The sequence below is a fragment of the Lissotriton vulgaris genome, chromosome 8 (assembly GCF_964263255.1).
Source record: "Lissotriton vulgaris chromosome 8, aLisVul1.2, whole genome shotgun sequence".
Lineage (NCBI taxonomy): Eukaryota > Metazoa > Chordata > Amphibia > Caudata > Salamandridae > Lissotriton > Lissotriton vulgaris.
Window position 1 is genome coordinate 1,237,606,579 of NC_141696.1, and position 288,358 is coordinate 1,237,894,936.

Below are 288,358 nucleotides of genomic sequence, written 5' to 3' on the forward strand. Positions count from 1 at the left end.
GTCTCCACACACCATTTCTCTAAAAGGTAAACCTGCAAATGAGGGAGCAGAATTGGAGCTTGATATTGAAAAAGTAGTTCAAGTCAAGCAGGTCTTGAAGAGTTTTGGATGTTCCATGAGGAACAACTCTAGGAAAGAGGAGCTACAGAAGGCCCTGGGGGCCTCGTGGAAGGCCAGAGAAGCTGGGGAGGAAGATGATACAGATGTGGATTGGGGTGTGCCAGAGGGTGGCTTCAGATCTGAGGATTTGCCTGTTGGGAGAGCAGCCTCTAGGGCTGGCAGCAAACATTCTTCCCGGAATTTGTCTCCAGAGAAATGGGGGAGAACCAAAGGGTCAGAAAGCAATGAACTAGAGCTGCTGAAGCTCCAGATGAGGAAACTGGGAATGGAAAAAGACAAGGAAGCTACCCTTGCCTTTGAAGAAAGGAAGTTTCTTTTGGCACATGAATTGAGAATGAGAGAGCTTGATGTGGAGCTCGAGAGGCTTGAGGCCATGATTGTCTTAGATAAGAAAAAGGAATAGTGTGTAGCTCGTGGCGCTATTAAGATTATGGCAGCCCCTGGGCGGTGGGGAAGAACATAAAATCTCACAGTGGTGTAGAAACGAGATACTGAAGAGCGAGCTAACATGGGCAAAAGGGATAAGAGGAACTATAGCTAAAACTTGTAGAATTATGAGTATCAAGCTGTGCCCTCAGACTTTACAAATTGAGAATGATAAGAGGGAACCTAGGGCCCAGGGGAGAGAAATCTCGAGCCCAGGACCAAGATTCTCTCTTGGGAAAAAAATCTGTAATTTAATGGCTAACATGTGGCAAAATAAACAAAATTTAACTTATATGGATAGACTACCCTGTTGTTGGATAAGAAGAGAATTACTAAGGTTAAGAATTGGTGTTAACCCTTGTTATACTAACAACAGAGTAGAAAGAGCAATGATTGATAGCAAGGGAAAATGTGTTTTGTATTTTGGGAACAACGTTTGATATTTTACTGGATTGTCAAAAGGTTTTGGATTTACGAAAGTGTTTTTACGCCCAATTTTTTAAAAGTATGGTAGTAAAAATAGGGTACATGTAGTAGATCTTCTAACTGAAATTAGTAATTTAGATACAGCTGGCGCTATGAGGAAGTTCATCCAGAAAGTTAAAGAAACTCTTAAATGTGAATTGAACTGAAATTCTTGTTTTAAAAATCTCATATGACATATACTACGCTACACGGAATGATAGACGGGCCAATGAATTTTAAATGTATGAATTTTATGACAGATTTTATTCAAGAAATTTGATTTTAGGAGTTTGTATTTATGGAGATTTTAAATGTAAAAGGAATGTCAAGTCCAAATAAACTTTTGTTGTGAACTGAAGTGAGCTCTGCTGAGACGGAGGTGACAGCCAGGAGAGAAGAGACCAGCTCAGATGGTGGCAACAAAAATATAGTGTTTAGTGCTGAGTGAGAACTACACACACCCAGAGATTTGGTGCCTGACTTAAAGGGGGGGGGTTAACATAAACCATGGGGTTCAGGTTTATGAGGTAGCTCCAGTGATGTGCAGTGTTCCTGAGGTGGCTTGGGGAACTAGCACAGGGGTTCATATTCCTAGTGGTGGTAGGGACGCTCTACTGATCCTGGATGAGAGATGCAGGGAGAGGGGTTACCACATGGGAAAAGTCATGGCACATATATGTGGAGACTGCCCAGAAGAGTGTGGGTTGAGTGACAGAGACAGTCAGATGCTGTTTTGCCAGTCTCAGAAGGCAGTCTTGTCAGAAATTGCAAGTTAGTAAAGCCTAGTTAATGGGGAACAATAAGTCAAAAACTTGGAGAGTACAAAACATCAATGTTGAGAATACATGTAGACTGGCTTAAAGATGCCTACAATGGACCGGAAGATAATATTAATAAAGAAAAGTGTCCCAAGCATGTGGCATCACCTACAAAACTGTTGATAATGTGTATTAATATTTGCAATGTAGGTCAGTCTTGCACAAAAAGATAGAAGCTGAAAATGAATGGAAGAAGATAAAAAGACGTGGCACAACCGAAATATTTACACAAAAGTAATGACACATCAAACTTTGGCAAGGTTGGTTGGTTCACAAATGTACACAAGAAAAATGTGTAATTACAGCAAATCTGAGTTTAGTCAATCACTTTTCGTCTGTGTATATAATTAGTGTCATATACTTCACGTGCTTGTAGAAATAAATGAATTATGGTCCACAAAATTCGGAGTGAATATGCCACAGGAAGTGTAGTAACTAAGCCTGGGCGTAATTTCAATTACGCTAGAGTAATTGGCCTATTTTCGTTAATTCCGAGTTACTCTTTGACGCAGAATTACCAATAATTACGCAATTACTCCTCATGTAATTGAGAGTAATTTGGAGGAAAAAATCCTAAAGAAAGAACACATTCACTGAGTGTGAGCAACTGCCTGCCCCCGCTATTTGTGCTCTGCTGCATTTAGAGGGGTTTCTTAGCGCATAATGCATAATTGTGGAGCATTTTTGTACTACAAAATGACACTAAATGCAGAATTACTCTTCACGCACTATTCAAGCATAATCTCACTGAAGTTTTAGGTACGTCCTAGTGATTACACTACACTGAATTACACAAGCTACGTCCACCCCCAAGTAGTACCAAAAAATTGGAAGTGTCCCAATAGAGTGCTCAATGTAAATGACAATGTTTAGAGACAAAAAATTTATAGAGGAAAACATGTAAACATTTACTTAGATATTTATAAATTATGTTTAGATTGCTGAGAAGTGGTCGCTACCATGACTATCTTCTGTCTACAAAAAAAGTGGCAGTGACCAATTACGAGCGGCAGCAAGTTTGGTTGCTATAGACCCGTATTGCTCCAATCTATAATGCTTTACTGGTGCATTAAAAAAAAAAGAAATTGGACCATCAAGCTAGTGTGCTTGCATGCAGGTCTAGATCTTGATGCAACGCTTGGGCTCTCTCTATAGGCTTTTTGTGTGTGTTTAACTCTTTTTAAGCCTCACAGAACATATTACTGTGGCCGCACTTCTACCTTGGCAGGGTACACACTGTTTAATTGTGTAATATGGTACAAGACTGCCATCTAGGGTTTCAGGTGACATCATATTCCACAAGGATGAAGGTTGAGTGCTCTGTAAACGTACCAGAACCCCCAGGTGGCACTGTTAGACATATATTACACGTTACCCGTTATCTATTTTTTATATTTCATGTTTATGTTCGGTAATTACCTTGAACAAAATGTACTGCACTTACTAGAATTTGAATATATAGCTTTTCTTTACGTTTCATGTATGAAGTAATAATGAAAAAATGAACAAAGTTGATGGCTTGTGGATTTATGCAATTACGTGGTTGCAGTGTTCCCAAATAATGAAGTATTTACTGCATTTGCTTTATAATTTACAAATTTCTCAAAAATGTTGTTTCGATCTAGAAGGGATGAAAATAATACTGCCAGAGAATGTGCCAGATATTTGGCATTGTCACTGCATAATTTAGCTAACATTGTAACATAATTTACTCCCCCATGCTGCACAATCCTAATATTGTAGCAACCTTGACAATGGTAAAGCTTTATTTACAAAGTGGTTTTGGGACTGCCATCATGATGTTGACACCCATATTTCACAGGGATCCATTACACATTCCAGTTTCCTGTGAAACAAGAGATTTTCATTTTGTGCAATAAAAGCACCGATGTATGCAATATATATATAGATATAGATAGATAGGTAGGTAGGTATAGATAGACAGCTAGATACACACACACCTGTGCATAGCTGCAAATACGGCAGCATGATGGTGCATTTTTTGTGGCCAGCAACCACAATTCATGCAGCTGGTAATTGGCATAGCGGCATTAGCAAGCAAACTATTCAACTCTATCCAACTGAATAGTATCCATGACATTGCCACATAGTACTAAACAATGTTTGATACATATTACTTGGAGAAAAAAACACAGAAGAGGGAATAAGATGCACAAACTTCAAAAATGCAACTACAAACATTCCTGGTTAGCACAAACGGCATACATTTATTCAAAGTGCAAACGATAGGGAATGTAACTTACGCTGCAGCCAACATACAGCAATGTGGTATGCAATCGCTTGTGAACAGTAGAAATATATGCAAATCGGAGTAGGCAGCAGGCAAATGAGTAGAGAAGAAGCACTACGCTGTTCATAACTGTAACATAATATTATTCATGCTTAAACACTGTATATATTTGTCCTAAACTCTTGTGCCAGTTAAGCAGACTGCCAACAGTACTTCGATATATTGATGTGCAGTATTGCTCTAGGAGTTTGCTCACAGATGCCATATCCTGGGACGAAACAGTAATGTTACATTACTGTACAAAATGATAGCTTGTAAAAACGAATGTAATGATATATAATTAATTAGGGAATGTGCTGAGATTAAACAGTGGCTAAAACAATGCACCCAAGATATCTTCTGAATCTATGCATTGTTTCCATTATTATGGTGTTACTAGATGAGCACCGATGGCATTCATGAGCCCCTTCACGGTAAATGTATTATTTTTACGGAAAGTTGATTAGCACCACTATTAAGTAAATGCAGCCTTCTATGTCCCGTATGTTCCATTGGAAGCAATTTGTAGGCAGCAAGGCCTACAATCACATGATATTCACTGTATCTGGCTGCAAACGTGGACTGTAGGCCCTGCTTTAAAGTCAGGGTCAAGACTGGCATTGAGGGTAGACATATAATACACCTCCTTAGAACGCGTGCCCTTTAAATTAGACTTTATAACCCTCACAGCCCATAACAGTATGACATTGCTTGCGATGCAAAATGATGGATCGCGTGAACATAGCTTGTACATCGCATAGACACCACTTCTTGCATTAGATCTAGTAGATACATGCAGTAACTTGTTATTCGACTGGTCGCAACCTAGCAAGCCAAACATGGAATGTGGGCAGACTGGAAATGGAAAGTGCTAAATTTACACTAGGGAGGTAGAATAAATGCAATGAATCCAATCACTATTAGTGGATGCACTTAACATGCACCTTATAAAGCGACCAGGTGCTCATTTAAATTTGGCCGTTTAGTTACGCTTTCCAGTTGCCTGAACACAGTGCACAATGCGACTAGAAGAACATGCGATTAACTGTGCATGGGTTTGCACTCAATGACGAGGTCTTTGTTTCACTCCACTGCAAGAGAATCATCTTAGTTTCTTCTCTTGTGGGGAAGGTAGTCAAAGCAGCTTAGCTGCATGAGTTATATGTTTTCACCTTTTTAATATATTTAGGACTACAGTGCACACCACTGGCAAAAAGTGTGATTCCATTAAATGTACAAGGGTCCGGCTTATTAGTGGAATACGTCTTAAAGTCTTGAACAAATGGCCGCTCAGCATCTCCCCAGCATGAAAATGACTTGCTTGGGGCATGAAGTCGCCATATGTATCATTTAGTCTGTTCATTTCTTCAAATCCAGATCGGATTCCTCTTAGTCGAAAACGAGTGGTCGGTCATCAGCAAACTCAACGCGTTGTTGTCTCGGAAAATCTTCAGGATTCGCTAAAGAAGGTCTGTGTGAATCAAAGGCGCTGTCATCCATTGAGCCTGGAAAATCACAGAGGACACACAAAAATTAGGATAGTGGACAGAAAACCACATTATCATTCTTGTGAGCCACAAACATGCCATGTAAAAAAAGTTATATACGAGAAATACACATCTTTGTATGGGATCAAAGGACTCTCTAGCAAAGGACTATCCTTGACAGGAGAATAGCGTCTGATTAAAGAAAAAGAACACCCTTTTATAACTCTGATCCTGCAAAATTTCACCTCACCTTCTCCAAAGATTACAGTAATCTGGGCTACGATTGTGTGAAGTTGCAAGATGCAAGCAATGTTTCGCAACATTCCAGATTAAAGGCCTTCATCTAGCTCCTAGATTTCCCTTCAGCTTTGTGCAATTCTTTCATGGTTCAGCGCTGAAACTGGATGTGCCAGGAGCGATGTGAGCCGTTCTTGATATGCATTCCTCATGAGTGACCCTTGCACTTGCGAGGGAAGGGCTCTCTTGTCCGAAAAATAAGCCCACAATGTTTCAAAAAAGGCTTCCTGCAGCACATTTAAGATGCAAGAACCTTTTGGTAAATGTTGGGGTTTGTGATATTGGAACTGATGTATACATCTCAATTTCGATGAAAAAGCCCTAGTACGAAAAAGCAATCGCCTTCACGTACAGTTTTTGCAAGAAATATGGCAAGGTTGTGAGAAAATACTTTGCATTCTGCAGGCCCCAAATCGGAACACACGTCACATAACATAGAACACTGGCGAACACTCAGTTGAAAATAGCTCTATTGTCACAAACTAATTTTGTTATTTGAAACTTCTGGTAACATGAATTGTCTTCCTGCTTTTACCACTTCACAAACTAATAAGAAAAGAAAAAAAAATAATATATGTATATATATATATATATATATATATATATATATATATATATATAACGGAAGCAACGAGTAGAAAAACCACACGCTGGCGAGACTGTGTACCAGACAAATTAGTTTATTTGTCAACCCTCGGACGCATTTCGCCTGTCCCGCAGGCTTGTTCACCAAAGTTTCATTACAAACATTCACCTTTTAAAGTGCAAAAGTGTTGGGTCACGTGATCGGAAACCAGGTTACAACAGTAGGAATGGAAGAAAGACTTATGGTTACTCCCATTACCAATTCAGTAAAATTACTGTTCAACAATTCATTGATAATGCATTCAGCAGCTTAAATATCACTTTAAAGTATTTTAAATTCATTGTTGCATTGTTAAAAAGCCCGCATACAGAGAACAATTTTGATGAGAAGGGGGGCATTCCGACAAGGCATGTGTAGGTTGTCGGTTCAAGCGCTAATGTTTTTTCCCCTTCTCCTGAGTTTACTAAAACTTTATTAACCCTAAAATTTCAAAAGTGCTCACAATACTTGCACAATCTCGCTCGGACTTCAACAAATCTGTCCTATTGGCTAACGCTCAAGTGGGCAACTAACCCCACAATTAGTGCAATCAGTATATTAAAATGCAACATATTTTTACAGAACTATACATTATCTGTGCTGCCCGATATTACAAAGAATACAGCCCAAGTGGGCAGTTACATTTCAACTGGTTACCGGTATTTGCCCAAAATACATGTGCCACACTTAAACCAAATTGTGCAATTAAAGACATCAACAACTTCATAGAAGGAGCGGGGATCATCAACTTGCCTCTCCCCATTTTCTAGAATTTGCACAGAACCCATAGAACAATTTCATATGTCAATGTAGACTCAATCACATCTTAGAGAGATCCCTCTCTAAAGATGTGTTTTTAAGTCCTCTTCCAGATTAAGGCCCCCAGGGGCCTTGGCATTGAGTTCCAGGATGTACCTGGATTCCAAGCGCCTCAATTTTTGTAGGCGATCCCCGCCCCGTATGCTGTTCAGAATGGAGTCAATAACAAAGTAGCAGAGCCCTGATACATCTTGATTGTGGAACGCCTCAAAGTGCCGGGCCACAGGGTACGTTTGGTCTACATGCTTAATGGCTCTCATATGCTGTAAGATGCGTACATGGACTGGGTGGATTGTGCTGCCCACGTATCCCAACCCGCAAGGGCATTGAAGCACGTAGACAGCATAGTCCGTTTTGCAATTAAAGAAACCTTTTATTGATTTTATTCTTTTTGAGATTCCAGCTTGGTATGTGCGGGTATTAATTCCCGCAGTGCACGCCTTACATTTTGAGCATTTTAAAAGCCTGATTTCCTTTTAAGCCAGTCTACCCCGCTTTTTTGTTTTTGAGGTGCTGCCGGTGGCATGTTGGAGACCAACATTTGTTTGAAGGATCTGGCTTTTCTGAAGGTAATCTCGGGTCTCTTTTTCACCATTTTTTCAAGCACTGGATCGTTGGCTATAAGATGCCAGTGCCTATTGATTATACCCCTCACTGCCTTGTGTTGTTTGTTATAGGTCGTGATCATCCTAATTTGGTTCACGGAATGATCCTTTGCATTGTTTTCAAGGGGTTTCTTGAACAGGATGTCTTCCCTGCTTCTCATTTTGGCCTTCCGTATCGCACTTGTGATATTAGAGTGTGAGTAGCCTCTAGCTTTGAACCTCTCCTCAAGGGTGTTAACCCCTTCGAGGCTGATGACGAGCTGGGCTCGTCATGGTGTAGCCTCCTCAAACACTGATGACGAGCCCAGCTCGTCATGAACAATGGGTTTTTAAAAATATCAGCATAGCAGCAGAATCAGAGCAGCGCGCATGTGGTTAAGCTCCCTTTCCTGCATTTCAGCATCACTGCAGTTACGTATTACACGCAGACTTTCCCCATAGGGGATGCTTCTAATGAGGCTATTAGGATGGAAACTGTCCGCGTGTAGCAGTGTATTCCCTGCTGTGGGTTTTCTGAATAGCTGAGAATGCAGTCGGCCATTTTTCACATAGATTGTTAAATCTAGGAAATTTAAGGAAGTAGTGCTGATTTCACTAGTGAATTTCAGATTGAGATTCTTTGTAATATCGGGCAGCACAGATAATGTATACACATGCCTTGTCGGAATGCCCCCCTTTTCATCAAAATTGTTCTCCGTATGCGGGCTTTTTAACAATGCAACAATGAATTTAAAATACTTTAAAGTGATATTTAAGCTGCTGAATGCATTATCAATGAATTGTTGAACAGTAATTTTACTGAATTGGTAATGGGAGTAACCATAAGTCTTTCTTCCATTCCTACTGTTGTAACCTGGTTTCCGATCACGTGACCCAACACTTTTGCACTTTAAAAGGTGAATGTTTGTAATGAAACTTTGGTGAACGAGCCTGCGGGACAGGCGAAACGCGTCCGAGGGTTGACAAATAAACAAATTTGTCTGGTACGCAGTCTCGCCAGCGGGTGGTTTTTCTACTCGTTGCTTCCGTTAAATTTAAGAGACCCGGCACCGGAGGTCTCTGTTTCAGGCGAGACACCCGTTGGTCTGGAGGCGGTGACGATCTTCCGAGGCAAGGAGGAGAGATATATATATATATATATATACACACACACACTTTTCCATTCTGCGAACATTACACAAACATTTAAAACCAACGGTTAGCTAAAAATTAACTATCAGTTAAATGGACTCCATTAGATAGTTAGAGGGTCCTAGTTTTAGTGACCATGCCTCCTGGAGGCGCACATGTGAAATCATGAGTATATAAGTGTTCCAGAGACCAATTTTACTGGTTAGTACCCTTATCACTTGCATCATATGATGTTCACACAAATCTAGATCTACAAAACGTAATTACTTTTCTTTTTTAGAACCTTGTTATTTAAGTTTTGAGGTGGTGGTATGATATCAATTATTAATGTTTTCGATTTACTATCCTGCTAGACCAGACTCTCAATAATAGCAATAAAACATAACTCCAACCTTACTCAGGCCGGACTGGATCTCAAAGCAGGCCTGGCACTTTTGTCAGAGCATCAATACTAACCCGTGGGCAGGGGGTCGGCGGGGTTGCACCGCTGTGTTTGTATCTGGGGGCCAATATAGCAACACAACCGCCCCCCAGTAACAAATCCGGTCCCACAGCTATAAACTGGTCCCCACCCTTCCAGCTCCCAAGGGAATGCCCGATGCCTGCTACGGCCAGTCCGGCCCTGATCCTACTGGTGACAGGCTCACCTAAAACATTTTCTGATGTTGCCACACTTTACTAACACAGAGGCCCTTTAATTTGTTGCAACTCCACAGATTCTCAATGCCCTCTTAGTTGATTATGCAGGAGAGTCCTTAGGCTGCCTTGGCTTCCAACTCATCTCCTGGTCAACCGAAGTGGTCTTTGAATATAACTATATCAAGGTCAGAATCTCGGACCACGCTGGGATCCGCTCCTCATGACCACCTCAGTAAATAGAGAGGCATATGCCAATATCAGTAAGATATTTTTTCAGGGAGTTAAATTAGCACTGCCCTTGCTGCGTAGCACGATGACAGCTCGAACATCGAAATCAATTCTTTTTTCCAGCTGCCACTACCTTTAAAAGGCCAAGGTTTCAGATAATGCTTATCAAGGTGGTTTGTACTCTCCCATCATCGGCGGACGGCAGAGGTAATTGTGGTGAGGCGGGCCAGAGCGCAACAGGGTGGGGAAGCCGACAATTGCCGGAATAGGTATTATTTATTTATTTAATTATACGTATGCTGTTGTCTGTCGACTTAGCCCCTCCCACCCCACCCCGTTTACCTGTGCCGGCTCCCGCCGTCTCCCATTTGTGTGTGTAGCTGTTAGTGAATGTGCAAGTATGAAGGGGTCTAAACTGTAGCTTTATAATACATGGGGTTTTGTAATCCCTTTATAAACACCCCTCTCTGTTTTCTTTATAACCAGAGACTTGTGATGCACACATTGACCGATTACAAAGAAACAACGTCAGAATTCAACTGTAATAAGTTTTTACAGTTGAGTTCTAATATCACAACGCCTGCACCAGAGCCAGAAGCTGAGGGGAAAGGCCGGTCAGAAATGGGGCATAATTAATGCAGATGTTTAAAGAAGGAAAAACAAAGCTTTGCTTTTATTTCTTCTGCTCTGTTTTTCTATCTGTACATTGATAAGCAGAAAGGAGCTATTTATGGCAACAACAATTTTTGTGCACTGCTTTGGTAATCATAGAAAAGCTAGCATTTTTCTGCATATTTCTACTGCACCTTTTAAAAAAAAAACGAACCTGTGTCTACTAATATTATACTACTTGTAATATTATTTAGCAAAAAATAAAAAATAAATTGATGTGTTGAATTTAGCGAAGATTGTAGTTTTATTCTTCATGTTTGCAATAATGCAATCTCTTTTATATGAAAGAGATCAGAACCAAGGATTTAAGTGGTTTGTGGGAAAGGTGATGGTGTGACCATGTATTTTACGGAATAAAGTACCCCCGCCATACATGATAAGGATATGGCGAGTCACCTCTGAGTTCCATAACCTTATAAAGAAACTCAGCCTTTGGCCTCGCTCCTCTGTATGGTCATGGAACTACTAGGTGACTTCCAATATCCTTATAATGTATGGCAGGGTTACTGCCCATAGCTTAAAGTAAATCTCAAAGATAGGTAATATGACCACCAGAGCTGGACTGAGAACAGCAGGAAGCCATGGCAGATTGCTGCTTGACTGGCCCTGGGAGAGAGGTGTGGGGGGAAGTGCTAGCAGAAAGCACCACTCCTGCGTTTCTTTCAGGGGGATGATATTGCAGCACTGCTGCAAAACTGGCCCCCAGTAAGAAAAGCGCCCAACGTGGGCACAGAACCGGCACCCAACCCTATGGCCCACCGAGGAAATGCCGGGAGCCCGCTACGGCCATTCCGGCCCTGATGACCACAATCACAATGTTCGTTGGTATCTTCTGTTCTTTAAATAACTATATATCTTTAGTATCTTTGGTAACTATAAATCTTTAGATGATGAGCATGAGATCTGTTACTTAACAAAATACAATTACCAACTCGCGGATCTCCACACATACCTTCAACACTCCTATCACACCTACAGCGGGCATTAACACCCCGCTCGCCGCTGACAGCACAGCTCCCACCCATAACACACCTAACTTAGTCCAGCACCAGAATAACACGCACAATTCCCCCCCTATATCCCCCCCCATTCTCAGTCCTCATTACCCTCTAACCAACTTCGCAGAACATACCCCCTCTCTTAATTTAACTCCCCCTCCCCTCAACAGGACCATCTCCAATCCCACTTCCCCTCCTACTCTCAGCCCCCATTACCCTCCCTACACCCCCACCATGGCTATCAGTCTCCCAGCCTACACCTTGACCCCCCCGCCTACCACCAATGCCCTCACCCATAACACCAACCTCCTCCCTACCTCATCCACACCCCTCCCGCCCAAAACCTCCTGCCTCCCTAACTCCATCCCGCACACCAACACAACGCAGACCTGCTCGAACACCAGCCCTCTCTCCCACCTGCACACGAATTCCCTGGTCATCCATTCACCCCTGACTGCTACCCCCACCCCCACCACCTACCCTACGATGGAATACATCACGGCCACCCTCACTCACATCAAAGAAGACATACACGCCATCAAAGAAATACTCTCCACACACCCCATACACCCCCCACCCACCTCCACCTCCCCTCCCAACTTGTCCCCTACTCCGCCGGCGGACTCCCACCCTCATCACGCCCCACACCAGGCGTCAATCCCTGCTCATAGGCGCAGCAACTGCCCGCAGCAACTGCCCTCGTCCACCGCATCGCCCCTGCAACCCCTCACGCATCTACACCTCCCCGCCCAACTTGTCCCCCACCCCTCCGACTAACTCTCGCACTCAGCTATCCCCCAATCTGACCTCAATCCCAGCTCTTAATCGCAACAACCGCCCTCGCCGCACCCACAACTCATCTTCCGACCTCGACACACTCACCCTTCTCCGCTCCTATGACCCAGCCCCCCAAATTCACACAACCACCCCACACCGCAGCATTCCCACAATACACCCAAATCCCCTTAGACCACCCACACTAAACAGCAGATTCTCCATCCCCAATAACCTTAGAAAAGTCCCTCTCTCGCTAGAACCATCTAACACCCTCTACACACCCCGTCTCAAATGCACTCTTCTCAACTGCAGATCGGCCACGAAACATTCCGCAGCCATTGCTGACCTCCTCTTATCGCGGGACCTTGACCTAATCATCCTGACTGAAACGTGGCTAACTGAATCTTCGACACCCTTTATGGACATTCTGGTTCCTCCCAACTACCACATTATCAGGCTCGACAGAACAGGCCAAATAGGTGGTGGAATCGCATGCATCTACAGGAACAACCTCTCTGTTCAGAAAGTCAATTCCACATCCCTACCATCCCCAACATCCTGGGAATACATCGGCCTTGACATTATTAGTGAGGGCAAACCGATATGCTCTCTTCACAGCATTTACCACCCACCCAGGGACAACCTCACCTTTTCCTAACAAATCATGGATATGATCTCAACCAATTCCGGATGGCAGCTCACCCAAATATACCTTGGTGACTTCAACCTCCACTGGAATGACCGCAACGACGCGGTGGTAAATAGTCTTAAAAATGTCCTCGATGCCCTTAACCTCACCCAAATATGCAACAGCCCGACCCACGAGAAAGGTTCTACCCTCGACCTGATCATCTCCAAAGAGGACTCTATCCAACTCGAATCCATCCAACCCTGTGACTGGTCAGATCATCATATTATCACATTCTTTATCAATGAAAAAGTCAACCATGCTCAAATCTCCAAGCCCAAAGTCTGGAAAAGAGATTCGAAAAAGCTCAACCCAGGCTCTTTGCACCCTAACAGTTGCAATCTCCTACTCCCACCTACAGGCGCCATGGACGTCCAAACTCTGACTGACCACTATCTCAACGCTATGACCTCTATAATTAATGAGGCTGCACCTATGCAGCTAAAAAGAGTCTCTACTAAAATCTCAAAACCATGGTACGACGGGAGTCTCAACGAGGATAGACGAGACATGCGAATGGCAGAACGGACCTGGAGATCTGCTCCCTCCGCAATGCACCTAAAAGATCTGAAGAAAAAGAGAAACGCCTACTTCAGGAAAATAAAACGCTCAAAATCGGACTTCTTCAGCCTCCAACTCGACCAAGCAAAAAACCGCCCGAGAAAACTGTTTGAGCTAATCAAGTCACAATCCAAGGAGCAACCACAACCACTCAACACTGTGCATGAGGCACCCTCCTGTGAAGACTTCGCTGCTTTCTTTATCCAAAAAACTGACAAAATAAAAAGCGATCTCCTCATTGACGCAAGCCTCTACTCCAAACCCCAATGCCTAGCACCCACTGAACCAAAAAACAATGCTACATGGTCAACCTTCAGCACATATTCGGAAGAAGAAATTGGCAAACTGCTCAGCACCCTGAAACCATCCAATCACCTCACGGACCCCCTCCCTGCCTTCGCAGTAAAAGACTTTACCCCTTTGCTTCTCCCTCTCTGGACTAAAATTATCAACAGCTCTCTCCAACAAGGAAACATACCTGACTCCCTCAAAGTTGGTCAGGTCACACCTCTACTAAAGAAACCTACAGCCGACCCCTCTGATCTCAACAATTACCGTCCCATCACCAATATCCCCACTCTCGCCAAACTGCTGGAAAAATGCGCACAACTACAATTGACTAAACACATTGAGCAATTCGATCTCCTCAACCCTCACCAGTCAGGTTTCCGAGCAGGACACAGCACAGAAACTGCTATGACTCACATAATTGACAACGCACTTCAAATGCTAGACCAAAACGACACCTGCCTCCTCATACTTCTTGATCTCCCCTCAGCATTCGACACCGTTAAACATGAGAATCTACTAGAACTACTAAACACAAGAATGGGCTTATCTGGAACTGTCCTCAAGTGGTTCACTTCCTTTCTTCACAACAGGTCGCAGAAATTCAAGAGCAACAACCTGATGTCCTCGCCAATACCTGTAACGCTAGGCGTCCCCCAAGGATCCTCTCTATCCCCAACTTTGTTCAACCTAGTCATGGAACCTCTCACCACCTTGCTACAAGCATCCAATGTACACTTTCACATGTACGCCGATGACACCCAACTTTACCTCAAATTACAATCACCCAATGACATCCTGCTCCTGAACTCAACAATCAGATGCACCCAATCCTGGCTTGCCGATAATCACCTCAAACTCAATGCCCTGAAAACAGAGTTCCTCCTGATCTCCCCTCCAGCGAAGATATCCACCACTCAACATTGGCTTAAACTCCTAACCGCACTCAATGTCCAACCCACCATCGTGGACTCAGCAAAATCTTTAGGCATAACACTCGACACCAATCTCAACATGCAGCAACATATCAGCAAGGCAACAAAGGGAGCGAACTTCCAGATCAATACTCTGAGGAAACTTAAACCCTTCCTCCCAGCCAAAGACTTCCAAACCGCAGTACAAGCTCTAGTCAACCCACAAATTGAATACGGCAGCACCGCCCTCTGCGGACTCCCCCTAACTACAACCGCACCACTAAAAGCTTCTCTAAATGCTGCAGCGAGACTCATCACTGGGTCAAAAAAGCACTCCCACATTACCCCTGACTTGAAATCCCTGAATTGGCTGCCTTTTGAAGCCAGAATACATCTGAAAATAGCCTGCATGACACACAAGGCAGTACACCTAAACTCACCCGGCTACCTCGCTCAGAAATTGACAATCTCTGGGGGAATTAGAAACACGAGAGGCACAAACAATCTTCTGCTGAAACCTCGAAGATTTCGGAAGGAAAAAACATACAAGCGCTCCTTCTCAGGAATGGCGCCTAGGATTTGGAACTCACTCCCTCCCGAAACCAGGCTTATCTCCTCCACTACACTCTTTAAAAAAGAAGTAAAAGCTATCCTCATGGCTAAATACACTTGAACTACTATCTCGAACCCTATTAACACCCAGCACCGATCCGTACTACATGTTTGACTCCTTTACGTATTTGTTTGAGTTGTCTTATTACTCACATGATTGGCTTTGCAGTCACTTATTTGTACTATTTGTACTGTGTGATCTATTGATTTACTTGTTTGACTATGTTCCCTCATGTACCCTTCTATGTAAAGCGCTCTGATATCTGCGAAGATCTTGTTCGCGCTATATAAAACTTTAAAAATAAATAATTAAATAAATAAAATTGATAAATTGCAGCTACTGGTCTACAAGATTACTTTTAAATATGGAGAACAGAAGTACCAGTAAGTTAGCCACATTATACAATACAGGCATGATGACCACCGAATTATTCTCACTAACCAGATCCTCTTTCAAACACTTCATCTTAGGGTACATAATCAATGCCAATGAGTCTGTGATCTTTCATGTCATCTAAAGAAAAGCAGGCTATTATTTGCCATTCCTTTATGAAATTCTCAACCTTGCCTAACACCTTAAACCCATAGCCAAATCGGTACTTTGCCTTGGTGACCTCCACATCTGGGTAGACGACAAGTAATAGCAATGCAACTTGTTGAGGATTAATGGAGCTCGAGCAAGCCGTTCACACTCCTAGGCACAGAGCTGGTCACACAAAGGACCATCTCTTCACACTGAAAAAAGATGAGGGTGATCTATGTACACACCTTCTTTTCTGCCGTGGCCACTAGATGATCTGAGTCCACACACATTCACAGATTCCCATCAATCAGTTCTGCATCAAACACAATTTGGATGAGGATCCTAAAAAAAGCAACCATGCCCGCATTGGAGAAGCACTTCAAAGGATCAGTACTCCCACTTGATTCCAGTAATCTCTTATCAATTGCTTCTGAATCTTCATACAAATGCCACCGCCCATACGCAGAAAAAGAGAAGTGCAGTCTACAAATAATTTATCAGTTGATTGAATAAATCTACATCTTCCAACTCTGACATTCAGAAATTACATTTGGAATAAAGATGGCACAAATGCAAATCTCACATGGGTAGGGCATGATATAGAAGGATACCACTAAGCTACTAAACGATCCAATTAAACCTACTACAAAAAACAGTTTATCGAATGCATTATGTTTAAAAAACTTTCACAATTATTGAGCTTCCCATTCTGGAAAAATATAAATGTGTCTTTGAGAACCTTTTGGATACATGCAATGCTAAAATTGTGAAATACTGGGATACAATTGTCTGAACATGCCATAGCAATCTCCTGCAAAAAAAAGTCAACAGCAGTCCTCCAAGGACCTGCCCAACTATTAAGTGATCTGAAACCTCACAATCCTAAGATCATTTAGAAAGAGGACAGTCTACAGTTTCAGGAACTACTTGGTGCCAACAATCTACTTCAAAAACTTCAATCAGAATTTACACTGCACCCGATGAACTGAATCCTTAAATCTGATTTTTTAAGTGTAACCAGAACAGATGAAAATGCTCACACGCCTGTAGGAAACGTTAGGATGTCTTTACCTTCAATTGAATGGATCAAGCTTTCCAAGTAGATTGGAGACAAAATGCTTGGATTTAGAAAGATTGCCTGCTTCGGTTTTGTGTCACACTTCGCAAACATACCATACTACAGTAACTCTGCAAAAGATGACTGCATTAATGATTTTAACGAGCCTTGGAAATTGCACTATTTCCCCCATCTCCCCGCTTTGGTCAGTGGAAAAGAGCCTTACTCCGTTTTTCCTATTATGTTCCATGATGAAAAAGACTACGGCTCTGTTCTCCTAACTCGACTAATGTGTAAAAACTGCAAAAATGACAGGATCGCTGGCAGCTATAAACTCACAGCCAACCTGCAGACCAGTACCAGCACATCAGTATGCAAAATGGAGGAGCACATGTGGATCGCTTATGCTCCTTCCAGCCATCAGGCGCCCTGAAGAAAGATGGCTGCGTGGATGCCAGCACCCAGCATATGGGTGGCCACAGCACCATTCCTAAAGAAGAAGCACAATCATGTGCATGGTAGCGCCAGGCCCAAATCCTGACTACTGCAGTGATTTGAGCCACTCTTTGCAGCTTATTCGGCAGAACATCTCCCGCGGTTTGCAAGCCTTTTTGTAGGGCACAAATAAATCTGAGGATAAATATGCTCATGACACCTCTCATAAGAATGTTTTTCTTCTTGCCTATTTACATTTACCATGAACACAATGAAGGCGGGGCAGCAGTAATAGCATATGAACACTACAGATGGTGCAATGTGGGAGGTACATGGCTAAAAGAATGTGTTAAGACATAATGTGATGTGCTTGTTCTGCTCTTTTCATGGTGAAACTATTGCTCCTGGTGGTCCTGTTGCACTGCACTATATATTTTTTATTTTTGTTAGCTGTTTACCCACTTTTGCCTCCTGGTAGATTGAGCTTGTAGCTGGATATAGTTCTCAGAATCTTATTCGCTCAAGATTCGGAACGGACTACTCACTCAAGGATGGTAGGCAAGACCATATTCTCAGCTATCTCACTCCTCCTGGCTCCATTCTGCGTTTAATCTCAGCTCGGTCATCACAGGGACACAGCAAGAGTAAGTATTGGTCAATGTGCACAACATGAAAACACTATCTATAAAGGTCACGTTTCCAGCCTACACCTTACCAACCATACAATATTTAATTACATCCCCACAGAACTCCTGACGTGTATTTAACCGAGTTGTGGAAACTGTGCAGTAAAATGCACCCTTTGGCTCTGTTGGTTTCCATAATTTCTTAAGGGGAGGACACTCCATCCCCCAAAACCCTATAAAAGGTGGTTGGGTTTCCTCACTAAACTCGTTTAGTTTAATTTAGGGAAGCTATATATGCCCTACCACTTCAAAAGTTTACCAGCTGCGACTTTATATTTGGAAAACTCTAATGTGAAGGGCGGTATTACCAGAATAGCTGTGAATTCTTTATAAGGTGACCACCTCACTCCAGGTCATTACGGACGCAATATCCAACCCTGACCTTTCCGCCTACAAATTTTCCGTGTGTTTTAGTCTAATTAATTCAATAGAAGGAAATCAAGACCACAACACCCAAAATGCATTAGGCTCTCTCAAAGTCCAAGACCCAAAACATCAGTAATGACCTAGAAGGAGGTGATCAGCAAAATTTGTTTGCCTGCAAGAACATTATGAGTGCCTTGTTCTCACCAAACTGAAAGATATATGGCAGGGGGCATCCTTATTTTTTCAGTGAAGAAAATATTTTGACAGTTGATGTTGAACAGGTTGAAAATGGCTTCAAAACATGGGAAGATCATGAGCTTTCTCCTACAGGTTTGCCAGCGGCAAACCATAGTATTTTCAAGGCACGGCTTGTATGCTTACCAGACAGCCGCAGTTGTAATTTACTTGGACATGGCTGTCAAGTTTCCCAGGTCCATGCACGATCTGCTACTTCAGGTCAGGGTTTGCCTTTGAATTCTGGGACTTGTAGTCTTGTTTATTCGGTTCAAAAACTAGACTTCACATCCCAGATTTCAAAGGAAAAAACCTGAACTGGAGCAGCTCAAGGCGCATGGACCTGAGACACATGGCAGTCACGCACGCACATGTTGGGCTGTTCAGCATGTTTTGGGAGTATTAAAGCAAAGCAGGACTTTCTAGTAAAAATACATTTTCTATAGTATCTCAAGCGACCCATAGTCAGCCACTGGCCCTGGTGACCTTATTGGCAGGTTTGACAGGTTTATCGTCTGAAATGTGAACACTTGCATTCCTCACGATTTGACTTCAGACAGAGTTTCAAAACTTCAGCAGGGGGGGCGTGGCTAGCGGCCGAGCATGGCAGCAGCGTGAAGTGGGAGCTCCTCACGGCATAACGGCCTTTTGTAAAATCCGATAACTTAATCCGTCACAACGCCTGCCCGAAGTGGCGGTACCTGCTCAGGAACCGAAGCAGCACCTCCTGATCCGACTCCGGTGAAAATTGAATGCCGAGAACTACACTTTTCAAATCGTGCGCAGTGAGGCCTACAGCGAAAAGGCGACATCGGCCTGGAATATTCGTCGGACCCCGGCGGAAGTGCGACCTTCCTGGGTTGAACTCAGTAGCAACTGCCGCCCCCCCCCCGTGGAACGGACCGTAGTGATCGACTGCTGGTGAAAAACTCTGGGGGGGGGGCGTTGAGACCTGTGGACGAGGGCGACTGCTGGGCCCGCGAACACCCGCAGAGAAACCACGGCGGTGGCTGGACTGTGAAATTTTCCACACGGAGGGCGGCCCCTCGAGACCATATCGGGCGCCATTTTGGAGGCGAAGCCTGCTCGGCTCGAGCGACCTGGGACAGGAGTGAGCGCACCGGGAGTGCAGACGCCTACTGGCTGCCTTAGACACGGCCGGTGGCCCCTGGATTCCTGTACAGCGGAACCGCCGCATGAAGGACTGACGACCAACTTGAAGAGCCCTCGCAACGGTCGGATGCCGATCAAGCTCCTGAGGCTGCATTACTAAGGCGACCGTGTGCGAAAGAGACTTATAGCGGCCATAGCTACCGCCTAGTTGACGCCTAAGCTCCCGGGACAGCGACGACTCGAGACTGCACTGCCTTGAGTCATGGCGGGCAAATGGACCAGAAGCTCATCGACGCAGGCGAAATTGGACAAGTTTGCCTATAGCCAGCAAGGCCACTCGCAAGTCAGTGGGCGACACTCCTCGGGTGCTACTCCGGACGTGGATGGCACCAAAAAAGTGACGCTGGAGGATATTATGAGGACCCTCTCAGAGGGGCAAACAACAGTGGGCTCCATTTCCTCTGAAGTTACTCTGCTGCGGGCGGACTGCCAAAAGATGACCGAGAGAGTATCTCAAGTTGAAGTGGTTACCAAATCACTTATTGAAGACACTTCTGAACTACAAATAGCAATGGAACGCATGGAAAAAGTCACCAAGATGCTGCGGGAAAAGCTGGATGACCAGGAAGGGCGTTCCCGCAGGAACAACATACGCATTCTTGGCCTACCGGAAACAGAAGGAAAGGGAGCAATGGACCTCTATGTCGAAGATCTCATTAAAAATAAACTGCAGCCTAAAGGCCTGTCCAATTCTTCTCCGTTGAGAGAGCGCACCGGGTGCCGGGTGGGTCGCCCAAGCCGGGAGCGACGCCACGGCCTGTATTGGCTAGATTGTTTAACTTCAGGGACAGGGACGCCATCTTACAGGCGGCAAGAGTTTCTCCGCCAGTCAAGATCCAAAACTCTACTCTGGCCTTCTTTCCAGACTACACGGCAGAGGTTGCCAGGCGCCGGAAGTCATTCACGGAAGTAAAGAAAGCACTACGAGACAAGGGCCTGCAATACTCAATGTTATTCCCCGCCAAATTGCGAATTGTGGCCGATGGAAAAGCATGGTTCTTTGATACGCCGGAAGTTGTGCGCGACTGGCTTGATGGATGGAGACAGGCGGGGCAGCAACAGCGTCCGCACAGAGACCGGCCATGTCATCGCAATGACAAGCATACGGACGACCAGAACTCACGTCCTTCACAACACGCTGAGGCTGCGGACTAGAATCTGACTTGGAGCGGGACCCTCTTGACTCTGGGCAGCCGGCTTCGATCTAGAGGTGAACTTTACATGAGACAATTCATGCGAACTACAGGGACCTGGAGTTGGTTAAGCTGAGTAGGGTGGGCATTAGCCGGTGCCTGTAGGGGACTCACCAACCCTACGAGCAAGTAAGATAGTAGGGAATGGGGAAAAGCACTCTGCCAAGTTGGGGAAGCGGGCGGGGAACGGTCCGTGGAGCAGGGGAGCAGGGAGGGGGGCTGGAGGGGGAGTTCGAATGTTAATGTTATTGTTATTTGTCATCACTTCTACTCTATGGTACACTACAATGCCACAAGCCACACAATTATGGTACACTGCCACAGGGTGCCGCATCTGGGTTGATGTCGGCCACCGATCGCCTGCGACAATGCTTACACGACCCGATGGCCCAACAGTTCAACGCAGTGTCCGTTGAGGACGCGCCTGCGACGACTGACGTGCCTCCCCTACGTCTGTTAACCTGGAATGTTCGGGGCTTGCGGGATAAAATTAAAAGAGGTCTAGTCTTGCAAGCGATTAAACGTCAGGGACCTGACCTAGTGCTGCTCCAAGAAACACACCTTGCAGGGTCCACATGTAAAGCACTTAATAGACATGGGTATGTTATGGCAGTACATTAAGAATTCACAACGGGATCCAGGGGCACTGGGATACTCATGAAAAAATCATCACCTTTTCTTGTAGAGTGCCGCAAAATAGACGACCAAGGTCGCTTTGCGGCATTGCATGGCCAGTGGGAAGGACGACCTTTGAATGTGGTCTCCGTGTATATCCCCCCGGCACTTCACTCGACAGCACTGCCAGCTCTTGGTAAATTTCTCCTAGACCTCCCGGAGGGGGACACAATACTTGGAGGGGACTTTAACGCCATAATAGACCCCGCGCTAGACACCTTACCTGTGAGAGATCGCCCAAGGGGTTCTGCCGCGCTTCCTGGCTTTATAGAGGCGATGGGCCTTACAGATGTGTGGCGACAATTGAACCCAGCGACCACCCACTACACGTATTATTCTGCTGTTCATAATAGCCTTTCACCAATAGACTACTTTTTATTCTTGGGGGTGGGTCTGGGATCGATAGATAAAGTGGATATCCTGCCAAGGGGTATATCTGACCACTCCCCGATATCTCCATCACTCACCACCAAAGAAAAAAAATGTGCGATAACATACCCAGTATATCCCCATTATTTGAAAATCCCTAAGATACGGAAAAAACTTAAACAGGCGACCGTGCAATACTTCGCGGAAAATTAAGGGACCGTTTCCTCGCCCTCTGTCCTTTGGGAAGCTTATAAAACAGTCCTCAGGGGGCAGGCGATAGCAGCGATAACGGGTCACAAACGGGATTCTAGACGTGAACTCACGGAACTAGAACTAGCACTTCACAACGCGAACGTTGCATACATGTCGAATCCCACACCGGAAACAACACACTCACTACAGCTACGCCAACAGCAATACCGAGATCATCTCAAAACAACCGTCCAAAGTCATCAGGCAAACACGTTACATAGAGTATACGATGTGGGAGACAAAGCGGGGAAAATGCTGGCGTGGCTGGACAAGAGAGGGGGTAGTAACAGAGGCATACAGAGACTTTACACGCATGATGGTCAACTACAGACACACCCTGAACAAATAGTACACACTCTGGCAAGTCACTTCCGGGATATATATACCCCAGAACGTGACGTCACTACACAGACGGCGACGATTTCCCTAGAGAATATTGTCATCCCTGCACTCGCACAAGAGGCACAGCAAGACTTAGATATTGATCTTTCAGAAGAGGAAATCCAATTAGCGATACAAAATTTGCAGTCTGGTAAGGCGTTATGCCCCAACGGCCTGCCTGTGGAATGGTATAAAGCGGTGGCCCCCATGCTCAGTAAACCGTTGCTGAATATGTATACGGACAGCCTTGATAGGGCGACACTGCCGCTTGATCAGCGTACTGCCACCATAGTGGCTATACCTAAACCGGGTAAACCACCGACTGCATGCACCTCCTACCGCCCCATTTCGTTGCTTAATGTGGAGGCTAAAATCCTAGCAAAGATCCTGGCCAGCCGTCTGACACAACACCTTCAAGCGCTGATACACCCTGAACAATCAGGCTTCATGCCCCACAGGAGCACAGCACTGAATCTAAGGAGGGTCCATGGGGTGATGGCGCGTGCACACCTTCTTACTGAGCAAGCGGTGATCCTTTCCCTCGATGCCAAAATGGCTTTCGACCTAGTGGAATGGGAGTACCTCTTTGCAGTGCTTACTCGTATGGGCTTTGGACCGAAATTTAGAGCATGGGTACGCCTGCTGTACACGTTACCGGTGGCGCAGGTGGTAGCAAATGGACACATTTCAGCGTCGTTCCCGCTGAAGCGGGGGACTAGACAGGGATGCCCGTTGTCTCCTTTGCTCTTCGCCCTGGTGCTTGAACCACTGGCAATCCTGATTAGAACAACGCCGCTGTTTCGAGGTATCAAGTGGGAGGAGGGGTGGGAAGATAAGATTTCCCTATATGCAGACGATATGCTCATCTACATGGTTGACCCCGACAGCGGGATCCCTGCCCTGCTGCACCTCTGTAACACACACTGGGAGTCATCGGGTTATACCTTGAACTGGTCAAAATCTGTGGTATATGTGCTCAAGGGCCCGGAGCCATTGTTGCGGGAGGACTGCCCCTTGGCCTTAACAACAACCTCCTTTAAATATTTGGGTATTTTCATTACGGGAAGTGCCACTGACTTCTTTGATGCAAATTTAAAACCACCTCTGGAACGTCTGCGTGCTGACGTTAAACACTGGGCGACTTTGCTCCTGACCCTACTGGGAAGAGCGGCTTTGTACAAAATGATGGCACTCCCCAGATTTTTATATGTTTTGGAAAATACCCCTTATTTGGTTGCACCACGCTATTTCAAGCAGATTGCGGCGCTGGTCTCCAGCTTACTCTGGAATAATGGCCCGGCACGTATCGCCCATGATAAACTGGTGAAGAGTTGGTACGAGGGAGGGATTGCACTACCCAACGTACAACTATACTACTGGGCGGCCCAACTTAAGATAATTAACCAATAGGTCCATACCCCACGTGAGGACCCGGCGTATAAAGCGGACTGGTCTCAACTTGGAACAGACGGCATGCTTTCAGTCTTATACAACAAATCCCAGGTTAGAAAACTGATTGGCCCGACGCAACACACAGTTGCATTGTGGCATAAAGCACAAACACGATTGGGCTGGGCAGAAAAACTCACCAGACTGACACCACTGTGGGATACAAAATTATTGGGGAACCTTAGATTTTGTAAAGGTTTTACACAGTGGAACCGCATAGGAATCTCCACGATAGGGGACCTGTGGGAGAAAGGCACAGTGATTGCATTACCACAACTCCAACAGCAATATGGTTTAGGCCCCAACGAGACGTTTAGATATGTACAGATCCGCCACGCACTACTCCAAGCAATTCCAGCAGGCACTGATCTACCAGAGTCGTCGCCACTGGAAGACAGACTACTGACGGATTATATGCCTCAGAGTGCTACTTCTCTTACATATAAAAAGTTAGTCAATAACCTGGCGGACCCCACATTACACCTTAAGGAGAAATGGGTGAGGGACATAGGGGAGGTTGATGAAACAGAATGGAATGAAGCGCTGGCCTCACCGAGGGAAGTGGGCATATCGGCGAAATTCAGATTAGTACAACTCAAAATTCTGCACCGAGTTTACTACACGAGAACGTTACTGCACAGGATACAACGGACACCACACCCATTTTGCCTCAGGGGATGCGGGGAGGAAGGGAACCTGTACCATACCCTGTGGGAATGCCCTCTGATACAAGAGTACTGGAAACAAATTATGCGTACTGTTTCTCAAGCGATTAAAGTGTCTGTCCTGCCTGAACCTCGAAAGTGTTTGTTTAACATTTGGGACCCCAATGATTTGGACAGGTATGGACTGTTGTGGTTACGCTAGCCATTACAGTAGCCAAGAGAGACATAGCACAAAAATGGGGTGTTCCAGAACTACCTACAGCAACTCGGTGGGCCAAAAATATGGACTTATTGATGGTGACAGAAAGGGCGGTGTATGTGCTCAGGGCGTGCCCCCGGAAATGGAACAAGATCTGGGCTCCCTGGAACATTTATAGAGGAGAAATCTGTGAACCTTTGCCAGAGGACGAGGATCTGGATTCTGAAGAGGAGGATGATTAGGAGGGTGGGTGCTCAGTTCTTCATGCACCGGGCTGTCGCACGATTATGCTTACTCAGGTACCGAATTGTACGTAAACTAAATGGCTGCGGAATGTAGAAGTGTACAGAAGACATACTTTACACGATGACAAATACTTTGATTTTCTTTACCTTTCTTTTTTATTGTTATTACCTTTAAAAGCTTTCACACATGGCTGAACATGATATTAAGATTAGAGGGGGATACCTTAGATAGAACTGAGGCGGATTAGTATTGTTCCAAATCTGTAGTAAGGCCACTTGCTGCTATAAATCTGTGTGTCTGTTGGAACTATATTCACTAAATGTTCGAACACGCATTACCTTATTGTATTACCAGTCTAATATGAAGTAGGACCAAATTGAATCCTTCTGCAATATTGTATATGTCATTGATGCCTTCATGTTAATAAAGATTTAAAAAAAAAAAAACTACAGCATAACTCCTTACAACCGTATACGTGCATCAATTCTCAAAAAGCTCTATTTAAAAGGCTGCACGACAATAGCTGTAGATTTACATACCTATTTCGCAATGTGCTGCCATATGCGCTTTGACGTTAAAACAAACAGTTATGGCAACTTTTACAAATCTTGTTAGCATGAGAGAAGAGGGAAGACACTTCATGCTTCATTCAAATAAAGGACTGCTTTTCATTGTAAAGAAACATTGAATTTTATTTTAAATGTTGATGTTCATTCGATAAGCTCTGAGAGATTCTGGGAGCTATAGGACAGGTAGGCACTGGAGGTAGGAGAGCTAGACTGGATGGCTGTTTCACAAAAAAAAATGGCATGTTAAGACTAGGATGTGAAAGTTCGTAGCCCCAAGTGAGTGGGTTTTAGATGCGCTGGTGGCAATATATGGGATAAAATACCCCCTGTCGTACATTATAAGGCTATTGCAAGCCACAAGGTGTTTTCTGACCATATAGAGGAATAAGGTAGAAGGCAGTTGAACAATGAAAAATGAACTGGCTTTTCCTTCTTATTATCAATGTTTGTTTTGTAAATGAACAGTGATCAGCAGAAAGGACATATTTGTGGCAAAATATCTGTTTTTTACATGCTATAGGTCATTATAAGAAAGAATCTTTCTGCATGTTTCTACACATTCTGAGTGCAAAATTTTTAGTCTGGCTTACATTAAACCAATTCAAATATCTGTTTGCAACAAGTTAGAAACAAGCTATCTCTTTCATATGAAAGAAAAAACTCAAACAAGTTAAGCCGTGAATGGGATAATGACGTTGTGACAATGTATTAAAGGAATAACGGATCTCCTGACATATAGTATAACGATCTTTCAAGTCATCCCCAGCTTGTAAAGGAACTCAGCCTTTGGCCTCATTCCTCTTTATGATCAAGAAACTTCTCTGTGACTTGCAACGTCCTTATAATAGTCAGCAAATGGTACTTTATCCTGTATAAATATATATTAGTCTGCAAAGCCATATGCCAGGTGCGAATTCTTGTAAGCTCACACCGGTCACATTAAAGTTGCCATTGGCACACTAATTAAGAGTCAGTTCTGCTTGGGCGATCTTATCCCAAAAGAACAATTGATGGACAGAATGTTGAACAATGTCAGACATTCATCCCAGTACAGAGATCTGGGCCTAAATTAATCGTATTTTTGCTCCCCATGCCATTCAAGTTTAAACCGAGTCATATGCAAATCAGTCTTGACCCTGTTGCCCATGGGAACAGGCCAGCCCGAACTTGCCAGGCCAGGTCCAACTTGCCAGGCCAGGTCCTCCCTGGACCATAAACAAGTATCGTAGGACAGGTTTCGGGATTTCACCCCTCGTCAGCCAGGCTAGCTTGACTCCAGTGGCATGGAGAGCACGGGACTCATTAACTCTAAAACGTGCCCAGGCCATTTCACAATACATCCCTATACTGTAGTAGAACTAGTTATTATCGAATACACGTCCACTTTATTGTAAAATATGTTAAACAACCAAACCGAAACTTCAACTTACTAGAAGAAAAGGTGCTGAACCTCCGATCCGGCATGCTGCCCAGTCCGACAAAGGGCTCCGTCATTTTACTCAGGAACATCTTGACAATTTCCTTCTTTTCGGGGTTGTTGCTGTGTAGGTTCATCACGCGGCCACTCATGCTGACGGTCTTTTTGCTGAGCCCGAGCATGTAGAAGATGTCCAGGAGCGCATCAGCGTGGAATTCATAGGAAAAGCTCATGTCCTCTCCTTGCATCACAAAGCTTTCTCTGAGAAAAAAGTCCTTCACGACATTTTGGAAATCAAACTGAAAGAAACAGAGAAGGAAGCACTAAACAAGCGAAGGTCAACATGAACTCCTCATTAAAACAAAACATGCAGGAACATTTTACTGATAAACCTGCTATGGGATGAATTTCCTATGTATATGGTGCCTGCTAAGTTTCCCATGTCCATAAGATTTGTGCTGCTCCAGTTCAGGTTTTTTTCTTTGAAATCTGGGATGTGTAGTCTTGTTTTTTAACCGAATAAACAGGATTGCAAGCCCCAGAATTCAAAGCAAACCCTGGACTGGAGCAGCAGATCATGCATGGACCTGGGAAACTTCTCAGCTATGGACTATATTGAACACACAACAATCACACTGATGCTTTAACACGAGACACGACTCATCTGCCAGTAACCTGAAGGTAAAAGGTAAGATATCAACCAAGTCCATTCCACAGACAAGATGGGAAGCCTCCCTCAACATCATGAAGGTGGTAGAAAGAGCCAATGTAGTTAGTTCCTTTGTTAGAAACCAACATCCTGTCTCCTGCTCAGAGGAGGAAAATGGGACACTGACTCTAGGGATCTGAAAATTGCTTCCTAAGGAGCTAGGTACAAAATGCTGTATTAAACCTATCTAGAATTACTCCCTTCGAAATGGATACCTTAAATTGAGAGCTAAGCATAGAGTTTCTACTATCGTACAGCTGCTGAGAATTTTTCTTGCCATGGATCTGGAGCTGAGCTAGTTTTAAATCTGGAAAATGATGTTACAACCTGAATTATGGACCTAGAGCACAGGTCACCATATGTGTTTGCTTCAGGAAGCTTGGGAGCAAGGAGAGGGAGAATAAATGTTTGTAATAAAATTCAGTATTTTGTCCACCTTGGTTGTACAAATAAAATCAGGCAGATCCTAAGTTAATGTAGTAGGGCATCACGCTGTATGCTAAGAGGCTTCCGGGAGCTTAGCTCTGTCAAAATCAAACATTTATTGTTGCGATTAGATGCATCTTGTGTTTATAGGCCATTGTTTAACTGTATGCCGCTGCTGGTCAGTCAGGCTGCAGGTAGTTCCATACTTGCGCTCTAGAGATCTAACTTCTGTTTTTAATAAGACTGAATGGCTATTAAAACAGGATACTAGGTGTGGTCTGGCCACACTCAGCCATAGCTCAAGAGGGTCAGTTTGTCTATATTTAGCCATACAGAAACGGCATAACAAATCATGGTGGGGTCAGCAATGTCCAGGATAAAATAAATATCAGAAAAAGCAGAAATCATATTTTCAGTGTCCACAGTGCACCAATTGTTAGCGAGAAACCTGGGTAGACAACTCTGAGATAGAGCCCTGTCTGACCTACTATTTACCTTGAGTGCGAATGAACAGATCCCGGTGGTAGATTATTTCTCTATTTGTAAAGGCTAGTTCTAAGGCATGTGCTCCTGAAAGAGGAGGGATTCTGGACTTTAGATATTAACTGTCCACTTGAGCCATATTGAACGAAATGATTGAGGCTCATAAATCAGACCCCCCAGGATATAGCGTATATACGTAACAATGGTTCTGTCGGGTAGAAGAATATTACTTCAAATATCCTAATGATATACTTGCAATATCACTACAAAGATACAAATATCTACTTAAAAAACTAAACAAACACACCCTTCGTTGGATTTAATCCTATATATTTCATACTTTTGAAAATCGTTGGTTGTACAGATAACTCAGTTATACATATATTTAGAAGGTTGTCCTAACACAAACAACAAACAATTGATTTACACATGATTAAAGTGCATAAAAAGTGAAAAAGGAAGAAGGTGAAATATGCTGTGATTCAACAATTAAACATATATTATGACAATTAAAAACAGTCCAAAATTCACTGTACATTGGTTACAACCCTATTGTAATTTTCTAATTGGGGTTGAACCTAAGTAGGGACTTATAGATGTTGTTACGTCGACGTTTCGACCCTATGTTACGGTGCTTGTTTTACGCAACCAGCTAGGGTCTTCTTCAGGACTACAGAACGACCGGACAACCTATCTGGAAAGGAAGGACCTTTAATATTTGGGTGTGTTTTAACGTGATAGAAGGTAAGAATGTAACCTTGTGGTTATCTCACCTGTCGCGATCCACGACCTGCATCTATTTGTAAGACGGGGAGAAGAGGATCTGTCAGCTGACAAAATTCACTCCTCAAAGGTATTCCCTCTTCAGAGGTCCTTCTCTTCACCAAATCTCTAAGTGAGGTTCTGTCGTTACTAACATTTCACTAATTAAAATTTTTTTTTTTAAAGTTTTTTTTACATTCTTTTACTCAACCACTAATTCCCGCTTTGAACATAGTGTTAGTCGTACATACCTTATGCAGTTTATGTATATGATTCATCCACCAGCCGGTGGAGAATCTGGAAAGTATTATTCATATAAGTGCCGTTTTTCGATCACCTGCGATGTCAAGAAAGAAAAACTCAAATCAGAATCTTAATTGATTCAAGATTTGAACACACAATCATATTTAACAATCCTCCTTATAATGTGTGTGGGGTGGTGGCAAAACGAGATTTAAAAGGTCCAAACTGGTGTTAAACGTATGGACGCCTTTGACTGCATATTACTACTTGTTTATCAATTACAAAGCTCCATTGGAATGCAGAGCAGTGTGGTCTTTAAAAAAAATTATGTTCACTTCATTGCAGGAGCCTATGCTTTTATTTTAATCCAATCAACGTGCAACTACATACGCAGTATGCTAGCCAGTATACAATTAAAGGTAGCGTAGTCCAGAAAGCAAACAGTGGTCGCCTATGGCCCATAGTTATATTTGAATCGTATTTCTGTAGTTTAGACATTAAATACCTCGGTCTGAAAAGAACGCCCGTACACTTTCCGAAAGAGGGCGCTTAAAGCACATCTGCACGTATTTTAAGTTAAAACACAAGCGTTCCCGCTCCGGGGTCCGGAAACATAAAGAGCCTCAGTAGCGAGTGTACTTTAGAGATATTTGTTTGGAGCGGTTTCTTGTAAAATTTGACCTCGGCTCCCGTATGATGGAAAAATAACCACCTCCGTGCAGTGTTCGCTTAAGCTATTTGAAGGCGGCAAAACGTGTTACTTTATTATCATGCAGCAGGATGATATTAGTTTGGAGTGGCTTCTTGTAAAATTTAACCTCGCCTCCTGTGTGATGGAAAAATAACCACCTCAGTGCAGTGTTCGCTTAAGCTATTTGAAGGCGGCAAAACGCGTTACTTTGTTATCATGCAGCAGGATTTGGCATGTCTACGGTCTTGGATCCTACTTACTGTTTCTGCAGCCAGAGGAACGTCTCTCTATCCTTCGGGAATTCAAACGGGGATAGTTGAGTTCCGCCCTCTATGGAGTCACTTTTAAGCCAAACTGCACGTGACCTAAATTGCGTTGTTTCATGATTTTTTTAAAAACCTGAAATGGAGTGTGAACATTGGCTGAGGCTCGCCGTGTTCTTTGTTAATACAGTTTTTTAAAATAAACATAGTCTTGCAGTAAGTAACTATGTACCCGAGTTCTAAGGTTTCAAAGAGACATTAACCCTTTGATACCGAGTTATTGGTAAATGCTGGAAGTTGAATTTGAACAGGGACTCAGATTCGACGTGTTCATTGATTTTAGGTTATCTGGGTGAAGAATTTTTACAGATAGTAACTTTGAATCAGCATTCTGAAAGGAACTCAAAAATATATTGAACATTCGGTCTCGAGCTGTTAATAATATTGCATATAGAAACATCATATAACGTGGACCTACTTTGTGTTCGTGAAATTGGGTTTTTGAAATTCTAAAACATACAAAGTTCTCACAATCAATATCAGTATCAAAAGGCCTTCTCATTTTGATTTTTAACAAGGAGTACAGAGGTATCGATCACATGTCCCATCTAAATCATTCCTCAATTTCATACAACATGACCTCACATTTACGTACTTTGAACATGAGTTCAGACCATCAAATTACAACCTGAATTATCGACATAGATGAAAAAGGTCTAATTCAGTTATATGTTATTCTAAATGGATTACCGACATGTATACTACATAAGCTTCATTCCAACATTTTTTGTGAGAAAAACTATACAGTAAACATCCATTGATCAACCCAGACCTGATAGATTTAGGAATTTGTCAGAAGTAACTATCATAGTTGTCTCATAGTCTGCTCATTTGCATATAGGTCTCTTCTTGTTCATTCAACCCTTGTGCTACTGAGTTAAGAATATGTATCCACAGACACTCTTTGTAATTTAACGTGGAAGGCATGTTCCCTCCTCTCTGGTGTATGACCACTTTTTCAATGACCCACCATTCTAGATCTTCATATGTGTGGTTTGCCATTTTGTAGTGTTCCACCAGTGGCGCCCCCTGTGTGCTGCAACAAATTCTGCTCTGGTGTTGCATGATTCTATTTTTCACTCGTTGAGTTGTTTGTCCCACATAAATTAACTCACATGGGCATTTAATTGCGTGTACTAGATTCTGACTATTACAGTTTGTGAATTTAGTCATTGTGTATTGTTTAGAGCCGTATGTAAATGAATTTCCAGTTCTTGTATATTTACATACTTTACATTGTCCGCATCGTTGGTGCCCTCTTATTGGTTGTAAGCCCAGTTGGCTTCTGATGTCATCTGGTTTGGTAGTCTGTAGGAAAGAGGATACTACATGATCTTTCACATTCTTTGCCCGTTTGTATGAGCACATTGGTGGTTCAGGCATTCCAATTTCCTGGACAACTAGATTCCAGTATTTTTGACCACTTTGGAGATCTCGTGACTTCTTGTATTGAATGTTGAGATGCAGATGAGTTTATCCATTTCAGTATTTTTCTCTTTAACTTCTAATAATGTTTCCCTGGGGCGGTACCATGCCAGTTTGCGAGATCTGTTTAATAGGCCTCTTGGGTATCCTCTCTCCTTTAATTTACTGATGAGGGCATCGCTGTCTTTGAAGGAATCCTGGCGTCTAGAGCAATTTCTGCGTAAACGCAAAAACTGCCCGAAAGGCAGGTTGTCTCGCAGATTTCTGGGATGATGAGAGTTATAACGCAATAAAGTGTTGCGGTCTGTTGGCTTCTTGTATAAATTCATTAGGATCTTACCATCCTCAATCTCAAAGGTTAAATCCAAGAAAGGTATTGATTCGTTGTGGAAAGACATTGTGAACTGAATATCTGTAGAGCATTGATTTAGCCAAATAAAGAAGGTTTCTAAAGTCTCTTTCGTACCAGTCCAAATCATAATAACGTCGTCTATATATATCTTTGCCATTTAATTATACACTCCTGGTATGGGTTTTGATTACTTTAAAGATATTTAAACTCAAAATCGTCCATATAGATGTTCGCCAGACTTGGAGCAAATCCAGCTCCCATCGCTAAAATAGAATCATGCAACACCAGAGCAGAATTTGTTGCAGCACACAGGGGGCGCCACTGGTGGAACACTACATAATGGCAAACCACACATATGAAGATCTAGAATGGTGGGTCATAGAAAAAGTGGTCATACACCAGAGAGGAGGGAACATGTCTTCCACGTTAAATTACAAAGAGTGTCTGTGGATACATATTCTTAACTCAGTAGCACAAGGGTTGAATGGACAAGAAGAGACCTATATGCAAATGAGCAGACTATGAGAGAACTATGATAGTTACTTCTGACAAATTCCTAAATCTATCAGGTCTGGGTTGATCAATGAATGCTTACTGTATAGTTTTTCTCACAAAAAATGTAGGAATGAAGCTTATGTAGTATACATGTCAGTAATACATTTAGAATAACATATAACTGAATTAGACCTTTTTCATCGATGTCGATAATTCAGGTTGTAATTTGATAGTCTGAACTCATGTTCAAAGTACGTAAATGTGAGGTCATGCTGTATGAAATTGAGGAATGATTTATATGGGACATGTGATCAATACCTCTGTACTCCTTGTTAAAAATCAAAATGAGAAGGCCTTTTGATACTGATATTGATTGTGAGAACTTTGTATGTTTTAGAATTTCAAAAACCCAATTTCATGAACACAAAGTAGGTCCACAATTGTTATATGATGTTTCTATATGCATTATTATTAACAGCTCGAGACCGAATGTTCAATGTATTTTTGAGTTCCTTTCAGAATGCTGGTTCAAAGTTACTATCTGTAAAAATTGTTCACCCAGATAACCTAAAATCAATGAACACCTCGAATCTGAGTCCCTGTTCAAATTCAACTTCCAGCATTTACCAATAACTCGGTATCGAAGGGTTAATGTCTCTTTGAAACCTTAGAACTCGGGTACATAGTTACTTACTGCAAGACTATGTTTATTTTAAAAAACTATATTATCAAAGAACACGGCGAGCCTCAGCCGATGTTCACACTCCATTCCAGGTTTTTTTAAAAATCATGAAACTACGCAATTTAGGTCACGTGCAGTTTGGCTTAAAAGTGACTCCGTAGAGGGCGGAACTCAAGTATCCCCGTTTGAATTCCCGAAGGATAGAGAGACGTTCCTCTGGCTGAATAAACAGTAAGTAGGATCGAAGACCGTAGACATGCCGAATCCTGCTGCATGATAACAAAGTAACGCGTTTTCCCGCCTTCAAATAGCTTAAGCGAACACTGCACTGAGGTGGTTATTTTTCCATCACACTGGAGCCGAGGTTAAATTTTACAAGAAGCCGCTCCAAACTAATATCATCATGCTGCATGATAATAAAGTAACGCGTTTTGCCGCCTTCAAATAGCTTAAGCGAACACTGCACGGAGGTGGTTATGTTTCCATCATACGGGAGCCAAGGTCAAATTTTACAAGAAGCTGCTCCAAACAAATATCTCTAAAGTACACTCGCTACTGAGGCTCTTTATGTTTCCGGACTCCGGAGCGGGAACGCTTGTGTTTTAACTTAAAATACGTGCAGATATGCTTTAAGCGCCCTCTGTTGGAAAGTGTACGGGGCTTTCTTTTCAGACCGAGGTATTTAATGTCTAAACTACAGAAATACGATTCAAATATAACTATGGGCCATAGGCGACCACTGTTTGCTTTCTAGACTACGCTACCTTTAATTGTATACTGGGTAACATACTGCGTATGTAGTTGCACGTAGATTGGATTACAATAAAAGCATAGGCTCCTGCAATGAATTGAACATCATTTTTTTAAAGACCACACTGCTCTGCATTCCAATGGAGCATTGTAATTGATAAACAAGTAGTAGTATGTAGTCAAAGGCGTCCATACGTTTAAAACCAGTTTGGACCTTTTAAATCTCGTTTTGCCACCACCCCACACACATTATAAGGAGGGTTGTTAAATATGATTGTGTGTTCAAATCTTGAATCAATTGAGATTCTGATTTGAGTTTTTCTTTCTTGACATCTCAGGTGATCGAAAAACGGCACTTATATGAATAATACTTTCCAGATTCTACACCGGCTTGTGGACGAATCATATATATAAACTGCATAAGGTATGTACGACTAACACTATGTTCAAAGCCAGAATTAGTGGTGGAGTAGAAGAATAAAAAAAAACCTGTTTTTAAAATTATTTTAATTAGTGAAATGTTAGTAACAACAGAACCTCACTTACAGATTTGGTGAAGAGAAAGACCTCTGAAGAGGGATTACCTTTGAGGAGTGAATTTTGTCGGCTGACAGATCCTTTTCTCCTAGTCTTACAAATAGACGCAGGTCGTGGATCGTGACAGGTGAGATAACCACAAGGTTACATTCTTACCTTCTATCATGTTAAAACACACCCAAATATTAAAGGTCCTTCCTTTCCCTATAGGTTGTCCTGTCGTTCTGTAGTCCTGAAGAAGACCCGAGCTGGTTGCGTAAAACAAGCACCGTAACATAGGGTCGAAACGTCGACGTTACAACATCTATCCGTCCCTACTTAGGTTCAACCACAATTAGAAAATTACAATAGGGTTGTAACCAATGTACAGTGAATTTTGGAGTGTTTTTAATTGTCATATTATATGTTTAATTGTTGAATCACAGTATATGTCCCCTTCTTCCTTTTTCACTTTTTATGCACTTTAATCACTTGTAAATCAATTCTTTGTTTTTTGTGTTAGGACAACCTTCAAAATATATGTATAACTGAGTTATCTGTACAATCAACGATTTTCAAAAGAATGAAATATATAGGATTAAATCCAACGAAGGGTGTGTTTAGTTTTTTTATTGGTTTTTTAAGTAGATATTTGTATCTTTGTAGTGATATTGCAAGTATATCATTAGGATATTTGAAGTAATATTCTTCTACCCGACAGAACCATTGTTACATATATACACTTGGAACCCAGGTTCTGAGGGTCACAGGGCCACCCCATTATAATTAATGCCCCAGGATATAGCGGCATGGATTAGCAAATTTAGTGGCACAAAAATGGAAATTTAGCGGCAAAAATATGGAAATTTAGAGGCAATTTTTATTTGGCAGTTTTTCCTACAACAAACACAGATATCTTAGTGGGCACTTTTGTAAAAATAGCGGCATTTTTACAAAAGTGCTGATTTTGCAAAATCCTGGAGGGTCTGACTAGTGGAGAAGTTACTGACGTCATGCCAGGTTAGCGCTGTGGGGGAGGGAAATCCTTTAAAGAGTTATTTTCTTTCTGGATTTCCCTTCTCTTCTTGAAAGGCAAGAGCAGCAACACTGTGGTGTTACCAGGGCTTTAAGCGGAAGCTTTTTCAATATTAAATGTAACAAGCCATAGTTGCAAATTATTTATCTTATGCAACTAATTACCATTGGCAAAGCCAATAGTCCTGACTTGTTGTAGGTATGATGTTACTTGTTGTACCACATATCAGAATTCAATGACAGAAACAGCAAAATACAATAAATGTTTCCAATACTTGTTTAGGTCCCATAATTCTATTTAGCCTCCAGAAGAAATCTTTTGGCTGAACATCCCTCTTTTATCCACTCTATAGTTGACTATCACAATGCTCCCAACATTACCCTAAACCAAGAAAATACCTCACAACATTCAAATTTAACTCACAATACAGTACATCTTTAATACAACCAACATAGGTCTAATATGTCATTGATGGCCATCACTGAACTCTTAACAGCACTCATCTGAAACAATAAATCACACCCAGTGCATCCAAAAAGAACATGTAAATCTCTCTACCTCAAAAGTACATTTGACAGACCTCCCAGCATCCTCTTGCACATAACAAAGCACTAAAATAAAAAAAAGTTCTTAAAGCATTGCCACCTCAACAGCAAACTACTATGTAATACCAAAATACATCCCATAAGCATTTAGAAAATATTCAATTAGTTTAAACACATCACATTTGAATGCACACAACATTTCTCTGGAGCAGTGGTACTCAAAGTACAGCCGGCGAGCCACTGGCAGCTGGCAGACCTCTCCTTGCAGCCCGCAGACATTTCTCCGGGAAGGAGCATCAGAAAAATAAAGGCTGCCTGGAGTTCAATTTTTTTCTGTCATTTTTTTTATCTAACCAACTAACTTTGTTTTTTAGTTCTGGGTGTTTTTTTCTTTTGACCAGATGCAGACAGGAGACTCCAGGTTTTTGAAGCAAAAAAAGGGCTTTCTACTAGGTTTCCCCACCTAAAATTGCCTTAGTTTCAATATAAGGCAATTGGGAAAATACAGTCCCCATGCGTACACCCTGAATTCTGTTAACGTTCAGGGGATGGCATGTCTGCGCTGGTAAATTAAATATTCATATTCTAGTCATTTTCTGTAGACAACCTTCCTAGGGTTGCTGAATGGTAATGTCCTATTCTATTTTTGAAATGGAGAGAACAGGATGCCAAGACACTTTTTGTGTATACAATGTCTAGTTGCTGAAGAACCCCAAAATGTCCTACCAGACATCTGTCTCTAGGTTTGTTCTGGATACAGTGTCTGCCTCAAATTGGATTTTGGTGTTAGATGTGGGCGGACACCAAGATTACCATAGTATGCTCCACACATACACACCCTTGCCCTCAAAGCCCAAGCTGAGTGTGGCCGAAGACTTTCGCCATCTTGAATTTGCCCTTACACATGGCAATTTAGGCCTATTTGCAGTAAGGCTTAGAGGGACCACTGCAAATGTAAGTAGGTCAGGTCCTTGGAACCTTTACCCCATTGGGTAGGGTGGGTACAGGAGTCACCCTACCCATTATAGGCACAAATGGGGCACCTCCCGGCACCCACTTCAAAAATGTTTTTGGTACTGCAGAAGATCAAAGAGGATTGGACCTACTGTCTGTGACCTGAGAGGAGCCCTACAGGACTGGATCTGCTCCCTCTTGTACGCAGGACATGGAAGGGAAATCCAAGGGTCAGTTTGCTGACCTCCTGAGCGGCCACAAGGAGAAAGAATGCTGCAAGAGGAATTTTCCTGGAAGTACCCAGCTGACCATTGGCAACAGGAACTTGACTGGACCACGCTATTGGCCTCTGCCTCACATCTTTTGAGTCTAAAGTGCCTCAATTAAGCCTGGGGGATTAAGAAATGTACTTGTGTGAAGGCTTGGGACTTAAAAGTCTAAGTCAGAGGATAAACTTTTTGACCAGGACAAACTGGTTTGGAGTATCCTGCCTGTACTGTCAAGTAAAACAAGGTATTTTCCCTATGGGAGATTCGTTTTTCAGAAATATATCATACTCAATCTATAGCAATCACTCAACTCACAATCTGTTGGCTAGGGAAACACTCACCAGAAGGAAAAGACAATCTATATGTAAAAATATACAATTTATTTTCAAATAAAAAACATATGAATTCTCATGCATTACTAATTAAAAACATATAATTACACAATTAAAACCACCTAGTGTGGAAATGGAGAAAGAGTGGGGAAAGACACTAGTATCTGTCTTAATCATGTCACTTCGGGCCCCCGTTTGACAACAATGGTAGGAATAATCTTTCCTTATAACCAAATCATTTGTTGACAACTCCGAATATGACTCGTTGTAAATGCATCGACGCGTTTCGGAAACCTTAGTTGATTATGGCCTCCTTCTTCAGGACAGTCTCTATATGTTTCTTCAAAAACTGTATCTCACCTAATGCACAAATACAACATGGCTTTTAACTCCTAGTTTTCAAGTACTAACTTTGCATATAATGGCTAGATATTATAATGACATTCTGACAGAATTACATCTCTACATATCTAAACTTAATAGTGTAATATCTTTGCAGTAAAAAAGTTCAATTTCTGTCTTAGGGCCTATGCACAAGATCAGTACATTTGTATTCACCCCTGTGGCTTTCATTTTCCTCAAATGGCAGATAGATTATCCCAGCTTATTCGCCCCTGGTGTTAGTTGAACCCTTCTTTTCCATAAGACAGTATTACACAGTCTAGTTCACCCAGTTTGGGACATTCTATACATCGTTTTTTATCCCCATAAAAGTCGAGGGCATTATTGATAACCGTCCATATAAAACAAAGCTGTGGTACATACTCATTTTTCTACAATGGAATTCATAAAGTAAGCATAGTATCACATCAATGACGCCTGTAGTTTATACTTTATACAATAAATGTTGTTATTCGTCCCCTTATTTCCTACATGCCTATTACTAGATTCATAAAACGTCTGGTTAGTGTTGACCCCGCCATTCTAACAGCCTTTCTTGCCATTCACACAACATGTATTCACATTTAATTGTTACTGACCGATGCAGTTGCATCGCGGCGAGTAGTATACGTTGTTTATTGTATTTATGTTTGGGGTCGCTTTCAGATATTCACGGTATCCCACATTCCTGTGTATTGTCAAGGAGAATACTGCATTTAGTTGTATTCAGGTATATCGTCTTGGGGTATAATTAATGTAAAGACATTTAACTGTTACCTCAGATTAAAAACCAATTAAGAATTTACAATTTTCGTTCTAGATTCTTATTTCATTTTCAATTGTATCTTCGACATCCTATTTGGAATAAAGAATCCAAATTAATTTCTTGCATTGTGTGCAGAAACCAAACTACTGGGGTATAAAAACAGGTATTTACCTCACAGGTTTCTCACAGTGCATACATGTGTTAATGTCCCAATCCAGACGGGTATCCGATCTGTCTTTGGTTCTGTAAGGGATACATTTATTTTAATAATTCGTCCTATTTCCCAATGACCCAAGTGAGTTTATGCATTCCCAAGGGTGCTTACCTATTTTAGAGCGAAATTCTTTATATAATGATTCTTTTGGCGCAGCCGGGTAGTCTATGCTCGTGGCTGTATAAAAAACATATATATACATTTTTACATTAATCCGGTGGATATTTATAGATAGTTACGATGATTACTAGTATGCAAAAAGGTTCTAAACACGATCGATATTACGCTATGCCCGGACTGATGTTAAAACATGGGGTTAACGTATTTTGCTATGCATATTTTGCAGCGTGGCGTCTAGCATGTTTCATTAATGGTGGCTCGTATTGCTATCTTACCTAATTATGTCACACGGCACGTATTCCCAGGCTGCTGCTTGGGCGTCTGTGCGATCACCGTTTGTCAAATGGATAAAGAACTCGTGTGGCGCGTACCGTCGCCTTTAAGCCACGTAGTTACAACACGTGGTCCTAGATTATTACGTCATTGTGGTGCGTCGTTCCGAGCAAATGCCGGGCACTTTTTTTTAGAAAAGCGCAATTTGTGTTTATCTCTGATTAACTTTATTGTTCATTATTGTAAAGAACAGAGGAGGCATCTATACATAATGGCTCAAATGAACCATAGAGTAGTTGTTACTGATTCGAGTAAAGCGCAGGTTGTATATTTATTTGCTGTCTTACATTTCAATACTTATTTTATAGCGAGCCTCCTGGTGTGCTAACTATTGGTGAACATGTCATCTACCAATTATCTTCGAATATCACGTTCTTATGGGGAAAACCTTAATTGTTTACATTTCTATGTATAAACCACAAAGCATCTGCAATATTAAAGCAAAGTCTTCTGTGTTATACATAAAAGTTTTTTCAATTTCATTTTTTATACTTTTTTTATCTTCCTGTATTTTCCAGAGTCTACACTACTATTCTCATCCAATCTTCCTTGGTGTTCAAACCTCGGTTAACTGTATCTAAAGTGGAAAAATACCACTGTTCTCTGTTTTTCCTTGTTATATCTAAACCACCCCCTCTCTTAGATGCAGTAATTTTCTCTATCCCAAACCACGAAAACTCTGTGTGTTTGTGTTTGAGTTTGGTGAAATGTTCAACCACGGGGGCATTTTCTTTGCATGTTTTAAGGGCTGATCTATGTTCTAATAGGCGTAATCTAATTTATCTTCCTGTCTCTCCTACGTAAGCCAATTTACAAGGGCACAATAGTATATACACCAGGTTACTACTCCTGCAGTTGTTCAGTGTTTTGGAGGTCAAGGTGTAGTTGTTGTAGGTTAATGTTTTCGCAACAATACAGTTCTCGCATATTGAACAATTACTGCATTTGTGGTTTCCTACTGCTTTAGTACCATTCATCGTCAGCTGATTAGTTTGGTTTCCTTCTCTGTATGTATGTACTAAGTTCTGACGGATATTTTCGTTGCGCCTAAATGCAAAGATAGGTTTAGGGAGTTTATCCTCTTTTCCATCATTTAAAATGTACCAACTTGAATGGATTACATTTTTCAGTTTATTACTGATATTTGAAAATTGACTAACAAATACCAATTTTGAGTCTACCACTGGTTTTTTCTTTGGATTGGATTCGGGGTGTATCATGCTTTCCCGGTTGCAAAATCGTGCTCTTTTACATGAATTCTTTATAAGTTTTTTTGGATTTCCTCTATCTTTTAGTTTTTCACTCAGTTTGTCCGCTTGTTTTAGATAATCTTCCATATTGGAACAGTTCCTCCTATGTCAGAGGAACTGTCCAAATGGAACATTGTCCCGTTGGGATCGTGGGTGGTAACTACTATAATGTAGTAGTGTATTTTTGTCAGTAGGTTTTGTGTATAATTCCACCTCTAAATTACCATCTTTGTTCTTTGTGGTAATGTCAAGAAAATTTATCGAGTTCCTGTCATATACAGCTGAAAATCTGAAAAGCCATTTAAGGATGAGTTATTCCATTACCATTTTAGTAAGCACCCAAACTCACTTGGGTCATTGGGAAATAGGACGAATTATTAAAAGAAATGTATCCCTTACAGAACCAAAGACAGAACGGATACCCGTCTGGATTGGGACATTAACAAATGTATGCACTGTGAGAAACCTGTGAGGTAAATACCTGTTTTTTTACCCCAGTAGTTTGATTTCTGCACACAATGCAAGAAATTAATTTGGATTCTTTATTCCAAATAGGATCTCGAAGATACAATTGAAAATGAAATAAGAATCTAGAACGAAAATTGAAATTCTTAATTGGTTTTTAATCTGAGGTAACAGTTAAATGTCTTTACATTAATTATACCCCAAGACGATATACCTGAATACAACTAAATGCAGTATTCTCCTTGACAATACACAGGAATGTGGGATACCGTGAATATCTGAAAGCGACCCCAAACATAAATACAATAAACAACGTATACTACTCGCCGCGATGCAACTGCATCGGTCAGTAACAATTAAATGTGAATACATGTTGTGTGAATGGCAAGAAAGGCTGTTAGAATGGCGGGGTCAACACTAACCAGACGTTTTATGAATCTAGTAATAGGCATGTAGGAAATAAGGGGACGAATACCAACATTTATTGTATAAAGTATAAACTACAGGCGTCATTGATGTGATACTATGCTTACTTTATGAATTCCATTGTAGAAAAATGAGTATGTACCACAGCTTTGTTTTATATGGACGGTTATCAATAATGCCCTCGACTTTTATGGGGATAAAAAACGATGTATAGAATGTCACAAACTGGGTGAACTAGACGGTGTAATACTGTCTTATGGAAAAGAAGGGTTCAACTAACCCCAGGGGCGAATAAGCTGGGATAATCTATCTGCCATTTGAGGAAAATGAAAGCCACAGGGGTGAATACAAATGTACTGATCTTGTGCATAGGCCCTAAGACAGAAATTGAACTTTTTTACTGCAAAGATATTACACTATTAAGTTTAGATATGTAGAGATGTAATTCTGTCAGAATGTCATTATAATATCTAGCCATTATATGCAAAGTTAGTACTTGAAAACTAGGAGTTAAAAGCCATGTTTTATTTGTGCATTAGGTGAGATACAGTTTTTGGAGAAACATATAGAGACTGTCCTGAAGAAGGAGGCCATAATCAACTAAGGTTTCCGAAACGGGTTGACGCATTTACAACGAGTCATATTCGGAGTTGTCAACAAATGATTTGGTTATAAGGAAAGATTATTCCTCCCATTGTGGTCAAACGGGGGCCCGAAGTGACATGATTAAGACAGATACTAGTGTCTTTCCCCACTCTTTCTCCATTCCCACACTAGGTGGTTTTAATTGTGTAATTATATGTTTTTACTTAGTAATGCATAAGAATTCATATGTTTTTTATTTGAAATAAATTGTATATTTTTACATATAGATTGTCTTTTCCTTCTGGTGAGTGTTTCCCTAGCCAACAGATTGTGAGTTGAGTGATTGCTATAGATTGAGTATGATATATTTCTGAATTCCGTTTAGGGTCAGAAAAACGAATCTCCCATAGGGAAAATACCTTGTTTTACTTGACAGTATATTGGTGCTCAATTTCCCTACGGGTAACTACGAGCCCCTCTCGTTTGATTACAAGTATCCTGCCTGTACTCCATCACGAGCAGCCTCAAATTGCACATTGGTGCCGGTTCCATTGACTAACATTTTCTCTTTTTGGCACTATTTCTACTTAAAATTAATATCGCTGGTTACTCTTGTTGGATTTTTGTCATTTTGGTGTCCTTTTCTTTATTGCATTTCACTTTATTTCTTTAAACGAGTTTGGGATTTTTATTGTTTTTGCATTTTGACTTTATTACTATTTGGGTCCTGCATAAATTCTTAATAAATTGCTCTGAGTTAAGCCTGTCTGGTCTGTGCCTTAGCTATCATGGGGTTAAGTTGTTAATATAGTGACTTTGAGGGTCAACCAAGACAAGCGTTGGGATTACTCCTTGAGGTGGGTAGCAACTCACTCCAAATAATTCAGTTTCTTACTGTTAGGTTCAGACAACTTCTCCTGTGTGTATACAGTGGAGAGGGCACTTGGGTCCCTGGCACCTGGGCCACCTCCTGGTGTCCCAGAATGTCCCATCATTGCCCGTCGCTTGAACAGCTCAGACAGCGACACTGCACTCTGGCTGGCAAGGAAATAAAAGATTATATCTTACAATGGCTGTTCAATCTCTCTCTTTCCGGATTTCACCATGACAATTCAGGGAATGTACGTTGTGTTCCCGCAGTCTTTTTCCCTGCAGGTTATCACAACGCGGTAGTTACGACTGCACTGTGATTCCGCATACCATTACTCCGCAAGTCGGAACAACGACATGTGGAAGGGGGGGCGCTGTATGTTGGAATAGTATAATTTACTATTCCAACTCTAGTCTGTGCAAATAATAGGGAAGGTGTTGGATTTTAAATCCAACACCTTCCCCCCTCCGCAAGTCATTGTTCTGACTTGCGGAGTAATGGTATGCGGAATCACAACGTGGTCGTTGTAACGACCGCGTTGTGATTCCCTGCGGGGGAAAAGATTCGGGGTAAACGTTTACCCGATTCAGGATCTGCCACTCAAGAAGAATCTGCAGCAGACAGGTATTGAGTGTGGCATACTTTACAACATTCGCTTGACAAAATCACTCCAATACAAAACTGCATATCTTCACCGGTCCTCTGTAAACAACAATCTTTCTGGAAAAAGAGGGCGTTCTGCTATAAGGGCGCCATGCATGTGCCAGTGGGTCCTCCTCGCTGCAGCTAAATGATGCTGAATGTTTAGACTGCGCAAGTGAGCTAACCGGTTGCATAAGTAAAGGCGTTACCTGATGAGAAAATAGAGTTGGAAGTGTTGGTGAAATTATGGACTGTGCATATCAATGTCCTATGTCTTATATTGATGTAAGTGAAATTTCAAATGTCACTGTGATTCTTGACAATAACCTGACGCTGGGCCTCCTTTAACTTTTCTTCAACATCTTCATTATACTCCCTCAGGGTGCCCATTTTAATCAACAGGTTTGTCTTAATAGAGGGCACTATCTGTGGTCAGTTCATTATTTTATGAAATGCATAGAGTCCCAGCTTTTTTTACAGAGCTAACAGAGTGCTAGCACTAACCCTAGGGCAGTACTGTAGGCGGGGCGATTTTAAAACAGTACTCAACCTGGGAAAGGACTTATCCACTCAGACGAGATCAGCGTCTGCATCAGTTACAAATATCAATGTGTCACATGATTTAGTGGACCTATGGAGAATGTGACTTACTGACTTGCTGCCCATTATGCCAGCTGCCATTTAGGGCATCACAAGGGACCCCCACTTCTATCTGTCTTGGGCAAGTTTCTGTACAGTGTCCCAGCTGTGGTTCAGGGTCTTCTATTTTTATTTCCACAGCTTGCCTCCACTTGTCCTTTGCCTGCCTCTCTTCCGTTTGCCTTCTGGTGGTCTATCCTATCCATCTCCATCTTTTTCGCATCATGATGGTCTACCTGCTCTCTTGCTTACATTTGGTGAATGAGCAGTTCCTGGTTGGAGACGGTTTGTGGCCAGAAAATGCACAGGAATGTGTGCATGCCCCGGGGCACTTTGGTATGATAGAAGGGAATGCAGACGCTTGTGCATCCCCTTCTATAATACTGATAGCGCTGGCACACTTAAAGCACCAGCGCTATCAACAGAGGGTGTTCCCTCATTTTCATAGGGGCACACCCTATGCAAATGAGGGAATTCCTTTGACTCAGCACCGTGCCATATTATAGATGCAGGCGCAGAGTCAAAGAAGCCCTCAGGTGTTGCACTGTCAGTGCGCCATTTAAAAGGTGGCGCACTGTCAGTGCGCCTCCTGACAGCAGCCCTCTGCAGGGGGCAAAGGGGGTCTAATGGACCCCCAGACATCCCCTTGCAGGTGGGTGCAGTCACTGACCCCCTTTACCCCCTGCAGAGGGCTGGTGTCAGGAGGCGCACTGACAGTGCGCCACCTTTTAAATGGCGCACTGTCATTGCGCCTCCTGAGGGAACGGACTGCACTCATCTGCAAGGGGAACTCTAAACCCCTTTGAAAATGCAGGCGGATGCCGCCTGCACAGTGAAAACACAGAGCAGCTGCTCCGTGTTTGTACTTGAATGTGCTGCCCTGGGGGCAGCGCATACATCATAATGGAGCGCATTATCACTGTTTGCGCCCAGCGCACCTTTTGAAAGGTGCGCCGGGCGCAAACAGTGATAATCTGTAATACAGCCCTCTATGTTACTATGTATTCCACGCACAGGCATGGCGGCGACCAGATGGAGCTCTTGTGTCCCGTGCTCTCCATGCCCCTGGAATCAAGCTATCCTGGCTGATGAGGGCTGAAAGCCCGAAACTGGTCCTAGGATGCTTGTTTCCAGTCCAGGAGGACCTGGTTTGGCAGTTCGGGCTGGACTGTTCCCATGGGGCACAGGGTCAAGACTGATTTGCATATGGCTGGGTTCGAAACTGGAATGGCATGGTGAGCAAAAAAACGATGGATGTAGGCCCAGATCTCTGTACTGGTGTGAATGTATGACATTTTTCTGCATTCTGTCCATCAACTGTTGTTTTTGTCCCTCTCACTGGAGCGTGGCATAAGGTAGGTGTAGACACCCCAGGGAAGGGACCCATTGGTCTCAACCTGCACGCCCCTGTAATGCCCCTAAATCTAGTATTTTTAGGCACCCCTGAACCTTGCTCCTTAGATATGATGACCTAAGAAGAAGGACCAAAGAGCCGTGCAGCACTGGAGAAGACGGCGCCGACTGACTTGGCCCCAGCCCTACCATCCTGCTACTTTAATTCCAGAAACCGACAATTAATTCCAGCAACCTCAAGAACCCCAGAGGACCTGTGCTGTCTTCAACCAATACTCTGGTCTCCTGTGGACACCGGATATGTCCAGCAAAGAAACCAACACCAGTTTTCGGATCCCAGTGGATCCGCGGCACTGCACCACCCTGCACTGAGGCCAACGGCCTGAGTTTGAGTGACTCACCTACCCTGTGAAGTCTCCCTGGCGATCCTGACCTCACCTGCATCAGTGGCTGACCTCTCCAGTACCCTGGCCTCAATGCCTGCAGCCTCTGTTTGAAGGGTCCCCATTGACCGCGACCAGACTTAGCTAAGGAAACCCAACACCAAAAGGCACCCCTGCACCCTCTGACCCCAACTTTGGGGAGCCCAGTCAATGGTGCCCAGGTGTCCCCGAGCTATCCAACTTACCTGACCAGCCACTAGTCCCCTTTGTCCAGCCTACCAGTCCAAGCCTGCAGCATTTCTTCACAACTGACGATCACCCTGCACCCGAGTGCCGCTGAAGGCGCACTTTTGGTGCCTACTTGTGGCCCCCTTTGTGCCTACCTTTGTTTCCTGGACCCTGGCCGAGAACCCGCAAGTACCCACCTGGGACCAGTGCTCTTCAGAGTATCCCTGGTCTCCATAGCACTACATTGGGCCCTGACCTCGCCTTTGACCTCTGCACCTAGTCGCACCTGCGCCGCTGAGGATGCAATCTTTTACCCTACCTGACCCCCGCCCTGCGTAAGTGCTATCAGGTCGAGACTGAATTACAAAACCGAGTAGGTCACTAACCATGTTTTCCTCAATAGGAATACATTTGACTGTTCCATTACATTGCACTGCATAACTTTATCATTGCAAAACCTAAAACTGTATTTGGAACATAAGCACATGTGCACCACACAAATCAATTAGAAAGACTAAGGGAACAGCTATTTAAACTGTATAGAATACAGGTATTATTCAAAGTTTTTCTTTTATTCCAATTTTCTGATTTCTTTTAAAAACGTGGTCATAAACATCAGTTTTCAAAATGAAACACCTGACGCATTTCGTTCTAATAGAGGACTACTTCAGGGCATTGATAACTTACGGAGGTCAATCAAAACAAAGAAAGAAAGCCAAAGAAAGGACCAGAATAGCTACTTTTATGTCAACAGCAGCTATCAAGAACACTTGGTGGCAGATATGCAGTCAGCCTTCCTATGAATTGAATATACACAGATAAGAGAAGTATCAATTAAATCCAATGTGGGGGCAACGTCGATTACGCAGAATGACGCGAAAGCGAGAGGAGATTACACCTAAAAAGGTTGACACTGAAATTGGATATCAATCAAAGTGCAGCTTCTTTATAAGAGCAAATAAGCTATTAAAAGAGAGGATGTAGCCCCCAGGCAAAATCGCAAAAAAAAACTTAGATCAAATCAGCCAGCTTGTAATCACCCAAATGGGCCGTATAAGCACCAATTCATTAGCCCCAATATCGTAGGCAGCAGATTCAAACTATCAATTCAACTTTAAATTGTATGTAAAAGATCAAGGGTTGACATCCGATATGTCACCAGGTCTGCAGGAGCCAAGGCGTCATGGCAGGGAAAGTGTGAGACTTTGTCCAGCCTACTAGTCCAAGCCTGCAGCGTTTCTTCACAACTTTTTTTTCACATTTATAAAGCGCAATGGTTACACTAAGACCAGTGTGTCCCCACGCTGCGGTAAAGTTGCCAAGATTCTGCTTCCCTCTGCCAACACTCTACTTATCTCGGGGGAAAAGGTAAGTTTTTAGTTTTTTCCTAAAACAACTCTCCTGGACCTCCATCCGGAGACCCATCGGGAGAGCATTTCATTGCTTGGCAGCCAGTAGGCGGAAAGACCGTCCCCCCATCCTGGCTCTCTTAACAGCAGGTACACACACCAGTCCAACCCCACCCGACCTCAGCTGACGTGTGGGGACATAGGGGGTCAATAGATCAGACAGATATGAAGGGGCACACCCCTGCAGGATCCGGTGACAGACACAGAGTGCCTTGAATATGACTCTTTCCTTTATCGGGAGCCAGTGTAGTGCAGCCCGAGCTGCCCTAGCAGAAGACCTTCTTGGGCGCATCACGATTAAGCGGGCTGCCACCTTCTGCACTCCCTGCAGATGGAGCATACACTTGGTCGTTGCACCTAGATAGAGAATGTTGCCATAATCCAGGTGCAACGTCACCAAGGCATGGACCAAGGTCTTCCTGGCCGCCGCAGGCAATAGGTCCAAAGTTTTCCGCAGGACCTACAGGAACCCAAAACAGGCGCCTGCCACCCGCCTGGTTTGATAGTCAAAGGAAAGGTTGGGGTCTAACCAAACTCCCACATTTTTTGCCTGCGCACATGGCGTGGGAGTCGCCCCCAAATTCTGGGGCCACCATGCCGAGGACCACACCGTCGGGACCCTTCCCATCACAAGCACCTCCGTCTTATTGCCATTCAGCTTCAGGCAGTTCTTTGCCATCCATATAGCCAGTTCTTGTATGCATGCCGTGAAGTTGAAGGCAGCCGTCTCAGGTGCCTGGGTCAGGGAGACCACCAACTGCGTGTAATCGTCATAGGATACGACCATGATCCCAAACCCCTCTGCAATCTCCGCTACAGGAGCTACATAGAGATTGAACAAGGTCGGGCTCAGGGTCGATCCCTGCGGCACTCCCTGATTCAGCTTGATGACTCTAGAGTAATGATTACCCTGTCTCACCTGGAAGCAGCGCCCCGACAAGAAAGATTTTAGCCAACGCAGGGCACTACCAGACACCCCTCCTTTCCTCAGACATTGCACCAGCGTATGGTGAGCCACAGTGTCAAAGGCTGGCACTCAGATCCAGCAGATCAAGGCCGCCGTTTGACCAGCGTCCACAAGTTGTCTGATGGATTCGTTGGCAAAAAGCAAAGCTGATTCTGTTGAGTACCGTGCTCGAAACCCAGACTGGGTGGGGTGGAGAAGATCATATTCCCCAATGTATGCCGTCAGTTGTTTATTCACCACTTTTTCCGCCACCTTAGCAAAGTACGGCAAAATTGAGATTGGTCGTAAATTATCTAGTTGGTCTAGACCAATGTGCGGTTTCTTAGGGAGGGCAGGACCACAGCTTCCTTCCAGCAGCCGGGTACTCTGCACGTCCTAAAAGATGTCTCCAGGCACTCCAAACTCCCTTTCAGCCTTTTCGGTGGTGCCGGGTCCCTGGGAGATCCGGACTTTATGCTACTGCAGATTTTAATCAGCTGTTCCGGGAGGGGCATCAGGAATTTCTTCAGCCCCTCTCCCTCCACCGCAAATTCTCTCTCCTCCATCCCTTACTCTCCAACTCTAGCCGATTCTGTGAAGGTGGAGTGACGCTCTCCATTGGTTTGCATTGGAAGCCCAACACCTACTTGGCTCCCTGCCACCCGAGTGCCGCTGCAGGTGCGCTTTTGGTGCCTACTTGTGGCCCCCTTTGTGCCTACCTTTGTTTTCTAGACCCTGACCCAGAACCCGCAGGTACCTACCTGTGACCAGTGCTCTTCAGAATACCCCTGGTCTCCATAGCACTACATTGGGCCTTGACCTCTCCTTTGACCTCTGCACCCAGCCGCACCTGTGCTGCTGAGAGTGCGCTCTTTTTAACTACCTGACCGCCGCCCTGCGTAAGTGCTAACAGGTGGAGACTGAATAAAAAAACCGAGTATGTCACTAACCTTGTTTTCCTCCATAGGAATACATTTGACTGTTTCATTACAATGCACTGCATATCTTTATCATTGCAAAACCTAAAACTGTATTTGGTTGACATTTACAAACAGCTTTCTTAAAACTGCAAAGTATTCTTTGCATTTACAAATCCCTACTGCATTCTGATAAGTATTGCCAGTTTGACGAACTGTAAACCTACCTGCATTAAGGTAATCTTGGTTTTAGTAATAAAACAACAAAGTAACAACTTACAAGCGATTGGTCTGGATTCAGTCTTTGAGTGTGTGACATCATTTCTTGTCTGCATGTGTGTACAATAAATGCTTAACACTACCCTCTGATAAGCCTAACTGCTCAGCCCAGTTGCCACTAACTTGAGAGTAAGGAATTACTTACTTTAGCCTCTGCCATAACTCTGGGGATCCACTGAACTCTGGGCACGCTATTCCTTATTTTGGTATAGTATAAAAAGAGCCAGCTTCCTACAGGGATGTTTTGTTCCTAGAATGGGGATATTTGAGAAAGGACTGCTTTTCTAACATGTTTACCCATAAACATTCTATTTTATATACGTTTCTACTTCTCTGGATATGACTGGTCAAGTCCTTGCTTCTTGAGGATGTGTTTGATATAAGATGTTTTAGGGCTTTGGGGAACTATCCAGATGAAAAGGAGGAAGATGACTGGTCTAGCCAGGATGGCAGCAGAGGATGCTAGTAGGATGCTTTTCAATACTTATGGAGGACATGGGTCTCTTGATGAGCTGGCGAAGCTACTACCATTGATTTGTTCATTTACTTTTTCTGTAATAAACAAGTTGATGAAGCAACGTTTTGTTAAGTGATAGTAGGAAAACGATTTATAGTGACTAGCAATGGGAGGGTTTCACCGACAATTTTAATGGAAGTTGTGAAGATTATAGGGCTGCCAGAGAGAGGCTGAGTTCCTGAGAGTGATCGGTGGAGGTCGAGTTACAGTCCAAGTTCCAGAAATTAGAGCTGATTTTGTAAAGTTGTTTAGTGGGACATGTGGCATCTGAGTTGTGTTGAGTATGGTGAAATCTCTTGATTTGCTTGATGGCTGCTTTTTAGTTTCATGGCCAGTGGTTTTCCTTCACTGCCTCTCAAGGCCTCTAGCTTCTGTTTTCTGTAACTTTACATTTGTGTTGATGCACCCAGTCTTCCGGGAATGTTGGCTGTGTTTTGTGACAAAGGAAAACCACAAAGTCAAAGGCCTCAGAGAGCCATGGGTAGAATTGAATGACGGTCATCAGAGACTTCATGGGAAAAGAGGCACAGAGTTCTCATTGAAAACAGTCTAATAAAAATACATACGTTGGAGGCATTTAGCTTGGGAGGCGGACTAGATGTATTGAGAAATAAATTATGATGTGATAACCAGGTAAATGTACCATTTTCTTTAAATGAGATGAGCTCTCTTAAAGAGAAGGTTACCTCAAAAGTGAGGCTTGCGGAGTGCATGGGCCAGGTGAACAATTGGTGGCATTTGAGTGCTTCGAGGCTAGTGAGGAGTCATGATATCTTCTGAAGTTTAGGCTTATTAAACCACTTGTGGACAACTTTCAATGTGCAAAGATATTAGTGCTCAACTGGAACATCCAATTTAGTGTCCAGAAAAGTGCTCTGTGGCCGTATTATGCTAAGGATTCACCATCTCTGTTTGCGCTATGACAATCTTTAACTAGGTGCCACAGGCGGAAATAGGGCACTGTGTCCTATCACGTATAATGTACTGCCCCAGGGAAGCCTGTGAGGACACAGATACCCTGAGGGTAGTGCGTTAGTGAAAGGAAGTCAGGTGTTCTGTTGCCTGTGAGAGAGTCCTACCTGCCGTTTGCTGTGCCTGACTGCGCTCTCACCTCGTCAGCTGTACCCTGGTCTCCCTCCCGCCGCCGCTGTAGTCATCTTCGCGGCCGCCGAGCGGAGGGAGACTACACTTCCCAGCCTGCACTGCGACCCGGAACTCATCAGCGGGGTCACCGCGCCAGGAGGCGCTTGAAATTCAGTGCTCCCTCGGTGGAGCGGGTGTTCTGTTGCCTGTGAGAGAGTCCTACCTGCCGTTTGCTGTGCCTGACTGCGCTCTCACCTCGTCAGCTGTGCCCTGGTCTCCCTCCCGCCGCCGCTGTAGTCATCTCCGCGGCCGCCGAGCGGAGGGAGACTACACTTCCCAGCCTGCACTGCGACCCGGAACTCATCAGCGGGGTCACCGCGCCAGGAGGCGCTTGAAATTCAGTACTCCCTCCGCGTCGCGGGACGCCCGGACGAAGCCCGGACAAAGGGCGGGCCGTCTGAGGCCGTCCGAGGTTGGCCTAGGTTGGGTTGGGCCAGGAATCTCGCCTGATCATCCTTTTGCCTTCTTTGGATATAGCCCATTTGGAACGGTACTGCACTGGGTAATCTATTTGCTGAGTCCTGTGTGAAACCTTCTCGATCTGAGTGTATTGTCCATCCTAACCATGCCCGGGAAAAAGCTACCCCCTGTTAATAATACCATGGAGAACTATCTTGTCCAAGTCGTGGCAAAAATAAATAGCGACAGGAGATCCTCGTTGGGACTAGACTCATCTAATTAATCTCCTCTGGACGACAAAGACACAGAGGATTCTTTTGCACTACTAAACAGTAGTACTACTGGCGTGGTACATGATTCTCCCCATGATACAAATCCCATCCAGCCCAGTGGTATAGTTGCTAATACTGAAGTTAATAGCGACAGCGAATTGGTGAATGTGACATCTACTATTAATGAGTCCCCTATTCTTACTGTAGCCCCAGTTCCAGCTCCGAGAGTTACTGGGGATAAAAGAAAGGTTATACAAAAACGGGGGGGGGTCTAAGGTCTGCCAGAAATAAAGTTGCAACTCCACCTAGGAAAATCCTTGAAGATGAGGAGGATGATGTGACTAGGGAAGCTTATATGACACTTTCCAATGCTCAATTTAATAAACTATGGAGCATGATGGATACAAAAATCAAAGGTATAGTTAAACCCCTGGTTAGTAAAATAGACAAACTAACCGCTGAGGTTAGTAGACTGGAAGGTTTACTAGAGAAAACTTTGGTGGAGGTAGGAAATCTCCCTGAAGTCATTGTGACCAGTATTGAGCCATTAGTGAGTAAAATCCACCCAGGCGAAAACAGTGGAGCTATTCCTATTGTTGCGCCAAATTCTCTAACGGTACCTCCGATTAACCCACCTTGTGGTGCCTCAGGTGTGGTACCTCCTGTTCCTCCCACTGGTGATTTTAATACTGGGAAAGGGTCTTTTGAGCTTGTAGTGGAAGCTTCGCCATTAGTTCTCGTCCTTGCAAACGTCCCCCCACTAGCATCTGGCGAGTTTGAATCAACATCATCCCTACTAAACAAATCCTTATCGTGGCTCACTAATAATATGGTCATCTCTCCCTGGGGAAAGCAGCAATTATCGGAAGAACTTGTAAATGCTAGAAGGGTTGAGTGGATTGGTAACAGGGTCAAAAGGTTTAAGGGGGATTGTGTTGTCCTTAACTTTTCAGACCCTGAGGTCTTGCGAAACATCTTGCCCAACATCTTACCTCCACAGCGGAGATCTACTTCAATTGTTCCTCTGACTTTGGACTTTTTCTATCCTCGGAAAGGAAGAGGTCCGAATGCTAGTACTCTAAGAACAAAATGGAACGTTGTGACGAAAAGGAGCAGTAAGGACGTTGGTTTCACTGAGTGGGGTCTAGGCTTGGAAAATAGATTCTCCGCCCTCTCTAACCTAGATGCCTGTGATTGACCACCATCTAATCCCACGCCTTTGTTACAAAATCCCCTTGACGCATGTACTATGGGGGAGTATGGCCACTTTGTAGGTGCTCGAATTGAGACTCTTAACCCTGAGGTCATAGTAGGATCAACTAATGAAAACGTAAATGACAATGATATTGATGACACGGTGATGAGTGGGCTTGTCTCTAGCTCTAAATCAGTTACGGCAAATGTCATTGGGAATTTATTGTCCTGGAATGTGGCTGGGCTATGTTCCAAGCTGGATTGCGGAGACTGGTTTGGGTTTGTTAGCCAGTATGATGTTTGTATTTTTCAAGAGACATGGGCCTGTGATCCTGTTTTTGCTTTGGGGTACTTAAATTTCTATGTTCCGGCCACCAAGGGCCCAAAAGGGCGTCCGATGGGAGGACTTACCATATGGGTTTGTCAGTCCCTAAATGTTATAGTGGATAATGTGGAGCTTCACCAAAAAGATATCCAGCTTATTAGACTTAAAAGTGTATCATCTACTTCCATCGATATCTATAATATATATGCTAGAGGTGGAAATGCTGGAAAATCTGAGGTCCTTTTGACCCTGTATGATCTGCTAGAGACACATTCTCCTAGGAAAAACGTAATAATTGCAGGCGATTTAAATCGCACATTTGAACCTTTAGATACTGGTGAGGCTTTCTTAGGTGCTGAGGAAGAGACGCTATGGGATATTCCCACACTAGATACTACTCCAGTAACTCGCTGGACTGAGGATATCTTAGGTTTAAATGCAATGTGCCTCGAACATGGGTTAAGAGCTCTGAATGGCCGGACAAAGTCAGATAGAGTACCAGCTATGACTTTCAATAACGGGAGAAACAAAAGCTGCATCGATTATGTCATCTGTAGTATGTCTCTTTGGTCATCTGTCAGCGATATGGTTGTTATGGAGAGACTTGAGAGCGACCACAACCCCTTATGTGTCTCTAACAAATGGTGGTTGTCTGATGATAAAGCTTCTAATCCTTGTGATGAACCTCTACCCCCGTTGATAGTACCCACAAATGACATGCGCAGATTGAGGTGGACAAGTGTTAGGACAGATGAGCTGGTCATAGAAAAAATAGGAGTGGCTACTGACAAAGCTATTACGGCCCTAGAGTGTGTGGTAGGGTATCCCTCGGGCCAAGGTGACACTACTAAGGTGCATGAGATTCTCTTTAACGAAATTAAAAGTTATTTTTTAAAACCTGTAAGCAGAAAGGGGGTACGTGCTTATAGAGCTGCCAAATGGTATAATCATGATTGCAGGGTGGCACGAACCTCTCTGGGAGCCGCAATTAAAAGTAAAAATGTGGGGGCTATTCGATCAGCCAGGAAACATTATAAAAGCTGCATTGCCAAAGCGAAAAGAGATTGGGACGAAGCCCATTGGAATAAATTGAAATGTGCAAGTGATCGAAAACACTCAAGATTATTTTGGCACATTGTCAAATGGGGTCAAGAAAGGATTGAAGAGGCAAGTACCAATAACGTCCCACAGAATGCCTGGGTCAAATTTTTTAGTGAACAGTATGCCACTAGGGATCCGACTGTAAATAGTATTTGCCCTACCCATTGTCTGGCAGAAGACAATTTCTTCACGCTGAGTGAAATACAGTCCGCCCTTAAAACTGTACATAGTGGTCGAGCTCCTGGCATTGACGGGGTCCCAGCGGACGTTTTTCTAAATGACTCGGGAAGGTGGTGTAAATACATTTACCTGTTAATAAACCACATTGCCAGGGGTGCAGATATCCCGGTATCATGGCGGGGTGCTGTAATCATTCCGGTATACAAAAAGGGAGATCGTGCCCAGCCTTGCAATTACCGCCCAATCAGTTTAATCGATACTGTTCAAAAAATCGTGGGGCGAGTAATTGTAAATCGATTGCTAGACTGGGCGGAGGACTACAATATTTTATCTCCCTTTCAGGCTGGGTTCCGCAGGTCAACTAGCACTGTGGATCAGGTTTTTCGTTTTCAACTGATCCAGTGGAGGACTGTGGTGCTAGGAGGAGGCAGTCTTTATGCGGCATTTGTCGATCTGAGGGCTGCCTTCGACCTGGTACCACAGGCAAAACTGTGGGAGGTGCTTGCGGCTTTAGGGGTCCCAGGGGTCTTGCTGTCCTTAATCATGAGATTGCATGAAGGTACTTATGCCAAAATTCAATGGGGTGGGTACGGTAATGACACTGCTGAATTTCCTGTTGAGCACGGGGTTCGGCAAGGGTGCTCAATGGCACCAACACTGTTCACCCTTTTTATTAATGGTATTGTCCCCCGGATGCAATCTCAGGTAGTGGATGCTCCTTCTCTCGCAGGTGTAAAAGTTCCTATTTTAATGTTCGCTGATGACACGTTAATTTTATCTAAAACCCCAAGTGGTCTGCAAAAAGCATTGGCAATATTTGACGAGTTTTGCGGGGACCACGGTTTGGAGGTGAACGCGTCCAAAACAAAACTCATGGTTTTTAATCCACATAGAAATTTTAAATCCAAAATTACCATGAGTGGACGCATTCTTGAGGTTGTAAAATCATTTACATACCTGGGGATCCTGATCTCAAACGATAACAGGTGGAACCAACATTTAAATATCGCTATATTAAGGCACAAGCAATTAGCTGGTACCATCATAAAGGAGCATAGGAAATCGTTGACCAAACCGATTAAACCACCTCTGATCATATACGAGGCAAAAGCAATTGGGTCAGCTTTGTATGGGGCTGAGCTGTGGGGGCATGAAAATCTGCATGAGCTCCAAATATCTGAGAACACATTCCTTAGGAAACTCACAGGTACCCCACAGAGTAGTCCGTTATTGCCCCTGAGATATGAGCTTGGCAGAAGAGAAATCTCGGAACTGGGCAAACTACGACCGATTCTATACTGGCGTAGGCTCTGGACCACGCCAGAGCTTTCCCACTACGCAGATGGGTTTATTGATGTCATCAAAGCAGATCATTTTAATAAGATTAAATGGTTCAAATCATTAAAACTTGCACTATTTGAACTAGGACTAAATGCATTATGGTCCGATCCAGCTGGGGCATAATTTCCCTCCAAGTTAACCCTAAAAAACATCTTTTGGGAACGGGTTGCTAACAGGAGTTTGCTCAGAACCAATTGTGGGTCTATGACCACCAGCTTTCTTGAGGTCAAATTGTACCCTACATACGAATTGTATTGGGATTACATATCGAACCCTTTGGATAGGAAACTGCTTTTCCAACTAAGGGCTGGTTCTCTCCCTCTCCGTAATTTAACATCCAAATGGAGAGAAGGAGGCCTAGCCACTTGTCCAGTCTGTGGGGAAGGAAACGAAACCCTTGGTCATTTTTTGTTCTCCTGCCAAGTATATTCTGCTCCGAGGCGAGCCTGGTTGGCACCTATGTGCCGGAATTTGGGTACTAAAAGCAGTATGGTAGCATTGGGTATTGTTAGATCTACTTCTTTGACTTGGATCACAATTGCCACTGCAAAGTACTTGGGGTGGGCGTGGGTAATTAGGCAGAGATTGCTAGTAAGGTAACTACTCTCTGCTTAGTTGTACAGAGACTGCTAGATTACTGTCTATTCTCTGTTTGGTTTATTTTACGTGTCATTAGGAACGCTATTTTATCGATTTAATGTATAATGATATTGTAATCAGTTTTTACGGTATTTTTAACAGTAATGAACTTTACACCTGTGATTATGTACCTTCTGCTGTAAATCAACTGTTTTAATATGTGTTACGTGCTTATGTCAAATATGACTTTTGTAATTTAATTGTCTTTTTATTACATGTTTGTATGTCTGCTTTTATGAGTAATACTCGAATAAAGCACTTTTGAATTGAATTGAAAGGAAGTCTGGTTTGAAGCAGCTGGTCCTGCAGTTTCAAGGTAAACAGAGAGCCCCTGCAGGGGCGTACAGTGATTGACTGCACTTGCCAGCAGGGAAAAGTCCAGGGGGTGTCCATAGGACTCTTTCACCCCTTCAGAGAGGCACCCTCGGGTAGCGTACTGAGTGTGCACCACTACTTTGTGGCACACAGTCAGTGCACTCCTGGTGGCTATTTCGCCTGCGTCTATAGTATTGTATGAGCACAGAGATGAAGTGTTACCCTGATTTGCATAGAGCCACACCCCCTTGGAAATAGGAGAACATACCTTTAGGATAGCGCTGGTGCTATCTGTAGTAACAAAAGTGATGGCAAAAGCATCTGGAGCCCTTTCTGTAACACCAAAGTGCCATGAGAAGCAGAAAGCAGATGCAGGTGCCTATTGCGCTCCCGGGGTACTTTTCATTATTTTGCCCCTGGAAGACTAGGTTGAGTGGCTGTGGTTAATCGAAAAAAAGGAAGGAGGCAGAGAAGCTCAGAGAGAGTGAGCAACAATCAAGTAAAGATTCACATTCTAAAGCCGATAATTCTTTGATACTAAAGGTTTGTAAGATTTTTGATGCCACAGCTATTAACCTTGTGATGTCCCAGGGGTGGTTTCTTAAAGGGATTAGGCAGCGTTGATGGATGTGTAGGTGCAGTATAATATAATATAATATAATATAATATAATATAATATAATATAATATAATATAATATAATATAATATAATATAATATAATATAACATCATGAGATGACATGACACAATGATAATGTAATATAACATAATATAACATGAGTTGACATGACGTTATAATATAATATAATTTCATATGATTTAATATAATATAACATAATATGACATCATGAGATAACATGACGATATCATATGATATAATTTAATATAATATATTTTGTTTTTGCTGCTATAGGACCTCCCGTTTGTTAGTATACAAGATAGGTAGTTTTGAGGGAAACTGGGGGCTCCGGTATTCCCTGATGCAAAAGAAGTGATTAACATGTTGCTTACACCAGTGGAGACACTGAGTATCAAAGTTTGTGGTTGAGGAGATCCTCAGTGCTAATACTTTATGTGAGCTGGTGTCCCACTAGCAGCTCTGGTACTGGGTCCTTAGTTTCTCAAGATGATGAGTTCATCTGTTACAACGTTTAACTCACCAAATGAATTGTACATTTCCAAGATATTTGCCTGTTCTAGTCAAGCCCAACCTCAACTTCTAAGGAAATAAAAAAACAGAGCGAATCTGCCACACTGGTCTCTTGAGCTGTGACTCTTCGCGGCATTTGAGAGACATCACTAGATAAGCAATAATAAAAAAGAAGGGAAACTTATGTAATTCTAAGGCAGCATTTAGATTCAGCGAGGGGGCTGAATTGCAGAGGAAAAAACAAACAGGAAGTTTACATTGAGAAGTAAGGTATAATTCTGCTCTTGTTAAGAGTAGGAGTCAAAATTATAGTCCATGAACTGTTGGGGCTTTCATTTACACAGACATAAACTCACTCTAAAGATTTGTAAAGAGGAAAAAGAAGGAAGTGTTTATGAATGCATAAATGGGGAAGCTTGTTCTGTATCTCATGCCGAGGGCATACTGTATGCACACAGGACTACTCGCATGTTTATCCATAACATTAGGCCCTCAACTCACACCATAAAGAACACTCACCTGAAGTTTGTAGCTTTCTCCAACCACTGAAGATATTATACGATCCATTCCACTTTCAATTTGTGCCTTTACTTTAGGATGTCGTGTGTTCACAATAAATGCAAATACGGTCTCTGAAATCATAACAATATAAAAGTTTCTTGCGTGTGTATTCAGCAAAGAACAATGAAAGAACTACCATTATGATCCTTTAAAGAACACAGATAACACGTTCTCACGTTCCAAAAAGACAGCAAACAAACATGTTTATTTCAAACTTAAAATGAATGTTTATTTTGTTTCATAACATTCACATAGTTTTGTCATATTCACATGAAATTAAATTTTTCTTTCATTGTGTGATGTTAAACAATGTTGTTGCTTTTCAACAAAGTCGTAAAATGTAACATTTTGGGCAAATTCTTTATACATTTTGATTTATTTTGATGTTTTTTGCAACATGTAATAGTACAAAAAAGCATCTGCCAATGGTGCTTTAAAACGATGCTGTACAGTAGAAACGAAAAAGCACTGCTAAACAGTGCTAAAGTGCTTGTGCTCGCACTTTTAATCATGGTAAAGCCAGCTTACACGCAACTGGCACATTCCACGGGATCTAAATCCTTTGATGTGTTGGCCTCTAATTCTCTGGGGGTAGAATTGAGGCACGTTGTACTGCTGATACCCTCTTCCGAAACCATAGGATCTTGGAAATGGCCTTTGATTGAAGCGGCCGAAAGAGAGGCCCCATCTTCTGGCCCGCTCAAAAAGGTTAGGATTGAAAACTCTGCGCATATTTTGCTGTGCCTTGTCCAGGGCGGTGAAAGTGGAGACGTATTTCCCCAAGGATTTAATGAGGTATTCTCCAAAGAGTAAACCTTTTGGGTTTTGCGAGGTTTCTTTATCTGCCATGTCAGTTAGTTTTGGATTTATTGTAGTCAAAATGACTCTTTGTCTTTCTGCATTAATTGGTATTACCCAGTAGAATTAATGCTCTCTGGCTCCATCCACTGACGGGATTAGTGTTGAGAGGGGTGCCATTGATGTGGCTATCTTCTGCGGAATCTAAGATTCTGGCTAATGGTCCCAGGATGCCATGCTGTATTTGGAACAACAGTGGTCAGAGAGGGAAGAGGCGACGGCACTGGTGGAAGCAGTGACTGCCACAAACTCTGATACAGACAGCATTGCAGACCTGGTGAAGAAAACCCCATGAACGGCAAAGATCTGATGCTGGACTAGCTCCGCTGACATGGTGCCCCTCTACATTGGTTGGAAGCTGTATTTACATTCCTGAGTAAGTGGAATCATGAGCTGTCTGGGTGGGACCTGGAGCCAGGAGGCCCACGGAGATCGCACATGAGCAGATTGGTGATCTAGTCAGCAAGTTACCTAATGAGATATGTTGATGTAAGGGCTGAGTAGCATGTGCTGAGTAAAAAGAATGGCCACTTCCCCTGCAGCTTTTAGTTCTCTCTTTAGGTTGTGGTTGTTTGCTACTGTGAGTGTGTGTGAGAGTGGAGACCCAGGGTGACTGGTTGAGGGCATTGGTAGAGTGGGTGTGTGATTGGTGTGTTAGTGGGTGTGATCTTAAGGCTGTGCTGCGCTCAGATGCGGCAACTGCAGTGGCAGACGCTGGGTGCAGCTTCCATCAGATAATTACTGAGAAGGAGGGTTGTGTGTTGGCTGCAGAGTCTCCTGGGCTTAAATTGTTACTCTGTAGTAAGGATTCATTAACAGGGATGGTACAATGGGACTGAGATGTTTGGGGGTGGGCACGTGTTGTTCTTTTTTAAGTTTACCTGGTGGGGTGCTATGCTACAGTTTGATATGCAGCATCAGCGGGGCTGTTATTGTTGACAGAGTGGTGGTGTTGGGTGATATGTAGTATCATGGCTTCCCGGTTCAAGTTGGTGACGGGGAATGTTCATGAGCTCAACTCATACATTAAGTGATATAGGATACAAACATACCTCTGCCAGCAGGGCATACAAATTGCTCTGCTGCAGGAGGCACATTTGTTGGAGGGTGAGGTACAGAAGGTACAGAGGAAATGGAGGTGGCCACGTGCTCTAAATATGCTTGAGGGTTATCATATAGATGCACTTGAGGTTCCCTTCAAGGGTCTGGGACTTAAGATAAGGGTGATGTTGAGGGGCGATACCTCAGGCTGTTAGGCGGGGGCATGTGTGTCTATTGAACATCTACGCACCTAAAACAGATGATGGAGCATTCTATCGCGAGGTGGAGTGACAGCATGTTGCCCTATGTTGGGATTCCCCTCTTGTGGGGTGGGGATTTTGATAAGTGTACTGGATGGCCGATGGGACAGACATCCCTCTCCAAACCCACATGAAGCCAAATATAGTCTCCTTGATAGGTTCCTGGTGTCAGAGGAACTCACTACTTAGGTTTTGGATGTTAAGATACTGGGTAGATTCCTCTCAGACCATGCATTGCTACTCTTAAAATGGTGCGTGGGTGGAACTAGACCTAGAGTGCCCTTGTGGCAGCTACGCCCAGAGGCGTTTGGAGAATCCCAGCTCCAGGAGGTGGTTTGGACAGTGACAGCTAGTTACTTTGAAACTAACTGGTCGACAATGACACTAAGAGGGGTGGAGTGGAAATCTCTGAAGGTGGTGACGTGTGGGGAATGCATGGTCGAATCAGTGGCATTAGGTGCCACCTAGAAGCGGAGTTGGCTGTGGCGGAGGGAGAGCTTGTGAGCTTGTACTGAGATACGTAAGTCCTGCAGGAGGGCTGGGAGGCATTCCTAACAGCCCAGAGAAAGGTGGGGGAGACTTGGGATAGGCTGTACTGCCTGGTCCGGCATGACTATCATCACCTGGTGCACAGTGAGGGAACCTGCAGACCCTAGCTCCTGGTATAGGCCCTTGTCTATGCTAGGGGTTGCCACTAAGGTCCTTGCGAAAGCTGTTGTGACTAGACTACAAGGAGTGGTGACTCACTTGGTGCAAGGGGATATGTGCAGTTTCATGACTGGTAGGGGGACTCAGATGAACTTGCAGAGATTGTCCGATGTATTACACTCTGTAGCTGATAGAGTCTTGGAGGCTGCGTTGGTAGGTTTAGATATTGAGAGTTTGACACGCTCAACTGGGAGTATCTCTGGGAGGTGCCGAGGCGGATTGGATTGGGACTGGTCTTTCTGTCCTGGTTGAGGGGACTCTTTGCTCAGCCTATTGCGCAGGTTCGAACCGGAAATGTGGTATCGGAGTGCCTGCACATCGAGAGGGGCACGAGACAGGGATGAACCTTCTCACCGCTCCTCTTCACCTTGGCAATTGAGCCGTTGGCGATTCGGTAACCCCGGGCCATAGCTGAGTGGGGTATTGAGGAACGGGGCAACACTCATGTTGTCTCGTTTTATGCGGATGATGCACTGACTGGTCTGTTACCCACCCAGAGAGGTCAGCAAATGTCATGACTGAATTCGGTGATGAGTTTTTTGGCTGTTGGTCACGCTGGGGGGGTGCTGATATAAGCTGACACTGATTGTTCGATTTTACTGCTAATTTGCACATGTTTTGAGCAAATTTTAAACATTTGTGTATTTTAATTTTGCTAACTTTTAAATTGTGCATTACCCTTGGGAAGCATCCCGCTAGCGCTCGTAGCGCTTTACTTTCACCCTACCTGCCGTTATCCCCCTCGCCCAGCCGATTTAGGGGCTGGGGCGAGAGACGGCCGCCATCTTGGGGGAAGGCAGGGCAGCGCGCTAGTCGCTGGCTGACTCCTGCCCTCCAGGAAGCTTATAAAAACGCTGGACATATACAATCCGACCTTTGGCTGTTGGTCACGCTGGGGGGGGTGCTGATATAAGCTGACACTGACTGTTCGATTTTACTGCTAATTTGCACATGTTTTGAGCAAATTTTAAACATTAGTGTATTTTAATTTTGCTAACTTTTAAATTGTGCAGGACCCTTGGGAAGCATCCCGCTAGCGCTCGTAGCGCTTTACTTTCACCCTACCTGCCGTTATCCCCCTCGCCCAGCCGATTTAGGGGCTGGGGCGAGAGACGGCCGCCATCTTGGGGGAAGGCAGGGCAGCGCGCTAGTCGCTGGCTGACTCCTGCCCTCCAGGAAGCTTATAAAAACGCTGGACATATACAATCCGACCTTTAGCTGTTGGTCACGCTGGGGGGGTGCTGATATAAGCTGACACTGACTGTTCGATTTTACTGCTAATTTGCACATGTTTTGAGCAAATTTTAAACATTTGTGTATTTTAATTTTGCAAACTTTAAAATTGTGCAGGACCCTTGGGAAGCATCCCGCTAGCGCTCGTAGCGCTTTACTTTCACCCTACCTGCCGTTATCCCCCTCGCCCAGCCGATTTAGGGGCTGGGGCGAGAGACGGCCGCCATCTTGGGGGAAGGCAGGGCAGCGCTCTAGTCGCTGGCTGACTCCTACCCTCCTCAGCTACCTATAAATGTGTACCATGGGCAGACGGCGCAGTGGGCTGGCGCAGCGGGCGCGCCGGAAGCGCGCCGAAGTCACGCCAAAGTCCAGCCCGTCTGCGCCCGTCCGCGACGGTACGGGACCAGGGACTACAACCCCTGCTCGATCCTCCATTACCGTACCCTACACAAGTAAGATTTCATACACCAGTCATGAGCTGAGGAAGATCAACTATAAGTCGCCACACAACACTCACGTTTGTGCTTGTGTGGGTCCGCTAGAGACGCAGGGTCCATTTAGCTGCTACAACTGTAGATGGGAAAGCGTTCCTAAAGAAAGTCATGTGCCATTGCAGACCTTGACAACCCTGTTTAAGTGCATGTATGTGAATGTCAGATCTCTGCCCAAACACTCCACATACATTTGGGATTTTTTAAACGAACATAAGCCCGACTTGGCTTTTTTAACAGAAACATGGCTGGATGAACATAACACCCCCGATATAGTCACAGCCCTCCCTCCAGAATATAAGATCTTGAATGTGAATAGAATAAAACAAAAGGGAGGAGGTGTCGCTCTTTTATTTAGAGATTTTCTTACCTGTAAGCAAGAGACGAGTATACAAGTCGAAAGGTGTGAATCTATGGCATTCTCTGTGTCCCTGAATACTAATGTATTATTTGGAGGAGTACTAATCTATAACCCTCCTGGTTGTACATTGAACTTTAGTACACAACTACTGGAGCAAATGGTGCCAGTTTGTTTGAAGAACAAAAATATCCTCCTCCTTGGAGATTTCAACATACATTTTGATAAATGTAACAACCCCTTAACAAAACAATTAGTGGAAGATATGGAAATCTTGCAGATATCTCAAAGAGTCAACCAACCTACACACTTGGCAGGTCACATACTGGACTTGATATTTTCTAATATAGACTCCATTGACATTAACTCCGTAACATCTCTGCTATGGACAGATCATCATATGATCACTTTCTGTATCAATTTACCCACTATACATACGCGAACATTGGGGCCTAGTGTAACAAATACGAGGAGCTGGAAAAACTTTTCAATAGATAACTTCAAACAACACTTTTCACACCCAAACGTAGCAGGTACTGACATTCATGTAGAAATTGAGTCACTTCACACAAACATTAAGACTGCTCTTGAGTTCTGTTCCACCGTACGTGTTCATCACAAACCTAGAACCACTAAATCAGAAAGGTGGTACGGACCAGAGCTGAAATCTCTAAAGAGAAAATGTACCTCTCTGGAACATAAATGGAGACTAGGCAAATCTGACGAGACTAGAAGCGCATATAAACAAGCGCTAGTACTCTACAACAAAGCAATTAAGAAGGCAAAAAAGGAGTACTTTACACGCAGAATAACTGAAAATAAAAATTCCACTAAGGAACTTTTCAAAATTGTTGGGGAACTATGCAATCCAATAAATCTCTCAGTAAAACTTACTCCATCACAGGAGAACTGCAATAAATTAAATGATTTCTTCTGTGAGAAAACTGATAATATCTACGCCTCCTTCTCTAATTGCACGCCAGAAATTATCGAGAACAATGTACTAACTACGACTCAAGCTACTTGTACTGGTTTTGGCCCATTCTCAGAAGCTGAGGTGGGCAAAGCCATGCTTGAAGTCAAGTCAGGATCCCCACTAGATCCATGTCCACACCACATTTACTCTCAGCTAACCCCTGTAATTTGCCCTGCCGTAACGAAAGTTCTGAATCTTTCCTTATGTTCTGCTACATTCCCAAGATCCTGGAAGAAGGCCCTAGTTACTCCGCTAGTAAAAAAGGCAAGATTAGATGTTAATAATCCTGCCAACTACCGGCCAATATCCCAGTTACCCTACCTCTCTAAAGTGCTGGAGAAATTGGTCAACAGACGGCTTTCCAGCTATCTGGAAATTAATGAACTGTTGGACGATTCCCAGACGGGTTTCAGGGTGAACAACAGTACTGAAACAACACTTTTGGCAGTGACGGATAACATTAGGGCCCAGGTAGATCAAGGCAAGACAGTCGTTCTGATACTCCTTGATCTATCAGCGGCTTTTGATACCGTTCCACACGAGCAATTACTGAAAGCCCTGGAAGGGAAAGGTATACGAGACAAGGCATTGGGATGGCTAAAATCTTTTCTGGAGGAATGAACACAATCAGTGTGTTTGGGTGACTTCATCTCTCCCCCGCAAAACATTAAATATGGGGTTCCCCAGGGGGCCTCACTCAGTCCAACTTTGTTTAATGTTTTCGTTTCCTCATTGGCAGCCATTGGAAGACGGTGGGGTGTCGAAATGTGTTCTTATGCTGACGACACCCAGTTAATGGTTACCATTGATGAAAAGGATGATCCTAAAACCCGACTGATAAACTGCCTGACTGAACTGGCCAACTGGATGCAAGAGCATTGTCTGAGATTAAATGCAGACAAGTCAGAAATCCTCTTGTTTGGCAAAAATCCCCAACTCTGGGATAACAGCTGGTGGCCAAGCAACCTGGGGTTGCCTCCGAATCCCACCCCAAAAGCAAAAAACCTGGGAGTGGTATTGGACAGTGCTCTGTCCATGAAATCACATGTCTCCACTGTCTGCGGCAAAAGCTTTGCATTGCTGAAAATGCTCAGACGAGTTTTCCCCTGGATCCCGACTGAATGTAGGAAAACTCTGGTTCAGTCATTGCTGATGAGCAGATTGGACTATGGCAACTCACTATTTGTCGGAATGGCAGACTATCTCTTTTCTAAACTGCAGATAGTACAAAATGCCGCGGCAAAGGCTGTCTGTAATAAAAAAATTTGATTCGGCTAAAAGCTGCATGCGAGAGCTTCATTGGCTCCCGATGCGACAAAGAGCCAATTTTAAATTACGATGTATCACACACAAGGTGCTATATAACGCAGGCCCTACCATTTTACATAATAAGGTTGAATTCCACAGACCACCGAGGAACCTCCGATCCAGTACATTAGGAAGAGCTACCACCACCCGGGTGAAGACTGTCAGGATGGGAGAGCGAGCCTTCTCGCATCTGGCGGCTACTAAGTGGAATGAACTTCCTCCCAGTCTTAGACTGACAGATGACCTTCTGTCTTTTAGGAAACAACTAAAGACACTACTCTTCCCTAAATCAGAATAAATCATCACTCAGTGTGGTTATCGTACCTCTCAGCATCCAACTTTAGCGCCGTGATATCCTACTCAGGATGATTGTTAGCGCTCTATAAATAAATTAAATACAAATACAAATACAAATACCTGCGGGTCATTAAGCAGAAAAAATGACTGCTCCCTCAAGCGGCGGTGGCACGTGCGGACCAGGCAAGTCTCCTCATGACTGAACTCCGGTGAAAGCGGAACTACTTCCAGTATCTGTGGATACAGGTAGCTCATACCTTGTATGCCCACCACCGCTTTAATATGGGTAGGGTCCCTGAGAGCATAGAGGCTTCTGGATTTGCCTGCCTCGGTCTGTGATGGGGAGGGTGGCCCTTTGCAGGATGGTGTTGCTGCCATGATGTCTGTACACTCTACAGAAAGCCATGTGTAGTATTCCGATATCAACATTTACAATATAGAACAGCTGCCTGGTGTCCGCTGATAAGAGGAGTAGAGTAAAGTTGGACATACTGAAGTTGGACACAGGGTTAGGGGGACTGGGGTTGCCGGACCTGCAGATGTATTATTTTGAAGGACTACTGCCGTAAGCTTGTTTCCTTTCCAGTATAAGAATTGGCTTGGTAGTTTGGTCTGCCCTGTTCCCATGATGCACTGGGCCAGGGACAGACTAATTTGCATGTAGCCAGGTTCTGAGCTGGGATGGTGCAGTGAGCTAAAAAACAGTGATGGATCAAGCCCGGATCTGTTGACTGTGTAGGAGTGCTCTGCTTAATTCAGATACTCTGTCCATCACCACCCCCTTTTCTGAATCGTTTTGTCCACCATAAGCGTGAAAGGGTATGCTCAGACATGAGTCCCTTGCTCACTGCACCATCAGGATTCAAGCAAGCCGGGCCGAAGACGGCTGTAATGCCAGAAACCGGTCTCCGGAAGCTTGTTTCCTTTCCAGTATAAGAATTGGCTTGGTAGTTTGGTCTGCCCTGTTCCCATGATGCACTGGGCCAGGGACAGACTAATTTGCATGTAGCCAGGTTCTGAGCTGGGATGGTGCAGTGAGCTAAAAAACGGTGATGGATCAAGCCCGGATCTGTTGACTGGGTAGGAGTGCTCTGCTTAATTCAGATACTCTGTCCATCACCACCCCCTTTTCTGAATCGTTTTGTCCACCATAAGCGTGGAAGGGTATGCTCAGACATGAGTGCCTTGCTCACTGCACCATCAGGATTCAAGCAAGCCGGGCCGAAGACGGCTGTAATGCCAGAAACCGGTCCCCGGAAGCTTGTTTCCTTTCCAGTATAAGAATTGGCTTGGTAGTTTGGTCTGCCCTGTTCCCATGATGCACTGGGCCAGGGACAGACTAATTTGCATGTAGCCAGGTTCTGAGCTGGGATGGTGCAGTGAGCTAAAAAACGGTGATGGATCAAGCCCGGATCTGTTGACTGGGTAGGAGTGCTCTGCTTAATTCAGATACTCTGTCCATCACCACCCCCTTTTCTGAATCATACTGCAGTACACGGCACAGTGGTGCAAAGTCAGTCCAAACAAGGAAAAGACCCTCCTGTCAGAAAGGGGCGCTGGTGTGGACCTCTCGCGGTACTTCATGCAGGAGTCCTGAGGGATTGTTTTCTGTCCTGTGACTGAGGCCTGGGACCAAACGGTCACATGGGTGTTGCACAGGACACCCTACCACAGTTGCTACCCCTCCAGTGGCTACCGCCCTTCAGTTTATAGACAAACAGTGATAGATGTGTGACAGAGGTTTGAGGGGGGCTGCACCACGGCTGGAGACCTGTACCTGAACTGCACTTTTATCACAATGGGAGAGGCACAGGATCCGCCAGTTTTTCCAATAAGGAAATGTGTCTTGGATGGCCCATGAGGTCTGGACGGATTTTCCTGTGGAGCCGGTGGAGTCCCACACATGGAACTCCTGTTGGATCCGGGTTCCAAAAGGGGTTTGATATCTCGTATTTACAAAGCCTTAAAGGAGATTGTCAGACAGACATGACAAGGGTCCAGGACAGATTGACGGATGACCTGCCAGTCTACTTTCAGAGGGCAACTCGAAAAGAGCATGTGCTCAGGCCAGGGAGGTAGCTAGTAATGCGTGGTTCAAACTCATGCAGTTTTACTACTTATATTGCACATTCTTAACATTGCAATGGTTACAGAAGATTAACCCCTTCGCTGCGGCGGCAATTCCGCTGCAGCGCTGGGGGGGGCAGAGCGGCGGCCACATGCTCGTGACAGAGCCGCTCCGTCACGAGCCGCAGTTGCGCTGTGCTCATGACGGAGCGGTTCCGTCATGGCCCCGCCCACTCAATAGAACGCGCCGCGCAGGCGCGGCGGCAGGGCCATGATGGAACCGCTCCGTCATGAGCACAGCTCAGCCGATGCTCATGACGGAGCGGCTCCGTCATGAGCATGCAAGGGGTTAATGCATCACGGTTTACTGCTTGCCCCAGATGTGGGTCAGATCCATTGACATTCCCCCATATTACATGAGAGTGCAGTAAACTACAGAGATTCTGGGGAGGAGTCTTACGGTATCTGCAAGAGGTCACACATGTACAAATAGACACCTCGGTCAAACACTGTGGGGATTCTCATGACCCCTAAACAATTGGCCAAGATGAGGTGCAGGTTTACCCTACTGTAAGTGGTGCTAACTAAGCTATCCACTGGACACAGCACAGGCCACCAACCATCTCAAAATGGATGGGTGACACGCACGAATGGGGGGTGGCAGAGGAAAGATGATTGCAAGCGGTGCACACTGGTCAGAATGCAGAAAGGGATTTGGAACCGTGGGGTATATGTTGGAAAGTCTAGCAACAGTGGAACTTCTGGAGGATGGCTCCCCTGATGCCACCATATTCCTGAGCCAGGGAATCCCGTTGCTCTCTACCCCCTCTCTATCTTCTACCTTCTCACCCTCTCCGTTGTTTTCCCCTCATGGTGTGGGTTGGTTTTCAGGGGAGGAGTATTGTCACAGATGCACATTGCAGCTGCTCGGTTTTGAAATAGTTTTTAAGTTTGTTTGATGTCTCTTTCTTTACAGATTATGTTTTATATGATGGTATGTATGCAGCTGATCTTTAAACGGGGACGTATGCAGGCAAGTTGATGACCATAGCAGGGATGGGATGATATCCAACCCCAATAGCTGTAGTTTTGATGTTATCTTTTTTTATATCAATCGATCAATCAATCAGGCAAATTTATAAAGCGCGCTACTCACCCGCTAGGGTCTCAAGGCGCTGGGAGGGGGGGTCTGTCCCATATCTTGGCCGCCAGGTAGGAGAAGGATCTTCCTCCGGTGGTGGCTCTGCGAGTGCGTGGGACGGTTGCGAGGGCGAGTCTGGTCGAGCGGAGCTGGCGGGTGGGTGTGTAGAATGTGAGGCGGTTGTTGAGGTACTTGGGGCCCAGGTCATGGAGAGCCTTGTGTGCGTGGGTGAGGAGTCTGAACGTGATTCTCTTGCTGACGGGGAGCCAGTGCAGGTCTCTCAGGTGGGTAGAGATGTGGTCGTGGCGGGGGATGTCCAGGATGAGTCGTGCGGAGGCGTTCTGTATGCGCTGGAGTCTTTTCTGTATTTTGGCTCTGGTTCCCGCGTAGAGGGTTTTCCCGTAGTCCAGTCGGCTGGTGACAAGGGCCTGGGTGACCGTCTTCCTGGTTTCCGTGGGGATCCACCGGAAGATCTTTCGTAGCATGCGCAGGGTGTTGAAACAGGATGATGAGACGGCGTTGACTTGTTTGGTCATCGTGAGGGAGGAGTCCAGGATGAACCCCAGGTTGCGTGCGTGATTCGTTGGCTTGGGGAGGTGCCCAGGGCAGGGGGCCACCAGGAGTCGTCCCAGGCGGAGGGGGATGATCCCAGGATGAGGACTTCCGTCTTGTCTGAGTTCAGTTTCAGGCGGCTGGTCTTCATCCACTCTGCAACGTCTTTCATTTCTTCCTGTAGGCTGGCTCTGGCGGTGGCGGGTTGTTGGTGAAGGAGAGGATCAGCTGGGTGTCGTCCGCGTAGGAAATGATGTTTAGGTTGTGTTGGCGTGCGATGGCTGCGAGGGGACTCATGTAGATGTTGAAGAGGGTGGGGCTGAGCTAGGATCCTTGAGGTACGCCGCAGATGACTTCGGTGGCCGTGGATCGGAACGGGGGAGGCGGACTCTCTGGGTTCTTCCGGCGAGGAACAAGATGATCCACTCCAGTGCCTTCCCTTGGATTCCGGTGTTGCTGAGGCGCTGTATTAGTGTGCGGTGGCATACTGTTTCGAATGCTGCTGAGAGATCCAGGAGGATGAGGGCAGCTGTTTTCCCGTTGTCAAGCAGGGATCTGATGTCGTCGGTGGCTGCGATGAGGGCGGTCTCGGTGCTGTGGTTAGCTCGGAAACCGGACTGCGAGGGGTCGAGGGATCCGTTCGTCTAGAGGAAGGTGGCGAGTTGCTTGTTGACGATCTTCTCGATGACTTTGGCAGGGAAAGGGTAGAGCGAGATGGGGCGGAAGTTCTTGAGGTCCGTGGGGTCCGAGGTGGTTTTCTTCAGGAGGGCACTGAGCTCGGCATGTTTCCAGCTTTCCGGAAAGGTGGCAGTGGCGAAGGAAATGTTGATGATGTCCCGGAGTTGGGGTGCGATGATGGAGTCGGCCTTGTTGAAGACGTGGTGAGGACAGGGGTCGGTTGGGGAGCCGGAGTGGATGGTGTTCATCGTGTGGGTGGTGTCTTCGGTGCTGACCGGAGTCCAGTTGCATAGGGTGGTGGTGGGGGGCGCCGGTTCGGTGGTTGGGTGAGTGGTCTGTGGGCCGAAGCTGTTGTGTATATTGGCAATTTTGCGGTGGAAGAACGAGGCGAGTAAGTTGCAGAGGTCTTGCGAGGGTGTGATGTCGTTGTTGCAGGCACTGGGGTTGGAGAGCTCTTTAACGATGCTGAAGAGTTCCTTGCTGTTGTGGGTATTGTTGTCCAGTCGTTCTTTGAATGTTGTCCTTTTGGTGGTGGGGATCAGCTGGTGGTGTATGCGGGTGGCGTTTTTGAGGGCTGTCATGTTTTCTGTAGTCTGGTCGTGGCACCAGGTTTTCTCGAGGGTGCTGCAGTTTTTCTTGGAGGTTTTGAGTTCGTTGGTGAACCATGAGGCTTTCTTGCTGCTGGGTCTGCTGGGAGGGTTCTTCAGTGGAGCGAGGTTATCGGCGCAGTTGGTGAGCCACTGTGTGAGGTTGCGGGCTGCTTCGTTGGGGTCCGTTGTGTTGGCGGGAGGGTTCTGGCTGAGTGAGGTGGTGAGCTGGTCGGCGGTGATCTTGCTCCAGCTTCTGCGGGGGACCTGTTGCAGGTGGTGATGGGTCGTGGTTCTCCTGAAGTTGAAGTGGACGCAGCTGTGATCAGTCCAGTGTAGTCCAGTGGAGTGGCTGTAGGAGATGTGTTTGCTGGAGGAGAAGACGGGGTCAAGCGTGTGGCAGGCGTAGTGGGTGGGGGTGTTCACCAGTTGCTTGAGTCCGAGGTTGGCGAGGTTGTCCAGCAGGGTGGGGGTGTTGTTGTCTGGTGGAGAGTGTTGGGTGGGCGCCTTATGCCCTGATGCAACTGCACTCTGCCAGCTTCTGTCTTTGCCTCACTCCTCGTTGAGGGGTCATCACTCGTGACTGCTGCATGTTGGAGAGTGTGGTGTGTTGTCTTTCAGTTTCGTGTTCCTGCTCTGCTCCCTCGAGGACGTCCTCCTGTGACTCCCTTGTGCGGCCTCGTCGTCCTACATATATGGTCCTGGACGAGGGCCTCAATCCTGGCCTCATAAATCCCTCCCAGTCTCCACTGTTTCATGTAGGCACAATGCGCACTGCGGACCACACACAGCTTCATATATAGCGCTGTATAAAGCACCTACTGGTTATACGTCTTCAGAGGCTGTTTATGAATTTATGGTGATGTGAAAAGCCTCTTGCGGAGTGCTCTTTGTAATTTTACTACGTCATCTGATTCAATGCTCCCCAAAAGCAGCACAAGGCCCCCTACCAAGCATTTTTTGCAGCTTTATATAGCGCAAACTCCATCCTAAGGCATCAGAGCGCTTTACATTAGCACTGGTTGCATTACAACGGGGAGGGGGAGAAGGGTGCAAGGAAGTGGTTCCCAAAGGGTGCAACGCAGCACCCCAGTGCGCAGGTATAAAAATGGTGGGGAGCCACGGTCAACTGCCAATTAGGTCAAGAGAGCCACGGGTCAAAAAAGTTTGGGAACCACTGCCCTAGGGGGAATAGTCTGAGGAGGCAAGGGCGTGCGGGCTGATGAAGTCTGCGATGGCTTCGCTGAATTGTGTGCGTGGTCCCGGGGGTCTGTAGATGAGAGTGCCTCTGAGCGTGGTCTTGGGGTCGGTGTGTATCTGGAAGTGGAGGAGCTCGGCGGCGGTGAGGGTGTCTTCGGAGTTGGTCGTGATGCGGATGGTGTTTCTGTGGACGATGGCGATGCCTCCTCCGGTTTGGTTGACGCGGTCCCTCCTGGTGATCTTGTAGCCCTCCCCTTATAAAGGGCAATTATACTTATACCAGGGTCAAATAAGCTGTAATACCATGTTTTGTACTGTACTATTTTCATTAAAAACATGTCTTAAAATATATATGGAATTATGGGATAATAATACTATTGACCCGAAGCAGAGTACCTAAACTAAATTCCAAAATGTGAACTCAAAAGCCTTGATAAGTTTCGCCTATCAGATTTTCAACTTAACATTTATATCCAATCATCTGTTACATCAAGGTGCCTCAAGCTAAAACGCATTTAAAGACCTAATCTGCCACATAAATTTGCCAAAATAAAAAAAAAATGTAAATAGAAAACAAACCTCTACAAGAATGTAAATGATTTCTAATTTGTTTATTTTTGTCAGCAATGAAATCCAGGAAGAGATTTGTGGACACATTTACCAGTAAAGCCAAAATCCATAAACGAATAAAAACCCTTACACTATAAAGCTCTTACCCTGGTCCTCAATTATTTATGTTATGTTATGTTATGTTATGCGATTTTTATTTGGCGCACAGATGCTCCAGCTAAGGAGCGTCCTGGCGCCCGACAAGGCAGCTGCACAACACAACTAAACAATAAACAACATAAGTATACAACTAAGGGAAGGGAATAAAAACGTTTTCACCGCGCGACGAAAAGAAAGCAAATCGCTCATAGCGCGAATTGCCGGGGGTAAGGAATTCCACAGAGCAGCTGCACGTACTCGAAATGAGCGTCCACCGGCCCTACTTCGCTTGAAGCGCGGCACAACGGCCAGTTCGAGGTCTGCCGATCTTAAGGGTCGCGCTGGGATGTAATTGGCCAGGAGGGCCGTAAGGATCGTTGCCGGGGACCCCTTCAAGATCTTATAGGCGACGCAGAGGACCTTAAACTGGATCCGCTGGGCCACCGGAAGCCAATGCAGTGACCGTAGAGTGCTGGAGGTAGGACAGAATCTTGGGAGGCCTACCACCGCTCTCGCTGCGGCGTTCTGAATCCTCTGTAAGCGCCCGATCTCTGCCACATTCAAACCGGCCAGCAAGGAACTCGCATAATCCAGCCTGGAGATGACAGTAGCTTGGATCATGAGTTGCCTGGTGGGGGCATCGAAGAACTTTAGCACAGGACGGAGCCCACGCAAGATGCCGAAGCAGCATGCAGCCGTGCGTTTGGTGTGGCATACAAACGTAAGGGAAGGGTCCAGCCAGACCCCGAGGTTCTTAAGCTCGGCGACTGGGATGGGAGCAGGACCCAGCTCCCCCGGCCACCATCTCTCTCCCCACAGTTCCGGCTGTCTGCCAAATACCATGACCTCGGTCTTACTAGCGTTTAGCTGAAGACAATTGGACGTCATCCAGCTGGCGACCGCCCGCAGTCCTTGTTGAAACCTGGGGGCGTCGACTTCGGCATCCCCGCTGATCGTGACCGCTAGCTGGGTGTCATCGGCATATGACACCATGGTCATACCCCATTGTTTGACAACCTCAGCTAGCGGCCTTACGTAAAGATTAAACAGCGTAGGGCTCAGCGAGTAGCCTTGGGGGACGCCCAGGTTCAACGGATGGAATTTGGACTGATAAGGCGGGACGGTCACGCTAAAGGCCCGGTTGGTTAAGAACGACCGGAACCACTCGAGAGCGGTGCCGGTGACACCAGCCTCCTCTAGGCGCAGCAGAAGGATAGGGTGCGAGACGGTGTCAAAGGCAGCGCTTAGATCTAATAGCACAAGCGCTGCTGTTTGTCCCGCGTCAAGCACGGAGCGAAGGTGCTCCACCATATAGAGCAGAGCCGTCTCCGTGCTATGACCTGCCCTAAACCCATTCTGCGTAGCGTCGAGGATATCTGCTCGGCAGAGATGTTCCGAGAGGACAGCATTTACGTGCGCCTCCATCACCTTAGCCGGCCATGGCAGGAGTGAAATAGGCCGATAGCTCTCCGGCTTGCTCCCGTCCAGGCTAGGTTTCTTAAGAATAGGGCGAACCATGGCTCGCTTCCACTTCAATTGAACTTTGCCAGATGTTAGTGACAAATTGATCAAGGAACAAAGCGGTGAGGTGTCATGTACCGCTAGGTCCTTGAACACTTCAGGGCAAAGTGGATCCTCTGGGGACCCAGACTTCACTCTGCGGGCCAAAGTGCCTAGGCTATCAGAAGTTAGCAAAGGTAGAGAATGTAGTCCCTCAGATGGTAGTGGCTTAAAAGGTGGATTCGCCGAGGGAGCGACCAAAGGAAAGGCTCGATAGATGGCATTCACCTTTTCCAAGAAAAACTCTGCCAGTTTTTCACAATGCTCAACAGAGCTCTGGTGTGATGTTGTGACTTTTTTGGCAGTGAGGTCTTTCAGTACCTTGAAGATAGCCTTAGACGGGTTCGAGCTATTCCTGAATTGTGCCGCATAAAAAGCGGCCCGAGTTCTACATAGCGCCCGATGGTACACTTTCACCGTTGACAGATATAGAGCTTTCTTTGAGCTGGAGTAGGCTTTACGCCACGCCCGCTCTGCGCGCTTACAAGAGACCTTCAGAGCCCGCAGTGAGTCGTCGTACCAGGGGCTGGCCTTGCCAGTTCCAGTTTTGCAGGTTACCAAGGGAATAAGGGTGTCCAGGCCCTAGAGACCCAGTCGCTAAACCTGTCATATACCTGATCAGGCGGACCCAAGACGTCAAACGGGTCAGCCGATAGGAGGTGGAAAAACTCATCCAGCTTAAGTTTGTTCCAGCGTCGTCTTGGAACCGAGCACACCACTGGCTTAGGTAGAATAGCCACAATAGGGCAGTGGATCTGTATCAAATAATGATCAGTCCATGCCAGGGGTGTGTAGCTGGTGACGCAGGCTTCCGTAAGATTGGTAAAAAACGGATCAAGGGTGTGACCCCCTGAGTGGGTGGGCTGCGTCACCAACTGAATCAGCTGTAGCGCCTCAAGGTCAGCCAAGAAACTGGATACTGAGGGACTGCTGGAGTTGTCAAAGTGCAGATTTAAGTCTCCAATGATGGTAAAATTGGAGCACCCCGTAGCCAAATCACTAATGGCGTCAGGTAGCGCTGTTCTAAAGGCCACTTCACTCCCCGGGGGCCGATAGATCACTAGTCCCGATAGGGTGAAGTTAGATGTAATGGCAACCTTAAACAGGGCGCTTTCGCACCCCGGGATTTTTTGCCCATGCCACGTACAGGAATAGCAGGATTTGACAGCAAGAGCTATTCCACCGCCTCTTGAGGTCCGATTCAAGGTGAATACCGAGTATTCCGGCGGGAAGGCCAGATTGACAATGGCCGTGTCGGCATCCTGCAGCCAGGTCTCTGTCACACAGAATAGGTCAGGCAACTCCCCGCCTAGCAGATCGTTGATGTCGAGATGATGCTTAACAAGCGACCTAGCATTAAGATTCCAGATACAAATACTAGGCAACGGGCTTAGGGGCGCACGCGGGGCGTCCCTGCGGCTCCTGCTTACGGGGGCGGACAAGGAGAAGCATCCGCACCCACACGAAAAAGGGCCGCATAGGGGGTCCACCCTAGGTGTTGTGCAGGTCGTCCGAGACCTGTCAATGGCAACCAGACTGTCTCTGGTGTAGCACCGCATGATGTGAAATAGTACGGCCAGGAGGGGGGCCAGAGTCCAGCCACGTCCAGCGTGTCCTGTCGCGGACGGGCGCAGACGGGCAGGACTCTGGCACGACTCCGGCCACGCGAGGACGCGCCCGCTCCGCGATCCCGCTGCGGAAGGGAGGAGCATTTAGTAGGCGTCCCCTCACCCACACATGCGCAGTAAGCGCTGGCGAAATGAAGCTGCTCTGCCCCAAACAAATATGGCGCCCACCCCGGGACCCAAGCCCGCCAAGCGGCGGTGGGGGGCACAATTTACGGTGCGTGTAAGAGGGCTAATTTTAAGCTACCCAACAGACTGCGCGCACACCAATCAATTAACAGCTAGGAAAATATTTAAAACGCGGTAAAAACACGCAGCGCGCCTCTGCAACACAGCGCTCGCTACCTTGTCCTTGTATGTATCATAGAAGTCATAAGTCATAGAGAAAATTATGAAAAAATGAATAGACACCCACCTAAACCACAATCACCTCCTCGACACAGCCCCGCGGATTCAGGCCCTTGCAAAACACTCACCCGCTCTTATCACTGCCACGGACAACATTCTACTGATCCTGTACAGGCGGGACACCGCTGCCCTCATCTTGCTGGACCTATCCACTACCTTAGACAGTTTCCCACCACTTCTTCATCCAACGCCTCCACAAAGCTGACATTTAAAGACCCATATTCCGTTGGATCTGCTCTTTCTCAACAGACAGCACCCAATAAGTCACCTCGGCCATTGCAAACCTCTTCTGCGTGGTTCGACTAGGATCAACATACAAAGCCCTACACAATATTGGTCTCACCAACCTCAACAATTGCAACAACTTCCACCAGACTCCTCTGCTCGAACACACAGGACTAGAGCCAGCAGCCGAGCCTTCTCCTACCTCACTCTCAAAGCCTAGAATGACCTGCCCTGCACATCAGAGAGGCCTCCTCAGTTCTTGGAATTTTGCAAGAAATTGAATACCTGGCCGACGCAGCTCCTGTTTTCAGCACAGGATAACATCCCGGGTCAGTTGCGCTCTCTACAAGTACTCTGAATATACATTTTAATGTGTTTTACAAATGACATAGTACTGTGGTTAAATGAACCTAATGTAGGATTAAGCACTATACTATGAATATCTCAAAGCAGTAATAGCCAGTGACGCACCTTTGGTGGAGGACTCCTGTCTCGCAGTTGTTAGGAATAGCATTGGCTTGGAAAGAAGAGTTTCTCTGTAGTCTTTGTAATCCAAGTGGCTTGTGAGATCTACTTTCCTATGGAGAAAATGCATCATTTATGACCACACATACCACATTTAATGATCAGCGTCATTACAAAAACATTTAATGTATGTACCAGCGTGAATCCGAAATTTAAATAGCTTATGTAAAATATTGCAATCAATGTTCTATAATTCAGAAAAGTTTGAGGTATTGCAAACATAGAGAGCATGTTGTGCGGAAGGCACAACAATTTTTTTTTAAATCTTCCAACACTCAATTCGTTAAAATACAATGAATAATTCATTGTGAAATGATCCTAGCAATAGGTTCCTAAAGCTTATAGTATCTTTTAAATATCCATATCATAAAAGCACCATCAAGGGAAAAGAATAGGGGAACAAATAAACGAAAGAGAAAAGACGGAAAAGAAGATAAAAAGGAGAAAAGTCCATTTTTGTTTACCAAATCCCATTTCATGAATGATCACCAACAAGAATGATTCCAGAATGTCACGTTGCTTAATGGTGTGCCAATTTTCTTTTTGGATCTGTCAGGACATTATTCACTGGATGGCCTTTTTAATGTAGAATCTATATTCACTGACCATAAAAGATATGGCAAGACTTCAAACTTGTTTCCGCAAAGTCAACAACACCAGTAGACTTCCTGAAGTTACTGGACAACAACCGCATTTTTAGACTATGAATTAAAAATCTTTGCTCTAGCCTGTCTACTATTGACTGGGAAAAGAAACCTCACTCCAGGGTTTCGTAGCCAAGTAATTACAAAGGCATTTCGACTGAATGATTTTATCACATTTACAATGCCACTTGAAGTCCACCTCAAAGAGTTGCTGAAACCAATTTTCGCAACAAAAAACATACAATATGATTAGGTGAAGTAAAACTGATGTTTAAAACTGATTTCGTGTTTGAAATAAGTGCAATTTCATTAGACTATCCTTGAAACAGGAGCTTCACACAATGGTCCCAAGAAGTAGAAATGTTCTAAAACATCACATATTTAATCATTCCTGTGACGCACAACAATCTAATCGTACACTGTGATCTTTGAATGGATTTCCTATACATGGTTTACACAGATTTTTCTTTTTTCAGGCTTTAAAATAAGCTTGCTCCATCTATAGTAGAAATCTGATCCGAAGATATTGTCACAAGGCAGTAAAATCCTTTTAATGGCGTGTATAAAGCATAGTACAATATTCAATCACATGAAGTAAAAGTGTATGAAAACCTCTAACTGATTGCAGTCCATTATGGCCTCTTGTTACAAAGGTATTTCGAGCCATAAAGGTACCTTTGGCATAAAAGAATGCTTATGGCTGACAATACCTCTCTGTATGCTTGCCAGGAATACACACCGCGATACCTGGTGTGCGTGAACGGATCTGATACTGCAGATTTCTCTGCCATGAGTATGGATAAATCTGCACAGTAAAGTCCACTCAACTACTGGGAAGTGTTCCATGATAATGCCTGCCTTAGAAGTTTGGGAACACACCATAAACATGTATATTTGTGGGTAATCCCAAACTCCAATCAGGTACCTTCCCACCCTGATTATGAGTAGAGATTTAAGGACTGCCATAACTCCACTTCAAAATTGGAAGAAGAAAGAATCACTGCAGATTTGTTCTAGGTGCAGGAGTATTGTCTTTCCCGTAGAGAAAAAAAAGAGCATCTGCAGTGCGAGAGCAGGTGGAAGTAAGGGGTGGGTGATGAATTCCGTCCTGCCGGCGGAGTTTGTGGAGTTTTGCCCACTCCACGTACATGCAGATTTCTGAAAAACTCTGCAAAGCGGTGCGGAGCGAAGTTTTTCGTCTCTTGTGGCTAGCCAACGTGCGAGCGAGGAGAATCATAAGATAGACCACCTCCCAGCATGATTTCTCAATGCGGCCGATCACGCCAGGTCGCTACTGCTCACATTGAGAAACATGCCACTCGCATTGACAAAGCTGCAGCTCGAGCCAGCGCTTAATTTGTCAAAACAAAAGAAAAGCCAGGGCTCTCGTCAGGAGGCCCCTGTCGATTGCACCACAGATTGCCCCAGCCATGGTGCCAATGATAGTAACAGCACAATTACTAACCATTACACTCCTACATTTCAGACTATTCCAGGACCCCCAAGCTATAAGAATGGCTTGGGTGGCAGGTACTAGTAATTTTTAATGTATATTGAATGAATAATTGACTGTTGTTGTGGTCATCTCTAAATTAGCCAGACAGTGCCACCTTGAGGCAGACTGTCACAAGCCCTGGTGTTGACAATTAAGTGCCGGTGCTGAGCACGGACACTGGGCTCAAATTAAGCACTAAGAAGAACATCCACTTGAGCGGCAGAAAGAAGCCGCATTCTCTTGCATTGAGAGTGGTGCTATTCGCGCTGTACAATTTTACAGCGAGGGACAAACTCTCGTAGCTCGAAAACAGCATGAACAGTGCAATTTACTGCACTCTACTGCTAGCAGAACTCTGCAGAGTACAGCACAGTCTTTACGGTACTTCGCAGAGTTCGCGTAGCAGAACTAACTAAATCCGCTGAGGACTGGTTGAAGTACAGGTTGCCAAACAGGTACATGCATTTATATACTAGTGCGAGTGCAGATGTTGATGCAAGTGTTAGTGCATGGTCTGCCATCCTGTGGTTTTAGCACGAGTATTACTGTTCACGGTGTAAGGGAATATAGGCAACAACTCATTAATGGCAGGTGGGCTGCACAGCAATAGTATCAGCTTCGTTGAATGAAACACAACATAGTTCTCTCAATTAGGAGCATTTTTGTGTCAGCTCATGATATCTACTCCAGAAGTGGCATTTCACCTTTAGAGATCTAAGAGATCACAATGGAGCTGTCAACCTGTGATACTTGTAGCTTCACTGAATTTGTCTCCATTGTGGAAATGAACACAAAAGTAAGACAAAATAAGGGTGTGCATGCCCATAACAAAAATAGTGACTATGGGTAATATGTGACCCCAGGAAACGTTTGGTGGTCGGAAGGCGCATTTCCTGGTATGGAAGAAAGACACCGGCTAGCAAATTAATTTAAAGCATCTCTCTCAGTGTATGAGTGGGCAGTCAATGACTTACTCCCACGAATTTGATGTAAAATCTCATTAGGAATGCATGCCTTTTTCGCCTCAAATAGCAGCTGTATGTACTAATGGCAGTGTTTAACTGCTATAACCCAGTTCTATCTTAGGGTTCCATTGGTATTTTAATACTATTTCCCACACAGGGTTTGACATGAGGGGTTGAGTAAAACTGGTAGCTACCTTCCTTTAGTAATAACAGCATGTTGGCTGGTTAGAAACAAGCCCTCTTGTCTTACTGGTGTGTTTGAATATTTCTGATTGGAACAGTCGACTACTGGTTTGTGGTACCTTCAAATCAAATTAGCTGTCATTACCAATTGTAAGGATTGTGGCTAAAAGAGAGCTTTCGTAAGAAATGCTGATGGAGGAGAGACGACTTTCCTATTCATTGGACTGGAGCTTTCCTAAAGAAAAGCATCTTTACAGCAAGCAATGTTACATTTATCCAAGACACCTACAGTGGAAAAATGCTCATAAAGTATACATGACGCTGCTATCCCAGATGAACAGTAAAAACCCGTAATTTAGTTGTGTCATGCGTCACATGGGAAACAAAGTGATGCAAGAATCCATTTTGATGAGTTATATCACTCCAGCTGCCAGACAAAGTTACTTCAGAACTTTCTCACAGCCAAATCCAGTGACTGTCCCATCTGTTCGTCCAAATGTAGTCAGAGACCTCTACATTTTGATTCTCAGCCAATAGAAAATTGCTAAGTAAAAAGAAGTGTTTTTTTTAGAAATTATATATTTTACAAAATATCACGCGGAGGAAGAGCCCACCACAATTTTTACAAAGTCAAAATCACTCCCTGTGGCGTAGTATAAAGATTTCTAATTCTAGGACTACTTTTTGATGCCAGACCAATCTTTAATAAAGAGAAACATTTACAATGAATGCTGTGCAAACGAAAACAGAGAAGTCATTTATGTCTACATAATTGCAGTTATTTCATAAATGATGACGCTTGTGCCAGGATGCCCTGGTTTTCTGACCAGCTGTGCCCCCCACACATCCAAATCATCAGCATCATCACCTCATATGCTGGTGCGGGGACACACAGTCGACAGGTTGGTAGGACGTTGCATGAAAGTTCAGCCAATCGTAGACCACAGCGCACAATCGAGAAATCTCTTTGTCACCTTGTGGCATTATATGCAATCAGAAAGTTTGGAAGCGCCCTCCAGGGTCTTACTCCAGTGCCCTTACTGCCTGAAGTGTGATGCAGGTATAAAGTACAAAAAGAGGCTATACAAATTAAATGCTTTTTTGTCAAGCAGCAACATGCACGGAGATCAAGCTGCAACTGACTGCAGTTGCATTCCGCCTTCGTTGAGAAGGAACTGTCACACGAGCCGCATGTTTAATATGGCTGGTGCCATCCACGAGAACATACTTCCAGAACAAGTAGCGTGATACACAAAATATAAACATAAAATAAATACTACAAGTTGTATATATAAAAACACTACATCGTCTCTCTTTTCACAGTAGAGAACTTTATAAACATAAAAATCCCTATACCTGGTAGGCAAAGAACAATTACGTGAAGACCTGGAACCTCCACGTCGTGCATTTTCATCCAACTATCCTTGTTGGGAAGAACTCTCCTCTCCCCTTGGTCCTCAATTGCTACAGGGGAATTTGAATCTGCCATTTGAGAAGCAGCCAAATTACTTACATTGGAGTCAGTAATACCTCCCCCATTGTCAGACAATACCTCACACCTGAAGTGAGCACAGTTATCTGTATCATCTTCAGTAGAACTTTTACTTGAGAGAATCTGGACTGCCTGTTCAGGTATCAGCTTAACAATCGCCCTTCTATTCCAAAACCCCTTCTTATCCAAAAAGAGCAATCCTTTAGCATTTTTCAATACCTGTACAGGTAATAAGTATCTTAATGCACCCTTCTTGACCATGATGGGGTTTTTGACCATGACCCAATCACCCACCATAAAATCCTGTTTTACATTTGTGTGGATTTTGGGTCAAAATGTTGTTTCTGTATATTTAGCTAAACTAAAACATTGTCTCTCCTCTTCAGCTCATCACAACAAGCAAAACAGGGAATACTTTGATTTCTCATGTCTTTTAACCAATCCAGACACATATTTCCTTTAGGGTTTCTTTTCCTAAGTAATCTAAAAGGAGACATTCTAGTAGTGGAATGTGGAGTAGGTACGTATGACCAGATTTTCTTTCGTAAAAAATTAACAGGTATGTTGCAAGCCAAGGCAGATTGTATCCCCTCCCTCACAAATCTATTCCTCCTTTCAACAAGACCATTTGAGGAAGGAGAATACAATGCCGCTCTAAGATGTTTTATATGATGACTAAGAAGAAAATCCTTCATTTTACATGAAACAAAATGTGTGCTGCTTTCTGTAACCAATTCTTTAGGGTAACCCTCAGAATTAAACATTCTGGACAAGAAATGAATTACAGACAAGGCGTTCGGAGAGGAGGTGATCTCAAACTCCACCCACTTGGAGGAATAGTCTATCAACACCATCATATACTTCTTGTTACTGGGTAACAGGTCAAAGGAATCAGCAAAGTCTAGCGCAATCTTCGCCCAAGCTTCTTCAGGAATTGCCACACTATGTAAAGGTGTCTTGATGGTTTTCCAATGCTTGATAGAGACAATGCAGGTTTGACATGTATTAATCCACTGAGGCACGTCTTTGTCCATGGCAATCCCCCAAAAATGTTCCTTCAACTTCCTGCAGGTACCCCAATTCCTAAATGTCCCTCATGAGCAGCCTGAAAAATGTTAAATCGCAAAGGAAGCAGCGAGACACAAAGATTACCCTGCATGAGTATGTCCTTAACTATGGATAATTAATCTGAAATTTGAGCAAAAGATTTTAAAGGTGCGGAAAGTGACCGTTCTTTGGGCCAGCCAGTTACAACCATATTTTAGCAGATTGAAGTACTTCATCTTTTCTAATAGCATCAAGCCAGTCCTCATAAGAGAAATATCCGAGAGAACCAAACATGTCTTCAACGATGGCTGCAACACATTCAATGTCATCAAATACTTCATCTTAAGTGGTCTGATTTAAAGGTAACCTAGGCAGACAGCCCCCCAGCATTACGGCCACCAGGAATGTACTTTATCACAAAATTGTATTCATGTAAGTGAGACATAATGTTAACCTATCTGGCTGAAGGTTTTTCCTGTACCATTACCATTTAGGAGGTGTAATAAAGGCTTATAATCTGTAGAAATGTCAAAAGTACCCCACAGATAGGTCTTGAGCTTTGTACCACCCATGTGCAAGCAAGAGCCTCCCTTTCTATAGTACTACAGTGACTCTCTTCATCACTCAGGGATCAGAAGAACTAATCAACAGCCCTATGTGAGCAAGGCCCTCATTGAATTTCTTATGAGAACCCTGACTCCACTCTCTTTCACTTCAGTGTTGGTATCCACCCAGCAGCCACTGGAATGCTGTCCACATACTTCCTGGGTCTTGTCATGTTAAAGCAAGGGCATCCACAATGCATCCCACTCTCCCAGTTCTCATACTCTCACTACACACAGCGTACAATCACCACCCATTGTCACAAACTCCCTGCACATACTTGCACTTGGCATAAACACTCTATCTAGCAACCACAACTAAAATTAACAAAGCCCGATGGGGCGGTCGCTCCTTTTCCCACACCGCTGCCAAGCTTTGGAACTCTCTCCCTCTATCCCTTCGAGAGAACAACAACCGGATCTGAAAACCCATCTGTTCGCAAAAGCGTGTTGATTCACCCTGAAGCCCGCCACAGTAATTCAGTCAAAAGCGCTGCGAGGCCTCCGGGTAGTTACGCGCTATGTAAGTGCAATTTTTCATTTCATTTCATTTCACTGAGCGTATCGCTCTACCTGGAACAATGCAACCTGGAACAATGCAAGAAATATAACGGTTCCACACATCATCAAGAACCTGACAAATTATACAATAACTGCAAAAAAGAAAAGTAATTCAGCTGTAAAAACTGACCTAATTCCACACAATTTACTTCAACCAAAGTGGAGTTCTGCAGTTTTTCTACGAAGCAGCCTGCAGCATAGCTAAAAACAGACATAGTAGGGGATAGATGGCAACATCTACATGTTATGTGCTTTCATCAATGGCTCCATGGTGTAGCCACTGTATTTGTGGTCAGACCTACCTATAAATAAGTAAAGTACCAGTGCATCAATTTGCTCTCAGTTGGGTTAGCAAGAGGCTGCAATCATTAAGAAACAAATCTCTGTTCTTTTGGAACTCTTTAATACAGGCTTCTTGAGTATCTGGAGGGGGTGAGCAAGACGTCAACAGAGAGCAATTATGCACAGTCTGCTGCTTTTTAAAGGCAAAAATATGTAGAATTTCAGGTAATTAATTATCAGGAATGCAGTGACGAACAAACATGAGTGAAAATCCTGTCGCACCACTTACTTACTTAAAATCATGTCTGAGAGAAAAAAAGAATTCGTAGGTTTCTTTTTTTTATTTCAAAAGATTTTTATTAGAAGAAATTTTTACAAAACAGTACAGAGTAAGCCGATCGAAGGCAACATTGGTAAGTGTAAACATACATATTGGTAATCATGCATACCGGCTTGTTATGGCGAATGTGAGCTGGTTATACATAGGCTGCATGAGTCCTTGTCTTTACATACCGGTCACATGCACTGCCTCCTTCGGTCGGAAGAGATAGTGTGTAGGGGTAAGTAGGAGTGAGATGAGAGGGAGAGAGAGAAAAGGACAGACACAGGTGCGGTGAATAGAGGTTGTATGGCCAGCAATACTTTGCAGACGGGTTGCGCTACGGGGGGTGGGGGAGGATTTGGCGGGGTCTGTCTAGGGACGAGAGGTGCATTCACTGCATTTTTTGTGAGGCAAGGTATTTGTCCAGGGAGAGCCACATCTCATTGCTGCGTCCAACTTGTGGTGTTTGGTTTTTCGTTATGTTGTCAGCTCCCCTTAGGAAGGTGACCCAGTTGAACCATACTTTGAGAGTGGCCCTCCCTGTATCTTTCCAGTTAGACAGGATTGTCTTCGTTGCCGCCGTGAGGAGCAGGTCAATGAGGCTCCTGTCATTGGTAGATTAGATCTGCGGTGCCGTGAATGCGTACACTATGCTGAGGAGATCTATTTTTAGAGTGTACCCAGTTACATTGTGGATGAAGTCTGTTATTTTCCCCCAGAAATGTTTAACTTTAGGGCAATGGACTATCATGTGTTCTAGGTCCCCTCTCTGTTTCTGACAATTCCAGCATAAGTCGTTGTCAGTTAGACTGACCACTGCTAGGCGTGCCGGGGTCCAGTGCGCCCTGTGTTGGAATCAGAATTTTGTTTGCGCTAGTGTTGAGGTGACTTTGTGCTTGCTAGCCGAGTCCCAGAGGAGGGCCTTTTCTTTCTCGCTAAGTCGCCCCTCGTTTAGTGTCTACCAGCGATCCATGACTTTCCTGTTCAATTTTTTTTTTTTTCCCCAAGTAGTTTGTAGAGGTGTGATGTTTGGTGTCCAAATTTGTTGAGATTTGACATGTATTGGTGTATTGTTGGCACCTCTTTGCTTAGTTTTGCTCTGTGATGGCCGCTTTGATTTTGAGGAAGTTATATAGTTCTATGTCAGGGAGGTCATGCCTTTTGTAGATTGGAGAAGGTGGCAGGGGACCCTCGTTCCTCTAGTTGGGATGGGGTGTGAATACCTCGTTGGAGCCAGGGGGTTATATTAAGTACGCTGTTCTTGTATGTATTTTTGTGTTGAACCAAATAAGGCACTTCACGATCAAGGACCACGCCCCCTTAAGGACCAGCTTATTCCCTATAAACAGGTCAGACAGCTCCGATCCACAACTCTCAACCAATTAGTGGTTCCACGTTCTAAAACAGTCTCTTGGGCCGACCGCCGCTTCTTAGTCGAGGCTCCTAAGATATAGAACACCCTGCCACAAAACATCAGAGCCAGACCCTCACTTTTGCAGTTTCGGAAGAGACTAAAAACCTGGCTGTTTAACCAGTGACACGGCCCAGCGATCTGCCTTAGTTTTTAATATCTGGGGATAGACATCTGATTAGTCTAGCGCCGAGACGCCTACGGGTATTCGTTCGCGCTCAATAAATGACAGTAATAAATAAATAAATAAATAAATAAATTCTTCTTTTGTGTTTTTAATACTTTTCTCCCTTCTTTTGTCTACTTGCAGGAGGGCCTTTTTGGTGTTTTTGAGGATTGTGTTGGTGGCTGCCGGATGTTTGTTAGCCGTGAGGAGGGCCGCAGGGTTTATGCCTCCCATCAGAGCTTTCACTAGCTCCAGCAAGGCAGGTGTGTAACCCTGTTCTTGCGTGAGCCAGTATATGCCTTGTCTGGCCTGACAGACTGTTTGGAAAGTCCTAAAGTTTGTGACGTTAAGCCTCCCTAGGTCCTTGCTGAGCCTGAGTTTCAGGAGGCTGATCCTAGCTTTTTTACCCCTCCAGAGGAACGAGTTTATCATTGTGTTCAGTTTTCTGTGGAATTCTTCCGTGACTATCAGTGGCAGCATATTCAGTAGGTAGTTGTCCATTGGAGTTAGCATAATTTTAATGGTTTCTACTCTGCCCCACCAACTGACGTACTTGGAGGACCACGTGTCAAGTCTGTCTTTTATTTTGTTTAGTATTGATTTTTCGTTGTGCTCCAGTGTTGACCTGAGGTCCCTGTCAAATTAGATACCCAGGTATTTCAGTGCCTTTTCTGTCAGAGTAGGCCGGAGATTCCTAAAACCTCCCTGGTGGTGTGAACGTTGAGAGGCTTACATTCGGACTTGCTTCTGTTAAGCTTGTACCCTGCTGCATTGGCATAAACATCGATGGTGTGCGTTAGTGCTTCTATTGAGGGTTTGGGGTTCTCTGTCACAATGAGTATGTCATCGGCATAAGCTGCTAGTTTGACTGTGTTCCCATTGACCTCCACCCCCTTGATCTCGGTGTTATTCCTGATCATGGTCAGTAGGGGTTCTAGGGTCAGTAGGAACAGGGCCAGGGATAGTGGGCAACCTTGTCTGGTTCCTCTTTCCAGAGATCGGGCCTCTGATGTGCCACCATTTACTACGATTTGAGCTTTGGACGCCTTGTACAGAGCCATCACCATTGACCTATACTTCTTGCCTAGGCCGAACTTCTGCATACACTGGTCCAGGAAGGGCCATGAAACTCTGTCAAAGGCCTTTTCTGTGTCTAGCGCGATCATCACCGCTGGTTAGGTGTTGGAGGAGGCACAGTTAATTATATGGCAGAGGAGTCTTGTATTGTCTTGGGATAGTCTGTTTTTAAGGTAGCCCACTTGCGTTTTGTGTATGAGGTTTGGGAGTTGCGCGTTGAGTCGACCCGCTAGTATTTTTGTGTATATTTTGCAGTCTACATTAATTAGCGAGATGGGTCTGTAGTTCTGCGGAAATTGCGTGTCTTTGCCTTCTTTGGGGATGACTATGATGTTGGCCTCTGCCATTGAGTTTGTCATCTTCCCTGCTCTGATACAGTGTGCAAAAACCTCTTTCAGGGTGTTTCTAATATGGGGGAGGAAGTGTTTGTAGAATTTGGCTGTGTATCCATCCGGACCTGGTATTTTTTTTTTTTAACAGATTTTATCAGTTGCATGACAGAAATACATCAAGTAAATCTCTGAGCACCAGAGACAATCACTAGAGCAAATGATCAATAATTCAGCATGCAAACATTTTCATAGGCGGTTAATCAGGAGAAAAATTCAAACAAAGAAGTGTCCAGTTGTACAAGAAACCCCCCCGCCCTTGTCCGCCCACCCTCAACTCCCCCCCCCATACGTGCTGCTGCCTACTCCGTCCGTATCGTGCCAAGCACCTCACATTGTTCGCCATTACAAAGGTCGTAAGACCGTCAGATAAACTGTACAGCCTCCTTCTCTAAGGGTGGGTCCAGGTCCAGGCCCAGATAGTCCGGCCACCTCTTCCAAATTTTATAGTGCTTGATAGGGCACCCCCGTGCGACATAGACAGGCTGTTCCAGACCCATGCAAAAATCCATCCCATTCTGCCAAGCTATGAAGGAAGGAGCGCGAGGCGCCTTCCAGGATCTCGCTATGTCCATCTTGGCCAAGGTCAGCCCCAACAGTAGTAAATGACGCTTGTATCTGTTGCCCCCAACTCCAGCCAGAACATGAAGGAGAGCCAGTTTGGGGTCTCTCTGCAGCTCCCAGGCCAGTACCTCACTCAAACACTGAAACACTCTGTCCCAAACCCTCTGAAGAGCCCCACAGCCCCACACTGTATGCAGCAGCATTCCCACCTCTGAGTTGCACCTAAGACAAGTCGGGGATGCAATCAAACCCGCCCTCCACAAGCGCTGTCTAGTGTAATATGTACGGTGAAGGTACCTGAATTGTATCAGTCGCAAGCGTGTAGAGACGGCCACTCCCCTAGGTCCTTCCAGGGCCTCCACCCAATCTTCCTCATCAAGCTCCCCAACATCCCGCTCCCATTGGGTACTGAGGTCCGAAGCACTATGGCGCACCAGAGTCTGGTATGTGTGGGAGATCTTTTTGTCCGGCAATTCACCCATGAAGACCTTGGCCTCAAAGGGACTGAATTCTGGCATGTCTTCCACTTCTCGGATATATGGGGTAAGGGCATGCCGGAACTGGAGGTACTTGTAGAATTGGGCATGTGGCATTTCAAACTCCTCCCGCAACATGGCAAAAGACTTGAGCGCCCCCCCAGACACGACGTCTCCCAGAGTAGATATTCCTATCATGTCCCATTGCCGAAAGCCCACCAGGGCCGCCAGTTGAGGCAGTCTACCATTCAGCCACAAAGGAGTCTCCAGGGTCAGGACATTCCACCAACCCACCCTGCGCAGGGCCTGCCGCCAGATCTGGAAAACCACTCGCGTGATGGACGGCAGCGATCTCCGAAGGGGCGCCGAGTACAGCAGCGTATGTAGGGAGGCAGAGCCCATGAGGTAGCGCTCCACCTGCGTATGCAGGATCCCCCCTGTCCGCGTACCACCAGTCATTTAGTACCAGGAGGTGTGATGCTTGATAATATGACAGTACGTCAGACGTGGCGCGACCCCCGTGTAAGTGGAGCGGAAGCAAGTCCGCAACGCAACTCGTACCGCGCCTCCTTCCCACAAGAAACCACTCAAGGCCGCGTTCAGGCGCCGAAACCAAGTGTGCGGGCCCAACACCGGGTGGTTCTGTAGTTGATACAATAGACGTGGGAGCGCAATCATCTTGCGAATGGCAGATCTACCCTGAATGGAAAGCGGCATCCTGGCCCATGCCTTGATATCTTCTCGCGTTCGGTCCCAAACCAGGGTGTTATTGCGCTCTAGGGCCACAGAAGTGTCCTCCGTGAGGTACACCCCGAGATATTTCACACCGTCAACCGTTACCTGCAGCCCATCGGCCCACTCACCCAGTGGTTGCGGACCCCCTAGAGTCCAGAGTGTGGACTTCCCAGGGTTCATATAGAGCCCGACGTTTCTCCAAAGATTTGCAGGATCCGCATAATGCGAGGCCCCGAACGATCCAAGTTGGAAAGAAAGAACAACACATCATCGGCGTACAGGGCTATTCTATCCGCCACCCCCGGCGACCACTGAAAGCCCCTCACCTGGGCATCAATCCACACCCACGCCGCAAAGGGTTCCATCGTGAGCGCAAAAAGGTATGGGGAGAGGGGGCACCCCTGCCTAGTTCCCCGCTGAATACTGAAAGAGCGGGAGACGCCACCGCCGACACAAACTGCTGCCGTCAGATCTGTATAGGAGGCGTATGTAGGCCATGAAACGCGGTCCCAGATTCAGTCGACCCAAGAGAGCAAAGAGGTATGTCCAGCTCAAGGAGTCGAACGCCCTACCCATGTCCGCCAGCACCAACGCAGCTCTCTCTCCCAAACCCCGCCAGGCGGAGATCGCAACCTGGGCTCGCCCGATGTTATGCCTAGTGGCCCGCTGGGGCATGAAGCCGGCCTGGTCCGGATAGACCAAGTCCGTAATGTGGGGCTTAAGCCTGTTGGCGAGGGCCTTCGCCAAGATCTTGGCCTCAGTATTGAGCAGTGAAATAGGTCTGTAGGACTCATGTCTCTCCGGGGGCGTCCTGGTTTCAAGAAAACCACTACCTCCGCATGTCTCCAATCCGGGGGCAGCAGACCCCTTTCACGCGCCTCCTCAATAACCGTCCGGAAGTGGGGCGTCAACTGGGTCGCGAAGTGCCTAAAAAATTCGCACGGAAACCCATTTGGGCCCGGTGCCTTGCCCGAATTCAGCTCGCCCGGGGCAGTAGCCAGCTCGTCGTCTGTCAGTGGCCGGTCCAGTAGGTCACGAACCTCATCCGACACTGCCCGTGGCGGAAGGTCATCTATGAAGCGCTGCACCATGGCGGCCTCCAGGCACTCCCGGGGCGTATACAGGGACTCGTAGTAGTAGGCAAAACTGCCCGCTATCGCTCCGGGCTCCCCATCAGGGGCGACAATCTGGGGCAGTGGCTGTGCATGCCTAATGCCCTGACACAGGCGATGAAGCATTTTGCACGACTTATCGCCCCATTGATATATGCCAAGCCTGGCGGGCCTCATCCAACAAAATTGAGGTATACTGCTGTTGTGCCAGTACTAGCCGATGCCTGAGCCACTTTTCCCTCTGCGCTGCTGAACACCACGAGATATCGACCCCCCTCAAGGTGGGTTTCATGGCCTCCAATAGCATTGCCGGGGATTCCACTGAGTTTACATTGGCGGACAGGAAGTGTGCAAGTTCACAAGTAATGTGGGCGCGGTAAGAGGGCTGAGTTAACTGCCATGGCGACAGGCGCCATCTGAAAGGCTGCCTGGTGCGCCCAGTGTCAACCACCACAGAAATCGGAGAGTGATCGGAGAGTGCCCGTGACAAGATATCCGCAGAAATGAGCCTGCCTGCCATTGCTCGCGGGAGGAAAATGTAGTCTAAGCGCGAGAACGAGTCTCGCGCGGAGGAGAAGTAAGTAAAGTCCCTACGCGCCCCACGCTTGTACCTCCAGGAGTCAATCCAGTCCAGCCCCGTGGCCATTGCCCTCAGTCGCGATGTTTGCCCCTCCCTCCCTACCACCTCGCCTGCAGCACCCCGCCATCTGTCCCAGGAGACTTCCATGACGTCATTCCAGTCCCCCCTACAATTGATAAAGCGGACGGCATATCAACCCAGAGGGACATCAGCTTCTCTACTAGGGCCCATTGCAGCGGGGCGGCGCATATACACTACCAAGGACAAACATCTCACCCCCAATCTCGCCCTGCACAAACACATACCTGCCCTGCGCATCCAGCCATGTGCGCCTATGTGTGAAGGGAACTCTCCAATGTATCAGTATGGCCACACCCCGCGACCCTCTCGTAAAGCCAGCATGATATGTCTGTGTAAAACCATTGCGCTGGAGGCAAATAGCCTTCTGCCTAACAGATGGGTTTCCTGAAGGAGCAATATATCACTTCCCCTGCCTTTGGCCCAAGTGAACACAGCCCCTCTCTTCACCTTATCCAGCATTCCTCTCACATTCCAGCTCAGTATACGTGTCCCACCCGGACCTAACCGAGAGCCCCCAGCATCAGATGACATTTATGTAAAGGCATATAAGTCACACATGTCGTATCACAGGCACCAACAGCAGCACTCACAGCGGATCGGACGCAGCACATCCCGCACAGACCCCACCCCTGAACAAAAACAGTCTCAATCCCCAACAATCCCCCCCCCCCACCACCCCCACCCCGCACCTCCCAAACATGGAAGCACCTGTCGTGGTCAGAGAGTGGTCCCGGCCCCAACGGGGAGCCAAGGAGCACCCCTTCCAATGGATCCCCTCAGCACAACCCATGTCGAACTAGGCTGTGGCCCCTTACCAACCCTGAGTAAGCGTGGCTCCCAGCCAAGCTAGTGCGCCCTGGTCAAAGAGAGCGAGCAATCAGATGAGCAAGTGTCCATTTCTCCCCACGGTCAGGGCACATCCACAGAAGCTTCCTGCAAGGTCTCGTCGTTGCGCGTGCTGGACCGTGATTTGGAACTGCAGTGCGATCGGGACCTGCCCCGGCGCTTTCGTTGATCGTCAGGACCCCTGCTCGAGGGCCCCCTAGTCCAGGAGTCAGACTCACCACCCCTTGCGGTATTGACACGCACCCTGACAGTCTCGTCCGTCCATTGAAAGACGGCCTCCGGGGTAACGAAGAAGAAGGTACGGGATTGGAAGACAACCCACAGCCGAGCCGGGTACAGAAGGGCATAGGGCAGCTTCAGGCCCCGAAGGCAGGCCTTGGCTGCGGTGAAGGACTGTCTCTGCTGTTGCACCAATTTTGTGTAGTCCGGGAAGATAAGAATAGGAGAGTTCTCGAACAGGAGCCGACCCTTCACCCTCGCCTGTTTCAGGATAGCGTCTCTGTCGGCATAGTTCAGCAATTTAGCGATCATGGGACGAGGGCGTTCTCCCACCGGGGTCTTTTGCGTCAAAGCTCGATGGGCCCTTTCCACCACGAAACAACGTGAGAGGGTATCAGCCGGCATCCACCCTTCCAGCCATTGTGTTAGAAAGCGCTCTGCATTGCCCTTTTCGCAGTCCTCTGGAAACCCCAGGAAGCGAAGATTACTGCGCCTGGCGCGTCCCTCTGCCTCCTCCGCTCTCGCCACCAGGCCTTTCTGCGTCCGCTCAAGGGCCACGACCCTCTTCTTTAGGGTGATCATGTCGTCTTCTACAACTGAGATACGTGTCTCTGCGCCGGTTATGCGTTCCACGGCGTTTCGCAACGACCAGTAGGCTCCGGTCCCGTCCGCCTCCCAGCTGGGCCTGGGTCCCTCCGGAGGCGCGACAACTCGCCGTGCAGGGAGACAGGCAGATGTAGGGCCCGGGGCCCGACACGACCCCCGACCTGCTGTGCGGCACCACACCCTCTCCACCTGTCCACCCTCTGGGTCCCCCTCTGACCTTAATCCGCAGCCGTTCCACAACCGGTCCCTGACAGGCGCCCAACCGGGAAGCGCCGCACTCCAGCACTGATGATGTTATCCTTCCGGGGCAAGATGGCGGCCGCGCCACTCAGCTCTCCCAGCCGCCGGGACCCGCCAGTCCCGCTCCATGGCTGCCACCCGCAGCGTCTTCCCTGCGGAGGCCGCCCCTCTCGATTCCGGGGGCCGCCGCTGCTCTGCCGCGCCGAAGCTCCGGTGACACTCGGAGCCGGCAATCCAGGATTTCCCAGCGCGACTCCGCTCGCCCGGCGGGATGCCCCAGAAATCGAGGCCCAGGCTCCAAAGGCCGCACCACGCAGCCCGGCTCGCGACCACTCTCCGGGGCGCTCCGCTGACTGATTTCGCAGCGCGGGCGGCTCTAGCCAATGGAATTCAAGGCACCCGATGTCAGGGGCCAGACCCAACTGCAGGGAGAGTGAAATTTCGACCAGGGTCAGGATAAGATCGGCAGGATAGTTATCGGCTGGTCGGAGCTCCGGCTCTACACGACTGTCATGTTCGCTGGCCAAGCCACGCCCGTCCGGACCTGGTATTTAGAAAAAAGGGGACCCCTATATATTACTATTGCACCTGCTATACATAGGGAACAAACTAAGTTAAGGAAGGTCTATAGCCAAGTGACAAAATCAAAATGTGTATATAAAAAATATGTAAATCTTAAAAGAATTGATAAATATATATAATATATACCAATAAAATCAAATGAGAATATTTCATTGTTTGAGATTATCTATATATAGTTGGACTTTCCATTCTCAATTTCATATGTAAGCTATATCAACCATGATCTCCATATAAACACATTTTGATTTTGTCACTTGGCTATAGACCTTCCTTAACTCCGTCCGGACCTGGTGCCTTGTTGTCTTTTAGGGCCGCTACTGCTAGATCTATTTCTGCCCCTGTTATTTCAGATTCTAGTGATGCGCATTGTGACTCTGTTAGTTTGGGTAGACTGAGTTTGCTTAGGAGGGTTGCTCCCCCATCGGGGTTGAGGTCTTTGTCCTCACTGTATAATACCTCATAGAATTCTTTGAAAACTCTGAGAATCTCTTTGTTGGATGTTTGCGATTTCTTGTTTTTGTCGGTCGTGGCTGCTATGGCGTGTTGTCTTTGCTTGCTTTTAAGGTAGGATGCCAGGGCCTTCCATGCTTTATTTGCTGAACAGAGATTTAAGACTTTGTACCTGTTGATCCATATACCCGCTCTCTCGCTTAGTATCATGTTTAGTTTGTATTTTTTCCTTGTCAGGGTAGTTAGTGTGTTTCTGTCTGCTAGATTGACGCTGTGGTGCATCTCCAGGTCTTTGATTTGTTATGTTATGTTATGTTATTTATTCTTTTGTATAGCGCACGGCTACTCAAAAAGAGTGTCCCGGCGCTTTATTGGCAAAGGAAGGCTGCAGCACAATAACATGACACCGATAAAAGAAAGGAAGAATACCAGACTAGTATAAACAGGAGAAACAGGCTACTGTCTAAACAACCAGGTTTTAAGGCCTTTTCTAAAAGCAAGTAGGCTAGTAGCTCCCCGCAGAGCAAGCGGCAAAGAGTTCCACAACTGTGGCGCCAGCAATCCAAAAGTTCTGCTATTGTTTTGTTCCTGTCCATGTTCATTTTGGCCTTGATGCTTATAATTTTCCCCCTTATTGTTGCCTTCAAAGCATCCCAGAGTGTTCCCTTGTCTATGTTTGGCTTGTTGTTAATTTCTAGATATTCTTTGATGGCTTCCTCTATTGCTGTTGAATTGGTCGGGTCCTTAATGACATCGCTATTGAATCTCCATCTGCAGCTAGTTGTGTTTTTGTGGCGACCGCTAAGTGTTAGGCTAATGAGGGAGTGTTCAGACACTGTTCTTGGTGCAATCTCCGTGTGTTCTATGAGGAGGGTGTGAGTGGCTGACATTAAGATGTAGTCAATCCTACTGTACGAGTTGTGGGGGTGAGAGTAAAATGTGTAGTCCCTGGCGTCTGGGTTCTGGAGTCTCCATGGATCGCTGAGGTGGTGTTTCGCGCATAGGTTCTTAAGTGTGTGTTGGGGCTGTGTTTGGTGACTGGTCCTTTGTGGGTGTTGGGACTGTGTTTGGTGACTGGTCCTTTGTATGTGTCTGTCTAGAGTTTGGTCTAGTACCAGGTTAAGGTCTCCTGCTACTATCAGTAGTTCGTCTTAGGGGAGATTGCCGAGTTTGTCTCCCACTGCTCCCCAGAAGGACTCGTCCTCCGTGTTGGAGCCGTAGATGTTGGCAATGTGTATTGTTTCTTCCCCCCACTTCAGGCTAGTGATTAGCAGGCGTCCATCTTCGTCCGCCTGGTGTTCGAGTAAGGTCACTCTGGCTTTCTTATTTATTAACGTTACTACTCCTCTCTTTTTGTGTATGGCTGGTGAGCACAGGGTTAGTCCAACCCAGCTCGCTTTTAGGCGCTGTGCGTCCTCTTCAGACATTTTTATTTCCTGCAGGACGTATTCATCGCTTTTAAGTTTGGTTAGGTAGTTCATTATCTTTCTTCTTTTTATCGGGTGGTTGAGCCCTTTGACGTTAAGTGAGGTTATTTTCAGGCCATCCATACAGCTTGGTGCTGTATGGATGGCTCCTATGCGTTTTGGCCTATCCGCCCCCCTCCTGGTACCTCCCTGCGTGCCCCGTCTGGACTGTCTTCGCTGCGTGGTGGCTGTGTGTGTGTCCGTTGAGAATGAAAGAAGTAGAGAAAGAAAGAAAAAGAAGAGAAAGAAAGAAGAAGTAGAGAAAGAAAGATTTCTAATAGTTGAAGAAATGTATACATTATTTTTTACCGGACCATTTATATTACTAAACTGGTACGCTTTATCATCCTCTTTGCCATCCTATGACATTCAAAAGCTGAGTTCAGAAACTCTGCAAGACTGCTGCCGGGGACTTTTAATTTGTGCTGATTACGAGTTACTCGCCATCTATTTCCATAAAATATAAACCCACAGGAAAATAGTATAAGAAAACAGAGCATTCATTAAAACGGGGGAGGCGGGGGCGGTGAAGTTGGCCTAACCCAAGAGTTAAAGAGGATATAAATGGTGACTTTCATGCAGTACTATCTCCCATTAGAAATGCTGCTTTACGATGATGGCCTTTACTTCACAACAAACCTATATTGAGATTTACGTGACCTTGTACAAACAGGAACAGCTAGACTCTGGAACTCTCTCCCCTTTGAAGTTAGAGACGGTTCAAACCTCCTCTCTTTTAGGAAGTCACTTAAAACATAGCTCTTCAACAACTAGTCATCATTAGGTAACACATAATCATAGATTTGCGCCGGAAGCAGCGCCAAGACACCCGTCAGCATTCGAGCGCTATATAAAATTCATATCAAATCAAATGTGAACCTAAACTTAGTGGTAGGAGATGATCCATAAAATTGGAGGGATGTTAATTTCCTAGCTGAATTTCACTGACAATTGACCCTAATAGGACAGTCGATCTCTGTCTGGGAACATATGGAAAAATGCTGTGAAGAATACATCTTACAAAACAAATTTTTGCAGTTTTTTAAAAACTTTCTTTTTTTGTTTTACAATAATGATAGAAGTTGCACCAAAATGGTCTATTTATCCATAGATTTTACTAGCAGTTCAGTTTCTTGGCCTTTCCTCAAAACAATCTAGGACACTGCTGCAGTTGTGCCTCCCCCGCTTCTACGGCTGACCCTGCCTGCATGGAGGTCACCAGCCAGTCCAAACAGTCCAGATGCAGACTAGGAAGACTTCCCTATCCCTTAACAATGACAGGGAAAGGCCTGCCAAGAACCATCTACATACAAGTGCAGGTGATGCGAGTTGTCTCTTTTGAACATCTGCCTTTCCTTCCTCTACAGTTTGTATTGTTCATGTTTGTGGGACTCTCAGACTTGTCCTTTCCAGTATTCACTACTCTCTTTTGGACGTGGGGTGAGCCCTACCCATCGCCTCAAATCATGCCTGCAAGAAGTGCTCCCAGTATCCCTTGTGGGCTCGCTGGCCCGGTCTTGCTGAGTAGCGATGCAACACCCAGCTGTTTCATGCTAGTCAGATCCTGAAGCTAAAATAGGTAGAGGGTGGTTCTTCTGTGGACATTTTGTGCTAATCATTTCACAACCCGTGGAGCTGTGTCTGTCCCTACTCAGCAGCAAAATATTGCCTTCTTGGACATGGAGCCGTACACAGTGTTATTTGTTGGCATCACTGAGGCAGGAGATATCCAAGATTCAAGAGTCCAAAAAATCCTATCCTCACCCCACAGACAAGGCAAGGTTTCCCAGACCCATGGCTTTAAATCATGAATGCAGAAACGCCCACAGGTCGACCCCTGCACACCAAGCCAACATGTGTTTTGAACTTTGAGGCATAAATTCAGTGGTGTAACGAAACTTGAGGACGGCTCCACTGCAAAGTACCTAGAGAGCCCCCCCCCCATCCCACCATCGAACCCCCACCCCCGGGGGGGGTTTCAGATCTAAGGCTAGGGGCCCACCGCGCGTACACAGTGCCAGAGGGGGGCCCCTGGAGCTCGGGATCGCCCACACCACAGGGGCTGTGGGTGCTAATGTTACATCGCTGCATGGATTGTCATTTTGTTGAGGGAGTGTATCACAGGGACACTTCCCTTTACTCGGCTGCAAGCTTGATATACAGAATATACATTCCAGGAGTAAGAAATTCAAATATGGCAACCGTCAGTGTTACATCGTGGTTGCTGCAATGCCTTCTAGGGCCAGACCAGAGGAAGGGGAGAGGGTGTGGCCTAATGATTAGGGCGGTCGAACTCGAAGATCGGGAACCGGGTTCGAGTCTCGGCAGGGAGGCTCAACATCCTGTGATTCTGGGCAAATCACTTGATCTCCCGTGCCTAACAAAAAAAATGAATATGTCTGTCTGTAACGCAACTGGTGCTCATGTAAAGCATCCTGATACCTTCGCGTCTAATTTGCGCTATATAAAACTACCCCCAAAAAATAAAAGCAGTCTAAAAACACTTCAAAACAGAAACATTGCACCTGGCAATGTGACCTGGTTGTCTTTGTGATTTGTCGTTAACCATGTGTCCAGCCAGTCAGTGGTATTGCAACAATTGTATGAGTGGGGTGATGGCTAGATCATCAGTTAACTGAAATCCCAATATTTAAAAGTAGTCCCTCTTACTGAATCAACTAGAGTAGTCTCTGAGAAAAAACCTCCAGCTAGACGGCTTGGGACTCCCAAAGACTTGTTTGTAAAAATGTGTTTCAGTGGTGCACTTTGAAACATTTTCCTGAATATATTTGCTAAAAGGCAGTTCGGTTGTGTCTGCCCGTTTTATAGTGGGCATATTGTCTATTTAAATTGTGTTTAGATGCACATATAGAACAACACATAAACAGTGAACTATTAACTACACATGACAGCCCGGTGTTAATTGCTCTTCGCAGCTTGACAATTCACCAACTTATTCACAATTTTCAGCAATGCCATACTATTGTAGGCCTTTGCAGCTTCCGGAGTGTTTGTTTGCCCAACCCTAAGTTATGTGCACTGTGATTCTTGAATGAGTTACAAGGATATATTTGAGCAACAACCCAAATATCTAAATGAAACACTGAGCCACAACTGAAGTAATGGTCATCTCACACATACTGCCAAGACAAATGACCATCAGTCATGGTGTGGTAGTGCTTAAAAGCAGCAGAGTGAATACTGAGCCAAGGGAAACAATGATGACATCACACTTTTGCTGCCCTGCTAACGGATTCCTCCTGTTTTGCTCATTCCTCCTCTGAGCTCTCAATGCGCCACACCCACACCCACCTTTAAGATGCCACGTCTTCTGTCTACCCACCTGCAAGGACCTCCCTTACAGTGAAGTAGGTGAACTAATTGAAAAACGAAAACTGAGAACCCATATTGGAGGAAATCAAATCCTGGAAAGCCAATTTTAAGGAAAGCCAAATTTGAGGAAATGCAAATACATCGAAAATGAATGAGACATTTTAAAAGAAAGATAATTTAAATGGAAAATCCAAAATTACATTAAACTTGAATGGAATTTAGGAGTACGGAGGGTGTTTTAGTTTAACTGATGGGTGTTGTTTATGGATGATGAGGGTTTAAGGGGCCATGGAGGGATGCAGTTCAGACACAGAAAGTGAGTTTTAGTGCACATGTATGGGTGTTGAGGAGTTTTTAAGGGTCAGGGTTGAATGGTGTTTTATGGGTAAAAAGGATTTTAGGGTTCAGGGATGGGTAGAGTTTAGGCATGGTCAGAGGGTTTTAGGGATCAGTGATGGGTGGTGTTTAGGAGTAGTGAGAGTTTTTTAGGGTTCAGGAATGGGTGGAGTTTAGGCATGGTCAGAGGGTTTTAGGGATCAGTGATGGGTGGTGTTTAGGAGTAGTGAGAGTTTTTTAGGGTTCAGGAATGGGTGGAGTTTTGGGGTGGTGAGGGCTTATAAGGGTTATGCGATGGGTGGGATTTAGGCATAGAATGGGATTTTAGGGTTCAGGAATGGGTGGGATTTAGGCATAGAAAGGGATTTTAGGGTTCAGGAATGGGTGGGGTTTAAGGGTAGTAAGAGTTTTAGGATTCAGAGATGGTTGAAAAGAGATTTCAGGGTTCAGGGATAAGTGGAGTTTAGGGGTCAGGGATGGGTGGAGTTTATGTGTGGTGAAGGGGTTTTAAGGCTAATGGATGGTTAGAGTTTAGGGGTAGAAAGGGCTTTTAGGGTTGATGAATGGGTGGAGTGTAAGTGTCAGATATAGGTACAATTTAGGCATGATGAAGGACTACTAAGGCGTTTGACAGGGTCTCCTCCGGGTATCTGTGGTCCGTTATGTCCTGGAAGGGCTATACACCCGAATTCATTCAAGCTCTACAAGCTCTGTATATATCTCCAATGGCTAAAATCCGTATCTCAGGTAATGAATCACACTATTTTTCTATCAGCAGGGGCACCAGGCAAGGTTGCCCCTGTTCTCCCCTTCTTTTTGCGTTACTCATTGACCCGTTTTTATGTTTAATAGAAAACTCCCAGCTCATTACCCCTGTTACAGTGCACGGAACTAAATATAAGTCATTGGCATATGCTGATGATATTGTAGTTCTAACTGACAATGTCCCCCAATCTTTTCCTGCACTGGAGATTTTGGCAGCTCAATTTGGTATAATCTCGGGTTACAAATTAAATACCGCAAAAACCCAAATTTTACAATCCACGGCTATGCCTATTTCGCAAGTTCCTATAACCACTGTTGCTACATATATTGGAGTTCAAATCTCACCTGACGTAGATCAGATTTTAGATTTCAATTATTCCTCCACTATTGATTCTCTTCATAACAAATTGGAACGGCTTGATCACCTACATCTCTCGCTGTTCGGCCGGTCCAATATCCTCAAAATGTTTGTTCTCCCTAAATTTTTATATTTTTTTAGATCTATCCCATTATTAATACCATCTTTAATTTTGAAGAAAGCGGAAAGAATATGCCAACGATTTTTATGGTCATATCGTAAACCAAGACGGGCAGCTAAATGGACCTGCCTTCCACAGGACCGCGGGGGGTGGACAGTTCCAAATTTAACATTTTACTACTGGGCAGCCATGGTTCAACATTTTGCTGTCCCTCTTCTAGGGGATGCTGTCGAACTTCCAGTTCATCTTTCTCCTTCAATATACTCAATATCCTTGGGAGACCCTATAAAAGGGGTACTTACTCGTATACTCGAACCTAGTTATTTATAAAAAAACAAATTTAAGGTATTATGGGCATTATTTTCAATATGGCAAAAAGTCCGACGACATTTTCACATCTCTAAGATTACGTACTATACCCCATTAACAGCTTCTGGACTACTCCCAATGATCTTTGTGTTACGTCGCTCTGGATAAATCCTGAACCTCCTACTTTTTGCCATTGGAAAGCCAGGATGCTGGCTTGGTATAAACTCGAGACTTCAGTTCAGCCCTTCAGAGGAAAGAGAAGACGCCTAATCGCGTCTAAGAACTGGGCACCATTTGAAAAATGGGTTGCAAACTAATTAATAATTTTTTTATTATTTTCTCATCATATTTGTTATGCTTATGTAATTTTCTTCTCTATGTTCTTGTTCGATGTATGCTTTGATGGTCTACCTCTTCCCACCACCATGGGATAAAAGGGAGAATAAAATAAAAAAAATAAAAAAAATGAAGTAATTGACAATGTAAATTATATAAATCCAAAATGTTGGCCCCTTAACTAAAGCACTAAAACAAATACCTCCAACAAAAACTTTCCTGAAAGTAAGGTCTTCAATCATTGCCGTTACGGCTTAAAAATTAGCACGCAAAAGACAATTTATAAACAAACTAGCAGCCCGTCCCGACGTTGTCCGGGTATGAATTGCTGCCGGCCAGTAGTATATTGTTTTGTAGGATTTGGTTTAGATAGCATTTATTATCTATGACAGGCCTGTGAAACGCTCCGATTCACAGTGCACTGCTGATGCACTTAAGAGTGCGCGTTCAGTAGTGTGTGCACTCAAGTTTCCCTACTTTATTTTTCCTTGCAATATTATATAGCGCAAACTCGACAACATGGTATGAGCACAATTTACATTATAGAAGAACACATTAATTTGTGGTAGGCACGGGGTGACAAAGCGATTTGCCTGGAATCACAGGATGGTGAGCTGATGCTGAGATTCGAGCGTAGCTCCCCAGCTTTAAAGTTCGCAATTCTAGAACTTGAGGAGGGAGGTGTGTTCAAAAGTGTATGTCGATGCTGGCCATCAGTGAGTGAGACCTGTGCATTTTTCAAATGGGTGGTGAAAAAATATGAGTATGTTGCTGGAGATGTGGGCCGCCGTGCCACCAATGTACTTACCGGGGGAGGGTAAACACCCATTATTCCGCAACTTTCTTTCCGCATACCATCACTCCGCATACTTTCATTACAAAAGTACCATGACTACGCAATGCCATTATAACGCATGCATTTACAACGAAATTCGTTGTAAATGCATGAATGGTAAAAGCATGTTTTTTTTTTAAATGTTTGGATAAGGTAAGTATGGGTATAGGGGTATATGTTTTGGGGTAATGAGGTATATGTTTTGGGGTGTTTGGGTATTTTAAGGGCTCAGATATAGTTTTGGGTTATGAGGTACAGGGGTAAGTTAAGGGTTTAGGGATAGGTATGGGTTTTGGGGCACAGGGATATTTTTAGGGTTCAGGGCCAGGTTTGGGTTTTGGGGTAGAGGGGTATTTTTAGAGTTCAAGGCTAGGTTTGGGTTTTGGGGTACAGGGGTATTTTAGGGTTCAGGGGTAGGTTTGGGTTTTGGGGTACAGGGTTATTTTTAGGGTTCAGAGCTAGGTTTGGGTTTTGGGGTACAGGGGTATTTTTAGGGTTCAGGGCTAGGCTTGGGTTTTGGGTTACAGGGGTATTTTTAGGGTTTAGGTCTGGGTTTTGGGGTACAGGGTATATTTATAGGGTTAAGATGGGTTAGTGTTTAAGGGTGTTGGGGTATTTTAAGGAGTAAGGGTGGGTTACGATTATGGGGTGTAGGGGTATTTAAAGGGAGCAGGATGGGATTAGAAAAGGATATGAGACATGGCATGAAGGCGGAACGTACCACACGCCCCCAGCATTTGTCACGCCCCCAGCACACGCCCACAGCACAACGCAGACATGCCCACAAGGCACTACATTGCTGGCACGGTTCTTTTACCTTTTAAATGTATATGGTGGGCGTCTGCATAGCCTATGTCCTTCTGCTGCAACTGCCCTTTCCAACGCTGTATTGGTGTTGTGATTGGTGCTGTGGTTCCTGAGATTACCCGCCTTAAAGGTTTGGGCTCTCTCTTCATTATATTAGTATGGATTACATTCTATGAATTGATTTCTTTGAAATGATAAATGTCATTCATCTGCAAATATCTATTAACAGTTTAGATGAAGTGGTTTCTCTCTAATAGTGTGCAGGAAATCGGGTTTCTATGAAATCACATATAACCCCTTTACAGGGCATTTTGTGGTATGGTCCCCTGTGTAAGTGATCAACAGCTGTCCATCCTTACCCCCTTGATTTAGTTATAACACCTTCATCTCTTAGGAAAGCATTGAGGTTTGGTTTTTCAACACTATCTTGCTGGTCCTCAATATCTTAGACTCTTTGTTCACCTTCTTGTATTTATTTGAAACCTAAACTCTTCAATCTTACACTCTGTATCCTGCATCTGTACACAAAAAGAAGTGGCTATTTCAGTTAGATTGACTATAATGGTCTGTATTTCGCAAAGAAAAAAAGACAATTGTAGTATCTTGATTCACTGATTTACTATCTGATAGATGCGATAATAGAGTCAGCGTTACTGATTCATTTAGAGATCCTGATGGAATATCAAAACAATATGTTGTCAGAAGCCCAGTCTATAGGTTCAAATCTGATATTTGTTCAACCATTTCTGAAGACAGGGCAGTTAAGGGCGTACATGAATTATCATTATAAGCCATTGGAATGACCACTTGCTGCCCTTGTTCTCCTATTTTGTTACTGTTGGGTTTGTTTTTGCTGGATTTCTACGATTTGTTTCCGATGGTCGTGATTTGGCTATTCAATTACTTTTCATATTGAAGATGTAAGATGATCAGGAGTGCGTAGCAAGGGAGGTGTGGGGGGCGGCTCTACCCGGGCAGCACATGCTTTAGGGGCAGCAGCCTTCCCCGTCCTAACCTGGGTCATTACCAGCACCCCCGCTCTTACACATGGCCCCAGGGTGGCACCCACAGGTATTGCTGCCTTCCACCCCTTACATACGTCCGCCACAGGGACCGCCGACTGGTCTAGCTATGCCACTCAGTTACCATATGGATAGTAGTGGGAGGAAAGCACAATTTCCCCACATTTAAATTATTAGCTAGTGATAGCTGCTGTTTTGGTTTGACCCCTAGCAGAAAACTAGGCCTGGGATTTGTGAAAACTGCAACGGGTGGTTTTCTGACGGGAATGGGAAGAATCCTTGCCTTCCTTCTCTACCTCTTCAACAGAATTGCGACCAGTTTCAGGTATCAACTTTGTTTCTGTGGTGGATATGGAATAATCATTATTCTTTTTATTAATTGGCAATTCTATCCCAGCATCTGATGCATCCATAAAATCTGAAATGAGCGCTAGTTTAGTGAAATGATTACCAATATCCTTGGATTTACAAGATAAAGCCACTTCATTATTTTGTACTTCTTTATTTACTTGATAAACACGATTTTTTTGAGATCCACTGAGCCTTGTAATTGTTAAGATAAGTTGATGCAGGCAATCTCTTATTTAGTGGTTAACAAATTTTTTTTATATTTTGCTCATAGGTTGTTGCTTATGGGGACCGCATGGAGTTGAGTCTCACTCAGGAAAAGTTAAACAACCTTAAAATCAGCCATAACCTGTTAAAAGTCCTATTCCTTATACAATCTTCATGCAAGCGCTTTGCCCACACAACCAATTTCTTTTGCTTTTTCTACCCCTTTTTTCTTTCTCTTTCAATAGAACCAATGACTCTCATCTTCAATGTTCCCCCCCTACCAACAACACCCCAGCCTGGTCCGACGCTGATTTGTCTGTGCAGCATCCCGAATGGCTCCAGCGGATATCTCTGAGCAGTAAGGATGCATTTTGCGCTAAGAAATAGCACTAAATGCAACAGAACACAAATAGCAGCATGAGCAGCTGCTTGCACTTGCTAAATGTCATTATCATAAAGAGAGTGTTTCCAAGGCAATCAATTGTAGAAAAATAAAAACTACTTAGTAGAAAAGAGAATTTTTACTCACAAACAAATGTGACAAGAAAAGAAATGCTAAGAAATTTCTGATTTAATGATCAGATTAGTTAAATTCAGAAATCCTCATATGATAATCGAAATAAATAACATGGTGCTACATGTGTTGGCGCAGTGCAAAGGTGACCAAATGAGACAATGTGGAAAAATATGTACAATGCACAATACGCAAAAAAGTATAAAGAATCCAAAATTAATCAACCAGCAGAATATAGGTATAGGTATTGGGTATCCGCGAATGCAAAATCAGGTAATCCCACAATACTAGTGGTCCTTCCAATGAATGAAAAGTGGTAGGTATCAAGTCAACCTTTCGACCATAAGGCAAAGATTTTGAAAGGATCTTCATCTGGAACCATGTAGCTACCTGGCCTTACGTGTAGCCCTCTGCAGAGAGGATATAAGAAGAATAAGAAGGCCATCGGAGTCAGTCAGTGGTGCAATCCTGACGAATCGGACTGCCCATAAAGGCGGAAAACAATGCCGCTGACGTCTGTGTGCCATCATGAATGCGAGGAAAGTTCAGGGTCACAAGACACGATCACTAAATGTGCACTTGGGATAGGATTTTCACCCAACTTACTCCCGGCATTTAGCAATAGTTCCTTAACACAAAATGCACCCTTGTGTCCAAAATGAACGCAAAGATGCATTTAACCCTAAGAACAAGAGGCTAGATGCAACAGAACATGAACAGCAGGGTGGGCAGCCACTAATGATCGCTAAATGTGCTCTCACAGTAGGAGTTATTCCTCCAAATTACAATTAAACAACCCAGCATAATTGCGTTATTATCGTTAATTGTGCATCAAAGAGTAACACATAAATACACCCAGGCCTAATCCCAGCTAGGTCGTTTTTTTTATATCCAATACTCTGAGCACTGTATGAGTGAAATTTGTTCCAAATTGCTCTCCTGGCCACATAGCTTTAAATTTACAAGTTCAATTGGTAGAAGTAGAAAAATTACTACGAAAAGAAGATTAGACCAAATGTTATTAACTGATCCAACATTCATCACTGACATAAAAGATAAAACTAAATTATTTTTCAAAGACAATGAAGACTCTGATTCTGATGATATGATTTGGAAGCCTAAAAAGTAACTTTGAGGGGGGCTCAGGAGTCATAGCTTACCGGGCTCAAGAAAGTAAAAGTAGAAGACAACACTTTTTGTTTCTTCAAGTAAGCTTCAGCAAGCTTAAGAGAAATGTAATTTTCAAAACATTAGACAGAACTATCAGTTTGAGAAACTGCAAAATATGGAATTAAATTATATTTTTTAGAGAATGCAATTCTGAGCTCCCATATGACTGGCCAACAATTTAATGAAGATGGGGAATATGCTGGGAAAATACGGGCAGAGGGGAGCAAGACGCAAAATGGCAAAAACATTTTCACCACCTTCAGAGACCATAACATCACTGATATCACTTTCAAAACTATAGATATTACATTACATTAACTCAATTTAAAAGCGAATTAAACAAAAAATTGTTTAACTGTGTTCATTTATAAATATCAATTTTAAACAATTAAAAAAACAACTAACCCTCCTTAACGTTATTATTTGTATTTAATTAAATGGACTATCAAACTTATAAAAAAATGAATCAATATGTACATTTAATTTTTTTATTACCCATGATATAAATTTAATTTAAATGTGAAACTAGGTTAATAATTGAACACTTATTCATATGGTGTGTTAGCTTACTTTCCTGCCATAAAGGATTTCATGGAGTGTGTAGCAGTAAAAGTGGTTAGCCATTCATGGTGCTTGACTTATTCCAAGTCTGTGTGAAGTAGATTAAGGTCTGTTTTGATGCCATTAGGGCTATAGTAAATTTAGATGTGTATTTTGTAAACTGCAATGTTCTTTTTCTTTAGCGGGTATTTGTTTTCTATGAGCTTGTCTTTGCCAAAAACCTTCTTAATTTTCACTAACCCCTAATATATTTCCCATCACCTCCCTCACCCCCTTTATTTACCACAAATTAGTATACTTACATGTGCTGTGATCTGCGCAGAAACGATAGGAGAGGTGGAGCTGATGATCACCTGTGGGTTCGAGGATTCGCATTTGTAATAACTTTTGTAATTTTTCGTACATCAAAATGCAGTTTGTGAATTGGGCCCACTATATCACATTGAGCTTTAGAGAACTGCATATGATGCACTGTGACCAAAAGATCAGGCCAGCTACATGATCAAAAGTATTATATGCATCCACCAACAGAGTGCACAATAGATCTTTGGCCAGGCTAAAACCCACAGTTAATTAAGTAAAGCGATCATGTACATTTCAGGACTTAAATACCCAGATTGGTGTGCAGATATAATTGTCAGAGTACTATGTATAGGTAAGAGACAGACACTCATTATGTACTATGTGCCCATACAGCAGGGACATCTTAAGAATTTTGGGGAAATGGGGCCAAACAGATTTTGGGGGCCTCTGTTTGGAACAGCTTTAAATTTATGATCCAATTTCAGCTCTTCCATGCCATCTTTGGCACGGTCACTAACAGTGCACTGGCAAACGTATCCAAATTCTAGATGTGTTTACATATAATCTTCAGGTATAGTGATGTGTGTGTTTTCAATATTGTAACACAGTGCTAGCTCACTAATATTACTGCAAATAATCTCTGTGATACCCTCCCATGTCTTATATGTGAGGTCCTGTTGCGATCTAAAGGAAAATAAATTATGGATGTTGCATGGAACATAAACACATTTTTCTGCAAATTGACTGCAATAGATTCTTACACATCACCCACATTAACAATACATTAAAAGAAAATTATATTTAAAACAATCTGTTTACGAATTATTCAAGGTCTTCAGGGCAAGACTCTGCAGAATGGATCTGGCTCCATCAGGAGGGAGGGACTAAAAGACTGGGGCACTAGGCCAGAGCCCACTTTGCCCATGCTTCAAAACGTCTCTAACATACAGTACTTCATTAGTGTCTGTATATTGCATTGGAATGAATTACCACCAAACATGTTTACATAACAGAGAGAGAATTCCTGAAACGCTAACTGTAAAAAAAATGTTTGGAACTGAAAACAGGGTGCACATGTTCAGAAGATCTCGATTTGAGGGAAAAAAACTTAACGGAAAAGCCAAGCAAGAGGATGGATAGTAAAACTAGAGACCCAGGGCCTAATTATTTTAATTTTAATTTTATTTCAGGTCGTTGCTCGGAGGACAGTGAAATTAAGTGTATTTTGAGAAAACACTGAAAAAAGACTGTTTCCATTTTCGACATGACAACCTAATCCCCAGATCCGATGTAGGATCGTTTTCAAATCAAAGTTTAAATTGCACCTACAAAGATGGAGGAATCAAGTGTGGTACTCCCAACTGTTGTGTCAATTTCCCATTCCTCAGCGGACAATCAGGGTCACATTAGTTGTGGTAAGTAAGGTAAGTTTGATACTCACTGTATTGTAATATCAAGTGAAAAATTATTGATGCAGGTTTACTGCAAAAGTTGTAATGGAATTCTATTTGGGGAGCAGGATATGCAAGCTGAACAAGTAGCCACTGGAACAAATTCATGCTACTAAAGAAGATAAATATAATTACGAGAAAGTACAACATTTCTTTGCACCTTATAACAGGGCAGATTACTGACATTCATCGATTTAGGCACTGTGCAGACACATGTAAAGGGTGTTGTGTAGTTAATTTCTGCTGCTAAAATACATGTCTATTCAGGTTTTAAGATTTTCTTCTGGGTTGAACATTATATGGAACGCAAAATATCTTTCTTTCTGGAATGAATACTCTCCTTTGTAGGAGAGAATGTATGGCACTCGTGTTCTGCGTATATTACTGAGGTATCGTCAATTCAATCTAGCATTATGGGCGCACCTAATTTTCTGCATGATTACTTCATTTTACATGGCTTATCCGGTAATAAACTTTAAATAATTATAACTGAAAAGATATATTTTAGATTTTTGCACAGTAAAGTAAAAATGTTAACTTTGAAAGCAGCATAGAAAGCATATGCTAGTCAACATTCTAGCTTTTAATTTAATTGTTATGAGGATTAAAAAAAGCATTGGCAAGGTCAATTCGTCCGGGTTGCACATTGAGTCCTGACAAAAATGTTTAAATATAAATGTTGAATGAAAAAACAAAAACAAGAAAAAAAGTTTCCATTCTGTATACAAAGTATCTGTGAGATAAAGAATTTAACGTGTGGTTATTCATTGTACTTTTGAAATGTACAATTGTTACTCGTGCATTTCATGGGAGATGGAATAGTAAACCAAATGGCCAATAACATGAGATGAGAGTAGTACTCTAACAATAGGTCATGAAACACTTGTGCTGTCAGCCGCGGCCCATGCAGGTAAGAACGGTGGGGCCAGGTGGAGGGGATTTTCGACAGACGATGACGAGGGAAATTAATTATTTATTTAATTTTTCCATGTCATCGTCTGTTGAAATCCCCCCCACCGCTTTTGCCTGCACAGGCCGCGGCTGTGTGCTGTCAAGCAATACTTAATGCAATTTGTTCAATTGATTATTGAAAGTTGTGTGCTGATTGGTTAGGCAGAAGGGCCTCTTAGGACACATTCCCCATGGCAAATCAGTCACCAGCCCAATTCTGTGGTAGGTAACAGACCAATGGTTTGCAACTGCAGGTGCAGTCTCAAACCACTAATGCATTCTTCTCCAATTCGTACAGAAGAGGCGGGAACACCCCTTTCACCACCTCCTACATGCGATTCAGAGAGAAACGTAAAAACATTTACATTTTCAGACTCATAAAATGGTGTTTGCATGCGAAGAAAAGCTATTTTGTGGTGGTAAAACCGTGGGGACCGGGACTTATTTTTCACCATATACTTTGACCCAGAGCAACAGCGAGAAAGACAGGAAATTAATAAAGAAGAAATAAGAGAAATATAGGAAAACTGTGACAAAGGGAGAGAACAGGAATGTAGAAAAAGCTGTAAGAATGGAATAAAGACACATGAAATGCTGGGTGGTGGAAGAAAGGGGCATGGGGTGAAATCAAGACTTGGTAGCTGTGGTGTTTGGCAACATCAGCATCTGGTAGAACCGGATCTTCTAAGAAAAATACTCCACCTCTGCACTTTTTTAGGTCTCGCCTACGCAGTGCGCATGCGCTGAATAGGAGAGACCTATAGCCATCGGCACAGCTTTGGGGGCAAAAACGTGCACGCATTGCATTGCTTGTAATGGCAACGCGTGCATGTCTGGCGATTCCCTTGCGGGAGCGTGCAGCGCCATATGGTGGCGCCATATGGTCGCAATAATCGCGCCTTGCTGCACGCTCCCGCATGGGAATCGCTCAGGCACCCTCCCCCTGCTGCCGCACGAGGCGCGCGCTTGTGCAGGTTCTCATTGTAGTTGGGTGTGAATTTTCACCAGTGGCATAATGCAGAATGTGAGACAGCCTCTCATATCTCATAGGCTGAATCCCCTCACAAAGGCTGGGGCCCATCAGCTCCATAGGGGCTACATGGGCCTGCGATAGCCCCTAGCACCGGCGTACCTCAAACTGCAGAAAAACCCGGTGACCAGCAATCTTCAATCCTATTCACAGCCCATCTCCAGAGAGAACTGATCGCAGCGAGATGAGCTGCATTCCGAATCTAGGATCTAAACCGATTTTATGCCAGGTTTTCAATTCACCGGATTTCTTTTCCAGATTAAAATATAGACTAGACCAGCCACAATGAGGGTTTGCATAAGCCCAGGCAATGATTGCCCTGTTTGGGAGATTCCCAATTGGCCTCCTGCATCCGAGCAGCCTCACAGTGGAGGCAGGAGCGCCTTTCGTCTTCCCTTTATTGCTAGTCTCCATGGGAGCAGACAGCACTTCCACAGCCTTCCTTTCCTTTCTCTGAATAAATGACCTCTTAAAAGTGTCCACAATGTATTAGATCGGATCGAATGTTCATGTAGCACTTTTATGGAGGACTAATTGAGTCGAAGCGCTGGACTTCCAAGGCTGGACTGGCCATATGTTCACTTTATTTAAATAGATGTCACTATTTGTGTGTAGCTATTATGAAAAGGCTCTCAACATGATCATGTGTGCAAACTATACAAAGTTGGCCTGTTTAATTTAAACAGTTTACTGACAAGGCCACGTTGTAATGTTATTTTGTTGTGCAGCATAATTTGAATAAAATTAGGACAAATGTGTTTTTGTTGTATTTTACAATAATCAAGGACATAAAAATATGTTTGCCTTTGGTCCGCATCAGCAAAAACTCTACTATATGATACTAAAAGAATATAGATTATGTTTGTACACAAGCCTAAACATTTAGAAGGATTTTTCTCAATTCACTATATTTGAAACAGGAATAACTTGAATGTTTTCAGCATTAGGGCAGCTAAACTGGAACTTGTTAGGTAGCACACAGCATAACACATGATACAACACGCAAATACTACTCACTATCTGCCACTGCTGTTAAGGCACATAGTTGTGACACGAGGAAATATTTGCAAGGGCCCAACAACAGATGTATGACGGAACCATGCAAGTCATTACCATGCATGAATTTAAAACATGGTCAGTGCAACAACGCTATATAAACAAGCATGCAAGTCTTTACCACACATATGACTTTACTACGCATGCCTTTACAATCAAATTTGCGTTGTTAAGGTATGAATGGTAAAGGGAATGCGTGGTAAAAACTTACCAGGAAAGTATACCCCAAATTAAATTAAAATATATATATATTTAAAAAAAAAAAAATAATTCTCGCTCCTTTGTCCACCAGCACGGTGCACTCACAGGCGGGTGCTTTTAGATGTGGGGGTGTTCCCGCATTATCAATTAATCCCAGTACGCCTTCAAAACGACGGTCCCGTGTAAAGAAGAAAAGCACTCCTGGGGCGTTTCTGTTGTTTATTTCACAGAAAACTTGCACACTCCACAGACGCGTTTCTGTAACAACCTTTCTCGATGTTTGAATCAAATTAGGACAAATGTGTTTTTGTTCTATTTTACAATAATCAAGGACATAAAAATATGTTTGCCTTGGTCCGCATCAGCAAAAACTCTACTATAGGATACTAAAAGAATATAGATTATGTTTGTACACAAGCCTAAACATTTAGAAGAATTTTTCTCAATTCACTATATTTGAAACAGGAATAACTTGAATGTTTTCAGCATTAGGGCAGCTAAACTGGAACATGTTACCAGGTAAGTATAACCCAAAATTAAATTATATATTTATATATCGTAGTGAGTCTGTTGTTATTTCTTTTTCTTGGGAGCCAACTCCTCACACTTTTCACAACAACAAATTGATCGGCTCAAAAACAGAACGCGGCACGTCTGGCTTTCTGCTCAATCAGTTTTTTTTTTTTTACATATTTTCTTGTTACACCATGTACATCAAAACAAAAATGAGCCTACGCGTATATACAGCAAAACCTCCCTCGAACAGAAAGGAAGAGGCCACACGGGGAGTCCGGTTTGGAGGCTTTATTGGAACAACAGGTGAGCACGATGCATTTCGGCAGGTAGGGCCTTCCTCAGATGCCGCTGTTAAAAAGGAACACAGTCTCACCCTCGTTTAATTTATTCTTGCAGTCCTCTCATTGGTGAGAAAAGGCACCATCCCTCAATCATGTGGTCACCCACCGTGAGCAGCGCTGTAGGCACTGCATCCCCCAAAATGCATCACTGTTGGGACGGTGTTGTGTAGGGAAATCCATGTGGGCAGGTATCTTGCGAGGTGCTGTGTGCCAAATTGCAGTCCTTAAGCCTCCTTGGGTCCCCGCAAACGCTCCAACCCTGAAGGAGCAAGTTTGCTGGGCTGTGAGTTGACAATGATTTAGTCAAACTCATTGAGCAGTAACAAGCCGCCGCTGGCACCCCCCCTTGCAGAACTCACATTCCAAGGTGGGCTGGTGCCAGTCCAATACCTTGGTTAAACGAAGCAAAACTGCAGAAGCAGGAACCAGAATGGCAACCAGCCAACTTGACAGAACGGGGCCTCTTAACGCGCCCCTGGCAGACGCGAAATATGCAGCAAAACCTCCCTCGAACAGAAAGGAAGAGGCCACAGGGGGAGTCCGGTTTGGAGGCTTTATTGGAACAACAGGTGAGCATGATGCATTTCAGCCGGTAGGGCCTTCCTCAGATGCCGCTGTTGAAAAGGAACACAATTCTCACCCTCGTTTAATTTATTCTTGCCGGGATATATATATATTACCTACTGGCAGGTGCCAGTAGATAGTTATAGTTAGGACCTAGTTTCCATAGGAAAATAATTTTTTGACTTGCCTGTAACATTGACGTCGTTTGATCAATCTTCATGACATTTTTCCAAAAAACTGTCAAAATAGGTTCTGGTTGTGATGGAAACTTTGGGGTGATCCGTAAAGTGGGGAACCTGAAATAGAGGCACTAATAAAGGGTGCGTTTGTAATGTTAATTCCCATAGGAACGCATTGTCGAACCTACAGCCCGAACCACTGCATGGAATTACACAAAAATTGCCACAAAGATAGATGTTGTTACGCAGATTGTGCTTTTTGTTCCAAATCTGTCCAGTAGTTTTTGAGAAATTTAGGCCGAAAATTATAGATATATCGCTGGCCACGGATATTTTGTGATGGTTTATTCACAGATGCAAGCACCAACGGGAATACTCTGGAAGCAACCTGAACAGAAAGTTGCGCCAGCCTTTTTATCATCTGGGAACAGTTAGCCGGGCTGAAAATTTGTGTGAAAGCACACATACGGGGTCAGGGTGGAGATTCTCTGTGACCCATGTTTGAGAAATGGTTTTGAAAGTGACACAAGTTATGTCTCCAAAATAGATTTTTTAAATTGCGCAGGATATTCGCAAAAATGGTGTGATCGCCAGAGCTGGCCCCCCGTCTACCGTCGTGGGTACATCGCAAATATTGCAACTTCATTGTGAGTATTGGTGAAAACATATAAAAAATAATTATTTGCACACACTCGCCGGTCACTGTCCCACACTCATGTATGTACTCACAAATTCACTCAGACACTTATACACCCATTCACGTACTCACTCACACACTTATACATTCAGTCACATACCTACTTAGATACTCATGCACCCACTTACAGACTCACTCGGAGTGATGCACCCGTGTACAGACCCACTCAGAGACTCATGCACCTACTTAGAGACCCACTCATAGACTCATGCATACAATCTCATACCCACTTAGAGACTCTTACACCCATTCACAGACCCACCTGGACACATATGCACCCACTTACAGACCCACTCAGATACTCATGCATCCACTTAGACTCTCTCCAAGAGTCACCCACCCATTTACAGACCCACTCAGAGACTCATGTACCCACTTACAGATACACCCAGACCCTCATATAGACATTCACACCCATACAGTTACTCACACACTCAGTCACAGATCCTCTCAGAGACTTATGGAACCAGTCACTCATACACTCAGAAACTCACACACCCACTCACAAACTCACTCATATATTGACGCGCCCACTCATTAACCCAGTCAAGGTTTATGTATCCACTCACAGAGCCACCCAGACACTCTCCCTCATGGACACAGACCCACTCGGACACTCATGCATGCACCCATTCACTCTCCCACTCAGAGAGTTATGCTCTCTCTCACAGACCCACACATACACCCACTCACACATCCACTCAGACACTCATACATCCTCTCATGGACCCATCACAGTCGCACTCAGAGACCCACGTACCCACTAACAGAACCACTCAGACACTTATGCTGCCAGTCATAGACCCACTGAGAGACTCATGCACTCACTTACAGACCCACTCAGACGCTCATGCAGCCACTCACTCACTGACTCAGACACCCACTTAGACACTCATGTATCCACTCAGAGATCCAGTCAGACAGTCAAATACATAAGTACAAATGCACAAAGGTACTCATGCACCTACTCACAGATTGAGTGAGAGACTTAGGCAACCAAATCACAGACCCATGGTGGCACTGATGCACCCACTCATAGATGTATCGAGGCAGTCACACATTTGGTTACAGAAGTATTGAAAGACTGATGCACCGTCTCACACATCCCCACAAATACTTATACAGTGAATGAGAGACTTAGTGAAACAGTGATGTATGCAGTCATTGAATGTGTTTATATAAATGTTTTACACTTTGTACAAACCATACGCTCTTCGCGACTACCAACGGCACCGCGATGACGTTGGTAGTTGTAAATATGATTTTTTTTTTTTAAGTTGGTTTTCTCCCAAATTGATCACAGAAAGAAAAGTTAAAACAACATCTTACTAAATATTTAGACAAACTTTATTTAAAAAATGTCTTTAACTGTATTTTTAAGAATATGAAATGAATTTAATGATCACAGATTCTCCACAGTAAATGGGACAATGTTGTGCTGTATCAAAAAATTCTTAAAAATAAAAACAGTTATTAATGTACTTTCTGATAAACACATACCAAATCAAAAAATGTGTGGTATATAATATACAATATACATTTATAGAAAGAAAATACGAAAATCGTAGAGGCTCACTTGAAAAAAGGATGTTACACATAAGAAATAGAATTTTTAAAAACCTTCGATATATACTGAAAAAAGAAAAGGTTACAGGGGGTTATAGTTAGGAAATAGAATTTAGAAAACCATAGAAATTCACTAAAAAAACAAAGTTTACAGGGACGTTATAGTTAGGCTGACATTTCACTCGTACAAAACCATAGAAATCCAGACCGAACTATAACTTGCGCCCCCACAATGCACTGCTTATCACCTCGCATATTAATTCACTCATGACATGGTCAGTGACATCACTCATGACATCTCAAATGACATCACTCATGACATCATCATGGAATCTATGATGCACCCACTCACACCTCAATATAACCTTTCATACACCCACTCCGACTTCAACACTACCATTCTCAAAACCATTGACACCCATAACAGTACTTACATACTCACTCACTGATTCATAGGTCTACACACACATCCACTCAGTTACACATACATCCACTCATACACCAATTCACTCACTAATACAGCAACTGATATATCCACTGATATAGCCATAGAGCCACTCACACACTGGCAGTCAGTCATGGAGCTACTCACACACCTACTCACTCACCCATAATGTTAATCAGACAGCCATTTACTCACCTATACAGGTATACACCCACCCATCCACGTATTCATACATATACTAACACATACTCACTCACCCATACAGCCCCTCACACATGCACTCACTCACCCATACAGCCACTATCACAATCCCTCACTCAGACGTAGTCACTCATATACACGAACACTTACCTAACTGCCTTTCACATATCCACATACTCACCCATATACTACTGACACCTCCATTCACTGACTGACTCAGCCATAAACACCCTCAGTAACTTATACAGTCTTTCTCTTACACACTCACTAACCCATACACCCACTGACTCACCCACTCACTCATACATGCAGGCACTTACACACCATCTCACCCACCCATACAGATACTCATACACCCATAGAGGTACCCAGACTGTGGTAAATAAATGACCAGGCAATTTTTGATTACATTAAATAACAATAAGGATAGCTCAATCAAATGAGAGGCAGAGTCCGTGGTATCTGAGTTATACGGGCTTTAATGAAATGCCTCGAGGCATGGGACATCGGGTTCCATCACCACTAAGGTTCAGGAAGGGACATTCAACATTTTATTAACATCACACATTATATATAGTAAAACAGTATAATTGAAATGAATACAGTAGGCGTAACAGGTGAAAAAGAGAAGAGATAAGAACACATGTGCGTAACAGGAGGCGTGCAAGAAGGCGTACACTTGACATGTCAGAGAAACGCCACAAGAAACGTCACAAGTGGGTGGATGCTTAGAGAAAGTTTGCAGAATCAGCAGAAACTTTTGGTATACATGCGCGCGCAACTGAGCAGGACGTGTAACTGGGGAGAGCTGGGGGCTTTGACTTTAGCACTAGTAGAGGAGACTAATGTCTGGGATGTCGGAATGACCTGTACCTATAGCATATCTGGTATCTTGTGTTTAGAAGATGTGTTGTCTGAAGTAAAAGGTCTCTCGGGCAGAGGCCGTTCATCATTGAATACTAGTGCGTGCATATGGATCTTCATGCGAATGTGCGGGGGCCATGGGCCTACCATGGTAACAGGAGCAGTAAATTACTTGCATGGAGACAAGAAGGCAGGGCCCTTTGCTCTGCAGCCGGGAATATGTTTACCTATTTCACTAGACTGGAATGTGTTTTCGAGGAGGCTGAGCAGATAACTTGTAGGCAAAATACTATTTTGGCAGGCAGGCCAGGCCGAGCCGGGCACCGCTTCGCCGAGCAGGAAGTAAGGCAGAGGTCAGGGATGCATACCTAAACTGCAGCTTTCAGAGGCAGAAAAGAACTCGGAGCCTCGATTAAGGGTCTGGCTCGGCTGGGCCAGAAAACATGGAGAAAACGTGTGCGGGATTCAAAAGTGTACCATGTAAAGACGTTGGCACCATAGGCCTAGAAGCTTAATTAACGAGATTTTCTTGGTGAACTGTATAACTGACATGTTAACGTTGGACGCAAATACATATGCGTCTTTCTAGCAGGCACGGAAAAGGAATTACATGACATACATGGGACACGTGTGTTTGGATGGGGTGCGAGTGGGGGACACATTAGCTACCTAAAAATTTCTATTTCCTCATTCCCTCCTTGGCCCCTACTTCACCCTTTAGGATATGTCTATTTTCATGAGACCATCTATCTGTTCATATAACATCATCTGCTCTTCTTTCTTTATTCGGGAACGGGAACGTGAAATTGGACGGGGAATACAAGCTGTGGCGCACAAGCCGCAAATCGCTGGCCCACATTGCAGACAGAGACAACAACTGAATACTATGAGCAGTATTATTCCTAGGAATGACAATACTTTCCATCCCCAGGCGGATATTACACTCCAGAGCCAACCGGACCATGTCCAGGTGCCTGGATTCTGGTGTATCTGATGAGCTATCTCATGAAGCCTTGTAATCGCTTTATACACTGATGGTGCGTTATTAGGAATGAAAATACAACAACTGGATCCGATCACTCTACAAGCCCCGCCCCTATCGGCCAGGATGACGTCAAGGACAAGGCGGTTTTGAAGAACAACAAGTCTCATAGCAGACTGCTCTTCGGTCAGGTTACCTAAGGCAGAAGTAGTCTCATTCACTACTGCTTCAAGAGTTCTGGTTAATTTGCGTATCAGTTTACTGTTTTGAACAGGACCTACAAAGAAAAAGAATCCTTTATTGAAATCTGTATATTGTTCCCATGTTGTCTCAGTCTGATCGACAATTGGGGACTTGATCTCCCTTCTATGTCGTATATGCACAAGATGTGAATTTCTATGATAATCAGGTGGGGCTAGAAAAACAGGTGGTAATAGGAACGCAATATAACACGTTCCATCCCAATCCAAGGGCAGACGTACATAAGCCGTCTGACCACAAATAAAATAAGAATGGCGAGAGGCTTTGAAAGTAGACTTTCCTTTATCACTGAATTCGACCACAGTATTACATTCACTGTGTCCTAGATGTACTGAACCATTCTTTCTAACGCATAATTCGCCTTTCACTGGCAAAACTGTTATAAACGGCAAGTTCGAATTAGTCTCGGACTGGACGTTCAGAATCATGAGATTGAGGGAAAAGTTACCTAATTCATACACTTCATTTTCTAGATCGGTCCCTCTCCTTTGGGGAAGACCGTCTGCGTCTGGGAAACATGCTTGATTCATGACTTTATTCAGGTTCCCCCATATCCAATTGCCTTGGGAAACTTGGGACTTACTGTCTAAAGAGGACATTAGAGCAAACCATGCTCCACATGAACCATTATGGGTAAACGGGTAGGGAAAGAGAGGCAGAGCTCCCTTGTATTTCTGATAAGGTGGGAGTCGGCCACATACCCAGCAATTCGTGGCATTGCTGGTCTGGTGAGAATGGTGTAACATACGAATGAAAGTGTTGTTGCGCATTGCTAGCCGATAGGATAATTCATGAGGGGGCAGGTCACTGAAAGTGTGCTCTACAGAGTCATTAGAAAAAGTACGTACATGTGAGTCAAGAGGAAAGAAAACATGTAGCATCAAGCTTATGCATATAATCAAGACACTCAGAAAAAACATAACAAGTAACGTAATAACACATCTGCTGTGCAGGTTTTTGCAATATTTGTCTCTCTTATCAATTCGCCTATCTCTCTGACTACTTGGGTCTATCTTATACATGTCAGAAACCTGTCTAACCGCTTCACCCGAGGGGGACTTAAACAATTAAACGCTGTCTGACTTACTAGACCTCAATTTAGCTCGGTACTCCTGGTGCGGAGTTTTCTCTAACAGGGGGAGTTTAGAGTCAGTGTCTGAAACGGGGCAGTCTTTGATTACAGTCTCTGGACACAATCCATAAAACTGCTTCACGTGGCTAGAGTGGAGCCACCCCTTGCGACCTTCCAGTTTCACTGCAGTCCTCGTGGTCATCAACACCAGCTTAGGCTGCTTCCACCTTGGCTCCAGAGGGCTTGTGCGGTCGAAGTTGCGGACGTAGACATAATTCCCCGGAACGATTTCATACGGTTTTACTTGGGTGTTGTCCGGGAAGGCAGCCGCGACCTGTGAACGACAAGATAGTAGTGCAGACATCAAGGAAGCTAGGTAATCTGTCAGCATGTTACTGTCGACATCCGTAATTTTTCGAGGCATAGGCGTACCCCACATATTGGGAGGTCTGCCAAAGACTACCTCATAAGGAGATAGTCCGGTTCTGGAATGAGCTACCATGCGCATATAGAAGAGGGCAACTGGCAGGGCTACTATCCAATCTACACCTTTTTCTGCACAGACCTTTGCTAATCGTGTTTTCAGAGTTTGGTTGTGACGTTCAACTAAACCAGCTGCTTTGGGGTGTCGTACACAGTGAAATTTCCACTGGTAACCTAACAGGAGTGATACCTGTTTCATAAGTTCGGACGAGAATGGCTGTCCATTATCTGAGTACACGACACGGGGCAAGCCGTATCGCGGGAAGAATTCACGAACCAACTGCTTGGCAGTGGTCGCGGCAGTGTAATCTGGGACTGGATATGCTTCTGTCCATCTGGAAAGGGCACATACAACTACGAGGACATATTTAAATCCTCTACAACGGTCCATCTGGATATAATCCATCTGGAGGACTTCAAAAGGATGGTCAGGAGGATGGAATCCACCTTGTTCTACGGGAATGCCTTTGCCTGGATTGAACTGACAACAGATCATGCAGGTACGCACTTTCTGTTTTGCTGCTGCACGCAAATGCTTGTTGAACCAGAGGTTTTGAATGCTGTCTAACATGGCTTTTTCTCCTAAGTGTGCTGGACTATGTGCTGTATTAACGATAACTTGAACCATAGAGTCGGGGAGGAACCATGTGGCTCTTCCCTTCGTCATCCATCCCTGATCTGTCTGGATCCCTCCTTGTTCAGTCCATTTCTTGATTTCGTCTGTAGTGGCATGTGTCTGTATGTCGAGTACATCTAGAGTGGGATCCCTCACTGTCATACAATGTGTCTGTGATGTTACTTCCGTCTTTGTCGGATCAGTCGGTATGTCTGTTTGAGTCTGAGCTGTGAGTTTAGCTGTTCGATCTGCCAGGTCGTTACCCTGGGAAATAGTGTCAGTGACTTTCGTATGTGCTTTGCACTTCATGATGGCAATGGATGCAGGTAAGTGTATTGCTTCTAACAGAGCTTGAATGAGGGGACCATGCTGTATCTTGGCGCCATGAGAAGTTAAAAAACCTCTTTCTTGCCAGAGGATACCGAAGTCATGAACAACTCCGAATGCATACTGTGAATCTGAATATATATTTACTTTCAGGTTCTTGGCTCGGATGCAGGCTTGGGTCAGAGCAATGAGCTCTGCCGCTTGGGCAGACAATGTGTCAATACGATGTGTTTCTATGACTTCAGTCTCAGTGGTCACTGCATAGGCGGCCACTAACTCTCCTGTGCTTGTTCTCATACATGAACCATCCACATAAAGTGTCAGGTCTGGGTCGGGTAATGCAATGTCTGTCAAGTCTTGTCTAGGTTTCGTTACTGTATTGATGACTTCCACGCAGTCATGTGGTGTCGGGTCAATTGTGCTCGAGGGTAACAATGTGGCAGGGTTTAATGTATTGCAACGTCTGATTTCTATGTGTGGCTGAAACAATGTCAATTCATATCCTGTCAGTCTTGCTATGGTCAAGTGTTGTGTCTGGGTTCGGTTCAGAAGAACTTCCACGGAGTGTGGAACTTGTACTGTCAGGGGATGTCCTAACACTATTGAGTCGCTTTGTCTGATTGCTAGGGCTGTTGCTGCAACTGATTTGAGGCACGCAGGCAGAGCCTGGGCCACTGGATCCAATGTACTAGAAAAATAAGCGCAAGGCCTATGGTGTCCTGCTTGATCTTGTGTAAGCACAGATAATGCTGTGCCATCGCGTTCAGTAACAAAAAGTGTAAAAGGTTTGCTGTAACATGGTGTCGCCAAAACAGGTGCTTGACATAAGGCTTTCTTTAATTCATCAAAAGCTTGTGTATGTTCCTGAGTCCAAGGGAGGACAGTCGAAGTCGCTGCCTCCTGTGTTGTCAACTGTATGAGTGGCTTAGCTAGGTATGCGTACTGAGGGATCCATTGTCTACAGTAAGAAGTGAGGCCAATGAAGGCCCGTACCTCCTTTTGTGTCTTAGGTTGTGGCAGATGTGCAATTAACTGGATACGGTCTGATGTCAACTGTCTCCCCCACTTGGACAGCAAGTGCCCAAGGTATACCACTTGCTGGGCACAGAATTGTAGCTTCGAAGGGGACACTTTATGCCCCTTTTCGGCCAAGAAATACAAGACAGTCAGTGACGCGCGCTCGCAGTCACGTTCGGTCCGTGCTGTTATTAACAGGTCATCAACGTATTGCAGCAGAGCAGTGTCAGTAGGCATATGAATACTGTCTAGTTGTCGTTTCAGGGCTTGACTGTAAATACTAGGACTTTCCGTGAACCCTTGAGGTGCACGTGCAAATTTGAAGCTTCGGCCATTTAAAGAGAATCCGAAGAGATACTGGCTTTCCGGATGAATGGGGACACTAAAGAAGGCGTTCTTGAGGTCGATTACAGTAAAGAACGCTGCTTCAGAATCTATGGCAGTCAATAAGGAAGAAATGTCTGGCACTACTGGGTACTGGGGAATGATGCATTTATTTAATTCGCGAAGGTCAATCACCAATCGGTAGACTGGTGGTGCATTTGGGTCAGTTCGTTTAAGAATCGGAATGATTGGAGAATTACATACATTGGAATCAGTTTCCATAACTACCCCTTGGGCAATCAGTTCGTCAATAATTTTCAGTAAGGCTGCTACAGCCTCGGGGGGCAATTTGTATTGTCGGATTCTGGGCAGTACAACTCCTTGCTTGAGTGTAACACAATAAGGTGTAATGTGCATACAACCTACATCAGTCGGACCTTGTGCCCATAAATGCCGTGGTACATTTTGCAATCTCGGATCAAAATCTCTCAACACATAATGACCTTTGAAATCACGTAAAAACAATCTCACTCCTTCCGGAGAACAACATATCACTGCTCCTAATGCTTTCAACGTTTTAATACCAAGCAGATTCTCAGGACATGCTTTCGTAAGTAACAAGTCTGTAGTACGGGACAATGGACCAACTTCTAGGGAAACTGGCTTTGACACTTCGTTAACAATAGGCTTTCCTGAAAAACCCAGGGAAACATTCTGTGAGCCTGAGAGGGGTGCCCCTGGAACCTCGTCATGACTGATGGTAGTTCTGCTCGCCCCTGTGCCAATCAAAAATTTTCTGTCTTTCCCTAATACCTGACTAAGTACGTAGGGACCCTCTTGATCTACAGGAACCTCGATAAGAGGCAAGCCAACCTCCCTCTCTAGGCTGTTTCATGAGTACTGTTGGTAATCGGGGTAATCTGACTGTGCATACTGGTACATTTGCTGGGTGACATGTTGCGTGGCAGCAATAGGTTGGGGTTGGGGTACAGCTACTGTTTGCTGTGTATTCTGTGGAGGTTGCATGTTCTGTGGAATGGGCTGTGGAACATGTTCATGTCTAGGAGGACGCGGTCTTTCTTTCGTCCTGCCTGTAGCAATATTATATTTCAGAACGATACATTCGTTTATATAGTGACCTGGCTGTTTACAATAGTTGCAATTCCCTTTAACGGGAGCTGCAGAATGACCTGGCGGTGCTGTACCCTTTTTCTGACCGTCAGCTGGAACAGACTGAGCAACTAGTACTTTCATTTTCGTGTCTTTCATACGTCTCTGTTCGTGATCGTGTTCCTCTCTAATTCGGTTCTGGTGGTACTGTAGCATTTGTAACATTTGGGAAGGGGTATTTGCTTGCCATGTACTCTCGACCTTCAGTACTCTATTTTTAACTTGTGGTAAGGAATTCTCGACTAATTTGGTCACAAAAAGATGTGGGTACGATTCACTACTTGTTTTCAGGCCGCTATTAATAATGAAACATTTCTCGAATCTAGAATAAAAATCACTAGTGTCTTCGTCTTGTTTCTGTTTGCAGGCTGAGATTGCATCCCAGTCTTCCTTTTTTATTGCCAATAACCTCGGCAAGACCTGTACTAATATTCCTGGTAAGGCTTTAGCTTTGTCCCCAAGACCCGTACCTGGGACTCGTCTATTTTCTTCGTCTTCTAATTCAGTCCAACTAATCTTTGTATCTCCCACCTCCCATTCTTTTTCTTTGAGTTTTTCATAAATGCCGGCGGGCAACAATACCTTTAACATTTTAAGAATATCGGAATACGTATAGTCCCCCATGAGTAGCATGTCTTTTAATTCACGGTGGAACCCTGCTGGATCTTTATCATGACAGGGCACTAATTTCTTCATTTCCAATAGTTCCATTTTAGTCAAGGGTGTGTATACGAATACTCGTTGAAGCTCACCGCCTGCTGTCTGGACGGGATGAACTTCTCGTAAGGGATTCTGTCTGTCTATATAAAAAGGGTGTCTTACTGGGGGTGGAACAGGAACGAAATGTGGAGTCAGGAAAGTTCTGTATTTATGGCGTTGTTCTAGAATGATGTTAATTAAATCGGTACCTAGGCCTCTCCATCTTTTTAGGAGTAATTCTTCCAATATATTATATAGGGGACCTGGATCAGAATGCTGACTCTCCTATAGTAAAATGAGATGCTGGATCATGTACATACCAGCTAGTCGCTGTTCGTCTGGGGAAAGAGTCAAAAATGTGTGCGCTACTGAATCATCTTTATATACGCTGTTATTTCCAGCCCACTGTACTGCTGATCGGGCTAGTTCTTGTTCACGCATGGTACTAAGCTCACTGTAACCTATTCGTTGTTTCAGTACTTTATCAGTGCTTTGAAATAAATGTTCAAGAGAACATTGTTCTGGTATAGGAGAAAGAAAACGTTTCTTGCTTTCTAGGCGTATGGGTCTGTCAAAAGGTCTCGCTCTACCTACGTACGCTATTATTCTATCTGGGTCTTCTTCTGTATCATCTATATCTTCATCCTCTGTGATTTCATCCTCTTTCTCCGTTTCCCTAGCTGCTTTTTCTTTTTTGTGTATTACTACAATTTCTTTACGGATCTTTCTGTACATGGATTCTACACAACTTTGTTTATTATGTTTACCATCAGCTATATTGTTACTCCAATGAATCAGGATGTCCATCTCTTCCTGGCTTGTACCTGGCCGATCTCGTTCCCTTATCAAACAATTTATCAAAAACTGTAAGATCATTCTTTGTGTCTCAACCTTATTGTGTGCCATGGCCTCGTGAATGCATTCAGGTCTCTCCCCTGTTCTAATAAAATTATATATGTTATCTAAATGTTGTTTCATATTTGGTAGAAGAGACAGATAGTTTGTGACTCGTCGTAAACGTATTGAGAATAGCATCATCTCGTCATCGCCTGGTACAGGATCATATCTGCAATCTGTAAGGTACTGTCTAAGGGTTGCGAATGACGCCGCTTTTGGTGTACGTTGTAATGCTATTTCTCTAAGCGTCAGTCGTTTTACTTGAGGTGGGGTGACAGGTTGACCTCCTACTGCGCCTCCTGTAGTGGAAGCGTAACCATCAACTAGGTGTGCTGTCGGTGGTAGTAACGGAACTGGTCGAGTAGGTGAAGTAGTAATAGGTGCGGGTAATGTAAGTTGGCCATGTGTTGCTGTCGAAAAAGGATTGCTAGGACCAGTGGCAGGAGGAACAGTAGCAGGTGGAACAGTGGGAGGGGTCGTGTCATCCTGAACAGGCTGTTGAGGAACATTATTAGCAGGAACATTATTAGCAGGTGGTACAGGTACACGTACATTGGTATACTCTGGAACTACATCGTCTAAATAGGAAGAAAGGAAAATGTCCGCTACGGTCTGTTTATGACGTAATTTAGTCGGAACCAATGGTGGTGGCAAGTTACGGGGTACTTCCGGGGTCGCCTTGGGCAGGCCCTCGGCAAGAACAGGATACATGCCTGTAATAAGGGCATTTCTTTGTCTGTCCTGTTGTTCTATTCTGACTCGTTCTCCTTCTTCTAGTAACTCTCTTTCTCTAGCTTTTTCGGATTCTTCTTTACTTCTCTCTGCTTTCCTGAGTTCTTTCTCTGTTCTTCTATGCGCTTCTTTACGCCATAATTCTATGGCATCTTTCTGGGATTGTCTGGCTTTCTTTTTCCATAATGCTTCTTCTACTCTCATGATGCAATCAGCATCCCATGTCCCTGAGACAGGCCATCTATATTTCTCTTCCAGATCTTTCGTATACTCCACCCACAAGTCTAAGTACAGTATGGCATCTAAGCCATGTTTGTGGTACATAAAATGTCCTGGAGTGTCCCTAGGCGGGACGGGAACTGCTTCTTCGAGTATCCCTTTCCTAGTTCCTATCTGACGTAATTTCGAGAACAGTGGCATTTTTGAACTGACTTGAACACAATAAACACAGTAATGAATAGCAAACAATCATTCATACCACAACATTAAACACATTAAAACATTTCGGACTGATATTTACCTGGTACATAGAGAAAAACATGAATACTGAAATCTCGAGATACAATACTAGAATACTGAATCACTAGATGCACTGCTAAACAGTACAGACAATACCGGTCCCATAAAGAGACACGTCTTTACCGTATTGACCTAAGTGAACACATCTGGACTGGACCGGATCTGTGTACCCAGACCCGTCTTGACCGGGCACAAATTAATGAACCCGTCTAGATGCGTTCCCAACAACGGTACTCACCGGGAAGCAAAAACTGAAGGCCTCGGAAACTGGACTGGACTGGACTGGACTACGTCAGCTACGGTTTCTCCTACGCATGCGCCTCGGAACAGGTGGGCCTCCGGATACCTCGGACCTTGCTCTCTCGACTAGGGGCTCTGGTCGGGATCCTCCGCATTCCTCACCGCCTCGTCTGGATGCCGGACCGCAGTCTCTGTCTCCTCCGTGGGGCCGAGGGAGATAGCAGGAAAACCCGCAGGTGTGCACTGGATCCGTCGCAGCTGTGGAAGGGGTCAGGGGCCTGCGTTACATCGCCGGCGAGTGGGGAAGGGGGGGTCCCTATTCGGGCGCCAGAATTATGTGGTAAATAAATTACCAGGCAATTTTTGATTACATTAAATAACAATAAGGATAGCTCAATCAAATGAGAGGCAGAGTCCGTGGTATCTGAGTTATACGGGCTTTAATGAAATGCCTCGAGGCATGGGACATCGGGTTCCATCACCACTAAGGTTCAGGAAGGGACATTCAACATTTTATTAACATCACACATTATATATAGTAAAACAGTATAATTGAAATGAATACAGTAGGCGTAACAGGTGAAAAAGAGAAGAGATAAGAACACATGTGCGTAACAGGAGGCGTGCAAGAAGGCGTACACTTGATATGTCAGAGAAACGTCACAAGAAACGTCACAAGTGGGTGGATGCTTAGAGAAAGTTTGCAGAATCAGCAGAAACTTTTGGTATACATGCGCGCGCAACTGAGCATGACGTGTAACTGGGGAGAGCTGGGGGCTTTGACTTTAGCACTAGTAGAGGAGACTAATGTCTGGGATGTCGGAATGACCTGTACCTATAGCATATCTGGTATCTTGTGTTTAGAAGATGTGTTGTCTGAAGTAAAAGGTCTCTCGGGCAGAGGCCGTTTATCATTGAATACTAGTGCGTGCATATGGATCTTCATGCGAATGTGCGGGGGCCATGGGCCTACCATGGTAACAGGAGCAGTAAATGACTTGCATGGAGACAAGAAGGCAGGGCCCTTTGCTCTGCAGCCGGGAATATGTTTACCTATTTCACTAGACTGGAATGTGTTTTCGAGGAGGCTGAGCAGATAACTTGTAGGCAAAATACTATTTTGGCAGGCAGGCCAGGCCGAGCCGGGCACCGCTTCGCCGAGCAGGAAGTAAGGCAGAGGTCAGGGATGCATACCTAAACTGCAGCTTTCAGAGGCAGAAAAGAACTCGGAGCCTCGATTAAGGGTCTGGCTCGGCTGGGCCAGAAAACATGGAGAAAACGTGTGCGGGATTCAAAAGTGTACCATGTAAAGACGTTGGCACCATAGGCCTAGAAGCTTAATTAACGAGATTTTCTTGGTGAACTGTATAACTGACATGTTAACGTTGGACGCAAATACATATGCGTCTTTCTAGCAGGCACGGAAAAGGAATTACATGACATACATGGGACACGTGTGTTTGGATGGGGTGCGAGTGGGGGACACATTAGCTACCTAAAAATTTCTATTTCCTCAAGACAACCAATCAACAATACACCCACTCATGTACCCACTCACCAACTCATGCAGCCACTTAGACACCATCTGATACAGACATTCAGGCAACCTAGTCAGTGACCTATACATTCACTGAGGCACCTAATCACTCACTTATACAGCCAGTCATGCACCTACTAAATCATCAATACATGCACTCATACACCCACTGATTCATCAATACACCTTGGTATATACATTTAACACTCAAACATTTTAAAAACACTCCCAGTCACTGGAAGATGTCATCAGTAATGTCATCAGTGATGTCACTGACCATGTCATGAGTGATGTAATATGTGAGGGGATAAGCAGTGCATTGTGGGGGTATGAGTTATAGTTAGCAGCTACCTATAACTGCTGAATGTCACAGGTTTTGTATGTGTGAAATATCAGCCTAACTATAACGTTCCTGTAACCTATGTTTTTTTCTGTGAATATATATGTATACATACATACATACACACACACACATTACCGAGTTATAGTTAGGACCTAGTTTCAATAGGAAGAGAATTTTTTAATTTGCCAATAACTTTGACACCGTTTGACGAATCGCAATGAACTTTTCAAAACTAATGACACTCACTTCAGCTGCTGTCTTGAAACTTTCGGGGTAATCCATCAAGTGGGGGCCAAGGAAAAGGGGGTCCCAAAATGTGTTTTCCCTGTGTTAATTCCCATAGTACATTTAGATAAGGCTACAGCCCGAACTGCTGTACGGAATTGCACCAAATTTAGCAGGGAGGTAGATGTTCGTCCATGAATATTTGTCATTTGGTGTAAATCTGTTCAGTAGTTTTAGAGATATTAACTGAAATCCAAATTTGTATTTATAGAGACTTGAAGGATCCGCGACCCCTCCCGATCTCGTGCTGAGATCGGATTGGCTGCCAAATCTTCAAACTAGACAGTCTTGGTAGCCATCCTGGGACTTAGCTTAAGCGGAGTCCCATAAAAAACATTTTAAAAAATGAATACGGGGCATGATAGAAATACCCTGACCCCATAGGCCTCTTGGTGGGGAGATCCCACAGGGACCACACATGGTCAATAAAGGATTTTGTTTTTTAATTCTGCTGTATCCGTGCATCCCGTGGAATAAAAAAAAAAAAAAAAAAGCGTGGTCTCCCGCGCTTCATTAGTTATCAACCCCCCAGTGGGCCAGGTCCCGGGGGCATGTTCTCTAATAAAGGAGGGGGCACATGGGCCCCCCTCCTGTGGCTTATTAATGCCCCAGGACTCATTAATTTTAAAATGGGGGGCCTCTTATACCCACCAGGCCCCGGGACCACCATCTCTCCAGGGCCACATGTCAAAAAGAAATCAGGGAGGCCTCTTAGACCCCTGTTCCCCGGGGACAACCACCTCCCCGGGGCTAATGCATTAATATCGGGGATTCTCGGACGATCCCGGCCCCACGGACAACCACCGCCCCATGGCCAATATGAATATGCTTGGGGGGCCACAGAGACCCCCCAGACCCTGGGGAAATATTAGGAGGGTGGCCCAAAACAAAAGAAAGGAGGAGGGCCATGAGGCCCTCTCCTGGAGCCATAGATGGCCCTCGGCACCACCAACCCAGGGCCAGTTCCTGCTATGTCCCAGGGTGCCCACCCCCGGGGACATAGCTGTTTACTGTGGCTTGGTGGGAGCTTCACCGCTCCCGCCTACCCACAGCACACGCTCCCCTTCCAGCAAGCGAGAGCATTAAAAATGCTCTTGCTTGCTAGAATGGAGCAGAATTGCTTTTACACAGAGGGAACTGTATGTTTTGCAGCTCCCTATGTGTAAACGAAATGCTGGCTCCCGCAAGAGGTGGGGCGCCAGCCGGGACCACGGGGCTTTCAGTCCAGACTGAACTGCCAAGCCAGGTCCTCCCTGAACTAGAACACAATCCCAGGACCGGTTTTGCCCTAATTATGGGCTCATCAGCCGGGCACAGCTTGGCTCCAATGACAAAGTGTGCACAGGACCCATGTCTGGCAATACCAGTATCAATTAGCTCAACACACTAAAGTATAAAAAAAACTGATGGATGGAATGCTTGAATTATTCTCAGGCACTGCTAATTTCTCGTGCCGCATCCCAATCTATCGTTTTTTTTAATACCAGGTCACCTCAGTTTGAACACAGCTGTATGCAAATCATTCATGATCTTGCTCCAATTGGAACAGTCTAGCCCAAACTGCAAAGCCAGGTCCTGCCTGAACCGGAACACTAACAACCCAGGACTGGTTTCTCCCTAGTTATGGGCTCACAGCTGGGTACAGCTTGGTTCCGGTGACACAATGTGCACGAGACCCATGTCTGGGCATACCTGTTCCACTTAGGGCAACATACTAAAGTATACAAAAAAGTAATGGATGAACGTTTGAATTAATCTCAGTCACTGGTATTTACTCGGGCTGCATCCCAATCCATCGCTATTTTGGATTGGGTCCCAGGCTCCCAGTGCCACTGGAAACAAGCTATACCTGGCTGAACAGCCCTATATATAAAAGTGCATGAGGAAGATGTCATGGAGGCTGTTGCGTTGTCCCCTCCCCATTAGTGCACCCATACCCCATGGCAACCACCCCACCTGTATTCACTCCCCTGTGACTATTAACCAGAGAAAAAAGAAAACGAAACAGGAGTCCCAACTCCCTGGCCCTAGAGCAGCCCAGCAATGGCGGACCACCCAAACAATAGAAGGCAATGCAAGCTTCAAATTTGCCTTAGGTTCCAATTCTGTGGAACAGGATGTGAGGGTAGGCTCAAAGCCGACCAAGTACCCTGCAGTTATCTTACAACACCGGCCTCCATGTTGACTTCTGCGCATCCTCTGGAGTATCAGATAAACCTCGGCCAATGCCTTTGGTCTCTCCAGCAATTCATAGGGCACCCCCAAAACTCCCCTACAAGATCCACTCTCTGGGGGATGACATCCGGGGGGGTTATCCTTTGTCACTTCCAGGCCCTCTGATTCATAGTCTCTAGTTCTGCACCCTGAAGCTGAGCCTCCCTCCGTATCTATACCCTTAGCTTTCGTGACCCCCGCCGCTGTGTGCAGGGATGCCGCCCTGTCCATGTCTGCCTGTGATTTAGTCAGCTTCGTCAACGTTCCATGACGCACTGTCCCCCTTGCTTGTCACCTGCCTCTTTGTCATTTCCCTCGATCTGCCTTGGCTTGTGTTAATCTCCTCTCTTCTGCCAGGTAAGCCTCCATCCAGGACCAAGCTTCCTTTGGGTCTTGGCAGAAGTATGAAGTGCCATCCTGCATGATTTTAAGTTTAGCTGGGAACAGAGAAGACCTTCTTCGGGCAGTACTCACTTGACCTCCAGGAAGGAGGCTCTCTTTGCCTGGACAGCCACTGTGTAGTCTGGAAACAGTGTCACCTGGCCATTTCCCACTCTAAATGAGCCCGCTTCTGCAGCCTGCTATAAAAGGGTGTCTCTGTCCTTACAGCGTAGCAATTTGGCCACCACCGGTCTGGGCAGCCTCCCAGGTGCCGGTGGCCCTAACTGGACCCTGTGCGCCCTTTCAACAATGAAGAAACGAGTTAGATTCAAGGCTAAAGTGTCCTACTGCTATATCTCCAATAAGGCCACCATATTGGAGCCCTCCTAGTCCTTGGGGAGAACCACCACTAGCACATTTGCGCCTTCTGCATCATCCACCCTTTGCTCAAGTTTGCACACCCGGTCCATTAGACCCCTCAATTGTACGCTCATAGCTTTCTGTGCCGTTTGTAGTTCTTTTATCGCTACCTCCAATTCTTCAACTTTGTCTGCCAAAGGTCTGTTCGGCCACCACTGAGCCAATCTCCCTCTAGAGCATGGTCATTACATCTGCTATGGCCTCAAGGATTTTGCTTAATGTGTTTTGAAGTGACTTGGGAAGCTGTCCAGGGCCATCTCTGTGACCACAGGGTCCTTCTCAGCATTTCATACCTCGTGGGGGGATCCTTGTGACTTAGCTCATTGTTTGCCCATCTCTGCCCCCTGAGTTGCTCCCCACTGGGCTTCTCTCCTCCAGTACGTGCTCTGGTATAATGGGCACAGATTGAACGAGGCGCCTGACCGGACCACGCGTCTTTGTTACATTAGCAGGCTGCTGGCGGTCTTGCGTGTTATGTGAACGGGATTATCCAGTAACCCGATATACATTTCACTGTGGGTTTTGTAGAACGCACAGATTCTGATGTTTGGGGCATACTGGCTGTGCTTACGGACTATAACTGCCAGATTTACACTGAGGAATATCGTGGCGTACTATTGAGCGGTGCTAATTTGAGCAGCTCTGAATCTCTGAGGTATTCTATGGGAGTCACCACGGTTGAATAAGGTTGATCATCGTACAAATCTATTACGAGATCGTGACAATCTAGTTGGATATTTGGAGGTTTGTGATACCCCCTTATTTGAGATATTTTATGTTATTGTGGGATTCATATATTTTATCCTGAAGTAGGTGCTGGCTCTCTAAATATATGCCCACTGAAACGCGTTGATGCAATCCCTGAGTAGTGATACGCTAAGTCTGTGAAGCAACGACTCTAACCAAGACAATTTTACATGTGCTAGAGCTGGATTGTGTTTTTGACTATTGTATCTACCTCAGTTCAATAGGAATTATATTTTCCTTTTTTCTGTTTCCCACTTTTGTATAATTTTGTATACTATTGTACTATTTTTATTAAATTGTATTATGTGACATGTTTTAACTTATGTCTGAATAAATTGTATACCTTTTATGAAGTCATTATAGTTTTTATATTTTCCTCTTTGCTCCTCCTTGAAGTGAATTGAGTATATGTGTATGTGTATTTTGTAGAATATTTACCCAAAGGGGAAATTTCGTTTTGACATAATGAAACAAGCATTGGCATAGCCAATAGGTCTCGCCTTTGGGACCTTATAAGTGTTTAGCCATGCAACAGTTGATGTTGTTGCACTAAGGATATTGTGCTGCATAACTAAATACTCATAAGGTCCCAAAAGCGAGACCAATGCTTTTTTGACATAGGAATTGGTGTTTACAAACTCCTCTCAGTTTCCAGTCAAAGAAAGAAAAGTTAATTATGTGAAAAGGTTCCTGGGGCAGTCTCAATGGAAATGCTGTAGTAGGCTATTTTATTGCAACATAACAAAATGGAAATAACAAAATCGAAATGAACTGTGCACATTAAGCAGTTAGGGAAGCGAAAATGAAGTGCATCTGTTTGTCATTCTGAAGTGTGATGAAAAAGATTTGAATAGAATCAAAACACATCAAGACTACTTGGTGATGCACAAATTATAAATATTATTGAAACCCAACTTTCTTACATTAGCATCCGTGTGCAACATAGTTTTATCAGTACTGTATGTCTTTGTACTTTTAGTGCCCATTTCAATGAAAAATATGTTGACTGTAAAGGAGAGTGCGCAACAAAACAATGCTTTCATCACATAAAAAAACGGCCGCCTCATGTCCATTAAAGGTAGATGGGTTGTGGAAGTCTGTTGTACTAAACATTTGGTAGTGGTTCTAAAAAAGGTTTAGACTACTCAAGGGTGAGCAGAACCTGCAGAGTTGCACGCGTAATTCCACTGAGTTAAATGAAAACTCAACGTGGTTCTGAGGAGTTCTACCCACCCATAAAATAGAGAGAACCTAGCTTTGCAGAATAACACAACACAATGCAAACAAATAATCGTTGGCGTGAAAGTCAGACTAATCGTGCCAAAGTGGGTACCAGCTGTGAAACACATATGACTGTTTTGTACCTTTCCCTTTCCAGACATGGGTGAGTCTGGCCCTTTGCAGAGCAGGAAGAAATGTGAACATTTTTCAGATTACACTGTCTGTCAACACAGAAAAAGGCCAGGCATTTGGGGTGCAAACCTCATGGGTACAGAATTTATAATGGCCATTTTAGAAAAGTCAGGAGGATGTTGGAAGGAGGAGTGGGTGTGAAGGTAGCAGATATGGAAAGACGTTTTCATTGTGCAAATTAGCCGCGGCAGGTCCTGCAAAACAGCGATCATTTCTGTCAGACATGTCTGCTGCGGGGCATACGCTGGGATGCTGGGATAAGGGTGCAGGATGTGGTGGCTGTAGGTCCGGATGAGTAGGGGAGTGTTGCAGGTCTAGTTTTCCCTTGACGAACACCCTCCCTCCTCTGTTATTGGTTCATCGCATGACGCGTATTGCAATGTTGGTATCTTATTTATATGACGTCAACACCCTCCTGTCATCTCTGACTCCGCACCTTTCTCTTACAGCTGTCTTTTCCTTTCCTCTCGCAAGCTCATTGTAATTAAATAAATACTTAAAATACATCCGGTTTCCATCTGTTTATTGAACCGCATTCTACAACATACATGGCGACGAGTTCGGGACGCGAATTTGAGGGACGGGCTTCGGAGAGATTCATATTGGAGCAGCTCAGTTAAATCTTCAAGGCAAGTGCTTTTATTGCTTTTCTATAGAAATATTTGACTATATATTAATTCAAGTTTCTATTGTTTCTCGGATCTACAGCAAATTCTTGAGTAAGATACTTCTTACGTCGTGGTGGTGAATTGATGAAGTGTATTCAGAGTGGTGATCGTACGTGACAAGCTTACACAACGAAACTTTAAGGCAAGTTACGTATTACATTCTTTCGCGGCAGAAATTGACATTGTGTAAAACTTCGTATTCGTATGTCTTCACAGCGTTTGACCGGATTTCTAGATAGGAGTGCAGTTACCATTGACAGTTGTTCCAATTAAACTGTCATTCTTCGCTCCTCTCAGCTGTGCTTCAGTCGGTGATTCTGGTGTTTACGTCACGTCGTCGTCGACGTAGCTTACGCGACGCCATTTTGTTTTTTTGGGGTTTTCCTCACAGCGGTTTATCAACGGAAAGGTAATGAAGTGAAAAGTTGGCAATTCACGGAATTTATTAAAGAATGGTGCAACAATGATCTCCAGGTTGTAAACATGCAATGTTTATTTTAGTTGGTCAAAATTGATTTATTCATAAAGAAAGAGACTTCGGATCCTAAGCAGGAAATTATGACCAGTGAGTCAAATTTCAGCACTCCAGCAGCATTTCTTAATGAACCTGGTAAACCAGTCATGAGGTGGCGCAATTGGTACAGAGCATTTGAATACTATTTAATTGCCATAAATGGTAAGAAATTTGATGCTGAAAGAAAGAAAGCTGTTCTTGTTTGACTTTTAGGTGTTGCTGGTCAAGACGTTTTCTATAGTCTGCCAGATTATGAACCTGTCCCTGGTCAATTTATTCCCTTAGATTAATTCCAAGAAGCTGTTAAGAGGCTTGAAAAGCAATTCGATGAGGAAGAAAACATTATGGTGGGCAGACACCGTTTTGTGATGAGAAAGCAAGCTGAAAATGAGAATGTAAAGGAGTACATAGCAAGTTTCAGAGTGTTGGCAACTAAATGTGATTACCAAGATAGGGTAGATGAATATATACGTGATCAATTGGTTTTCCACTGCTATGAACGTAAAATCCAAGAACGTTTATTAGCGTGCAAAAGACCTACCCTGTCTGAAGCTTTTGATATTGCCAAAGGTATTAAACGGTCATTAGAGGGTTCAAGAGAGATAGCAAAAACATTGAGTTCTAGTTCTAGTGTATATTTTGTAAATGATAGAAAGAAAAAAGAAAATTATTCAAACAACAAGTTTAAAACGAATACAAATGTTAAAACATCTCAATTTTTATGTTTTAGATGTGGTTCTCACAATCACAAGGCTGATTCTTTGAGTTGCCCGGCTATTGGGAAGAAATGTACAAGATGCCAAAAGGTAGGGCATTTTGCGGGCATTTGTGGTACTTTTGGCCAGAAACGTTTTACACCTACTAAAGTAAGTAGTGTAGAAGAATTCGATGAGAGTATGTGTTCAATCATTGTTTTAACTATTGAAGATGAATACAAAAATATCAAAGGCCCATTAGGGTTGGCTAATGTGGGTGAGGTTCAACTTCACATAATGGCTGACTCTGGTTCGCCAATTACAATAATTTCTGACAAATAATTTCTTCAACATTGCCCGCATGTCGATTTGCTAAAATCCGATGTTAACCTCAAAGCTTTTGGGGAATTCGCCATCAACATTTTTGGGTTTTTAGAAGATATTTTAAATATGAAAGGTAGATGTGTGAAAACTAAAATATATGTAGCTGAACGTGGCAGGGACATTGTGGGATGGAGAGATCTTGCCAAGTTAAAGATAATCTTAAAGCCTGGCGCTGAAGACCCTATTGTACTGGACAAAGGTTTTATATCAAGTACTAGCAGCCCGTCCCGACGTTGTCCGGGTATGAATTGCTGCCGGCCAGTAGTATATTGTTTTGTAGGATTTCATTTTGATAGCATTGCTCATCTATGACAGGCCAGTGAAACGCTCCGATTCACAGTGCACTGCTGATGCACTTAAGAGTGCGCGTTCAGTAGTGTGTGAAATTGAGTTTCCCTACTTTATTTTTCCTTGCAATATTATATAGCGCGAACTCGACAACATGGCATGAGCACAATTTACATTACAGAAGAACACATTCATTTGTGGTAGGCAGGGGGGAGACACAGCGATTTGCCTGGAATCAAAGGATGTTGAGCTGATGCAGAGATTCGAACGTGGCTCCCCAGTTCTAAAGTTCACAATTCTAGAACTTGTGGCGGGAGGTGTGTCTAAAAGTGTATGTCAGTGCTGGCCATCATTGAGAGAGACCTCTGCATTTTTCAAATGGGTGGTGAAAAAATATGAGTATGTTGCTGGAGATGTGGGCCGCCGTGCCACCAATGTACTTACCGGGGAAGGGTAAACACCCATTATTCCGCAACTTTCTTTCCACATACCATCACTCCGCATACTTTCATTACGAAAGTACCATGACTCCGCAATGCCATTATAACGCATGTCATTACATTTTATATGCTTTTACCACGCATACATTTACAACGAAATTCGTTGTAAATGCATGAATGGTAAAAGCATGTTTTTTTTTAAATGTTTGGATAAGGTAAGTATGGGTATAGGGGTATATGTTTTGGGATACTGAGGTACATGTTTTGGGGTGCTTGGGTATTTTAAGGGTTCAGATATAGTTTTGGGTTATGGGGTACAGGGGTAGTTTTAGGGTTTAGGGATTGTGGTTCCGAAATTCTGGACCCTTCTGTAATGTGGTACCGAGGCCTAACCCTCATGTCACAAAATGTTATCGTACCATGACGAATTTGGTGTCGGCAGACCGGTAATGATCAGGACATTATCCCTATGCATTTGGGTTGTGATTGAGTGATGCTAACAGCCTTAAATCGTGATTTCCGTTCCGAACCCTCGGACTCCATTTTGTGAACGGCATCCATCTTATGGCTTGCCCTCATATAGTCAATTGATTGAGGCCGAGCTTGATCTGAAAGGACACGTCCACCTTAGCTGACTTCCCCATGACCTGGCCGAAGCTGACTCCACTGCCTCCAGCCAAACCTGTTTGGGCAGCTCCTCGCCCAGTGGCCGAGTAAGATAGCATCAATGCACAACATGCCATAAACCATTCACTACATACAGACCATGTTTTCTGCACACATACACCTGTCCATGTTCCTTGTTTATGGCCAGTTTTACGACGAGGAGGTGCCCGATTTTATTGGGGTTTCATCGATATCTGATGGTAGTTCTGGGCCGGGCTGGGCCATCTATCACAAACTGGACATCTAAAATATGGGTTGGCCGACATGACTGTGCTTTTTGCCTTATTTTGGAAATATGTATATGACCGTATTGTAAACTGAAGAATTCTTGCCTGCAGCTGTTATTTCTGTATATAAGGAGAAGGCTGGTTATGTAAAAACGAACAGTCTCCTGAGAACTTACGACCCGTGCTGTTGTAATTCTAGGACGCTTGTTACTTGGTTGCAGCCAATAAAACTCGATCTCTGACTTCACCTAGAAGACTCTTGGTTTCTGTGGTCCGGAACAGGGAGAACTCAGAGGTCTTCGGGTTTTATCCCCAGGCACCACCGGGTTCCTAAAAACCCGGCACCTCAGTTGGCGCCCAACGTGGGGCGGTATCAAGCGGTATCGGTCCAAGCCAGATGTTCGTGAGGAGCTTCGTGTGAAAATTCCAGAGGACGGCCAGCCACTTCAGCGACCCCTGTATGTCGACGTGGTTCCGAAGGTCTTTGCTGTGAGGTTCCCCGCGTCCCGACGGCTACGAAGGACTGCTGCCCTGACTATCGCCCTGTTTTGGACCCAGTGATCCTTGGTAGAGCGAAACGATAGACGAGTCTTCTAGTGACGTCATCGATCTTCAATACTTCAGTTAAGTATAAGTGGAGCGTCTCCCAGTCCTTAGTTTGTTCTTAGTTTTGGTATCCTTGAGATACACCTTGTTTGGAACTTGCAAGCGCCAAAACCGAGGGATTCGTGTATTCACGATAATATCATAAAATAGATAATCACTTGAAGTTTGAAGCTAGACTAGTGAGCAAAGATGCCTGGTCTTAGCAGACTTGGAAACTTGTTTTGTCTTGGTTGTAGTAAGGACTCCCGATTAGAGGATTCGTGTCCGGTTCCTCCGATTGGAACTCCAACATATGAACTCTATATAAAGCACGGAGTAGGCCCTATCACATATAAAAAGAGGTATGGATAAAGTACACCAGAAAAGATGGTGTTTTAAAATGGCCCCAATATGGTAGCTTTGACGCAGAAATTTTAGATAACCTCGAGGTCAAACTGTTTAAGAAGAAAGCCCGGCCGGCGATGTTTGACTCTTTTCGCTTGTGGCGTAAAGAACCCAAACAGAAAGAAATGAAACTAGCTAAGAAAAATAAAAGAGGTATGTCAATGGTGCAAGATGCCATTGCATACAGGGATAATGAGGAAGAGCAGGAAAGTGAACAGATGCTCAGAAGCAAGACGTTAGCAGTGGATGAATGCTACCCAATGTTGCCGCATGAAGGACCAGGTTCAAAGGGAACATCCGAGAAAGATCCATTAATGTCCCATTTATTGAATTCACCACCCCCATATACATCGAGTATTACTGGACCCCCGAAGCGTTTTGTTATACCACGCCCCGGTGCACGAAATGCAGCTCTTGCACAAGCACCAGCTCCTCTTCAGCTGGTTCCTACTTCTCCGGCGCAGCCTTCTCAAGGGCCGCCGCCTTTGCTACATACTGTCTCCATCTACTTCTTCTACCACTCTGCCTACTGCTCAAACTGTTTATCCTGATACTACTTCTGCCACTGCCTCGACTTCCTCTGCTATTGCCTCGACTTCCTCTTTGCATCAGCCTGTCTTTTCCGGCACATCTGCCTCTCCACAAGCTTCTTCCGTTCGACAGAGAGTGGCAAGTACTGTCACTGGTCTGTTCTCACCTTTCTTTGGGTCGCCTAAAACGACCCCTAAAACAGGACGTAGACAGTTGCGTAGTCAACTGCCTGATTACGAGAAAAGGGAAGTGCTGAATGAGTTAGCACGCAAATGGGTTACTGATACTGTTAGATATGACGTTCAGTCTGTTATGGAAGTCTTCCGTCAATGGGATGCACCCACTCAGAGATATGTATTCGAAGAGATGTGTGTATATCTTTGCGAAGATTTGGAGACAAATGATCCCAAATGTAAAATGAAGGAATTATTCCGTATGCATTTCAAATTCTATGAAGGCATGATTGTAGGTGCCGATGTTGAAAAAGCAATAGATTTGTTGTTATCTTATAGGAGCAAGGGAAACGTCTCTAGATCACTGTATGAGGATGACATGTCATGTAGGAAAAAGGCGCGACAATACCCCATGAGAAAGGTTCCTCCAGTTTGGAGGGAAGGTGATGCGAATGCAAATCCACCCGTTCTGCCGCATTTCCAGCGTGTATGGGTACATGTCCCCTGGAAAAGATCTGAAGTTTTAGCACTCAAACAGACATTACCTGATCCTCGTAAAAATCCTGCAGGGTATTATAAGGAGTTATCTCAGACTGCCAGCTCATGTATAATGAATTTAGCAGATGTAGACATGTTGTTTGGGAATTTTGTTCCACAGCCCTTATGGAGTAAAATTCGCCATACAGATCATGATCAAGAATTGGGTGACACGTGGGCTAATATTACAGCTGCAGATGCTAGACAAATTGGTGGTTCCAAACCTGAGCCTTTAGTAGCTGAACTTCCTGGTAGAATTATCACGTACATGAAGACATTAATGCCTGAATTGCGTGTAAATTGGGACAAGTTGTCTACGTGCAAGCAGAAGAAAGGTGAGAATGTGTCTGACTTTTTCACGAGATTTGAAGAAACCTTTGTCGACCACAGTAGTCAAGACATGGGTACCGAGGGTGGCCAAAGATTGTTTGTAGACAAATTTGTACATAATCTGCTTCCTGAACTGTGTAATAAATTGAAAGATTCAGAGAGTGCTTGGGCTGTTTCCACGTCAGCGCAGATTTTAGCCACAGCCCAGTACTACGAAAATAGGCGCAAAGATGAGCTAGATAAGGCAGACAAAAAGACTAAAGATTTAAAAACTAAAGTTCTTCTCCAGCAAGCCTATCCGCCTCGCACTCCCAGTCAGCCCAATTATCAGCAGTATACGAGAAACCCGCAAGGAAACGAGTTTTCTCATCAGCGTTTCCCGCATGGTCCGAATCAGTGTGCCTATTGCAAAGAAGAGGGTCATTTCAAGAATAATTGTCCAGCTCTGGCGCGACGCCTAAATGGTGTTTCCAGTGCAAGAGGTAGAGGTGTTCAACAGGCTCCTAGGGGTAGGGGTCGTGGAAATTTCGCCCCAGAATACAACTTCTTTTCCGCCTCAGAATTCCATGAATAGCTTTGATCAACAGAATAATGCGTCTTCTAGGTCAGCTCAGTACTATGCTGATGACTATTATGCAGAAATCGAGAATGAGGGTAATAATTGCTAGGACAGCCATGGACAAAGGGAGGGAGTTGTTTCAGTTCCAGTAGATCAGAATGGACCTTACATTGAGGTGATTACATCAGGAGTGTCAGAACCTTTTCTGCTGGATACTGGTGCTACAAAAAGTTCGATTATGCACTCAAAACTTCCTGGCGCACCTTTGTCTGGCGAAATGAATGTTTCAGTAGGTTTTTCTGGCGCCCCGGTTAGAAACCCGATCTCTAGTCCTACGCCCCTTTCTGTTGGCCCATGTGAATTAGAAGCACCCCTCATTCTTACAACAGGTTGTGGCGAAAATTTGTTAGGTTTGGATTTGTTAAAGAGATTATGTGCTACTTTATACTGTTCTCCTTCGGGAGTACAACTTACCCTAGGTAAGAAAGTGGTTTCTCCAATGTATTTGGCAAAGGAGAATATTCCAACTGAATTGTCATCTCTTCCAGATGTACTTTGGGCTAGTGTTTCAAATGATGTGGGTCTTTTGGAGATAGCGCCATATGTCATTACATTGCGAACCAATGTTAGGTTGCCACGTATTCCCCAATACAAGATCTCGAGCGAATGTGAAAAGGCGTTTTTAACGATCATTTACGATCTGATCGAGAAAGATGTCATTGAAGAGACAACAGGCAACATTTGTAACAGTCCTGTTTTGCCAGTTTTAAAGCGTACTGATCCTTCACAGCCCCCTGTGTACAGATTTGTGATTGATCTCAGAGAAGTAAATAAGATCGTTGTACCACAGTTTCCAGTTGTCCCTGACATTACTGCCTTACTAACAATGGTTCCAGCTTCAGCCACTTGGTTCTCGGTGATTGACCTGAAGAACGCTTTCTTCAGCATCCCGATTGCTGAGGAGAGCAGAGATATTTTCGGCTTCAATTTAGGAGGACGAAGCTTCCGCTTCAAACGCGCTCCTCAGGGCTATTGTGAAAGTCCATCGATATTCAGTCAGGCTCTGAAAACACAACTTGACACGATTGTTTTACATGATGGGGCGACTCTGATTCAGTATGTAGACGATCTGCTGATCGCTGCAGATACTGAAGAGATTTGCAAGCAAGCCACATTGTCGTTGTTGCGTCATTTATGTGACATGAAGCACAAAGTCTCTCTTTCAAAACTGCAATTTTGTCGACAAGAAGTGACCTACTTAGGTCACATCTTATCGAAGGAGGGAAGGAGACTGACCCCAGAAAGAATACAGGCAATTGCAAGATTGAGTGCCCCAAGGACACAAAGAGAAGTGCATGCTTTCTTGGGCATTACATCGTACTGTAGACAATGGATACCGAATTTCTCACTATTGGCTAAACCTTTGCTGGCACTAATCTGTAAAGACACACCCGATCCTATGCCTTGGTCTGAAGATTGTCAGACAAGTTTCCAAGAGTTGCATGATGCATTGTGTTCGGCTCCTGTGTTGGGCAACCCCGACTACAGTAAGCCTTTTACATTGTATGTCCACGAAAAGGAAGGTTGCGCATTATCAGTCCTGACACAATACTTTGGGGACAAACAGCGTCCATGCGCGTATTTCTCAGCGACTCTAGATCCTGTAGCTAAGGCATTACCAAGTTGCTTGAGGGCCAATGCTGCAGCAGCTGTTTGTATTCGACAGTCTGCTGGGTTAGTCATGAATAATACTCTGATCGTAATGGTCCCACATGCAGTAGACATTTTACTAAACAGAACGAAGACACAGCACTTAACTAGTGCTCGACTGTCCAGTTATGAGCTGACACTATTAGCGAGTCACATACACATAAAGAGGTGTGATACACTCAACCCCGCTACGTTATTGCCTATTCCGGCAGAGACAGATGAGGTTGAAAAACATGATTGTTGCTTTAGAACAGAAGAAGAGACAAAAGGGAGAGTAGACTTGCAGGACACTCCCCTTCCTGAATGTAATGATACTTTATGGGTTGATGGTTCATGCTTCAAGTTGCCAAATGGTGATACGACAGCAGCATATGCTGTAACAACATTGCACACAATTGTAGAGACTGCACGCATACCGCATAATTCTGCGCAAGCGGCAGAGTTGATTGCACTTACAAGAGCGTGTATATTGGCAAAAGGAAAGCGAGTGAATGTATATACTGATAGCCAATACGCCTTCGGCGTGGCCCATAGTTTTGGAAGATTGTGGCGTGAACGTGGGTTCCTGACGTCACATGGTGCAAGAATCCAACATGGTCAGCTAGTGAACGAGCTTCTCGAGTCACTGACCTTGCCACTACAAGTTGCAATTATAAAATGCAGTGCACACAGAAAGATTCAAGATGATGTTGGCCGTGGGAATGCATTTGCAGACGAAGTTGCGAAAGAGACTGCAAGGAACACGATGAGTCGGATATATGTTGTAGGTCCTGCGAGATGGATTGCCGATGTGGGTATGTATGAGGACACTATTGAAAGTGTGAAGTCTATCCAATCTGATGCCACTGAGAAAGAGGTGAATGAATGGAGAGAAAGCAAGGGTAGATTGGATGCGAATGGCTGTTGGGTCGAATTGTCAGAGCACCAACGATGGCTGTTACCCGATGCATATGTGCTTGCAGTGGTGACAATGGCCCATGGAATGGCCCACATTAGTGCGAAAGGAATATGTAAATTGTTGGCCCCAGTATGGCAGAATAGTGGTATCCCGAAATGCGCAGAGAATCTGGTCAGGAACTGTATGGTGTGTTTGAAGTACAATCCCGGTAGGGGAACTCCAACTCCAGCTGGTCATTTTGCGCCTCCAACGTATCCGTTCGAGGTTTTGCAGCTCGATTTCATCCACATGGAAAGATGCAACAATCTGAAATACGTGCTTGTTGTTGTTTGCGCCTTCTCCAGGTGGGTGGAAGCGTATCCCCTTAAGGATAACACTGCCTTGTCAACTGCCAAAGCCCTTGTCAAGGAATTCTTCCCCAGATTTGGCATGCCTAGAATGGTCTGGAGTGATAATGGAAGTGAATTCGTGGGACGAGTGATGAAGAGAGTGTGCGAATGTCTAGGCATACACCAGAAGTTCCACGCTGCAAACCACCCCCAATCAGCAGGATTGGTAGAGTGCTACAACGGCACGCTAAAACTCAAACTAGCCAAAATCCAAGCCAGCACAGGTCTTAAATGGCCCGACGCCCTGCCTTTAGCACTCCTGTCCACCAGAATGACTGTCCATTCCAGACTAGGGCTTAGCCCTCATGAGATCGTGTTCGGCCGCCCAGCCAACGTCTGGGGTGTGCCAAGGCCCAAGAGACTAGGCGAAATAGAACACCCTGTACTGCTTAACTATTTGCACGAATTGACAACTAAATTGCATGTTTTACACCAACAGGTCCACAGCTCCTCTCCACCGGCGTCCGACGATCCAGGCCACGCCATTGAACCTGGCTCCTGGGTCCTAGTCCGAAACTTCAGGCGAACCAAGAACGAGGAGCCTCGCTGGACCGGACCTTTCCAGGTCCTGCTATCTACCCGCTCTGCAGTACGTGTCCACGGAAAAAAACATTGGGTGCACGGCGCCCACTGTAAACGGGTCCCGCTGCCCCTTCCATATGACCGGTGGGTCCAGGAGGGAATTGCTGACTCTGAGACCGAGTCCGTGCCACGCTTTGCACCCTTCAGCGATGCACGATTGAAAGGAACTGATACCGAAAAGGAGAGTGATCATATTCTGCAAGGATGCGTGCCACAGTCAATGCAGTTGGACATTACAGAACCTGAAACATTGTTTGAAGACCACACCGTACCTGGGAAACAACGGTATAATCTAAGGTCAGGAAACACGAACTAATAAAAGCAAGCTTATAAGGTTTCCCCCCCCCAGAACTATTTTTGATTTTACAGCTCTATCGCCCAGGGAACTTGCTCATTTTTGATTTTCGAACCGCCATCCGGTTCTGCTGCTAGGGTCGCGGTTGATAGTCTGGGGAGTGCAGCTGGAGACGTTTAGGTCAACGGTTCTGGTCGGTCTGAGGGAATTACCCCAGACTGAACAGAAAGCACTCCTTGGCAGAATCAATCTCCCACCGCGGGCAGCAACTAGAGGATGGAGTTTCCAGGGGTAGAGAGACCTGCTAGATCCGCGAACTTTAAAAGGAAAATATGCACTGTGATGGCCAGAAAAAGATTCTTGATAACCTGTATTTTAATGTTGTGTAGCATAATGATGTTCTTGATTAGCTATGCTTTATTCACATTTCAAGTTACCTTTGTAGATAACACTCAGCCCACACCTCCTCCTACTGTTCCTCCACACTCCTTTCACCCTCTACCTGAACACGAGTCTGCCAGAAGACTAGAATTTGTAAATAACTCATTCATCCAGCTCCTACACCAGCACCAGTCTATAATGAACACCTCGAACTGTTGGATATGTGGACTTATGCCGCACACAACAGATAAGGGCATCCCTTACTTTGTCCTGCCATTCAGTTACTATGGTTCTCTGTGGGCTTTCCAGACAATGTTCCTGTTTGCCATAGAACCATATCCACCGCGTACCACAGGGAGCAATTCCAGCAACAAGGCACTAGTGGCAGGAATAAGGAATATGAGCAGGGATATCGACACGTACCGAACGATTCCCAAAGACGAATTTACCCCGTACAGTAGATGGAACATCACTCAGTATGGAATTTCCTTGAGTAAGAGCCAGAAAACAAAGAAATCCTCCCCGGTTTGGATAGTACCCCACCGAAGTCACCTATGTCTGCAAGGTATTGGCAGGGATCCCAAAGCACAGTTGGGGAAGAGCGTATGCACGGAAACCTACGTGTTTGCCTCCTGAACTTCCCCTCCATTCTTAGCGGCTACGGGTACATACTTCATCTGCCATGACAAAGCATACACCTGGTTGCCCCCTGACTTCTCGGGCACATGTTTTATCTCGTTTCTGCTGCCACCCGCCTACACGGCCGGGGCAGATTACCATCGGACAAGGACAGTTAGGGGTGTCGTGAGTCAAGACGACACTACGGGTCAAGAGTTTGGAGACTTCGCAAAGGGTTTTCTGCCGTTTTGGGGGCCTATGGTGAACGGCAGGAACATTCGCCAGTTAACGAGGGTAGTTGAATCCGCCGTGACAGAAACGGCCGGTGCCCTTAGTAACCTGACAGCTGAGCTTCAGTCGGACAGACTTATGACTCTTCAGAATCGGGTTGCCCTAGATGTCATACTTGCAGACCGTGGTGGTGTATGTAGAGTGATCCAATCCAGTTGCTGCATTTTCATCCCTGATAATGCTCCGACAGTGTACCAGGCCATCTCCAAACTACATAAAATCTCTGATTCCCTTCACGTGGAAAAAGGGGATTGGTCCCTGCTAGGGTGGTTCTGGGAACTGATCTCTGCCTGGGGATGGAAAACTCTGATCTTCATTGGGATAATCTTAGCCATTCTGTTTATGTTCTGCCTGTTTGTGCAGTGCGCTCCTGCAATATGTGGCCTCTGTGCTACTCCATGTGTAAGGAAGCCTGTGTCAAGGGACGAATTGAGCAACAGAATGATGCTACAGCAGCATCTTCATGAATTTATTAATACAGACTTGGTCTCAGATTAGCATGAGTTATTGCCTAATATGAGGGCAAAAGGAGGGTCTGTGGTTCCGAAATTCTGGACCCTTCTGTAATGTGGTACCGAGGCCTAACCCTCATGTCACAAAATGTCATCGTACCATGACGAATTTGGTGTCGGCAGACCGGTAATGATCAGGACATTATCCCTATGCATTTGCGTTGTGATTGAGTGATGCTAACACCCTTAAATCGTGATTTCCGTTCCGAACCCTCGGACTCCATTTTGTGAACGGCATCCATCTTATGGCTTGCCCTCATATAGTCAATTGATTGAGGCCGAGCTTGATCTGAAAGGACACGTCCACCTTAGCTGACTTCCCCATGACCTGGCCGAAGCTGACTCCACTGCCTCCAGCCAAACCTGTTTGGGCAGCTCCTCGCCCAGTGGCCGAGTAAGATAGCATCAATGCACAACATGCCATAAACCATTCACTACATACAGACCATGTTTTCTGCACACATACACCTGTCCATGTTCCTTGTTTATGGCCAGTTTTACGACGAGGAGGTGCCTGATTTTATTGGGGTTTCATCGATATCTGATGGTAGTTCTGGGCCGGGCTGGGCCATCTATCACAAACTGGACATCTAAAATATGGGTTGGCCGACATGACTGTGCTTTTTGCCTTATTTTGGAAATATGTATATGACCGTATTGTAAACTGAAGAATTCTTGCCTGCAGCTGTTATTTCTGTATATAAGGAGAAGGCTGGTTCTGTAAAAACGAACAGTCTCCTGAGAACTTACGACCCGTGCTGTTGTAATTCTAGGACGCTTGTTACTTGGTTACAGCCAATAAAACTCGATCTCTGACTTCACCTAGAAGACTCTTGGTTTCTGTGGTCCGGAACAGGGAGAACTCAGAGGTCTTCGGGTGTTATCCCCTGGCACCACCGGGTTCCTAAAAACCCGGCACCTCAGGATAGGTATGGGTTTTGGGGTACAGGGGTATTTTTAGGGTTCAGGGCTAGGTTTGAGTTTTGGGGGATAGGGGTATTTTTAGGGTTCAGGGGTAGGTTTGGGGTACAGGGGTATTTTAAGGATTCAGGGCTATGTTTGGGTTTTGGGGTACAGGGGTATTTTCAGGGTTCAGGGCTAGGTTTGGGTTTTGGGGTACAGGGGTATTTTAGGGTTCAGGTCTAGGTTTGGGTTTTGGGGTACAGGGGTATTTTTAGGGTTCAGGGGAAGTTTTGGGTTTTGGGGTACAGCGGTATTTGTAGGGTTCAGGGCTAGGTTTGGGGTACAGGGGTATTTTTAGGGTTCAGGGGTAGGTTTGGGTTTTGAGGTACAGGGGTATTTATAGGGTTCAGGCCTAGGTTTGGGTTTTGGGGTACAGGGGTATTTTTAGGGTTTAGGGATAGGTTTGGGTTTGGGGTACAGGGTATATTTATAGGGTTAAGATGGGCTAGTGTTTAAGGGTGTTGGGGTATTTTAAGGAGTAAGGGTGGGTTATGATTATGGGGTGCAGGGGTATTTAAAGGGAGCAGGGTGGGAGTAGCACACAATATGAGACATGGCGTGAAGGGCGGTACGTACCACACGCCCCCAGCGTTTGTCACACCCCCAGCACACGCCCATAGCACAACGCAGACACGCCCACAAGGGACTACTTTGCTGGCACGGTTCTTTTACCTTTTAAATGTATATGGTGGGCGTCTGCATAGCCTATGTCCTTCTGCTGCAACTGCCCTTTTCAACGCTGTATTGGGTGTTGTGATTGGTGCTGTGGTTTCCTGAGATTACCCGCCTCAAAGGTTTGGGCTCTCTCTTTATTATATTAGTATAGATTGATGTTTCGTCTATTACATGCAAAAATGAAAGTATTTCCTCTATTTTAAGTAAGTATGATTCTCTTTTCGAGGACCGAATAGGATGTGTAAAAGGTTTTGTACATAAGATAAAACTCAAAAAAGATGCTGTGCCAGTTAGACATAAAGTCAGGTCTTTACCTTTAACAGTCAAGGATGATTTGAAATTATTACTAGACAAACTTGTCAGTGAAGAAGTTATTGAACCAGCAGATTCCGCTGAATGGATTTCGGTAATTGTATTAATTTTAAAAAAAAGTGGAGAATTCCGCTTGTGCGCTGATCTAAGATCGCTTAACAAAAACATTTTGGTGGATTGTTTTCCCCTGCCCAAGCAGGAGCCTAGTTTCACGGGTGATACCCCCTGTGGGTTTAATGTTTTTCCTGTACCTGAGGGAATGGTGTTCCTGTCCCTGAATTGGTTGATTAGTGCCTGAAGCCTATCCAAGGAACTGATTTATTGTCCCTAATGAAATAGTAAAGAATTCCTATGGGTAGTTACTGAAGTGGTCCTCACTTACTGAAAGGGTTATTTCTAATTCATAAATTGCTTTATTCCAGCCTTGTGAAAAGTGCTACACTTGCTGTTGAACTGCTTATCTTTGCAATTAGGAGCTGTTTAACCCCTAGTTAATGACATGCTGATTCCTACCGCAATGAAATGTTTATTGCTAGGTAATGCAATGTTTTGAATGTTTTAAAAGGAAATTACTTGTAGGTGCTGACTAGGAGCAAGAATGAAGCCAGGCTTATAGTTATTGAATATTTATTTATTTGTATATTTATGGCTGATTGATGACAAATATGCTCTTTTAAGGAAATGTGAATGGAGTTAATGCTACCTTGATTACTTGATTACTCCGAACAAACTATCAACGTGACCTTATTTTAGATAGAAGTACCTTGTTTAATCCATTTCACTGGTGTGGTCTCAGTCATTGTGTGTGGTACCTGTCTCAGTGGTTGCGAGTGCTGTATGGTCACTTTACACCTAAGCTTTCGGGTGCCTTACCTGCTCTTGCCAGGCTACCCCCGGGGAACTGGTGACCCCAGTTCTTACACAGGCCATTCACAGGATTCCATACTACAAGGCCTCCTCCACACCGTGCCACAGGGGAGGTACAGCCTACTGCCACAGTGCTCACCAGCGTTTACCCCTGGACCTGCCTCCAAGCCCAAAAAGGCACTGGTCTACCTGTCAGTCACCACCGGCAGGCCGCTCTCACTCTCCGGCCCGCAGCTTGAGGCCCAGGAGCCAGACCGAACTCACATCGGTCGCGCCACCGACCCGGTCGCCAGCCGGTACGCTCATTGCGGGTCACGGCCCTTCAGCACCCCGCTGGAGGTCCTTGCAGCGGTCAGCTTCTCACTCCTATGCGTCCCCCCAGTACATCCCTGCTGCCGCCATAGATAGTCTCGCTCAGTTGGCTTGCCCAGCCCCAGTACGCTCAGGATCACTGGGCCCACAGCGACGTGTACATTCCAGGCCTTGCTGTCACGGATTCATAGCTCAGATTCCAATAGCTGAATTTAGTCCCTGTCCTATCTGGGTTACAAGCAAGTTTCCAGCATCCAGAGCCTCAGATGCCACACGATCAAGCAGGATTGATTAAATGGCTGGCAGGAGCTCCAGGAGGAGCGACTACACGGCCATCTCGCTTGGCCACGCCCCAATAAAGAGAGGTTTTATGTCAGTGGGTTTCAGCCACTGGTCGGTTAAATTGCCATCCATACTTTGCTTCCAACCACCACAGCAAACAGCTTTGAGTAATGATCAGCTTACTTTACACATTGGCTCCTTTCACTTTAAGTGGCACATTGTTCACATCCATCTAAAAATGGCAATTTTCTCTTCAATGATAAACCTGGTTACTAGTGTGCATTTTAATTTTAGAATGTTATACTAATTTAAAATAGTGGCTATTTAAATGGCCTGCACTTCAGGTATCTAGTTAGATGATGATTTATTATTTTTTTGCCCCATTTTCAAAGTTACAAAGTAGGTAGGTGACACTGCAACGTTGCAGCAGCCTTCCATTTGGATATTGATTATATGGTGGTTATTTCTTTCCTCCTTCACAAATAACAATAAATTGCATTGCACAACTGAAAGGATTATCTAAAAAAAAAAATCATAAGTAAAAAGGCCACTTCAATGTATTTTTTTTTTTATTTAAAATATTGAATGCAAGCATAAAGCAGCCATCGTCAGGAGGACAAACTTTCTTTCCTTTTTGTAAAGTATTCTTACAATTCAAAATAAAAAATAATAATTCACCATCGCAGTTGACTAGTTTGCAAAAGTCAGACCTATTTTCATTGCCAATTCTTGTTTTCATTCTGCACCATTGCAAGAATGTACAAAAATTAACACGAGCTGTGCAACACCTATTTTTAAAATTCTTTACAGAACTTCAATGACTCTGGCATCCCTTTATAGCCAAAAAATTTTGCAAACATACCAACGGAAACAATGTTAAAATACAATCCTTGAAAATGAACAATAAAAAAATCACCATGTCTGAAAGTCTCAAATAACTACATATTATTATCGAATTAAGCAACATTTATTAAAAGTTTAAAATTATTTAAACATAAAACATTCACGAACACCCCTATTCCATGATGAGATTGCCACCTAGTCATGTTGTCTATTTTTATAGCCTATATTTTATTAAAACTGAAGCAAGATTATTTTTGCTAACCATAAATAAGTGCGGTTTTTGTGTGAAGCAGATTCTGCACGGAAACGCTTCAATGTGCTCCGAAATTGGTTGATTAAAGAACTTGTATATAGTGAAACAAAGTAGTGGCAGTGGAACACACAGTGTAGGCAAGTGGGGATGCTGAGGTTTGAGCCCAGGTTTCCTTACTGTAAATTGTGCAGTCCAGCCATTGTAGACACATCCTTCAATGGTTTGTGTTCGGTTATTTCATGGATTAGCCTTAGTACTTGGCATTCAATAAGAAAATCTTAGCACACCTTACATCAAACTGACACTATAAAGACACACTATATACACAAAAATGAATATGCTGATAGTCATAAGATTTAAAGGTGTGCTTCACACGCTTCCTAAATGTAAGGGAAAGCACCTGACTTATCGAACAGAGCGATTTAAGAAAGGCTCATAACCTTAATGGGCGCACATATGTAATTGACAAATAAAGAAAACAAAGATTACCGCCCTTCAAGGAAACAAATGCGTTGCAGCATTGCTTCAGAGAATCCCATTATTCCAATGTTTAATCTTCAAACACCACTCCACTCTAAAATCTGAGGGGGGATATTGTCCAATACGCCCCCTCCACTCCAAAATCTGGGGTGACTATATACTGCCCCCGAACTACCCAGTCCTTGGTTCCTGTAGTGTCCTCCGGCCAGGTAGCGGTGCAGTCTACCCGCGCTCAGAAGTCTTACGCTAGCCCTGGCGCGTGTCGTCACGCGCTGGCTATAAAATGAAGGGGCGTGGCTCGGACAATCGGGACCATACGGTAAACCACACAAGCCATGTCCTTTGATCATTACAGCCGCAGCGCTAATTAGATCCGCGTGCATCGAACATCACTGGCGACGAGGCGGAAGAGAGCCCAAGTGCAGTAATCAGTGGGCTTTGATCTCTGTAGTGGTTGAGAGCTGTGATCCAGGCCCTGGAACCACGGAGGAGCCGATTGCCCTGTGCAGGCCTGTGGTGTGCCCCTGACACGTCTGCTGCATCCAGTGAGGGCCCTGCAGCCCCTGTGAGTGTCTGAAAGGACTGGGGGCTATCTCTGTACATCCTGCCAGAGCCCACGCATGTGTATGCCCCAGAAGCCTGGAAGGGGAGGACATCACATTGAGGCCTAGCACCCACAGGCCACAGAGGAGGAACCTGACTGCGCCTTCGTCACCCTCGGCCTGGCGGCCACCTCCACACCCAGGAGGTAGGCAGTGCACGTGCCGCGAGGAGTGACTGCGTCTGCGCCAAGATGCCGTCAATCTCGCCATGGAGCCCTTTGTGGTGTATGGCGCCCCCTCATCCCTTGCCCTGCGTTGGAGGGACTGGACTGACCATCTCCGAATTTAATTTGAAGGGGTATAGCCCGGGACAGGCGCAGAGCCCTACTCCTTCATCTAGGAGGCATCTACAAAACCCTTGTGGAGGCCACACCCAAAACATATGTGACACTGTTCAACGCCCTAATTGCGCACTTCGAGCCGATGGCGAACAGGGACTACGAAAGATTCATCTTTCGCTAGGCCAAACAAGAGGCAGAGGAGTTGTTAGACGCATTCCACTGGCGTTTGAAAGAACTAGCCAGCACGTGCGGATTTCGAGATGAACAGGAAGAAATCCGAGGTCAGATAATACAAGGGTGCTACTCGTCTAAACTCAGAGTGAACATCCTTCAGGAGGACGGCAAGTCTTTAGCGGACATCCTCACCCTGGGCCGGTCAAAAGAACTGTTGCAAGCCAAAGCGTTCCACATGGAGGTAGCCCTCCACCAACCCATCAAGACAGAACAAGTCAACGCAGTGGAAAAGGTGAACGTGGTGAGGCCCAAAGCGCGCCAAAACTCAGGGAAAAGGCAGCAAGACAAGAAAAAGGAATGCAGCTACTGTGGAGGCACGCCCCATCGCCTGCAAGACTGCCCAGCGAGAGGGAAGAAGTGCAGTGCTTGCGGGTGGATGAACCACTTCGCGGAGGTATGCCGGTCTGCAAAATCACGGAAAGAAGCAGCACAGACAGTGGCTGAAGCACAAACCTTTAAAATAAGACGGCAAAACGGACGTATCCACCAAAGACTTCCACAGGGGTAGGCTGGCTCCCATCTTGATGTTTATCTTCAGCCGGCACTTTGTGCAGCAGAACCCCAATTCATTCTAACATTCCTCTCTCTCTTTTTTTCTGTTGTAGATTAGCTCAACTCTAACCCCCAGCCGGCGGCCCCCGCACCGACCAGAATCCTACTTGGATTTTTTCCCCATCCTGGAAAAGGTACCCCGGAAATAATTCCCCGTGTCGTCACTATGCGTTTCTTCCTTAAGCCAGGACGATACTTGCAGCTAGTGTTTAATTAAACTGTCCATTCCCACGTTTCAGGTATACTCATCTTATACGGGTAGCAAATAAGGTCAGCATCGAAGGCCCTAGATGGTATCCCCCTGTTGTTGTGAAGGTACGCATTCATAAATTGTGATCCTATACCGTGCCTTTCCACTCTAAGGCTAAACCAGCCCCGGACAAGATAAGTATATTGATTTGCCTTTTCTTCCACCTCAGGGATACTCATCTTTATTTATCCCGCTACGTATATTCGGGGACAGGATTCCTTCCATCTCTGATATTTATCCAAGGAAACGCGATCTCTCGCTGGCACTACCTAATTGTCAACCACTTGGTTCATCATACGCCAGCCCCATCCATTACCAGTAGGTAAAATTCTATACAGTACCACGGTTACCTTAGACTAAAGGAGGTGTCCTCCATTAATATTTCCATCTACGCTGTAAAGTGTTTTTCCTATACTTTTTCTTCTCTCATCTAAAATGTTTATATATTGATGTAGTACCCCTACTGTATAATTATTGTCTCTGGGCCTAGTCTGATCGGTACAAACTGTTAGTCATGATCTGTTTGAGTATCTACGCATTCTTGTTTTATTGTGCCTTGAACCCAAGCAAGTATGTTTCCTAACATATATGTTTTTAATATGTTCCCCTATACAGAAGTTCTATACATATGTGGTTCCTTCGTCTCTACCCCACTTTGCCCTGATGAAGGTGTTGCCCCGGACGGGGCCACACACCGAAACGCGCGTTGGCGTCTGCTCCCATTTAGGAACCCACTGAACCAACCCGGACATTTGATCAACAGTCCCCCTGTCACCTAAAACCATCTCTGCCTAGTGTTGTAGGATGTATGATGTGTGAATGTTCTTTGTATGAATGTTAAGGGTATGTCAGTATGAAGTTAGAACCACCATTTAATTGTTGTCAAGATGTTTATTTATTCTGATGCCAAATTATTTATATTTACATACAAATACAATGAATTCATAGAAATAAAAAATAAATTTTGATAAAATCAAACTTGTTATATGATTTGCTTGGGTTCAGGACAAGTTTTATAATACTAAGGACCTCTCCAAGGCCATTGATTAAAACTACTGCGGGCAGGTCCCCTCCCGGTGTTTGATTGTTACTTTCCCCATCGACCTGCCTAAATTGATGTGGGGTCCCCCTCTGATTTGAAGTGGCTGAAGCACACGACAGTGAGGACATGGACAATGGCGTGGAAGACTACCCAGTCCACTATGTAGGCGCAGAATCAAGATCCACCACCAGGACGTTAGAGCCACCATAGACACTGGGGCCTCGATCGAACGAATGGCTGCCAATGTGTTCAATCAACTAAGTACACGCCCGCCGTTACTTGAAGCAAGGATCGGGGTATTTGGATACAGACAGAAGACACCCATCCCGCTCCTGGGATGTTTCAAGACTGAGCTGCGACACCAAGACCTCAAGATCCCCACCACAGTGTACGTGACCAAGGAAGGAAGCGGAATGCTGATAAGCGGACAATCAGCAGAAGAGCTGAAGCTAATATAATTCGCCAAGGTGGTACAAGAGGAGGAACTGGAGGCCATCATGGAGGAGTTCGAAGATGTCTTCAAAGGCATTGGATGCGAGGGAAAGAAGTCTCTCTCCACATTGACCCGTCAGTCCAACCCGTGGCGCTGAGGCACAGGTGCATTGCATTCCATTTGCAGAAGAAGGTCGAAGAAGAGCTAGAAACATTGGAGAAGCAAGGGATTATCGAGAAGGTCAGTGAACCCACCCCATGGGTGTATCCGATCGTGGTGGCCCGGAAACCGAAACAGCCAGGGCAGGTCCGCATCTGCGTTGACATGTGCCTCCCAAACGCCGCGGTGAAAAGGGAACGTCACCTAACCCCCACCATCGACGACATCCTGGGAGAAATCAACGACGCAAAGTGGTTTTCGAAGATGGACCTATGGTCCGGCTATCACCAACTGCCACTACACCCGGACTCTCAAAACATCACCGCCTTCTCCAAGCACGTTGGTCTCAGGAGATACTGATGCCTCAACTTCAGGATCTTGAGTGCCACGGAGGTGTTCCAAAACACTATCTGTGAAGTCCTCAGTGGGCTCCCAGGGTTCTTGAACGTAAGCGATGATCTACTAATATACGCATCGACAATGGAAGATCTCCACCGTAGACTTTGCGTGGTTCTCCAGAGGACCAAAGATTCCAGACTGACCCTACACAAAGAAAAGTACCAGTTCTTAAAGAACAAGATCAGCTTCTTTGGCTACACGTTCTCCGACAAAGGAGTGGCCCCAGACCCCGACAAGGTGCGGGACGTCCAGGAAGCCCCAGCACCCTCGAACATCTCGGAAATGAGGAGCTTCCTAGGGATGATGAACTTCTGCGGGCAGTTTGTTCCGGACTTATCCAACCTCACAAAGCCCCTCAGGGAACTGACAAAATCCACCACCACGTGGCAGTGGGTCCCCGAACAGGAACAAGCCTTCAAGGACACCAAAGCAGCCCTGTTGGCAGACACAACATTGTCATACTTCGACCCGGTCCGATCCACCAACGTCGCTGTTGACGCCAGCCCATATGGGCTAGGAGCCTTGATCACGCAGTTATAAGGAAATGGAGAGTGGGCCACGATCGCATATGTGAGCTGCTCCCTGACAGACATGGAACAGAGATAATCGCAAATAGAACGAGAAGTGATCGCCATCCACTGGTCCTGTCAGCACTTCCAAGTCTACGTGTTCGGCCACCCATTCACAGTGTCCACCGACCATAAACTCCTCATTCCCCTGTTTAAGGGTCAGCATCCAAGCCTCCCCAGATGATTGAAAAATGGATCCTTCAGCTGCAGGGGTATGACTATCGGGTAGAATACAAGCCAGGCTCATCCAATCCGGTGGACTACCTATCGAGACATCCTAGGGCCGCCACCAAAGCGGAGAAGAGGATGCAGAAGACACTGAGGAATATGTTCGGCTTGTATCGGAAAGAGCCCAACCACTTCCCATGAGTATTGCAACCATTGTAGAAGCCACCCTGATTGATGAATGCCTGCAGCTGGCCATAATAGCGGTCCAATCGAATGACTGGTGCCCCATTCAGCCCACCCCAACTAGACGGACACCGCAAGCAAAGACCGTCCTGGAGTCAATTGTGTGAGTCAAGGATGAACTTTTGGTCGACAGCAGAGGTTGTCTACTCAGAGTCCCCTGACTGGTGATCCCATCAAGCCTTGCTCAACAAGCTGTGGACCTTGCACACAGGGGACATCAGGGCATGGTAAAAAGAAAGAGTCGGCTGATGGCCAAGGTGTGGTTCCCGGGGAAGGACCCACTGGTTGAACAAACAGTCAGAACGTGCTCATGGTGCCAAGCATCAGGCCAACCAGATCGGCCTAACCCCGTCATCACTGAAGAAAACCCCCAACGGCCATGAGAATGCATGAATGTTGACTTCGGACACCTCCCAGATGGACGCTATGCCCTGGTGATCATCGATGACTACACTAAATACCCCGAGGTCAAGATTGTAGGGAGTCAGACAGCCATGGAAATGATTACAAAACTCTAGAAAACCATCACAACCCATGGAATATTCGAAGTGGTGAAAACAGACAACCGCCCACCTTTCCATGGACAAGAATTTGCAGACTATCTCAAGGCCTTGGGAATTCAACACTGGAAAGTGACCCTGCGTTAGCCCCAAGCAAACGGGAAAGTAGAGAGGTTCATGCGCACTCTCAACAAATTAATACACATCGCACATGCGGATGAATCACCACTCGAGAGAGCCATATACAGTTTTCTGAGAGAGTACCGTCTGACACCCCATCTCACGACCGAGCCAGCTCCGGGGCCGGCAAGCATGGGCCGAGTAGTGCAAGACACCATCCTGCATCACCCAAGCTGGACCCCATCTCAGATTGACGCCGGAAGGGTTCTAGCCAACAGGACCAGTTCCAATGACCAAGCCAGCGCCGACCGACGACCCGGAATGTCGGTCATTCAATTAGGGGACAGACTCTACGTCAAGGACAGGTACCCCGGGAGCAAGTTCTGGCTTCCGTTCGAACATCAGCCAGGGACAGTCATCCGCCGAACCGGCACCATGATAACAGCCAGAAGAGGAACAGAGGAAATCACACGCAACATCTCTTTCTTCAAAAGGGTACACGCCGGAACTCTGGACCAGCCGCTATCAGACAACCTGGATGCCAGGTCACGTCAACTGCCAGAGGAGGAAAGACCAGATGGTGACCAAGGGATGATCCCCGCGGAAAATCTGGACATGTCTTACCACAGCAGCCCTTTGCTGTCTGGAACGCCAGACAGAGCCCTGCCAAGTTCCCCAGCTCGATCTTCAGAGGGTGGGGTCTTGCAGGAGATGACCCCATCATTGCCATCCTCACGGGGAGAACATTCCAGATATGGCCTGAGAAGCAATCCGGCTCCATCCTCCCACCTAGCAGCGTTCATGGTGTGATGAGCCAAGGACTGGAATTTCATAGTAACTGGTAACAGATTTACGTATTCGATGTTTTATTTTTTTGTTTAATAAAGGTTGGAAGGAATGTAGTGTCCTTTGGGCGGGTAGCCATGCAGTCTACCCACGCTCGGAGGTCTTGAGCTAGCGCTGGCGCGTGTCGTCACGTGCCGGCTATAAAATAAAGGGGCGTGGTCCGGCTCGGACAGTCGGGACCATGCGGTAAACCACACAAGCCGTGTCCTTTGATCATTGCGGCCGCAGCGCTAATTAGATACGTGCGCGTCGCACATCACAGTTCCTTCGCCCATGGTTATCCAAGCCTTATTCCTATTTATTGGTGTAAAATGCTAAAATCAGAAGTATTATATCATGCACTGATCTCAGTACCACATTGGGATTTCAATCCTGGATTAAGTGCCCCACTTTAATCTGGTTGGTAGGATGACCCCAGAACTATTGATGTTTGACTTCCTTTGTGACGTGTACTTAATTATGTATTTTGAGGTTTTGAAAACGCTAGCGTGCATCATTAAAAATGACATCACTTTATATTTTGAGTCGATGATGGAATCACAGAAAACTACATTAAATGACATGGTTCTTCGGTTAACAGATGGCTCCATGTCACCAGGACACAACTTCTGTAGTCCTGGAGACTGCTTTTGCAAATTATTGTTTTCAGGTGTGTTACCCACTTGATCCAATTGAACTGAAAAAACTAAGACTCCCAAAATGCCCTAATGTGTTCAAAGAAATTACAGCACTGGACACAGGGCTTTATTTGTGATGAAAAAACTGGGGGTTCTCTCAAAAGGGTGTGGCCGATGTAATTAAGGGTATGGCTTAAAAACATGTAAGCTAAAAATCTGTGCTTAGCATAGTGTGCTGCCGACTGGTATTTTCCTGTTTCTGTCTTTGCATCTAGATATAGAATACAAGTACCATTAAAATGCTCACTCTCTAAAGTGATCCCTGGCAACAAGCTCTGTGTCTTTTAAATGTCCAAAATAAATTAATACCACGCCATAGTACAGAACTACAGCTTGGAGGAGCGCCATGAAAAGTTGCCTTGTGATGGCATATTATATATTTACCTATATGCAGGGCCCAACTGGGAATACAAACCAGCCCTGGAAATTAAGTCGGACCGGGTGGGGTTTGCTGGTGGGAAACACTGCTGCGCATTTGTTACAGAAGGCCGATATTGCAGCACTGCTGCAAAACCGGCACCCACCAGTCCAAAACCGTCCCCTACCCTTCTTGCCCACCGGGAAAACGCCAGGTTCCCAGGTCCTGCCTATATGCTTCTTTTTTAAATCATCATGAACACGATGCATTTTGCCTTACCTAAATAAAATGGACATTATTATTGTCATGCATTTTCTTGTGTGTCAATTCTATCCTTCCATATTGATGGTCACAAATATTCACATATATTTCTCAGTCTGTTATTAGTCATTTTTTTTTGAGGGGGGGGTTTCTGTAATTTTTTATTGAAAAGAAAAGTTTTGTATATACAAGGTGCAGTATACAGGGGTACAGTCACCAAAAGAGCGCCCCGCGGGGGTGGGTAGAGACATAGCGAAAGGTCGCAACGACATTCTGGGCTGGTGGGGTTACATATTGTTTAAATTGTACCACGCTGGCATGCGCAAGGCCTTGCCCCTTCCCTTCTCTGGCCACTTCAATGTTAGTTTCAGCATTTCCACCAGCAAAAACTATTTTGTAGGGCATTTTCTTTCTAGTTTAACTAACTATTGTTGCGTGTTTGCAAAAAACCTCATTTTTTATGTTATTGAATTTAGTATAATTATACTAAGGCGTTCTACATTCATATTTATTTTCCAGTCATTTCACTATGTACACAAATGAGTTCCTAGTTGTTGCAACCGAAATAAACCTCCCTTCACTATATCAGCACGTATTTTGAGCGTTGCCTGTTTTATATTTTCATACTGATACCGGGAGGCAGCGGGCAGACCCTCAGACGGGCACTGACAGCTTTTTATATAGACATCCGTGAGGGTGAGGGCAAAATTGGAAAGCCCGGTAGGAACCCCTCTTTGCACTAGGGTGACCAACCGTCCGTAAATTTCACGGACAGTCCGTAATTTCGGACGTCTGTCCGTTGTCCATGAAGGATTCTTTAACGGACGTCATTTGTCCGTAATTTTAACTGGTCGCACAACCGGCACAGCTGGCCCCCACCTCCCTTCTTGACTGCAATGCTGCTGAGGTCGGGTGTAACAGACTCCGAGGCAGTACAAAAGCTCAGATACTCATCAGCATTGGCGAGACACAGTGGGATGGCAACCCTCACACCTTCAGCCCTTGATGAGCTGTTAAGAGGTGCTTGAAGGTGACAGAGGGAGGGGCGGCAGCTTCAGGAGCAGGGGCATCTATTCAGATGCAAACAGCACTGAATGCGTCTTGTATCTGCAATTGGTGTGAGACATTCCCTTTCTGCCCAGGGTTCCAAACATCCTAGAACCTGCCCTGATTACACCGAGGCAGCACGTGGTTCACTTCACAGAGCTTAATTACTGTCACTAAATTGTAAACAAACCTCCATTCTTCAAACATGCAGTCTATATTGTAATAAAATAGAGAAATGGCACAATCGCACCCACACTGATTAACAAAGTATGGAGGACAATCAGTTAAATCAGTTCTCTTGGAGTATCTCCTTTCAGTACTGTACATCAGTGTGGGGGGAGGGGGGCAAAACTAACATTTTGGAAACAGAGCCTGTCTTCTCATTGTCTTGTCCAGGAGGGGGTGAGGAGCCCTCCCCCACCCTGGAAGAGACCAAGATGATACTAGAATACTGCATACCCACCCCTGTGTCCACCCTGGTGGATCCTGTTCCCCCTCCAGTGATGGCTCTTGTCCCCCCATGTGGTGGCTCCTGTCCCCCTTCCCCCCCCCCCCCGTCTGTGATGGCTCCTGTCCCCTCCTGTAGTGGATCCTGTCTCTGCCCTGGGTGGCTTCTGTCCCAGTCCTGGAATGGCTCCTGCAGCGAGGGTGAAGTTCTTGGCGGGCCTCCTCTCAAAAAGGCTCAGCTCAAAATTAATATGAAAAGGTGAGCGAGTGACTAAGTGAAGGGATGGCTGGATGAATTAGTGAAAGGGTGAATGGATGAATGAAAGATTGAATAGATGGATAATGGGAGGGGATGGATGGATTGATGAGTGAGTGGAAGGATGGAAGAGAGAAAACGGAAATAGCTGTATGTATGGGCGGAAGGGTAGCTGGATGGGTAAAAGGGTGGATGGATGAGTGAAAGGATGGATGAGTGAAAAGGTGGAAGATGAGTGAGTGGGTGAATGGATGAGTGAAATGGTGGATGGATTGATGAATTGATAAGTGCAAGGGCGAATGGATGGACGGATGAGTGAAAGGGTGGATGTAAGGATGGATGAGTGAGTGAAAGGGAAGGTAGATGGACAAAATGATGAATAGACCAGTGAAGGAGTGAAAGGATAAATGGATGAGAGAAAGGATGGAAGAGTGATATGGTCAATGGATGGATTCATGAGTGGATGAGTAGATGGATGGATGGGAGGATGGATGGATGGAAGGAGGGTGGGTGGATGGATGGATGGAAGGAAGGAAGGATTGCTAAGTGAAAGAGTCGATGGAGAGAGAAAGGGAGGATGATGGATGACTGAAAGGGTGGATGGGTGGAAGGATCAGTGACTGGGTGGATGGATGAGTAAGTGAAACGATGGCTGGATGGGTGAAAGGGTAAATCGCTGGATGGGTGACTGAAGGGATGGATCGGTAGAAGAGTGGATGGATGAGTGTACAGATGGATAGGGTGAAAGGGCGGATGGATGGATAATGGATGGATGAGTGAAATGAAAGATGGAAGTATACATGATGGATAGGTTTGCAAATGGCTGAATATGTCTAGATATGGCTGGGCTTACTTAGTACAATTGAGACCTCTGATGTGTCTGTAAAACTTATCCAATTGTCCTGAAGTTTTGTCCTGAATTTTGACCTCCTGTCCTGAATTTGTGTCCTGAATTTTGACCCTTTGTCCTGAATTTTTACACTCACCGTCCTGAATTTGCACCAATGCCAGTTGGTCACCATACTTTGTACCTGCTTTTCAGAACTGTGGGTGCTGAGTACCGGTAGGACCCGGTCTACTTTAAGCACTGGCTGGACATATGATATGTCAGTTATCTGATAACCCAGCTAGGGGCATAAAGCAGAATAAATGATCATATGTCTTGTAGCCTGGATGGCAGAAAACGCTTTCACGAGAAATAAACGATATTGTATAAATCAGTAACTTGAAGGCACCGTACCCAGCTCAATGTTAACACATCTCATTATTTAACAGTGCTCTGAGATGCACAGTGTGTGGTAATTTAGTGACTGGCTCAGGAACATGCTTTGCACATCACTTCTTGGTTTCCAAAGAACTGTAATAAATAACACTTGCAGTACAAATTAGACCATCTTTGTGGCCACCTCAACACTTCGTTCACCTCTTTGTAAAGGTCTAAACAAAATCGGTGCTCAAATGGAACCCTAAACTCACAATCGTTCAGTACCTGTTGCTTGATGTTGATAAGAGCCAGCAATCACTTCTTATAAATATTGCATTCCTGCCGATAAGTGCTGGTGCGCTCCCTTTTAATGTAAGGGGTGCACTGGCAGTAACTGGAAACATTCCATTGGTCCCAAGCAAGAACATTACGTCATAGTGCCCGGCGCGTCACCAAATGGAGACGCGCTACAGTGACCCACCTGCTGATGTAGTTGACGACCCGGAACTCGTGGCCCTCCATGCGGAAGCTTCCGTTGGAGAACAGGTTGTAGCCCCCGCAGCCGAGGTGGCAGCTCACCAGGCTGTCCGGCTGCTCCTCGGGCCGCAGCTGTAGGTACTCGGGCTGCATGGCGAGCAGCTGCTTGAGGGGCAGCAGGGCCAGCTCGCAGTTGCAGGTGGTGAGCGTGCGCAAGTCCCCGGAACCGACGGAGACGAAGCTCCGCAGCGGCGGCCTGGCCATCCCAGCCCCGTCCGCAGCAGACATCCAGCCCTGCCGCCAAGCCGAGGGACGGAAACCGCGACAGCCCCGGGACCAGGACGGGCAGCGCGGCGTGACACACCTACAGATATGAGCAAAAATTCAAGTGATGTGGATTCCTCCCTGGTTTGCTGCGTATTTGTTCAGTTCACTTTTCAATTAGTTGCACTCGCTTTCCGAAATGCTGGGTTACTCAAAGTACACGGATTGCGAGGGGATTACTCATATTCAGGTCACGCCCTCTGGAGCCACTCCCGAGGAGGGAAAAAATAAGCAGTGCCGAAATAGGTTTAGCTGCCTGGAAAAATGAGTGCATACTCGGCCCTTCCCTTCAGCCGCCGTTGACTGGTAGAGTCAGATTTCACAGAAACCCGGCTGGCCAAGGATGCCAGAGGCGGAAGTTCACGTGGTTTTTTTTTTATCACCAGACGGCTGCCTAGCCATCAAATGCACCTGCACCAGGGGCTGTTCCTCTTTTTCTAAGGGCAGTGTTAGTAGGTGGTGTTCACTAAACTTGCTTAAGCACCACTCTTGGGGGGGCACCAAAGGGATATTTTGAGTTATAAAATGCCTGTTATGTAGACGTTTGCTTGAGTTGTAAAGAGGTAACTGTCATAGATTAAAGTAAAACAATGCTGACACAATTATCAAATCAACATTTTTATGTAAAAGGGAGTGTAAGGGAGTTGATATTTGTTGTTACCAGACTTATGGGGAGGAACGGCGTTTCAAATATTTCCAAAACCATATTCACAGATTATTATAGGTGAGACATATTTTCCTAGGAAGATGGACCAATACAGCTTTTTTTTGTTTGTGTTTTTTAGATTTATTTCTATATGCCTTCCAAAGATCATAACCTAACCTTTGATTTATTCTGGTTTACTTCCTGTTTGTTGTCAAGGTTGTAAGAATGTGGATTATTTAAAGCTCTCTGCAGACCAATAAAAGTTTGGGGTCTCCAACCTTTTGTGTAAGAAGAGCTGCATATGTTCAACAAAACCCATCACGAGCTACTAACATTATCTAGTTTTAATAGTAACCACATAAGACAAGATTACATCAGTAGTCACCTTACGCAAGACTATGAGACGTCATCATTTCAGTGCAGTGGGAAGGGTTGCCAGAAGTAATGTAAAAAAGGTTCTGTCAATTTGGAATGCTTCAATGTCAGTAATGCATGCCAACCACAGCTGCAGTGCCCCTTGCGTAAAAGTAAGAATGTTAGTAATAATTCCGCTCACATGATTTATCACTCAAAAATCAGATTTAAATATATTTTCAAAATTCAGCCATTTTTCTCCTAATATCAGTTTATGACTTCCAAAAAGGCACACATTTTCGTCTTGCATTGTACAGTTTAGTCATACATATAATACTTCAACCACAAAAATGATTTCAGTTTAGTAGTCTTGGCTGCACAAAGGAGAACTACTTTCAGGTAGCTGGAAAGTTACTAGTGGCTCTCGAGCTACTCGTTGGAGAAGCAATTTGATCAAGAATAACAATGTCAGCATACTGTAGGGTTTGCAGCCATTGGTTTATGAGTCTTGGTTGAATTGTTCTGGCCCTAAGTAATAATGTACCTATGCTCGATTTAAAACATTAAAACTCTTACCAACTTTGATTCTCACACAGTTGTATGAGTAGAAAGAGATTATGACCTCAACAAAGGAGCTTGGGGTTCCCTATATGACAGTTTTTCCACAAAACTTTCTACACAATGTGGCCAGGAATTTGATGAAACAATAAAAAAGAAGGCCGCCTGATGAGCCAGATATGAAAGAGCCATATAATTATCAACTGTACTACAGCAGGGTCTGAAACTTGTTTGAAAAAAGCAATTCTGTGCTTAATCTCAAACAAAGCTTTATAGCCAATATCGAGGAGTGCGAAGAGATAATAGGAGGCCGGATCTGAAATGTTGTCCTTTCTAAAGAGAGGAAAAAGAACAATTGATGGACAGAACGCTGAAACAATGTTGAGCATCCATCCGCAGTACAGAGATCAGAGCATAAATCCATTGTGTTTTTGCATACCATACCATTCCACTTTAGACCCATTCTATAAGCAAATCAGTCTTGACCCTGTTCCACATGGGAACAGTCCAGCCCGAACTGCCAGGCCAGGTCCTACCTAGACTGGAAACAAGCATCCTGGGTCCGGTTTCAGCGTATCACTACTCATCAGCCAGGCTATTTTGTCTCCGGAGGCATGGCGAGCACAGGACCCACATCTGGGCATACCTTTCGCAGATAAGCCGACAAATACAAAAAGAACAATTGATTGGCGGAATGCTGAAACAATGTCTAACATTCCCTCCGGTACAGAGATATGGGCCTAAATCCACCGGTTTTTGCACAACATCCAAACTGAGGTTGCATAGTGAATAAGAGAATGATGGATTTAACTCCGATCTCTTGACTGGGGGGTGAATGTTTAATTTCTTCAGCATTCTGTCCATCATCTGTTGGCACAGCATTTTTAATTCGGGCTGGACTGTTCCCGTGAGGAGCAGGGTCATGACAGATTTGCATATGGCTGGATCAAAACTGGAGTGGCGTAGTGAGCAAAAGAATGATATTTTACCTCCGATCTCTTGACTGGAGGTGACTGTCTGATTAATTCAGCATTCCATCCGTCATCTGTTGCTGCAACATTTTTCACTCTAAGTGAAAAGATTTATGGTAGTCAAAAAGATTTATGGTAGTCATCTAGAGTTAGAAATCTTTGTGGCCCCAGCCTCAGAACCTCCTGTTATGCCAGTTAGGTTTCACCTGGGGGAAGTTGTTAAAGCAATTGAAGACTCTGCAGGGCGAAAGGCACCAGGACCAGATGGGGTTCCCTCAGACATGTATAAGGCTAACCCATTGTACTGGGCTAACATCCTGACCAATGTTTTTAATACCTCGGCCTGTGTAGGATTCCCCAAATCCTGGTCTCGGTCAACCATAATCCCGGTGTTTAAGAAGGGCCAAAGGGCTGACCCAGATGTTATAGGCCCATATCCCTGCTAGATTCCTCTATTAAAATTCTGGGGAAGGTTATTCTAGCAAGGATAACAGGGTGGGTCTCTGACAATAACATACTGTCAGATGCACAATATGGCTTTAGAGCGGGGAGGAGCACGGAGGACCAATGTCTGAACCTACACTTGATAATAGCTAAATACACTAGGGCGGTCGGGGGCTCCATTTATTTGGGCTTCATGGACTTGTCCACAGCCTTTGATCTAGTCAATAGGTCAAAGCTGTGGACAATGCTCCTGGATCTGGGACTTGATTGGTCCCTTGTGTACTTTCTGGCCGAGTTGCATAAAGATTTGAATGCCTCAATCAGGATGGCGAATGAGGGGAAATGTACGTCCAGTTTTAAGTCCGGTAGAGGGGTGCGCCAGGGATGCATCTTGGCCCCCATGCTGTTTACGCTATAAATAAACTCGCTGGAGGAAAACCTGCTAACAGCGACTCTGGACATTCCACGTATGGGAGGTACACCGGATCCGGTGCTCCTATACGCGGATGACGCTGTCCTGTTGGCAAGGACACCCTTGGGCCTGCAAAGATTACTGGACTCGTTTGGGGATTTTATGAGAAGCCTGGATCTGGTAGTAAATAATGGCAAATCGCATGTTATGTCATTGGGGCTGTCAAAAAATAAAGTTAAGACCTTCTCCTGTGGTAGCGAAGAAATCACCAGAGTGAAGGTATTTACCTATTTGGGAGTAGTTTTTGATGACAAGGGTTTATGGTCCCCTCAGCTTTCATTAAAGGTAAACTCGGTGAGAAATTCTTCAGCTGCAGTGCTAGGTTTTGCTAAACGGTTGGGGGGGAAAACCCTTTGAGGCGATTTTAACAATTTACAACTCTTACCAACTTTGATTCTCACACAGGTGTATGAGTAGAAAGAGATTATGACCTCAACAAAGGAGCTTGGGGTTCCCTATATGACAGTTTTTCCACAAAACTTTCTACACAATGTGGCCAGGAATTTGATGAAACAATAAAAAAGAAGGCCGCCTGATGAGCCAGATATGAAAGAGCTATATAATTATCAACTGTACTACAGCAGGGTCTGAAACTTGTTTGAAAAAAGCAATTCTGTGCTTAATCTCAAACAAAGCTTTATAGCCAATATCGAGGAGTGCGAAGAGATAATAGGAGGCCGGATCTGAAATGTTGTCCTTTCTAAAGAGAGGAAAAAGAACAATTGATGGACAGAACGCTGAAACAATGTTGAGCATCCATCCGCAGTACAGAGATCAGGGCCTAAATCCATTGTGTTTTTGCACACCATACCATTCCACTTTAGACCCATTCTATAAGCAAATCAGTCTTGACCCTGTTCCACATGGGAACAGTCCAGCCCGAACTGCCAGGCCAGGTCCTACCTAGACTGGAAACAAGCATCCTGGGTCCGGTTTCAGCGTATCACTACTCATCAGCCAGGCTATTTTGACTCCAGAGGCATGGCGAGCACCGGACCCACATCTGGGCATACCTTTCGCAGATAAGCCGACAAATGCAAAAAGAACAATTGATTGGCGGAATGCTGAAACAATGTCTAACATTCACTCCGGTACAGAGATATGGGCCTAAATCCACCGGTTTTTGCACAACATCCAAACTGAGGTTGCGTAGTGAATAAGAGAATGATGGATTTAACTCCGATCTCTTGACTGGGGGGTGAATGTTTAATTTCTTCAGCATTCTGTCCATCATCTGTTGGCACAGCATTTTTAATTCGGGCTGGACTGTTCTCGTGAGGAGCAAGGTCATGACAGATTTGCATATGGCTGGATCAAAACTGGAGTGGCGTAGTGAGCAAAAGAATGATATTTTAACTCCGATCTCTTGACTGGAGGTGACTGTCTGATTAATTCAGCATTCCATCCGTCATCTGTTGCTGCAACATTTTTCATCCTTAGTGGGATGTGTATGCCTAGACATGGGTCCTTTTGATTGCAGTGCCACTGGATTCAATCTAGCCTGACTGATGAGGGGTGATACCCCGTAACCAGTCCCAGGATGCTTGTTTCCTGTCCAGGGCGGGCCCAGCTTTGCAATTCGGGCTGGACTTTTCCCATGAGGAGCAGGGTCAAGACTGATTTGCATATGGCTGGGACCAAAATGTGATAGTGTAGTGAGCAAAAGAACAATGGATTTAACCCAGATCTCTCAACTGGTAGTGAATGTTCGATTTATTCAGCATTACATCCATCATCTGTTGCCGCAGCACTTTTTTCGCCTTAAGTGGGATGGGTATGCCCAGACGTGGGCCCCTTGTCGCTGGGCCTCTGGCTTCAAACCATCTGACTTATGAGGGGCCATACCCTGAAGCCGGTACCACAAATCTTGTTTGCGGTCCAGGATGGACCTGGCTTGGCAGATCGGGCTGGACTGTTCCCATGAGGGGCAGGGTCAAGACTGATTTGCATATGGCTGGGACCAAAATGGGGTAGTGTAGTGAGCAAAAGAACGATGGATTTAACCCATGTCTCTGGGAGTGAATGTTCGATTGATTCAGCATTCCATCCATCAACTTTTGCCACATCACTTTTTACGCCCTAAGCGGGATGGGTATGCCCAGACATGGATTCCTTGCTCACTGTGCCACTTTATTCAAGCTAGCCTTACTGATGAGGGGTGATACCCCGAAACCGGTCCCAGGATGCTTGTTTCCGGTTCAGGGAAGACCCAGCTTGGCAGTTCGGGCTGGACTGTTCCCATGAGAAGCAGGGTCAAGACTGATGGGCATAAGGCTTGGTCCAAACTGGGGTGGTGTAGTGCGCAAAAGAATGATGGATTTAACCCAGATCTCTTGACTGGGGGTGAATGATTTATTCACCATTCCGTCCATCATCTGTTGCTGCATTATTCCCTCCCCCCCAAGTGGGATGGGTGTGCCGCTAGATTCAAGCTAGCCTGGCTGATGAGGGATGATTCCCCGTAACCGGTCCCAGGATGCTTGTTTCTGGTCCAGGGAGGACCCAACTTGGCTATTCGGGTTGGACTGTTTATATGAGGAGCAGGGTCAAATCAGATATGCATATGGTTGTGTCAAAACTAGGGTGGCATAGTGAGCAAAACAATGGATTTAACCCAGATCTCCTGACTGGAGGTGACTTATTTCCTCAGCATTTCATCCATCATCTGTTACTGCAGCATTTTTCACCCTAAGTGGGATGGGTATGCCCAGACGTGGTGTCCTTGCTCGCTGGGCCTCTGACTTCAAACCAGCCGTATGATATGGGGTCATACCCCGAAGCCGGTCCCACAATGCTTCTTTGTGGTCCATGGAGGACATGGCGTGGCAGATTAGGCTGGAATGTTCCCATGAAGAGCAGGGTCAAGACTGATTTATATATGGCTTTGGTCCAAACTGGGGTGGCGTAGTGAACAAAAGAAAAATGGATTTAAACCAGATCTCTCGACTGGGGGTGAATGTTTGGTGTATTCAGTGTTCCGTTCATCATCTGTTGCTGCAACATTTTTCGCCCTAAGTGGGATGGATATGCCCAGATATGTATCTCTTGTTTGCTGTGCCACTGGATTGAAGCTAGCCTGGCTTATGATGGGTGATACCCCGAAACCAGTCCCAGGATGCTTGTGTCCATTGCAGGGAGCACCTGGCTTGGTCGTTCAGGCTGGACTGTTCCCATGAGGAGCAGGGTTAGGACTTATTTGCATATAGCTGGGTCCAAACTGGGGTGGCGTAGAGAGCAAAGGAACAATGGACGTAAACCAGAACGCTTGACTGGGCTGAATGTTTGACTTATTCAGCAATCCATCCATCATCTGTTGCCATACCATTTTTCACCCTTAGTGGGTTGGGTATGCCAAGACGTGGGCCCCTTGCTCGCTGTACCACTGGATTTGAGCTAGCCTGACTGAGAAGGGGTTTATACCCTTAGAGAGGCCCCAGGATGCTTGTTTCCGGTCTAGGGCAGACCTGGCCTAGCAGGTCCAGCTGGACTGTTTCCATGAAAAACAAGGTCAAGGCTGATTTGCCTATGGCTGGGTCGAAACTTGGGCGGCGTAGTGAGCAAAAGAACAATGGATTTAACCCAGATCTCTTGATTGGGGGTAAATGTTTGATTTATGCAGCATTCTGTCCATCATCTATTGCCACAGAATTTTTCGCCCTAGGAGGGATGGAAGGCCCATACGTGGGTCCATTGCTCGCTGTGCCACTGGATTCAAGCTAGCCTGAGTGTTGAGGGCTTATACTCTAAAACCGGTCCCAGGATTCTTGTTTCCAGTCCGGAGAAGATCTGGTTTGCTAGTTCGGGCTGTACTGTTCCTATGATGAGCAGGGTCAAGACTGATTTACAAATGGCAGGGTCCATACTGGGTGGCGTAGTGAGCAAAAGAAAGATGGATTTAACCTAGATCCCTTGACTGGGGGTGAATGCTTGATTTATTAAGCATTCTGTCCATCATCTGTTGCCACAGCATTTTTTGCCCAGAGTGGGATGGGTTTGGCCAGACGTTGGTCTCTTGCTCGCTGTACCACTGGATTCAAGCTAGCCTGACTGATAAGGGGTGATATCCTGAAACCCATGCCAGGTTGCTTGTTTCCAGTCCAGGGAGGACCTGGCTTGGCAGTTCGGGATCAACTGTTCCCATGAGGAACAAGGTCAAGACTGATTTGCCCATGGATGGGTCCAAACTGGGGTGGCATAGTGAGAAAAGAATGATGGATTTAACACACATCTCTTGACTGGGGAATAATGTTTGATTCATTCTGCATGCTGTCCATCATCGTTTGCCTCAGCATTTTTCACTCCAAGAGGTGTGGGTATGCCCAGACCAGGGTCTCTTGCGCTCTGTGCCTCTGGAATTAAGCTAGTCTGATTGATGAAGGGTGATACCCCAAAGCCTGTCCCAGGATGCTTGATTCCAGTCCAGGGAAGACCTGGTTTGGCAGTTCGGGCTGGACTGTTCCCACGAGGAGCAGGGTCAAAACTGATTTGCATATGGCTGTGTCCAAACTGGGGTGGCGTAGTGAGCAAAAGAACAATTGATTTAACCCAGATCTCTTGACTGGGGATGTATGTTTAATTTCATCAGCATTCTGCCCATCATCTGTTGCTGCAGCATTTTTTACCCTAAGTTGGATGGGTATGTCCTGACGTGGGTCCCTTTCTCGCTATGCCACTGGATTCAAGCTAGTCTGACTGATGATGGGTGATACCCTGAAACCCGTGCCAGGATGCTTGTTTCCAGTCCAGGGAGGACACCGCTTGCCATTTCGGGCTGGACTGTCTGCACGAGGAGCAGGGTCAAGACTGATTTGCACATGGATGGGTCCAAACTGGGGAGAAGATGCCCAAGGGCTAGGGCGGTCGACTTCAAATCTGGAGAACCGGGTTCCAGTCTCTGCAACGACGCTCAACATCCTGTGACACTGGGCAATACACTTAATCTCCCCGTGTCTAACAAAAATGAATGTGTCCTTATATAAAGTAACTGGTGCTCATGTAAAGTGCATTGATACCGGATACCTTCGGGTCAAGTTTGTGCTATGTAAAACTTCAGAAAAGGAAAAGAAAATGGGGTAGCAAAGTGAGAAAAGAACTATGGATTTATCACACATCTCTTTACTAGGGATTAATGTTTGATTCATTCAGCATGCTGTCCATCATCGTTTGCCACTGCATTTTGTCGCACTAAGTAGGATGGGTATGCCCAGACATGGGTCCCTTGCTTGCTGTGCAACTGGATTCAGCTAGCCTGACAGATGAAGGATGATACCACGAAGCCTGTCCCAGGATTTTTGCTTCCGGTCCAGAAAAGATCCGGCTTGGCAATTCAGGCTTGACTGTTCCCATGAGGAGCAGGGTCAAGGCTGATTTGCATATGGCTGGGTTCAAACTGGGGTGGAGTACCGTACAAAAGAACAATGGATGTAACTCAGATCTCTTGACCGGGGGTGAATGTTTGATTTATTCAGAATTCGGTCCATCATCTGTTGCTGCAGCATTTTGCACCCTGAGTGGGATGGTATGCCCAGATGTGGGTCCCTTGCTCACTGTACCATTGGATTCAAGCTAGCCTTACTGATGAGGGGTGATACCCCAAAAGCAGCCACAGGATGATTGTTTCCGATCCAGGGCAGATCAGGCCTGGCAGTTCGAGCTGGATCATTCCCTTGAGGAGCAGTCAAGACTGATTTGCATATCGCTGGGTCCAAACTGTGGTGGCGTACCCTGCAAAAGAACAATGGTTTTAACCCAGATCTCTTGACTGGTTTGAATGTTTGTTTTATTCTGCATTTCGTCCATCATCTGTAGCCGCAGCATTTTGCGCCCTAAGAGGGATGGATATGCCCTGACGTGGGTCCCTTGCTTGCTGTACCACTGGATTCAATCTAGACTGACTGATGAGTGGTGATACCCAGAACGCGTTCCAGGATGCTTCTTTCTGGTCCAGGGCAGACCCTGCCTGGCTGGTCGGGCTGGATTGTTCCCATGAGGAGCCGGGGAAGACGGATTTGCATATGGCTGGGTCTAAACTGGGATGGCATGGTGAGCAAAGGAACAATCGATTTAAAACTTGATCTATTGACCAGGGGTATATGCTTGATTTATTCAGCATTCTGTCCATCCTTTGTGCATAGTATTCTTAATTCAAACCATCACACATAACTTAATAAATAACTAAACAATAATGGCTGTTTCATAGCAGTTTGTTATACATTTACAAACATACTGTACAACCACTGTTATGTACAACACAGCTAAAATAGACTACACTAATAACTAACGTTGCCAAAGTATATTTCTTTGTTGTTAACCACTCCATTAATGTATGTGTTTTCCAGCTGCCTCCCTTGTGTACTCACCCCCCCTCCACCACATCAATGTTGCTCTTGTCTGTGTGCTTCTCCCCAATGCTCCTCCATGTAATGCTTGCCCTTGTGTGCGTCTTCCCCAAATTGCTTTCTCGCCCAAGCAATTCTTTCTGTTTCACGTTGCACTCTCTCTCGTATGTGTGCCTCTATTCCACTGTGCTTCACTTTTCTGTCTCTCACAGGTGTTGTGTACTCCTCCCGCTCACCTGCACCCTCCGTGTTGTTTCCACCTCTACTTCCTTTGCTGCTTCCACCACCCACTAAAAAAAATGCTTTGGTAGTATGTTTTAAAAATATATATATATACCAATACAACTCGGATCAATAAAAAAACATTTTGTAGGCACGTACCTGCATGGGGCACGTACCTACAAAATAACATGCCTGCTGCGACTGCATCAGAGCATGTTAGTCATTCTGCAGAGCACCAATAAGAATCCTTGGCAAAGCCAATAGTTCTCAAATGCGAGACCTATTGGCTTTGCCTATGGTTATTTATATTCTGCCTGCAACTAACCATTTTTTTCATATTCAACACTGGAAAAAAGTCATGTTTTTTCCCCTCTGAAAAGCGTCTTATAAAATGGTAAACATTGGTAAATGTTTACTGATTGCCTTACGATTCAGGGTAGGATGCCCGTCTATAACAGTCCTGATCATCTCTAAATGGTGGCTTTAGTAAAGGCACACATAAATTAAATGGCCTGCAATGAAATTCAGCGATTTTGAATTTTTTGTATACAAGTTAGCATTGGCTTCAAAGGTTAAAATAGTTCCAGGGTGACGAGTTGACATACGGCACCTGTATGTTAAGCTCTATCGCATTCTCTTTAACTGCTGCACGTGTTGTTTTTATTTTTAATGGTAGACCCTGGAAACGTGTTTTTGGCGAACTGCTCTGACCCGTCTGGGAATTAGTGAGTCATAAATGCGTGCTGCACTGCGATTTTTGCCGAGGTCAAAATTACTGGTTTTAAAGATAAGACCTTGGAACGTGCAATTTACCTCTGCCAGCGGCGTAGACGTCATTGTGTACTGTTGTGACGACCCTGATGATTCAAGGATTGACATTTTGTGAGCACACCAACTGCCTGGGGGCAGAACCAGTAGCACGTCACATGGGAATGTCTCATCTCTATGGAGTGTGCCTATTATGAGGAAACTTTCAACTTAGCAGCAGCTTTTATTTAAAAAATGTTTTTAGGCGCATCCAAAAATTCCTCAATATGTTTCACATTTTCTCCATTTGATGTAAAATTCTAGTTTGTTCTGTAAAGTTAATGTCCAAAGGCTCGCTTAGCTTAGTTTTCCATGCACATAAGGGGATTAATTATTTTTTATACTCTACAATTTGCGCACAACTAGTCCTATGTAAAGCCTCTGCAAACCATCGGGTCCTATCCATGCCATATAGAGCTGCTAATACCTTGTATCATCTTGAGAACCAGGGTGCAAATCCAGAAATACGGGTGGCTCCCACGAGTTCTTTATCCTCTATTCTCGAAACGGATAAATTTTGAACCAAATGCGATAAAAATTCTTCCATTTCAAAGTCAGTGGGGCTCACGAGATGAATATTCCACACTATCACCTAAGTAATATTGAGATGAAGGTGTTTTTCCTTCTGTAATAAAGCTGGCCCGTTAATCGCACAGATTTCTTACCTAGAGGTATTTTGAAATATTTTGCACAAGTTGTAAAAGTTTCAGACACTGAACTGTAACGTCTGCACCAGGCCTGCATGGGCACGCACACCTCTTCTATGTGATTTCATTAGCTTGGCATCATCCGTGCAACTATGAAAAGGCATACACTTCCGGATCTGCAAGGGGAAAGTGTTGGTTGGAGCGACTTACCTAAGACCAAAGAAAATCTGTAACTAGGCCCGTAGGTAAACTCCAGACACGGTGGATTCCTGAGTCAATTGGAGATCGACCTAATTGTACTCATGAGACTCAGCTGCCAGCTCACACCACTAAGTCTTCAATAGGATTAAGGAGATGTGTGCACTTGTAACTGTACATCAACACGCGTACCGTCATTGTTTTTATAATCCATGTTTTTAATGACTGTAAAGCGCTCTGACGTCGACTAGACTTGGCCCACATTGTACAATAAAACCGCAAAAATGTAATAGGGTTCGGCGATGTAGGGTGTGTAGTAATTTCCTGGCCGCTCAGTCGTGGCCAGGTATGTCGATTAGAAAATAATTGTTTTCCTTTGTACATAAAAAATGAACTAGTTCAAATGTGCATACCAGACAGACAGATGATCTAAACTTACACCCCTAGCTTTCGATCACATACAGTGGTAATAAACACATATGCTGAATACAGATGAAATGTATATTACTGAAAACGGTCAAAAAGCACCAAACTTAAAAACACCATATGTTTTCGACAAATTCAAAGAATCAATCTGTCTTCCGAGGATGTATGAAAGTATCAGTTTATAAAAGAGTCAATTTCCCCCTTTTAGTCAAAGGTGAATAATTCTGGAAGACATCACTCTCTCTCGTTCGTTGTCTAGAAAAAACTCCTCAAAAATAAACTGTATTTCGTTTCATCCTCTTTTGTGGGTGGCTTTTCCAGGGATGTCTATGTCAAAACATGGATCTTTAAGCAAACAGTTAATTCCAGATGCTACAAGAGCTGTTGCAGCATGGTAGTCAGGGCTTTAATTGTAGTCTTCAACAGATGAGGCATTCATCATGCCCACTTAACACTAAGGGTGGGCGCAAGACTACGCTCCGCCCACGGAGCGTACGTAGTGTTGCCTACTTTGCATTGTGCAAAGTAGGCGTAGTAGGCAACACTACGCACGCTCTGTGGATGGAGCGAAGTTGCCCACCACCCGCCTCCCTCCCGCCCTTCTTTACATACATAAATTTAAGTTATAAGTGCAGTAAAAGTAAATAAAAGCACTTACCTGGTCCGCGGCGTCCCGAGGCTCCCTCTTTTATTTTGCACCGACTTCTCCCATCGAAATGCACATGCGCGGCCTCCCGCGCATGCGCATTTCTCAAAAATGTGCATGCGCGGGCGGCCGCGGGAGGCACGTAGTGGGGCTACGCGAAGCGCGTGAGCGGGCTTAGCATCATGCCCACTTCACGTAGCTTCGCGTAGCCCCACTACGCCTACTACGCCCACCCTTACTTAACACCTAGGGACCGACTACGATGAAGTGCGGAAACTTTCCGCCGACTCCTTGTCAGAATCGGTTCCGACCGATTCACGATTGGCGGTTCGGTGCAGCCGATTACGATGCTTCCGTACACCTATCAGAAGGGCTCTCCTTGACTTCAATGGGAGCCTTTGTTCCGACCGATGACACAGGCTCCTATGAGGAAAAGGGGTGGTTGTGGAAAACATTGCACTCTGTCCCAGGCACTCCATGGTGCCTGCCACACTGTACATGGTTTCACAGGGGTGTCCCTAGGGTATCCCCATGGCCCTCATTTGGAGGCTGCAGGATGAAGGGAAGCCTGCTATGGGCCCCCAAAGACAGTTTCCGACAGTCTTTCTGTGTTGGACAAACCGAGTCGGAAAGGCTGTCTGAATCTGACATTGCAATATGTCGGTTGGAAACGTTGTCCATAGAGCTGCACAATTCGGCTCCAATCGACTCGGATTCTCCGAATGCCAGTCGGAACCGATTGTGATTGACCGAATGGTTTCCTTTCCAACGGCGAGCATCATAATCGGTCGATTGGAATTGTTTCCGACCGAGTCGGGCGGATGTTTGCTGGTTATAGAACTCTGTGCCCTTAATCCCTGCTAACCAGATGCAAAGTGCTTGTGTTCTCACTTTCAACATGCTGAAATGTGCATGCCTTTATTGACACCTTTAACCTACCTATAAGTCCTTACTATATGGTATAAAGTGAATGCATGGCTTGTAAGTTATATCTTTCACAAGTGGACTGCAGCACTCATTGTACCACCCACTACAGTGAGAGCAAAAATATGACTGCAGGCCTACCATGTGTAACCTTGCTGTGCAGTTTTAAAACTGCAAATTTGGCCTGACAAAATAACCCCTTTTGACAGGCCTAAACCTTCATTTGAAATATTAATATGTCACCCCTAGGTAGGCCATCCAGCCAATAAGGTAGGGCGCAGGTATTCAAAAATAGGAATGTGAACATTAAAGCCCAGAATTACAAAGGGCTTTGTTGCCCTTTCATTATGCTAGGTGATGCAAGGCAACACAAGCCCTTTAGTGGGATTTACTAAGCCACCTTGCGTGGATTAGTAAATCCAAGGCATCGCAAGGTAGTGAAAATTGCTGCCTTGCATTATTCTGCTTTGTGAAGATGTTCCATGGGTGGAGCATGGCCTTTCCCCAGCACCCACCCATAGATTTTGACACAATCCCCAAATTACTAAGCTCAGTAAAGCCGAGATTGCATCAAAATGGTGCGCCTTCCCAACAGAGACGTAACAGGGAGAAATATATTTATTTCTCCTTGTTATTTCTTTCTTCCTTCCAGGTGTGCTGCATTCTGCATAGGATTGCTGTTGTGCAGAAAGGTGTTTCTTCCTGCCAAAAAACAATCCTGCTTGGTTTCGTTCTTTCTTGGCGGGCCGTCGACAAACGGTCTGGGCCTCTGCTAGCTCCGCCGAGATGTCGACATTGGGTGTCGGAGTCCCTCAGGGCTCAGTGTTGAGCCCAACTCTATTTAACATCTTCATGACCCCTTTGGCGGCTCTGGCTGAGTCTTTCGGGGCCCAGATCGTTTCCTACGCCGATGACACCCAGCTCCTCTTTACCTGCGAGAAAGGTGCGGATTTCGACGGAGAGAGTATCCGGAGTTGCCTTGGGGCTGTTTTCAATTGGTTCCAACGTAACAGCCTCAAGTGCAACTCGGATAAATCGGAGGTCCTCTTCTTTGGGTGCAGTTCTGATCCAGATTGGAAGGAGTGGTGGCCAGGGAACATGTTTCCTCCAGCGGGTTCCTCCCAGGTGGCCAAAAACCTGGGGATTAAGATCGATAATGGCCTAACACTACGCTCCCAGATAATCGGTCTCACTGGCACCTGTTTTGGCTTGCTCCGGATGTTGCGCAAGTTTCTCCCCTTACTATCGGAGGAGCACAGGAAGATAACAGTGCAGGCTTTAATTGGCTCGAGAATTGATTATTCTAACATCCTTTATCTCGGCCTGCCAGAGTATCTGTTACAACGGCTGCAGGTGGTCCAGAACTCGGCAGCGCGGGCCATCTTTGGACTATCTCGCCGTGCTAGAGCCTCGGGCCTCCTGCAGTCACTGCACTGGCTTCCCGTACGGAAGCGGATAATTTTCAAGGCCTTGACTCTGGCGCATAAAGCTCTTTATGCCTCAGGAGCAAAATACCTACAAAAAGGCTTGCCTTTTACCACCCTGCCAGGGCCCTGAGGTCCGGTTCCCTGTTTCTTGCCGTGGCCCCTCGTATAAAAAGGGCATGCATCGGAGGCCGTTCTTTTAGACTGCTGGCCCCGCAGTTATGGAACACGTTACCAGTGACACTGCGCAGTACGTCAAATTTATTGGCGTTTAGGAAGGGTCTCAAAACTTGGCTTTTTACCTCTTAGTTGTCACCCCTGTGGTCATTCTGGATCTTTCCTTTTCTCTGTTTTTTTTTCTTGTTATGTTGTGAGATAGGTGTGCAACCAAAGCGCCGGGACACTCTTTGAGTAGCCGTGCGCTATACAAAACCAAGATAACATAACATAACATAACATAACAAAGGCACCCTTGCACCATGGCGCAAGGGTGCCTGCATTAGCAGTAGGCAACACTTACTATGCCAGCGTAGGAAGAGAACAGGAATGTGTGATATCTTAGTAGATATGGTGCATTTCCACTTGCTCCCTGTCATGCAGTTCAGAAAGTTGTCATTGCATTGTGTGACTTTTTGATAAATCTTCCCCTTAATGTTAACCATGAGCGTATAGTAAAAAGGCCCCAAAAGCAATTTTCTCTGTAACAGGGTTGACTGCTCCATATGAAAACACGAGGGTACAGTATTAAATGTAATAATGTTATCTTTGGCTAGGAAGCAGCTGGAAATTTAATTCTTGGACATTTTGAAATATTTATGACAAGCCCAATTCACTAGTGATCAGATACGAGATTTCGTGCTTCTACTACCATTAGAGACAACGTAATAGTTCAGTCCTATTTAAGATTCAAAGCAAAGTGGTAAAATAATCCATTTAAAAGTCCTCTAAGGGTGAGTTCATGAGCATTGGCAAAAAGAATAAATTAAGCAAACATCAATTAGATCGGCAAAGAAGGATTCAAGGTCAACTGCATGAATGCAGGAGCTTTAGCAAAAGGCATTCCAGGAAAGGATTTAAAGGATAATTATAAAATCATAGAAAAAGAGTTCCATTCTTTCTCAAAGAAAGGAAAATAAAAAATGTGTTGTCCCAAAGAAAAATTAATAGTGATGCCTTGTCAGAAGGGAAGAAGGTATGGAGTTGCCCCTCCATTAGGGTTTTTTTATTTTCTAGTCCTTATGACACCTTAATGACATGGTGTCACTCCACTAGTCAGTCCATAGTACAATTAGTTTATATATGTAGTAACAAAATACATTTAGTTACTCCTGCATTCTTCTCCAAGCACTTCATGTGAACAACTTGGTTTTCTGGGCCTGAAAGGTTATTCAATGGTAGAAAATATACAATGTAACAGACTATGGCATTTGGTGAGATTTGGTTTTCCCATCAAGCCATTGCACAATGAACTTCAAAAAAATGTCCTTTGTATGTATACTGAAACATGCACAGAACAAATAAAGCAACATTTGCAAAAATGTCAATAAATTATTATGCTTGCTATGGGAAAATTGCAGCTCAAAAATGACACGTTTAAAGCTTAAAATTCAAACATTAGCGCCAAATGAGGTACACTTACTTGGAATACAAATATCATGCATCAAATCATTATTTCATAATAAAAGCATAATAATAAATGTTTCACCAATGTATTATTACACAAAATTGATTAGCATTAGCTATGGTCTACTGCCACAATTTTTCAACATCCATAGATGTAGAATGTTCTTAAAACCCATTTTACCAAAATCATTTCTACATTTTGTAAAATCAGTAAGGTCTCTACTATCACCTCTGTAGGTTTCAACTTCATTGCTAATTTTATCACCAAATTGCACCACAATCTAATTATAATGCATTTGAAATGAAAGGCAATAGAACTGTTTGGCCTCATCTTTAACTTGATTAGTTTTCATCAGTATGTGAATAATAAAACATAATTTCATGAGTAATCTTCTCATGAAAATCTATTAATAAGTGTTATACCTATTTAGCAACGAATATTCTCCTTTTCTTACTCTTTGACGCTTTTACAATGGTGTTACTTCACTTGTATCTATTGCTGTATTACTTAGTGTATTTTGTGCAATGTCGACGTTCAGATTTTTATGTTTAAGTCGGCGAAGTGCAAGGTAGTGTAGTTTTGAAATATTTGCTCTATCAAGCCCCCTCTGATGGTGAATCAAGCCATCACAATATCTACTCAACAAATCTCATCACAGATTATGGGGTTGTTGTCTTTAACCTAAGCATGAGCGGATTTTGCGGATTGGCAATCCGCGAATTTTGCGGATTTGCGGATTCGCAATCCGCAAAATCCGCGAATTCCCGCGAATTTGCGGATTTTTTTTTTTTTGTGTTCGCCCGTGTTTCTGCCAGTTCGCGAGGGTTTTTACAATTTCGCAATTTGCGAACTTACCTGTCGGGTCGCAAGTTTTGCGAACTTGTTGTTTCTACGTGTCCAGCCTGTTTGGGACACTCTTCTTCATCACTGCCACTCTCTGTCACCACTGCCACTCTCTGACTACTCATGCCACCCTCTGGCCCACCCATGCCACCCTCTGTTTCATCACTACACCCTCTGGTTGTCCAGTGTACATTATTTTCGGCAAAGCAAAGCACACCTTCCCTGCCTCAAGTGACCTGAATTAATTTGGGGCTGATTAATGTGTCACAGAATATTTTTTTAGCTGGCACCTGCTTCCTTAGTGCGCCCTGATTAGTGATCTTTTGCACTTGCTAAGTGCTTTCATTGTTGCAAAATTAGTTACAACACCTGCCCTGCCCCAACTGACAATAATGAATTAGGGGCTGATTAATGGATTTTAACTTCCAGCCTGGCTCCTGCTTGTCTCCCTTAGCTGTAATTCAGGACCTTTGTGGCATATGTGTAACTATTCTGAGGTTCAGAGCAGGGTCACATAATAGTTTCAACTGGCAACTGAACTCTGGAGGGGCCCCTCAGGAAGCCCTACAGGAAATGGCTACTAATGATGTGCCTGAACTTTTGAACCTGGTAAGTAGTTACTTTCAGTTTTGCCAAGATCGTATTTCTGCAATTTCGCACTTATTCGCGGGGCGCGAACTCACGCTAACAGTGCGAGCAGTGCGAGCAAAATCCGCTGCTCGCGGATTTGCGGATTTTGCGGGAAATTCGCAAATCTCGCGGATTGCGGATTTCCCGAAAATCCGCAAAATCCGCGAGCGGAACGGATTTTCCGCCCACGCCTACTTTAACCCCTTTCTTCTACTCTCTTCTAAGATTTTAATTTGGTCATAGTATTTAGATTGTTCATCTTCTATTTCAAGATCAGTTCTCAATCTTTGCACTCCTTGTTTGTCTTTCCGGTATTTGCAAACTTTGATAGATAATATCATCAAAATTATGATCAAAGAGATCGCCACTAAAGGTCTCAAGATGGAAATTACCAATCTGTTTCGTAAGTTACCTAGCCAGTTGCAAACAGATGACCATCCTTACCTATTGTTTCCAATGCACCATCTACTTTTAAATCTCTTAAATCCTCATTATAGTCAGTAATGTTTTTGATGCAACTCTCTACATCTCTGCTTTTTTTTCTAGTATGTAGGTGCAACAGAGTCAGACCTTTAACAACTGAAAGACTCTAGCCTCCTTCGCAAGAAGGATGTCAAGGGGAAGTCGATTTTGAATCACCATTGATCTTATTGAAATCATTTCTACATCTATAACAGAAAATCCCCAAGCTGTGCTGGGGGCTAATTCATCAACTATAGTAGAAAGTTGTCTAATTCATGTGAGTTTAATGCTACTCTTACTGAAGGTATTAAAACTCCCAAAAATATCACCCACTATTTCACTTGCACTCGCACCTCTCCTCATTCTCCCATTCTCATTTTTTTCTCTTTCAAAATCTATAACATGATACATTTTTTGAACAAAATGTTCCCATATTACAACTTCCGTAACATCCTTCTGGTAATCTATAAAAAACATTTGTTCCACAAATATAATACGCTCAGCACCATGAGACCCTCACGGGTGAGTAGGTGCACTATATAAACCATGATTGATTGATTGAGGAAATATGCAATCAACACCCGCTAAGTGTCTTCCTGATTTCTTGCTCATTTCAAAAGTATGCTCACACTCGCTATAACCTACAACATATATGTTAATAGTTGATTTTTTCCTATATATACATAGTTTACCTTTATGTTGCCAGTCTAAAGCTAATGAAGCCAATCCTTCTAGTATTTTCTTTTCTTCTTGCGGTGGTTTCCAAGGAGTTAGTGTAGGCATTGCATCAGTATTTAAGGTTAAATGATCTCATCTCCTTTCTTAGTTTACAACATTCTTCTCAGCTCTTACTAATTTACACGTTATGTTATTTCTAAGTGCATAAACCATGTTCAAAGTTTGAGTCGGTCTAAATATGTAGCTCATGGTTTCAACGTTAGAATGTTCATAATGTGGATTTAAGCATTTTCACACCAGAAGTTTAGAAAAGATCCGATCTTGATAAGAATAACAATACTGTAAATTACCTGTACCGTAGAATAAGCTGGTTAATACACTGCATGAAACACTCATCAGCAGCAGATTCGACTACGGCAATACACTCTATGCTGGCATCACCCAGGAACTCCTCAAGAAACTGCAGAACTTCAGAGTGCCTCTGCCAAACTAATCCCCAACATCCCCCACCACAACACCATCACCAGCCACCTGAGGGACCTCCACTGGCTCACAGTCAACAAAAGAATCACCTTCAAGCTCCTCACACACACCTACAAAGCCCTTTCCGACACGGGACCTGCATACCACCCACCACCTCGCATTTCACACACCCATCAGAGACCTCCGCTCCACCTAACTGGCTCTGGCCACCGTCCCCGTATCTACAAGGCCATGGCCGGAGAAAGATCTTTCTCCTACATCGCAGCAAAGACCAGGAACACCCTACCTCTCCACCTCAGGCAATCATCATCGCTGCCTCAATTCAGGAAGGACCTCAAGACCTGTCTCTTCGTCTGAACCACAGTACCTTCGACGGATCAGCAGTCCCTCTGCAGCCACATCACCAGCCACCTGAGAGGCCTCCACTGGCTCACAGTCAACAATCACCTTCAAGCTCCTCACACATGCCTACAAAGCCCTTCACTACGTACTTGAACCACCACTCGGCATTCCACACACTCACCAGAGACCACCGCTCCACCCAACCTGCCATGGCCACCATCCCACGTATCCGCAAGACCACGGTTGGAGGAAGATTCTTCTCCTACCTCACAGCAAAGTTCTGGAACTCCCTACCTCTCCACCTCAAGCAATCACCATCACTGTCTCAATTCAGGAAGGACCTCAAGACCTGGCTCTTGGACTGAACCACAGTGCCATCGATGGATCAGCAGTCCCCCTCCCCCCCCCAGCACCTTGAGACCGTTACAGGTGAGTAGACGCACTTTACAAGACATTTGATTGATTGATTTAATGTCTCTTCAATCACTCTAAATCTAGTATTAAACCAAACCTGTTGGAAAAGGCGCACCATTGCATCTCTTCTCACGTGCAGGTCCATGGTAATGTGACGTCTCGCTGTATGGGATAATAGACTATCAAGCAAAACAGGTCTGCCCTCATTGTAAATCCACACATCATCCTCCCTTTTGTTACATTCTGCAAGCACCCAACCTTGCTGTTAAGTTTCTGTCACTTCCTCTTGTAACTTCCTCACCTCGCCCCAGGTATCTACTGCTGACAACAATTCATAGCAATCTGTGATGTCTGATATTTCTTTCAGGATTTCCTCATTAAAACTTTGTGCCTTTAAGGCACAATACTTTGCCATTTCATTTGCGTATCGATTCCCAACGATGAAATAGTTAGCGCCTTGACTATGAGCCACACGTCACAACTGCAATTTGGGCAGGTAATTGCAGGGACTGCAAAAGGTTTTTCACGCACTCTTCATTTCGTATTTGTGAACCAGAGGATGTCATGAACCCACGCTGTGACCACAATTGCCCGAAGTCATTTATGACTTCAAAGCCATATTGACTATCAGTATAAGTTGTATCTAGGAGTTGCTCTGAAATGCTGCACTTGTCAAGGCAACATGTTCGGCGATTTGGGCAAAATGCACTACTTGCACCCATGATGCTTCCACAACACCTCCAAATGTACATATAGCTGAAGCAGATTTCAGATGTATTTCACTGTCTCTCAAACAGGATCCATCAACTAACACATGATCAGATTCAGGCAATAGTTTGTCTAAAATGTCAGCATGCGGTTTGGTACATAAATCAGTTACATCCAAGCAATCTTGTTCAACTTCATCAGTCACGTTTTCATTTCCAGGTAATGGATTAAAAGTAGCTGCATTTAAAATCATGCATCTTTTGAGCGTCACTTTCTCTGCTCCAAAACAAAAACAGTTCATATTTGGTCAGATGAATGTTAATCAAATACTGTGTACATGTATGTGTTAACAGTATCTCCACTGATTTGGGTACAAATACAGTAAGTGGATGTCTCATGACAATACGTTTGTACTTTTAAAGACTCACGTATGCTGAATCAACCACTTTCAAGCATCCAGGCAATGCAGCGCAACAAGGTCAAGAGTCACCAAAAAATAGGAGATTGGTCTGCGATTGCTTTCATGCATCTGTATCACTGTCTCAACACTGAGAGAGCACAGCCGTGTCTATCACTGCAAAACAACACAAAGCATTTGTTGTAATCAGGCATTCTCAATGCTGGTGCCCTAATAAGGCATTCTCGCAGCACAGTGAAAGCTGTTGACAACTGCCATCCCAACGTACCTGATCTACACATCTTGGTGTGTCAACCTCTGTAGAGGTTTTGCTGTCAATTAAAAATCTGGAATCCACTGCTGACAGTACCCCACCATTCCTAAGAACATGTAGACTTCCCTTTGTGTAGTAGGTGGATTCATGTTAAGCATCGCTGCAATCCTTTCTTGTGACACTTTTCTCACTCCTTTCTCAATGTGATCTCCTAAGTACAAGACTTCTGTTTTGCAAAATTGTAACTTAGTCAGGGATACTTTATGTCCGTTACCGACCGGTATTAGGGCTCCTACATCTGGCCCACAATGTGGTCTTGGAAAGACTTTCTGTTCAACTGTTGATTCAGATTTGCATGATACTTTTGCACATGTACATTCTGTTGAGTCATCAGAGCTTAAGGCATTTGCATTGACTGAGATTTATTAGGATTTTGCATTCCCCGACCTAGTTCCTGCTCAGTCTGTGTCATAGTATTCCCTTGAGACTGTACATATTCTACATTCTGCATCTGATTCCCTATGTTATTCACAATTTACTTACACTCATGTTTCCAATGTCCAAATTTTCCGTAACATGTCATGAATTCAATTTCTTCAAAAGCGACACATCAACACCAGTTCTTCAATCAACTAGACTACCATGACCTCTACCTTGTGGCTGAAAATACTGTTGCTGTGTACCATTAACTTGATTTTATCCTCCCTGTACTGGAAAGATGTTATCAAAACCCATCTGATTCTTTCTGCATTTCTCTTATCTGAGCAACAATCAACTTTTCCTTAAGATTCTTGTGTTTAATTTCAATCTCATGCCCACAATATTTTACATAACGCAAAATCTCATCTAATGGTTTAGTTTGCCAATAAAGAAATTGCTGTGGAATCATGTTGGAAATGTTAGGTCTCAAACCATGCACGAAAACAATATGTCCCATATCGTTTTCTGCGACATTGTACAAACCACTGTATGTTTCAAAGCCTGTATCAATCTCTAATAATAGGCATGTTCTGTCTCTTTTAGTTACTGTGTTGTACTGTCTATCTGTTACCAATCAATCTCTTTAGAGGAAATATTAGGGGCTGATAATGAGTTTGGTCGTCAGACCGCGATATTATGACCCTAGGACCGCTGCTACCACCAAGGATCCACGATCCTTGGCGGTCCTGCAGCGGTCTGAGGCCACAGTATGCTGTTAGTACATCTACTGCACCGCCGAGCATATTATGAGTTTCCTTACTGCCCTCCTTTTCATGACTGTGAGCCCGCCATTTAAAGGGTGGCGGTGAGGAAACTAAGGGGGACCTACAGGGCCCCCTAGTGCCTCTGTGCACTGGGGTGCATACAGGGGGCTCATGGTGTGCCCCATTGTCTTTTTGCACCCACAGTTCCTGCATGGCATGGACAATACTGTCTATGGCACACTGGAACTTGCTGTGACAGACCCACGGCGCTGACTTTCTAAGGCTCTCCTATGATAATTTCAAATATATCCACAAAACATTTGACATTTTCACAAATCTTTCAATCTGTCTGTACCATTCCACTGGATTTTCTCTCAATTTTGGGAACTCATTTGTAAATGACAAAATATCAGGTCTTGTCCATGGTACATGAACATACCCTCCACCAGGTACTTCTCTCATTGGGAGCACCTGTATTTCTCCTTCATTTCTATCTAGGGCATCAGGTAATGACTGCACCTTAACTCTTTTTATTTATTTCTTTTTCAACCATCTGACTTCCCATTTTTCTCCCTCACTCCATTTCATAATCAATGTAATCACTTCTTTAATATGCAACTTCATTCCAGGAGTTCTCAAATTCATAATGTCTTTATCACTAAAATCTAACCTATATGATTTCTGTAAAACCTTTGACTTTTGATTATCTACATCATATTCCGGAGCCAATTCGGTCAATTTCTCATGTGTTAATCTCCCTTAATCAAGTAACATCTTTACAGAGAAACAATAGTTTCTCCTCCTTGTAGGTATCTAATCATGAAGGACTATTTGTTCCCAAAATAATTTCTTCCAATTTCACTTTTAGCTTACTTACAATAATTGGCTTTCTTTTTTCCTGAACTAAATTTTGAATCAAACTTGAACTTGGAACTGAAATCAAAGCTGGACCTGAAAAACAAACTGGAGCTTGTACTCGAACTTGACCTAAACTTGAAACTGGAGCTGAAACAAAAGCATTTATAACATTTTGATTTTTAATCAGAAAACTATAGCCTTTAAGCCATTCCTCAAATTCTTGAGGCATAAAACCTGATTCCTCTCTTGGTATATTTAAATTAAATCCCCCATTGCTCAAATTCACACTTGTTGCAGTTTGCATTTTAAAAGCAGATGTATCTGAAACTATATTTCCCATTGTCATAGTCCTGTCAGCAGCATAATAAGTAATTTTAGTAGGTCCACTTTAGTAGGGTCATTAAAAAGGCAGACACCTCAAAAACATACTGCTCATCTGGTCACATTGACTCGGATTTAGAATGTAACCTACATTTCTAGCTTCTGTTGCAGTATTACCTCGAAGTGGAACCATTGGTGTCTGAAGCAATGATCTAGTTATTAATTTGAATGGATTAGTTTGTGCTGTATTTTCTCCAGTAGGTACAGTCAAATTGTGAGCCGTATTTACCTGTAACCTAGATTTGTAAAGAGGTATAACAGGTCCAATAGTAAAGCATCTAGAGCATTTGAATCAATCAGATTCATTGCAGTTGTAAATTATGTCTTCCCTTTTACAGGAGTAACATGTGTATGTTCTTTAGGCAGGTCATGAATTAAAGGTACATTTGGAATCTCAGCTGTATTAGCGTTTGTCAAATCCTCACTCTGAATCTCATTGTAAGGTGGTGGACAATTTATCAATAAATCATTTAAAAGTTAATCATCTACGTTGCTCTCTTCTCCTTGTTTCCCTATGTCATTCTTCTCTGTGTGTTTATTTTTCTCTTTTCTCTCTCCCTTTTCATCTCCTTCAACTTCTAACACAGGATATAATCATGTACATTGTCTGCTCTCCACCTTTTCTGTTGTGCATCCCATCTAGCTTCTGTGTAACGATCCATTGTTCTCCTATAGCTTCCTTGATAGTTCTCCTTCTCTTTCTGATGTGCCATGTGCTCCCATGTATATAAGACTTCAAATACAGTAGGTCTAGAAGGTAGTTTCATTTTGTGCATTTTCCTCCTTAAATCCTCAATAATTTTCATATTGAATGTCTCATAGCGAGGAAACTGTCACCCCTCATCTTCTTCAGTAATTTTGTGCCAAAACTCACTCTTTGGCGTACCCTCAGGTGGTGCTTCTACCTTTGCACTGACAGATATAGTCTAATTTTTCCTTACATTTTCTGTAATGCTTAAAAAAATGTAATTCTAATTCAATTCCGTATTTACAAATGTCTTCCGTAAAATCCTGGAAATAATTATTTTTCACAATTCACTTGTTTGGCTGCCTCTGCCAATAACAGCACGACTTTTATGATGTAGTCAACCAATCCCAGTGCGATTTCACATCAACTGACTAATCGTAGCGTGACACTGTGACACCAATCTCATTCTCTGCAGCAGCTCACCCTCCTTTACAATTTTCTTCAGTGCTTTTTCTCCAAGCAAATTCACAATACAAGGCTAGCAACAAATAAACCTGTCTGCTCTGCAAAAGGAATGACTTCCTCACAAGGTGTGAGAAGCTGGCTTGGTATATGGTGCACACTTATGTAAGTGGGCACCCTGCGCCAATCCAGACGACCCCTATGGTGATTTCAGTGGTCTAGACAACCTTAGAAAGCTCTCTAAGTGGTAGCTGTGGAGAGCAGCCTTCAGGCTTAGCCCAGAAGGAGTGTAACGCAGCTTGTTTCACCAGAACGTAGTCTTATAGGTATAGAATAAGTGAAAAAGAACCACACAGTGTAGTTATAAAAATATGTATTTATTATAAGACACTCACTAACACATACAAATATCTCCTACCCGGTGAAATACACAATGCAATAATTTACAGAGCAAACAGGTAAGTAGCACGAAATATGCAGCGGTCGCGAGGGGGAGACTAAACCATATACTAAAATAGTGGTATGCGAACCACCACTCAAGTCAAGAATATACCCAGAAGAAGTAGAAGTGCCAGGGAACCAAGGAGCCACCTGCGGTAAGTAACCAGAAACCCCACGGAGGCAGTGTGCAGAGTGGGAACACGATTGCAGGCTCAATACAAGTCAATTGGTAAGTCGTGGTTGCAATTCTAAAGAAGAAGGACCCTTCCCCAGTGAACCCTTAAGAGACCCATGGAGAACAGAAGGTTGGAGAGCCACCCCCCCAGTGGATACCCTTGGAACCAGGATACCTACACCAGGGAAGCCGGTGCATAGGTGTGAAGTGGCATCGGAAACCGCAGTTAAACCCAATGGAGTACTTCAGGAAGATGCAGCTGCTGGAGAAGGTGAAAGTGTCCGGTGGAACCCGAAGGGGGATTCAGAAGGAGAATTAACTGCAAGCAGAGGGGACAGAGTCTATGCCACTCAGGAGTGACCAGAAGGCACGGAAGACGAAGGCGCACTAATGTCGGATGTTGCAGGAGATCTAACTGTGACCTTGGAGCTGAAGCTGTGCTGACCAAGACCAGGAGCCGTTCATGATCTGTTCCATGTCGGATGTCAAGAGTTGAGGTGTTGATGTCCTTTGGGAGCACCAACAAGCCTTTGCAACCGGAACCAAGAGGACCCTCAGGCCAGAAGCACTGGAGTCTCAAGAGAACCTTAAGCAGCTCACCAAAGATGCAGGTCCATGGTGCAAGTGATGCAGTCATAACAAGGTCACAGGAGATGGATGAAATTGGGGCTACTTGAAACCCAAAGATCTTGGAAAAAGGAAGCCAACATGCCTTTGCAACGGCAAGTCGACAAGGTGCACAGGGGTTCGGGCCTGCGGTTCTGATGAGGAATACTGGCCTCAAACTTGGTGAGAGGACAGTGCAGACCTCGAGGGATGTGGAGAACCATCACCTGTGTTGCTGCGCCTTAAGTACTTGGGAGCCCAGGATCAGCAGACCGGTCAGCTTCGTTGTGGTGCCTGCAGATGCAGAGAATTGACTCCTTCACGTCAAGAGAGATTCCTTCAGGTGTCTTGGATGTCTACAGCCCTTGGAAGGTTCCTGTATGGAGAACAGGCACAGACATTCCAGCAGACGAGCAGGACGGCGAGCCTAGGAACAGCAGGAGTCTTCCCAGTGGCAGTCTCGATGCCCAGAGCAAAGTCCAGCAAAGTCCAGAGTGCCCAGACGGTCAAAGAAGTGTTGTCCTGACATGAATCTTGTCCCATGATAAATCTAGGGACCCACCCACAGGTAAACCCTTAAGTGCCCTAAGGAAAGGGTTGGGACAATTCAGGGTTCCCTCTCTGGGGAGGGGTTGGACAGTGGGGAGGATACTCCCATGTCCTTTGTCCCATTTTGCGCCAAAGTGGGAGCCAATGGCTCCCTGAGCTAGTTTGAACTGGACTATGCAAGGAGGGCTTCAAATGTGCCCTTCATCTAGACTTAGTGGTGCTGGCAAGCACCCCCACCCTGCCCCAATACACTAAACCCTGTCTCGGAGGTGGTCACACCTCCCTGTGACAGAATAGCTATTGTCCTGCCTTCCTCTGCTCGAGCCTGGCTCAGCAGCCGGAGGGCAGAATCGTGTCTCTGGTCGACAGCAACTATGTTGTGCTGTCTGGATGTAGAAGACTGGTACCAAAACACTGAGGGCATCCCGGAGGTCTCCTACACAGTTTACAGTGTGGGCGTATGATTCCAACATTTTTTATACTAAACATGACAGGGTTTGTTACAGTCAGTTTAGAGTTGGTCATCGCGTAATGGCGCATGGCCACTCTATGTATCGTAATGGCTGATGCACTTACAACCCGGGAGAATGTACTCCGAAGGATTTAGGGGTGTCCTGCTCATGCAGAGGAACCCTCACATTTAGAAATGAGCACCCTGCCTTCAGGATTGAAAGGCCTGCTTTAGGGGTGACTTATAGGTTTTAAGTGCAGTGACGTCAGATATAGGGAAACCTATATCTGTCATAAGTGGTGCTAGCACCAGTTTACACAGGCTGCAATGGCAGGCCTGTAGTTACAGTTTGAGTGGTCTCCCGTGGGTGGCATAATACATGCTTCAGCCCATGTGGGACCCCTGGTGTACCTATGCCCTGGGTACCTTAGTACCATATACTAGGGGCTTGTAAGAGTACCCCAGTAGCCAATCTGGGGTATGCCTAGATACTCACCATAACCAATTTAAGGGAGAAAGCACTGATTAGCAGGAACCCAGTCAGACTACTCAGAAACAACATAGCACCATGCAAAAAGTGGGGCTAACCATGCAGAAGGATTCCACCTTCCTACACAAGGTAACTAAACTTTTCCACAGTCATTCGCTTCAATGAAATCTCAACCAGCGGGATTTCACCCTAATTGATACAGTTATTCCCAGTGCATCTGAGATCAACTATACCAACCGTTTACTACTAACACAGAGAGAGAGCCTTTTACCAAGATGTTGTTGACGGCGTCCCACGACCAACACCACAAAACAGCAGACAACGTATTCAGTGTCTTCTACACTGAGACAATTCGTAGACAATCAAGACCATACTGTAAAAATACGGTATCGCAATGGGGAGAGCCAATCTTTAAAAGAAACTAAGTCTAACCAGTATGTTACAAGCTAAAAGCTCTGTTACTACACCATAAAATAGAAGAAGTTGAACTTGATATTCTGAGAAGATTCGCTGATTTTCCCTACAACGCATTTAGTTTAAGAGAGTAATTCAATGCAGTTTCAAATAAAGAACTTCAGACCTTAATAATAGACTCAGGCAATTTAGATGGTTAGTTATTGTATTCATTTCCCAAAATTGATACAAATTAGACATTTCTTAAGCATCGCAGTCAAGAATAATAAAGCATGTAGAACTAGACTTCACATTTAACCAGAAGTTAAAATTCAAAGAGGATGGTTTTAAATAAACATCAGATACGAGATTACAGGTTTCTACCACCATTAGAAGCAAAAGAATAGTTCAGTCCTAGCTAAGATTAAAAGCAAAGGGGTAAAATAATACATTTTAAAATCTTCTAAGGATGAGTCCATGAGCAATGGCAAAAGAAAATATGAAGCAAAATCAATTCATTTGGCAAAGATGTATTCCAGGTCGACTGCATTAATGCAACAGCATTAGCAAAAAGGCAGGCGAAGATAGGATTTAAAGGATGTTTATAAAATCATAGGAAAAGAAGTCTGTTCTCTCTCAAGGAAAGAAAAATAAAACAATACGTTGTCCCAAAGAAAAATAAATAGCGATGCCTTAATCAGAGGGGAAAATGTTATGGCGTTACCACCTACTTTGGGGTTTCTTCTTTTATAGTCATTATGACACCTAAATGAAGTGGTGTCAATCCATTTGTCAGTCCATCGTACGATTAGTTTACGTATGTTTTCACAAAATACATTTAGTTACTACTGCATTGTTTCCCAAGCACTTCACATGAAAGACTTGGTTTTCCAGACCTCACAGGTTAGTCAACTGTAGAAAATATACAATGTAACAGACTATGTCATCGATTGAGAGTTGCTTTTCCCACTGAGCCATTCCACCATGAATGTCGAAAGAATGTCCTTTGAATGTATACTGAAATATGCACAGAACAAATGAAGCAATATTTGCAAAAATGCAAGCATAAGGGAACATTGCAGCTCATGAAAGAACACGTTTAAAGCTTAAAATGCATCACTCTGCTTTAAATTAGTTTAACTTAATTGAAATCAAAAATAATGCATCAAATAATAATTTCCTAATAAATTAATAATAATAAATGTTTCACCAATGGGTATTTGTACGAAAAAGCAGCAGCGGACCTTAAAATGCCGCACCTAAACTCCAGTGCCAATGAGTCTATGATCAAGTCAGTTTGATATTGTGCTGCCAACCCCGACACCAGCTGCTGTTTGGCGTCGCTGTGCTCTCCAGATCAGTTAAACAGTTTTTAGATACTCAAGGGGGCGCACCAAAATGAGAGTCCAAATAGAATAAGTAGAGAAATGTTCTTTATTTATCTTTGTTCAGCAACAAAAAGGGCACATCAATAAAATATGTAGTGAGATCAGCCAACGCGTTTCACTCCCTACCAAGGAGTTTCTTCAGGGCTGAAAAAACAAATAAAAGACAAAATATTCCCATCAATTTCCTGCATAGCCAAGCGTGTACATATTATCCCATTTGACATTACATCAATGGACATTCCTTATAGAATACGTATTTCCCTGGGGACCAGGGAAAACAAAGAAAAGACACAGTAGCCTATTGCAAAGGAAAGACTGATCAACGAATATTTGTTAACTTTAAAACTTTAAAAACATCCTTTTCTAAGCGGTTACCACCACGGAAGGGGGAAGGTTTACGTGGAAGACCAGCAAGAAAGGTTCAAAACATCCTAAATACAATGTAAGTCTCTCAGTTGAGATTCTACTTTAATATTGAGCATCCCCTACATGGAGAGGTGAGTATATCGCTATTAGTAGAAGAAAGCATATATCTCGCTTTATCTTAACACATTTAAATCTATCATCACTATTGCACAGTCATGAATAGGTAACATGTACATAGTTTTATCATAGGTTGGAGAGAACACACCAAAAATACACAAATACAGTCTGCAAGTTTTAGTCTTGTTGTATCATGTACTATAAAAACTTAGTAGTATGTGTATATATGCATGACACAGTTGAGTGCTCTACATCATATTCTCTCTCTTTTCTGACATTTACATCAAAAACAAGCCTACCCATATTCAAGATAGACCATCCTCCTTTCCATCTACTGGGTTATGTTTCATTATCAAAAGGGCATGGAGAGGAGAAGGTAATAATAGTATTGGACACAAATTATTTAGCAGTGAAGAGTGTGCTAACAAGGCTATGGTTCTTACCGCTGCGAATATTTTCGGTAAGTTGTCTTTTGTAAGATCCCTCTGTAATCGCACTGGTATTTTTTCGGTCGTTTCTTTATTCCAGCCTATTTCTAATCAGTAAAAGAAACATTGTTTTACATCAAATCTATATTCTGTTATGTTACGCCTGCGGTATCTTATATATCTTCCTGTTATGCATACCTTTAAAAACCTTTGGAGTATCTCTCATCCCTTATCTTTTCTTGTTATCGTGGACTTTGTAGGTCTCGTCCGAAAAAGTAGTTCTGGTACTTCAAAAAGCTACCCGTCCCTGGTTGTATTTGTTCTAGGTGGGTACAGTGCTAGACGGTAGGAAAAAATAAATCTGTTCAGAATTCGACACCAAATCCCTCATGTATTCCTACATCAACAGACTGCTGTATGTTTACATTTTATGTTGTAAGGTCTCCCCTACCCAATATTCCAGAGTCTTGGTAGCGCAACTTCACAAGAGGAGAAACTATTTTTGCAGTAAAATCAGAAGCGAGTTGTATGTACATGCTTCTCAAACCCCTAGTGCTATATCTTTTTCTCACTGCAGATTATTAACCCGACCTGATGTTACATATGATCATTGCCAAAGGACATCTTGCCCAATAACAGAATATCCCAGAAAAGTAATACGTCTCAACCCATGCTCCTAAACAGGATCCATGCTGTACAGGCTAAAGAACCGTTACTATTCTAAACAGCATAACAAATTTCTCCATGGGTTTAGAGTAATAACCTTCTGTTTGGACTATTAAAATAGTTAAATACCCTCAAATAACCTTCTGTTTGGACAGTTAAAATGGTTAGATACTCTCAAAATAAAGAGGGGAAAACCATAAAGTTTACACAAAAAGTAGCAAAAAGTTACTTAATTGTGTAACAAAAATATATTAGCACTGCCATTTCTCTCACATCCCTGGGATCTTAGCTCTTGAAAAACCCAGTACATGTATTTGCTAGGCTCCTAACCCTGTCTCTCACCTGTAATGACCGTCGTCAGTTTCGGCGTCTCGGCATGGCTGGTTCCAGGCTGAGTTCGCCATTTATTGGGACCGCCTTATATACAGATAGGAGTTAGCCCATTGGCCGATCTGTTTTTGCTCCTGTAGTTGGTTGCAGAGAATAGGTTTTTTCGGGCGCCATCTTGGACTAGTCAAATTTGCGTAATGTTGCTAGTATGGCGCGTTAAGTGTGCATTTTAGTGAGTCTTACATACAGCTCAGTTTCTATAAGAAACGTGAACTCGTTTCTGTATATTTTAACGCTCGGTATGGAAAAAACACTCAAATTACCGATCGCAATGACAATCTAGTTTGCCTGGGGTCATAATGCCGAGCTGTTGCCAATTGGTCGCTCAGTAATATCATCATCCTGAATAACAAGGCCTTTCTTTTGTTTATTCGTTATTTGATCAAGTTTTAAACTTAATTGCAACTCGCAGTTGTATTGAATAGACTTATTTCTCGGGCGCCATCTTAGACTAGTCAATTTTGCGTAACGTTGGTAGTATAGCGCGTTAGATGTACATTTCGGTGGACCCTACATGCAATCCTGTTTCTATAAGAAGTGTGCACTCCTTTCTGTATATTTTATCGCTATATATGGAGAAACACTCATGTTACCGATCGTGATGTCATCCTAGTTAATCTAGCGTCGTATTCCCATTTGCGTGTCGAGCTGTGACCAAATGGTCCCTCAGTAGTATCTTAATCCTGAATACCAAAGCCTTGCTTTTGTATATTCATTTATCGATCACCTTTATACTTAGTTGCAACTCGCGTATTTCGCGGGCGCCATCTTGGAACGGATAGCTGCCCTATAGTAAACCCTTTTATCGAGTTGGGGTTGTTTAATCTCGAGGTTTTATAAATCAAATACGAGTGTGTTGGTTCTCTATCAGAAACTTTCGCCAGTCTACGTCCTTAGTTCGGTTTTAGACATGATGGATGGGTGGGCCATTGTGCTTGGGGCTGTCTCCTAAGACATAGGGGTACACTCTGATTTTAGGCAAATTGAGTGTTGAACTTCGCAATATTTGTTTTTGCATTTACATTTTTGTTTTTTTGCGGGTATTGGCCAGACTTAAGAGGTAAGTGGGAAGGTGGCATTAGGGGAACAGAATATTTTGTTAGTGGTACTTAATACTGCTCTATGTGGGAGGGTATAAAAGAGGAGGATGTGTCTATATTGAATTCATATCTGATCATATCATTGACACACTCTTATTACATTGTTAGTACTCCTCCTGGCAGACAAAAAAGTTTTTCAAGGATGTATGGATTGTACAGTTTTGATAAAGTATTGACTCAGAGCTTTACACAGTTCTTCACACAGTTTTGGCAAAGTATTGATTCTAAGCAATAAAAATTATTATATCATCATAAGAAGTGGTACATTTCACTGTCCAAGTTCATACCGTATTTTATACTTTGTAGTTTACATATCCATCTTGCCTCCCGCTGTCTAAGAAGTACCTCCCGATTACCTCCTCTTAAGGGCAGTTGTACATGTTCCAAACCATGGAACCAGAAATCAGGTTTCCCACTATGTTTTTCCCAAAAGTGTTTTGTATGGACGTATCTAGCATCTTTGTTCAAAATTGCTCTCCTGTGTTCTTGGATTCTTATCCTGAGGTTGCGTTTCGAGCTGCCCACGTATATTAATCCGCAATTACAGCCCAAAACATATACTACAAAGGTAGTCGCACAGTTTATAAAGGATAGAATTTCAAAGTTTGGTGAGCCATTGAATGTAAAGTGTTTAGTTTTATCTTTGCCATATTCACAGATGTTACACTCCCTGCATGTAAAGAAACCTTTCGGTTTCTGTGGCAGCCAATTGGTATTGGTATCTTTGTTCGGTTTAAGATAGCTAGGGCATAGTTGGTTGCGTAGTGTTCTACCTCTGCGATATGTTACTGAGGGATTGTTTCTCACATGTAGTTGCAGTCCTGGGACCTCTTTTAAAAGATGCCAGTTATTTTTTAGAATTTTGAATATGCTGTTGTTATGCCTGGTATATTTTGTTATGAATCTGACATCTGTGCTTGTTTTGAATTTCTTACGTGATTTAATTTTAAGAGTTTCGTCCCTGGGGATCTTACGTGTCCTGCTCTCTGCTCTATGAATGACCTCTTTACTGTATCCCCTAGCTTCAAAACGACTCTTGAGTGCTTGAAGATTGATGTCAAAGGATTCTGTTTCTGTGCAATTCCGCTTAAGGCGTACCATTTCTCCAAATGGTATATTATTGATTGTGGAACTGGCATGTGCACTACTTGCATGCAAAACCGCATTGCAAGCAGTGTCCTTACGGAAAAGGGTACTTTGGATTTTGTTGTTCCTGATATAGAACTTCAAATCCAAAAAGTTTATGCTCTCTCTACTATATTCCATCGTGAGTTTCACGTTCATGTAGTTCTTATTTAGGTAATCAAAATAGTCTATAAGATCAACCTCAGATCCGGACCAGAGACAGATGATATCGTCAATGTACCTCCCCCAGAACACGATGTTGTTGGTCCAGGGGGAGGCACTCTGGTTCCATGCATGCTCCCTTTCAAATTGTCCCATAAAAAGACAGGCATACGATGGTGCAAATTTAGTCCCCATCGCAGTACCCCTCTTTTGGTGGTACCACATATCATCAAACAGGAAATAGTTTTTTGTCAGTACCAGTTCCATCATTTCTAGGACCATTTGGTTCTTAAAGAGCAAGTCCGCCCCTTCTCTATCCAGATAGAATTCACTAGCTTTGAGGCCAATATCGTGTTGGATGGAAGTGTAGAGACTTGTAACATCTAAGGTTACAAAAAAGAGATCATTTGACCATTCAAAATCTTGTAATTTGTTCAAGATGTCTTTACTGTCTTGAATAAAAGACGGTAAGTTCAGGACATGTTTGTTAAGTTTCAGGTCTATATATTCTGATAGCTTCTCAGTAGGTGAGCCTATTCCCGAGATGATGGGACGACCTGGCGGGAATGGCCCACCTTTGTGTATTTTGGGGAGAATATATATACAGGGAGATCTGGGGTTGGAGACTAGTAGGTATTGATATTCCTGATCGCTGAGTAGTCCCATATCTTTCCAATCTAGCAATTTGGAGTTGATTTCGATAGTTAGTAGCCCAATTGGATTGTGTGTCACTTGCTCATAGCAGTCTTTATCAGCCAACTGTCTCTTAATCTCATGTGTGTAGTCTTTTCTATTCATAACCACAATGTTTCCCCCTTTATCGGCCTCCTTGATTACTATGTTAGGGTCTTCCCGTAATCTCTTGAGGGCATCTATTTCCCCTTTGGTAAGGTTGGAGTCTTTAGATCTTTGTGCCATATTTTCCCTCTCAAGTTTGTATAGGCCGGCAGACACTCGCTCGTTAAATATATCAATGTTTTGATGGTATACATTAGGGAGAAACTTTGATTTGGGATGTAATCCACTATCATCAGACATATTTTCTGTAATCCTACATTCAGAGCGAATGGTGTCTAAGTCTACTTCCAATTCCTCATTAAGTGAGGTTAGACATTGTAAGCCCTTTATCTCAGCGATAGACATGTTCACAGGTTCTACTTCAAAACCCAAATTCCCAGGTAGTGAGTTACACATAGGTTTGTTGCAAAAAAATTCTTTTAATTTTAGTTGCCGTGTAAATTTAAACAGATCTACATGTACATCTGAAAAATCACCATCCTGTGTAGGACAAAACCCCAAACCTTTACACAACAATTTCTTTTCATCAGAATCCAAACATCTATCTGACAGGTTGACAATTCTCAATTCTGACTGATTATTCATTTCCATGTCATTATCCTTTTCAATACCATCTATTGCTTCGCTTGTTCTTTTGGTTTGTTCTTCCCCCTCTCTGATCTCCTCACTTGCTCCTCCCCTTCTTCTCTTGTTGGACCTTTGGAACCTCCTGCCACCTCTCCTTGTCTTTTTTGCTGTTGTATTTTTCTGGCCTGATTCCCACTTATTCTTAGTTTCTCCATTTCCTTTTGGAAAGTGGAGGGGCCTGCTTCTAAAGGGAGTCCACCTGGGGCTGTTGCCGAGGATACACTATCTAGTGAGGACAGAGAGGTAGTACTCACTGATCTTAACTCTTCACTTTCCTCCCTCGTTCGTTTCCTTGTAGAGTCATCTGTATTTATATTGTCAAATTTTTTCGCAAAGGTGTATATACGACCATCGCGATAGTCTTTATCATCCCTCTTTATCTTTCTTAGTTTCTTATCCTTTAGATACATTTGGTGGTTGTCAATTACTTTTTTCAAGATCTCATAATTTTTTTCAACTAGATCCCGGTTTTCACAGGCCTCAATTTCTTTTACTACATTTTCTATTTCTACCAAAAGTTTAGCCCCCTTCTCTTCAGCATGTTTGATTAGTATTTGCATCATTACACATGAAGCACCCTCCAAGTTGGTTTCCCAGTCCTTTAGTAAGTCCTCACTCAAATCCTCAAATGTAGGAAAGATTAGGATGCGTAACCCTCTTGGTACTTTTTTCTGGTGGATGTATTGTTGCAAGGTTACGCCATCCCACCATCGTGATAGTTCTTGTCTCCTCAATCTTTCCAATTTTTGGAACAGTGCCTTCAATCCTCCGGTTTCTGGCGCATTTGGTATGTTAGAATTTGTACGAGAGTCTTTCCCGAATAGGTCCTGTGCCATTTCCTCGCGTTTATCATCAAATTTGGACATGTTTGTTGTCTTTCTATTGCTGGTTGGCTGTTAGTGCTTGCTGGTCCAGGTAGCAGTTAGGTATTTGTACGAAAAAGCAGCAGCGGACCTTAAAATGCCGCACCTAAACTCCAGTGCCAATGAGTCTATGATCAAGTCAGTTTGATATTGTGCTGCCAACCCCGACACCAGCTGCTGTTTGGCGTCGCTGTGCTCTCCAGATCAGTTAAACAGTTTTTAGATACTCAAGGGGGCGCACCAAAATGAGAGTCCAAATAGAATAAGTAGAGAAATGTTCTTTATTTATCTTTGTTCAGCAACAAAAAGGGCACATCAATAAAATATGTAGTGAGATCAGCCAACGCGTTTCACTCCCTACCAAGGAGTTTCTTCAGGGCTGAAAAAACAAATAAAAGACAAAATATTCCCATCAATTTCCTGCATAGCCAAGCGTGTACATATTATCCCATTTGACATTACATCAATGGACATTCCTTATAGAATACGTATTTCCCTGGGGACCAGGGAAAACAAAGAAAAGACACAGTAGCCTATTGCAAAGGAAAGACTGATCAACGAATATTTGTTAACTTTAAAACTTTAAAAACATCCTTTTCTAAGCGGTTACCACCACGGAAGGGGGAAGGTTTACGTGGAAGACCAGCAAGAAAGGTTCAAAACATCCTAAATACAATGTAAGTCTCTCGGTTGAGATTCTACTTTAATATTGAGCATCCCCTACATGGAGAGGTGAGTATATCGCTATTGGTAGAAGAAAGCATATATCTCGCTTTATCTCAACACATTTAAATCTATCATCACTATTGCACAGTCATGAATAGGTAACATGTACATAGTTTTATCATAGGTTGAAGAGAACACACCAAAAATACACAAATACAGTCTGCAAGTTTTAGTCTTGTTGTATCATGTACTATAAAAACTTAGTAGTATGTGTATATATGCATGACACAGTTGAGTGCTCTACATCATATTCTCTCTCTTTTCTGACATTTACATCAAAAACAAGCCTACCCATATTCAAGATAGACCATCCTCCTTTCCATCTACTGGGTTATGTTTCATTATCAAAAGGGCATGGAGAGGAGAAGGTAATAATAGTATTGGACACAAATTATTTAGCAGTGAAGAGTGTGCTAACAAGGCTATGGTTCTTACCGCTGCGAATATTTTCGGTAAGTTGTCTTTTGTAAGATCCCTCTGTAATCGCACTGGTATTTTTTCGGTCGTTTCTTTATTCCAGCCTATTTCTAATCAGTAAAAGAAACATTGTTTTACATCAAATCTATATTCTGTTATGTTACGCCTGGGGTATCTTATATATCTTCCTGTTATGCATAACTTTAAAACCTTTGGAGTATCTCTCTTCCCTTATCTTTTCTTGTTATCGTGGACTTTGTAGGTCTCGTCCGAAAAAGTAGTTCTGGTACTTCAAAAAGCTACCCGTCCCTGGTTGTATTTGTTCTAGGTGGGTACAGTGCTAGACGGTAGGAAAAAATAAATCTGTTCAGAATTCGACACCAAATCCCTCATGTATTCCTACATCAACAGACTGCTGTATGTTTACATTTTATGTTGTAAGGTCTCCCCTACCCAATATTTCAGAGTCTTGGTAGCGCAACTTCACAAGAGGAGAAACTATTTTTGCAGTAAAATCAGAAGCGAGTTGTATGTACATGCTTCTCAAACCCCTAGTGCTATATCTTTTTCTCACTGCAGATTATTAACCCGACCTGATGTTACATATGATCATTGCCAAAGGACATCTTGCCCAATAACAGAATATCCCAGAAAAGTAATACGTCTCAACCCATGCTCCTAAACAGGATCCATGCTGTACAGGCTAAAGAACCGTTACTATTCTAAACAGCATAACAAATTTCTCCATGGGTTTAGAGTAATAACCTTCTGTTTGGACAGTTAAAATAGTTAAATACCCTCAAATAACCTTCTGTTTGGACAGTTAAAATGGTTAGATACTCTCAAAATAAAGAGGGGAAAACCATAAAGTTTACACAAAAAGTAGCAAAAAGTTACTTAATTGTGTAACAAAAATATATTAGCACTGCCATTTCTCTCACATCCCTGGGATCTTAGCTCTTGAAAAACCCAGTACATGTATTTGCTAGGCTCCTAACCCTGTCTCTCACCTGTAATGACCGTCGTCAGTTTCGGCGTCTCGGCATGGCTGGTTCCAGGCTGAGTTCGCCATTTATTGGGACCGCCTTATATACAGATAGGAGTTAGCCCATTGGCCGATCTGTTTTTGCTCCTGTAGTTGGTTGCAGAGAATAGGTTTTTTCGGGCGCCATCTTGGACTAGTCAAATTTGCGTAATGTTGCTAGTATGGCGCGTTAAGTGTGCATTTTAGTGAGTCTTACATACAGTTCAGTTTCTATAAGAAACGTGAACTCGTTTCTGTATATTTTAACGCTCGGTATGGAAAAAACACTCAAATTACCGATCGCGATGACAATCTAGTTTGCCTGGGGTCATAATGCCGAGCTGTTGCCAATTGGTCGCTCAGTAATATCATAATCCTGAATAACAAGGCCTTTCTTTTGTTTATTCGTTATTTGATCAAGTTTTAAACTTAATTGCAACTCGCAGTTGTATTGAATAGACTTATTTCTCGGGCGCCATCTTAGACTAGCCAATTTTGCGTAACGTTGGTAGTATAGCGCGTTAGATGTACATTTCGGTGGACCCTACATGCAATCCTGTTTCTATAAGAAGTGTGCACTCCTTTCTGTATATTTTATCGCTATATATGGAGAAACACTCGAGATTAAACAACCCCAACTCGATAAAAGGGTTTACTATAGGGCAGTTATCCGTTCCAAGATGGCGCCCGCGAAATACGCGAGTTGCAACTAAGTATAAAGGTGATCGATAAATGAATATACAAAAGCAAGGCTTTGGTATTCAGGATTAAGATACTACTGAGGGACCATTTGGTCACAGCTCGACACGCAAATGGGAATACGACGCTAGATTAACTAGGATGACATCACGATCGGTAACATGAGTGTTTCTCCATATATAGCGATAAAATATACAGAAAGGAGTGCACACTTCTTATAGAAACAGGATTGCATGTAGGGTCCACCGAAATGTACATCTAACGCGCTATACTACCAACGTTACGCAAAATTGACTAGTCTAAGATGGCGCCCGAGAAATAAGTCTATTCAATACAACTGCGAGTTGCAATTAAGTTTAAAACTTGATCAAATAACGAATAAACAAAAGAAAGGCCTTGTTATTCAGGATTATGATATTACTGAGCGACCAATTGGCAACAGCTCGGCATTATGACCCCAGGCAAACTAGATTGTCATCGCGATCGGTAATTTGAGTGTTTTTTCCATACCGAGCGTTAAAATATACAGAAACGAGTTCACGTTTCTTATAGAAACTGAACTGTATGTAAGACTCACTAAAATGCACACTTAACGCGCCATACTAGCAACATTACGCAAATTTGACTAGTCCAAGATGGCGCCCGAAAAAACCTATTCTCTGCAACCAACTACAGGAGCAAAAACAGATCGGCCAATGGGCTAACTCCTATCTGTATATAAGGCGGTCCCAATAAATGGCTAACTCAGCCTGGAAACAGCCATGCCGAGACGCCGAAACTGACGACGGTCATTACAGGTGAGAGACAGGGTTAGGAGCCTAGCAAATACATGTACTGGGTTTTTCAAGAGCTAAGATCCCAGGGATGTGAGAGAAATGGCAGTGCTAATATATTTTTGTTACACAATTAAGTAACTTTTTGCTACTTTTTGTGTAAACTTTATGGTTTTCCCCTCTTTATTTTGAGAGTATCTAACCATTTTAACTGTCCAAACAGAAGGTTATTTGAGGGTATTTAACTATTTTAACTGTCCAAACAGAAGGTTATTACTCTAAACCCATGGAGAAATTTGTTATGCTGTTTAGAATAGTAACGGTTCTTTAGCCTGTACAGCATGGATCCTGTTTAGGAGCATGGGTTGAGACGTATTACTTTTCTGGGATATTCTGTTATTGGGCAAGATGTCCTTTGGCAATGATCATATGTAACATCAGGTCGGGTTAATAATCTGCAGTGAGAAAAAGATATAGCACTAGGGGTTTGAGAAGCATGTACATACAACTCGCTTCTGATTTTACTGCAAAAATAGTTTCTCCTCTTGTGAAGTTGCGCTACCAAGACTCTGGAATATTGGGTAGGGGAGACCTTACAACATAAAATGTAAACATACAGCAGTCTGTTGATGTAGGAATACATGAGGGATTTGGTGTCGAATTCTGAACAGATTTATTTTTTCCTACCGTCTAGCACTGTACCCACCTAGAACAAATACAACCAGGGACGGGTAGCTTTTTGAAGTACCAGAACTACTTTTTCGGACGAGACCTACAAAGTCCACGATAACAAGAAAAGATAAGGGAAGAGAGATACTCCAAAGGTTTTTAAAGGTATGCATAACAGGAAGATATATAAGATACCGCAGGCGTAACATAACAGAATATAGATTTGATGTAAAACAATGTTTCTTTTACTGATTAGAAATAGGCTGGAATAAAGAAACGACCGAAAAAATACCAGTGCGATTACAGAGGGATCTTACAAAAGACAACTTACCGAAAATATTCGCAGCGGTAAGAACCATAGCCTTGTTAGCACACTCTTCACTGCTAAATAATTTGTGTCCAATACTATTATTACCTTCTCCTCTCCATGCCCTTTTGATAATGAAACATAACCCAGTAGATGGAAAGGAGGATGGTCTATCTTGAATATGGGTAGGCTTGTTTTTGATGTAAATGTCAGAAAAGAGAGAGAATATGATGTAGAGCACTCAACTGTGTCATGCATATATACACATACTACTAAGTTTTTATAGTACATGATACAACAAGACTAAAACTTGCAGACTGTATTTGTGTATTTTTGGTGTGTTCTCTCCAACCTATGATAAAACTATGTACATGTTACCTATTCATGACTGTGCAATAGTGATGATAGATTTAAATGTGTTAAGATAAAGCGAGATATATGCTTTCTTCTACTAATAGCGATATACTCACCTCTCCATGTAGGGGATGCTCAATATTAAAGTAGAATCTCAACTGAGAGACTTACATTGTATTTAGGATGTTTTGAACCTTTCTTGCTGGTCTTCCACGTAAACCTTCCCCCTTCCGTGGTGGTAACCGCTTAGAAAAGGATGTTTTTAAAGTTTTAAAGTTAACAAATATTCATTGATCAGTCTTTCCTTTGCAATAGGCTACTGTGTCTTTTCTTTGTTTTCCCTGGTCCCCAGGGAAATACGTATTCTATAAGGAATGTCCATTGATGTAATGTCAAATGGGATAATATGTACACGCTTGGCTATGCAGGAAATTGATGGGAATATTTTGTCTTTTATTTGTTTTTTCAGCCCTGAAGAAACTCCTTGGTAGGGAGTGAAACGCGTTGGCTGATCTCACTACATATTTTATTGATGTGCCCTTTTTGTTGCTGAACAAAGATAAATAAAGAACATTTCTCTACTTATTCTATTTGGACTCTCATTTTGGTGCGCCCCCTTGAGTATCTAAAAACTGTTTAACTGATCTGGAGAGCACAGCGACGCCAAACAGCAGCTGGTGTCGGGTTTGGCAGCACAATATCAAACTGACTTGATCATAGACTCATTGGCACTGGAGTTTAGGTGCGGCATTTTAAGGTCCGCTGCTGCTTTTTCGTACAAATACCTAACTGCTACCTGGACCAGCAAGCACTAACAGCCAACCAGCAATAGAAAGACAACAAACATGTCCAAATTTGATGATAAACGCGAGGAAATGGCACAGGACCTATTCGGGAAAGACTCTCGTACAAATTCTAACATACCAAATGCGCCAGAAACCGGAGGATTGAAGGCACTGTTCCAAAAATTGGAAAGATTGAGGAGACAAGAACTATTACGATGGTGGGATGGCGTAACCTTGCAACAATACATCCACCAGAAAAAAGTACCAAGAGGGTTACGCATCCTAATCTTTCCTACATTTGAGGATTTGAGTGAGGACTTACTAAAGGACTGGGAAACCAACTTGGAGGGTGCTTCATGTGTAATGATGCAAATACTAATCAAACATGCTGAAGAGAAGGGGGCTAAACTTTTGGTAGAAATAGAAAATGTAGTAAAAGAAATTGAGGCCTGTGAAAACCGGGATCTAGTTGAAAAAAATTATGAGATCTTGAAAAAAGTAATTGACAACCACCAAATGTATCTAAAGGATAAGAAACTAAGAAAGATAAAGAGGGATGATAAAGACTATCGCGATGGTCGTATATACACCTTTGCGAAAAAATTTGACAATATAAATACAGATGACTCTACAAGGAAACGAACGAGGGAGGAAAGTGAAGAGTTAAGATCAGTGAGTACTACCTCTCTGTCCTCACTAGATAGTGTATCCTCGGCAACAGCCCCAGGTGGACTCCCTTTAGAAGCAGGCCCCTCCACTTTCCAAAAGGAAATGAAGAAACTAAGAATAAGTGGGAATCAGGCCAGAAAAATACAACAGCAAAAAAGACAAGGAGAGGTGGCAGGAGGTTCCAAAGGTCCAACAAGAGAAGAAGGGGAGGAGCAAGTGAGGAGATCAGAGAGGGGGAAGAACAAACCAAAAGAACAAGCGAAGCAATAGATGGTATTGAAAAGGATAATGACATGGAAATGAATAATCAGTCAGAATTGAGAATTGTCAACCTGTCAGATAGATGTTTGGATTCTGATGAAAAGAAATTGTTGTGTAAAGGTTTGGGGTTTTGTCCTACACAGGATGGTGATTTTTCAGATGTACATGTAGATCTGTTTAAATTTACACGGCAACTAAAATTAAAAGAATTTTTTTGCAACAAACCTATGTGTAACTCACTACCTGGGAATTTGGGTTTTGAAGTAGAACCTGTGAACATGTCTATCGCTGAGATAAAGGGCTTACAATGTCTAACCTCACTTAATGAGGAATTGGAAGTAGACTTAGACACCATTCGCTCTGAATGTAGGATTACAGAAAATATGTCTGATGATAGTGGATTACATCCCAAATCAAAGTTTCTCCCTAATGTATACCATCAAAACATTGATATATTTAACGAGCGAGTGTCTGCCGGCCTATACAAACTTGAGAGGGAAAATATGGCACAAAGATCTAAAGACTCCAACCTTACCAAAGGGGAAAGAGATGCCCTCAAGAGATTACGGGAAGACCCTAACATAGTAATCAAGGAGGCCGATAAAGGGGGAAACATTGTGGTTATGAATAGAAAAGACTACACACATGAGATTAAGAGACAGTTGGCTGATAAAGACTGCTATGAGCAAGTGACACACAATCCAATTGGGCTACTAACTATCGAAATCAACTCCAAATTGCTAGAGTGGAAAGATATGGGACTACTCAGCGCTCAGGAATATCAATACCTACTAGTCTCCAACCCCAGATCTCCCTGTATATATATTCTCCCCAAAATACACAAAGGTGGGCCATTCCCGCCAGGTCGTCCCATCATCTCGGGAATAGGCTCACCTACTGAGAAGCTATCAGAATATATAGACCTGAAACTTAACAAACATGTCCTGAACTTACCGTCTTTTATTCAAGACAGTAAAGACATCTTGAACAAATTACAAGATTTTGAATGGTCAAACGATCTCTTTTTTGTAACCTTAGATGTTACAAGTCTCTACACTTCCATCCAACACGATATTGGCCTCAAAGCTAGTGAATTCTATCTGGATAGAGAAGGGGCGGACTTGCTCTTTAAGAACCAAATGGTCCTAGAAATGATGGAACTGGTACTGACAAAAAACTATTTCCTGTTTGATGATATGTGGTACCACCAAAAGAGGGGTACTGCGATGGGGACTAAATTTGCACCATCGTATGCCTGTCTTTTTATGGGACAATTTGAAAGGGAGCATGCATGGAACCAGAGTGCCTCCCCCTGGACCAACAACATCGTGTTCTGGGGGAGGTACATTGACGATATCATCTGTCTCTGGTCCGGATCTGAGGTTGATCTTATAGACTATTTTGATTACCTAAATAAGAACTACATGAACGTGAAACTCACGATGGAATATAGTAGAGAGAGCATAAACTTTTTGGATTTGAAGTTCTATATCAGGAACAACAAAATCCAAAGTACCCTTTTCCGTAAGGACACTGCTTGCAATGCGGTTTTGCATGCAAGTAGTGCACATGCCAGTTCCACAATCAATAATATACCATTTGGAGAAATGGTACGCCTTAAGCGGAATTGCACAGAAACAGAATCCTTTGACATCAATCTTCAAGCACTCAAGAGTCGTTTTGAAGCTAGGGGATACAGTAAAGAGGTCATTCATAGAGCAGAGAGCAGGACACGTAAGATCCCCAGGGACGAAACTCTTAAAATTAAATCACGTAAGAAATTCAAAACAAGCACAGATGTCAGATTCATAACAAAATATACCAGGCATAACAACAGCATATTCAAAATTCTAAAAAATAACTGGCATCTTTTAAAAGAGGTCCCAGGACTGCAACTACATGTGAGAAACAATCCCTCAGTAACATATCGCAGAGGTAGAACACTACGCAACCAACTATGCCCTAGCTATCTTAAACCGAACAAAGATACCAATACCAATTGGCTGCCACAGAAACCGAAAGGTTTCTTTACATGCAGGGAGTGTAACATCTGTGAATATGGCAAAGATAAAACTAAACACTTTACATTCAATGGCTCACCAAACTTTGAAATTCTATCCTTTATAAACTGTGCGACTACCTTTGTAGTATATGTTTTGGGCTGTAATTGCGGATTAATATACGTGGGCAGCTCGAAACGCAACCTCAGGATAAGAATCCAAGAACACAGGAGAGCAATTTTGAACAAAGATGCTAGATACGTCCATACAAAACACTTTTGGGAAAAACATAGTGGGAAACCTGATTTCTGGTTCCATGGTTTGGAACATGTACAACTGCCCTTAAGAGGAGGTAATCGGGAGGTACTTCTTAGACAGCGGGAGGCAAGATGGATATGTAAACTACAAAGTATAAAATACGGTATGAACTTGGACAGTGAAATGTACCACTTCTTATGATGATATGATAATTTGTATTGCTTAGAATCAATACTTTGCCAAAACTGTGTGAAGAACTGTGTAAAGCTCTGAGTCAATACTTTATCAAAACTGTACAATCCATACATCCTTGAAAAACTTTTTTGTCTGCCAGGAGGAGTACTAACAATGTAATAAGAGTGTGTCAATGATATGATCAGATATGAATTCAATATAGACACATCCTCCTCTTTTATACCCTCCCACATAGAGCAGTATTAAGTACCACTAACAAAATATTCTGTTCCCCTAATGCCACCTTCCCACTTACCTCTTAAGTCTGGCCAATACCCGCAAAAAAACAAAAATGTAAATGCAAAAACAAATATTGCGAAGTTCAACACTCAATTTGCCTAAAATCAGAGTGTACCCCTATGTCTTAGGAGACAGCCCCAAGCACAATGGCCCACCCATCCATCATGTCTAAAACCGAACTAAGGACGTAGACTGGCGAAAGTTTCTGATAGAGAACCAACACACTCGTATTTGATTTATAAAACCTCAAGATTAAACAACCCCAACTCGATAAAAGGGTTTACTATAGGGCAGCTATCCGTTCCAAGATGGCGCCCGCGAAATACGCGAGTTGCAACTAAGTATAAAGGTGATCGATAAATGAATATACAAAAGCAAGGCTTTGGTATTCAGGATTAAGATACTACTGAGGGACCATTTGGTCACAGCTCGACACGCAAATGGGAATACGACGCTAGATTAACTAGGATGACATCACGATCGGTAACATGAGTGTTTCTCCATATATAGCGATAAAATATACAGAAAGGAGTGCACACTTCTTATAGAAACAGGATTGCATGTAGGGTCCACCGAAATGTACATCTAACGCGCTATACTACCAACGTTACGCAAAATTGACTAGTCTAAGATGGCGCCCGAGAAATAAGTCTATTCAATACAACTGCGAGTTGCAATTAAGTTTAAAACTTGATCAAATAACGAATAAACAAAAGAAAGGCCTTGTTATTCAGGATTATGATATTACTGAGCGACCAATTGGCAACAGCTCGGCATTATGACCCCAGGCAAACTAGATTGTCATCGCGATCGGTAATTTGAGTGTTTTTTCCATACCGAGCGTTAAAATATACAGAAACGAGTTCACGTTTCTTATAGAAACTGAACTGTATGTAAGACTCACTAAAATGCACACTTAACGCGCCATACTAGCAACATTACGCAAATTTGACTAGTCCAAGATGGCGCCCGAAAAAACCTATTCTCTGCAACCAACTACAGGAGCAAAAACAGATCGGCCAATGGGCTAACTCCTATCTGTATATAAGGCGGTCCCAATAAATGGCTAACTCAGCCTGGAACCAGCCATGCCGAGACGCCGAAACTGACGACGGTCATTACAGGTGAGAGACAGGGTTAGGAGCCTAGCAAATACATGTACTGGGTTTTTCAAGAGCTAAGATCCCAGGGATGTGAGAGAAATGGCAGTGCTAATATATTTTTGTTACACAATTAAGTAACTTTTTGCTACTTTTTGTGTAAACTTTATGGTTTTCCCCTCTTTATTTTGAGAGTATCTAACCATTTTAACTGTCCAAACAGAAGGTTATTTGAGGGTATTTAACTATTTTAACTGTCCAAACAGAAGGTTATTACTCTAAACCCATGGAGAAATTTGTTATGCTGTTTAGAATAGTAACGGTTCTTTAGCCTGTACAGCATGGATCCTGTTTAGGAGCATGGGTTGAGACGTATTACTTTTCTGGGATATTCTGTTATTGGGCAAGATGTCCTTTGGCAATGATCATATGTAACATCAGGTCGGGTTAATAATCTGCAGTGAGAAAAAGATATAGCACTAGGGGTTTGAGAAGCATGTACATACAACTCGCTTCTGATTTTACTGCAAAAATAGTTTCTCCTCTTGTGAAGTTGCGCTACCAAGACTCTGGAATATTGGGTAGGGGAGACCTTACAACATAAAATGTAAACATACAGCAGTCTGTTGATGTAGGAAGACATGAGGGATTTGGTGTCGAATTCTGAACAGATTTATTTTTTCCTACCGTCTAGCACTGTACCCACCTAGAACAAATACAACCAGGGACGGGTAGCTTTTTGAAGTACCAGAACTACTTTTTCGGACGAGACCTACAAAGTCCACGATAACAAGAAAAGATAAGGGAAGAGAGATACTCCAAAGGTTTTTAAAGGTATGCATAACAGGAAGATATATAAGATACCGCAGGCGTAACATAACAGAATATAGATTTGATGTAAAACAATGTTTCTTTTACTGATTAGAAATAGGCTGGAATAAAGAAACGACCGAAAAAATACCAGTGCGATTACAGAGGGATCTTACAAAAGACAACTTACCGAAAATATTCGCAGCGGTAAGAACCATAGCCTTGTTAGCACACTCTTCACTGCTAAATAATTTGTGTCCAATACTATTATTACCTTCTCCTCTCCATGCCCTTTTGATAATGAAACATAACCCAGTAGATGGAAAGGAGGATGGTCTATCTTGAATATGGGTAGGCTTGTTTTTGATGTAAATGTCAGAAAAGAGAGAGAATATGATGTAGAGCACTCAACTGTGTCATGCATATATACACATACTACTAAGTTTTTATAGTACATGATACAACAAGACTAAAACTTGCAGACTGTATTTGTGTATTTTTGGTGTGTTCTCTCCAACCTATGATAAAACTATGTACATGTTACCTATTCATGACTGTGCAATAGTGATGATAGATTTAAATGTGTTAAGATAAAGCGAGATATATGCTTTCTTCTACTAATAGCGATATACTCACCTCTCCATGTAGGGGATGCTCAATATTAAAGTAGAATCTCAACTGAGAGACTTACATTGTATTTAGGATGTTTTGAACCTTTCTTGCTGGTCTTCCACGTAAACCTTCCCCCTTCCGTGGTGTTAACCGCTTAGAAAAGGATGTTTTTAAAGTTTTAAAGTTAACAAATATTCGTTGATCAGTCTTTCCTTTGCAATAGGCTACTGTGTCTTTTCTTTGTTTTCCCTGGTCCCCAGGGAAATACGTATTCTATAAGGAATGTCCATTGATGTAATGTCAAATGGGATAATATGTACACGCTTGGCTATGCAGGAAATTGATGGGAATATTTTGTCTTTTATTTGTTTTTTCAGCCCTGAAGAAACTCCTTGGTAGGGAGTGAAACGCGTTGGCTGATCTCACTACATATTTTATTGATGTGCCCTTTTTGTTGCTGAACAAAGATAAATAAAGAACATTTCTCTACTTATTCTATTTGGACTCTCATTTTGGTGCGCCCCCTTGAGTATCTAAAAAAAATGTTTCACCAATGTATTATTACACAAAATTGATTAGCGTTAGCTATAGTCTAGTGCCACAAGTTTTCAACATCCATACATGAAAATTATTCTTAAACCCCTTTTTGCCAAAATCGGTTCTACATTTTTAAAAACATTAAGGTCTCTACTATCACCTCTGTAAGTTTTAAATTCCTAGCTAATTTTATTGCATAATTGAACAACTATCTAATTATAAAGCATTTGAAATGAAAGGCCATAGAACTGTTAGGCCTAATTTTTAGATTCATTAGTTTTCATCAGTACGTGAATAATAAAACATAATTTCATGACTTATCTTGGTATCCAAATCTATTATTAAGCATTATAACTAATTAGCAATGTATTTTCTCCTTTTTTAACTTTTAAACATGCTTTTATGGTGCTGTTACTTCACTTGTCTCTATTATATTACTTTGTGTATTTTGTGCAATGTGCATACATTCAGATGTTTATGTCTAAATCTGTAAAAATGTCTTGTAGTATGTTTATGAAATATTTGCTCTGTCAGTAACTATATACTTACCTTGTGAAGTAGTGATAAGTGATATAGTGGGTAATTAATTTGAGCTTTCTTTAGCTACATTCATTTGTATCATTTCATACAAAATAATCTGATATCACGTTTCTGCTGATGTGTGGGAAAGGAGCAATGGAGGTCCAAGGCATAATTCCCATGTCACTTACAGATACTTCTTTAGCAAACAAAGTCAAAGCTATGTCCTTGCTCTGAGGGAAAAAAACAAGGAAATGTATTGAGCATTTGTGCTTTTTTACTACAACTGCCTCTTGACGCCAAAACCCTTTGATGGTGAGCCCCTCCCCTTGACTCCATCCTGTTGCCTGGTCCTGCCGATGGCTGTCGAAGACCATAAAGGTTCTAAGTTCAAAGGTCACTTTTTGACCAGGTCAAACCAGGTCCTTGTATGTGACCCACGCTCCATCTCAGTTGGTCTTCAAACTTAATCTTGTCCCAGTCTCGCACAACCATGACGTGGTTGGTGCTTAATAGATATTTTTATCTTTAAACGTTAAAAAATCTGGTTCTCCTGATTGGTTTTTAGGTTTTGACTGGCGATGCGTACTTCAGTACGCATGCGCCAAAAAACCTTTTGATGTGTGTGTGTGGGGTCGGGAATACGCCCTCTCCTCTCATTGGCTAGCTCCATAAATGGAGGCTAGCCATTGGCAGGAGGGGGCGTCCGTCAATCTCGGACCAGATTCGGGGGCGTTCCCGAGAATTTTTGGCTTTTGGCTACGTCAGCCGAAAGCCTCTTCTCGGGAACGCCCCCGAATCTGGTCCGGCATTGAGCCGCCACCCGCCTTCGGTGTTGCCGAGCAGGTAAGTGTGTACCCGTTCCCGCCCCCCCTCCCGCTGTTTAATAGGACTTGTGCCCTGCTAATAACCCTGGATGGATGAAATACTGTCCGCTCGAAAACTGCTGGAACTTTAGCAGTACCCTCTTCTCCAGCGCTCGGCGTCGACAATGGCTGATAGAAACCCTGCAGCGAGCTCACCCCCGTATCTTGTTTCCTCTCTCCCCAGATGGCCTCTTATTTTGGCTACTCCGTGGCCGCCATCAACCGTGATGGGTGAGTAAGGCACACCGGAAGGGGAGGGGGCGTGTGACAGTCGTGAAAGAGCTTGAACTGCGGTATTTTACTATCTATTCTATCCTCTGTCCTGTGTGTGAGTGAATCTTGCACAGCACCGTTTCGCGGTGGACATGCTCTATTTGGGATGGAGCTGCACTCTTGTTGCAGTTTGTGATGCGCCTGCCTAGTATTTGGGAGAAACAGATTTGTTGCATTCCAACCGTGAAAGAAATGAATGCTGTGTGTGAGGGGTGGCTGCACTGCAGATCTTGGGAAAAACTTTCGGTGGGTTTGCAATCCATGATGTGCCTGTGCCTGAGGGAGGCGTACTCTGCAGCTGTGCGCTGTGTACATGTTCTGCGGATCAGTGCGTTCCAACGGCCCACGCACTACCTGCCCTGAGTGTGAGGAAAGATGCACTCTGGCAGCCTGATTACTAAATGCCCTATACGAAGGGCAATTACACCACAACAGCCCATGACGTACCTATCGCGCGAGGGAAGCTTGAACTGCACCGATACATGATGCATCTCGGATGTGTGTAAGGAGAGCTTGTAGTGCAGCAGTCTGTGCTTTACCCGCCCTGCAGTTGAACGTAGTTTATACCAGGACATCCTGTGCCAGGTGCTGTGTGAGAGATATGTGCTGTGGCAGCCCGTGATGTAGGTTATGTATGAAGTAACGCAAGGCTACATGCAGCTCGTGCTGTCTGTCCTTTGTATGAGGAAGCTTGCAGCCGGTGAGGTCCATCTTTTGTTGGCGGTTGATGCTTGCACTGCTGCTGCCTGTTCTTGGAGTTGGGTGCTTGTGGTGGGGAATGCCCAGACACTGACCCTTTTGACCAGCACTATGCTTACGAAAGAAACTAAAATGAGACCGAACATCCCTCAGTCCCTTACTGTATGTAATCGTGCACATTCCTTACTTTTGTACACCTTGTTACAGACAAACCTATTGTTTTGTGGCTTCTCTGTGCTTTGACTTTTCTTGTTTCTTGGTAATGTACCCCTCCCATCGCTCCACCTCCACGTGCTAAAGGCCTCAGCCTCTGCAGGTGGTTTTAGTTATGCTTGGAAATCGGAATGAAGGAGGCGTCCTGGGATTTTGGGGATTTCTGTTCAAGACAAACTGCCTCGCTAGCGCCTGAAAAAAATAATTTCTCTGCTGTCTCCTTTTTCCTCAGCCCAGCCTCTAACCCACCCGCCATTCCCCACATTTCAGTTAATTTAGTTGTGAAGCTTTGAGGACAGCAAGGAATAGGCACAGGCAAAGAAGCCAAGGATTACACAGCGCATTGTGTTTCTGCCTGGGCTCCTTGAGGTTTGACCCTGCCCTCTGTCCCACCTGCAGTTTAAAACAGGGGGCTCCTGCCTTCCACCCCTCCTATCCCGACAGAGGCCGTAGTGACCTTCCAGGGAATGATCCTGCCTTCCACCCCTCCTATCCCGACAGATGCCGTAGTGACCTTCCAGGGAATGATCCTGCCTTCCACCTTTCCTATCCCAGACAGATGCCGTAGTGACCTTCCAGGGAATGATCCTGCCTTCCACCTTTCCTATCCCCGACAGATGCCGTAGTGACCTTCCAGGGAATGATCCTGCCTTCCACCTTTCCTATCCCCGACAGATGCTGTAGTGACCTTCCAGGGAATGATCCTGCCTTCCACGCCTCCTATCCCCGACAGATGCTGTAGTGACCTTCCAGGGAATGATCCCGCCTTCCAGGCCTCCTGTCCCCGACAGATGCTGTAGTGACCTTACAAGGAATGATCCTACCTTCCACCATTCCTATCCCCGACAGATGCCGTAGTGACCTTCCAGGAATGATCCTGCCATCCACCTTTCCTATCCCCGACGGATGCCGTAGTGACCTTCCAGGAATGATTCGGCCTTCCACCCCTCCTATCCCTGACAGGATCATTCCCTGGAAGGTCACTACGGCATCTGTCAGGGATAGGAGGGGTGGAAGGCAGTATCATTCCCTGGAAGATCACTACGGCATCCGTCGGGGATAGGAGGGGTGGAAGGCAGGATCATTCCTGGAAGGTCACTACGGCATCTGTTTGGGATAGGAGAGGTGGAAGGCAGGATCATTCCCTGCAAGGTCACTACGGCATCTGTGTTTCACCTCTCCTATCCCCGACAGATGCCGTAGTGACCTTCCAGGGAATGATCCTTCCATCCACCTCTCCTATCCCAGGCAGAGTGAGATAGTGGATTCTCAGGTGCCTATCGTCCTCCCGGGGGTGGAGTCAATGGGCTCTCTGGATTTCTGCTTCCCAGCTCTTTGGTCGTTCTTGGTGCAGAGGGAACATGACTCCCGGGATCCCCTCTATGTCTATGCTTGAAGGGTGCTGCCTTGTTGCACTTACGGTGCCTCCGTGTGCCCCTGTCGCCTGCTTGTGCCTCAGTTTTCGTGCCCCTGTTGCCTGCTTGTGCCTCAGTTTTCGTGCCCCTGTTGCCTGCTTGTGCCTCTGTGTGCCCCTGTTGCCTGCTTGTGCCTGCGTGTGCCCCTGTTGCCTGCGTGTGCCTCCATGTGCCCCTGTTGCCTGCTTGTACCTCCGTGTGCCCCTGTTGCCTGCTTGTGCCTCCGTGTGCCCCTGTTGCCTGCTTGTGCCTCCGTGTGCCCCTGTTGCCTGCTTGTGCCTCCGTGTGCCCCTGTTGCCTGCTTGTGCCTCTGTGTGCCCCTGTTGCCTGCTTGTGCCTCCGTGTGCCCCTGTTGCCTGCTTGTGCCTCCGTTTTTGTGCCCCTGTTGCCTGCTTGTGCCTCCGTGTGCCCCTGTTGCCTGCTTGTGCCTCCGTGTGCCCCTGTTGCCTGCTTGTGCCTCCGTGTGCCCCTGTTGCCTGCTTGTGCCTCCGTGTGCCCCTGTTGCCTGCTTGTGCCTCCGTGTGCCCCTGTTGCCTGCCCCTGTTGCCTGCTTGTGCCTCCGTGTGCCCCTGTTGCCTGCTTGTGCCTCCGTGTGCCCCTGTTGCCTGCTTGTGCCTCCGTGTGCCCCTGTTGCCTGCTTGTGCTGTGTGGGTGTGTGTGGAGGGCTCTGTGTGGCTGTGTGTGTGGGAAGCTTTGTGTGGCTGTGTGTGTGGGGGGCTTTGTGTGGCTGTGTGTGTGGGGGGCTCTGTGTGGCTGTGTGTGTGGGGGGCTCTGTGTGGGTGTGTGTGGGGGGGCTCTGTGTGTGTTTGTGTGTGTCATTTGCGAGAGAAAGCTAGTGGCATTGTAAATGACAATGCCATTTATTTATGTTAAAAAAAACGTAAATAAAAATAATGTCAAGAGCAATGCCAATAGCTCTAACTTTAACAAAGGCAAAACCATTGCATTGTAAATGCTTGTTGTTCTTTGGGTGTGGTTTTATTTCTTAGCTATTCTCTATTTTTCAAAACTTAGTTTGGGATTTTTCTTGGGTTGTGTTTTGACTTTAGTCGTGTTTGAATACTGTTGCGTTGTTGTGGTGGAAGTCAAGGCCCTCCACCACCCGCAGGCTACCACCTGCGCCTCATCCCTGGTGGCCAGTGGTAGGCCGTAGGTAGGTCTGTTCATCCTCCGCTTTATTGCTTTTATTGTATTGCCTGTATTTTCATTGTTGTGTCTGTGACTCCTGTTGTCTGTCTTCCCCTGCTGCCTGTAAGTTGTCCGTGCCCCTTCTTCTTCCTTCTGTTCCCCTTGCTGTCCCTGTGCTCTCTCTGCCTGGTCTTTCACTCTGTACCCCTTGCTGCCCTGTGTCTCTCCCCGGTTTTCCCTTCTGTTCTCCTCGCTGCCCCCGTGCCTCTCTGCCCGTTCTGCTTTCTGTTCTTAGCTGCCCCTGTATTTCTGTATTCTGTATTTTGCCTCTGTGCCACACGTTTTTCCGGTATTTCTGTGCCCTCTATGCCTGTTTTTTGTGCACGTCGGCCTTCTGTGCCACTCGTTTTCCCCTCGTTTTTGTGACCCTTTTGCCTTCTGTTCCACTCGTTTTTTGTGCCCTTCTGACCTCTGTTCCACTCGTTTTTTTGTGCCCTTCTGCCCTCTGTGCCACTCGTTTTCCCCTCGTTTTTGTGCCCCTTTTGCCTTCTGTTCCACTCGTTTTTTGTGCCCTTCTGCCTTCTGTGCCACTCGTTTTTCCCTCATTTTTGTGCCCCTTTTGCCTTCTGTTCCACTTGTTTTTTTGTGCCCTTCTGCCCTCTGTTCCACTCGTTTTTTGTGCCCTCCTGCCCTCTGTGCCACTCGTTTTTCCCTCGTTTTTGTGCCCCTTTTGCCTTCTGTTCCACTTGTTTTTTGTGCCCTTCTGCCCTCCGTTCCACTCGTTTTTTTGTGCCCTTCTGTCGTCTGTGCCACTCGTTTTTCCATCCTTTCTGTGCCCCTTTTGTTCCACTTGTTTTTTGTGCCCTTTTGCCTTCTGCACCAATCGTTTTACCCTCGATTTTGTGCCCCTTTTCCTTCTGTTACCTTTGTTGTCACTCACCGCCCTCACCGCTGTGTCCCATGCGGCCCGCCCCCCTGACTGCCCACTGCTCATTCGCTGCACCTGCCTCCCACCTCCCAGCTGCTCCTCACTCCCACCTCCCCATATATGCCAGCCGCTGCGCGGCCGCGCGACTGGCGCGCAGAAGACGCGCCTAAGGCGAGCCCACCTGCGTCCGTCCGTGCTTGGACCGCGCCCAGCGCCAGAACCCCTGGCCCCCGCACCCTCCACGACAACCGCCGCCACTACGACGCCAGCACTCTGCACGCTCTCAACTCCGGACGGTGCCACACCTGCTTCAAGGCCGCCCCGAAACGCACACACGGCCACTTCACCTGCCGGAACTGCAGCTACTCCAGCCTCAGAGCCGAGGAACCACCTGCCAAGAAAGACCTCAACCACCTCCGATGCATACTACTGAACACCCGCTCCACACGCAAGCATGCCGTCGAGCTCTGGGACCTGCTCGACACAACATCCCCGGACGTCGCCTTCATGTCAGAGACCTGGTTTAACGACTCCTCTGCACCCGACATCGCCATAGCCATCCCAGACGGCTAGAAGGTCACCCGCAGAGACCGCACCAACGGAGTGGGAGGAGAAATCGCCATCAGGGTCTCGACTAGCACTGACGACGCGCTCGGAACCGCCGAACACATGCATTTCCAGATCCACACAGACCCTAATTCAACCCTCAGAGGCACACTCGTCTACCGACCCCCCGGGCCCCGCCCCCAGTTCAGCTACTCCATCGTCGACTTGATCAGCACGGACGCCCTGACCTCCACCGACTACATCCTCCTCGGACACCTGAACTTTCACCTTGAGAACAACAACGACAACAACTCCACAACCCTGATCGATAACCTCGCCAACCTCGGACTGAAGCAACACGTCACAACGCCCACCCACTCCGCCGGTCACACGCTCAACCCCGTCTTCTCCTGAAGCCCATACGTCTCCATCAGCCACACCACCGAACTCCTCTAGACCGACCACCGCTGCATCCACTTCGCCTTCCAGAAACCCACCACACACCACCGCACCCAACAGATCCCCCTCCGCTGCTGGAGCTAAATCACCGAAGACCAACTACCCGCAAACCTCACTCTCAGCCCACCCACCGAACCCTCCAACACCGACGACTCGGCCTACAGCCTCAGACGCTGGATCGAAGACTACGCCAACACCCTCGCCCCGCTGAAGAAACCCCCCCACAGAGACACCAGCAAGAGGGCCAGCTGGTTCACCCCAGTACACCTAGCCTCCAAGCAAGCCTGCCGTAAACTAGAGAAGAAATGGCACATTGAACAAACTCCGGACAGCCATGCAGCACACAAGGACGCCATCCGCAACCATCACCACCTCATCAGGGCGGCCGAGAGGACGTCCTTCAAAGACGGCCTCAACAACAACGCACACAATAGCAAGGAGCTCTTCAACATTGTGAAGGAACTCTCCAACCCCAGCTCCAACACCAATGACATCCCGCCATTGCAAGCCCTGTGTGAATCCCTCGCCACCTTCTTCCACCGCAAGATAGCAGACATCCACGACAGCTACAACACCCAGACAGTCCCAACAGACAGCAACACAATAGACCCTCCGTACACCATCGACCACAACCCCCTGCTAGCCTGGGCCAGCATGAGCATCGATGACACCATCAAGACCATGCGCTCAATCCACTCCGGCTCTCAATCAGACCCATTCCCGCACCACGTCTTCAACAGAGCAAGCAGCTCCATCGCACCCCACCTGCGCAACGTCATCAATCTCTCCCTCGAGACCGCGACCTTGCCAGAGATCTGGAAACACGCTGAGATCAACACCCGACTCAAAAAACCTAAGGCAGACCCAAGAGACCTCAAGAGCTTCCGGCCCATCTCTCTGCTCCCATTCCTGGCCAAGGTCAACAGGAAAACCGTCAACAGACAGCTAACCCGATACTTTGAAGAAAACAGAAGTAGCACGACCTCAACATAATCTCCTACACCGACAACACTCAGCTGATCCTCTCCCTCACCAAGGAACCCATCACCGCCAAAGCCAAACTCCATTAAGGAATGAAGGCCGTCGCCGACTGGATGAAGACCAGCCGTCTCAAGCTGAACTCGGACAAGACGGAGGTCCTCATCCTCGGCTCCAACCCTTCAGACTGGGACGACTCCTGATGGCCGACGGCACTGGGGGCAGCCCGACACCCCCCGACCACACACGCAACCTGGGAATCATCTTCGACTCAACGCTCTCAGTGACCAAGCAGGTCAACGCTGTCTCCTCCTCCTGCTTCAACACCCTCCGCATGCTCCGTAAGATCTACAGATGGATCCCGACAGATACAAGAAAGACGGTCACCCAGGCTCTCGTCAGCAGCAGACTTGACTACGGAAATGCCCTCTACGCGGGAGCCCCAACCAAGCTCATCAAACGACTACAACGCATCCAAAGCGCCTCGGCACGACTGATCCTCGACGTACCACGCCACGGCCACATCACCCCCCCACCTGAGACACCTGCACTGGCTCCTCGTCCACAAGAGGATATCCTTCAAGCTCCTCACCCAGGCACACAAGGCACTCCACAAGACTGGCCCAGCCTGCCTCAACAGACGGCTCTCCTTCTACATCCCCAACCGCCAGCTACGCTCTGCCGACCTCTCACTCGCCACCGTCCCGCGCATCCAAAGAACAACCACCGGTGGGAGATCCTTCTCCCACCTCACCGCCAAGACATGGAACACCCTCCCACTGAGCCTACGACAGACCCAAGACCTGCTGACCTTCAAGAGGATACTCAAGACCTGGCTGTTTGATCATTAGTGCCACCCAGCGCCTTGAGACCTTCGCAGGTATGTAGTGCACTTTATTTGATTGATTGATTGAGCGCTCCACAGTCCCAACGCCCTAGGCACCAGGGGTACCAATTACTAGGGGGGTCTGTAGTTGTGCCAATCGTGGTACAGTTTTAGAGAAAGAACACTGGTACTGGGAACCTGATTAGCAGGACCCAGTACTCTACAGTCAAAGTTGTATCAAAAGCCAGGCAAAAAGTGGTGGGGGTACTGCAACAGAAACCCACTTTCCTACATCTGTGCAGAGATAAGAAAGTCTCTGACTGCTCCTTATCTCTGTGGGGGGCCTGTGTCGCTCACTTCTGAACCTGGGGATACTCTGTCTGATGACTCAAAATGCAAAACCATTAAAACCAATAGGGCGGTTGCCAAAATGCCAAACTGTAATGGGTAGCAATTCAACCTACCTCATGAATATTAATGCGATAGGTCACAAAATGCGGCCCACTACCATTCATTGGCACCACAAGGGTGGGTACCTGCTGGGGTCCATAAAATACCCAATCTGTGATTGCTTTTAAATAAAGCAAACATTGCTTATTAAATGCAGTTCATTTTCCTGTAAGAAAAAAACACTCCAAAACATATTTAACAATTCAGATAAACCTTTCCAGCATTTTAAAAGTGCACTTTCATCCTGTCTGTAAATTAGGGGACTTGTTGCTCACTGTGAGTGACAGCTAATGCAACAGGTGCTCTTTATGTGATATACCAATAATTGTTTATATTGTGTAAAGAGTACACAGATTACCCCAGAGGTGTACATGGCGTCCATGCAAACCCAAAGTGCTCTTTTTCTGATAGTGTGGTCGATCAGCTTTAGGCCTAACACAGAGGAGTGTAAGACATTTGTAATAAACACAGTGATTAATAAATGACTCACAACTCAAAAAGGAGATCCACACCAATTTTAGAAAAATAAGCTTCTTTCTAAGTTTATTTTAAGACCAAGATCTATGTTCAAAGGTAAGTACGTTTTTCATAAGAAATACTTTTCACTTTAAAAAGTGCAATTTTCAGTTCAGCAATGTTAACCTATGGGAGGAAAACAAGAATGCATTTTTGTAGGTAAGTACACGACTTACAAATCCAGTCTTCTGGGTTTCAAGTCAACACTAGGCAAGGTTCAAGGCGGCACCAAGACTGCACCATGAGCAGTATAAGGGCGGCCGGGTGCATAGGTCGAATTGAGAGTCAGGTGCCCAATGTTAGCCAATGGAAACTGGGGGTGATTGAAGATTTGCTGTTACAGGTAGGTTAAAGCGATGCCGGGGGTCAATCTCCGGGGGTTTCAGCAAGCACTGGAGGGGCCACAGGCCAGCACCAAACATACACCCTTAGCAGCACAGAGGCGGCCGGGTGCAGCGTGCCAACACATTGTCGGAATCCCAGTGCAAACAAATGGAGGAGATCATTTTCAGAACTAGGCTGCAGGGTCTGGCCAGGAGGCAGGACAAAGAAAACAAACAGCTGCCCAGGTAAGTCTTGATGTTTGGGTACATAGGGACACCATTGGTCGAGCTCCCCAAGGCCAAGGGGCTTCAGGTGCACTGCAGGGGTATCTCAAGACATCGGAAAAGGGCTTACTGGAGCATGTCGCGGTCAAGGGGGTGGTTGTGCCGAGGCTACAGGCGTTGACGTGGAGTCTATTAGGGGTCAACCCATGATGGACTCTTGCTCAGAATCACTGGGGAACCTTTGGAGGACCAATGGGCCACTTGGCCTCGGGCCGTGGGCTTCGGTTGCGGAGGTGGGTCTGGTGGGCGGTTCCGTGGTTCCTCCGGGTAGAGCTCTTGATCTTTAAAGATGGTTTCTTCTGGACAGGTCCGCTGTCCACAGGAATTCTTGATCTTCATTGAAGGCAAGCAGTCCTTACAGGGTTTTAGAGGTCACTGGACATGCAGGACGAATTGACTTTTGTAGCAGGGGTGAAAGGCAGCAGACAGGCTGACAGAGCTTCAGTCACTTCTCCTTCTTCTTTCTTGCTGTTGCTGCCCTTTGGTGTCCAGGCTTCATAGGTCAATAGGAATCTAACCTTCAGGGTCTGGGAGCACCACCTAAATACTAGATTTAGGGGTGTTACCGGGGAGTGAATGGTAGGGACCAATGGGTCCCTTACCAGGGATGTCTACTCCCTCTATTATGCTACCCTCCTGTGGGAGGGGAGGCAAAGTCCTAGCCCTGATTGGATAAGTCCCACTATCTTCAAGATGGTGGAGACTGAAAAATGTGCCTCTCTTTGCCTCCAGCACCTAAGGGGTAGAGTTGGTGAAGGGGGGCACACCTCCTGTTCTCACTTAGTTTTCCATCCGGTTCTCCCACCAAACGTGGGAGTTTGAATCAGGGGCTGAGGTTGCAGAGGCTGAGGTTGCATTACAAAGGCGGCAAAGCCTTTGAAGCTTCCTTCCCGCACACTGTGCCTGCCCAGGGGAAGAGGTGTGACACCTCCGCCTAGGATGAGCTTTGTGCCTGACCTCAGAGAGCAAGGGCTCTCAGCTATGGGTCCAGAAACATGTCTGGTGGTGGCAGGCTGCCTAAAGCTACTCAGAGATCACACCAGAGTTGATAGCTTTTCAGGAGAACATCTGAGGTGCTCTCTGGGTTCATGCTTTAATAAATCCAACAATGGCATCAGTGTAAGTTTATTGAGAGGAGTTGTTTGGTACTAAACACTGGGTTCAGTGAGGCCATCATGTTGCTGGGGAACTCGAGTTGTCAAGTTTCCAGCCTATGTACTCTCTTTGAATTCCCTGGTACTTACAATATTAAGAATAGACTTAAATATTGCAGGGGCATATCTGCTCATGCAGTTTTGTTATGGTATGTTATGTTAGTTCCACTTTTATAGCGCGTGACTCACCCGGGGGCATCTTGGCGCCAACACCTGAGTTATAGTGCACCCTGCCTTAGGGCTTGTAAGGCCTGCGAGAGTGGTGACTTACTATACCTTAGGCAGTGCTGCTTCCCATGGCACATAGGCAGTGTGCCATGTCGACTGTCGTTTTTCTCTGCACTGATGCATTCAGGCTGCAGTGGCAGTTTGCATGGCCTTGGTGAAGGGTATGTAGGGGACCCTCCCCACTCCCAACAGCCTATGCACCAGGGTTACCATTTACTAGGGACTTACAGGGGGTCCGTAGTTGTGCCAATTGTGATACAGTTTTAGGGAAAGAACACTGGTACTGGGAACCTGATTAGCAGGACCCAGTACTCTACAGTCAAAGTTGCATCAAAAGCCAGGTAAAAAGTGGTGGGGGTACTGCAACAGAAACCCACTTTCCTACATCTGTGCAGGACAATATTGGAATCACTATTGGTCCCCAGAACTGTGTGTGGTAATTATTTGTTACCAGTAGTGCATTTTAGAAGCACCAGCAAAGAAAACACCTTTAGTGACTTGAGATTTTATTCACTTTTCTTTTTCCAGCCACACGCTCTTCTTCCAAAGGTTTTGAAACCAGTTCACTTTTAGGTCAAAGGCGATTGGCATCTGGGAACAATCACTGTAAAATGGCAAATAGCCCACAGATACAGTGCTGAAAAGAAAATATGGTTAAAGGGGAGTATAACACATCATCTGCAAAAGCTGAGTTCCTATAGTGACTTCCAGTGTTGCCCAAGGATAGAATCCGAACACCTAAAACTTTACTGATCCGCATGCTATAATTTTCTCAGTGATGGTATAATGTTTTTGGTCATATCTCAGTACCTTTCTCCTTCCAAATGTACTGTCTAATTTTAAGCCGCCTACTTTTTTCACTTGTAAGTAAAACATCTATTGTTTTTATGGGTACTGGCACTCACTGTATAATATTGTATTATGTTTGATTACTATGTTGTATCTAGGTTCCAAACCTAATACCATCTCCTAGAATACACCTTCAGTGCTCACCCAACTACCACTGAACCATCAGTACTAAAAAAGGGAGTACTTGGTTATGAAAGTGGTGTGGAATATAATGTATTGGTAATTAGGAGTTTAGAAAAAACGATAGGGGCCCCACAAGCCAAGGGCACAGAGCACTGTTTCAAACTGTGTAATTAGAATCTCCCCTTGGGATACATATAATTGTCACACCACATCTGTCACAACCTCATGTATCAAATCTGTGCATACTACTTGCTGAACCCATGTTTGTGTTTTAAAGATTTCAATACACTCACTTTTTATAAGGTGAGTCTTTTGCATGAATATTATTTGCTCCGGGGAGTCCCTTAAGTACTGAAAAAATCTTTTCTCTTCTCTCCTTCGTGCGTAGGCCGTTAACATTCCACGTTATAAACTGAATGGCCATCTCCCTTATCTTATCTCTAGACTCTCTGGCTGGACCCTTGCATCTATTGCTCCTATGACCTGCCTCACTGAGGTGTATGAGGTTTTTTTAATGCTTTTTTCCCTTATGCTCCCCACCGAGTGCACCCACCCTTACCCTCGACCTCCCCCCCTCCCTGGAGGACCCATCCTCTCTTTCCTCTGGACTTGAAGTTAGTCCGTTTTCTCTAAGCCACGGATAACCCGCCACCACTCACTAAATCAAAAATAAAATGTGTTAAACCAAAGCCGCCTAACTTCTAACTTCATACAGCCCCTCCCCAAATCTCCCTTTGTGCTGACACTGGTCAACCCCCCATTACACTGTTTGTTCTCAGTTTTTTTTTCCGCCTGATAATAGTGGACAAATTACTCGCTTTTTTAAAATAGTTTCCAGTAGGTCATCTGCCTCACGCTGGCTCCTTAAATTATGCATTTTATTGTTATACATGACTCTTAGGGTTGCCAGAAATTTGAGCTGAGCTGTGGCCCCAAGCTTTTTTCATTGTTCCAGGCGTTTTCCCAACTCCCATTGCCTATCCAGCGTAGCTCTGGAGAGATCTGATCTGATCTGATCTCGAACGAAAAATCCTTCACCCTTAATGTCTTAATTTTCAAAGCCTGAGTAAGGATTTTTCCTTTAATGCATAAGGATGAAAGTATCTTACAAGGCTTGACCTTGTTTGGATTTCTTCCGAAATGGTCTCTGTGCCCCCTTTGGATATTCGTAATTAAGTCTTCCTCACTTTCCTCAATCTGAACTCCTTCCTATAACAAGGCGACCACAAAAGCCCTTATGTCTTCCCCCTCCTTTCCTTCCGGAACATTCAAAATCTGTAGATTATTCTTCCTTGAGTTATTTTCCAATTGTTCCAGTTTCTCTTGAATTTCTTGCTCCTCACGTCTTTTGACCTGAATATCAGCTTTAGTGTTGTTCAACTCTTCCTTCAGCTCCCCAGCCGAGTTCTCCAAAGTCTGTGTTCTAATGTATAGGAGGTAAATAAATAACCTTTCCTGATGTCCCCCAACAGTGATCAAAACATACCTTCTGACCTATGTGAAATCTCTGGGTTAACATAATTTTCTTTCATGGGAGTTGGAACCAAAGGCAGTGTTAGTTTAACTTGGTTTGAGTTCTGAATAGTCTCACCACTGGAAATTCTAGCTCTATCCCCTACCGTATCCTGCTTGGCATTCAGACTTATTTGGCCTACGTCTTGGTCAACCCCAGCCCCCTTCTGCAGCCATCGATACAGACACTGTCTGGCCTGTTGTCCGCATTGCCAACTCTAGCGCTTGTTGTCCAATATGCACCACGGGGGCCAACACCTTGAAAAATGACCTTAATGAGCGTGTTATTTTTAATTTACAGTCCGACCTCAGGCTTCTTTTTACCTTTACCAGACCTTATAGGGCGATCTTTCAACCTACATACTAATGGGTGAGCAGGTTCACAGCCCTCAGTTTTATTATGGGTCCCAGGTGGGGGAGGTGGGGGGAAGCAGTTGTGGTTACGATGGAACAACTATTACTCTTTTCTGTAATGTAAAGTTGTTACCTCCCCATCTTGGCAGCTTATTAAGTACCTGCTTTACTTTCCTTATGCTAAGCTCCCTACCTTTGCTTGACTCCAGGAGCTCCAGGTTCTTATCACCGGCTCCCTGCTGCTCCCGAAGCTCCGCAGCACTCAAACCCTGCCGGAGCACTACACAAGAAACCAATAACTTTGGTAGGCTGTTACAGTCCAAATTGTGATGATATAGAGCCCTTGAAGGCAGTTTTTACTAACATGCTAGACTTTCCGGATCCAGTGAATATGGCAGTATATTTCAATATCATAATGGACTTAAAATTGGATAAATCAAAAAATAGCAGAACAATAGCTACCCCTAAATCGAGTACATATTTACAGACAATGATTAAGCAATGGGCACTTTGCGATTTATGGAGGGAAAGGTTGGGCTGTTTGCAAGGCGCTTCCTATCACAATAAAAAGTATGGGCATTGGTTCAGAATCGATTATTTTTTGGTAAGTCTAAATCTGAGAGAAGATATTCCGGATATTATCTATTTGATTGGCCATCTTTCAGACCACTCTGTGGTCATATTGAGAAGGGAACTCAAAAGTAGGCCCTCAGGGAAGAAATGGATGTTGGACCATGCCATACTCTCCGATACGGATGCAATGAACCACTTGAACAGAGAGGTAGATCAGTTTCTAAAATTCAATATAGGGTTTTACTCCACTATAGTAGTCTGGGACACACTCAAGGCCAATAAAAGGGGTAAATCACGAGCATGCTCTGCTTCAGAAATAGGAGCTATAGAGCTGAGGTTAGTCAGTTAGAGATAGAAATGAAGGCTCTAGAGGCAGGTGTAACAAGGAGCAAATATTAGAAGCACAGGCTTTTTTGGAAGAGAATAAATTGTGTTTTCTGAAAGAACAACTTGGAACTATTCTGCAGACCCAGATTAAAAAGCGTTGGAAAGCTATTCGACTGGCCCTTTTTTAATGTTGGGAGGGAGCTGGCTTGGAAGGCAAAAACAGATAAAAGCAGAAATTTGATAAAGGACATAGAGGGCATACAGAAAGGGCTTGAACTAACAAGTAAATTTGAAATAAAGGCAGTCTTCAATGAATACTTTTGGAAACTCTGTGCAGAAGAGCGGGTAGTTTCTGAGGACGAGGTTGGCCATTGGTTGGGTTCGAACATATTTAAACCTCTAGACTCGAATCAGCAGAATCTTCTTAATCAGGAAATCAATCAGGACGAGGTTAAGAAGGTTATGCAGTCAAGTAAAGCGGGGAATGCTGCTGGTCCAGAAGGGATACCAATAGAGTTATATCGAATTTTGGGAGAGGTGCTTATCCCGTTCATGACATGGATGATCAATGATATTCTGCAAAAAGCTCTACAGCTGCCTAAATCTTGGGGTGAGGCGATAATCACATTGATATTAAAACCATGGAAAAACCCTGCTAGTTGCGATTCATATAGGCCGATATCCCTGCTCCCCGCAGATTACAAACGTTTTTGCAAAAATCTTAGGGGACAAACTAATTTAAGCAGCAGGTGAGATGATACAAAATGATCAGAAGGGTTTCATCAAGGGTAGATACCTGTAACTAACATATTGCCTGATAGGTGCGATTGACCTGGCTTCCGCCCTTTTGATCCCTCTAGCAGTGGTGACCTTAGACACCACCAAAACCGTTGACAGTAAATTGGTCATGTTTGGCAACTATGTTGGAGAGATTCAAACTGGGGGATAATTTCTGTAAGGTTATCCAGCTAAAATATCAGGATCCATCAGCAAAAATATCAGTAAATGGAAACCTGACAGAGCAGTTTAAAATATCCAGCGGCACTAGACAAGGCTGCCCTTTATCCCCTCTCTTTTTTAATCTCTATATAGAGCCCTTAGCACAAAAAAATCAATGCTGCAGCTAATTTTCTAGGTTTTGGTTATGAGGGTTGGGAGAAAAAGGTAGCACTTTACGCCGATGACCAAATGGTGTATACCTTGGACCTCTAGGCCACCCTGCCGGCATATTTCAGATTACATCAGAGTTTGGCAAAGTGTCAGGATATGAAGTTAATAGGTACAGAGGTAATGGCATGAATTCCCGAAGAGGAAAATCCGTTGGTTGAAAGGGAACTTAGATATCTGGAATTAAAGATTGTACAGGATATTAATAAAATCCCAGCAGTAAACCTGGATAATGCTGTAAGGGACTGTGCTCTGCTAATGAAGGGCTGGGCACATCTCCCTTTAACATTCTTTGGGAGGGTGAAGCTGGTAAAAATGGCGATACTGCCAAAAATCAACTTCTTGTTTAACGCAATTCCATTGCACTTTGAAAAGTCATGGATTGATAAATTTCAGCAGGCCAATAACGCATTTATCTGGACCTATACAGGCGTAAGAATCTCATGGAAGAAACTACGGCGGAAAAGGGAGAAGGGGTGGCTATCCCTCCCAGATATTCAATATTACTCATAGGCTTACCAGCTGACACTTCAGAATGTTGCTAAATTCCCCTGACTGCTCTGATCTGGGGTCCCTGTTTAATGTCATGCTGAAGGGAGCTAATTTGGGTACAGATCGTTTCCTATTCAAGTTTTGAGACCCGAAATACTTCAAGAAGATTAAACTAAAAGTGCTGCAAACTATGGCAAGAATTTGGTCTAGTATTAGACGGCTGACAAGCTTAGGCTATTATCTGAACGTGGCTCCTATATGGGACTCTCCAGTGACACCAGAGTGTTTAAAAGACAAATTAGCTACTCCTATAAGAGAGGCAGGAATATGCTGTTGGGGAGAATTTGCCCAGAATGTCAAACTTTTACCCTGGCTAGAGTTGAGCAAGAAGTTGGAGGGTTTAGTGTTGAACTTTAAATACATTCAACTGAAAAGTTGAGAGCAAAGTTAAAGGTCTCCTTTGGGAAGCAGAAACTATTTGGAAGATCAGCTGGTGGGAAAACCTCTTGGAAGCAAGGAAGTACCAGTGTGGTACTGGGCACTTCAAGAAGCTTCAGATGGAGAGTTCACTCTGGCAGAAGCCCTGTGGGGCGAATGCTTGCCGAGGGAGCAGTTGCAACACATCTGGCAAGTATCGATGTGTTTATTATACTCAATTGTTAAGCCTGCTTGGTTAAGGAGAAACCATCTTTTTTCACTCCATGGGGCCTATATAACTCTGCAAAGATTGTTTAAGATGGCAAGGGGAATATTGGCCAAATGTATGAAATGTGGATTAGAAAAGGCATCCGACGTGCATATGTTTCAACAACGTCCGGCTAAACTGAAATTTTGGGAGGAAGTGGGTAAGACCATCTCAAGATTACTGGGGCTCCAGGTCAAGGTAACCCTCGCGTTGATCATTTTTGGAGTGGCAGAGGGTATTAAAGGCCCCACCAGACATCTCTTGTGTTATGCTATAATACAAGTGAGAAGGGAAATTTGCAGTAAGTTAGTAGGTGATATCCCTCCTCAACACTCAGTGGTTGGAATCCTTATTTTATACTTCTAAAATTGATTTAATGGGGAACACATTAAACAAAAGCATGACATTCTAGAGTTTGTTTTCAAGATGGTCAAAGGAAGGGATGGGGGGATAATCAACAGGATGCAAAAGATCGTATTTCTGATTGCCCGATGATTACACCTATGAAAATCTCTCCATGCTGCGATGGCCTCTCCCCTTTCATGCAGCTGCCAGTTTGCAGATAATGCTGAGAGAGACTTACCCAGCTGGGACAGTGCCCATCTGTTTGCATGCGTACCTAAAGGCAGGCCTTCCCCCTACCTTAGACATGTGGACTCAGGGTACGGGCGGATGGAATGGACATTGTAGTTGAAAGTGAATGAGGATAAAAAAAACGCATGTACCAAATCATTAACTATTCACATATATTGTTTATTAATAAACAAAATCTATAAAATAAACAAGTACCACAAAGATAAAAAGATGCACAGAGATTTAATTACGTGTTTTCAAACATAATATCCATTCATTTGTGATCTTCGTACAATATATATCAACAAATATTATATAGAGATTAAACTTTCCTTAAAAACACATCACAAAATATCATACAGCGTCTTATAAAACCACCCCAATATGGCATAAATTAAAAAACCTTAGAATCAATAAAAATATATCTATGAAACCAAGGGCAAAGTCCTTTGTCTAAGAGCAGGATGTAGGAAGCTGGCTCTGTATATACTATACCAAGGTGAGGTACAGTGTGCACAGAGTCTAGTGGAACCCAAAAGGTAGGCAGAGGTAAAGTAGATAGCACCTAGCTCTCTATTTGAGGTAGTGTGGTCGAGCAGCAAGGCTTTATCAGAGGACAGTGTTAAGCATTTGTTGTACACACTCAGTCAGCAAAGACTGAACTTCAGACCAATTGTTTTTGTATAAAAAATATTCTTTTAGTTATTTTATTTCCTAGAACCAAGCAGGCCTGGCACAGGTAAGTGATAAATACTTTGCAGTAAATATACAGTTTGTAAGCAGTTTGAATTGTAATGGTAAATGTACTTTGATTTGATTACAGTAGTGTTACTGCTGATGCATGCTTTTCAGTATACAGTACATATACTTTGTATAGGATTTTTAGCAGAATATCATATCAGTTACTTTTTGGATGACTTTTCTTACCCAGTGCAGTATACCTGGATACTGCACTGGGACATTTCCTGTAAACAGCGTAATAAGTAAATAAGTAATAAGTAAAAGCGTTGTGGATATTTAGTTACAGTTTTAAAGGATTTCTTAGATTTTCCAACTCCACACTTAGGGCCCGATTCACAGAATGAACTTAAGACTCAATTCTAAACTTACTACTGTTTTGATATTCACAGATTGCACTTACTACTTTTGGTATTCACAGAATGAACTTACTACTTTTGGCATTCACAGAATGCACTTACTCATTTCGGTATTCACAGAAGTTAGGACTCCTAACTTTAGGACTCCTAAATGCCTTCTGTGAATACCGAAAGTCTTAAAATTAGGATTTTTCTCAATTTAGTAGTAGTAAAGTTAGGACTCCTAACTTTAGGACTCCTAAATGCCTTCTGGGGGGTGCCGCTCGCAGCTGACCAGCGATATTGTGACTCTGCCATGTTCTGCCAGCAAACTACGCTGTGAGGAAAGGGGAAAATCAGCGCCAGGACCAAGTGAGGCTGTCCACACAGGGGCCGGGACTGCGAGACCCAGGGTTCCGCGCAGGATCATCGGAGCGCACCTGGGTCTCTTCCCGCCCCTGCTCCCTCCTGATTGCCTGCCTGCTCCTCCCTGATTGCTTGCTCGTTAAAACAGCTCGTGGCCCCCGCTTCGCGGGATCCGCTCGCTGCTGACCAGCGATATGGTGACTCTGCCGTGTTCTGCCAGCAAACTACGCTGTGAGTAAAGGGGAAAATCAGCGCCAGGACCAAGTGAGGCTGTCCACACAGGGGCCGGGACTGCGAGACCCAGGGTTCCGCGCAGGATCATCGGAGCGCACCTGGGTCTCTTCCCGCCCCTGCTCCCTCCTGATTGCCTGCCTGCTCCTCCCTGATTGCTTGCTCGTTAAAACAGCTCGCGGCCCCCGCTTCGCGGGAGCCGCTCTCAGCTGACCAGCGATATTGTGACTCTGCCGTGTTCTGCCAGCAAACCTGGCTGTGAGGAAAGGGGAAAATCAGCGCCAGGACCAAGTGAGGCTGTCCACACAGGGGCCGGGACTGCGAGACCCAGGGTTCCGCGCAGGATCATCGGAGCGCGCCTGGGTCTCTTCCCGCCCCTGCTCCCTCCTGATTGCCTGCCTGCTCCTCCCTGATTGCTTGCTCATTAAAACAGCTCGCGGCCCCCGCTTCGCGGGAGCCGCTCGCAGCTGACCAGCGATATTGTGACTCTGCCGTGTTCTGCCAGCAAACTACGCTGTGAGGAAAGGGGAAAATCAGCGCCAGGACCAAGTGAGGCTGTCCACACAGGGGCCGGGACTGCGAGAACCAGGGTTCCGCGCAGGATCATCGGAGCGCACCTGGGTCTCTTCCCGCCCCTGCTCCGCCCCCTATAAAGACACACCTCTGTCGCACAGCGGGACGCGTGTGCGGGACGCCGGACGAAGCCCGGACAAAGGGCGGACAGTCTTAGACAGTCCGAGACAGGGAGAGACTGGACTTGGCACGCTATACTGTCGGCACTGGTAAAAAGCCTCTTGGTTAAAGTAAGACCAGCTGTACTTTGTCTTACGTACATCGCATTATTGTCTATATTTTTCCTCTTCATCCCAGGTGCATTACTTGTTCATAACTGCCTTGTCTAAAAACCTGTGCTTATAACACTTATATCCAGGATGCCGAAAAAGATCACTACTGTTGTAGAAAACACTATGGATAACTACATGGTTCATGTAGTAAGTAAGATCAACAGTGACAGAAGACAGTCATTGGGTTTAAGCCAATCTCCTATTTTACACCCCATGAGTCCTCCACCTAACTCTCCATGGGTAGAAATTACATCTCAGGAAGTAGGAAACCAAATCCCTGACACTGAAATACACGGCAGTGAGTCCCAAAATCATAGCGCTCTCTTAGAGCCTGACAAAGTCTCAGCCCATGTCATCGACACTGAGTCCCAGCTTGATGATGACGTTACACAGGATTCCCCCATACACCTGGATACACAGGTAGACGGCGCAGTTGAAGATCCCCCAGCGCCTTCCACACGGGCGATTAGGAAATGTAGAAAGACGTTAATAAATCGAGGAGGGAGGAAGAGGGTTGCAACACCTCCAAAAATCAGGGACAAGAGTACGGGAAAAGGGGATGATAACACTAAACAGATAGCTGATGATGATTTACTAAGTAAGATAGCGAACATGATTGATAACAAACTCAAGGCTTTTATTAAGCCGGTGGTGGCCAGACTTGACAAGCTCTGTACTGATGTGAAGAAAGTGGGTATGACCCAGAAAACGCTAACGGACGAGTTAACAAACTTGTCAAACATAGTTACCAATTTAGCCAACATTACTAAAGAGCCTAACACGACTGGGATAGAGGGCAGTGTGACTGTAGCACAGTCCGAGCTACCTAGAGATATACCAGAAACACACAATAACCCTTTATTGTTAAGTGAAGATCCACCTCCAGCTTTATCTGAAACAGCAAGAAATAATGAAAAAGACCCCCTACATTTTCTTGAAGAAGCCGCACCGCTAGTCTTGGTACTTGCAAATGTTCCATCATTGGCTATTGGCCAGATAGAAACCCCCACTTCACTGACAAGTAAGGCCCTCCATTGGCTGTCTGGCAATATGTTGATGGCCCCCCAAGGGAAACAGCAGCTAGCAGGGGAGGTCAAGTCAGCGAGAAGGGTACCCTGGATAGGACAAAACCCGAAAAAGTTCACTGGTGATTGCGTAATTCTTAATTTTACAGCTGCAGATACATTACCAAATATCCTACAAAATATATTTCCCCCTCAGCGTAGGAAAGGCACCATTGTCCCTCTCACTTTAGAATTTTTGGGCAAAAAACAACGCAGCATGATTTATCCTAAGAAAAATCATGCCCCTTTAAGTTTAACCAGGAACGATACACTAAACGGTTGGGGCATAGCTGCGCTGGACAACAGGTGGGGACACAGCCTAGATAGGTGGGAAAGGCCCCAATTGACATATCATCACGAATACCAATATCCAATCCATTTTAATAATCATTATAATATCCCTACATCAAACAGGTTCAATGCTCTTTATGGACAGGGAGGATTGGATGGGGTAGAATGACTACTTGATACGCCCCTTTCCCCTAGCCTTGGCAATTTTAGACATCAGGGTGCAGAACCAGGATACGAGAATTACTCAACCGCGATGAACCGATTTACCCATGATTTATCTGCTTTGCCAGCCCAGAGTAATTGCACTACCAATCCACCAGATATATATAACTCCTTAACTAATGACACAACACCTAATCTTGTGGTGGGACAGGTGGATATACAACTAAGTGAAATACAAGCTATTCCACCTGTAAAAATTAATAAAGATATAAATATCGAAATTTCCAACCCACCATTACTTTGTAATAAAAGCCTGATATCTTGGAATATTGCAGGGCTCTACAATAAGTAAGTCCAATGACGTCGGCTGGTTGTCTTTTGTTAAACAATACGCAATAATTTGCCTACAGGAAACATGGGTGGTAGGGAAAAATGTACATATTGAGGGCTATCAGAGCTTTCTTACCCCGGCAGAACTCTCACCTAGTGGTAGAGCAAAAGGGGGTTTGGCAATTTACGTTAATTTGGCTCTTAAATGTTCTAAATCAGAGTTTTACTCTGGTAATCGAAACATCCAGGTTTTGGAGTTGAAGAGGGGTAACACCACTTATGCTTTGATTAATTTTTACAATGCAACCAATCATTTAGGTGATTGTAATATTCAATTTTTATGTGGGTTTTTGAGAAAAAATGCTGAGAGATTGTCCAGTCGGTTATTACTAGTTGGTGACTTCAATACCCACCCATGTGGAAACCCCGGTGAGACAGTCATTAACCATTTAGGATGTAATGACTTGGAAGGCTTCCACTTTGACCACTCGCGGCGTGGAACAGATTTGAACTTATTAACCCCTTCCATGCTAATGACAAGGTCAACTCGTCATGGGTTTTACCTGGGCTGTGCTTATGACGAGTTGACCTTGTCATGATCCCTGTCATTTTGGATTTTCCAGCGCACAGCGGGAAAACCCCTTAGCACCCAAGGTGTTAATGAATGAAAATAATTTAATTTCTGCAATGTCAACAGTGGCGGACTAAACTCTTTTTTCTACCCCCACGTTCAAAGGTCACATTACTGGATCATACATAGACCATATTTTACTATCTGCTGACCTAGCTAATACTGTCCTGAATTTCCAAATCCAAATGAGTATTTATAGTGATCATAATCCTATATGTATTACAATGGGTGGGGGAATTTTTGAACAGCGAAAGCCACGAGTAGACTGTGGGTCCATAAAACATATAAATGGGAAGCGTCGCCTAAAATAGTCAATGGTGAACCATTAAAATCTGTATAAATCTATTAATAACATCTGTAATTCTGAATTTTTATCATGCACATCACATGTATCAACACCACAACAAATTCTGGCATCCTTTGAGGGAGTTGCAAAAAAAGTAGGATCATTACTAACGGTGACAACTAGAGGTATTACAAATAACAATCCGAAATGGTTTGATAAAGATTGTTCCAAGGTTAGCCGTGAGTTTAAGGTGGCGTTAAAAACTAAACCTAGAGACCAGGCACTAATAAAAGCTGCGCGTACCAGGTATGAAAAGGCCCTCGCAACCCGTAAAAAAGAGGTTAAAAAAAATGTATGGGAGTCTTTACTAGATCCTGAAATATTAAGAAATAGTGCAAAATTCTGGGACATCCTAAACAAACCTCTTTTTGATAACCCAATTGACTCCTCAATGGGCTCAAATATCGCAGAAGAAGAGTGGGTTAATTACTTCAGCTCCATTTTTAAAAGTAATGAGTTACAGGCGGAATACAATTACATTGTATCAAAGGAAAAACCCCTGCTCTTCACAATAAATGAAGTTGAAAAGGGAATTGAAGGGCTTACCAGTAATAAGGCTCCGGGACCGGATAATCTCCCACCTGACCTTTTTAAATCCTGCACTTCACTATGGGCACCAGTTCTTACCTCAGTAATTAATGTGGCTGTGGTTTCTGGTTGCCCCAAGTCTTGGGGGGTATCTACTATCGTACCCGTGTTTAAGAAAGGGGACTGCAATAGCCCCCTCTGCTACAGGCCAATATCCCTAATTAACTCTATTGTTAAAGTAGCAGGGGTGTAATTTTAAATAGACTGGTCACATGGGCTGACGAAAACAAAGTAATATCCCCTATTCAATATGGATTCAGACCTGGTCATTCCACCGTTACCCAGTGTTTGAATCTGTACTTAATTATAGGGAAGTACACCAAGGCCCGACAAGGTACTATTCACATGACGTTCATGGACCTCTCGTCGGCATTCGACTGTGTGAGCTGCGGAGGGCTCTGGACTGCCATGGCAAAAATGGGCGTAGAGCAGGATTTAATCAATTTTCTGGCAGACATGCACTCTGATACAAGGGCAAATGTCCGGTTCACACAGGATTTAAATGTGACAGAAGAATTCAGTGTGCGCCTGGGTGTCCGTCAAGGGTGCATTTTAGCCCCGTTCCTTTTTTAGGTTTTGCCTAGCCAATGCGTATGAAGTACGCATGTGCTAGGAAAAATCTAATGAGTATAGTATATGTGGCTTGGAATACGCCCCCGTCTTTCATTGGCTAGCTCCATAAATGGAGGCTAGCCATTGGAAGACACGTTTGTCCGTCAATGCAGGACCAGATTCGGGGGCGTTCCCGAGAATTTTTGGCTTTTGGCGACGTCAGCCGAAAGCCAGTTCTCGGGAACGCCCCCGAATCTGTTCTAGCATAGACGGCACTCGGCGCCCCTACCACGAGTCCTAGGCTGCAGCTCAGGCCACCTCTTCCTGCGTCCCGCCGCCGTGGGGCCCTGCAGCATGCTTTTTGTGTTTTCTTCCGTGATACGCGAGGGAGCCCACTCCTCAGGAAACTTCGCTGCCCGCCTGCCTGAGCTAGAGACGGGCCGCCGCGCTACCTGCGGCGACCCGGAAGTGACTAGCCGGCCGGCCAATCCTAGCGCGGCCGGCCGGAAGTGCCCGCCCCCCCGCAGCCCGGGGGAAGAAGGAAGACGGCAGCCCAGGAGAAGTATGGCGGCCCACGCGGGGCTCCCGTGGCCTGGAGGGAGCCCCGGGAGAAGCGGAGGACGTTGCCGGTCTCCCATGCCGAAGAGGGAGACCGGAGATTGCCGCCGTCGCAAGGAGCCCCCGCCAGAGTGCGCCTCACCACTGTTTATGTAGGGTCAGGTGGGAGCGGGGTGGGGCTGGGAGGCTGCGGGCCGTAGACTGTGAAGCTTGCGCCCTCTTTCCTCTCGTTGTCCACCCACCGCCCTCCACCTCTTGTTCTCTATTCTATTGGTTGCAGGCATTCTATTTCCTGTTCTTCTGTGTGTGTTTCTCTTAAAAGTTTACCATCTGCAAAGTACTGTACTAATACGCTTTAGTGGAACTTCTGTAAACGTCTAAAGCAACGATGGGGGAAACAAAATAAAAACAAGAGCTACACCCTTGCTAAGTGCCGTGGGCTCAGCACTCTTATTATCTCAGCGGAGATCCTCCATCGTGACTTTTATTCCTTGTCCGCACTCCAGACGAAGCACGCACTACCACCTAGTGCCTCTGGGGCACAAGCAGGGACTCACTTGAATGAGTTTGTCATCCTGTGCACTCCACCGCCCCCTCCTTCCCAGGGCACAAGCAGACATCAACTTGAGTACTCATTTACTGATCAGTTCGCCCCCATCTCCCCCTTTCTGTTGGTCTGAGATGCTCTTAACTCTGCCTTAACGTAGACTGCCCTCCTACAGAAGAAGCATTCTTGCCCGAATTCCATCTTCTTCTTCAATTAGTTTGAGCTGCTGTTCATTAATGCCACATACTATCTCCAATATGTACGGTATGCAATTCAGGCCATTCCAGAGCCTGCCTCGCTTTGCTTGTTGTTGTTACTATTCCTTCATTGCAGTCTTGCCACCGTTTTAGAAATTACCAATGTGCCGTGTTGTCATGCTGCGAGAATGCAGGTAAATTTGCTACTCGTGTTTTCAATTTCTACAGAAACAATTTCATGTTTATTAAATATGGAAGCATTTCGAATTTCGGGTGGCTCTGAGATGATATGCGTTCGACCCTCCCGGTATGCCCAGCTATTAATTCAACAACAAAGGGCATCATAGCCGATGCTAAATGTACGTTTTAAAAAATCGTTATGAAGCACAGAAAAAAAGTACAGGCAGATGTCAAAGTGGTCCTGTGCTATTAAACGGGATGGATACACCGCTTTTCAGGGGATTTTTAGATCAGAAAAATGCTTTACATTAGGCTGTGATTAAAAGAAAACATGTACCCAATTTGAGGGATCCTCATCAGAACAGCTGGAAAAATCTTGATGCAATTTTAATAAAACATGGCCAAATGGCCTGGAAAAGAATGTCATTTCATGTCATTTCTGGACAAAAACCCTTGCTATACATTTTGTTCATGCATAATTATCTGAGTTGAAGACATTGCACTGGTGGAGTTGTTGACCTTACAATGCAATGCCTTTGGTGGCCGTGCATTTTTCTTAAAAATAAGTATAATTGTTACCAAATCTCTGTCTGTCAGGTCGTTTTAGTGCTCAGAACAATAACGCGTATATTTATATATATATATATATATATTTATTGTGACTCATTTAATTAGTCAGTTCTTTACGAAATGGTGCAGAACGAGACATGTGCTGATTGTTTTCTTGGTCATCCAACTTTTGGTCTGTTTACTGATCTGCTTTGAGATACTCTACATGTCATCCTAACAAACCATTATGATTGGAGTCGCTGTTCAATTATAGACGATAGAAGCATTGTGTCTGACTGCAAATATCACACTCAGATTGACAAATGTTTTGCGTACCTAAATACAATTTTAAAAAGTCATTTTGTTAGGGTCAGTCCCTTATCCTGATCTAGGGAATCTGGGTGGTTTAATTTACCATTGCAAAGGTCATTTTCTAATGTAGAAATTCTGCCGGTGCGATTTTTCCGATTGAGAATTCATTGTTAGGAACAAATTTGTGTGATCTTAGGAGGGTCTACCTGCAAATGTTTGTGGACAGCCCAAAACTTTAAGGTTTGAGTGATTTCACAAATGCCTTGTCAGTAGCTTATCTTTCTATTTTACATGTAGATTTAATTCTGTCGATGGCAGAAGTGTGCTTCCAGGTTGAGCCTGAGGTGGGAAACTGGTTGAAAGTGCATAGGAAGGGTTTCTCTACAGAAAAAAATAAATAAATCACAGGCAATAAAAAGTTTTAATGTGAAAATAAATATTTATGTGGCATTTAAGCGTGCAGAATGTTCCAATGGGTTGAAATTACACATGCATGCTTTCTACACACTAGAGTCATTTTCCACAAACATCCAACTTTTGGAGACCATCTCCATCTTTTAAATCTCTAGCTTTGTGAACTGGTCTCATTACCAACATCAGCACCTACTTTTGCTTCCACCAAAGCATAGTACTTACCAGAACCATGTTTACCTCGGATCTCACTAGACATGATATAGCTGACCAGTACAATACATCGACCAAATATTTCCAAATCCCAATAAGCACTGGGAAGTGGTTGCTCTCAGAGCACTTCTTTAGAAGGAAGAGCCCTTTTTAGGTCAAATACTAACAGACACTGTAGATGTCTGGTTTGCTAAAGACATCTTAGGGACATTTGGAAAGCTTCTCTGGGAATGCATTCTGCCCATTGCTGTGGTGTGTAACTCATATTTGCTTGCCTTCAATTTGCTGGCTCTATGTGTTTTAGGTGCCTAGCTTGAGTTCATAATTTCTGTTGCCCTGACCCTATTCACTGTATTTTTCTACCAGTGCTTGATTTCTGTAAACAGACCTATAAATCTTGTTCTTATCTTGTTACATTTGATATGCATTCAAAGCGAGATCAAATGTAAGGCCCTGTTTTCCAGAGAGCTTGGGGTTTCCTTTTCTTTCTCTTGCTTAAAAGTGAGAGGATTTATGTGATAATCATGCGGACTACTGGGGATGTGCTTGAGGAAGGCTGTACTATGTTATTTCTTTTCTAGCACACAACAAAATGTAAATGTCTGTAAATGGACTGTGCAGATATTTCAGAATATATCAGAATTAGAAAAGCACAAATGAAGCACATTTTGAGCAGTTCTGAAGTGTGGTGGAAACAAATATTTTAACATGATAAAAAGAAAATCAATACACTAGGTGAGGACATTTCCACACATCATTTGTGTGCTGTATACTTTTTGTCAGCAAAACTGTATGTCTGTGCAAATGCAATGGTCATTTTAACTGAAGATGTGTTGTCTGTAATAGCAGTACACTACCACACCATGCATACTTCACTCCACACCACCACAGTCTACTCTGCACCACTCCACACTATGCCACACCACTCCACACTGCGTCAATGTGCTCTACTCTGTACCACTTCAATCTATGCCACTTCATTTTACGCCTCTTTACTCTACACCTCGCTACTCTATGCCAATGCACTCTACTACACACTACTCTACTATGCACCACTGCACTCTTCGCTACTGCACTCTGCACCACTCCACTCCATTCTATTCTATTGCTCTCTGCACCACTCCACTCTATTCTACTGCACTCTGCACCTCTCCAATTTATTCTACTGCACACTGCACCACTCCACTCTATTCAACTGCACTCAGCACCACTCCACTCTACTCTATTCGACTGTACTCTGCACCACTCCATTCTACTCTACTGCACTCTGCACTACTCCACTCTATTCTATTCGACTGCACTCTGCACCACTCCACTCTATTCTACTACACTCTGCACCACCCCACTCTATTCTACTACACTCTGCACAACTCCACTCCACTCTATTCTATTCTACTGCACCCTGCACCATTGCACTCTATTCTACTGCACTCTATTCTACTGTAATCTACTCTGTACCACTCCACATCAGAGTACTCTATGCTAATCCACTTTACGCCACTATACTTCATGCCACTATACTTTATGCCACTATACTCTACCATGCACAACTCCACTCTAAGCTGAAACAATATAATCTATGGCACTGCACGGAGTGTCACTGCACTACGCGCCACTGCACTCTGCTCTTCACTCTACACTACTTTACTGAAAACCAATGCGCTCTATGCCACTGCACTCTACGCCACTATCCTCTACTCTACAATATCCTACACCACTGCACTATGTGCCACTGTACTCTACAGCACTCTTTTTTCTCTGAACCACTATTGTCTATGCCACTCTACTCTGTACCACTCTACCCACTGCACTCTATGCCAGTGCTCTCTACGCCACTCTACTATACACCACTGAACTCTACTTTGCAACACCGTACACTCTGCCACTGAACTCTATGTCACTATACTCTAAGCAACTGAACACTGCTCTGCACTACTTTATGCCACTCTATGCCAATACACAATGCATCTCTGCACACTACCCTGCACCACTCCACCATCAGCCCCTTCACTCTGCTACTCTGTAACACTGCACTATCCACCACTGTACTCTAAGCCACTCTACTGCACTCTACACCAATGCACTGTACACCACTACATTCTATTCCACTGTACTCTACGCCAATCCACCTCTAAGCCACTCTAATCTATCCTACACCCTTGCACTCTACAACACGGCACTCTATGCCACTGCAATGTACACCACTGCACTCTACTCTGAAACATATCTACTCTATGCCACTGCAGCTCTATGCTACTCTATTCTACTTATGCAATTCTACTCTATGCCACTCCACTCTACACCACTGCAATCTACCCTTAACCACTTTACTCACGCCGTTGCCCTCAACGCGAATGCACTCTACACCACTTTACTCTACTCCTAGCCACTGCACTCTATACCAATCTACTCTGCACCACTGCACTGCACACCACTATACTCTACAACACTGCAATCTTTACCACTCTACTCTACACCATTGCACTCAGTCACTTTACTCTGTACCGCTCTACTCCACTGCATTCTACACAAATGCACTCTACACCATTTGTCTCTACACCGCTGCCCTCTACAAAGCTACTCTGCAACACTGCCCTCTCCGCTACTCTACTCTGCGACATGGCAATCTATGCCACTGCAGTCTTCTCTGCACCACTCTAGTCTATGCACTCTAGGTCAATTCACTCTATGCCACTACACTTTAACCGCTAATATACTGTGCACTCTATTATGCTGTGCACCACTACATTCTACAACACTGCACACTACACTTCACTCTATGCCTATATTCTACTCTGCACCACTCTACTCTATGCCAGTGTACCATACTTTGCACCACTGCACTCTTTTCTACTGTGTTCTACACCACTCCACTCTCTTCAGCTTCACTCTATGCCACTCCACTCTGCACCACACTACTCTACACCACTGTGCTCTACACAACTACTCTGCCACTGCACTCTACCCTGCACCACTCCTCTCTACGCCACTTCACTCTACTCTGAAACAATCTACTCTACACCACTGCATTATACACTGCACCACTTTATGTCACTCTACTCTGCACTAATCTACTCTAGCCCACTTCACTCCACGCCCCACGCCACTCTGTTCTAAACCACGGCACTCTATGCCAACTGCTCTGCACAACTGCACTCTATGCCACAATACTCTACTTTACAACACTATTCCACAGCATTCTGTGCCACTGCACGCTATGTCACGCTACACTATTCTACACTACAATACTGCACTCTACACCAATCTTTTCTCCTCTATACCACTGTACTCTGTCACTGCTCTCTGTACCACTCTACTCTCCGCCACTGCATGCTATGCCACTGCACATTACTCTACGCCACGCTACTGCACTCTACACCACTACACTCTACGCCTCTATCCCCTGCATCAATCCATGCCACTCTAATCTATTCTGCACTACTGCACTCTACACTACTGCACTCTACCCTGCACCACTCCACTCTACAACACTTCACTATACTCTGAAACAATATACTCTACACAACTGCACCCTATCCCACTGCAATCTACTCTGCACAACCCTAAGATACACCAATCCACTCTATGCGACTCTACACCACTTTACTCCACACAAATGCACACTACACCACTTTACTCAAAACAAATACACTAAGCCAATGTACTCTGCACCACTTTCATCAAAACCAATGCCCTCTATGGCAATCTACTCTGTACCACTGCACCTTATGCCACTTCACTCTAGGTGGCTCTACAACACTACACTCTGCGACACACCACTCTATAATGCTCTGCTGAATTAAACTCAAAGACACTCTACTCCACTCTCTGCTACTCTACAACACATCTCCACTCTATGGATGCTCTACACAACATCTATGACACTCCATGCCACTTTACTCCACTCTACAATATATGACACACTACTCCACTCAACTCCACTACTCCACTCCCCTCTTGCCACTCCACTCTATGCCACTTGAATCTACAACACTCCACTCCACTCCACTCTATGCCATTTCACTCTTCTATAGTACTCCACTCCGCTCTACAGTGAACTACTCTGCTCTACGCACTCTACAACACTGTACCCCAGACGGCGGGGCAAAACTGAGAGAAAGAAGGCGTTTGGGTAGCAAAAGGACAACATAAAGGGTGGAAAAAAGTGCTATTATGTTCCTAGCACTGGCCATGTCATAGCGCTTTTTTAGGTTTTGACTGGCGATGCGCACGTAGTGCGCATGCGCCAAAAAACCTTATGATCTGTGTGTGCAGTCGGGTATCCGCCCCCTCCTCCCATTGGCTAGCTCCATAAATGGAGGCTAGCCATTGGGAGAGGGCTCTGTCCGTCAATCTCGGACCAGATTCGGGGGCTTTCCCGAGAATTTTTGCCTTTTGGCTACGTCAGCCGAAAGCCTCTTCTCGTCAACGCCCCCGAATCTGGTCCGGGATTGAGGGCACCCGCCTTCCTGCTCCTGTCTCACGCGGCGCCCGGCATTGACAACACCAATAGGTCTGGCTCGTTCTAGGAGTATGTTCATGTTTTTGTTGTATACCAAGATACAATAATAGAATAAATACTAACAGAAAAATACTCAAATTTTAGTCATTGCTTTGATCTAATTCTTTGATCTAAATCTGTGCTAATGAATTAAAAGTATTTCCAAAGAGAAAATGTATTTAGCGTGAGAGAATATCAAACAATTTAAAACGTTTTCAATCGTAATAACAAACGTTAAAAAAATTGAATTTAGATATTATAAATAACAATTAATTTTTGGTTCAGTTGGAATTTCAAAATATTTATTCTTTCAAATACCTGATACTTTTATAAATAAACAATTACTTCAAAACTACTGAGCATATAACCCCAACCTTGGTTGTGTTGTTCACGTACATTAACAGTCACAGCATTTAAACATGGCCTCTTCGACGACAAATGGGCAGCGGGCTCCCTGGGAGCGCCCATGACGCATTGGTCCTTCCTCAGTGTTCATGCCGCTCCCACTGGCAGGGCTCTGTCGGTTCCCTAGGGCTCGCGGACGGCGTTGGTTTGTCCCGCGGGGCGAACCGTAAGGGAGGGTGATCCGCAGCTGTGTTGGTGAGAGCTGCGAGCCGAGACAGTGGCTACTCCTGGGACCTCAACACCGCCGCCCGCGGCAAGAGAGACAGCAGGGGCGGCGGACTTGGCGACCATGGTGAGCAAAGGATGGCCGAGAGGGTCACCTGCAGGGGTGTGCTTGCTCAGGAGGGTGGGAGTAGCAGTCGTATGAGGAAAGAGGAACTGTATCGCAGGCGCGGTACGTCCCTTCAGCTTCCACTGATGCCAGTGCTTGATCCGAAGCTCAGATGGCTAGTTCCGCGATGCCGGTAGCCTATACAGTGACCCGGGATTCCCCCAAGGTTTCTTAGAGTAGGGGTGAGCTCGGGGCAGGCGCTACTTCTTCCCTACACTGGAGATGAGAAACTGTGATTATCTCCGGAAAGCAGGTCACACCGTGCACGGCTCCTCTGCTCGGCCCATTCTCCGTAGATTCATCCAGCGGAAGCTGGGAGCGCTGCCGCAGCCCCCGGCACCCGGGGACCAGTAATTGCTGGTTTTCATTTCCCTGTTAAAAGTCATGGTGTCCACGCTTTGGAAACAGAGTTGGCATCCCGGGATTCGATTCTGACAGCTCAGTCTGGCACTTTCGCTCTGGCACCTCAAGTGCTCACCTCAAACCAACATTTCTCACATATTTGGATACCGAAGGACCGACTGATACAGGTATTCCACGGCTTCAGTTCACAGTTCTTCTAGGTGGCCATCATCCCAGCACCATCCAAGAGCCATCTGTGATCAACGTCAAAGAAATAAGCGCTGCGCTTCCCAAGATGCCATCCTCAGGGCTCTTATTAATCAATCTGATCGTGAATAAAAAATAGAATACTATTTGAGAAAAGGAAACTGTTATAGGTTCATCCCAAGGAAATCAAGCTCGTGTAACACATTGCCTATTAGGCTCTGACTCTGTTAGATCCAGTCAATGAATAAGAAGTTGGTACTGAGCTTCTCGCATTCCTACCACTTCCCCAAACACCAGCGGAAACAGCCGCCTTGCCGCAGTCGCTGAAAGGCCACACAATGTGCGTTTGAACTGAGAGCATTGTAGACCGAGGGTTCTTGGTCGTGTTTCCAAATATCTAGCTGAGCAGGTCTTTTAAGTTTAGTCCTCCACAAAGATCGGCTACTCATTAGGGTCTTCGTGGAATTATTTTCCTGAAGTTATGTCTGCGGTGTTCCGCATCATTGTCAGTTCAGAATCCTTACATTTTCAGTGGCCGACATTTGACACGTTTTCCCTTTCTAAATTCTGCTTATACTCTTTATTTCACCCCTGCATGTTGTAATGCACCTGAAGGTCATGCCGGGCCGAATAATTACGTTTACATCGAAATTACAGTCTTTAGGGCATAAAGAAGGACTCCTCAGCAGTGTGCTACCAAAGGAGTCAAACAGAAAATTTACTAGTACAAGAATGTCCTTCAACTAAGCGGGTGCTAGTATCAATAGTTTAGTAAAGTGAATGTAATTCGAGATTGTGATTGTAGGTGGCAAGCAGTGGCTGGCAAACTACGAGTAAGTTGTAACATGAACAGAGGAGTATTACTGCCCTATCCCCACAGAATGCGATCGTGGAAGTAGCATGCTGACAAGTCCGTCATGTCCTACTTCTTTGAATTGCCATCCCTTCCTGCCTCCTCTTTTTAGGTTTTGACTGGTGATGCGCACGTAGTGCGCATGCGCAGATTCAGAGTGCAGAGTGGGGCTTTGTGTGGCTGTGTGTGTGGGGGGCTCTGTGTGGCTGTGTGTGTGGGGGGCTCTGTGTGTGTGTGTGGGGGGCTCTGTGTGTGTGTGGGGGGGGCTCTGTGTGTTTGTGTGTGTCATTTGCGAGAGATAAAGCTAGTGGCATTGTAAATGACAATGCCATTTATTTATGTTAAAAAAAACATAAATAAAAATAATGTCAAGAGCAATGCCAATAGCTCTAACTTTAACAAAGGCAAAACCATTGCATTGTAAATGCTTGTAATTTATATATAAACGACCTGGAAGAGCAACTTTTAAGCACAGGAGCAGATTATCCCTATATTGGACGCAAGGGACTGCCAGTCCTGCTTTATGCGGATGACGCAGTCCTCTTGTCTAGAACCGCTAATGGTCTCCAAACACTACTGAACTCTTTTTTACATTCATGAAATCCCGCGATTTGAGTATAAATAACTCTAAATCCTTCGTAATGAAGGTTGGCCAAGGCAGTAAAAAATCGACCTGTCTAAATGTAAATGGGGCAAAAATTCCTACCACTAAAACCTTCTCCTACCTAGGGGTCCTATTCGATCACCAAATGAATTGGGGACCAGTAGTCCAAAAAAAAGGGGGAGAGGTAACTAGGGCAAATGCTGCTATACTTAATTTTGCGTGAAAAATGGGCAACAGCCCAGTGGCAGCATTATTACAACTCTATCAGGCCAAGAGTTTTGCTATAGTGTCCTATGGTAGTGAGTTATGGGGATATGTCCCATTAGGGGCACTCGAGACTTTAGAAAATAACTTTCTCAAAAAGATATTGAGGGTGCCTGTTGGAACAGCAAACTTCTCCGTACACGAGGAGCTAGGAGTTCCATTCCTATGTGACAAAATAGCAGTAAAACCCCTAGTATGCTGGTTACAATGCTGGACAAATAGTGATGTCTCCCTTACCCAGTTAATATTGAGGGAAGCACTAACATGGGAAAACAGATTTAAGGTCCCCTGGTTAAGATATCTAGACAATTGTTTTAGGGAAATTGGGCGCCCTGAACTTTTTTCTAATCCGAACTCCATTACGAAACAGGATGTCATGTCTGTGAAGAAGGCCTTTATTACTTTACGCTATCTAGAAAGGGAGGCCGGGGAAATAATGAAGGGAAGCGTACGTAAACATGTGATACTAAAAACTACCGTATTCATGGAACCATACCTGTCATGGCCAATGACAGGTTACGATCGCTTCCTGCTGACAAGATTTAGGTTGGACTTATTTCACTTACTGCTGGCCGTGCCAAAGGGAGCTCATCGTGGTCAAGTGTTGCCGGCTTGCGGCTGCGACGAAAAGTCTCCGCAAGACCTGGCACACTTTTTATTCTTCTGCTCATTTTATGATATTCCACGTAGGCTCTTTATAAAACCCTGTCTTAAAAAACTGCATTTTACTCAATACAGACCAGCAATCTATTATTTGCAAATGTTAGGATGGGACTGCACTTTATTTGTGTGTAGCTTTTTAAAAGCGGCTCTCAAATTTAGAAAAAGTATGGAGGGTTAACTGCTCTTGTAATTGATACATTTTTAGTTAAATCAATTTCATCTCTTTCATGATTGTTCAATTAACTCCAGAGTGTATTCCTTGCCTGTAAAAATTCGTTTTTTATCTTTATAATTAGAGATGTTAAACACAATCAAGTTATTCTTAAAAATTTTTCATGTAATTATGTGTTAATGTTTGTTTTGTTTGTGATACTTTTATGGTTGTTTCTTTAAATAACCGAATAAAGTTATTTGACTTGACTTGACTAAAGTTAGGAGTCCTAACTTCTGTGAATACCGAAATGAGTAAGTTCATTCTGTGAATACCAAAAGTAGTAAGTGCATTCTGTGAATGCCAAAAGTAGTAAATTCATTCTGTGAATACCAAAAGTAGTAAGTGCAATCTGTGAATACCAAAACAGTAGTAAGTTTAGGATTGAGTCTTAAGTTCATTCTGTGAATCAGCCCCTTAGAAACTTTTCATAGAAAAACAGTCAATGTTATCCTATGGAGGAAAATAGTGTTATTGGTTCAAAGGTAAGTACTTTGTTGTGGGAGTTGGTATTCTAAGGTTAGACTCAGGGGTCCCCAGGGACCAGGATGCACTCTTGTTACACCCTCAGCGGCACTAGGGTAGCCAGGTGCAGAGTGCTGAGGCCCAAAGCGCCAAGGCACCATTTTGGTATTTGTGCGCTTTTTAAATATCAATATCATTATCATTATCAATGTTATCCAATGGGGGATAGGGGGCCTCTGGTTGGTGGCTGCTGATGAGCAGGACACTGGGTTGTGGAAGCAAAGCTCTTGGACTTAAGTTCAGGGCAAATGGGGGTTTAGGTCAGCACAAAGATGCACCTTCAGCGGCAGAGTGCTGTTTTGGCGTTGGGTGCCTTGTAGCTTTCAATGGGGAGTCTCCGAATTGCAAAAGCACTGCAGGCTTGTGGTCTTTTGGGTGCGACCACAACTTAGAGAGGTAAGTTGGGATGTTGGGGGTTGGTTAGGCACCGACGGTTGGGCCACCCTGGGTGCAGGGGTGTCTTTTAGGGTCAGATCTTCTTACCAGCTCCTGGTCACGGTTGAAGGGACCGTCCGGTTGGAGGTTGGCGTCGGGTGGAGGCTTGAGGCAGGTCAGGGTCGCCAGATCTTGGGTCAGGATCACTGGGGGGAACCTCCTCTTAGTGTTGCACCACTCAAGCTAGGGCAATGGGCGTAGTAGCAAATGAGTGCATATTAAATTTGTCAAAGTCATTAAATGTACTGCAAATTATTGCATTCCTGATTCAAAAGCCGACGCGTTTCGAACCCATTCCTGTCACTTTATGGGTTCTCATTAGGGCTCTGTCTCTTTTATTTATCTACAGGATATATGTAAAAAAAGAAAAAATGAGATTCTATTTTAGTATTCTAGCCAAATACTAAAATAGAATCTCATTTAATGACTTTGTAATATGCACTCATTTGCTACTTGTTGAATAATAGTATCTAAATGTTCACTTTGTCCTTTGTTTAGTTAGATATCATTTATGGGAGTCTAATTGTTGATCAAAATGAATATGGTGTCTATATATGTAATGTAATTTATGTGGTGTTTATATATGTAATGTGGAATGTAATTTGTTTTGAAAATTTATGTTGGAATTGTTGAATGTATTTAAGTGTCTTTTTAGTATCTAAACTTTTTTGAATATAATGAAATAAAAAGTAAAAAGGTATTAAGTAAATATACCAAACAGACCATATAGTAATACTGGTTTGTTTTCCTCAATTGGGAGGTGTCAAGTAAGGTGAAGTTGGCAATTTTTTTGTACACTTTTAGAAAGTTGGCATTTTCTTACTTTAACCATTCTGTGCTTTCTGCCTGTCACTGATTACACGTCTGGGTTGGGTAACACTGGGCCATGTGCATTCCCTCTAGACAGCCACACACAATGGGAGCTTAGTTGTGTCTTGATGGGCCTTAATGGGCCATTAACTGGCTTGCTGGGGGGTGCGGAGCTAAGCACAGCCCTACTTGTATCTGAATAGACTGTGCCCTGTCTCCAAACAAAATGCTGAACAATCCTGTATCATCACTTCAGCCAGCTTGTAGCCAGGGGAGGGGATGGAAGAGATTATCTCCACTTCAAAGTCACTGTCTAGAAGCTTCTCCCACCTTCCAGAAGCAGGGCACCAAAGTATAAATACTAGACCTCAGACACCATCACTTCAGTACACTTCTGGACCAGTGGATACTCTACCAGGAAGAAGGACTGCTGTGCTCCTGAAAGGACTGCCACTCTGCTGGCCAGCTACTTTGCTACTCCTGCTTTGCTGTGCTGTGCCTGATGCCCTCTTGCCTAGGAGTGAGAAGGACTGGACCTGCATCTCTACAACCCAGAGCCCAATGTGACTCCAAGGGCCAGCTGACTGTCCTCCTGTTTTCTGAAGCCTCAGGGACACAAAAGACTTCCAAGCAAAGCAATGCTGCACAGACCGCGTACAAGTATTTTAGCCAGCCTGTGCACCATTGACGTCAGTTCGAACTTGTGACTTTGTCCCGGTCTGGTGCAACCAGATAATCACAGTTGATGCTTTGTTCTTTTATGAGGTATTTTCACCTAAAATTGCACATCTCAGGATCAACTACTAGGATTTTTGTCATTTTGGTCTTGTTTTATTAATTGAATTAAGTGTTCTTCTAACAAGGTGTGGTATCTGTTTGTGTGGTGTTTTTCACTGTTTTACTGTTTGAAATGTTGCCAAAATACTTTCCACATTGCCTCTTAAGTTATATCTGACAGCTCTGTGCCAGGCTACCAGGGGGCGAGCATAGGTTAATTTCAATTGTGTTTCTGTCTTACTCTGACTAGGTCTGTGGTCCCTGCTTGGACGAGGTACATACCTCTGCTAACCAGAAACCCAATTTCTAACAGTACAGACAAATCTGACTTTACCATTAGAAAGGGGTTATCATTACCATTTCATAAATACCAAACATGACATAGCTACCAGCTCCCAGTTGTAAATTACAGCTTATAAAATATAATAGGAAAATCCCAATGTTATCCTATGGGAGGGGAAGGCCTGACAGCATTGAAAAACATATTTAGACGTCTTTCTCTACTATCCAATCCAATCAGAGATTTGTATAGCGCACTACTCACCCAGAGGGTCTCAAGGCGCTTAGGGGAGAAGAGTTCGCTACTGATCGAATAACCAGGTCTTGAGTTGCTTACTGAAGGAGAGGTGGTTCTGGGTATGACGGAGGTGGGAGGGGAGGGAATTCCAGGTCTTGGCAGCCAGGTAGTAGAAGGATCTACCTCCCATGGTGGTTCTTCGAATGCGTGAAATCGCGGCGAGGGCTTGGTTGGACGAACGCAGTTGGCGGGTGGGGGTGTAGAAGGTCAGGCGGTTGTTAAGGTATCTGGGTCCTAGGTCGTGGAGGGCCTTGTGTGCATGAGTGAGGAGACGGAACGTGATTCTCTTGCTGACGGGGAGCCAGTGCAGGTCTCTCAGGTGTCCGGATATGTGGTTGTGTCGAGGTATGTCCAGGATGAGTCGTGCGGAGGCGTTCTGAATGCGTTGAGGTCTTTCCTGCAGTTTGGCTGTGGTTCCGGTGTAGAGGGTGTTTCCGTAGTCCAGGCAGCTGGTGACAAGTGCTTGGGTGACCGTCTTCCTTGTTTCAATGGGGATCCATCAGAAGATCTTTCGGAGCATGCGTAGGATGTTAAAACATAATGATGAGACGGCGTTGACTTGTCTGGTCATCGAGAGGGAGGAGTCTAGGATGAAGCCCAGGTTTCGTGCATGGTCCGTTGGTTTGGGTGCGCTGCCTAGGGCCGGGGGCCACCAGGAGTCGTCCCAGGCACAGGGGGATGATCCCAGGATGAGGACTTCCGTCTTGTCTGAGTTTAGTTTTAGGCGGCTGTTCCTTATCCACTCGGCTACTTCTTTCATCCCTTCGTGTAGGTTAGTTCTGGCGGTGGTTGGGTCTTTGGTGAGGGAGAGGATCAGCTGGGTGTTGTCGGTGTAGGAGATGATGTTGAGGTTGTGTTGGCGTGCGATGGATGTGAGGGGGCTCATGTAGACGTTGAAGAGGGTGGGGCTGAGCGATGATCCTTGTGGTACGCCGCAGATGACTTCGGTGGCCTCTGATCTGAACTGGGGGAGGCGGACTCTCTGGGCTCTTCCGGCGAGGAACGAGATCATCCAGTCCATGTACAACGTAAAAGTACATGTTCAACCTTTTAATTATACAGCACATTGCCCTGGGCTACCTAGGACCTAGCTTAGGGGTGTCTTATATGTGATAAAAGGGGAGTTTAAGGCTTCGCAAGGGAGTTTTAATACCAGGTCAACATGGCAGTTTAAAAATGCTTTCAGGCACACCTGGGACATGTTTTGAAGAGCTACTTTAGTGAGTGGCACAATAAGTGCTTCAAGCGCACTGGTAGAATTTAACTTACAGGCCCTGGGTATATGGTACACTATTCTACAAGGGACTTACCAGTAATTTAAATATGCCAATCAGGTGTCTGCCAATCGAACCATGTTTATAGGACAGAGCACAAGCAGTTTAGCACTGGTTAGCAGTGGCAAAGTACACAGTCTCAGGCCAACAAAAACGAATTTCAGCAAAAATTGGAGGTAAGTAGGCAAAAGGTTTAGAGGAAGATCACCCTAAGGAAGGCAGGTCTAACACAGAGTGAAACCATTTTGTATGGTTGGGTTGTCTTGTTATCTGAATCGTGACTTGTGAGATATGCTGTTTGACAGTTGGATCAATTGGGAAAACTGCAACTCATTGGCGGTCTAGACGGAGTTTTGAAATGGCTATCTTTGCTTTTTTCAAGCGTTGTAAGAAAGTACAAGTGAGTTTGTCAATGGTAGCGATGAAATTGTTTAACAATCTGATGGGTAGCATTCTGGACATGAAGCTGATTATGGAAGTGATCATAATTTTTTATTAGTCTAGTCTGTCCTACCAAGAAATGTAGAAGGTCGTGTGTGAACCAAATACCTAAATGTTTCATGTTTTGTGATTACCAGTGGAAATCAGTGTGTCTGGTTCACTCTGGAAGGCACCAGGAGTTTAGTGGTAGTATCTCCATCTTATCCTTTTTCAGACTACGTGCGTAAACAGTTCTAACTGGGTGAGGATTGCAGTATCAGCCTTGTCAGTAAAAACTAAAATATCATCTGCATAAGCAGCATAATTAAGAGTACCAAATTTAAACTGGAAAACCTTTACATGTTCGTTAGTTATTTATACTTGTAGGGGAGGGTCAATTGCTAGTTAGAGGAATACGGGGATAAGGTCAGCGTTGATGAGTGCCCTGACCTAACTTGATTGCATCCTACAGGTTGCTATTGGTGCTAATTCTTGCTCTTGGTTGAGAATATAGTGCCATGACCATTTTTAATAAACTGTGCTCCTAGTTTGTGGCAATGGAGTGCTGCCTCGAGATAAGGCCAAAGTACTTTATCAAAGGCCATTTCCGCATCTAAGACGATAATAGCTGCTGGTGATGGGTATTTTCAAATCTTCCTTTTGCAAAGCTTAATTGAGATTTGTAGATCAGTTTTGTAATTATCTTGTCTAGACACCTGACTAAAATTTTTGCAAACAAATTTGGTGTCCACATTTATTAGAGATATGGGTCTAAAGTTTTTGGGGTCTTCCCTTCCTTAGTAATGACAACAAAGGTTATTCAGCTGAAGGACCTGTGATTTCACTATTCCTAGTGAATTACTTAAGAGACGTTTTCAGGGCGTCATTAATCGTTTTTCCAGATGTCTTGTAAAAGCTTATTGGAATGCCATATGGGCATGGAATTTTGCCTGTTGGGATGGACATATAAGTATCGCTAGTTGCTTTTATCTTAATTTAGATCGATTATGTCTGCTTTAGAGGGTTTATTAGCTGAAATTTTGATTAGAAACTCTACACTTAGTTCATAGTTATGGTGTTATTTTCTTTGATTACATTAGCTTAAAAGTTCTTAAAAACATTAGGTATCTCATTCTCTTTAGTCAAGACATTCACAGAAGAATCTCTGATACCAGTAATTGTTGCTTTATTTCTTTTGAATTTGAGGTATACAGCTATGGTCTTACCAGTTCCATTTAACTGGTATAACCTTTTTGTTTTCTAAGATTGTACCCAGAGGTGGGCTCTGGGGCTAACAATCTTATTGTGTTCACATTTTTTAAGCATCTCTAGTTGATTCTAGTTTTTGAATGCTGTAGTGTTTGCTCAGCTTTTTTAGACAATTTATCTAATTTTGGTTTGATCTCCCTATTTTACATTGCCACTTGGCCTGTCATTATCCCTTTTAAGTGTCCAATATTATAACTTGGAAAGACAAAGACTTTATTGTCTTCAATAAACAGTTACATTTTAGCTTTTAGGTTCTCAACTATAGATTACTTCTCCAACAGTTCTGCTTGTATGTGGCGGCCAGGAACTAATTTATGTAGTATAATTGAGATTTTGTATATATATATTTTTATAACTTTATTTGCAGTTTTCATGTATCACAACAAACATAAATAGTGGGTTACTCTCAAACATATCTTTGAGTGCATTGTCACATTGGCAGCATGCCTAATATTTCACAGTTAACATGGCTATAGGCTTTACAGTGCCTGTCTCAGCATTTACTTACAATCCCATCCCCCCCAAGCTTACATTGCCCCCAACAATTTCTCATTAATGTCCACCTTTGCATCTGATCGTCCGTCATATCATGTACAGAATGCAACGCCGTCTATGAAATGATGTTCTTCACAGTACCCAGAAGATGGGATCTTTCACCCCACTCCCCCTGGGACAATGCCCTTTTCCAGTTGCGAGCCAGAGGACTGCCGTAAAGATTCAACAAATGCTCTATATGGCCCCCAGTTGTCTTTAGAACAGGACAAGCTGGGCATAATGCTCTAGTATACCTCACAATTAGTGTTACAATAGGCCATGCTGCGCAGCCAGCTCTGCAGTTTAGGAGCCGCCCTGCGGCCCCACAGTAGAGCTATTTCCCTTTTGGCAAGCAGCAGACCGAGGAATGCAAATCTTCTAATCTTTTGGGGGAAGTTTACTGTGTATCCCAGTAATGCTTCTTCTGGTGTAGGGATGAGAGACAAGTTGGTCATGGTTCCCAACACTTTGTGTACCTTCTCCCAGTAAGCCTGCAACTTGGGACATGTCCATGGGAGGTGTGCAAAGTTTGCATAAGGGGCGGCACATTTCTGGCAATTATGTGGTCTGGACAGGTCCAGTTTGTGTGCTTTGGCGGGTGTGTAGAAAGTACGGTGCAGGATTTTAAAATAGCGCAGTTTATGTCTGTTGTTAAGGGAGACTTCCTTCGTTACTATGCAGCACTTCGCCCACTGGTTGTCCGTAATTGGGCAGTCTAAGTCACCTTCTCAGGCTTTGCGGATCTTGTCGTCAGTTACCGGCTTCAGGCTGACACATGCTTCATATCGTTTGGAAATTAGATGGGCACCAGTCTCATTTTCAATGAGTAATGTAAGCGGTGTGAATGAGTCTGGTTCCACGGGATAGTTCGGAAGAGTAGCACGCAGTGCCGAACGGACGCCGCCAAGGATAAAGCTATCCATACAGGAGACCTCCTTGAAATGGGTGTTGTCTGTAACTGAGAAAATGTGCATGTCTGGATACAATTACCTGATTTGGAGATATCAAATTTCTTTAAGTTGCTTTGAACCAGTTTTTCACCCGTTATGGGCAGCCATGGAGCGTTTGGAAGGGGTAGTGGTGCGGAGGAATATAACGCATTGGCGCCGGTGTATTGCTTTAGTTTATTCCAAGCCCAACTGGTAGTGGATACTGTCTAGATATCCTTGGGGTCTCTGGGGACCCCTTTGGGTAGGACAACAGATAGCTGGCCTGGTAGTACAAAGTCCGCCTCAGGGCGAAGGAATGGATTCCTGGCGGCTGGGTGAAACCATGGGTGGGCGTAGCAGCTTTGGGCCACTAGAAGATATAATTGTAGATCCAGGACGCCAAGCCCCCTCTGTCATACGGGAGGGTAAGCACCTGCCAGCTTACCCTCGTCTGTTTGTCTGTATGATGAGGTGTGTGCGCAGTGTTAAGAAAAACCCATTTGCAAGGGGTATGGGTATATTGTTAAAAAGATATAAAAATGTAGGGGGCACTACCATCTTAAGTAGTGTGACTCTTCCGGCGATTGACAACGGCAAACGCAACCACCTCTCCACTTGTGCCTCTAAGGTACAGATAGCCTGTCCATAATTTAAACTAAGGATCTGGACAGCATCCTGATGAATATGAATGCCTAAATATTTAACTGAGTCCGTGGTGCACCACTCCAGGGGAAATTCGCAGTCACAGGGGTTGGTGGCAGTTGTTAAAGGAAAGATCACTGACTTGTGCCAGTTGATACTGAGGCCAGAGAAACTGTATTTCTCTAATGAGCGGCTCTAGATTGATTTACTTGGGGGCCCCTAACATATAGAATAGTGTCATCAGCGTAGAGCGATATCGAAGGGGGCCAGTGTTAAATTGCAAGCCTCTCTGTATGTGCTGCTCCTGAAAATGGCTAATTAAGGGGTCTATAGCCAGGATAAACAGCAGGGAGGATAGGGGGCAGCCTTGTCTGGTGCCGCGAGAAAGGGAAAAGGGACGGGTTAGCGTGCCGTTCAGTTGAAGCCTTGCCGTGGGTCGGTTGTACAGTAATGCGGTAGTGGCTATAAAGCCCATAGGTATGCCCATGCGGCACATCACCGAGATGAAGAAGGGCCATTCTAGGAAATCAAAGGCCTTCTCGACATCTAATAGTATGGTAGCGACGGGGACATCAGGATTAATTCTATGAAGAACAGAGAAGAGCGTTCTGAGATTAAAGGAGGTGTATCGGTGTGGGACGAAGCCTGATTGACCCAGGGTTTTGATGAATTCCATCAACTGGGAGAGACGATTAGCAATGATCTTGGCTAAGATTTTATAGTCCAAGTTTAATAATAACAAAGGTCTATAGGAACCGCATAAAGTCGGGTCTTTGCCGTGTTTGGGGAGAAGAATAATGACCTCCTCACCAAGCGTGGGCGGTAGAATCTGCCTTTCAAGGGCCTCTGCTTATACCTCGATTAACTGTGGCGCTAGCAGGTCTACATATGTTTTATAAAAATTCTCGGTGAATCCATCTAACACGGGGGCAGAGGAGCAGCGGAGGGCATCAATGGCCCGAGGACATCTGCCACAGATAGTCAAGTCAAGTCAAGTCATAGAATTTATATAGCGCACTACATACCCAGAGGGTCTCAAGGCGCTGAGGAGGGGGGGGGGCGGATTACTTGTCAAATATCCACGTTTTAAGTTGCTTTCTGAAAGCTAGGTGGTTCTGGGTAAGGCAAAGGTGAGTGGGGAGTGAGTTCCATGTTTTAGCAGCCAGGTAGGAGAAGGATCTGCCTCCCATAGTGGACTTGTTGATGCGAGGTATAGTGGCGAGGGCTTGGCTGGAGGAGCGTAGTTGGCGGGAGGGGGTGTAGAAGGTCAGTCTTGAATTGAGGCATTCTGGTCCGATGTCGTAGAGTGATTTGTGTGCGTGGGTTAGCAGTCGGAAAGTGATTCTCTTATTGACGGGTGGCCAGTGGAGGTCTTTCAGGTGACCAGAGATGTGTTCGTTGCGTGGGATGTCTAATATGATTCTGGCTGAGGCGTTTTGGATTCGTTGGAGTTTCTTTTGAAGTTTAGCGGTGGTGCCTGCGTAGAGGGTGTTCCCGTAGTCCAGTCGGCTCGTGACCAGAGCATGGGTGACTGTTTTCCTGGTTTCGGTGGGGATCCAGCGAAAAGTTTTTTTGAGCATGCGAAGAATGTTGAAGCAGGATGAGGATACGGCGCTGACTTGTCTGTTCATTGAAAGTGAAGAGTCCAGGATAACGCCTAGGTTCCGTGCGTGGTCTGTCGGGATGGGTGCTTTTCCAAGGGCTTCCGGCCACCAAGAGTCGTCCCATGCAGAGGGGGATGTACCTAGGATGAGGACTTCTGTTTTATCTGAGTTCAGTTTCAGACGGCTGTGTTTCATCAATTCAGCAACTTCTTTCATTCCTTCGTGTAGGTTAGTTTTGGCGGTGTTGGGGTCCTTGGTGAGAGAAAGGATCAGTTGAGTGTCATCCGCGTAAGAGATGATGTTAAGGTTGTGTTGGCGGGCGATGGTCGCGAGGGGGCTCATGTATACGTTGAAGAGGGTGGGGCTGAGAGAGGATCCTTGTGGTACACCACAGATGACTTCGGAGGCCTCGGACTTGAATGGTGGAAGGCGGACTCTCTGGGTTCTTCCGGTGAGGAACGAGGTGATCCATTCAAGTGCTTTTCCATGTATTCCGATGTTGCTGAGGCGTTGTAAAAGGGTGCTGTGGCAGACTGTGTCGAATGCTGCAGAGAGGTCGAGGAGGATGAGGGCGACTGTGTCTCCATTGTCCAGTAGAGTTCGAATGTCGTCTGTTGCTGCGATGAGGGCGGTTTCAGTGCTGTGTTTTGCTCGGAAGCCAGATTGTGAGGAGTCGAGGGATTTGCTGGCTTCGTGAAAAGCGGCGAGCTGGTTGTTGACCGCTTTCTCGATGACTTTGGCCGGGAATGGAAGGAGCGAGATGGGGCGGTAATTTTTGAGTTCGGTGGGGTCCGCTGTGGGTTTTTTCAGAAGGGCGGTGAGTTCAGCGTGTTTCCAGTTTTCCGGAAAGGTGGCGGAGTTGAGGGAGCAGTTGATGATGTCTCGGAGGTGCGGTGCTATGACGGAGTCTGCTTTGTTGAAGATGTGGTGAGGGCATGGGTCTGTGGGGGATCCTGAGTGGATGGAGTTCATTAGGCGGATGGTGTCCTCAGTGGAGATTGGGTTCCAGTCGTTAAGGGTGTTCGCGGGGGGAGAGTGTTCAGCAATTGGTTGGGTGGGTTGGGCTCCAGGTTGGTTGTCGAAGCTGTTGTGGATGTCTGCAATCTTGTTGTGGAAGAATGAGGCTAGGGAGTCGCAGAGGGCTTGAGAGGGGGTGATGTCGTTGGAGTTGGCCGAGGGATTGGAAAACTCCTTGACGATGTTGAAAAGTTCCTTGCTGTTGTGGGCGTTGTTGTCAAGTCGATCCTTGAATGCTGTTTTCTTGGCCTTTCGGATTAGTTGGTGGTGAGTGCGGGTGGCGGTTTTGAAGGCGTCCTTGGTACTGGTGGTTGGGTCTTTTTTCCACGCTTTTTCAAGGGTGCGGCAGAGTTTCTTGGACTTTTTAAGATCATCGTTGAACCACGAGGCCTTCTTGTTGCCAGGTTTGCTTTGACGTTTTTTCAGTGGTGCTAAGGTGTCGGCGGTGTTGGATAACCATAGGGTGAAGTTGGCGGCGGCTAGGTTTGGGTCCGAGGAGTGGGCTGGGGTGTTTAGAAGGAGCGATGAGGAGATCTGGTCGGTGGTGATTTTGTTCCAGTTTCTTTGTAGAGTTGGTTGGAGGTGGTTGGTGGGTTTGGGCTTGTTGTAGGTGAAGTGAACGCAGCTGTGGTCAGTCCAGAGCAGATCCGTAGTGTGGCTGCTTGGGCTGACGGGTCGCTCTCCATCTTAGTGGTGTATAGAGCTGTGTAATAATCTAAAAATTCGGCATGAATCTCTGAGGTGGAGGTGAGTAACTGCTCCGTGGAAGAGCACAGTTCAGTTATGTACGCTCTATTGTATGGGGTCGGAGCATCTGAGCAAGTACCCTTCCAGGTCGTTCACCCTCCCATACCGTCTGGCCATATGATACTTGCCCATATGTAGGTGCTCGTGTTCTACTGTCTCCCAGAATTCAACTAAAAGAGCCAAGCGACATCCTGTCACTCCCGGATCTGGGAAACGAAGCAATGCGACGTCTAAGACTGCGAGTTCGCGTTCGATGGGTGTAAGTGTGTTGCTTAGATCTTTGAGACCGCCGACATGTTTGACGATGCAGACGCCTCCTATATATGCTTTAAAACCTTCCCATAAAACTGCGCATGTGTCGACTGACCCAGTGTTAATGGAAAAGTAGTCTTCAATGGCTTCACGTATCTCCTCAGTAAAAAGATCATCGTTGAGGGCATGGCTCGGGAATCGCCATTGCCGTTTAAATTACTCAGGACACGGAACATGCATGTGAAGTTGTACCAGAGAATGGTCCGAGAGACCTGAACCAACTGACGGTGCCAGGGGAAAGCAGTCAATAATCTATTCTAGTCCAGGTGTTGTGTTGTCCTGAATAATGTGTGTAATTAATGTGTGTGGGATTACGCTGGCGCCAGATATCCAGCAGTGGTAGCTGCTTACAAAGTTCTAACAGGGAGCGGCGAACCCTAGTCTTGGAGTCTGTGGATGAGGTGGTGCTGTCCAAACTGGTATTAAGGAGTAAATTAAAATCCTCCCCCACTAAAAGTTAGCTAGGCTCAAATCTGGTTAACTGGGCATGTAGGGTATGGAAAAAGTCAGGGGAGTCAGTGTTTTTTGGCCATAGACACATACCAGTGTTGTTTTATGTCCCATGAGCAAGCCAGTGACAATTAGGTAGCGGCCCTCAGTGTCCCCCACTTCTGAGCTGAGGCTAAACAGGACCCGTTTGTGAATAAGGATGGCTGTACCTCTTGCGTAACAACTGTAATTAGCAAAATATCTGTGTGCTCCGCAGCTGGCAGCAAAGTGGGCTGGGTCTGATTTGAATAGGTGAGATTCCTGTAGATAAGCAATATCTACGTTGTGCCTTAACAAGTAAGAAACAACCTGTCTCCTTTTGCCATTGTCATTAAGTCCCCTTACATTCCAGGACATCAAGAATAGGCCGGAGGGACCCTCAATGTTGCCAAATTTAGCCATCCGCTATATTTTCCAGTCTATCATAGGTAAGCAGCTGCACATAGAGAAAAACTGTGACAGTAACCAATTCTGTAAACAAATATAGATCGTTCAATGTTATGAAACGACTCCCCTCCACCACCCACCCAACCTCACTCCCCTCCAAGCGAGGCAATACCACAACAACAAGTAGAGTGCAAAGTATCAATTGCCTTCACATTGAATTGAAAGAACCCGAGAACGGTACATTCTTAAGGACCAGAACAATTCCAAGGGTATACACAGTTAGGGGTGGCAACGCCACGTCAGAAAACCCAACCACAAGTAACATCACGGAAGTATGAAAAACATTATCCCCATGTGTTCATGTAACAATGTAGGAGAGCCAATGCATCCGAATCAACCAGTGCCAGAACTGGAAAAGAGTTCTTTGCTTGCATCTGAGCCGCTGTGTGAGAGGGAAGGTCCCCCTCCACCCGCCCCAGTTCTGGTGGTCGTTTGTTTATATGCATGACAGAATTCCTGCGCCTCAGTAGGGCTTTCAAAAATGCGAGCCCGACCCCCAACATCAACCCTCAGCCTGGCGGGGTACAGCATGCCATACTTCAGACCCAGATTTCTGGGGGTGGTCTTCACTCCGTTGTACTTGCGGCGTGCTTCTTGAACCATGGCCGTGAAATCTGGGTAAAAGGAGATTTTAGAGTTCTGCCATGTAATGTCCCCATGCTCCCTTGTGAGGCGCAGCGTAGAGTCCTGGTCCCGGAAGTTTATGAGACGTGCAATAATTGGCCTAGGTGGACAACCCGGATTAGGCCTGGGCCCCAGGGATCGATGCACATTCTCTATCACGAATCCGGGGGTAAAAGACTCTCTCCCGAACAGGTCAGTTAGCAAAGATTCAACAAATATGTCCATACGGCAATGGCAGTGGACTCAGGGACCCCTAGGATGTGGATGTTATTGTGCCTGCTGTGCGCTTCTAGGTCTGCATTTTTGATTGCAACCTCTTTTAGGATGCACTCAACACCTTCCAATCTCGAGGGACTGTGCGGTGCCATCTTCAATGTCTGAGATGCGGGCCTCCTCCACATGCAGGCGTCTATCATGAACTTGGATTTTAGCACCTATATCTGCCAGACTCTTGTCCAGAGCATCAAACTGCCCATCTGGGGCTTTGAAACCTGCCCTCATTTCTTGCAGCATTGCCGCGGATACAATTGGGAGGTTGTCCATATGGTCAGTACCCTGCGCGCTCTCTGCCATGTCTGGGCCTTCCTCTGGGGCTCTATCTGGAATCTTGTCAAAGGAGAGGGACTTCTGTTCGGGTCCTTATGGCCCATGCCACGGGGCCACCGTGTGCGTGTAATCATAGAGAAGCGGGGCACCGGGGAGTCACATGAGAGTTCTGAGTCTGAACAACATGACTGTCCAGCCGCCCTTGTTGTAGCGGAATGGTGTGGGGTGCAAAGTGTGCTCTCTGCAACTGGTTTCTGTAATAATGAGTATTAGTCTATGGTCCCCAAAAGATGCTGACTGGAGGCCCATGCAGCGCAGCAGTGCGGTAGGTAAGCTTCAGTCCTCCAATCGGGCGCCAGCGCCCCGTCACAGGCCTAGAGAGAGCCGGATGGCGCCAATTGCACGGGCCAGACTCCCATCCCCCCCAGGTCGATTCGGGAGCCTTGTAGTTGTGGGGTTTACAATGGCTCTGCCCCGGCCTCTGTGTCTCAAGGAGATATGTGTGCAGTGGCTGGCAGCTTCCAGTGGCCTAGTTTAAGCTACGAGGCTGGGGTCCAGATAGCAGACAGGGCAAGCGTCAATTCTTCATAGGGCAGTGGGCAGCAATGGCAACAGGACTCTTTCTAGGGCAGCAGCAGCCAGGCGGCAGGTCGGAGGCCTCTACTACAGCTGAAGTTTGTAGGAGGCCCGCTGCAGCGCAGCAGGCCGCAGCGCGTGAGGCAGGCACCGGCTTGATTCCCCCCTTGAACTGCACCCACCGCGTCCGAGTCGGCGCGTCCCTGGCACAGCGCGGGGCTTGTCCCCGCCCTGCATCTGGGATATGGCTGGCACATGTAACTGGGGACAGGTGCAGCCAGATGTAGCTGCACCCAAACCGATCTGATGGTTAATCAGGGGGGGAATTCCGCCACAAACGCCCAGCTCTCGATCCACCCACCGCCACAGCGAGCTCCTGCTCACCGCAACCTTGTAGCGCGTGGTGCTGTCCTCCGATGAGGCTTCGCAGGCAGGGGCCGTTGTCTGTGTCTGGGAACACTCCGCTGCCTCCTGCGTCACTTGTTGTATTTTAGCGGCGGAGGCACCCTTCCATCCCAGATTAAGCTTGCCATGCCCAGCGCCTGGTCAGCAATCCAGCACCATAATTTACGGGCCCGTTGTCGGATCCGATGTTGGGGATATGTCATTGTAGCTGGAGCTTTTGACGGAGCTTCAACGGCAAGCGGCCATCTTGGTCGCTTGCATGGCCATGCCCCCCGGTTAGCGTGGTACAGGTGTGGTCTGACATTAACATAGGCTCGATGGTTGATTTAGCCAAAGAGTTTAGCAACCTGGTCCTTGAGAAGTTTTGATGAAGGGTGTAATGTAGTCAGCAGTCTAGTAGTTGGGTGGGCGGAGTTAGACGGGGACCAGGGGAAGAGGAGGAGCGTAGGCAGGAAAGGGGCAGATAGAGTAGGGACATGGACGGAGAAGGATGCAAAAAATAAAGCTCCTTATGATATAAATAATCGTGTCTGTCTTCCTTGAGCCAGGACAAAACAACTGGCGACGAGGGTGGGATGAGCAGCTTGCTCTCTCTATGACCCTAGAAACAGCGTCCTGTCCCGGGGACACTGGTGAGGAACAGTCGCAGTCGCGACGTGTGTGTCCCAAAGAAGTTGCCGCCCAAAGAAGAGGCCAGCTGCGAGTATCCCCACTCCGCGATGCAGCGATCGCGTGGAGCCAAGTATAGGGAGCGCAGTCGAGCGCCAAAGAAAATTTTGAACCCGGCGCCGTTTCACGCTCAAAAGTGAGTGCGAGGTCGGGGGTCGTGCGGGACCTACGAAGAAGTCGGGAGGCCACCCCGGACTTCCTGAAGAGCCCTGGAGGCCAGAACCGTCTGGAGCGGTGTGGGGAGCCGTGGGGAAGTCTAAGACCCCTTGCCGAGTGTGCTGAACGTCGGAGCTCACCCCCGATGCGTGGGGTTTGGCAAGCTAACAATCGAGAGCTGATCCCGAGCTCACCTGCAGGTGCATGAAGACAAGAGGCACAAAGGAGACCAAGGGAGACCTGCTGCCAGCCAGACAAGCTGCCGGTGAGTGCCGCGTGAGCCCCGAGAGCCTCAAGAGTGGATGCAGCCTCGATCCTCGGGGTGACTGAGAGTTTCAAGGGGGCGGCCATCTTGAAGTCAGGCAGCTGAATAGGACACCCCTGTGCAGTTTGGGAGCGGCCATTTTAAAGTCAGGCGTGTCGTTTGGCAGACAAGCAGTGACACACGGAAACTGCTGAAAACAAACAAGCACGAGTTCATGCAAGACACTGATGTTAAACAATCACAAGCAAATGTAGCAGTACAGACAAGCACAAGTTAATGTAAACAGAAACAACAAACAAGCATGAGCTAAGACAAACAAGACACAATCAATCAACCTGAGCACCTGTGAAGAAGGAACAATAGGTTAACCAGAATCAAAGGAAAGAGCGAAAAGGACGTGCTACCACAATGGTGACCCCAAACACCTCCCCACAACGAAATGAAGTCAAACCGATCATCACGGGAGTGTCGCATCTGCGGCCCCCGGAACCCTTAACACTGACCACGGGAGGGAGCATGGGCCCCAGATGGCAAGAGTGGCTTGAGGACTTTGAAGATTACATTAAGGGGTCCAAGGTAACCATTGATGAGGAGAAATTGATTGCCCTCCGCAATCTAGCGGGCCGAGAGATCAGTAAGATAATCAAAGACCTTCCTCCTGCGGATGTAGGAACCTATGGCAAGGTGTGTGAAGCCCTGAACAAAAAAGGAATGTTGACTATGAAAGGCATGCATTTCATCAAGCGCGTCAAGGGAAAGATGAAGCAATGAGCACATTCATCACCAGGCTGCGGCGATTATCGAGACACTGTGAGTTTGACACCTTTTTGACAGATGCTGCCATAAAATCACAAATCATAGATGGATCTCACTCGGAAACTCTTCGGAGGCGGCTGCTGAGAAAAGTTCATGAACTAGATGACATTGAAGAAATTACTTGCGTCTATGACCAGGCGGAAGAACACGCTACAAACATTGAAACTGGACGCAATGTAAGCCGTGAACAAGCGTGTCGGGTCCAAGCCAGCAGCAGCAGTCGTCGAAACTCAAAGGAAAAACAATGGAGAAGGCTCCCATTCTGTTCACAACGCCCAGACTACACAGACTACACAGAATGCACAGAATAGCGAAAATAATGAAATGCTGGAAATGCTGTAAACACTGTTAATCTCATGCTGCAGATCCCTCCTCTTCAGAACCCACAACAGGTAAATTATAACTCTGACTCTGTTCCTGTATCTGGCCACATAGCTGTTTCATTACCTCAATCTGATTCAAATGAAACTACCACTAATGATCATACCCGTGTACTAATGGGGGATTCTGGGACTTGTAGGCTGGGGGCTGTTCCCAAAATTCCGGACATGTTTGCACAGAAAAAAAACACTAATAAGCTACAAGAACCTGGAAACACCTGTCTGAGTAGCAATATGGGGAAAACGGCTCTAACTGGAAATGAGAAGTCAACGATACTTGCTGATGCAGGACGGAACAAAGGCACTGGTTCTGGTACGGGTGATGGCAAAAGTGGCTCAAAAACTGGATCAAAAGAAAACCAAAAATCAAACCCCCCATCTCTTCTGATATCTGAGGGTCTAGCTACTATTGTACAAACAGAATCACCACAGGAGGCACCAGAGACTACACTAGTTGTGGATGATGCTGAGTCATTAGATTCTGCGGGTAATTTTTATTCAATGACTGACTTGTCGGCGGCATTAGAGTCCGATATCCCGGAGGGAGATGGCGGATGGAGAGATGACCTGAGCAGTAAGAGTTTGGGGTCACAGCATGAATCGCTTGACTCATTAGGACAGGAGGAGGGCGAAGATGAAGATATTGAGCAGCCTGAGGATGAGGAGGAAGATGTTCCGCAACATAGACTTGGAGTTACTCTCCCTAGTGACCTAAGTTTGGTTGTACCACAGAATCTGCAGACCCAGGAGACTACCCAGGATACTATCCAGGATACTACGCAACCACAAGCGACAGGTACTACACTAGATACCCTTTGTCAGCTTATGATTCAGCATCGGGAAGAGACAAGGGCAGAAAATTTGCGCACACAAGGTGCTATTAGACGGCTTCAGAATACTCTCAGAAAAGTCGCTAAATCCTGTAATGATACGTCCGCAAGAGTGACTGAGGCTGAGGGCAGAATATCTGCGATAGAAGCCTCTATGACAAGCCAACAAACTCAAATTTCATCATTGGTAGGGCTGAGAGACGAGATAAATTGGAAACTTGTGGATTTGGAGAACAGATCACGTAGAAATAATCTTCGAATCCTGGGTATTCCGGAGGGAAATGAAGGCGGTAATATAAGACAATATGTAATTGACCTTTTTTCAGAAGCCTTCCCAGAACTAATACAATGGAAATGGGATCTGGAAATTCAACGGGCACACCGATTTCCATTTCAAAAAAATATTAGACAGGGTAGCAATTCAAAGCCCAGGGCGATCTTGATTTGTCTGAACAACTTCTTGGCTAGAGAGGCTCTCTATGATTTGGCCAGGCCTAACAGGAAAAGAAGGGGGAGGGGAGTAGAATTCTTTGTTCGGCCTGACTACTGTCATGCCACGGTAGAACAACGATGGCAGTTTCGACAATTAATTCCTGCCTTCCAAGCCAAAGGTGCACAGGCTTTCCTTTTGAACCCGTCGAAACTCAAAATAATCTTTAAAGAAAAACCGTATTTTTTTACCTCTGAGGGGGCTGCTAAAGAGCTTTTGGCCTCGCTTTGAAAGTAACTGTTGTAAGGGAGTGGAAGAGAAAAGAAAAAAAAGAGAGGGAAGAAGCGACCCTTTTTTCTTTTTTTTTTTTCTTCTTTGTAGTAGCATTCATATAGTCTTATGAAGCAGCATTTATCTAATTATCTCTTTCCTTCATGACTAAAATAAAACATTATCTTCTTTTGTTTGGGGATCAAAAAAAAAATATATATATATATATATATATATATATATATATCTTTTTTGATCAAAAGTTAACGGGCGAATAGTAAGAGTTTAAGATGGGAAGGAGTGGGTAGTGAGACACCAGACGCTTCTCACATCATCCATACTAGGGACTTCCAGTCCTTATGCCCGAGATGGGGTGGGGTCAAGGGGAAGGGGATGAGGGGGGGAGGGTAGGGGGGAGTGAGGGGGGGACACCAGGGTGGGTGGTGGGTGCAAGCAAAAACAGTAAAAGAAAACTATTTAATCATCTGACTATAGCTCCAATAATGTTTATTATGATCTTTTTCTTTGAAGGGGGTGAACATAGAAATTGGAATGGATATATAAATGAGCAGTGTATTAGACAGCTTGGATATCTGCAGATGGCTAGAAAAGAAAAATGTATAAATGATGACGATGGGTAAAATTCGAATTTGCTCCTGGAATGTGTGTGGATTAAACAACAGAAAAAAAGGGGAATTTGTAATCAGATTATACAGAGTATGAATATTGATATAATGTGTCTTCAGGAAACACATATTAGATGGAGTGATAGAAATATGTTTAAGGATCTAGGTTTGCAACTATTAGCGTGTACTAAACAAGGCACCACCACAAAAGGTGTGGCAACTCTGATGAGATATGGTCGAGGCCGCTTAAAACGTTCAAAAGTTGATCAAAATGGAAGATGGGCAATAGTCGAGCTTGAGATAAATGCTAAATTATGGACAATTTGCTCAGTATATGCTCCAAATACAGATGACCCCGAGATAATAGATTATCTTAGCTTAGAATTGGCGGATTGGCCATCCTCGCTTATATTTGGCGGAGACTTGAACTTGCATCTTCCAGGGGGGCTTGATATATCTAGCGATACTTTATACCCTGGTATTAAAAAAAAGACATATAATGCAGTTAAAGGGCTAGTAACTGAATATGGTTTAAAAGACATGGGATTCATAAAAAATCCTTCTTCACCTGGATCTAAGTTTTTTACTAATCCCCATCAGAAATTTGTACGCATAGATTTTTTTTTTTTAAATAGTAGGCTAGTAAACAACACATTATTTAAAATATTTCCCCGAATAATTTCTGACCACAATTCAATAGTAATTGAAGTGCCGACAATGACTGGTACTTCTGTATCTACAAGACCCGGGTCATTTGATCGGAAATTATTGGCAGATCCATCTTATCTAGAAACAATGAGTAGATGGATTAAAGATTTTTTTCATTTTAATAGAAATAGTACTTCTATACAGATAATTTGGGACGCTTTTAAAGCGGGGGTCCGGGGGGAAACACTTTCCTATTCAATTAAAAAACAAAAAATAGTTAAAGAGAAAACAGAACAGAACTTTAACCTAGTACGAGAATGGGAGGAAAAACTTGCTAGAGCTATCTCCAGGCATCAAGAAACTGAACAAATCAAAACCACACTAGATATTCATAAGGCCAGGGTTTATGAAATATTTGCAGCCAAATTAGCGGAACAATTTGCAACCTTTCGATCTCAGATGTATGAAATGGGAGAAAATTCTGGAAAGATACTTGCAAAAAGAACCAGGGAGAAAGAAATATCAAACTCTATTAACGCAATTCAAGATGAGATGGGTCAGGTCCATGAGGATCCAGATCAAATTCTTGAGGTATTCCGACAATTCTATTCTCAACTGTATAAAACTGATAATATGACATATTCTCATGACATGTTGCTAAATTTTATAGGAGAAAATAATATTACAAAATTAAATGAATTACAAGCAAACTCCCTGGAAAAGGATATTACATGGGACGAAATTGAATTAGCTTTACTCTCGTTGGCTACGGGAAAAGCCATGGGTCCCGATGGTATCCCTCTAGAATTTTTTAGGATATTTAGAAATGTTATGAAAGAAGACCTATTGCTTACATTTCAAGAAGCTCAGAGAGGGTCTCCACCTGTATCTTGGAGTCAATCCACATTGATGGCTTTCCTTAAAAAGGATAAGCCTCCCCTTAACCCAGCGTCCTTCAGACCGATCTCTTTATTAAATGCTGATAGCAAGGTCTTCTCCAAAATTTTAGCTACCCGCATGTCAACAGTGATATCTTCCATCGTTTCACGTTGGCAACACGGGTTTATCCCTAATAGAGACACTGCGGACCATGTCCGAAGAATAATAGCGATGATGGACTGGGCCCAAACTACTAATATATCCATTGGAATCACCCTGTTGGATGCCGAGAAGGCATTCGACAGGGTGGAATGGCCTTATTTATGGGATGTACTGGCTTTGAAGGGCTTCGGACCCAAAATGATTAAAGCTTTGAAAACGTTATATTTAACACCAGCGTCACATATTAAAATTGGGCTTCGTAATTCTAACCCATTTTCTATCTTTCGTGGGACCCGACAAGGATGCCCATCATCTCCACTGCTATTTTCAATATATATCGATATATATCTTAATAAACTTAATCAAGAGGAAGACATAAAACCTGTGGAGGTGGCTGGAACTACTTACAGAGCATTGGCATATGCCGATGATGTGGTAGTGACTACCACAGATATTGTAGCAACAATCCCAAAAATTGAAGAGATAGCGGAAGAGTTCGGCATTTTTTCAGGCTATAAATTAAACTCTTCAAAAACCCAAATTTTATATATAGGTCAAACTCCACCTACACATCTCAATATAGTATCCACTGCAACATATTTAGGAATTAACATTACAACCCCAATATCTGATATACCTAAGCTTAATTTTACCCCCATTCTTAAAAAAGCAAATTCTACTTTGGAACGGATAAACCATTTACACTTATCATTACATGGCAGAAATAATGTATTAAAAATGTTATTAGTTCCGCGATTTCTATATCTTTTTCGAACTATACCCCTTGAATTCCCAATAGAATTTTTTTAACAATTAGAGAGAATGGCGGGCAGCTTCCTATGGGGATATAAACGTCATCGTAGAGCTTTTAAAAAGCTCACTTTACCTAAGGACAGAGGAGGATGGAGCACACCACATTTTTTATTTTACTATCTAGCATCAATACTGCAGTTTATTAATCCATTAATTATTGGCATTAAAGCCCCAATTCATGAAGCACACTTCCCTTCCATTTACGAATTTTCTTTAGGAGCAGAAGCTCGTGGCTGCTTTCTAAAAAATATTGAACCGAGTTATTTTAAGAAAATTAAATTTAAGACTGTAATAGCAGCATACCGGGCATGGAAGATTATTAAGCGACATATAGGGATACCGAAGATTTTGAGATACACCCCCTTGTCATCTAATTATATATTTCCTGGTATTTTTGAGACCATTTTATGCTAAAATGGAGTAAACAAGGAATCAATTGTATCAATGACTTATGGCAGAATGATGAGATGATATCTTTTCTGACTCTTCAGGCTAAGTTTAATATCCCGACTCTGGACTATTTTAAATACTTTCAACTACACAGCTATTTTAATACTTTATCTCCAGAACAACGTTTAGGGCTTCAGAAAATACCTCTGATTGAATCTCTCTACATCAAAAGAAAGATAGGCTTCCTGTACAACTTATTGATTTCATCATATTCAGATGACATAATATTAACTCAAGAACGTTGGGCAGGAAAACTTGGGGTGACAAATGTAATGATAGAAGAATCCATTACGTTGGCTAACTCTAATTTATTAACGGGTAGATCCCGCACTCAACACTATATGGTTCTCTATGATTTATATCATACCCCTGAAAAAATCTCTAAATGGGGAGCTTCTGTAGGTTCTGCATGTAAGAGATGCTCTTTAGAAGCTGCAGACGCGACTCACATGTTCTTTTCCTGTCCAATACTTTCATCAGTGCTTAATCAGATTCAGATTTTTATGTCTTTAATTCTTGGATGTAATATTACTCTCACAGCAGAGATTGTTTTGCTAGGCACCTCCTCTATCAGCATTCCTGAGGATAAAAAAAAACTTGTATTCATATGTATGTCTATATATCGTGCTTGTGTTACTCAGGAATGGATAAGTCCTGATCCGGTACAATTTCGTACTTGGAGGGCCCGGCTTTTAGCAAAATACAACATAGAACAGGCAATCTATGCTGTGAAAGGTCGTGCTAAAAGACTAATGGGGGAGAAAATCTGGAATCCAATTCATCAATGGATACAGGAAGAACTGGGAAGTTAGCAATCTCTCTATATTAATTGCAATGTACTTTGGTATTTTATGTCGCTACTTTTCTTTTCTGGCTTTCTTTTTGCTGTTTCTCTAGGTATGTTTCTGTATTTCTTCCCAATTTGATTTATGTATATGATTTTGCTTGCAATAAAATCTAAAATAAAAAAAATAAAAAAATAAAAGGAAAAACAATGGAGACCTAGGCCATCATCCCGTCAACGACACACTGAGCATGGGAGGCGAGACCCGGGCGAAGGGAAAGGAGACCGGAGAGGACAAAAAGATTCTATAGGTGCGGATATGACTATCCACACGTCGATGCCTGCCCTGCCATGGGCCAGCGATGTAGAAGATGCGGGCGGACGAACCATTTTGAAGTGATGTGTGGGGAATATCAAAAGGAGAGGCGGAGCGGAACCATGAGGCCATCTCGCTCTGACACCAGAAAACATCACATATGAGCAGTCCAGGACAAGCCTATGTTGTCTTCAGGCTCGTCACACTCCAGCTGGGAGTCACGAAGATCTAGATGGGAGCGGAGGTCACCATCCCGAGACTCTAGATCATCATCCAGAGATTCTGAATACACAGTGGAATATGTGAATATGATTGCAGATCCTGACCAGCTCAAGAAATATCCACGTCTGGACATAAGTGTGGGGAACCACAAGACCAAATTTGTGCTGGACAGTGGAGCTTCGCTAAACTACATTCCAGTCACGGAATATGAGAGGATGAAGCCTCAGCCACCATTGACTCCTGCACACGTCCGAGTCTTCACCTGGATGGCCAAGAAGCCACTCCCTTGCTTGGGAAAATTTCCAACAACACTCAGGCATAAAACTGTGACTATACCAGCGTTCATACACGTCATCAAAGGACCGGAAGCAGACTGCCTCCTCAGTCTCCCAACTCGGAACGCCTCCGGCTTGTCGAGATTCTCTTTAAGGTCAGTGATGACCCAGACATCATCAGTAAGTTTCCCAAACTATTTCAGGGATTAGGGAAAATGAAAGGGTGCCAAATCCATCTTCACATTAATGAACAGGTCAGACCGGTAGCACAACACCCTCAACGCGTACCATTTCATCTCCAACAAGCTGTGGAGGATGAACTTCAAGAACTCCTTTCAGCAGACATCTTCGAAAGGACTGACGGTCCGACTCCATGGGTGTCGCCGGTAGTCATTGTACCGAAGAAAGGTACTCCTGGTAAAGTGAGGCTGTGTGTTGATATGCGACTACCCAACACGGCCATAGATAGGGAGCGTCACCCTGGGCCACATCTCAGCGACATGATTTCTGCGCTCAATGGAGCGAGGGTGTTCTCAAAGCTTGATTTAAACAAAGGCTACCACCAGTTGGAGCTGGATCTCAAGTCTCGCTACATCACAACATTCGCAACCCACCTTGGACTATTCAGATACAAGCGATTGAGCTTTGGTGTCTCCTCGGCTGCAGAAATCTTTCAGGAGGCAATTCGACAAGTCATTCATCACATTCCCAACACTTTGAATTATAGTCACGATATCCTCGTGTACGGATCGGACATTTGTGAGCATGACAAGGCTCTTGATCGAATATGTCACGCCCTGCTGGAAGCTAATTTGACATTGAACAAAGACAAGTGTGAGTTCCACCAATCCACTTTGAAATTTTTCGGTCACATTTTCTCGGGTGCTGGGATGAAACCTGATCCGGAAAAGATAACTGCTCTGAATGAAACCAAGCCCACAAGACGTTAGTGAATTGAGGTAATTTCTGGGCATGGCCAGCTATTGTGCTCGCTACATCAAAGACTATGCGACCATCAGCCACCCACTTTGAGCTCTCACAAAACAAGGTCAACCGTTTACCTGGTCCTCTCAGTGTGAACAGGCGTTCAGGGAGATCAAGCGGGCGGTAGAGTCTGCCGATAACCTCTCATACTTTAGTCCTCGCCGGAAAACAGAGATTACAGTGGATGCCAGCCCTGTGGGGCTAGGGGCGATTCTGGCGCAATACGACAATGACTCTGATCAGAGACGCATCGTTGCCTATGCCAGTCACAGTCTTTCAGATCCCGAAAAAGCTTATTCGCAACCTGAAAAGGAGAGTCTTGCGGTGGTATGGGCGTGTGAACATTTTCATGTCTTTATTTATGGCAAGCACTTTACCCTGATCACTGATCACCAGGCGCTGGTCACTATTTACGGCAACCCGAGATCCAAGATGCCACCGAGAATTGAACGATGGGGTCTGAGACTACAAGAATATACTTTCCCAATCATCCACAAACCCGGGAAGTCTGAGAACCCGGCTGACTACATGTCACGACACCCGCACGCATCGTCTGAGTCCAAGCCCTCCATTGCAGAGGAGTATATCCACTTCGTGGCTGATCAAGCACTGCCACGTGCCATTCCCATGGAAGCCATCCGGGATGCCACTGCGCAAGATGTCATCTTACAGAAGGTGCTACGTCGAATTCAGACTATCCGGTGGAGACATGAATGTGAACAAGACGCCAGTGATCCGACTATCAAGCACGAGATGCAAGCATTCCGGCACGTCTGTGACAAACTGTCTGCCACCACAGATGGGTTGATACTGCGAGGTCAGCGGATTGTTGTTCCCTGACAACTACGGCAAGGTGTCATCAACCTTGCCCATGAAGGCCACAGTGGTGTAGTGTCAACAAATCAAGCTCTCCGGGAACGGGTGTGGTTTCCTCTTCTCGATCAGATGGTGGAGTCAACTCTGGAAGACTGCCATCAGTGGCAGCTGGTCAACCGGGGGGATCCTCCTGCTCCATTGCAAATGACCACCCTACCTAGTGGAGTGTGGCAAGAGCTCGCCATGGATTTTTACTGACCTCTACAATCTGGAAAATATGTTGTGGCCATAATTGATGAGTACTCACAATTCCATATTGCACAATTTGTGTCATCCACAAGTGCCTCCAGCACTCTCAAAGTGTTGGATGAAGTGTTTGCAGCATGGGGTGTTCCCAAAGAGTTGAAAACAGACAACGGACCTCCTTTCAATGGACACAAGTTCAGTGCCTTTGCAAAGCACTTGGACTTCAAAAATAGGAGAGTTACACCTCTATGGCCGCAGGCAAATGGCACCATTGAACGATTTATGGCCACACTTAAAAAGACGTTTCAACAAGCCGCTGCTGAGAAAAAGGATCTGCAAGCAGCCCTGAACAAGGTCCTTAGAGCATACAGAACAACCCCTCACGCGACCACTGGAAAGTGTCCTGCAACACTGATGCTAGGGCGTCATATAAGGAATCGCATTCCGACTTGGGAAGGAGCCTTGCGAGCAGTGTCGCTGCTCCGCAGTCATCAAGAGGTGATGGTGACTGACAGCCGCAACAAAGACAAGATGAAATCATACGCAGACGCAAAGAGAAGAGCGAGATCACCACCTTTGCGTGAAGGAGATTGCGTCATTGTCAAACAAGACCAACAAAGAAAGACTGACTGTCGCTTTCGAGATGAACCTTTGTTGGTCACCCAGCAGAAGGGCACTATGATAACAGCGGAGTCTGATCAACGGCGGATCACTAGGAACGTATCACACTTTAAGAAGTGCCCTCCGGACATGAGAGAAGCCTTAACGAAGATGACTGGAGTGTCCGCCCCTGAAGGACATGATCACTCTGACCGAGAGAGCGGGAGTCAGACAAGAGACCCTCCGGTGGACGCTATGACTGAAACTGAAACCATGTCTATGCGGCCCGCCGAGATATTCAACGACCAAAAAGACTCATTGAAGAAATCTAAACCAGTTTATTGTTTTGTTGTCTTGTTAAGAAAGGGGGAGATGTAATGTAGTCAGCAGTCTAGTAGTTGGGTGGGCGGAGTTAGACGGGGACCAGGGGAAGAGGAGGAGCGTAGGCAGGAAAGGGGCAGATAGAGTAGGGACATGGACTGAGAAGGATGCAAAAAATAAAGCTCCTTATGATATAAATAATCGTGTCTGCCTTCCTTGAGCCAGGTCACGACAAAGGGCTGAGAAAAAAGTAAAATCATTGCTAACTGGATGTTGTAATCTCCAGACATCACTAAGTGTTTGTGTGAAGCATAAATTGGGCACTTGTTTGTGTGTTTTGAATGGTCTAAAAGTAACTTTAAATTGCTAATCGACTAGAGTACCACCCATTGGTAGATTGAAGTCCCCACCAAGAATGATGAAAACACCCTGCGGGAGGAGAGCAAGTGTCTTGTTCAGTCATTACCAAAATTGTGGTCAGTGTGTGTTAGGACTATCTAGGTTTACAGGAAATAGCTCACTATCACTGCGTTTAAGTCGACCTCGCTTCATTATCATGTTGTGAGGTGATGATGGAGAGCTCTGAGCATTTAGAAATCAGTGTGATCATACCATTTCCTTTTTCCTTCGTGTCCGAGGATGTTATTTCATAAACACAATCTGTCCACATTGGTAGGGCCTTACAGCAAACAAATTTAGAATCTTGTAAGAACGTTATATCAGCTTTTAGCCTTGCACAGTAATATAGGGCCTTTTCAGGGTTTTACTTTGGTATTTAAGGATAAGTGTTTTATCATTTGTAAACTAGAATTGGTGTGAATGGTGCAATAATTGGTGCAAGTATGATGGCATTGTGTGGGCATCGGCTCTGTGTCTGCTTCATCAACCCATTAATCACTAATCCATGTGTCTGGACTGGCAACATATTTATATTGAAATATGTGATACTAGGGATTCTAAACTCCCCTTCCCCACCCACCAATTTGAGGGCATCCAATAACAAGCCTGACTATGGTATGGAGATATTTAATTAACTTTGAGTGGGACTAACTGAGAAATGGAGTCGTAAAACATTTTCTTTTTCTAATAATAATCAAGTATAAAGCAATTCAATAAAATACATTTCATTTAAAGCATTAATTCATATCAGTCACAGTGCAAAGATGCAATACAAAAAAGTGCAAGGGGGCGTGGCCAAGATGGCGACGGAGAGAGACGTCTTTTCGGGTCCCTCCGGCGCCAAGCCCAGCTTAGCATTGTTTAGCACCTGAAGCGGCGTGCTAATCGACTCCCTGCGGTCTGCTGTGACCCCCGGTGCGGAGGGGTCGGTTCTGGTGCCGCGGTTTCGCCCAGCGGAAGTCTGGAGGTGGACTTGGGCGCAGCGGCGGACTGCGGCCCTGCGATCCCCGGCCTCGAGTGGCAGGAGGGGCTGGACTTCCTGTTCCGCGGCAGTGCGGAGAATACGCTGGCGGAGGGCCGCGTCGGGCCAGGCGCTCTCAACGCTCACCTCGCCGCCTGCCGGGGAGGCTGAGTCAGACTCCGGAGGAGAACGGCATCACCGAGAGGCTCCGCGGCGGCCGGCAGGAGGATACCGGCAGTGTAGATCGGCGGGGACCGGCGAGCGCAGCGGCTGCATTGCTTCCTCCCCCTTCGTCCCTGGTTCGACCTGACGGGCGGGGCTGTCTTGCCAGGCTAATCTCCCCCAAACATGGACCTGATGTAAACCCCGAGGCGGAGTGGTTGGGTCCGGCGATACGTTCTTGACCGGCAGATGCCTAAAGAAGGGCTTCGGTGCCTTGGCGGACTGCGGCCCTGCGATCCCCGGCCCTGAGTGACTGGAAAGCCCGGGCTCTCTGCACCGCGGAGACGAGGAGGAGTCGTTGGAGGGGCGCCACGACAGAGAGTGCTCTCGGCGCTCTAGGCTCTCGGCTCGCCACCTGCCAGGGGTGCTACGCTGGGCACCGGAGGAGCGCTACATTGACGAGTGGCCCCGCTGGGACCGGAAGGTGGGTGCCGAGGGTGCAGGTCAGTGGAAAACGGCGAGATCGGCAGCTGATTTACCCCCCCCCCGTCCCTGGTCCGATCTGACGGTTGGGGCTGCCTGGCTGTGGTGCAACTTCCCGGGCCGCTTGAGGAGAACACATGGGGGTGCCCCCACGCTTCCCTGCCTGTGACGTGCCTGAGAGACTGCGTTGCTGTACTGCCACGGCGGTAGGCCTTCACTGGGGGGCCTGGCCGGTGGGCCCCAGCGGCGCTGAAAGAGCGGGGGGAGACTGAGCCTGGCATTGAGTAGCGGAGGCGGCCCGCCACAGTGCCGGACATACCCCCTGGGATAGAGGTCCGACGTGACGCATGACCACGGGCCACTAGCCACGGAAGTAGCGTTGTTGCCTCCTGAAGCGAGGGTCCTGGCGTTGGACATCTGAGGTGCGGGATGAGACCTGATCTCTGGAAGATCTAGTTGGCAGGGGGCCCTGCACGGCACACTACATCGGCGGCTCTTGTGCGGGAGGGGCGATTGATTTGGAGGTCCTGTGGCTACTGGAGGGTGAACTGCCGCCCTGACTCCCCATCTGTGCAGGGGTGACACGATGTCTTCTACGCTGCGCAAAGGAAAGCCTGGCAAAGATGGTGCATCAAAAAATTCTCAGCAGCCGGCATCCCCCGGACCCAGCGTGTCGCCCAAGCAATCGGACGATGAGGCCCCTGCAACCAAGGCCTTCATAACGGAACTCTTCGCTTCCATTAAGGAGGACATCTCTGAACTCCGCGCCCAACTGGCGTCGGACCTCCGTGAAGTGCGGAGAGATGTAGATGGCATTGGAGAGCGGGTGGCTACCTTGGAAGACCACGACTTAAGCATGGCGAACGATGTCCACCAGCTGCAGCAGGATATCATTCGGCTCACAGAGCAGAACTTGGACCTCCAGGTTAATTCGGAGGACCTGGAGAACCGTTCCCGCCGGAACAACATCCGCATTCGCACGGTGCCATGGGACAGTGAAGCGGGTGACCTGCGAGGCTATGTCCGGGCTCTCTTCCTGCAGATACTGGACAAGGAGGATATACAGGACATCAGAATGGACAGAGTCCACAGGGTCGGTCTGCCTAGGCGGGGAGGAGGGCCGCCCCCGGACATTCTAGTCTGTGTGCATGATTTCCAGTGAAAGGAACGTATCCTGCGGAAGGCACGGGCTATCCCATCATTGCAGTTCAGAGAGCACCTTCCGCAGCTCTACCAGGACCTAGCGGCGTCGACTCTCCAGAAGAGGCGGGAGTTCCGTCCAGTGACCACCTTTCTTCGAGAATGCAACATTTCCTACTCGTGGGGTCATCCCTTCCGCATCATCTTTTGGTGGCAAAACAGGCTAGCGCAAATTCGCTCTCTTCAAGTGGCGAAGGATCTCCTGGGCCTGGACGGCGGAACTCCCTCGCAGGGGGCTGGCAGTTCACCATCTCGGAGGCATAGGCGGTCCTCCTCCTGGCAGAGAGTGGGCCCGGACACGGACCGTAGACGGCCTGATCGTACCGCTAGCCTACAGGAGAGGGGAGCTGCAGTGGCTTTGGTGGCCTCGACGACATTGGCGTCCTCCCAACAGAGCTCCGGAGCGGCCTGATCCTTGAGCCGCTGGCTGTTTGGTGCCGGAGGGGCACGTGAATTCAGGTACCGTGGGTTTGGTTGTACTTTTTGAGAAGACACCCCGGTCCTTGGCCTTAGGGGACCCAACGGTGGTGCCCCGTCCCCAGCCCAGGAGGAACTCTACGTACTACTATCCACTGGGACTGCTAAGTACATTTTTCAGGTTAAATACACTGTGTCATCTTTTTTCTCCTCTTTTCCTTGTTGCTTCATGCTGTTCCACGGTTTTGGGGGCAGATCTGGAAGTTCTTTGGGGGGCGGGGGGGTGGTACTTCCGGGGGTTGTTGGGGTTGAGGGGTGGGGAGGGAGCGGGGGGGAGTAGTGGTGGCGACGGGTATGTTTTGATGGCTGCGATTTCTGTCTTATGGTGTGCATATGTTATATCCCGGGACGATCTGGGTTTGGTCTCTGGAGTCCTGAGTGGTTGCTCTTTGGCTGTGAGGTTTTGGAGCGGGTGTATGGGAGGACCTCAGCCTTCTTGGGGAACGGGGAGAGGGGAGGGAGCTTGGGGTGGCTTGGTGAGGGGGCCTTGGTACAGTGAGGGACTGTGGAGAAATGGATTGGTCGGAATATCTCCGCTCGGGGTTACTCCTGCATGCTACTCCCCTGACATGTTGTCTATGGTCATCGACAGTGGATGTAGAAGGGTGGGGCAGGGTGGCATGGTAATGGCGAGGGCGGGATTGTTGCCTAATGATGCCTCTTAGTATTGGTACGTGGAATGTTAAGGGCCTGAATTCCCCGCAAAAGCGTCAGAAAGTATGGAAGTATGTGATTGACCACCAGCTTGATATTGTGGGTCTTCAGGACACCCACTTGACACGTAGAGATGAACTTCGCCTCCGGCATAAGCACTTCCCCCTCATGTATAGATCTTCGGCCTCTACGAAGCATAGGGGAGTGGCCCTCCTCTTTCGGGCGGCCCTTCACTTTCAGCCTATGGATGTGCACAGCGACAAAGAAGGCCGTTGGCTGATGGTGAAGGGTCTGGTCCATGGTAGGTTGAGCACTTTTGTGGTGGTGTACGCCCCCAATGCGGGACAAAATGGCTTTCTGCAGGGGTTGCTGCGAAAGATAGGTGACTTCGTTGAGGGACACCTGTTCCTGCTGGGGGACTTTAACTTGGTGTGGAGTAAGGAGATGGATAGCTCTGGAACCCAGAGGGCTAAAGCGGGTCTGTTCTCTGCCGAGACACAGCGACTTCTGGGTGACCTGGGCCTAATCGATGGGTGGCGTTCCATGCATCCCCTATCCCGTGACTACACCTTTTTTCCCATGTCCACAACTCTTACTCGCGTCTGGATCACATCTTTCTGGGCCAGGACCTCAGGGGCTCTAGCATATTCTCGCTATCTGTTTCTGATCATAGTTTGCTGGTGCTCGGACTTCGCTGGTTGCCTCCCGGAGACGGTCTCTGGAAGTGGTACTTTCCGGCGGCGGTGGTTAGGGATGAAACCTCAAGCAAGGAATTAAGAAAGGCTATTAGGGAATTTTTTGCTCTCAACCCGGTTTCTGATACCTCTATATCCACTACTTGGGACGCCTTTAAGGCGTCCATCAGGGGTACCTGCCTGGGCCTCAATGCTAACCTCAACAGGATACGTTGAAAGGAGCGGGAGGAGTTAGAGATGGAGCTTGAGGTCCTCGAGCAGGCGCACAAACTAAACCCGTCTAGATTGACCCTCCGCCCTTGACGGCTGTTCGGGGGAAGCTGAAGGCCCACTATAATATTAGAGCAGAATTCACCTTGCTAAGACTCCGGCGCCTCTCGTACTCCCAAGGGAATAAAGTAGGGAGGCACCTGGCTCGTCAACTAAGGGAGAAAAGGGAACGGGATTACATAGGAGGGGTTCAGGATGCGAGGGAAGAACTGCAACACCGCGATGAGATTAAGGCTGGACTCTTTGGCCGCTTTTACTCGGACCTCTACGCGGGGGACAGCCTCGACTCCGAGGCCCAGCGGGAATATCTGCGGGGTCTGCCTATACCGCAGGTGTCGAGGGAGTGGAACGATCTATTAGCTGCCCCGTTCGCTCGCGACGAGGAGCTGGATGCCATCAAGAACCTGAAGCTCCACAAAGCTCCGGGACCGGATGGATATACCGCCCTCTTTTATAAGACATATGCCACTGAGGTGTGCGATTTTTTGGTCTCTTTATTTAATGACATGGCTGAATCCGGAACCGCGCCTGGCTCACTAGCCGAAGCCGTCATTTCGATTATACCTAAGCCCGGGAAGGACCCCACACAGTGCGCTTCATATCGCCAAATAGCCCTCCTCAACATCGATACCAAACTGTACTCCTCGATCATTGCCGGCAGACTCCAAGATCTGATACCGGCAATTATACATCCGGAACAATCTGGGTTTATTAAGGGCCGCCAGACCCATGATAATACTAGACGGGTGGTCCACTTGATAGAGAAAGCTAACAGATTCCAGATCTCAGCAGTCCTAGTAGGCCTCGATGCGGAAAAAGCTTTTGACCGCGTGAACTGGGGCTACATGTTCCACACTTTTGCTGCGTTTGGGTTCTCGGATAAGTTCTTATCGATGGTAAAAGCGAACTACTGCAACCCCCGCTCTAGAGTATCGGTGAACGGCCACCTGTCTGCATTTTTTTCACACTCGCGAGGTACCAGGCAGGGCTGTCCTCTTTCCCCCCTGCTCTTTGCCCTAAGCATTGAGCCATTAGCGTTGGCAATTCGGGAGCATGAGGACATTCGAGGTCTTCCCTTTACTGGGGAGCAGCACAAAATCTCCCTATTTGCGGACGATGTCCTGCTCTCTATTATGGATCCGGCACACTCTCTGCCGTATGTTCAGGAGGTGTTATCGCGCTTTGAGGAGGTGGCCGGCTTCAAGGTCAATTATGACAAATCTTATGTTCTGAACCTCACACTATCACCCGCAGGGGTGGAACAAGAGAGGCTGCTCACCCCGCTGGCCTGGGTCTCCAGCTCCATTGTGTACCTGGGAGTCCATTTGACACCCACGATTGGGAAATTATACTCTGCGAACTTTCCACCGCTGCTGGCAAAGACTTGGGCGGACTTGGATCGGTGGAAACCCAAATACATATCGTGGCTAGGCAGAATCCACGCCATCAAGATGGTTCTCCTTCCCAAATACCTGTACCTCTTTCAGGCACTCCCCATTCCACTGGATGTAGATTTCTTTCGGCGACTTAAAACCCAGATGCTCCGGTTCATCTGGCAAGGGGGTCGGGCGCGGTTCTCCTTTGCAACGTTATGACGGCCAAGGGGGGAGGGAGGTCTGGGGCTTCCCGATATGCATTTGTATTACAAGGCGGCGCAGTTGAGAGTGCTGGTGGAATGGTCCCAGCAGACCTCGGAAAAACACTGGCTACATATGGACAGAAGTGTCGTGGGTAGATCTATATGGGACCTGGCGTGGAAGCCCAAGAAGGACAGGCCCTTGAACGCCTACATTAGTACTCCCACCAGTAACACTCTCAAGGTCTGGGACACGTTGGCTACGGACGAGCGTTGGACCACCTTTCCGTCTCCGTTCACACCTATACATTTTAATCCGGATTTCCGACCGGCATTGCAGGAGGGCTCTTTCAAGGTATGGAGGGAGGGGGGGTGCAGAGCTTTGACTCACCTGTTCCACGACTATACGCCACTCACCTTTGACAACTGTATGAGGGACTATGAAGTTCCCCCATCCGAGCGATTTCACCATCTCCAACTGCTCCACTGGGCTATCACTCCGAGTGTTCTAGATGCGGCCACAAGGCCTCCATCGCCCTTTGAGGCCTTCATCCTTCGGACCTCAGCCATTAAGGGGGTCATATCCTTTCTTTACCAGCTACTCCTTACCTCGGTAGTATCGCCTCGCCCTCGATATATGGAACAATGGGAAGAACTCCTGGGACGGGACATTTCAGACAAGGAGTGGTCAGCACTGTAGCGAGATATTACCGCGCACAACCACTCGATGGACCTGAGAGAGGCCCACCTTAAGACTCTTATGGACTGGTACTTGTACCCGTCCAAACTCCACCGTATATTCCTGAATACTTCTGATAGATGCTGGAGGGGCTGTGGCCTGCTGGGGGACTTCCGCCATATTTGGTGGGATTGCCCGATCATCCGACCATACTGGGAGGAGATCCTTTCCCATGTTAAGGAGATCTTTGGATACCCGATAGAGGACTCTATAGCCTGTGTGCTTCTGGGCCTCCGAGATCCACTTCTTGAAAATCAGACGCGTGCAGATAAACAAATCCTATGGCTCTGTCTTGGAGCTGCCAAACTTACCTTAGCGTCAGCCTGGAAAAAAGAAGAGGCACCAGCGATCTCCCTGTGGCACGCAAAATTGTGGAAACTGCTTAGCTTGGAACGTGTAGCGGACATCTTCCTGGGCAATTTCAAAAACTTTCAGTTCCGCTTGGGCCCTTTTTTCCGCTTTCTCTCGAAGGGGTTGCCTTCTGCAGTTTGCCCATCCTCCATACGAGCGCTCCATCTATTCCAAATCTAATGATGGACCCACACTGACAGAATGATTGTTGAGTGTTGTTGTCGCCACCACTACGGGGGGGGTGGGAGGGGTGGGGGGGGGGTTACTTTTTTTTGTTGAAACTTGTTTGCGGCACCCACACAGAAGATGAGGCCGTTCAGATTCAGGCATGATGAGTTGTGTGACGGGCGGCTTCCCCACGGGTGGTTGCAAGTTTAACTCATTGGTTCCTTAATGCTGTGCTCACCCTACAACAACTCCTCTGTCGTATGACACTGCCCTTCTACTTTGCCCGATAACAGCCTGCTTTTACCTGAGCCTATTGCCATATGCCTGTACCTATGCCCCCTGCGTGGGACGATGCGCGGGACTGCCGTTGTTCTTTCTTCTATGTTCTTCCTAAGATACTTAAAATAAAGATTTTACAAAAAAAAAAAGTGCAAAACCTTGGATGCTCAACTTAGTCTACGTTTAGAGGGAGAGAAGGAAAAGAACATTTAGGGAAAAGCAACTTCAGGTATAGCATTCTCCCAGTTCCCCTTAAACTTTTTCACCGTACAAACTCTTTTCGCATAAAGTTACTCTTGTTGTTTTACCTCGTGTATTTTCACTGCCCACACTTCAAATGTAGGAGGAGAAGGGGACTTCCACCTTTGAAGAATTAGCGACTTAGCAACCAGGGACCTAATAAAGAGATACACCTGATGTCTTAATGTTAAATGGCAATTGAAGGTTGAAATCCCATGTAATGCCCCCTGTAAATCTGGCTCTATATAGACTTCTAATTTTTCACCAATTGAAGTAAAGGTCTTTGCCCAAAAGGAGGATAATACTGGGCAAAAAATGCTAGATGAGGCCAATCGCCTTGTGGATACCTGCATTGGAAGCATTATCGCCGACTTAGCAGGGAATATTTGCTGCAGACGATGCGGGTATAGCCCATTTGCAATAAAAGGTCGTTCTTTTGAAGTTCGATCCTCGGACAGCCATATAAGATTATAATGGCCCCAGGAAGGAAAAATGGACAATACTTCCTCATATGTGGAAGTGCCAAACCTCCATCTTCTATGTGGAGCTGGATTGCAGTCAGTTTGGTGCCGGCCTTGCCCCTTTACCATTAAAAATGGCGGATAACTTGGACCATCTCTGTGAAACACGATTGCTGGACTTTGATCTAAACATTTGAAAAAAAAGCAAAAGTAAACAAAAGAGGCATTGCCACCTAAATGAGTGCTACACACCAGATAATGGTTTGCGGTTATATGAATATTTTGAGAAGTGCCAGCTAAATAGAGAATTCTGTCATCAGCGAAAAGTTTTAATTTCGAGGCACCTGAAAGCGGAGGCCACACCTGGTGGTCTTGTCTAAGCGCCGCCGCCAGAGGTTGAAAAAAAAAGCAAAAAACAGACCCAACATTGGACAGCTTTGCTTTGTGCATTTTTGTATAGAAATAAACCCTTCGGCTTGAGCATTGATCATAATTTTGGCCTCAGCCTTGGCATATAGATTGTTAAACAACAGGACTAATTTAGATGGAAACCCCAAAAGAAGTAGAATGGCAAGCAATACATCCCACTGCACATGGTCAAAAACCTTGTCAGCATCAAAATGTGATTCTTGCAGCCTTGATCTTATTGGTCGAAAAATAGGCAATTGCCTCTACAAGGAAGTTTGTATTTAATATCATTGATCTCCGAAGCAAAAAGCCATTGAGGTCGTCATGCACTACCTATAGTGCAGCGGGAGCTAATGTCAGCGTCATGATTTTAGCGAAAAGTTTGTAATTGCAAATTTAGTAGACTAATGGGGCGGTATGAACAGTGTTCTGCAGGAGGCTTATCCTTTTAAGGAAACTTACGATGACTTCTTCCGTGAACTTCTTAGAGATTTTGCCTCCTTCCAGGATTTCATTAAATAGTACTACTAAAAAATTCACAAGCTGCACTTCGAATAGTCTATAAAATTTGGCCGGTAGGCTGTCATTACTGCATGCCATGGCATTAGGCAGGAACTTAAGGGCTTCTTTAATTTCTGTGACCATGATGGGAGCCCCAACTATTTCATGAAGCTCCCTGTTCAATGTGGGTAATTTTATTGGGCATAAGAAAGCTTCAATCATTCCAGGTTAGGGGTTAAGTAGAGGCCAAGAGGTCAGTATAGTGATCCTAGGATGCCTTGCTGATTTCATCGGCGTCCATCATCGTACAATTCTGTTTCTCATCAAAGATTGATTTAACGGCCCCCTGATTCCGTTTCTTTTTGACCAACCAGGCCAAAAAATGTTCTGCATGTTCACTCTCTTCATAAAGTCGCTGAAAACATGATTTCTGATTGACCACATCTCTGGTAGTAAAAAAGTCTGTAAGTCTTCGGCCTGTAGATGTCAAATTGGCTTTGGAACTTCTGACAGTCTTGCTTTAAGTCATCTTGCCAGGTGGCAATTTCCTCTCTTCTCAATTTGTTAACTTCTACAGATCCACACAGACCCTAACTCCATCCTCAGAGGCACCCTCGTCTATCGACCCTCTGGACCCCTGCCCCCAGTTCAGCGACTCCATCGCCGACTTGATCAGCACGCACGCCCTGACCTCCACCGACTACATCCTCCTCGGAGACCTAAACTTTCACCTTAAGAACAACAATGACAACAACTCCACAACCCTGATCGATAACCTCACAAACCTCGGACTAAAGCAACTTGTCACAATGCCCACCCACTCCGCCGGCCACACGCTCGACCCCGTCTTCTCCTCAAGCCTGCACGTCTCTGTCAGCCACACCACCAAACTTCTCTGGACCGACCACAGCTGCATCCACTTCGCCTTCCAGAAACCCATTACACACCACCGCACCCAACAGATCCCCCGCCGCTGCTGGAGCAAAATCACCGAAGACCAACTACACGCAAACCTGGCTCTCAGCCCACCCACCGAATCCTCCAACACCGACGACGCTGCCCACAGCCTCAGATGCTGGATTGAGGACTGCGCCAGCACCCTCGCCCCGCTGAAGAAACCCCCCCACAGAGACACCAGCAAGAGGGCCAGCTGCTTCACCCCAGAACTCCTAGCATCCAAGCTAGCCTGCCGGAAACTAGAGAAGAAATGTCACCGTGAAAAAAATCCGGACAGCAACGCAGCACACAAGGACGCCATCTGCAACCACCACCACCTCATCAGGGCGGCCAAGAGGACCTCCTTCAAAGACCGCCTCGACAACAACGCACACAATAGCAAGGAGCTCTTCAACATCGTGAAGGAACTCTCCAACCCCAGCTCCAACACCAACGACATACTGCAGTCGCAAACCCTGTGCGACTCCCTCGCCACCTTCTTCCAACGCAAGATAGCAGACATCCACGACAGCTTCAACACCCAGACAGCCCCAACAGACAGCAAAACAACAGACCCTCTGCACAACATCGATGACAACCCCCTGCTAGCCTGGGCCAGAGCTGAGCATCGATGACACCATCAAGACCATGTGCGCAATCCACTCCGGCTCTCCGTCAGACCCATTACCACACCACTTCTTCAACAGAGCAAGCAGCTTCATCGCACCCCACCTGGGCAACGTCATCAATCTCTCCCTCGAGACAACGACCTTCCCAGAGATCTGGAAATACGCCGAGATCAAAGCCCTA

At 44.9% G+C, this 288,358-nt stretch overlaps 1 protein-coding gene across 1 annotated transcript; it reads right to left on the reverse strand.

Moving 5' to 3' along the window:
• Positions 1-4,030: 4,030 nt before the first annotated feature.
• MEDAG (mesenteric estrogen dependent adipogenesis) lies at positions 4,031-165,180 on the reverse strand. Its single transcript, XM_086935141.1, has 5 exons — positions 163,946-165,180; positions 78,439-78,545; positions 59,645-59,757; positions 27,363-27,648; positions 4,031-5,624 (listed from the first exon to the last, which is right to left on the reverse strand). Exons 1-5 carry the CDS (start codon positions 164,227-164,229, stop codon positions 5,509-5,511), a joined length of 906 nt encoding a protein of 301 aa, XP_086791267.1. The 5' UTR covers positions 164,230-165,180; the 3' UTR covers positions 4,031-5,508.
• Between the last annotated feature and the right edge of the window lie 123,178 nt (positions 165,181-288,358).

Bases quoted from the DNA above. Each gene is read 5' to 3' on its own strand.
- MEDAG (XM_086935141.1), bottom strand. From the start codon at position 164,229: ATGTCTGCTGCGGACGGGGCTGGGATGGCCAGGCCGCCGCTGCGGAGC. The intron at 59,758-78,438 runs GTGCGTCACTGG...TTATGATTTCAG, and splicing joins ACAGGAGTCCTCCACCAAAG to AGACCGTATTTGCATTTATT. The intron at 5,625-27,362 runs GTAAGTTGAAGT...GTGATTTTCCAG, and splicing joins GTTCAGCACCTTTTCTTCTA to GCTCAATGGATGACAGCGCC.